General features: G+C 41.3%; 7 protein-coding genes across 16 annotated transcripts; 3 read left to right on the forward strand and 4 right to left on the reverse strand.

Moving 5' to 3' along the window:
* Nucleotides 1–16111: 16111 nt before the first annotated feature.
* On the forward strand, nt 16112–36822 carry jumu (jumeau). Of its 6 annotated transcripts, none has more exons than XM_045743594.2 (9): nt 16112–16247; nt 23688–24257; nt 24436–24749; nt 24884–25036; nt 27279–27382; nt 32104–32235; nt 32984–33129; nt 34186–34443; nt 34573–36822. In XM_045743594.2, exons 2-9 carry the CDS (start codon nt 23775–23777, stop codon nt 34801–34803), a joined length of 1821 nt encoding a protein of 606 aa, XP_045599550.1. In that variant the 5' UTR covers nt 16112–16247; nt 23688–23774; the 3' UTR covers nt 34804–36822. The 6 variants fall into 6 exon arrangements, with proteins under 6 accessions (XP_045599550.1, XP_069190780.1, XP_069190779.1 ...); XM_069334679.1 differs by having other exon boundaries at nt 24451–24749; XM_069334678.1 differs by lacking the exon at nt 16112–16247 and adding an exon at nt 16683–16829.
* Nucleotides 36823–39013: 2191 nt separating this feature from the next.
* LOC123758850 (calponin homology domain-containing protein DDB_G0272472) lies at nt 39014–67063 on the reverse strand. 2 transcript variants are annotated; one of them, XM_045743589.2, is made up of 7 exons: nt 66910–67063; nt 64458–64624; nt 63047–64330; nt 57608–57795; nt 54946–55256; nt 48434–48581; nt 39014–40374 (listed from the first exon to the last, which is right to left on the reverse strand). In XM_045743589.2, exons 2-7 carry the CDS (start codon nt 64603–64605, stop codon nt 40282–40284), a joined length of 2172 nt encoding a protein of 723 aa, XP_045599545.2. In that variant the 5' UTR covers nt 64606–64624; nt 66910–67063; the 3' UTR covers nt 39014–40281. The 2 variants fall into 2 exon arrangements, with proteins under 2 accessions (XP_045599545.2, XP_045599546.2); XM_045743590.2 differs by having other exon boundaries at nt 66914–67040.
* Nucleotides 67064–70484: 3421 nt separating this feature from the next.
* On the forward strand, nt 70485–91324 carry LOC123758852 (transient receptor potential channel pyrexia). Of its 2 annotated transcripts, none has more exons than XM_045743595.2 (5): nt 70485–70726; nt 80711–81365; nt 83584–83709; nt 85314–86658; nt 88631–91324. In XM_045743595.2, exons 1-5 carry the CDS (start codon nt 70555–70557, stop codon nt 90329–90331), a joined length of 3999 nt encoding a protein of 1332 aa, XP_045599551.2. In that variant the 5' UTR covers nt 70485–70554; the 3' UTR covers nt 90332–91324. The 2 variants fall into 2 exon arrangements, with proteins under 2 accessions (XP_045599551.2, XP_069190781.1); XM_069334680.1 differs by lacking the exon at nt 70485–70726 and adding an exon at nt 79178–80303.
* On the reverse strand, nt 91305–190278 carry LOC123758853 (AKT-interacting protein). Of its 3 annotated transcripts, none has more exons than XM_045743598.2 (9): nt 190120–190278; nt 159511–159817; nt 109636–109770; nt 108898–109031; nt 108059–108123; nt 101856–101956; nt 101325–101515; nt 95671–95839; nt 91305–93723 (listed from the first exon to the last, which is right to left on the reverse strand). In XM_045743598.2, the coding sequence occupies exons 2-9, from the start codon at nt 159529–159531 to the stop codon at nt 93625–93627; spliced, it is 915 nt and encodes a 304-aa protein (XP_045599554.2). In that variant the 5' UTR covers nt 159532–159817; nt 190120–190278; the 3' UTR covers nt 91305–93624. The 3 variants fall into 3 exon arrangements, with proteins under 3 accessions (XP_045599554.2, XP_045599552.2, XP_045599553.2); XM_045743596.2 differs by lacking the exons at nt 159511–159817; nt 190120–190278 and adding exons at nt 114510–115082; nt 128589–128655; XM_045743597.2 differs by lacking the exons at nt 159511–159817; nt 190120–190278 and adding an exon at nt 138667–138975.
* LOC138370241 (ribosome-binding protein 1-like) lies at nt 180004–183285 on the forward strand. The gene is made up of 3 exons (XM_069334245.1): nt 180004–180032; nt 181595–182764; nt 183186–183285. Exons 1-3 carry the CDS (start codon nt 180004–180006, stop codon nt 183283–183285), a joined length of 1299 nt encoding a protein of 432 aa, XP_069190346.1.
* A 5971-nt stretch (nt 190279–196249) lies between the features above and the next one.
* On the reverse strand, nt 196250–207657 carry Sirt6 (sirtuin 6). Its single transcript, XM_045743599.2, has 7 exons — nt 207000–207657; nt 204894–205021; nt 201360–201478; nt 199389–199512; nt 199029–199202; nt 197950–198073; nt 196250–197701 (listed from the first exon to the last, which is right to left on the reverse strand). Exons 1-7 carry the CDS (start codon nt 207063–207065, stop codon nt 197096–197098), a joined length of 1341 nt encoding a protein of 446 aa, XP_045599555.2. The 5' UTR covers nt 207066–207657; the 3' UTR covers nt 196250–197095.
* Nucleotides 207658–208630: 973 nt separating this feature from the next.
* LOC138370242 (uncharacterized) lies at nt 208631–209086 on the reverse strand. Its single transcript, XM_069334246.1, has one exon. It carries the CDS (start codon nt 209084–209086, stop codon nt 208631–208633), a length of 456 nt encoding a protein of 151 aa, XP_069190347.1.
* Nucleotides 209087–211985: the final 2899 nt, after the last annotated feature.

Genomic DNA, 211985 nt, shown 5'->3' on the forward strand with positions numbered 1-211985 from the left:
GCTTCACTGACGAATTTTGTTCGAATCACAACGCTATAAATGCTTCACCCACGTACTACAAATACAAATAATCGCCAACAGAACCTAAACACCTAACCTAACCTGTGCCTATATATGTACAATATGCTAATATATTATAATATTAATTTATACTTGAGAAAATTCCCGCTTTGAATGAACAGCATATTAACATTTATGAATGCGTCTGTGGGGTCGCCCGCTGGATGTAATGGACTTGAGTGGAGGACGGGTTGAAATACAAATAATCGCCAACAAAACCTAAACACCTAACCTAACTTAACCAGTGCGTAAATATGGACAATATGCTAATATATAATAATATTAATTTATATTTGAGAACAGTTCAGTTTTGAATTAACAGAATGTTAACATTTGAGGTCGACCGTTGGATAGAACTGAAATGTTGATATCAACTGAAGCAAGTGGCCAATGATCAGTTATCGTGGACAACTGCAGTTTGCTTCTCGAGTTTGTTCATTAATTATAAATGGCATGAGTGTATTTATACATTTCTAAATATCCCATGTACCCTACAAATGCCAATCAAAAAAAGGCTTTAAGTTTAAACAAAAGTCGTACATAAATTCCCACGTATGACAATTATGCTACGAGCGTTGTGATTGGCCAGAAGTGACCCAGGACCCTGTGGGGAGGCTCCATGATGGTGTGACTGGCTGACCTCACCCTCATTCTCGCTCACAATTTCCTAGGAAGCAGTACAAACAGGACGATGAGGGCCACTGGCGCTCCTTGGTCTACTGCGGAGGTGGTTGTACTCTTCATCAATATGCTGTGCTCCCGTGTTGCTTTATTGATATTGCTGGCTTCCTTAGCCTGTGGCTTGGAGCTGTTTGCCAGTTTCAAGGACGCTGGTTTTGGCAAGGTTGGCAGTGGGTCGGTGTCGACCCCTAACCTACACTCCGAAGTTATGGAAGAAGACTCTTTCCACCGGGCTGAAGTCATCGTCGTCAACCCTATGGCTGCACCTGTCAACGCCACCGCTTGGCCCTTCAACCTCGTCAATCCCTCATTCTAGATGTAGGAATTTGTGTGATTTTATCCTATGGCATTTGAGAGCTTTGAATGTTAATTCATAAAGAACGGTTCATTTTTTAAGAACTTTATACTCTAGATCGGAAAAAAAACATTGACTCTTGGTGTGGTTTTTAACACTAGAAATGGTTTCTACGACATTCTAAGATTGTACAGAAGACTATGTGCATTAAAGTATGGAATTAAGTTTATTCTTAAATTTACCCTTCACTGACGACCGACTTTAATAATGTCTGTGTTAATGACGCAAATGTTTAGTTGGAAGAAAACAACTTGGCCAGACCAATATCACTTTAACATTGGTAATGCACGTAATTATGGCAGAGTACTGACTTGTTACTAGTTGTTGCATAATGCAACACCATCTCGACGAATCATATATTTTTAAATTCGCACTTTTAGCGCAATAATTGGCATAGGAAATGAACTTTTGGCTAAATATCCTTTACACTGGATGCCTTGTTAGGATTTGAAACTTGGTATATATGGAAATTATTTGTATCCTGGGGAATGATCCCCGATTTTAACAGCCCTTAAGCCTAGTGATTCTTCACTCATGACAATGGGAGACCTTGTGCTACAGTTGTAAATAAAATTAACTTCGAATAGACAAAAGTAAAAATTTGGTTCACTAAAGACATTTGTTCGAACTACAACGCTGTAAATGCTTCATCCACTATAATATAGTAATCTATCTGTGTATCTACTGTGGTCTGTTTTCCAGCGCCGAGTCGGTTGCAGCTAGTACTGCATGTGCTGGTCGGGGGAACTAACCCTATGCATCCACAGTGTATCACCATATGGGACTGGTGGTTAATGAAGATAAAAGTAAGTTTGAATGTAGAAGTCTGAGGCCTATTATATTGAAAATAAACTGGGGAAAAAAGTTTATATATAGGCGCATATGTTGATATATATACATATATACATATATACATATATACATATATACATGTATACATATATACATATATACATACACACACACACACACACACACCCATCAGAGTTTGGAAGCAGAGATGAGCAGACTGTTGGGTCAATGTCGGAAGAGATTACAACCTTTGAAGGCCTTGGCATGCTGTGGAAAGGGAGTGGGAGTCCCTGTGCTACGAATGATATACTTGAGTACTGTAAGATCTCTTATTGATTATGCTGCACCTCTCATTTCTTGTTTTGGTAAAGGTAGGATGGGCAAATTGGAGAAGGTACAAAATGAAGTCATGAGAATTATCTTAGGATGACCACTGCATTACATAGGAAAGCGTAGGATTTTGAGGGAGGAGAAAGACATTTGCACGGCGCGATCCGCAGGCGCTGTGTGAACAGCGCAATGGGGGGCTATTGGGGGGGAGGGAAGAGGTCATGGGAGACATCTCCCGTCACGCAGGGGTGCAGTCGCACCTCCACAGATCTCCAGTATCAGCTCTTGATACTGGTTATGGCTCAAAAGGGCCACCACTTATGGGCTATTCATGCCCGTGCCACCTTTTGGGTGGCTTAATCTTCATCAATCAATCAATCGGTCATGTGCTCTCTCCTGCTCCCGACACGCACCATTTGGCTAAAAAAAGTTTAAGCATATGTATTAATGTTAAGTTGTTGTAGTGTACTCGGTTATACATGTCTGTCATGCCGTTGTAAAATATACAAGTTATAGCCGCTTCATTAACATGGTCTGCAGAAAATATTTACTTGTTCTACTAATAAATAAATAGGCCCCCATGTTGGTGTCTTTTTCCTCCCTGATCAGAAAATGTTATGATTGAGATAATGTGGATGGAGTTGAATCTGAAGAGTATTGGGGACAGAGTTTCAGAGATAAATGTAGCCTCTACCATTAGATTAATGAGAGGTGGGGGAACTTATCAATAACTATAGAAATAAGGAAATAAGTAGTGTAATTGGTAGGATGTGTGATAATAGGGGGAGCCGGTCCGCCGAGCGGACAGCACGCTGGACTTGTGATCCTGTGGTCCCGGGTTCGATCCCGGGCGCCGAAGAGAAACAATGGGCAGAGTTTCTTTCACCCTATGCCCCTGTTACCTAGCAGTAATTAGGTACCTGGGTGTTAGTCAGCTGTCACGGGCTGCTTCCTGGGGGTGGAGGCCTGGTCGAGGACCGGGCTGCGGGGACACTAAAGCCCCGAAATCATCTCAAGATAACCTCAAGAAGAAAATGGTATGATAGAATACTTAGGATGATACGAGAATTTTGTCCCAAGAGTGTTACAATTATATGCTGTGCTTACTATATTAACCTGCAATGTTAAATGTGATTCTTGTATTGTATTGTGATTTGTGTATTTGTGTTCACTGGATTCGTACGCCCCTTGAGGGACTTGAAGTAGAGGGAGGTAGAAATAGCCTAAGTTACTCTATCCCTTTGATATGTATTTTATTCTTGTCTCAATAAACATAATTGAACTTGAACTGTATTATACAGTTCTTGTACAGGGATGCATGTGCATCCCTGTTCATGCACATCACAGGCTGCAACTCGCAATTGCAACTTACTAACAACTTCAGTTGCAACAGTTCCATTCAACTTGCAGTTGCAAATATATTATTATTAATGTTTGAGTTTAATAAAAAGTTATATCGCCTATAGTGTTTTGTGTCACCCCCATGCACCAAAATAACCAATACTCACTGGTTGAACAGTTAAGGCCTATTTGGTTCACGGGTGCGTTAGTTTGATGAAGACTGAATACTTGTTTGTTTACAAGTCATGTGGTTATCTTGAGATGATTTCGGGGCTTAGCGTCCCCGCGGCCCGGTCCTCGACCAGGCCTCATTTTTGTTACACATCCCCAGGAAGCAGCCCGTAGCAGCTGTCTAACTCTCAGGTACCTATTTGCTTTTAGATGAAAGGGCACATCAGGGTGAAATAAATTCTGCCCATTTGTTTCCGCCCCCGCCTGGGATCGAGCCCGGAACCTTAGGACTACGAATTCCGAGCGCTGTCCACTCAGCCCTCAGACCCCTATTTGTGGCTCGTATATAAAAAACTGTAGTTTATCACGACTAATGTATTGTATCAAAGTTAGCTTAACTAACTTTGGAAGTTCAGTTCTGAACCCCTTATATACGTCTGTAACTTTTCCACTACCGCCCACAGGATGAGTATGGCGTGTGTACTCACCTAGTTGTACTCACCTAGTTGTGTTTGCGGGGGTTGAGCTCTGGCTCTTTGGTCCCGCCTCTCAACCGTCAATCAACAGGTGTACAGATTCCTGAGCCTATCGGGCTCTGTGGTGTAATACATGAACTAAACTAACTCGCCAACATTAGTGTTATTACACCCTCGGTCGTCCCCAATGATGTTTGGCTTTGTTCTGGAACAATCTTGGCAGCGACCATAACATAGCTGCGGCGAGGTACTTCCCATCCCATACCCGCTACCTGTCCCCCCACCCGTCCCATACCCACTACCTGTCCCCCCACCCGTCCCATACCCGCTACCTGTCCCCCCACCCGTCCCATACCCACTACCTGTCCCCCCACCCGTCCCATACCCGCTACCTGTCCCCCCACCCATCCCATACCCGCTACCTGTCCCCCCCACCCATCCCTTACCCACTACCTGTCCCCAACATCCCCAACCACTCTTCCGCCTCGCTACCTACAGGAACTCTCCCGATCCAGGGTTGCCAGATCCAAATTCCTGAAAGTAGCGCGCTGACGGTCTAAAATTAGCGAACTTGTCGTTAAAGTAACCCAATATTTTGTTCAGCGGTTGAGACGGTTTTATGAATAATATATTTTACTACATGATTTAATGATTGTATTAATATTATCACGGTATGTATATATAATGCAAAAACGTGATAATTGGATAACTTACTCATATATGCTGCTTGAAGCAGAATTTATCTGCTTAATTATGCTCTGTTTCATCTTGTTGATAGTCAACTCATCCTTTCAAAATCATTTAGGATTTGTGGAATGTGAAATATAGCTTATCTGCAGGATCAGAGTACATTGAAAATAGTAGCCTTGCAGTATACTTATCACAAGAGGAAGAAGCGATTTGTTAATGAGTTGTGGCGATTGGGGGGGGGGGGCACCCTCCACCTCACCACCACCATCAACCGGCGCAAATTTATTATGTTCAACTCATATATGCTTGCCACAACATCTTTAATCTCTATTTTTGTACGCATGTATATACACATTCATCATGCATACTCTTTCAGTGTTTCTGTATGCATATAGCTTGTCTCATCATTTACACATATAATGTAATGTTAGTCTCATCATTTACACATATAATGTAATGTTAGTCTCATCATTTACACATATAATGTAATGTTAGTCTCATCATTTACACATACAATGTAATGTTAGACACATATGTAAGTGGGTAATTATTGGTAATTAGTAATGTTAATTATTTCGGATTACTTATTCATAGGCGATATGCACCCTTCGCTATTATTGTTAAGGGCACCATTTATAATTCTGGGATGACTTGTCTAACCGTGTATACTTTATTTACGTACTACTGTGTTCGGGTGTATGTGTCCCTACTTTGTGGAATAGGTAAGGGGCCTGACGGCTGAGTGGACAGCGCTCGGGATTCGTAGTCCTAAGGTTATAGGTTTGATCCCCGGTGGAGGCGGAAACAAATGGGCAAAGTTTCTTTCACCTTGATGCACCTGGTCACTTAGCAACAAATAGGTACCAGTTAGACAGCTGCTACGGGCTGCTTCCTGGGGATGTATAACAAAAAGGAGGCGTGATCGAGGACCGGGCCGCGGGGACGATAAGCCCCGAAATCATCTCAAGATCTCAAGATAGGTATACAAGTATAGTTATTAAGGTCACTTAACATGTATCCTTGCACATGCACACCATAGGCTGCAAATCGCAGTTATAAATTCTAGCAACTGCAGATGCAACTTACTAGCAACCGCGAAGCTGCGAAAAAATCAGCAGCTTCAGTTGTAACAATTCCATGCAACTTTCAGTTGCAAATATTTTATTATTAAATATCAGATTTAATAAAAAGTTATATCGCCTATGGTGTTTTGTTTCACCCAATCCACAAAATAAGTTGTTCAAGAATACCACTGATCTGACAGCCGCTCTACACTAGTGTTACTTGCCAACCATCGTCTTCCTGCTAAAGGTATCTACTGTAAGGGAACTTTCCCATCATTAATAAGTCTGTAAATCTCTAGATAACTCCTAACTTAATCCCTCCTGAATGAAGATGATTGATTGATGAAGATTAAGCCACCCAAAAGGTGGCACGGGCATGAATAGCCCGTAAGTGGTGGCCCTTTTAAGCCATTACCAGTATCAAGAGCTGATACTGGAGAACTGTGGAGGTGCGAATGCACCCTGCATGACGGGAGATGTCTCCCTTATGAATGTGTTAAGATGAAGATGAGGTACGGGCATAAATAGCCCGTAAGTGGTGGCCCTTTTGAGCCATTACCAGTATCAAGAGCTGATACTGGAGATCTGTGGAGGTGCGAATGCACCCTGCATGACGGTCTCCCTTGTGAATGTGTTAAGATAAAGATGAAGCCACCCAAAAGGTGGCACAGGCATGAATAGCTCGTAAGTGGTGGCCCTTTTGAGCCATCACCAGTATCAATAGATGATACTGGAGATCTGTGGAGGCGCGACTGCACCCTGCGTGACGGGAGATGTCTCCCTTGTGAATGTGTTTAAGATAAAGATGAAGCCACCCAAACGGTGGCACGGGCATGATTAGCTCGTAAGTGGTGGCCCTTTTGAGCCATCACCAGTATCAATAGATGATACTGGAGATCTGTGGAGGCGCGACTGCACCCTGCGTGACGGGAGATGTCTCCCGGACCAAGGGGTGACCAGATGGTGTCCTGAATGAAGATCTATGGAACCAGCTGTAGCTTTCTCTTACCATGAGGTCGATGCTGGAAGGTAATTGGTCAGATGCACGAGAACAAATGCAAGGAATGACATGCATTTGATAAACAAATCCACAAGGTCCGTGACGAGGATTCGAACCTGCGTCCGGGAGCATAAGAAACAAATAAGGAATATCTTTCTTCATCACAGTGTAAAGTGAGAGATGAGGTCTACACAGAGTTGCTGTCCCGTCCGTGCAAGACACTGACTGCTTGAAATTAACTCCAATATAGCCAAAGTAATCTTTGAGGTGTTGATACAAGGCTTCATGAAGAGGTAGTGCTTGTAATAGCCTAAGCTACTCTATCCCTTTGAGATGTATTTTTTTCTTGTCTCAATAAACATACTTGAACTTGTGACTGAAACTAGTTCCATAAATTGAGGTAAAACTCTACTGTTTGGCTTTATAATATCAAGCACAGACACAAATGCTCTCGGTCGCAGGTTCGAATTCTCAACACGGCCCTTGTGGATTTGTTCAGACACAAATGTTTTTAACACGCAATATTTTCTTTCACACACAATATCTGCTTACCCATCTATAAGTGGTTTACTGGTAGTCCAGTGGCACTTCCCACCAAATAGTAAATACTATCATATCATGGGGATGGGTTGTTTGCATAGACATTACCTGAGGTGAAGCAGTAATGGCTATTAAGGTTGGGAAATCTATCGTCCCTATAGGAAAGGGAACCTTATCCTACGGTTACTTTTTCTTTCCAAGGTTCCGAGGATTAACAGCCCCGAGGCCTCCATTCAGCCTGGCCCACCAGTCAGTTGGACCCAGCTGTGATTTACACACATTACTTTATAAATGCATAATTTGTCATTGACTATCTTAACATCAGTAGCCCAAATTAGCCCAAAAAGTCACAAGTAACGAGATAAATTTAGAAGCGCGAAGCTGTCAAAAGTAGCCCAATTCACTACTTTTAGCCCTATCTGGCAACACTGCCTCGTCTAATCCAGTAGCTGGTAGCCTATAATCTTCTAAATCCTCTTAATGCCAAACCTTGGCAGTAAATTTATTCTTTTGGTATTTAAATGTTTACCAGGTATAAAGTAGCTCGTAATTAGGTCAAAGTCGAAAAGAACTGTTGGTTTTTACTAATATTAGAACAAATATTAGGGCCATCTAGATGGCAATTGCAAATGCCCCAGGAAAAGAGCCCTTAGGTTACAAGGAAGTGATGGGGGCACCCTACTCTCACCCTTGTTCACTAGCGTCACAAGACCCTCCTTTTCAAGGCCTTACCTTTATTATTTTTTTAATAGGCTAGCACACAGTATTTGAATTTAAGATGTTCGTTGCCCCTGGTTGAATCTGGCGGGAGATTTATGGTACGTTCAGACTCATTATGAAAGGACAACAGTTAACATTCCTGACAATCTATCTACACATGTATTTCAAGCGCAAAATATACGCTTGGTATCAGTCATATACATTTACCAATGTCAATGCTCTATATGAGGATATTGTTAATAAAGAGAAGGGAACTATCAGGGGGAAAGCGCCAAGCCATGACGACTATATAGCACTTGGAAGGGGTCAGGATAAGGATTTGGGATGGGACGGTGGGCTAGGAATGGTGCCCAACCACTTGGACGGTCGGGGATTGAACGCCGACCTAGCAATAGGCTGAATGCCTTAGAGAAAATTCAAAATGAACCCATGATGATAATTCTTGGAGAAAGATAGACATATATCTTCTAGTGTGTGCGTACTCACCTAGTTGTGCTTGCGGGGGTTGAGCTCTGGTTCTTTGGTCCCGCCTCTCAACAGTCAATCAACTGGTGTACAGATTCCTGAGCCTACTTGCCTCTAGCCCAGTTTCAATTGTTTTGAAACCCACAATTGTTTTAAACGTGGGTTGGACATGCATATGAGTGGGATAGGGTGGTTATAAATAGGAGCTGCCTCGTATTTTTTTTTTTCTTTGAGATATATACAAGAGTTGTTACATTCTTGTACAATAGGCCAATAATGTATGGGCCAATAGGCCTGCAGTTACCTTGTTCTTATGTTCTATCATATCTACATTTGAAACTGTGTATGGAGTCAGCCTCCACCACATCACTGCCTAATGCATTCTACCTGTTAACTACTCTGACACTGAAAAAGTTCTTTCTAACGTCCCTGTGGCTCATGTGGGTACTCAGTTTCCACCTGTGTCCCCTTGTTCGCGTACCACCCGTGTTAAACAGTTTATCTTTATCTACTTTGTCAATTCGTCTGAGAATTTTATAGGCAGTGATCATGTCTCTCCTCTTTTGTCTTCATGTATATATATATATATATATATATATATATATATATATATATATATATATATATATATATATATATATATATATATAAAGTTTGTGAGGGTACCACCTCTGGTGCCAATGTGGGGACCCATAGCCTCGGAGAAGAAAATAAAAAGTATTCAGAGAAGACCTTGTGGTTTCTCACTGAACACTAATATTATCTTCTCCTACCACCCCCATTCTTTTGTATGTACACATATATATTTGTTTTATTAAAACTTTGTTACAAAAAAGGAGTTACATATAGGGTACAAAGATGGTTATCATAAGTTGTCGAGTTATATATATATATATATATATATATATATATATATATATATATATATATATATATATATATATTTATATATATATATATATATATATATATATATATATATATATATATATATATATATATATATATATATATGTCGTACCTAGTAGCCAGAACGCACTTCTCAGACTACTATGCAAGGCCCGATTTGCCTAATAAGCCAAGTTTTCATGAATTAATATATTTTCTCTAATTTTTTCTTATGAAATGATAAAGCTACTTATTTCATTATGTATGAGGTCAATTTTTTTATTGGAGTTAAAATTAACGTAGATATATGACCGAACCTAACCAACCCTACCTAACCTAACCTATCTTTATAGGTTAGGTTAGGTTAGGTAGGGTTGGTTAGGTTCGGTCATATATCTACGTTAATTTTAACTCCAATAAAAAAAATTGACCTCATACATAATGAAATTGGTAGCTTTATCATTTCATAAGAAAAAAATTGGAGAAAATATATTCATTCAGGAAAACTTGGCTTATTAGGCAAATCAGGCCTTGCATAGTAGGCCAAAAAGTGCATTCTGGCTACTAGGTACGACATATATATATATATATATATATATATATATATATATATATATATATATATATATATATATATATATATATATATATATACTGGATAGTGAAGTGAGGGCACTAAGTAGAACTGAGGCAGGGTCTAGCCATATAGAAGCAGGCCTATAATGCTATACAAGAGCCTCTATAACTTTCTGGGCCGCCTCACTCAAGAAATAATAAAGTTATGACTTCCGCATAGCTGGCAACCCAGCATTTAAATGTCTCTTTAAAGCTGTGAGCAGTGCAGCCTTAGGAATGTCAGGGTGGGGGTAGGGATATCAGGTATCAGTTACATATTTGTGTGTAAGAATGTGGTCTACACGTTCCGCGTACACATGACCGCTAATTGCTTTACGCAGCATTTAGCTCAATGACTTAATTGTTTTGATATTTTTGTATTTTTCTTTCCGCCACGGCTTTTAGTCATGTGTTCAGTTTACTGTATGTAGCCTATAGTAAGATTTCAGAATTGCTATTGTCGGTTCTTAGTTCTTAATAACCATTCACCTATGTATGTACTGGCTATCTTGAGGTTATCTTGAGATGATTTCGGGGCTTAGCGTCCCCGCGGCCCGGTCCACGACCAGGCTTCCTTTTTTGTTAAACATCCCCAGGAAGCAGGCCGTAGCAGCTATCTAACTCTCAGGTACCTATTTACTGCTAGGTGAACAGGAACATCAGGGTGAAAGAAACTGCCCATTTGTTGCCGCCTCCACCGGGGATCGAACCCGGAACCTTAGGACTATGAATACGAAGCGCTGTCCACTCATCTGTCATGTAGCTAGCTGATGTTAAATTATCCTCCAGACTTCCACCCCTGTTAAAATAATATAATATAATATTATATATAATATAATATTATAATATTATATATAATATAATATTATATATACTGTAATATAATATTATATATAATATAATATATAATATTTTATACTGCTTTCAGGGTTCCTGCCCGTCATCTGAGGAGCTGGAGGAACTCGACAACTTATGATAATCATCTTTGTACCCTGTATGTAACTTTTTTGTAACAAAGTTTCAGTAAAACAAATATATATGTGTACATACAAAAGAATGGGGGTGGTAGGAGAGGAAAATATTAAAGTGTTCAGTGAGAATCCACAAGGTCTTCTCTGAATACTCCTTATTTTCTTCTCCGAGGCTATGGGTCCCTACATTTGCACCTGCTGATGTTAAATATATATATATATATATATATATATATATATATATATATATATATATATATATATATATATATATATATATATATATATATATATATATATATATATATATATATTCATATTTATTATAAGGTACTCGGTAGGCCTTGTATTATATTAATAACATAAATTATTGCCTTAGGTTGGATAGATAAAGTTAGGTTTGATCAAATTTCTATGTTCTAACTCAGATTAAAACAAATTCATATCAAATGAACAAATCGTAAATGTTGTGTAAATTCATAGCATATATAATGTAATGGAAAGCTATATATCTTTCCATTGCAACAAAATTGTGAAAAATATAATATATCAAGGAAATTCGGCTTGATAGGCAACTTGGTCTATTAAGTACATTATATACAGATATGCATATGTATATTATATATAATTATGTATATATGCTTATATATTATTTATATATAGAGATTGGTGTATAATTATCTGTTTATTCTGTGGTAAAATAACTATAATAAAAGGTTGTAATTCTCCGCTTGGCAAATATGAAGGTAATTACACTACACTTTGATTTGTTCATTTGTTCATATGAAGATAATAATGTGTAATAGAGGAGAGAGATGTGTGTGTGTGTGTGTGTGGTGAGTCATGGACACGCACACTGGCCCCCAGCCACACCAAATGGCTTATATATTGATCCTGGCCGCCTCCTGTACCATATATTGATCCTGGCCGCCTCCTGCACCATATATTGATCCATTTCAGCACGCGGTAATCGATCCTACACGCGAACAAAGCCATCATCGAGCCTAGCAAGAGGGCGATCTCTCTCTGCCGTAGAGCAGTGTTACAAAGCTAACAGGCACCGAGAGACGAGCACGAACAAAAGTTTTCAAGACGGTGTTAATATTAAAAATATATTTTGTGCCGCGCAGTTAAAATACCCGCCTTGAGCCGACCGTTACTACGACTTTTACTCATCTTCCCCCCCACCTCTAACATAATGGCCTCGCCCGGTCCATTCTGTCTTATGCAAAGGCTATTTTTACGAGTGTACGCAATTATTAGACATTTATCACAGCTATTTTATATATAAAATATTGGTGTATATATAACAGCGTATTTTAAAATAATAAAAACTAAATAACCAAACACGGTATATATCGGAGTGAAATTATCCCAGGACATGATCGCCATATTTGAAAGGGCGCGAGCGGGAAGGGCCATCATTGGACAACGAGGCTTCGGTAACTCCGAATCTCCTACAACAATCTCCTTTTGCGTCTTGCTAAATTCTACGCTTAGAAATCGCTGAAAGCTTGACGAGTGTGTCGAAGTTGTCAAATCAAGCCAAGTCTCATTCATTACTTGGCAATCCCCGTTGAAATTCGGAAGTTTTTTACGGGAGGATAGTGGTTCAGTTGGAGGTAGTGGAAGGATAGACATTTAAACCTGCCCCTCAATGTCACGTTTACTAGGGAGCCAATCAGCGCGCGAGGCTCAGGCAACGTTGCCAAGTGTGCACGTGGCGCGCGGGAGGAACGTGCTATCAAAACATTGTCACATGGCATGGTAGGCGCGTGTGTTTGGCTGTTAGAAGACTTTTTGTTGGGCTGCGAGCATGTACAAATGTCAGCCGGAGCCCGCCAGCTGACAACCGCGATGCTGACAGCCATCTCCAGCCTCTCACCATCACTGCAGATATTGTAGTGATGGTGAGGCATCACCAATGGTGTCTCTTAATTTGCACAATAACATTTCACGGTTATGTGTCATGTATTCATTGATATATTTTTTTATAATTCAGTTTAGGTAATATGAAGTTCAGAGATTATATAATATATAAAGATTAGCAGGTTGTATTAGTCCATATATTTACTTTAATGAACTTAAAGTAAACTTATTGAATCACATCAGAACATATAAGAATTAAGGACACTGCAGAAGTCCTATTGGTCCATATCCTGTCGAGGCATATCTCTCTCGCTCTCTCTCTCTCTCTCTTCCCCCTCTCCCCATCTGTCTCCCTCCCCCTTCTGTCTCCCACCCCTTCTGTCCCCGGGCCTTCCCCTTTCCGTCTCCCTCCCCTTCTGTCTCCCTCCTCTTCTGTCTCCCTCCCCCTTCTGTCTCCCTCCCCTTCTGTCTCCCACCCCTTCTGTCCCCGGGCCTTCCCTCTTCTTTCTCCCGCCCCTTCTGTCTCCCTCCCTTTCTGTCTTCTTCCGCTTCTGTCTCCCTCTCATTCTGTCTCCCTCCCCCTTCTGTCTCCCTCCCCTTAGGGGGGATATTAATAGGGTATTAAAAGTATCAACACAGGACAGAACACGAAACAATGGATATAAATTGGATAAGTTTAGATTTAGGAAAGACTTGGGTAAATACTGGTTCAGTAACAGGGTTGTTGATTTGTGGAACCAATTGCCGCGTAACATTGTGGAGGTGGGGTCCCTCGATTGTTTCAAGCACGGGTTGGACAAGTATATGAGTGGGATTGGGTGGTTATAGAATAGGAGCTGCCTCGTATGGGCCAATAGGCCTTCTGCAGTTACCTTTGTTCTTATGTTCTTATGTTCTTTCTGTCTCCCTCCCCTTCTGTCTCCCTCACATTTTGTCTCCCTCCCCCTTCTGTCTCCCTCCCATTCTGTCTCCGTCCCCCCTTCTGTCTCCCTCCCCCTTCTGTCTCCCTCCCCCTTCTGTCTCCCTCCCCCTTCTGTCTCCCTCCCCCTTCTGTCTCCCTTCCCTTCTGTCTCCCTCTCTTTCTGTCTTCTTCCGCTTCTGTCTCCCTCCCCTTCTGTCTCCCTTCCCTTCTGTCTCCCTCCCTTTCTGTCTTCTTCCGCTTCTGTCTCCCTCCCCTTCTCTCTCCCTCTCATTCTGTCTCTCTCCCCCTTCTGTCTCCCTCCCCTTCTGTCTCCCTCCCTTTCTGTCTTCTTCCGCTTCTGTCCCCCTCCCCTTCTGTCCCCCTCCCCTACTGTCTCCCTTCCCTTTTGTCTTCCTCTCTCCGTCTCTCTCCCCCTCTCTCTGGGGAAGGGTGCATATACATTGACATTTTGGGATCTCGATATGTCTAATATATATATATATATATATATATATATATATATATATATATATATATATATATATATATATATATATATATATATAACAGCGCGCGAGGCTCCTGGGAGTATGGGTTCGAGTCACTTCTGGGGTGTGAGTTTTCAGTTGCATATTGTCCTGGGGACCATTCAGGCTTGTTCGCATATATATATATATATATATATATATATATATATATATATATATATATATATATATATATATATATATATATATATATAAGGAGATGACTCCTTCTGAAGATGTATTAATATACGAAAGTACTTAAGGAAATTCCTGTTTCAATTTTCCTTCGTGGTCTGACACTGTCACATTTTTAATCACGTGTTTATTTTCGTGATACACACACACACACACACACACACACACACACACACACACACACACACACACACACATATATATATATATATATATATATATATATATATATATATATATATATATATATATATATATATATATATATATATATATATATATATATATATATATATATATATATATATATGACAACGGAGGAAGAATTGAAACAGGAATTCCATTAAGTACTTTCGTATATTAATACTTCTTCAGAAGGAATCTTTCATTCCTTCTGAAGATGTATTAATATACGAAAGTACTTAAGGAAATTAATACTAGACATGTATTCATGTTTATCTCTTTGGAAATCTATGAATAATAGATAAAAAATTATACACTGCAGTATTTTTGTTATTAACACAGCAATGTGCTGCTACCCTATTCTGTATGAAAGATTACAGTGTAGATCAAAAACTTGCTATAAGTTCATCTAATATCCCCATCCCACAGTATGGTTAGTCATACATGGAATCAGGAGAGAATATGAAATATAATACTGATCTATTAGCCTCCACTAACACATTCTGGGTACAGCACAAGAAATTTTGCAATATGCCTGAGTGTATGAAGTAATTACAGAGCTCAAAGTACCTCATACCATTTAGTCTGCAATCACTGATAACAAGATAATCAGATATAGTATTGGAGAGTCTGTACTAGCTCTTGGTAACAGTTTAAAATTGGAATGTAATTTACACTGGGGGGGGGGATTCATTTCCTGCAGCCAGGTGCCATAGATATCGATATCCTAGTCTAATTGTGGCAATTTCAACGTTGCACTGTTTATAGTTGATGTTTTATGCAGTTTTGACACTTTATATGCAATCATATAATTGGTCGCGAATTTTAATCGCCGGAATTAAGGAGCGTAACTTATAATAAAGTAGACATAGTTCACTAAATAGTATGAGCTGAACTAGTAAACTAATTTGAAGATAATGAACAATATGTAAATGATTTTGTTTGTGTGTTGCTAAAATTACAACCAATATTGTTTTGAAAGGGCTATAGTTACATTTCCCTTGTCAACAACTGTCCATCTCTGGAATAATGGTACAAAAAGTAGAGGTGAGAGTGTACCCTAGAGCGAGTGTATACCATTGTTTACCAGGCCTCTCCCCCCACCCCAGCAGCCTCCCGGGGCCTGTGATCTTGACCCGTCACAGATCAGCATCCTGACCACACAACTCCCAGGCGTTGTCATGGTAACTATTTACAGTGCACATGTGGCAACGCCGCGCCGCGTCACGTGACCGCGCTCCGCCAATCAGCGGCCGAGATTTCAAACTTGTGTCTGCCTTTGTCATAACGTACGACTGAGTGTGTGCGAGAACCAATGTTTCTGAGAGCAGTGTGTCGTGTGTGTATTTATTTTCGTATTATAAGTGGAATATTCGCGTTTATACACTCTGAATCAATGAGGAATACATAGAGGTAAGTGGCGCAGATGGAATTTCCCTACTAGTTCTGCATGTATATCTGTACTTCCCGCAGGAACTAGCAAAATACTAAAATCCCCCCACGTTCGAGGGCTCGTTCCTGGGCGCACGATCGAGTTTACCGGCGACTCTCTGGCTCTTTAAATGCAAGTTTGCGAGCGCAGGGCTCTAAAATGAGCGCCTGCAAACCCCGCCGGTGCCTAAGATCCACTTAAGATGCCGTGAGGAGGGTTGGCGAGGGCCGTGGCTGGAGATATTGGTGTGTGGATGAATTACGCGGGAAAGCTAGCGAGAGGAGGAGGAGGGAAATCCCGGGAGTGAGACACAGGCCATTTAAATCCCGGGTCGGGTGGCCCGGCGCGAGGGGGGGATTTATCAAATAGGGATTTACCATGCTTAACGAGGGCCAGGGGGTCAATCTTGGGTCAAGGGTCGAGAAAGAGAGTGAGAGATGGAGGAGCGAGAGAGAGATTAGTGAGAGGTGAGCGCAGGAAGGAGAGAGACAAGCAGAAAACTCCCTTGTTTGCCTAATACAATCACTCCCAGGAACAACAATCACGTGGAAATATACATTCAGGTATTGTAGTCACTAAGGGAAAATTTTTAGTCCACGTAGGCCTATGCTTTAGCAGGCTGGGTTAGGTGGAAATGCTTTTTTCCCAATCCGAGGAGACATTTTGGACTCGCGAAGAATGGGTTACATAACGTTCCCGCGTTAATGGGTGTATTTTTTATTTAACAAAGCGAGATATTTGAAGGTGTATTTTCGATTAATTAATGAGATTTTTGCACACAATTTAGCCCCATTTAGTAACCCGATTATTATCTGGATTAACAAATTATTATTGTATTTTTAAAATGATGGGAATGGGTCATATTGGTACTAAAATATTTTAATTTTCAATATTGTAGAACAGTATAATTTCCAATAATATTATAGAACATCATCATTTGCAATAATATTATAGTAGAGCATTATTTTCAATCACATAGAACAGTACAATTTTCAGTAGTATTATGGAACAGTATAATTATCAGTTGTATTGTGGAACGGTATAATTTTCAGTAGTATTTGTGGAACAGTATAATTTTCAGTTGTATTTTGGAACAGCATAATTATCAGTAGTATTGTGGAACAATATAATTTTCAGTTGTATTTTGGAACAGTATAATTATCAGTAGTATTGTGGAACTTTATTTTTCAGTTGTATTGTGGAACAGTATAATTTTCAGTTGTATTTTGGAACAGTATAATTATCAGTAGTATTGTGGAACAGTATAATTATCAGTAGTATTGTGGAACAATATAATTTTCAGTTGTATTGTGGAACAGTATAATTATCAGTAGTATTGTGGAACAGTATAATTATCAGTAGTATTGTGGAACAGTATCATTTTCAGTTGTATTTTGGAACAGTATAATTATCAGTTGTGTTGTGGAACAGTATAATTATGAGTTGTATTGTGGAACAGTATAATTATGAGTTGTATTGTGGAACAGTATAATTATGAGTTGTATTGTGGAACAGTATAATTATCAGTTGTATCGTGGAACAGTATAATTATCAGTTGTGTTGTGGAACAGTATAATTATGAGTTGTATTGTGGAACAGTATAATTTTCAGTTGTATCGTGGAACAGTATAATTATCAGTTGTGTTGTGGAATAGTATAATTATGAGTTGTATTGTGGAACAGTATCATTTTCAGTTGTGTTGTGGAACAGTATAATTATGAGTTGTATTGTGGAACAGTATCATTTTCAGTTGTATTTTGGAACAGTATAATTATGAGTTATATTGTGGAACAGTATAATTATCAGTTGTATTGTGGAACTGTACAATTTTCAGTTGTATTTTGGAAAAGTATAATTTTCAGTATTATTCTGAAACAGTATCATTTTCAGTTGTATTTTGGAACAGTATAATTATCAGTTGTGTTGTGGAACAGTATAATTATGAGTTGTATTGTGGAACAGTATAATTATGAGTTGTATTGTGGAACAGTATAATTATCAGTTGTATTGTGGAACAGTATAATTATCAGTTGTATTGTGGAACAGTATAATTATCAGTTGTATTGTGGAACAGTATAATTATCAGTTGTATTGTGGAACAGTATAATTATCAGTTGTATTGTGGAACAGTATAATTATCAGTTGTATTGTGGAACAGTATAATTATCAGTTGTATTGTGGAACAGTATAATTATCAGTTGTATTGTGGAACAGTATAATTATCAGTTGTATTGTGGAACAGTATAATTATCAGTTGTATTGTGGAACAGTATAATTATCAGTTGTATTGTGGAACAGTATAATTATCAGTTGTATTGTGGAACAGTATAATTATCAGTTGTATTGTGGAACAGTATAATTATCAGTTGTATTGTGGAACAGTATAATTATCAGTTGTATTGTGGAACAGTATAATTATCAGTTGTATTGTGGAACAGTATAATTATCAGTTGTATCGTGGAACAGTATAATTATCAGTTGTATCGTGGAACAGTATAATTATCAGTTGTATCGTGGAACAGTATAATTATCAGTTGTATCGTGGAACAGTATAATTATCAGTTGTATCGTGGAACAGTATAATTATCAGTTGTATCGTGGAACAGTATAATTATCAGTTGTATCGTGGAACAGTATCATTATCAGTTGTATCGTGGAACAGTATCATTATCAGTTGTATCGTGGAACAGTATCATTATCAGTTGTATCGTGGAACAGTGTAATTATCAGTTGTATCGTGGAACAGTGTAATTATCAGTTGTATCGTGGAACAGTGTAATTATCAGTTGTATCGTGGAACAGTGTAATTATCAGTTGTATCGTGGAACAGTATAATTTTCAGTTGTATCGTGGAACAGTATAATTTTCAGTTGTATCGTGGAACAGTATAATTTTCAGTTGTATCGTGGAACAGTATAATTTTCAGTTGTATCGTGGAACAGTATAATTTTCAGTTGTATTGTGGAATAGTATAATTTTCAGTTGTATTGTGGAACAGTATAATTTTCAGTTGTATTGTGGAACAGTATAATTTTCAGTTGTATTGTGGAACAGTATGCAGTGTACATTGTGGAACAGTGTATACTGTATCAGTTGTATTGTGGAACATAAATGAGTACTGAATATTGAGGCATTGACTGGATCCTGTCCATGTGTAGGATATTATTGGAACAAAGGACAGGCATCATAGGCCTTACCAAAGTATTATAAATTGTGATTCATGCCAAAATATATACAGTACTTATACTGTAAAGAACAAATGGTACTTTATTCAGATTGTTCATAAAACTTTACATTTATAATTTGGTTAATTGGGCTTTACATTACTGTAACTTTGGTCTATACATTAAATGTTTTAATCTTTGATCAAATGCCACTTTTGAATACAAAGCACATAGTTATGTTTTAGGAAGGCCAAGGATGTACATAGTATTAGTTTATTTGATTTTTTTCTAGCTCACTAGCTACATAATGTATTATTAAATATTTCCATTAAAGCTTCTATTGACTTGGGAATTAATCATTATCAAGGTCATGTTAAGATTGACTCTTAAGGGTTTTTATAGTCATGGATAATATTTTACATGGAAAGTCATAAACAATAGCCTAAAAATATATTATGAGAACCAAAGTTTTATAATTACAATTTTATTTTCACTCCAGGCATTATTTTTTATTGATTCTTAAAATGATAACTGGTAATCCTCCAGTTTTTTTTTTTACATTAGTTTCCTATTTGTCATTATCCTCCATTTTCTATGCAGGCCTAGTTCAATCTTTCCAGGATTCCTGTTGTAAACATACTGTTCATATAAGAATTTGTCATGGATCATGGGAAATCAGTCGTTAAAACAAGACAAACGTGTGAACCCCATATGAGAATGAAGAGTAGGCTTAACTTATTCAAATTACAAATGTTCCCTCTTAATTTTTGTTTATGGTTAGTTAATGACTGCTTTTATGCTATAATCTGTAATTGGCATCATAGTACTATATATACAATATTTATAATCCTCATGGTGATGAATTAAACATTGTACATATAGGATACAGTTTACATTGGCAATAGATTTGAAGAATTTATGAATGAAATAGCCTGTGCACAAAATTACCGATGCTAGCACCTGCATACATAATGAAGTACATACTGTACTGTAATTTGTTCATTCGTAGTACATACTGTATAGTGTTGAATTTTTGGCCGCGAAACATTACAGTGTGAGATTGGATTGGGTTAAGGTTAGACAGATAGTTTCTTGTGTTATACAAGTTAAGTTGCTGGTCACTAGTACCATGGTTTTTAATTATACATATATTTGTAATTATTAAATAAGAAAATATATAATAAATGCAACTGCAGAAGGTTTATTGGTCATTCCCTATAAAAATCATCCGAGAACAACGTCAACTCGTGCTATGAATAGTTGAGGGCCAAAGGGCTACTGTAATGAGAATGCAAACCATATATGACAGGGCTGATCTCATCGAAACTTTTAAGATGCTAAAAAATTTGGAGGATATTGATCCAAACAATTTTAAAAGGTCATGTACTGTACTTGCCTAGCTGTGCTTGCAGGGGTTGAGCTCTGGCTCGTTGGGCTCGCCTCTCAACTGTCAATCAATCAACTGATTTTTGTTCTCTCTCTACACACACACATACCCCAGGAAGCAGCCTGTAGCAGGTGTCTAACTCCCAGGTACCTATTTACTGCTAGGTGAACAGCATCAGGGTGAAAGAAATTCTGTCCCTTTGTTTCCACCTTCATTGGGATCAAACCCGGACCTTTGGAACTATGAATACTGTGCACTATCTACTCAGCCATCAGGCCCCTGTGTACACTAGTTAATACATACAAGGAGCAACAGCTTCAAGCTCAACAATCCACAATATAGGGCAGAAAATGTTTTTTTTCACCCATAGAATTAGAAGCCCATGGAACTGCCTACCTGCCAAAGCTGTAAATGCCAAAACATTGCTGCAGTTCAAAATCCAAAAATAATCAGGAAAATGGAAGACCTTTGACAAACTGCTGGCTTCCTGTCTTCATCTAGGCCACTAGAGAGATGATTATCTTAAATCTTGAACACGGACAAACCCCACCAACTACAGAGTCCAGTGAACTGACAAAAGCAACAATCCTAGCCATAAATAAGTGAACCTCATCCCAAGCATACATATCATTGTTTCATAATAGTAAAATTATCAGAGGTCATAGCAAGGGCAGACCGATTCCTGCTAGGAATGACAAAAAAAAGGCAGGGAGGGAGAATGTTATAGTTCCCAGTCAACCATAAGACTCCTTACCTCAGTTTAATAATTTACTATAAATTATCACATTTAGTTCCATTATAGATGATAAAAACGCAAGAATAAAGCAAACCGCAGAAAGTCTTGAACACTGAAACTGTAAATTATAGAAATTTGACATGCCGTTTTTCTATACAAGTCTAAATGATATTTACCAATATTGACGTAATGGATAAAAACGTGCAGTGGGTTCATTCATGTCAAAATAAAGTAGTAAAAATAATGAAATTACCTAACTCTTGGAGTGTGAATACAGTACAGTACTCTACAGAAACAAGATGTCGACTGTATTAGCACAGGTGGAAATGAGCAATGAGAGGGGCTGGTCCACATTATGGCAGTACAGTAAAGTCTTGAAATTTCTATGAACTTTTTTTAAGTGATATTAAGCGTAAAAAGAAAACACATATATAAAAAATGCGATTGCAGAGAATTAACAATGTCGTCAGTCTGATTTTTGTTCTTCACGTTTCATATATGGATGCTTCTACCAAATTTAAAAAAAGATGTAATTCAAATAGGAAAATCCTTAGATATTTTAAGCCCCACTTATTTCAGCTATTGGTCACTGGGCAGTATTTTATAAAACCATGAAACATTTACTACACTGTACAGTATTTTGAATTCAATGTGAAAATTGGAAATAAAAAGATTAACTCTTAAGCTCAAATTAACATTACAATGACTATATTCATTATGCATGTAATTTTTTCTTTACATGAAGAATATGTCCACCCTACAATATAACCAAGGAAATCTATAAAATAAAATATTATTGGTAGGCTTCAGGTTATCTTGAGATGATTTCGGGGCTTAGCGTCCCCGCGGCCCGGTCCTCCACCAGGCCTCCTTTGTGTTACACCCTTCCCCCCAGGAAGCAGCCCGTAGCAGCTGTCTAACTCACTAATTGGCCGTCTTCCAAATTTTGGGTAGTTCTACTGTTACCAGTGACTTGTTATATACAATTGAGAGTGGAAGGAAGAGTGCTTCTGCTTCTTTTAGTATACATGATGAGATACTTACTGGGCCTACACCCTTTACCACACCTAACTCAAGCAAATGTTGTCTTGCCTCCCACTGGTAATCTAAAACTCCTCGAGTGGTGCCTGGTTAGATATTCCCTCTCTTAGTTCAGGAACTTGTCCTTACTGTACGTATTGTGAAGACATGGCATTTCTTATTGAGTTCCTTGCACATGTCCTTGTCATTTGTAGTGAACCTGTCTACACTTATCCTCAGTTTCATTACCTGTTCCTTCACTGTTGATTCCTTCTGATTTGGCTGTGCAGCAATTTGGGTCGAGGCTTTGCTTTGTTTGCTCCGTTATTTTCAAACCGTCTTTCTGCTACTCTCCTCACTCTGAGGTACTCATTCCTGGGCCTCTGGAATCTTTCTCTGCTCTCTGGTGTCCTGCTATTTCTGTAGTTTCTCCATGCCCTTGTACTTTCTAGTTGCTTTCCTGATTAATCAATGGGTTCCTCATTTGCATTTTGGCATTTTGTTTGTTCCTTTTAGACTGGGACAAACTTGACTGTCCCTCCTTACACTTCTGGGTGATGTAGTCCATGTCTTTGCATCCTTTCCTCTGAGCTGTTATCTTTTTCTCTTGAGCTCTTTCTGGTAATATCTATTAGGAATTTTCTTATCTGTTGAGGAGTCAGCATAGTTTTACATACAGTATACTGTATTTACATAAGCTGTGATATGTGCACACACATGCTGTATGTTATACCTTTGTTTTTAGTCTTCATATCTTCAGCCACATTATTGTGACTCATCGTCTGCATACCTTTGTTTTTGTTAATCATTAATGAAACCCCGAGCCGGGGGGAGGGGGGGGGGGGAACAAGGGTGTGTGTCTAGACCAACATTCACACATGCAACCTTCTGGAATGGGACTAGCCCAAGAGGAGAATCCAACCCCTGGGAGAAACATTTGAATGTAGATTTAACACGCATTTATGGTTACTAACAAAGAATGAATTTTAATGTATATTACCCATATTAAAATCTTTAAAGCCCTTGTATGCATTGATATTTTACTTATTATTAAAATTACTTACTGTATGCTTAATGTGTTGTGATTAACCTCAGGTAATTTGTTCTTTACAGATAGACGATCAATTTACTTCTCTCCCACCCACCCCACACCTCCACATCATCATCTCTGCACGACCATCACCTCACCTTGTCACTATCATGGACCTCTATCTACCCAGCACAGAACCCGGACTTACCCTGCAAGAAATGATAGACTGCGATATTAAATGTGGTATTGACTTTAATGAAGGACTTGATAGTATGATAACATCATCAGATTTAAACTCTTTAGACCTCTCAGGAATGTCATCTTTAGAGGCCGAGTTAGACTTAAAGTCATTTGAACCTTTATTTGACCCCCTGGAGAAACTTGAAGATATGGATGTCACTGATGATCATACAGCTGAAGAGCTAAATGTCGTTAATTCGTGGATGAATATGTCATCGATGAGCAATTACAATTTAGACTTGGAAAATAGTGTTATGGTTAATCCCTCTGCTGTTTTGCCAACAACTCTTCCTTCTCGCAGTATAAGACAAGAACCCTCTGTAACGCCGAGTTGTTCTATTTCAAGTACAACAACTACTCCTACTTTATATATTAAGACAGAACCCCAACCAGCTGCTACCACTTCTGTACAGGTATTTTTTTTACTTGTACTGTATTTAAGAATGACAATTACAGATGTCACTGACATTAATAATAAGTTCTCAAAATTTGGTATAATATCAAAACTGTTTAATATTTAAAGGTGAATAGTGTATACAATGAAATACAAAAATTCTCAATTTACCAAATAAAAATAATGTTTACTTTCAGACCCCTCATTCACAGGCAGCTACAAGTGGAACGGTAACCACGCAAGTTACAGTAATGCGACCACAGACAACTGTCGGTCAAATGGTACGCCAACAGAATGCTATGGTATCGGCTCAGTCAACAACTCTCTCCTCACCTCGACCTACCATTGTGACTAGACCCACCATGGCCACACCTCAGATGGTTGTACAAACAACTCAACGCACTGCCCCCCAACAACTTAATGTAGCTTCTACTGCAGCAACTACAACGCCTACCACAACACCCATTATCACTGCACGCACCACAACCCCCCACACAGTTCTTAACAATAGGTAAGGTTTGATAGTGTATAAGCAATATATTATTTTGTAGAATACAGTATTTTTTTCTTTCCCTAATGTCAAATTTCTGATACAACTTGGCAATAGAATTGGTGTCTAAAATTATTGTTATCAATCTTTCCAAGGTACAAGAGTGCAGGTAAACCACGAAAGGATCTTCGGCCAGAGGAGAGAGTATTTCCTAAGCCTGCCTATTCATACTCGTGTCTCATTGCCCTGGCACTAAAGAACAGCACAACTGGCAGCTTACCTGTATCAGAAATTTACAGCTTTATGTGGTGAGTTACTAGTACAGTAGTTTCTTTTGTGTACATTTTTAAAAGATGAAAATTAATGGATATGAAGCCTGGCTGTGCAACTAAAGATTTGAATACAGTACAGTTGTGGATGAGTACAGTATTATATTCTCATAAATAACACCAACTGTAAATGATTCGGGCATCTCGGGATCCCACATAAAATGTTTATATTCTCTTAACATTCTGTTAGTTTTTGGGTTATTACTGCAAAGTTGGTGTCACTTTGTTCGCAAGTAAATTTCCAGAGTATAGATGCAAAACAAAATGTGATTTAATAATAGAATTCGTGTGGCAGTGCTGAATACAATGTACAAATTTTATGAACATTTCAGCATTCCTCGTATATTTCTCAATATTCCTAATTTAATTTCCAACAAAATAAAATATATGGAAATGTGTATATTAGTGGTCAATGTTACTGTAAAAAAGAAAACAAACATAACTTTCATACTTTTTTCAGCAAGTAATTTACAAAGTTTAGTGAAAATTCTTACAAGCAAAGCAATTGTTGTCTTGAGTGATAGTTGGCCGAGGTGGTCTCTGGTCCCTTGACACTTTGGTTGTTCCCTCTGATAAGCTATGCTCACAGTGTGTTAACAAAAGTATGGTTTCTTGAATTTTAATATGTCACATTTGCCACATTTTAGTGTCATTGAAATGTTAGTGTTAATACACTATAACTAATTATATATATATGTATATTTATATATATATTATATGTACAGTATATGTATTTATATATATTATATTATATGTATATGTATTTATATATGTTCATATATTATATTTATATATATTATATGTATATGTATTTATATATATTATATGTATATGTATTTATATATATTATATGTATATGTATTTATATATATTATATGTATATGTTTATATATATGTGTATATATATATATATATATATATATATATATATATATATATATATATATATATATATATAATGTCGTACCTAGTAGCCAGAATGCACTTCTCGGCCTACTATGCAAGGTCCGATTTGCCTAATAGGCAAAGTGATTTTCTTTATTTTCAATAAATTGTTTCCAATTAGTTTATTTGAATTATTATTATTATATTATATTAAGAACATAAATTATTGACTTAATTGTATTAGTTTAGGTTAGGTTAAGATAGGTTAGGTTAGGTAGGGTTGGTTAGGTTCGGTCATATATCTACGTTAGTTTTAACTCAAATTTAAACAAATTAACTCATTCAAAATGAAATGGATAGCTTTATCATTTCATAACAAAAAAATATTGAAAAATATATAAATTCAGGAAACCTTAGCTTATTAGGCAAATCGGGCCTTGCATAGTAGGCCGAGTACGACGTTCTGGCTACTAGGTACGACATATATATATATATATATATATATGTCGTACCTAGTAGCCAGAACGCACTTCTCAGCCTACTATGCAAGGCCTCATTTGCCTAATAAGCCAAGTTTTCCTGAATTAATATATTTTCTCAAACTTTTTTCTTATGAAATGATAAAGCTACCCATTTCATTATGTACGAGGTCAATTTCTTTTTATTGGAGTTAAAATTAACGTAGATATATGACCGAACCTAACCAACCCTACCTAACCTAACCTAACCTATCTTTATAGGTTAGGTAGCCGAAAAAGTTAGGTTAGGTTAGGTTAGGTAGGTTAGGTAGTCGAAAAACAATTAATTCATGAGAACTTGGCTTATTAGTCAAATCGGGCCTTGCATATTAGGCAGAGAAGTGCGTTCTGGCTACTAGGTACGACATTATATATATATATATATATATATATATATATATATATATATATATATATATATATATATATATATATATATATATAATATATATAATATTAAGTATATACAAGTTCTGTGTGTATATGAATATGTACTGTATATATGTACTTGACACTTCCAGAGGTGGAAGACTGGTGGGTATATGAGCAGGCATTGTGTTGATTCAGACTTGTGGGCCATGTAGTGTGATATTCAGTAGAGTATGTGTGAGAGATGCACTATAGCAGCCATTTTATGAAAACTGTAACCATGTTTTCTCTAGAAACTGCTTCCCTGTACAGTACAAGTGAGGCAGTTTTTACATTATGGTTAAATACATTGAATGCTTATTTACAAAAAAGCTTTGTATATATTCAAGTAGGGTTTTGAGAAATTAAAATAATAGTTTATATAAGTAAAGTTGTGATTTTTGTTTCAGTGAGCACTTCCCCTACTTTCGGACAGCTCCTAATGGTTGGAAGAACTCTGTTCGGCATAACCTTAGTCTCAACAAGTGTTTTGAGAAGATTGAAAAACCAGTTGGTAAGTTTTCATCCACTTCACATAATGTTATTCTTAAACAATTGTTTAATATAGCCACTGAACTATGCAGGTGAATCATATGGCCAGAAGATACAAAGACCCCCTCCAAAAGATTCTGGTAGGCCATGCTAGTTGTATGGATCAGACAGAATTAATAAGGAGTGTTTTTATACCACCTAAGTATTTTAAAGTGGCATTTCTATGAAATACAGTGGTACCTCGCATAACGAATTTAATCCGTTCCATGTTCGTCATGTGAAACGGACGTCATACAAAACGAGTGTCCCCCATGTAACCAGTGTGATGCACTGTGTTTATTGTGAAATTCCCCCAGTGTGCATGACATCAAATGTTCCCCAAAATATCATTTTTCTTTGCAAAATGATGAATTACCGTCCCTGAACAAGTCTATGTAAAAATAATTACCAAATTCCACTTACTTTGGCTGTGAGGGCGTGGACAAGGTGCGCTGTGACGTCATCAGGGGCTGGTCGCCCGTGTGTGAAGCTCCCAGACACGGTCGCGCAGGCCATTCAAGCACCGCGTGTTGCCACAAATATATTTTCAAATATTTTTTCTATGCATTTCCAGTGCGGTTTTATTTGTTTCTTTTATCGTATATGATGCATATTTGTGACCTTTACAATATGTATACAGTAGAATGTTCATAATTTTCCATGAAACTGTGATACATGTGTTAGTAATGTGTCCACAATAAATGTTTATTGTCACAATATTACGTGGTAAAAATTCACTAAAATTACAATATGTACAGTTTCACATAATATTTACACAGTAACACACTGTATTACACACTCAGTACTTTGGAGGTGCGTAATAGTCAACGAAGTAGTCCATGGTACACAGCGCGACTTTGCTCTCCTTGCACCAACTACTGATAGATTTTCGTTTCCTGTTTCATCGTTCTGTGTGCTTGCAAATAACGCACTCGCGTGCACCCTTGGCTTTAGTACTTGTAGGTGGTATGTAGCCAAGCTTGTAAAGCATAAGGTAGTATTGAAACGATTATAGGAGAAGCTCAATTTGTAAGGTAGTCTTGAAAAGATCGCTTTGTAAGGTCCCACACAGGAAGAGATTCAGCCAGCCTCAAAGAGTGTCCATCAGTTAGGAAGAGATTCAGCTAGCCTCAAAGAGTGTCCATCAGTCAGGAAGAGATTCAGGTATTCTTGAAAATATCAATGAACACCACCACCATGGAAGCCGCTAACACTGTTCATCTATGCTACTTGTATCAGATGCATCATCACTGAACGCAGAAAACGATTCATCTATGTATCATCTATATAAATTCGAGATGGCAAGGGTGGGGCTCAGAGCTACAACTGGATACGCTCGCTGTATCATCCTCATAGGTGCTGTATCACTGGCATCCGACCGTTGTGTTAAGCCCTTATTGCGCCTAGCTTCACCAATGTTATGACCCTTATGGTCTTCAAACAATAGGGGTCTGAATTGCACCGACTGAGCGTAGTCTTTCAACACCGTGTGGGACAGGTGTTTGAGAGCCAGAGGCACGTGTGCTACAAATGGTTGCTCACGCACTACTAACCCAGCCAGCAGTCCTTGTCTTTCATATTCGTTATAGCAAAAGGTTCGTTCAGTGTTTGTTGGGTTGGCTGCTCCATTATGACAATCTTTCTTTGTTTCAAATGTGTTCCATTTGTTTTGTATTTGTCACTTACGTCTCAATAATGGAGCAGCCTACCCGACAAACACTGACGAACCTTTATGGCATTTGTCCATTTTTCAATTTGTTTAAACAGTTCTTTTATTTTTCGTTTTTTTTTATTTAAGAAACATGGAGCAGATGACCTGTAGACCACCGAACGAACCTTTTTGACATTTGTACTGGTTTTCAAAATTCTTCATTTTTTTTATTATTTACGTTTTTTGTATGTAAAAAACATGGAGCAGCCTACCTGCCAAACACCAAACGAACCTTTAGCTATAAGACAAATGAAAAATAAATATTGAACACATTTGAAGAAAGGAAACTGTCATAATGGTTTATTCAGTGTATATAGGGTAGGCTTCTCCATTATTGAGACGTAAATGACAAATACAAAACAAATGGAACACATTTGAAACAAAGAAAGATTGTTATAATGGAGCATTATATTCTCCATTATTGAGACGTAAATGACAAATACAAAACAAATGGAACACATTTGAAACAAAGAAAGATTGTTATAATGGAGCAGCCTACCTGCCGAACACCGAATGAACCTTTTTGACATTTGTTGTATATCAGACATTTCATTTCTTTTTTCCTACAAAAACGTCAATGCTTTACAACATCTCAGTAGTCACCCTTTTATATCCCAGCATCATTAGCATCTTTAAACAAGAACAACATAATTTATGTGCATCGTCGGAGGCGTCTAAGAATGTGCAAGAAGCAGCGCGGTGACCCCACCATGTGGTGTTGACGTTACTCAAACCAGCGTTCGTCATACGGGACAATTTGATGCCGATCGGGCTGTTCGTTACCCAAAATGTTCGTCTTTTGGGGCGATCGTTATGCGAGGTACCACAGTATAACATCATTGAGCCCATTGGTTTTGTGTATAAAACCAAATTCTTTGATGGGTAAAAATATAAAAGTTATGAAATCAAATTAACCAAACCACACACTAGAAAGTGAAGGGACAATGACGTTTCAGTCCGTCCTGGACCATTCTCAAGTCGATTGTGAGAATGGTCCAGGATGAACCGAAACGTCGTCATCCCTTCACTTTCTAGTATATGGTTTGGTCAACATATTTCAGCCATGTTATTGTGACTCCTCGTCTGCTTATGAAAAAAAATTTGTCTTCATAACTGAAAGTTATTAGGGATGTTTATTTCTGAAGATTTTATTCAATATTATTGAATAAAATGATTGCATAATTATTGCATGATTATGATTGCATAATTATTTAGATTTAGGCTGACCATACCACACCCTACAACAGTACTCTCCCGTTCTGAAAGGGACAGTACCGTTTTTTCATATTTCCCAGCTGTCCCATTGTGTTAATAAAATGTAAATTTTTTCCTGCTTTACAAAAAAAAACTTTAATATAGTTCAATCATAAATTGTTATTCATAACCTATAATCACATCAATATCATGAATATTAGTAATTGACGTAACCATAGTCACATTGTTTGATACTAAGTACCAATATCTGCAGTGCTTTATTCACAGAAAATTGAAAATACATTTTGGTAACCAATGCGCATCACAGATGCGGCGTCTGTTCTGCTGTAGCATTAGTTTTGTTTTGCCTGTATGCTAACCAATGCTTTGTTATGCTATAGCAAAATATTTACTTCATATTTTTTAAAGCTTTAAGTCTATCGTTGCAACGTCAGAGTCGAAACTACCGTTTTTAATGACACTCTCCAGAATGAATTCAAATTTATTCAACTGGACAAACTTCAGAAATGAAAATGAGCTCTGACACAGAAAAAGATACTAGAGGTGGTTCTGTATATTAGAGGTGGTCTTCTAGAGGTGGACTGTCCCTAGAGGATCATGTAAAGAGCATATACAGTACTATGCTTTCCAATTTCAAAAACACTTTGATACTTAGTATTTCATGTGGATGATGAAATACTCTGTATTAAACTGTTCATGACTTGAGATCAAAACTGGAATATGCAGCACTTGTATGGTGCCCATACCTCAAGAAGCTCATCAATAAATTGGAAAAGGTGCAAAGACACGTTATGAAATGACTTCTGGAACTGTTAAAGACTGAAGAAAGAGGCGGTACGATCACTACATTTAAAATTGTAACGGGAACTGAAAAATTGACAGGGATTCTTGAAACCTGCATCTTCAAGAACAAGAGGTCATAGATTCGAGCTATGGAAACAAAGGCACCGAAAAATTATTAAGAAAGTCCTCGTTTTCAAACAGAATGGTAGACGGTTGGAAAAAGTCATGTGAGAAGGCAGTGGATGCCAAAATAGTCAGTTTTTTCATAACGTCTTATGAGAGAGTACTGGGAAGACGGAGCACCACAAACATAGCTCTCATCCTGTGTATATACACACACACACTTAGATAATTATGCTTTGGTAATTACATATATGCATGCACAGAGACGGACACCACTGCTTTTTCTCACTCTTTCTGTGGACCATGAAGTAAACAGCCTCATTGATTAGGCCATCACCAGGAAAGTCTCTGTCTGGGTTGACTGTCTCTGGGTTAGGCTACAATAGTGTAATGTCTAAATCAACAGGCACTGTTCCATACACACTCGCAAACTTAAACACATTCATATACACATTCTTGTATATTATCACTCATGGTTCACACGTATGCATACACTTCAGGAATCTGTACACCAGATGATTGACAGTTGAGAGGCGGGATCATAAGAACGAAAGCTCAACCACCGCAAGCATAACTAGGTGAATACACTCACAAATGATTTGATACAATATTTTCTTTATACAGTACTTGTAAAGTAACTGTCACTAAGCTCTGTAATCCAGATAGAATGAATTCTATTAGAAAAAAAAAATGTAATCCTAATAGAATGGCAGTAACTGTTGGTCATTATTTTGGCAGGTACCCCAGGGATTCTGGTTAATGAGGGCCAGATTAATAAGCAATAAGTTATGTCTACTATTTATTTATTTTAAGAGGTTTTATATTAGTCTGCTAGTAATGTTTATATCATTTTTTAATTGCTTGTTTTTCAGTGGCTGGCAGTAACCAGCGCAAAGGTTGCTTATGGGCACTGAATCCTGCCAAGGCTCATAAAATGGATGAAGAAGTTCAAAAGTGGAGCAAGAAAGATCTCCAAGGAATAAAAGATGCAATGGCATATCCAGGTATGTCACTTACCTTGAATATTTTCAATACAACTGGACACATTTTAACCTCTTATAGTTAGCCAACATTCTGTACCAGGAACATATTTAAGATTGAATTACTGTATATGATTAATTTTGATTATGAGTTGGTGTAGTTTTCTTTCACCCAGGAATGGGCCTTGTTACTTTGAACACGAGGTTTTGAGGCTGGGGGATGGGAGGGGGGGATAAAAAGTGGTGAAATCTCTTTACGTATAGGTTCTCCAGGTAGTCATCCATTATATGATAGGTTCATATTGAACATTTGTTCTGTGAACTTAGTCCTTGGTGCATGGGAAATATTAGGTTATGAATGGTAATTCCATTTAAATGGGTCTACATAAATACAGAAAATGAGGGCAAATTAGAAAAAAGGTGGGGGGGGGGGGGGGGTGCACATTTCTAGATTTTCAAATTCGGTCCAATCTACTAATCTACTATCATCTGGGTTTGGAAGTGTGCTTGTATGTATATTGTTACTAATTTGCTATGTCACTGTTTACAAAAATGCTTCGGGATCTAAGGGATTGCACCTAAGGTTTTAACAAAACAAAAGTAGATTGGTATCCGAGTACCGGGTATTGTATTGTATTGGTCCTTATGTAACATCGGATTATTAATAAAGGAATTGTTAAAAAGGTAGTATCAGTATTGGCCAAAATGTTGAAAGTGATACACCTTTAATGCATTGTTTATGTAGTGCTTAATATTTGTTTAACTACTACAGAAGTGCTGGAGGCATTAGAGCGAGGGGAAATGAAATTTGAGTCAAATGGAGGAGTGTCATCATGTAGCGAAGATGAAGATGAAGACGAAGAAATTGATCCTCTGGCAATTGACTCTCCTTCCACCCCTACAGTTGGGACAATGAAGGTAAGTTAATCTTTTTTTTTATATAATAAATATATATAATGATGTGTGTAAATCACAAAAATTAACACGCGATGAAAAATGCGACAGTGTCAGACCACAGAGGAAGAATTGAAACAGGAATTTCCTTAAGTACTTTCATATATTAATACATCTTCAGAAGGAATGAATCAAAAATGAAGGAATTCATTCCTTCTGAAGATGTATTAATATATGAAAGTACTTAAGGAAATTCCTGTTTCAATTCTTCCTCCGTTGTCTGACACTGTCATATAATGATGTGAATAGGAATTTGTATGAGCCAATAGGCCTTCTATAGTTCCTTTATTATTATGTTATGTATGTTCAAAAGATGATTGGTTGACCCGATATACTTTACTTCATTACATCCACAGAGTTGTGAAAACATATGAACATAATTGGTACACACACATCTAGTTATAATGGAATTTTATATTGTGACTTACTGCATTGGCATAGTAATATTTGCAATAACTGCATTTGCATAGTAAGCAATCCTGAAAAAATAGGATTTTCTCATTTTTTCACACATTATGTGTTTGAGAGTTTATATATGAGGTCAAACTCCAAGGTCAGCCTAGCGTCTAACAGCTGTGTGGTTGGAGCTGCCGCAAATACATGAATATTTTAGTGTCTGCGTCCACTTCATTATATACCCCATTACACTCACGTGTAGTGGAGTATATAATCCCAAACCCATGTCTTCTCTGTATTTCTTGATAATGTGTTGAAACACGAAAACGTTCAGAATTTTTGTTATGTTTTCCTAGTGGATACTTACATAACCATCCTTACATAACCATGAAGAAAGTGTATCCTAGTGGATACACATTTTTCAATGTATAATTGAAAGCTATATTGCTACACTTCAGTAAAAAAAAATAATCTAGTAACTAGACACAAGTACACACTTAATCAGCACCACATTTCATACTTTCAAGGGATAAGGGCTTTATTATCCAGAGTTAAATGGAAAAAAAAGATATAAAGTTTATCAGGTGTATTCAGTTAATATTTTAACATATAATACTTTTTCAGATACTAAATACTCTTACTTCAACCATCGTAACTTCCAATCAGAGGGGAGGCCAAACCATTGTCAGTAATCAGCACATCAGACAGTCGGTGCAAAATGGTCGCATCCCTATATCCACAAGTGTTGCCCAGTCTGCCTCTACCCATACCAATGCTCGGTCTTCATTTACAACTCAGTCATTAAAGCGTAACTGTGTTACCTCTTCTGAAGAGCCCGAGTACATCCTTCCAGATTCAACCATGACAGAAATTAGTCTGCAGGTAATGTTCACTACATATTGTGCACAGGCTTAGTGATTTTTGTCTTGGTACATGTGTATAATATACAGTACAGTATATGAAATATTTGTTTCTTATAGAATGAAAAATTAATGACTTATTTTTTGTTAGTCCAATGGTGCTTTGGTTGATGATCTTGGAAATGAAATCAAGATAGAGGGAGAGACGTCCATCCACGCAAATCACTCTCCACGTGGCCTGGTTGTTCGTAAGCTACCAGGTGTAACTCCACTCAGGTCTGCCACTGTGCGTGCCAACTATGTGTACACGCCAACAATCTCATCTCCTCATCAGCAGCATACCCTAAATAGACTTGTCCTTACCAATGGCAAGTTGTCATAGTTAGTTGACATTTTTGCTCTATTTAATACATGGCATCTTTTTCATTTATACATCATCCTTAAAAGGGTCTATTTTTCCTTCGTTCATCCTAAAATTATTTGATTGTTCTCCCTCAGAGTAAATCTGAAGTGTGGTTGAGAGTAGTTTAGTGTACTTGATTATCCTAAATAATGAAAGTATTAGAAGTTTCAATTATTGTAGACATTATTAGAATGTACATTTCTTTTAGTGTCTTGAAATTTGAAGATAACAAGTGATGGATGGTTGTTGTGGTAATGTGTTGAGTGTTGGGAAGAGATGAGCCATGATGCATGGAAATCTTCCATTTTACTTGATGTCCTGCCCTGAAGAAAAAAAACAATTAATATTTGTTTTATGTATTTAAATGAGTAATTGGGCATCATTCTTTTACTTCCTCAATTTGATATTCGGATGTCATTTGAAAAATTTTCATGTCATTTAAGGATTCTCCTTCCTGGGTGGTGCTCTGTTAGTTCACATTTGATTTTTATGAAAGTATTAAAATACTCTATATTCATTACTTTCTTCCTCATAGTGCAAATTGTGACCTAGTATTCCATATCTGTACCTTCATCTTAAATGACTGTATATAAATTGTGATAACCAATAACCATAGGTTGTAAGTAGGAGGAGACTACCTGCCCTTGTGTGAGGCGTAAAGGTGCGAGAACAATTATGGCAAGCCTCGGCTGATGAATGCAACGTTGTAATGGAAAAGCAACTCTTCTTTTTGCATCCCTACAACTGAGACATTGTCTGAGTCCTGTGATAATCCTTTAAACTGAGACCGGGCAAACTTATGTACCTGAGAGAGTGTAATAGTACGATAGCAGGAGCATAGGTACTCTGTGGCCAGCTTATTTTATAATACAAATATATTTTCACTTAATTTAAAATAATTTTAGTATTTATGTATACAGTATGTTTTATTTTACAGTGATTCATATAAATAGGCAAACAGTCAGTTGGTAAATAGTTGTTCTGTGAGTCACTGTGTTAATTTATTTTTTCCTGTAGATTGCTGGGTTTTATTAGAGATAAAGCCAATCTTTAAAATACATTTTTATTCTTCTAATAAACCATATTTAGTTTAATAAATTTGCATAGCAAATGTCAATTTTGACATTAATTTGCAATGTTCATATTGGCCACAGAAAAACCTGCTCCATGTCTGCCAGCAAGAGTCCTTCCCTTAGGGGATTTAAAAGAGGGAGACTAGTTAGTTAACTTCTTTTACAACTGCTATTCAGGGACAGCAGTGGTTGGTATCAGCTCTCACTATTATATATATTTAGTGGAGGTTTCTTGGTATTAATCATTGTCTTCATTCCTCTATTTTCCTTGGTGGCAAGGTCAAAATTTGGGCCATTGTTGGTACTTTTTTTTTTTAACATGAAATTAAGAAAAAAAAATCAGTATTGACTTGGGCTTTCTTTGGTGAAATCCCATACATTATTGTTAGGCATTCCTCCAAAGGAATAAACTTGGTTTTTCACTGAATGAATTATTTTGCTCATTTGTTTCCAAGTATTATATTTTAATCAACTTTCCTAATAGGAGCTTAAAATTGAGTACATGTGCAGGGATTAATAATTTGCATATGGACTTGCTCCTTTCCATATACTACTAGTCGTTCATTGTTTTCACTGTAATTCTTGTATGTGCAAGATGTAAATTTTAAGAATTAGATAAAATTGGATCTCCATTAGACCATAAATGTTAAATAAAAGTGTAACCTGAGTAGAAGTAATCAGTAGATGCTATTAACCTGAAATCTTCCTAAGTGTAAGCAGTGCAAAGTTAGCTTTTTTATACTTTTGTATGTTGAACTTTTGTACATAAAGTTTCCATTCTTTTTATTTCTGCTACTAACAGTGCTCATGTACATGAGTACCTGGAGTTGAACCAGCAGAAACACTGGCCTAGAATGATCTTGGCTGTAAATATTGTATTATTCATAGATTTTTTTGTATGAAATGTATTAAAAATTAAAAAATATCAGTGTGTTATTTGTCTTGTATCTATTGAGAAATATGTCTCTTCTCCATGTCTGTATGATACATGCTGAAATGCTGTTTCAATTTGTATTGGTGTGTTTTTATACTTGCATCTGTGGCACATTCGACCATTCTCAACCCTATGACCGCATTAAGCCGTATTGGTTGCCACTAGAAAAGCAATACTAGAATTAGATAAGTGACCAGAGTCCTTGTACCTAGATTTAAATCTCTCGAAAACTATAGGTCCTCCAGTTTTCAAAACACTCCCACAGATCCCGGTGACAGATTTTACTTCATGTGGTACTCCCAAAATCTGCAATTATGTTAAACCTTTAGGCAGCTGACATTGTCACGTGTCGATTCACAGGGTAATGTGTACATATGAAGATTTATAACAATTATTGTCTGAGTTTTACATATTCAATGCAAATATGGACATAATAGGTCTATGTGGTTGTAATGGAGTTTACTTTGACACATGAAAAAAGCTTCCCACCAGTTTGTGGTACAAATGTGGTTGTCATGAATGTTACTAGGGTAATGCAGTCATCATCATATGATGATTTAAACAATTCTTGTCTCGGTTTTATATTAATAACGCAGATATGGATGTAATAGCTTTTTTTTTAACACTTGAGTTTTCTTTATTTACTTCCACAGTCTGTGAAACATCTGAGGATAAAATAGGAAGTGTCAGCAAAGTCCAAATCCAGGCATTAAGGGCCAGAGAAACTATGAATATTAATTTATTTTTGCATTTTCTTACATTTTACATACAGAATTAATAAATATAATGAAAAACCAAATTTTGGTATTTTTATTTTTTTGTGTACAAGCGGGTATGACCATTTCTTTACAGCCGGTGTCTAAGGGCCAGCACCCCTTTACTTCACAAGAGTTTCACCTTGGGGCAAGGGGAACTCATGTATGACTTTTTGGGGAGTGTGGACATTGCCTGTACCCCTATCCAGGTATTATACTGTGGTCTTCAAGAGTTCTGCTTTGTGATATGGCTTAAGTGGACTCGACTGGCTGTCTTCCATCAAGCTAATGCTGTTTTCAAATTTGAAGGCCCTTTTGCTATTTTTTGGCAACATATCACATGCTACACTCTAGGATTATGATTTTGGTGCTCTAAATGCTGGCAGCTTGGTATTTAGTAAATGCTTTTTGCCAGCATGAGACCTGTATTGCATTGTTGCTTCACCTGGTATTGATTTCCTGTGAGGTATTTCTCCCTTCTCATGTTAAGCCTGGGTACTTCTTCCTTTCCAGGGAGCTTAATTACTTGGACTGAATGTTGGAGTGAGTCTTGCTTCTTGCAGAATGACGTTCAATTCCCGACCATCCAAGTGGTTGGGCATCATTCCAGTCCTTCATCCTATTCCAAGACCTTACCTAATTATCTTGCCTTACTTTTTGGAGCATGAGTTTCTCCTTTCCCCATAGTAAGTTAGCTCACAGCTACCAAGGCAAGTACTCCTTGAAATAAAAGTACCTAGTGTAATAAATATATATATTTTTTGTGGGTCTTGAGTAGCTCTGCATTCAAGATGTTGTTTGGGGGCGGAGGTAGAAAGGGTAGTGTATTTGGGCTAGGCAAGAATGAGTCTGGTGACATTCAGATACTATTAACCAGTGCTGCCAGCTAGTGTTCTGGATAAGTGACAGACCTCTGGTTCAACCCAAGTAATAATTGTTTGCAGAGTTAAAAGAATGTTGCAAATATTTACCATACAGTAGCCTGTTTTGGTGTGCTGTATGTTTCTGCTGTTTTTTCCTCATAGGTACTGATTGTGGTGATCCTAGATACCCAGACCCTCCTGTCTTTATTGAGGGTGCCTGAATCTGTTCCTGGTCTCTGGTACCAGTGACTGATATTTCATTAAATTCAATGCTGAAATTAAAAAAAAATTGGTTTACAAGGTACATACTGCATCATAATATATTTTAACCGAGCTTTGCATAATACGAAGTCTCCCTCTCACACTTCTGGGACTCACTCTCACTTGTTTTCTACCTAATTAATGAGATAGAAAGATAAATTACACACAAAAAGTTCACCCAGTAATTTCTTCAGTAATAAATACATTAAACAAAATTTTCAAAGGAGTTGGCTTATCACACAGAAGTATTTAATTTTTATCACAACCTGCACTACACTTTTTGAAGGTGAAATAAACATGAGAAATATAGTAAAGTTTAATATGTTGTGAAAAGCTTTTACATTGTGTAAGTATCTCAATATGATTATACAGTGAGACCATGCTTGAGTGCATCGAGGTGAACTAGAAACAATTAGGAAAACAAAATGATTATAAATAGAACTATACTATGGAAGTATTAGTATGACTTGTACCTTTACAAAATTTAATGTTTAGTATGACAACTGTATTTGTACTTTCCACAAGACATCAGCCTGTGGTTGCATGTTAAACAGAGCAGTAACCTGCCTTTCCATGAGAACTGAGAGAGAGGAATGATGACGGCTTTTAAAGGATAACGGGTGATGGAATCACTATGTTTAACATTTCTAAAACTCTCCTTTCCCTGAACCTCTCCATTATTCATTAATCTCCTTCATCCACTACAAAAAACCACCAATTCATCCCCTCGATCTAGAATGGTGGATTAAATCAGGCGAGGCAAGGTTGCTGGCTCTCTGTGTCTGCATGCCTGCTTGGCTGGCTGGACAAATCTGCCTGACTATTTGTGTACTTGCTGGCTTGCTTGGCTGACTGGCCAGTTAGCTTGCTTGGTTGACCGACTGGCCAGCTGCCAGCCTGCTTGGCAGGCTTGCCGGGTATATCAGTCTGTCTGTCTACTTGCTTTGCTGCCTGTGCTTCTGCCTGCCTGCATGCTTGGCTTGCTGTGACAGATGGTTGGCTGCCTGCTTGGTTGGCTGTGTTTGTCTCATTGATTTAACAAGACTGATTTTATAGTCTCATCTATTAATGTCTCATTCACCCACAAGCAAACATGCAGACACTGGCACACACACGCACAGTTTATGAGACAGTGAGTGACAGACAACCATGAACTCAGTGATTGTGTGTGTGTTTACCTATCAGTATTTACCAAGAGAGGTATACCCTGTACATACCCATACTCTCTGGGCATACCACATAAGCAATTTATTGCCTACTCTGTGCTTTAAATTTCTTGAATATCTATTTTTTTTTAGTAAAAATATTGGTGTACTTATTGACTTCTGGTTCACCTTCCAGTATATTTAAAATGCATTTATTTCATGTCATTTGGATGTGTAAATAAGCACAAAGATGTGTCCTATAATTTTGAGCGAAGACGATACACAAGAATTGGAAAAAATGACAAAAATGCTTAGTGAACTGGAATCTTGGGTGAAGCAGAAAGGGTTTAGTACCAATTAGTGTGTTCGTGTAACGTGCCGCTGTACAGCACACACTTGTATTACCTAGTCAATCATCGCCATACTTCAATCAATCCAATCAGGATTCCAGAAATTCTCTGGTGTGTTTGCCACTGGGTTGTGCTTGCTGCGGTGGCGGGAGCATTTGTTCATCATCATCTGCGCACAAAGTCACAATTATTAAATTAAAATGCATACTGTACTGCATATTCAAATTACAATATTATTGTAAAATACAAACATGCCTTTATGCACTTTACTCTCACATTAAAAAAATTAATGAGCTAATACCTAGTAGAAGGAGTGCTTAAGGGGGCGTCATTCGGGTATCATAAAGTTGTTGTTTAGTGTCAACCATTATTTTTGACTAGTTGTATATGAAAAGGGCTACAATTGTTCGAAGTTTCAGCACTGTAGCCTAAATAGTAAGGGAGATTTTTAATTTTTTTATTTTTTTCAACGAATTTTACACATTTTCAAGTGTAAATTTACAACCACACCTTTCAGATATAATCATTCTATGACACTTTTCTGACACATTAACATATAATAAAGGATCTCTAGCAAAAGATTTTCCAAAACGTCTTTAGTTTTCCTAATACAAATAGTCTAAGTTCCCCCCCAAAATTATGCAAATATATCATGTTTATTGCTATTATAAAGTCAATAAAGAACTCAAGATAAAAACATTTGCCAACGATTTTAGAGACATAAAATTTATATATAATGTGTAAGTTTCATGTAAATTGCATAAAAAATGAAAAAGATATTCATGTTCAAGTAACATAAACTTTCAAGTAAGTAAAAAATAAAGTCTAAGGTGTTGCCCTCTGTGGCTGAAGTTGACATCAACCAATTTCCTCCAAAATTGGCACCCTTACAGATAGGCTTACGTGCAGTCAGGTGTATAAGTTTCATGCAAATCGCCCCATAAACAAAAGAGAGAGATAAAATTAAATAAATAAAAAAAAAAGTGAAATTTGACTTTTTTTTTTAACTAAATTTTTTGTTAATAAAACTAATTATAATTTGTTTTTAATATATGCTATTGTGATACCTGTGAGTCATAGACATGATTTCAGTTGACATTTTTGTTTGATAATCTTTTTTGACCATTTTTGAAAATTTTTGACACATAATTCAATATTTTTTTTCATCCTTCCTATTTATGCTACGATGCTGAGACTTGGACCAAATGAAACCCTTTTCATATACAACTTGTCAAAAAAGTTTGATTGAAATTGAACGAGTTTTCATTTTTTGCATATTTTGTGAATAACCCCCCCTTAAGCGACTCAAATACAGTACTTGCCACTAAAATATATGAGTGTAAATAATAATATACAAAATCTTAAATCTTAAGAATACAAACTGAACAATGTACAAGGCCAACACAAGACATGACCAACCAAATTTCCCAATCTGATGATGGGGAAACTGTATGCAGTAAAAGTTACAGAATAGAAAGAGGAAAAGTAAAACAAACTATAAAAAATGGAACTGATAGTACTGAAATGCTACTGTCTGATCAAAAACCTTACCCATGCCAGACCAGGCCCTCATCTCACTGCCGCACGCAAGCCAAGTCACAGAGAAACTTTATCCCGAGGAGCTAACAATTCCTAACCCCCATTAGAGGCCGAATCACATTAGTAAAATCAAGTATGACATAATCCAAGCCTGTAACATTCAAGTAAGCCTCTTCTTGAGGTTATCTTGAGATGATTTCGGGGCTTTTTAGTGTCCCCGCGGCCCGGTCCTCGACCAGGCCTCCACCCCCAGGAAGCAGCCCGTGACAGCTGACTAACACCCAGGAACCCGGGACCACAGGATCACAAGTCCCGTGTGCTGTCCGCTCGGTCGACCGGTTCCCTAAACAAAACTTCCGGTTCTCTACAAAATATCCCAGCACCTTCAGACCCCAGCCCAGAACACACAACAGATGGGGACCAAAAGAAAAAGGGCAGCTCAGCTACTCTTTCATCACCGGCCTGGACAGGGCACCAAAGGAAAAGGAAGTGACCTAGGTACACCATACAAAACACCACTCAATATAAAAGTATCCACTGGAGACCACAGCCCAGTTGCCAGAGTCCATAAGGGGCATTGTGCAGGTATACCTGGTTGATGGGGTTCTGGGAGTTCTTCTACTCCCCAAGCCCGGCCCGAGGCCAGGCTTGACTTGTGAGAGTTTGGTCCACTAGGCTGTTGCTTGGAGCGGCCCGCAGGCCCACATACCCACCACAGCCCGGTTGGTCTGGTACTCCTTGGAGGAATAAATCTAGTTTCCTCTTGAAGATGTCCACAGTTGTTCCGGCAATATTTCTTATGCTTGCTGGGAGGACGTTGAACAACCGCGGACCTCTGATGTTTATACAGTGTTCTCTGATTGTGCCTATGGCATCTCTGCTCTTCACTGGTTCTATTCTGCATTTTCTTCCATATTGTTCACTCCAGTACCTTGTTATTTTACTGTGTAGATTTGGTACTTTGCCCTCCAGTATCTTCCAGGTGTATATTATTTGATATCTCTCTCGTCTTCTTTCTAGTGAGTACATTTGGAGGGCTTTGAGACGATCCCAATAATTTAGGTGCTTTATTGCGTCTATGCATGCCGTATATGTTCTCTGTATTCCCTCTATTTCAGCAATCTCTCCTGCTCTGAAGGGGGAAGTGAGCACTGAGCAGTACTCAAGACGGGACAACACAAGTGACTTGAAGAGTACAACCATTGTGATGGGATCCCTGGATTTGAAAGTTCTTGTAATCCATCCTATCATTTTTCTGGCTGTCGCAATATTTGCTTGGTTATGCTCCTTAAACGTTAGGTCGTCAGACATTATTATTCCCAAATCCTTTACATGCTGTTTTCCTACTATGGGTACATTTGATTGTGTTTTGTACTCTGTATTATGTTTAAGGTCCTTATTTTTACCATACCTGAGTACCTGGAATTTATCACTCTTAAACATCATGTTATTTTCTGATGCCCAGTCGAAAACTTTATTAATATCAGCTTGAAGTTTTTCAGTGTCTTCAGCCGAGATAATTTTCATACTGATTTTTGTGTCATCTGCAAAGGATGATACGAAGCTGTGACTTGTATTTTTGTCTATATCTGATATGAGAATAAGGAAAAGCAGCGGTGCAAGGACTGTACCCTGAGGTACAGAGCTTTTAACTGCACTTGGACTAGATTTTATATGGTTGACCGTTACTCGCCGAGTCCTGTTTGACAGAAAACTGAGTATCCAGCGTCCTACTTTACCGGTTATTCCCATTGACTTCATTTTGTGTGCTATCATGCCATGGTCACATTTATCGAAAGCCTTTGCGAAGTCCGTGTATATCACATCATCGTTCTGTTTTTCTTCTAATGCCTCAGTGACTGTCGTAGTGCTCAAGTAGCCGTGAGAGGCACGATCTTCCCGGTCGAAATCCATGTTGGCCTGGGTTGTGAAGGCCATTGGTCTCCATGAAAATGGTGACCTGACTCCTAATCACTCTCTCAAATACTTTTATGATGTGCAATGTTAGTGCAACTGGTCTATAATTCTTTGCCAATGCTTTGCTCCCTCCCTTGTGTAGAGGGGCTATGTCTGCTACTTTAAGTGCATCTGGTATCTCCCCCGTGTCCAAGCTCTTCCTCCACACTATACTGAGTGCCTGTGCTACCGGCACTTTGCATTTCTTTATAAATATTGAATTCCATGAGTCTGGGCCTGGGGCCGAGTGCATGGGCATGTTTTCAATTTCTCTTTCAAAATTTAGTGCGCTCGTGTTGATATCAGTTTATTTACAGGGGTTTGAATATCCCGCATAAAGAAGTTGTCCGGATCTTCCACTTTCATGTTGTTTATTGGAGTGCTAAACATGTCCTCATACTGCTTTTTTAGGATTTCACTAATTTCTTTGTCATCCTCCGTGTATGAACCTTCACTTGTACGAATAGGTCCAATACTGGCAGTGGTTTTTGCTTTTGATTTCGCATATGTGAAGAAATATTTTGGATTTTTCTTTATTTCCTGAATTGCTTTCTGTTCTAACTGCCTTTCTTCAGTTTCATACGAGTGTTTCAATTTCCGCTCGATTTCTTCAATCTCCCTATTTAAATTATTCCTTCTTTGACGGGAAATTCGTGTCTGCATAAGCAGTTTCGTTATTTTTTTCCTGTGTTTATAGTGTCGTCTGCGTTCTCTTTCTACGTTGGATCTCTTTCTGGCTTTCCTCAAAGGAACATGTTTCAGACAGACTTGATATGCTTCCGAAGTCAGTTTTTCTATTCCTTCTGTAGGACTTGTATTACTTATAACAGTTTCCCATGGAATGTTTGTAAGTTCCCTGTTTATTATCTGTTTATAAGTTGAATTTACTGAATAGCCCCTCTCGCTTTATCAACGTTTTAGGTCTATTCTGAGTATTGATGGTCGTTTGCACTTCAATGAGCTTGTGATCTGAGTATGTGGTATCTGATATCGTAATGTCTCTGATAATGTCTTCATTGTTTGTAAAGACCAGATCTAAAATATTTTCATTTCTCGTTGGCTCTGATATCTGCTGATTGAGTGAAAATTTGTCACAGAATCTAAGTAGTTCTCTAATCTGTGGTTGGTTAGGTCCCGATAGATTTCCTGGTATAATATTATTGTTTGCTATTTTCCACCTGAGACTAGGCAAGTTGAAGTCACCTAGGAAGATAATATCAGGTATCGGGTTCTCCAAATTATCAAGGCTATTCTCTATTTTGTTTATCTGTTCTGTGAATTCCTCAGCCGTTGCATCTGGTGGTTTGTATATTAGAATAATCACTAAATTTATTTTCTCTATTTTTAATCCCAGTACCTCTACCACCTCATTTGTAACGTTTAGGAGCTCCGAGCATACAAGGTCTTCCCTAATATACAGACCCACTCCTCCATGTGACCTAATTTTCCTATCACACCTGTATAGGTTATATCCTGGAATCCAGATCTCACTGTCCAACAATTCCCCTGCATGGGTTTCTGTGAAAGCTCCAAATACTGCATTTGACTCCGTGAGGAGGCCATTTATTAACTGTGCTTTGTTGTTTGTTCTTGTTTTCAGTCCTTGTATGTTGGCAAAGATGAATGAGATTACTCTATTAGTGATAGTTTGAATGGGAGACTTTTTCGGCAAGCCCATTATGCGTGGATAGTTAGGTGAACAATCCTGGACCATCAGGTAAAGAACATAACCCCCCCCCCCCTGCACATCATAGAGAATGGCCAGAATAAATAGCAGAGGCGACATGTCCACCTGGCTCAACACTTATGAACAACAATACCTAGGTTACTTGTATAAAGGAGGAAATGTATATGTTTATCTCTCAGAATGTTTGGTAATATGTTTATTGTTTGTGATGTGTGTATATGTATGTATTAACACGATGTACTGAACGGGGTGAGAATAGCTTGAGCTACCTCATCCCTTTGTGTGTATTTAACCTCAATAAACTTATTTCAATTTCAATTTCAATACCTAGGAGGCACCATGAAGGAGTAAACAAGAGTCTGTAAATCACAAGGTTGTTGATTCACCAACTCTTCGAAACTTCAAACATGTCAGAAGGATGCCCCACTAAAATGTAACAAACCCAAACCTCACAGCTTCCAGCAAAGGTCATTGACCAAGACCATATGCAGGGCAGTAATGTTCCAGTCTGACCCAGAAATCCAGCCGCAAAACGAGAAAGACCTACAAACAGCGAAAGGACTCCCATCCTCAAAAGGCAGAATAATGGAAGAAGCAGGAGTATCCATCAGAGGCACGAGAACTCAACACACCTGAGACAGCACACAGCAGTTTCAAACACAAAGACTGGTGGGAGAAGGGTGAGAGAGATGCCACACCACACTCACCAGCCAGTTACAATGCAACCTTCTGGAAAACAGGAGCAAAGACAACAAAACAGCCACATATGAAAGATTGCATTAAATTCACTGTGCATACCACATAATAGGGCAATATTAAACACATAAGCTTAAGTTTAAAATTAGATGAACTCCATCCCCCAGGCCCCACAAAGGGGCCAATGCCTATGCATAACCTGGTGGTATGACACCTTGAGGCAGTGGCGGCCTGTAGATGAGGAAGCCGAAATCCCCTACAGGAAATAACCCTAGAGGCGCCTGGGCAATGCAAGCCACTAACCAGTTAAGCAAACCCTGGCCACATGCAGCTGAAGCAAACTAATAATAAGAGAACATGAAACATATGGCACAGAACTACAAGTGAAGCAACTTTTCAGAAGAATAAGCAATGGGCCCACATGGAACCTGGAATGGTCACACCACTTATCTGAAAGCTGAAGGCACTGCAGAGAAGTGTGTAACCAAATGGATCCCCGACATGGAAATGAGCTGGTAGGCTGCTTAGAGCCCATAGTTTTTGGGGCCACCATCTGATAACGAATGAGGGTTCTATGTTGCAATTAAGCAGTGATAAGGGGTTTATAAGGTTAAAGAAAGAATTCTCTTTTTTTTTTTTTTTTTTTTTTTTTAGTAGTTGCTTGCTTTAGAGGGTCTTCCTTTCTGTTGGTACTGAAGTGAACCTCTATACACTTCCCTGGCTGACTTTAGCTTCTTCCATGGGGGCCATCTTGTAGCACTGAGGAGCTACAGAGGGGCTTCCTACAAAATTCACTCGTGATGTGGATAGAACAAAAAGGAGCAATGGCCCTGCACAGAACAAAAATATAAAAGGACAGCAAACACAATACCAGACAAATAAGTGAGATGGCAGCCACTAAATGGCCTGCCATCTGGTGGCCGCCTAGGAAGTTAGGGTTAGAGTTGTCCACCTGCAGCAAACTACCAGTTGAGATGTTTTTTATGTTTAATTTCTTTCTTTCAAGCAGTTGTTTACTTTGCTTTGTCTGATTCTCTGGTCGGTTTTCCTAAGCTTTGGGTAGATAGCTCTCCGATCAGCAGGGTCCCCTTACTGTATAGAGAACTAGATTCTGGTCCTGGCTCCCAGTAAGTCATTGTGGGTCTTCAAGGCCTAGCATTGTTACGGCAGTAAGTACTGGAGAGCTACTGAAGCATGCCTTCCCAAAAATATTAATTTGTTAAGGATTTTCACATTAGATACAATAGATACCACAGGATATAACTTCAAATTGAGCCATTTAGAGATAAATTTAAGCTCATGCTGTGTGATATGGCAACCTATCTTATAACAAGGATAAAATATCTGAAATCCTTGCCCTGTATCCATATTTTGCTTCCAGTAGATAAAGACACATGAGATTAAGAAACAAGTAGTGTATTGTGAAGACTAATAATAAACAGCAGCTCCCCAATAACTGTAATATCTCAATTGCTCAAACAATTCTGTGTTAGCAATAAGACCTACCATCAATGTATAATTACTTACTGTAAATATATAGCTTTTGAAATAGAACATTCTCTGTAACTATAAGGTGTGATATTGTTATTATAAGGTGTGAAGGACAAATGGAATTGTTTATGTAATAATCTAAGATGAGCTCTGATAAAGACCTTTTGTGCCCTCTGTAATGCTTTTTCCGCTACCCTCACAGGATGAGTATGGGGTGCACAATAAACTAGCCGCCTCCAGCAGCAACAATCAAAATATCAACGACATTGCTTTTTTTTTAATGGGGAGGGGGAGAGAGAGGGGGCAGGGATTTAGGTCTCAAGCCAGGAACTGGAACATGTTTGGTTATTTAGTAATGTGCTTTCCTTAGAACAATTCCATCTTGATGAGGATTAGAAAAAAAAGAGTCCTCTTACATGTACAGTTTAAGTGCTTGTCTCACCACTAAACCACAGTCTACCAATTCTGCCACTGTTCTCTATTTCTATATTTAGTAAAGCAGAGAAAAACTATCGTTTCACAAACTCGCCTTGCAAAAATCTATTTCCTTATTTTTAAGCCACTTTCTGTAATTTATATATTCATTTTCAATGTGATTATATAATTTATATATATCACAAAATTTATAAAGGAAATAATCATCTTACTTGTCACTATATTTAATATTTTTTATAACACATTCAGTAAGCAATTTAAATACTGTATTAACAAGAAACATTTGCATATACAGTATTATGAACTAGTATGATTTTAACACCACGAAACTAAGTTTCTGGCATCCCATAACATTCTAAGATTTACAGGACCCACACTGGCTTTTAATATTAGTAAATAATATAAAGAGAAAAAAGAGACTTACCTCTTTCTCTTGTGAGTTAACAGCTGCATACCACTGTTCACATTCCTGACAATTCCAGCCCTTCAACTGCTTGCGGGCCGCCTTCTTCCGGACCACTTCGCCACGGTGGGCAAAATCGGGCTCCTTTGTAATTGGAAGGACGTCAAAGCTGAATGGATAATAAAGCAGCTTTGAAATTGAATGAAAAAAAATCACAATTGAATTTAATGAAATGTTCCATTCCATTCACTCAAAAAAGGAATTATTGGCAAAGTAGGGAAATTTATCTTTAATTTCCTAGCAATCAGAACCTAATAATAGTTAAATTAATACTATTAGTTTAATGCTTAAACTAATAGTATTAATTTGATCCCAAAGGAAGAAAGAGCTGAACAAGAAGAATGTGTCCCAAACGAATGGAATTGCAATGGGTTTGATTATAATAAAGATTCAAAGTAATATTCCTTTGCATTCTTCCCCAAGGTTAACACTAAAGATATTTTTTAAGCTTAGCATGTGGTGCTATGCTGTGTTAGGAGTTCATTGCCACACCCACCAGAACTGTAGTGGTTCATTGTGATGCATACAAATGTAGACAGTTTATATATATATATATATATATATATATATATATATATATATATATATATATATATATATATATATATATATATATATTTATATATATATATTTATATATATATATTTATATATATATATTAGTATATTTTGGTAGCAGTCTTTCTTGTAAACATATGTTGTTAAATATGACCGAAAAAGTAAGATTAATAATTCTAACACGAATTTTCTCAATATTTCTTATGTTTCTTTTTACTGTCGATGGTAATTGAAAAATCAATTCTCCAAAATTCATTTTATTTCTAGTCTGACGCGACGCTTGAACGCGTTTCGTAATAACTTGTTACATTTTCAAAGACTTTATATTACACACACACAACTGTAACCTGAAAACACTAAACAGAGTTTTACTTAATTCTAACATTGAACAGCTTGTCTTATATACTCACATTTGGGCGAGGTTATATGTTGCAACAGTTTTGGATGAGGTGAACAAACTTTTGACCAACACAAGACAGAACACAGTGCAATGGGTATAAATGAGATAAATGAGAGGGAAGAATGGAAGTAACTGCAAAGGGCCTATTAGCCCATACTTCCTCTTGATGCTTCTATATTGGTATGGAGTGGAAATCCTTCCTTCTGAAGGAATTCTCCTTCTGAACTCCTTCTGAAGATGTATTAATATACGAAAGTACTTAAGGAAATTCCTGTTTCCATTTTACTCCATGGTCTGACACTCACATTTTTAATCACGTGTTTATTTTCGTGATACACACACACACACATTATAATTAATTAATTAATTAAATATATATATATATATATATGTCGTACCTAGTAGCCAGAACGCACTTCTCAGCCTACTATGCAAGGCCCGATTTGCCTAATAAGCCAAGTTTTCATGAATTAATGTTTTTTCGACTACCTAACCTACCTAACCTAACCTAGCCTGACTTTTTCGGCTACCTAACCTAACCTAACCTATAAAGATAGGTTAGGTTAGGTTAGGTAGGGTTGGTTAGGTTCGGTCATATATCTACGTTAATTTTAACTCCAATAAAAAAAAACTGACTCATACATAATGAAATGGTAAGCTTTATCATTTCATGAGAAAAAAATTAGAGAAAATATATTAATTTAGGAAAATTTAGCTTATTAGGCAAATCGGGCCTTGCATAGTAGGCTGAGAAGTGCGTTCTGGCTACTAGGTACGACATACAGTGGTACCTCGGAATGCGATTGTCCCTGTATGCGAGGTTTTCGGAAGGCGAGGTGTATTTACTCCAAAAATTTGTCTCAGAAGGCGAGGGTTACTTCGGGAGGCGAGTTTGGACGCGAGTTTGTTGATACGCGTACAGCCGACCTAGCGCGTTCGTCGCCCCTCCGCCCCTCAGTTTATTATTGTCTCGCGCTCAGTGACTACCCCCACATCAATTCTTCTCGCGGATTTTCAGTGTTTTGTTGGATTTTTGGTCATTTGTCTTTACAATTTGTTATTATATATCTCACCATGGGTCCCAAGAAAGCCAGTGGTAAGGATAAAGGCCAGAAAGCTCATGTGAGGATGACAATAGAGGAGAAACAAGAGATCATTCGGAAGCATGAGAACGGTACACGTGTTGTTGAACTTTGTAGGCAGTACAACAAAGCCACATCAACAATATGCACTATACTTAAGAAGAAAAATAAGATTATGGGTGCTAAAGTGGCAAAAGGAGTAAGAACATTAACGGCACAAAGACCACAAATACTTGAAGAAGTGGAAAAGTTGTTATTAATTTGGATACACGACAAGGAGTTGAGGGGTGATAGTGTTTCGGAGGCCATTATTTGTGAGAAAGCCAGGGTGTTGCACGAAGACCTTCTAAAGAATACCCCTGCAACGAGTGATGCAGATAAGAAAGAGTTTAAGGCAAGCAGGGGCTGGTTTGAAAAATTTAGAAAGAGAAGTGGTATCCATAGTGTTACAAGGCATGGGGTTATGTGATGTGATTATGGAAGGGGACTCCCCTTCCAAACAGTAACTCCTCTCCTCCTCCCCCCTCCTCACCATCTTCCATACGCCTACAGCACTCGACAGCAAGGTAAGTAATAACTGGAACACAGTTTTGTAGGTTCATTTAGATGAATTAGGTAAATTAGGTATAAAAATTTAGTTTGATGTGGGGTTTTTGGGGTAGTCAGGAACGGATTAATTCATTCCCCTTTATTTCTTATGGGGAAATTAACTTCGGAATGCGAGTTTTCGGAAGGCGAGGCGTCTCCAGGAACGGATTAAACTCTTATTCTGAGGTATGCCTGTATATATATATATATATATATATATATATATATATATATATATATATATATATATATATATATATATATATATTGTGACGATAATCTCTTTCAAGAGAGATTGAGCCTGCTCTTCCCTACAAAATTTACGTCATCCAAGTACAAGATACTATATTGAAGATACATCCACCAGTACTGTATCGCCAAACATTTTGCCCAGGAAGCAAAGCGTACCTTGCACCACCAGACACACCGGCTCCCGCCCGCCGTCAAACCAGCAAACTACTCATTCTCCGCCTGCCTGTTCCTGATTGGCTGGTGTGTCGCCGCACCTGCACTCACGCCACTACCTGAGTCGACGTGTGGGCCAGCACACGCCGTACTCCTCAGAATATCTCTGTGCTCTTTGGAGTTGACATCTCTCTATAGTAGACAAAGCTCTGGCTGTCGTGTACTAAGGGAGGTGGCAGCTTGAAGCCAGTATTCTCAGCACCAGATTTGATTTATATCATTACTATTACTTGCACTTTATTTTGTCTTAGAGTAAATTTACTGCCATTAATTATTCATGTTTTGTTTGTTGACTTGTTTTGAATTTTACGTAAGCCAAGAGATTGTCTTTATTCATATCTTGTTTTCTAGAGTAATTAAAATTTCATTGTTTATACTTTGTGTTTTGTGTGTCTTCCCATTACCTTACCACAGACAAACGGGCAAACGATCTTCTTTTTTTTTTCTCTGTAAATGTGACGAGGCCTTGCCCCCAGCTATTGAAACGGCCGAACATCAGCACTCCAACACTTTACCGTCACAATATTATTATATATATATATATATATATATATATATATATACAGGCATACCTCAGAATACGAGTTTAATCTGTTCCTGGAGACGCCTCGCCTTCCGAAAACTCGCATTCCGAAGTTAATTTCCCCATAAGAAATAAAGGGAAATGAATTAATCCGTTCCTGACTACCCCAAAAACCCCACATCAAACTAAATTTTTATACCTAATTCATCTAAATAAACCTACAAAACTGTGTTCCAGTTATTACTTACCTTGCTGTCGAGTGCTGTAGGCGTATGGAAGATGGTGAGGAGGGGGGAGGAAGAGAGGAGTTACTGTTTGGAAGGGGAGTCCCCTTCCATAATCACATCACATAACCCCATGCCTTGTAACACTATGGATACCACTTCTCTTTCTAAATTTTTCAAACCAGCCCCTGCTTGCCTTAAACTCTTTCTTCTCTGCATCACTCGTTGCAGGGGTATTCTTTAGAAGGTCTTCGTGCAACACCCTGGCTTTCTCACAAATAATGGCCTCCGAAACACTATCACCCCTCAACTCCTTGTCGTGTATCCAAATTAATAACAACTTTTCCACTTCTTCAAGTATTTGTGGTCTTTGTGCCGTTAATGTTCTTACTCCTTTTGCCACTTACCACCCATAATCTTATTTTTTTTCTTAAGTATAGTGCATATTGTTGATGTGGCTTTGTTGTACTGCCTACAAAGTTCAACAACACGTGTACCGTTCTCATGCTTCCGAATGATCTCTTGTTTCTCCTCTATTGTCATCCTCACATGAGCTTTCTGGCCTTTATCCTTACCACTGGCTTTCTTGGGACCCATGGTGAGATATATAATAACAAATTGTATAGACAAATCACCAAAAATCCAACAAAACACTGAAAATCCGCGAGAAGAATTGATGTGGGGGTAGTCACTGAGCGCGAGACAATGGTAAACTGAGGGGCGGAGGGGCGACGATCGCCGAACCACCACGCGCTAGGTCGGCCTGTACGCGTATCAACAAACTCGCGTCCCGAAGTAACCCTCGCCTTCTGAGACAAATTTTTTTTAGTAAATACTGCTCGCCTTCCGAAAACCTCGCATACAGGGACAATCGCATTCCGAGGTACCACTGTATATATGTATGTATGTATGTGTGTGTGTATATATATATATATATATATATATATATATATATATATATATATATATATATATATATATATATATATATATATATATATACACAGTATATATATATATATACAGTATATATATATATATGACTATAGGTCATATATATATCTATATATGACCATTCAGGCTTGTTCATATCTATATATCTATCTATCTAAATATAGATAGTTGTTCTTCCCCATATTGGGTGCATTTGGAGGTTCCGGAGTCTTCCTGGTTGGCGGACTGCCCTTTCTTTTCATTGGGAGCGTGGCATGGATTCTGTCGGACCCATACGCTTGAGTGGCGAGAAACGTCTATCGTTCTGCAGGTTTACCTAGGGGGGGGGGGGCAAATTTGAGCACCTTAATGTGTGCTTGCTCACCCTATGCCTTCTCTGGATGTTGGCCTCATGCAGCTTCACTTGCAGGTTCCTACCCTTTTGGCGTCCTTGATTGCAGAGGATTTGCACGCCCGTGGGCATTTGACTGTAGTCTTGTACTTCTTTTCCCTTCTCGAGCTGTCTTCGGCCTGGCTTGAGGAGAATGTGGAGGCATTGAGTGTCAGGCCTTCGTCTGGTGTGTTGGCTTCGGCAGCAAGGGCGTTGGCTGCGCTGTTGAAGCTGTTTGTGGCTATCCTGAAGGAGGTGTCTGTTTTTTTGCTTCTCGCCTCCCCCTAGTGCTCGCTCTCTCTTTGAGAGAGCAAGCCATACTTAGGCCCTGGCTCTTAGGTTTTCGTCGTCGTTTTGTCCATTGCTGTTTGTGGGGTCTACTGTCGCACAGTTTCTGCAGGCGGCTTTGTCTAGTTGTTGTCCTATGTTGGACTTGTTGGTTCTCCGGGGTGGACGTTCTCGACCTTCTTCGCAGGGTCGTGCCAGGGTTCGGGGTTCCTCTGGTCGGAGTGGGCCATTGGTGCCAGTTTCTGAGCTGGCGCTTCCTTCGGAGCCGGCATTGTCTGGTCGGCGCGGTGATCGCTTTGTTTGTCGGCCAGCTTCTCTTAAGGGGTGTCGGCCATTTTGTGGTTCCCCCCGTTGATGGGGCCACGGGGGGAAAGCTCGCACTGTTTGCTCACACTTGGTCCCACGATTCGTGGGCATTTCGGGTCATGTCATCCGGCCTGAGGTGGTGCTGGGGATTCCTCCTCCTCCTCCTCTGGTAGGTTCGAGGCTGGCGGGGCAGGCTTTTTCCCCTGGGCTTCATCAGGACATCTCGGAGTAGGCCACTAGGGTGTGGTCGAAATGGTCCCTGTCCCTCAGGTGGGTTTCCCGCCTGTTTCCAGTGCCGAAATGGGACTGTGCTGATCTGAGGGTCACTCTGACTTGTCCCGTCTGAACCCATGGATTCCTTGTCCCTCCTTTCAGATGACCACTATGTCTCAGGTCCGGTTTCTTTTGGAGCCGGGTGCCTGGATGGTGTCCCTGGACATCAAAGACACATATTGGCATGTTCCTATTCATCAGGGGATGAGTAGGATATTCATCAGGGAAGATGTCAGCTATAAAGAGGGAGGCAGTGCAGGAGAGACAGAGATGCAATTTTTATAAAATTGGGTGAAAAAATTGTAGAAAATAGTAAATTGTTAATGAGCAGATGAAAGTTAAATGTTGACAAAAAAAATAAGAATAGAGGGATGAGCATTTAGTAAGCATTAAATGGCATATAAATTACCCAACAATAGAAAAGAATATATTTAAAAAGTACCTATCATCGATGACTTTAGTTCTAGGCTTCTTAAGCTCGGCTTTCCTCTGCGCTTTCTTTTCTACAGCAGTCTCCTGCTCTGGACTGTCATTGACTTGCTTCAGCAGCTGATCTAATTCCAACACTTCTTCTGCTGCATCTTTTTTCATTTTACTCTGCTGTTCAACCTTCTTCCTTTTATTGGGACTTCTATTCTCATTACTAAGTCTATCTTGCTTTCTCTTCTTGGGGCTTGTCATGTGCCTCGTTGGACTAAGTTTAGGGACTTTTCTTGGACTTCCTTCCTTTGGACATGAGGCAGACCCTAATTCCTGCAAAGATCAAAACTGTACTACTAACCTATGCAAATACTCTATTATGAAAAAGTTATTTTCAGCACATGGCACAACTATACAGAGATAAAGCTTCCCCCAAAAATGTATTTTTATATTTCATTTCCACCACACAGAAGACATATGTAATTTAAATTGTCACCATTAATTTTTTAATCTTGAATTTCACACACAGTACCTTGAACTGTTAAACAAAATGTAATTATCAAAAGAAGGCACAAAACACCATCTGAGTCAGTGGACATTCAAAAGGTGCTAAAGATCATTCAGGATGCCAATACAAGAACAAAAGGACACAAGGCAAGTGACATCAGAGAGATCAATTCACCGAGGGACAAGAATAATTCATCAAGGGACAAGCAATGCACAAAGATGGCAGAGCATCTTGGTGTACACCATCCAATCCTGCCACTGAAATTGCATAGGGAGGTGGACTGAAACTCAAAGGGTGAAGAGAAAGCTGTGTAGAAAGCTGAAAGCGAGTGTTATCTCTTAGGTGGCGATTACCGTCGTTTGACGATTCTTAGGGTAATGCGCTTATCACACAGTATAATGTTTTCAGCCATTATTATCTTGGTTTTACATGTACAGTATAATGCAAATATGGATGTAATGGATATTACCTTGACTCATGAAAAAATCCTCCTACCATTTTATAGTTACGAATGTGGTTATCGTTATGAATGTTACTTGGGGAATGAAGTCCATCATCATATGATAATTTAAACAATTATTGACTGTTTTTACATGAATGATGCAAATATGGATATACAGTGGCACCTTGACTTATGATTGCCCCTACTTACGATAATTTCGAGTTACGATGTAAATTTGATAAAAAAATGCGACGACATCCGATGGCGTCGTTGACTTCCGATATTTGTTGGTACACGTTCAGGTCAACCGAGTTCCCGGTCACGCGGTCCGACCTGCCTCAGTTTACTACAGCTGCCCGCTTAGTGATGATTGCGCCTATAAGAAATTCCGCGTTTGTGGTGATTTTTTGCATTTTGAACATTAAAGTAATTATTATATATCACGCCATGAGTCCCAAGAAAGTCAGTGGTAAGGCTCAACATATGAAAACCCATGTAAGGATGACCATAGAGCAGAAACAAGAGTACAGAATGTCTCTTCCTCAACAATTAAGAAACTGTGTACAGCATGGGAAGAATTGCAAACCTTTGCTGAAACGACTCGCCCAAATCAAGCTGGAGTAGGCCGTTGCCTTAACCTATTCAATGACACTGTGATGCATCATTACAGACAAATGTTAAAACGAAGGGAAAAACAAATGTCTCTTGATAAATTTGTAGTGAGACAATGCACTGAACCACAACCAAGTCCTAGTGGTATGCAGGCAAAATGTGCCAGGGAGTGCACACCAGAAAGGTCCTCACTGCCTGATGTTATAATGGAAGGGGACTCCCCTTCCAAACAGTAACAACTCTCCTCCTGCCCCTTCATCACCATCTTCCATACGCCATCAAGAGCCCTCCATAAAGGTAAGATCAACTTAGGTACTGTATTGTAGTTAGAAAAAAACATTGTGTTCAGTATAAAATGTATTTGTATGCTAATATTTTGGAGGGTGGGGAACGCATTAATTCAATTCCCTTTATTTCTTAAGGGAAAAATCGCTTCGACTTACAATATGTTGAGTTATGATCTGTCTCTGGGAACAGATTAGCATCGTAAGTCGAGGCCCCATTGTACTGTACCAATAATATATCTCTGGATGTAAATAAATAAAAAGTCATAAAACAATCAGTGAAACATCAGAGGATAAAACAGAGTGTCGGCAAAGTCAAGCACTAGGCATTGACAAGTGCCAGATGCAGCCATGTAGAGTGCCTCCATGCAGTGAAACAATAAATATTCACTTATTTTCATGTTTTTCTTATATTCTGCATACAAATTAATTAATTCTACAATGAAAACATTTGTTTATTTTTTAGTTGTTTGTGTACAGGCAGGTATGACCATTTCTCCATAGCCGCTGTCCAAGGGCCGAGATTTAACATAGGACTTGGAAGGAAGGAAGGAAGGAAGGAAGGAAGGAAGGAAGGAAGGAAGGAAGGAAGGAGGGAAGGAAGGAAGGAAGGAAGGAAGGAAGGAAGGAGAGAGACGAGAACTGAAGTGAACAGCCGAGAAGTGTGAACCCAGTTAATTCGCAACCAACATAGGATCAACAATAAAAGAACCAGGGATATGAATATGAAGGACAGGCAATACACCAAGAGCAAGTTTAACGGCAATCCCAATTTATATAGCATAGTATTGCATAATTTGATAATTCAAACTACGGTACTGCAAATGCATTAATTTACCTTTTCACTTTTGCTACACATATCAGTAGCTCCTTTAGTTTTCTTTAGACCAGATGCTTCAATAAGTAAGGCTTCCCGTTTCTTGCGCATCATGTCGTCTAAAACCTTGGTCTTAATGGATTCCTCCAGTGCAGCACTAATAGCTGCATCTTCATTAAGAGGACTCAGCAATCTGCTTGGTAAACCACCTATAATAAAATAAAATAAAAAAATAAATTTACTCTAACATATCAAAATTGTGTGTTGAATGAAATGAAATACTATTTTCTGTTGGGTCACAGAGGGTGCAAAGACTTATGGAATCTCAGGAGAACTCTGAGACCCACCCATGCCTACCAGAACCCAGAACCAGAATCTGGCTCTTTCTAAGAGGTGTGGGCAGCTTAGGGATTAGAGATAAACCCAAACCCAAGAATAAATACACAAATATAAAAACATGAAAACAACCAACTGCTTGAATGGATACAAAAAAACCATGAGGAAAAAAGTCAAGCAAATGTTATGTGGAATAATCTAGTCCTAATCCTAATCCCAGTGCTAATGCCCCCCAAGTGTCACAAGATGGCACCCCAGGTCAAATGGGATCCTCACCAGCCACACTCCTCATTCAAAGCATTATATGACAAAGAGTACTGGGAAGACAGGACACAACGAATGTAGCTCTCATCCTGTAACTACACTCGGGTAATTACAAGCCACTCAAACTAAAAAAAACAAAATTCCACAGGAAAAACCAACAGAGAATATAATGCAACACCAATTTTTGGGCGAGCAAGTGACTTTCTGAAGCCACTATGCAGATACACAGTACAGAACTGTAAAATTGCTTGGTGCCATCAGTCACAAAGTTCTTTCATGTCTACTGACCCAAAAAAAGCACTAACGATGCACTTATTAGTATGCTTAACTCGATTCATACAGCTCTTGATAAAAATGAGTTCCCTGTTGGGTTATTTGTGGACCTGCGTAAAGCTTTTGATACTATCAACCACCAAAACCTTCTTCTTAAATTACATCATTATGGAGTCAGAGGACACTCCCTGCAATACCTCAAATCCTACCTTACTGACAGGCCCCAGTATGTTTCTGTGAATAATTCAATTTCTCCCACCCTACCCATCAACATTGGTGTTCCTCAGGGCAGCATACTTGGCCCTCTCCTCTTTCTCATCTACTGTACATTAATGACCTTCCAAATGCCTCCCAACACCTCAAACCAATTCTATTTGCTGACGACACAACCTTCATTTACTCCAGTCCTGACCCCCTTGCTCTAAATGCCACAGTAAATACTGAGCTAAATAAAGTCCATCTTTGGCTAACTGCCAACAATCTCACCCTTAACATTGACAAAACTTTCTATATTCTGTTTGGCAATAAATCCTCTAATCAAATAAATCTCAAAATAAACAATACCCAAATTTGTAACAAATTAGATGGCAAATTCCTTGGCATTCTCATTGACCACAAGCTGAATTTCCAGGGACACATTCTAAATATATCAAAAAAAGTTTCAAAAACTGTTGGCATTCTTTCTAAGATCAGATATTATGTACCCCACCCTGCCCTGGTGACTCTCTATTACTCTCTTATCTATCCATATCTCAACTATGGTATTTGTGCTTGGGGCTCTACTACCCAAAATCATTTACGTCCTCTAATTACTCAACACAAAGCTGCTATTAGGACAATATCCAACTCTGGCCCCAGACATCACTCGGTACCCCTACTCAAATCTCTGAATATGTTAGACATTAAGTCACTGCACATTCTCTCATGTGTATTATACATATATAAAACGCTAAACTGTAATGCCAATCCTGACCTCAAAAGCTTCATAGAAGGTTGTAACAGAACCCATGAGCACCACACCAGAAATAAATACAGTTTTGATATTCCTAGAGTACGACTTAATCAAACTAGAAATGCTCTACAAATCAAGGGACCCAGATTGTGGAATGACCTTCCCAACCATGTTAAAGACTGTACCTCTCTCAACCAGTTTAAGATAAAAACGAAGCTATACCTAATAAATTCCCTGTAACCTACCTTACCCCTCTATTGTCAACCAATGTCTGTTTTTTTAAAGAGCGCTGTTTGTCGACAGAATTGTATTTGTGCTGCTTTTTCAGCTATGTTTTCATTCCATGTATTCATTTTACTCTTTATGCTCAATTAGTATTAAGCTTTAGTCATTTAAGTTTTTCATGCCCGAAACGCTGTGCGTAATAGTGGCTTTAGGCATTGTATGTACTAGCCCTATCTATAAATCCATCACTCTTTGTAAAATCTCTTGTATGTATGTACCTTACCTAAATAAACATTTGATTTGATTTGATTTGATACTGGGGACCAAGAGCCAGAACCTGGCCCCCTCCAGCAGTGGCACCTAGGATCAAATTTCTATGAATCAAAATTATATCTGCCACCCACAGGAAAAAGCACCTAGAAAATCAGACAAAACAGACCATTGGTGATTAGAAACAAGACTGCAGCTTCAAACCCATCAAAAGACTTTCCCAATGTAAATGACTGAAAATTCATGAAACTAGCGGAAGCTCGTTCGCCCTACCTTCCCTCTCATTTGGGGGAGGAGGGAGACAGCCAGGGGTCAGCCAGCTGCTCCACCCTTAGTTTTATGATGGAAACACCCCCTCACTCCCTGGGAAAAGGGGGAGGGTGTCGGGGAGCCGCTGGGGCTCACCCAGAAATTGCTGTTTCATTACATTCAATGCTGGCTTACTGAGGAAGCCCCTTCTGGGTCCCTGAAGTTATCTACCCACAGAGAAGGAAACCAAATATGGGCACCAAACCAATAAAGAGGGAGATTAGGAGAAAAGCAGACAAACCATGAAACAGCACAAGACACGCAAAGGTGCCGGAGATTGAGCATCCTGTGCCCGAGCAGCCCGGCTCACAAACCAAGGCTTGAGAAAAGCAGCCGAACCTTAAACACAGGTGCAAAACAAACCACCAGCCAACCAACACCTGATCCAGCAGACCTTGCAAGAAGGCCCAAGACCCTACCAGAGCACCTGGCCCCCAGGTATGGCAAGGAGAGGCTGAGCTAAAGCACCTTGTGAAAGGTCAAATCCCACTGGGCCAAACAAGGAGTCGAGAAATCACGGCAAAGCCAGCCAAGAAGCAGCAAAGATGAACCACCAGGACATAAGGAACAACCACACCCTGTGAGAACAACATTGCAGACAACTGAACCACAACACAAAGAGCTGACCAAGACAGAACCAGTGGCACAAATGAGGGGGGTGAAGCAGCCATCCAACATCCAACACAACCACCACAATCAACATCAGTTGATTGACAGTTGAGAGACAGGACCAAGGAGCCAGAGCTCAACTCCCGCAAGCACAACTAGGAGAGTACTGTATACCTAGATGAGTACACAAGATGCAAACCCCCCCATCAAACAAACGAAGCAAAGAACAGGGTACCCCCCTTCAGAAGCCAACTCAAACCCCACCAGAAAAGGAGGAGCAGGTGACAATGACAAAATGCAAACCAGGGGTTGAAATAATAAAACCCCCTGGCATCAGGGAGACTAAGACACTTGCCCACCCAACACCCGGAAGCACAACCAGACCGAAGGGGACACCGGAAGGCCAGGAAAGAAAACAAAGGCAGAAGAACAGGCCGGGGACACGCCAGACAGGGAGCGAAACAGAGCTGAGCTCGATGGGGCATGGTAAGAATGGGTGCTGGTGGAAGTGTCGTGAAGAAGAACTTTTGTAACTGTTCTGGAACTGGGGATCAGAAGGAGAGCAGACTTAAATATCCCAACATGCTGCATTAGCATAAGACATGTTGGAAAAGGGCAAGACATCAGACTTTGCGACTCACCTCAGGAAAGGATACATGACCTTTATGCTTCAGGTGGAGGATGGTCAGATCAAACTTATAGTGACTACACATGACCAAGAAATGCCGGGTAGGCAGGAACGCAGTTACTGCAGCAAACTGACAAAGAAGGGCACTCACATTTAATATGGCTGAATTCACCACATAAAGGCCAAAGGAACACTTTGGTATGGCAGGTTGAAGCTCATGTTTAAATTTCCAACAAGTAATAAACAGGTAATGAGAATCTATTCCTGCACAGCGCACCAGGCACTTCCAAGGATTACCGAGGGTAGAGAGTATGACAATCACAAGTAACAATATCACAATGGGATTTAGTGTGCCTACTGTGAGGGGGTACATGAATGCCTTAACTTGGATAACAGAATGACCCTAGAGTTTTATGATTGCTTTCACGTCTTTGTAGCAATCACAGTCTCTACAACATGGAGCAGGAGAATGACAGGGCCATTACTGATATTTGGATGAACAATCTTGGAGACTCGAACTGGGAGCTCACCAAGGGTAGGAGGCAGTCAGCTCCATCTTGAGTATGAGTTTCAACTACTCATGCACCAGGCCAGTTGGAATAGAAGGTAATGTTCAAATCAACCAACTGAAAGTGGTAATACTGTAGATGAAGACCATCAAAATATGAAATCAAAATATTTGGCCAGTGTAGGTGGACTAAACAAATTGAACATAGGAGTAGAGCAATTGAAACAGGCGACGAAGCAGTCATCCAGATGTCCCTACCATAGAAGGATCAGAAAGTGAAGAATGGAACTGGGTCGCAGTCTAACTCAGCACGAGCTGTGGTGCCATCAGGAAGTTTCTCTTTGGGAGAGAGAGGGAAACAGATCTTGCAGGCCAAACTGACTAGAGAGCCTGGTTGCCTACCACATGAGTATGTGTATACAAGCAAGTTTGGGGGGTAACTGTAAAGGATTGTTGAAGTTTGCTCATAACAAGATACGATTTCGCTTCCCTGCACCTTCATCCACCCAAAGCCCAGCAAAAGAAAGTAACCCACAAACCATTAGGTATACCGAGTCTCCGTCTCCAATGTCTGCTTGACCCCAAGTTCTGGCTCAAAGAAACTCGCCTTATACCCCATCTTTCAACAAAGAAGTGTCTTGTCCTTCAGAAACCTCAGGCAGAGGGTTAGTTCAGCTTTCAGATGAAGAGAAATGGGGAATATAATGAGTCTCCATGCAGGGAAAAATGCATGGGTTGCCAAGCCACCGAGTACAGTATTTCACTTATGCACCACCACAGCCGGCAGGAGTGCGAGTAGAAACCATTCTTCCCCATCCAATAGTTTCAAAGTCCATAATGATTACTACTTCAAATATTCATAACAAACTAATGCCTAAAACATACATGTTATCTGTTAAAACACATTCATTTAAGCTTCAGAAAAATGCTTTCTCACCTCATTCCTACTTAAAATTTAGCATAATATTCTACAATTTCATAAAAGTATGAGATGTGAGAATTTAATTTAATTTCTGATTAGGACAATAGAGCAATAATAATTACCTTATTTCATATTTGATATGCAAATTATAAATTGTTGCTTACCTGTAATTTTTGCCACATCTGTCTTCTTCTGAAAGATATTGGGAGAGATCTTTGTTTGTTTATATTTTTTCTTCTTTGAGTCAGGTGGCTCTATAACCATCATATATGAAGTCCCTTTGTTCAATCTGTCTACAGTTTGACATTTCCTTAGGCTGCGGGTATTTGCTCTCGGGGGAGACATGTTGGAAATTGATGCAGACCTCGGTAAAATGGTTCTTGTTTTTGAAAAGGATCGAGTTTGATTTTGCATATTTTTTGGTAAGGAATTATGATTTCCTTCATTATTATATTTAATGTTGTTTTTAACACCTGGCAAAAGTGAGGGAGAAGTTGGGTCAGAGTCATTCAGTGAGGTCGATATATTGTGAGTAAACAGCAGAGGCGAGTACTTTGGAGTGGAAGTAATAACCCCAGTAACTTTTGAGTCTTTGGATTCTGGGGTATGGATATCTAGTAGCTTTGGTAACTGCCTATTAGTATCAAAGTTTAATGCCTTTGGGAAATCTGAATCAATGCTTTTCCTCATGGTTTCTAAAGCTGTAAGTCGATTTTGTTTTCCTAGCACAGGACTCAACACTTTCTTAGACTTTAATATCTGCATGTTTACTTTATCTTTTAGTGGACTTTTCAATTTCTTTTCCCCATCAATAGGTGAATCAGGTAGTGAATCATAGGTACCGTCTAATATTTCACTCACATTGCTAAGACTATTCTTATAAAAGTCTGTATTTTCATATGCATTTGTATCAAAGGCTCTTGTATTCTCCATAGCAGGGGAATCAGGGATGGACACAGTTTGCGTTGCTAGAGCCCTTCTTTTTGACACATTAACAAACAATTCATTTTCATCTAAAGATAAAGTTTCTGGAGCAAGAATTTTAGGAGCAATTGGTCCTACTGATTCTACATTCATCTCAGATTTTCCCTTCCTTTCAGCATCTTGAATAATTTTTGGACTTGTGCTTTTAGGCGTTCTAGAAAGGCACCGATAACTACGGTCTACTATCTGAGAAGATGCCAATTTTTTTTCTTTAATCTCTGAAGAATCAAGATTCTCCTCAATGGCACACTTTTTATTAGGAATAATTTTCACAACTGGATTTTTTTGACAGTTCAAATGATGCATTTCTTGCCGAGTTGGCACATCAGGTTGAACATCGGCACTTTTATTGGTCCCAATATCTAGAACACCACATACTATCTTCTCTGCACAAGTGCACTTGTCGACACGCTCCTTAAGATGGCTCAACGTCTTTATGGCTTCATCACGTTCATGCTTGATTTCTAAAGACAATATAAAAATGTCAGCGAGTTCACAGACAATTCAGTACAGTATCTATAACAGACATGTTTTTCATAAACTGAAATGTAAATAAAATACAAACATTACTTAAAACTAACCACCACTTACCCATCACCAAGAGAAACAAAGTACGGGAAAGGAGCTGCAGCGCACGTTCTTCTCCGTCCTCTATGGACATCACAGACTTTAGCTGACCCTGGATATTATCATCATTAACAATAGATGACCAAAACTTCAAAAAACCTACACTTCCCATTTCACTTTTGTAGATGGTCCTGAAAATGCAAAAAGAGTCTTAAATAAAATAACAAACCTGGAGAAATAATACAACTTTCCATGTTATGGTAGAAAGTCATTTATTTTATAAGAGGATTAAATGAAGGCTTGTTTAACGTTTACACTGCGAATGTAAACAATCACAGTCACTCGATCACTTGAGTGATTGGCCCATATGCCTCAATTACCTGGGTATGATTTAAGGTGCCCATTTGTTTCAAAAGCCGCACCCATTCTAGGGGACGTTATTTGAGACTAGAGACCTATGTTTTTGACGCCATTTGCTATACTGTATTTGGAAAAAACTCCTCAGTCTCTTAGTTTCCTAACAGGGATTTAGTAAAAAGATGCAGACCATATCTAACAGATCAGCATCCAGTAATTGTATGTTCAGGGTGGTCATGAAAGAAGCCATTGAGCTTTTAACAGCAGCAAACCTGTGATATTCATGTACAAGTACTCTACATATTTGCATGCAAAATATATGCAATTATAAGATTTAGGAGAGTTTAAAAAGAGCCAAAGAGCCAAAGCTCAACCCCTGCACGCACAACTAGTTGAGTGCACCTAGGAGAGTACTAGAATGGATAAAATAATGGTTGAACCAAATACAGTAATACAAGGGGTCGTGATTAACAGAAATTAATCTGACTGGTAAAATGTGGCGAGGGGGTACCAGAGGTACATTTTGGGGGACAACCATTTTAGTCATATACATGAATGACATAGATGAGAATATTACAAACCACATCATCAAATTTGCAGATGACACTAAGATTTATGGTAAAGTGGAAAGTGAAAATGATATCGAGGCCTTACAAAGAGACCTACCTGAACTCTACAAATGGTCAGAAGACTGGCAAATTCTTTTTAATACAAAAAAAAAAAAAAAAATGCAAGACCTTGCACGTAGGCAGAACATTTCACATCACAACTGTCAAATTAACAGCATTACCTTGCAACAGATTGATGAAGAAAAGGACCCTGAAGTCAGATTTCACCATTCACTGAAAGTTGCACAAGTAGGAGCTGCAGTATCAAAAAGGCTAACTAAACCCTAGGAGTGATCAAGGAAACATTTAACTTTAAGGAATAGAAGGTACTGTATGAGTTCTGTTATCCAAAGCCTGCTGAACCAAATACTGTACGGTACAATATTTGGATTATCAGGGTAAGATCATGTATAGATAATTTTCTGGCAAAACTTTGCCATGTCCAGATAGAAATTCGGATAACCAGAGATTTGGCCAGATAATGTAGACTGGCAGTCTGTCAAGTTCAGATAATTTTCTGGCAAAACTTCACCATATCTGGATAAAAATATGGATAACTGGAGATTAGGTTACACAAATTAGAGAACTACACATTTCAAGATTTACAGTATCAAACAAAAATACAGACTACAAGGTAAGCTGAAGTTTTAAATTATATTTTGTATTTATAGGATGCAGACATTCAAATTATGTTGTGTTTAAAAAAATTGCAAATATGGTAATTTTTGGACTTCCACTGTAAGAATTTTGCTTATCCAGATGTCTGGCTTAACCAGTGAGGGGAACTTCCCTTATAGTTTGGATAAATGAGCTTACAGTAGTTATTCAACTGTAACTGGTGCACCGCTTGGATTACTGTATCCAAGCATGGAGACCACATCTTCAGAAGGACATAACTGCTCTGGAGAAAGTGCAACATCTGGCAATAAAACTCATTCCAGAGCTAAGTCAACTCTCGTATCAGGAACAGTTGAAGGCCACAAGGCTAACAACACTGCAAATTTGGCACGACAGGACGGATCTCATTGAAACTTTTAAAATATTGAACAATTTGGAGGATGTTGATCCAAACAACTTCTTCAAAGGGGTCAGAGGTAATACAAACAAGGAGCAACGGTTTCAAGCTCAGCAAGCCACAATGTAGGACTAAGAACAGGAGATGCTTTTTCACCCACAGGGTTATAAACACATGGAACCGCCTACCCGCTGCAGCCGTCTATGTCAACTCTTAACATTTACAATCCAACAGGAAAAAGATCATCAAGCCAAACGGGGAGGACATTCGACAAGCCACCGGCTTCCTGTCCTCAACGAGGCCATTAGTGTTTGTAGCCCTAGGGTAAAATTCAGGGCTACAGTATATATTTTTCCCGGTCAGTCATCTCTAGTTAAAAATCTAAGTAATGAAATACTAAACCGTAATACTGAAGCACCTGTATGCTATGCATAAATATTTCTCACTACAGCACAATAACTGACAAGAAAAACAGGCATAAATGCCATCAATATACTTAAAATGTTATAAAATGTTGTTATCGGCGGACTGAAGTGATCACAACGGCCGCCACACGTTTGTGTTGACTACCCGCCAGGCTGGCCAACCTGACCCGCCAGGTTGGCCAACCTGACCGGCCAGGCTGGCCAACCTGACCCGCCAGGCTGGCCAACCTGACCCGCCAGGCTGGCCAACCTGACCCGCCAGGCTGGCCAACCTCACCCACCAGGCTGGCCAACCTGACCCGCCAGGCTGGCCAATCTCACCCACCAGGCCTGCCAACCTCACCCACCAGGTCTGCCAACCTCACCCACCAGGCTGGCCAACCTCACCCGCCAGGCTGGCCAACCTCACCCACCAGGCTTTCCAACCTCACCCGCCAGGCTCACAACCTTTTCCGCTAGGCCTGCCAACCTTATCCCACCAGGCCTGCCAACCTCACCCGCCAGGCCTGCCAACCTCACCCGCCAGGCCTGCCAACCTCACCCGCCAGGCCTGCCAACCTCACCCGCCAGGCCTGCCAACCTCACCCGCCAGGCCTGCCAGCCTCACCCGCCAGGCCTGCCAACCTTATCCCGCCAGGCCTACCAACCTTATCCCGCCAGGCCTGCCAACCTTATCCCGCCAGGCCTACCAACCTTATCCCACCAGGCCTGCCAACCTTATCCTGCCAGGCCTGCCAACCTCACCCGCGAGGCCTGCCAACCCTCACCCGCCAAGCCTGCCAACCCTCACCCGCCAAGCCTGCCAACCTTATCCCGCCAGGCCTGCCAATCTCACCCACCAGGCTCGTCAATCTCACCCGCCAGGCTCGCCAACCTCACCCGCCAGGCCTGCCAATCTAATCCCGCCAGGCTCGCCAATCTCACCCACCAGGCCTGCCAACCTCACCTGCCAGGCTGGCCAACCTCACCCGCCAGGCTCACAACCTTATCCCGCCAGGCCTGCCAACCTTATCCCGCCAGGCCTGCCAACCTCACCCACCAGGCCTGCCAACCTCACCTGCCAGACTCGCCAACCTCACCCACCAGGCCTGCCAACCTCACCCACCAGGCCTGCCAACCCTCACCTGCCAGACTCGCCAACCTCACCCGCCAGGCCTGCCAACCTCACCCACCAGGCCTGCCAACCTCACCCGCCAGGCCTGCCAACCTCACCCGCCAGGCCTGCCAACCTTATCCCGTGAGTTGACCAGACCACACACTAGAAATTGAAGGGACGACGACGTTTCGGTCCGTCCTGGACCATTCTCAAGTCGATTAAGAATGGTCCAGGACGGACCGAAACGTCGTCGTCCCTTCAATTTCTAGTGTGTGGTCTGGTCAACATACTTCAGCCACGTTATTGTGACTCATCGCCTGCTTATCCCGTGAGGCTTGCCAACCTCACCCGCCAGGCCTGCCAACCTTATCCCGCGAGGCTCGCCAATCTCACCCACCACGCCTGCCAAACTCACCCGCCAGGCTCGCCAACCTCACTCACCATTCCTGCTAATCTTACCCACCAGCCCTGCCAACCTGACCCGCCAGGCTCACCAACCTGACCCGTCAGGCTCGCCAACCTGACCCGCCAGGCTCGTCAACCTCACCTGCCATGCTAGCCAACCTGACCCATCAGGCCTGCCAACCTCACTCGCCACGTCTGCCAACCTCTCCCTCACCCACTAGGCTAGCCAATCTCACCCTCCACGCCTGCCAACCTGTAACCTAAATGGATACATGCAGGTGAGACTAAATAATGGCGAACCAGAGATGTAAACAGTTGCATCATTACCTTCGTTTCCTTAAAGTCAAAAGTACGTTTGATTATTCCAAGGGTTTGGTTAGCTTTTCTGAATGTTGCTCCCACCTGTTGTGCCCCGTTTAGCGAGTGATGGATTTGGACTCCAATGTCCTCTTTCTCATAATCTGCTGTAATGTAATGCTATTAATTTGATAGTCGTGGCATGGGTTGTTATGCCCCACATGCAGAATCTTGCATTTGCCAATATTTAAAAACATTTGCAAGTCTTCTGTCCATTTGTGGGGTTCTTGTAGATCTCTTTGTAAGGTTTCAATATCATTATCATTTCCCACTTTAACATAAATCTTCGTGCCGTCTGCAAATTTGATAATGTGGTTTGTAATATTTTCATCTATGTCATTGATGTATATGATAAAAAGAGTAGGCCCCAAGATGGACCCTTGTGGTACCCCACTTATCACATTTCTTCATTCAGATTCGTTCCCATTTAGCACGACCCATTGTTTTCTTTCTTTCAACCATTGTTTTATCCATTCTAATATTTTACCATTTATTCCGTGGGCCTGTAATTTCCTTGACAGTCTTTCATGTGGTACCTTATCAAAAGCTTTAGCAAAGTCCATGTATACCACATTCACCGGAAAGCTTTTGTCCGAGTAGCTGGTGACCGTTTCCAAAAATGTGAGCAGGTTTGTAAGGCAGGATCTGTTTTTATAAAACCCATGTTGTGTCGATTGTACAAGATTATTCACTGAAAGATGGTGAATGATTGAACAAATCCACAAGGGCCGTGACAAGGATCGAAACTGCGACCGGGAGCATCCCAGACACTGCCTTAATCTGTGGATTTGTTCATTTGATGCATCACGTTAGTGTGATCTCTGTGTGTAACGGTGAATGATTCCCACCCCTGAGAATTCTAACCTCTGAATCACTAAATTCCGAGGATAATGCAATTACGAAACTAAATTCGAAGCGATAACAAATGCCAACGAAAAGGTTTATCTGGGCACGGAAGAAGTGCCGACACTTTAGTATCAACAAAGGCGGAGGCTAACGTACACAGTGCAGGCCAGACTCCCCTCCCATGTATGACTAACCATCCAGAGAGATGGCGATATTAGCCGTACTGAATTGTGTAGGAGCTGCTAATATACATTATAACTACACGCATAAATTACCCATCATATATTCGGTGTAGTTTTCATAAATACCTAATCAAATATATTCACGGACGTATTTGAGTCCCAAGATAGTTTATTGAATGTGAGCTCAGAGCATCTTCCGGCAGCGGGCGATGGCTTCCCAGTTGTTGGGCGCCTGCTGTACTGTGAGCAGTCTCACGCCTGGTTCAACCCCTCGAACACCGAGTTATACCATTAATACCAAGTGATTATAGTTTAAATATTATGAATTTCTGGTCATTGGAGTGTTGGTGTATATTGCGTTTTATCATTTGAAAGTCCAAGCTGCTTTAGAATAAATCATGTTTTATTTAACGTGCTGAGAATATTAAGTTTGATCCAACTCGGTGATTTAGTTTTCAATGTGGTTAAAGAGAAAGAGATTGTCGACAACAATTCATGTTTAGTTTTGACAAAAGTGGTAAATTAATGCCAAAATGTTTTTGCTGGAGGCGGCTTTGACTAGATATTAACACAAGGTGTTGGAGCTGAGGTTACGGCGGCTAGTTTATGACATGAACAAAAATAACAGGACTATCTAGACCTCACACTGGACACTGACACCATACTGTAGCCGGGCGCAAGTGTGAATTACTGCACACGTCCGGATTTCGATTTTACGACTGAAAAAAAGAATGCTTTAAATTTATTATTTCCACAGGAAAGAATAACAGGGTGCAGATTTGGAGTTTTCCCGGGACAGGCAATAGAGGACACAAATTTTGAACTTGGAAATGAATAAACAAGGTACAGACGTGGAGAGTGGGCAGAAACCGGCCCAGAGTACTGAGGAAAGTGAAGAGTGTGTTGGTGGGGAGAAGAATATGGGCGGCCGAAGAACACGAGGGAGGATGCCGCCCAGAATTCGGGTGGGCGGCAGCGAGTCCCCAATTCACGACTATTCAGGTAAGTTTGTTTAATTAGTTATTATGGATCTCGTACACATTCTCTGGGCAGTGACAGAAATGTTGCAGTTACATAATGTACTTTAAAATCACGTCTGCTAACAAAGATGGGACTACAAACAAGGATAATGAACTCGAGGAGTAGACAGACGAGAACCTGCCTGTAATAGTAATCAAAGAAACAAAAATGTCATGATCCATAACTGTGAAGGATTCCACGAATATAAAGTACTGACTATTACTAGAGTTAAACTGAAGTAAGTACCAAGCATTAAGGAAACTAAAGATAAGATAACAACTGGAAGTGAAAACTTACATTGACTCAGAGAAACAAGAAACCGGGGGTTAATATTTTCCTTAAACTATCACTAGAAGTACACAGCTGTTGCATATTAACACCCGCAAAACAATATTGCAATATCACGAAGACCAATGCAATATTAGATTTGCTTTTAGGAATCTGAAAAGTCGCCGAGGACCTTTAATAACACAGACGTCAGACCCGAGGCATGCCACCAGACTAGTCAGAGAGGGAGTGTGGAGAGTGGTGGCTGAGAGGGATGGGGAGAGTGGTGACTGAGAGGGAGGGGCGAGAAATGTGTTTCAGAGATCTCACAAACAGTTTACACAACCCCCGCGCCCACCCTTCCCCCACACAGGGTTCTAACCTAACATTGCCTCAACTCTGCTCTTAGTTTGTGGACTATTTCGCATGTCCTGAAGATAATTTCAATCCTCTAGACGGTGGTGCAAGGGTTGACGTCACACACAGTTCAGGAAATATATTAACTTTCAACAGTCGACAATAATTGCAACTTTGTTAAAATGTGTTTAAATAATAATAATAATAAGTCAATGTGTCGGTGGACAGGAGGCCAGAATGTATTCATGCACGTTTGGCTTTTATCGAGGTCCTCCCTTAAGATCGAATTACTGACCCAGCCCAGGATGCAACCCCACAACAAGCTGACTAACTCCTGAGAGGACCAACTCCTAACTAATTCTTTACACGTATACCAACCCATCCTCGAGGCTGACCCGACAGACACCCCATCAACATATCCAGACAATGACACCCCCCTTAACACAGCTACCATTGTTGAATACAAATAATTTTAACTGATGCTGGAAAAAGTGCTAAATAACTCCTTACTACGCCTTACACAAATCACTCCCCAGGCTGACTTGCCACAAATCCCAACCATCAGCACTAGGAGTAAGAAATTCCCAGCTGTATAAACACCCCAGCGACCTGGCACCTTGACTGAAAAACCACATAAACCACACTCTCCCACCACACATCCTCCAACCACTCCCAGATATTCAACACGGGCTGTATTCCTGGCACGTCAAAGAAGACCAAGGCAATCACAGCTCAGACGTAACAAGCCGAAATACGACTACATAATATAACCCATCTTCAACTAACCTACCCCAACCTAACCTAACCTTATGCACATTAACACCCATGCTACTTAATGTACTCTAACCTAATCATAATCTACCATAACCTATCTGAATTGCGACTAACTCCCAAACATAGTGGCTTTACAAGAATGTAAACACGTCATGCTATGTACTGTACTCTCATAAACCCAATGTAACTTGGGTTTATGAGAGAGTTGTAGGGTTTATGAAAAATAATTGTTTTTCGACTACCTAACCTACCTAACCTAACCTAACCTAACTTTTTCGTCTGCCTAACCGAACCTAACTTATAGACATAGGTTAGGTTAGGTTAGGTAGGGTTGGTTAGGTTCGGTCATATATCTACGTTAATTTTAATTTCAATAACAAAAAATTGACCTCATACATAATGAAATGGGTAGCTTTATCATTTCATAAGAAAAAAATTAGAGAAAATATATTAATTCAGGAAAACTTGGCTTATTAGGCAAATCGGGCCTTGCATAGTAGGCTCAGAAGTGCGTTCTGGCTACTAGGTACGACATATATATATATATATATATATATATATATATATATATATATATATATATATATATATATATATATATATATATATATACATATATACACACATATATATATATATATATATATATATATATATATATATATATATATATATATATTTATATATTACATATATATATATATATATATATATATATATATATATATATATATATATATAGGAAGGGAGTACCACCTCTAGCTGGAAGAAGGGGGAAGGGGGGAAGGGGGAAGGGGGAAGAAGAAGGGGGTTTATATATATATATATATATATATATATATATATATATATATATATATATATATATATATATATATATATATATATATATATATATATATATATAATACTTCGACTCACAAACTCAAGCCTCTTAACTAAACGTCACACTTTCCATAAAACAGCAACACTTTAATACCACCATTAACACAACTCCTCATATTTGCCATACTGAGTCCATTTTCCCTCATATGTTTATTTTCTCATTATCCTCACACCAATAGAAGACATCAATAACTTCCACTCTCTGCTAGTCCCACTGTGAGTGCTGCGTCTCGCAACAACTGCACGTACCGTGAAGAAGAACTGAGTACCTACTTACTGCTAGGTGAATAGAGGCATTAGGGGAAAGAAAAATGTGCCCAACCAATTCTGTCCCGCCCGGATTCGAACCCGGAATTCTCGATAATGCGTCGAGAAGGAACCAGACTGTACCGCGGGGACCCTAAAAATATTATACAAATATAATACATTTCTTGATTATTAGTAATACAATTGTCTAAATACTTGGATTTGTTTACATTTCATCACATTATGGTCTGGATGTGTGAGTAGTTTCTGACAGTTTAGATTTGGTCAGGTTTACACCCACAGATGGTACATCCAAATATTAGGTTACCTGTGTGTAAACCGAGCAGCAGTAGTCTACTGACGTTACTGGACGAGTCATGGCTGTGTACCAAGTCTTGGGATACTTAGTCTAGATTTTCTCTTTTTATCTCAAATTTAAAACAAAAATTAATAAAGTTCTTGTCATAATATTTTCCTCCGGCTGTTTCTAGGCAATCCAATACTACAATTTTTTCTTTGACGGCAAATGCCTTAGCTAACTCAATAATTATTCATTAAACGATTTTATGGGTTATATAGTGTAGACTTAAATTAACAATGTTAAGGGCCAATGCTGGTGCGAATTTAGTGAAAAATACGATAAATTTCAGTGACTAATAATACTAATGTTATAATAAATCTGAAATAAGGATTTGTTATATCAATACATTTAGGTACACTCGCATTTATGCAGCTACCCTAGACTATATAATTAATTGTGCCAGGGGACAGAAAGCCAGAGTATATTCATATACGTTAGTCTTTTATCGACTTCTGTGATTTCTCTCGTATCAGATTTAGATGTGCAAGGATAAAGTAATAATATAATCTACGGAAATATCACACATACATTCAACTACCTCGTTCCTCGAAAATGCAAATAAATAAATAAATAAATGTTTATTTAGGTAAGGTACATACATACAAGAGATTTTACAAAGTTTGTTGGATTAATAGATAGAGCTAGTACATACAATGCCTAAGGCCACTATTACGCAAAGCGTTTCGGGCAGGAAAAACATTAATGACTAAAGCTTAATACTAATGGGTATAAAGAATAAAATGTGTTGAGAACAAATAAAAATAGAGGTAAAAGAGGGGGGGAACATGGCTGAAAAAGCAGCACAAATACAATTACAAATTATTACAGACAATTACATTAAAACAGCGTTGTTTTGAAAAAAAACAGACATGGGTTGACAACAGAGGGGTAAGGTAGGTTACAGGGAATTTATTAGGTAGTGCTTCGTTTTTATCTTAAACTGGTTGAGAGAGGTACAGTCTTTAACATGGTTGGGAAGGTCATTCCACATTCTGGGTCCCTTGATTTGAAGAGCATTTCTAGTTTGATTAAGTCGTACTCTAGGAATATCAAAACTGTATTTATTTCGGGTATGGTGCTCATGGGTTCTGTTACAACCTTCAATGAATCTTTTGAGGTCAGGATTGGCATTACAGTTCAGCGTTTTATATATGTATAATACACATGAGAGAATGTGCAGTGACTTAATATCTAACATATTCAGAGATTTGAGTAGGGGTACCGAGTGATGTCTGGGGCTAGAGTTGGATATTGTCCTAATAGCAGCTTTGTGTTGAGTAATTAGAGGACGTAAATGATTTTGGGTAGTAGAACCAAAAGCACAAATACCATAGTTGAGATATGGATAGATGAGGGAGTAATAGAGAGTCACCAGGGCAGGGCGGGGTACATAATATCTGATCTTAGAAAGAATGCCAACAGTTTTTGAAACTTTTTTTGATATATTTAGAATGTGTCCCTGGAAATTCAGCTTGTGGTCGATGAGAACGCCAAGGAATTTGCCATCTAATTTGTTACAAATTTGGGTATTGTTTATTTTGAGATTTATTTGATTAGAGGATTTATTGCCAAACAGAATATAGAACGTTTTGTCAATGTTAAGGGTGAGTTTGTTGGCAGTTAGCCAAAGATGGACTTTCTTTAGCTCAGTATTTACTGTGACATTTAGAGCAAGGGGGTCAGGACTGGAGTAAATGAAGGTTGTGTCGTCAGCAAATAGAATTGGTTTGAGGTGTTGGGAGGCATTTGGAAGGTCATTAATGTAGATGAGAAAGAGGAGAGGGCCAAGTATGCTGCCCTGAGGAACACCAATGTTGATAGGTAGGGTGGGAGAAATTGTATTATTCACAGAAACATACTGGAGCCTGTCAGTAAGGTAAGATTTGAGGTATTGCAGGGAGTGTCCTCTGACTCCATAATGATGTAATTTAAGAAGAAGGTTTTGGTGGTTGACAGTGTCAAAAGCCTTACGCAGGTCCACAAATAACCCAACAGGGAACTCTTTTTTTTATCAAGAGCTGCGTGAATCAAGTTAATCATACAAATAAGTGCATCGTTAGTGCTTTTTTTGGGTCTGAAGTCATACTGACAAGAGCTAAGTATATTGTGTTTGGCTAGAAAAGAGTAAAGCTGCTTGTAGATTAGTTTTTCAAATATTTTTGACAAGTTAGGCAGGATTGATATAGGTCTGTAGTTGTTAACATCTGTGAGATCACCACATTTGTGGACAGGGGTTACTCTCGCTTTTTTTTTAGAATGTCTGGAAAGGTTTGGAGTTCAAGTGACTTGTTGAAGAGCAATGCAATAGCAGGGGCTAAAGATCTGGAGGCTTTTTGTAAATCAAAGTTGGTATCTCCTCGAGGGCACTAGACTTGGTTTTAAGGGAAATGATTATCTCATTGACATCAGTGGAATTAGTAGGCTTTAGGTACAGAGACTGTGGATAGTTACCTGTAAGATAGTCCTTAACATCAGTACTGGAAGATGGAATATCATTTGCAAGGGATGACCCAATGGATGAGAAGAACCTATTGAACTCAATAGCAGAATCAGAGGCTGAAAGCTGACCAACGTTATTGGACAGGAGTGTTGGTTTATTTAAAATCTTCTTTGATCCCAATATTTGTGAAATTGTGCTCCTAGTTATTTTAATGTTGCTCTTTATTTGGGTAAATTTATCTTCATAGTATTTAGTTTTGGCTCGTCTAATTATTTTAGATAGCAATAACGAGTAATTCTTTGAGAATTCTTTGGAGACGGTTCCTAACCTATACTTCTTCTCAAGGTCATGTTTTTTGTTAATGGATTTAAGTATTCCCTTTGTAAGCCAAGGATTGTTAAGCCTTTTGTTTGTGACTTGTTTTGTAAGCATAGTGACAGTGCACAGGACAGCAAGATTAGTGAAGCAGTCGGTTCACGCAAGCGTTCCTAATTGTCAAGAAACTGTCGTAATAAAGTGTTCTAACTTAACCAACCAGAGAACCCAAAACAGAAAACGGGACCGTATGTCAATTTCGCGAGCCGCTGCCATTTTCTTGTACCCCAGTTTCTGGCCTTTAAAGTATACATCAAAATGCAACTTGCTATAAGGAGGACGGGTTGACTGACGACGATATGAGGAGCAGCCGAGGAGGACCTACTCCTGTGCAGCAAAGAAAAGTCACCAATCAACGAGAGGATTCACAGGGAAATTCATATTGATGGCTTTGTTTCTTGGTACTTGTTAGTGACTGGGACGTTTCCTCGTTGCAATAGAGTAGTTTTTCAGCCTATGGGTTTACCCCATCTCCGGTCACAGGTGTTTGGATGATAGACTAACCACGTGCTCAGGGCACCAATAAAGCAGGGGTCACTTTAACCACTTGGGCTGGACGGTAGAGCAATGGTTTTGCTTCATGCAGGTCGGCGTTCAATCCCCGACCGTCCAAGTGGTTGGACACCATTTCTTTCCCCTGTCCCAACCCAAATCCTTATCCTGACCCCTTCCCAGTGCTATATAGTCGAAATAGCTTGGCGCTTTCTCCTGATGGTTAATAATAGTTACAAAGCAGGGGGTTAGCAACAAAGCCATCAACGGCGACGTCTACTCTCCACGCACTTTGACAACATTACACAATTCACTTCCAGGCAACAATTCAAGGGGACGGGGAACTCCATCATCAACAGCGTCTCTTGTCCCAACTTTTGTACAGTTCTCCAAGCTACTACCGTTGTTACGTGTGCTATCCTACTTGGATAGCTATCCATGCTATCCTGCTTTGTATTCACCACCCCTTTCAAAGTAGGAAAGATATCTAAAGTATAAGGTGCCTCGAGACTGCACAGAGTAAAACACTTGAATTAATGGGACCATCTTAAAACATTCAGAATGTAATTAAATAAACACAGTTATCACATCTATATCAATAAATTAGAATGTTTGTTCAAGGTTGGAGGCCAAACACTTATGGCTAGCCTCACCCAATTTTCCAACATGGCTGCTGTGGGATCTATGCCCAACTTTGGCATGGATCAGTGTCCCCAACAATCAATTGGAACTGTGCCATAGGAAACCTTGTGAACCTCCAGGCGATTTTGGGATCAGCTGGACTTTTAAAATGTTATAAAAAAAGTAAAAATTAGTATTCTTGCAAATGCAGTAAAATATTATTCACTGATATACACAAAAATACAAAAATATCAAATTTTGACTGTAATAGGCAAATATGTTTTCATAACAACAGCACAGCAGTTACATATGGCGGCCTGATAGTTGAGTGGACAGCGCTCTGGACTCATAATCATAGGATCCGGGTTTGATCCCCGGTGATGGCAGAAACAAAATGGGCAGAGTTTTATCACCCTGATGCCCCTGTTATCTAGCAGTAAATAGGCACCTGGGAGTTTGACAGCTGTTATGGGCTGCTTCCTGGGGATTTGTGTGTACATGTATGGGGGGGGGGGGAATTAATAGTTAGTAACAATTGATTGATTGACAGTTGAGAGGCGGGCCAAAAGAGCAGAGCTCAACCCCTGCAAGTACAAGGTGAATACAACCAGGTGAATACATGGGGCTTGGAATGATGGGATCCTCCACCACCTGGACCTCATTGGAACAATTTGTGCAATAAAATAACTTATTAGAGACAAATATATGGGAGGAAGTGTAGAATAGTTCCAATGAAGACATAGGTGTTATATGCCCATTCAGTGAACTTAGTCGGATCATCAGAGGCCTATGGCTTTTTAGCCTAAAAGCAAATTTAGCAAATTCAAATTCAGCAGCCAGTTTAGGAGTAGAACTAAGTACCTTTAAAAAGAACTGGGGGGGGGGGGCCTCGTAGCCTGGTGGATAGCGCGCAGGACTCGTAATTCTGTGGTGCGGGTTCGATTCCCGCACGAGGCAGAAACAAATGGGCAAAAGTTTCTTTCACCCTGAACGCCCCTGTTACCTAGCAGTAAATAGGTACCTGGGAGTTAGTCAGCTGTCACGGGCTACTTCCTGGGGGTGGAGGCCTGGTCGAGGACCGGGCCGCGGGGACACTAAAGCCCCGAAAGCATCTCAAGATAACCTCAAGAAGATAACCTAATTAACTCAATGTAACCTACCTTACCCCGTAAATGTCAACCTATGTCTTTCTATTCTAAACAATGCTGTTTGTTGACCAACTTGTATAATTACTGATTTTTGCCATGATCCCCCCTTTTTTTTATTAATTTTTTCAACACAATTTATGCTTTACTCCCAATTACTATTAAGTTTTAGTGTAAGTGTTTTTTCTTCCACACCTTGCTCGAAACACTGTGCGTATTAGTGGCTTTAGGTATTATATGTACTTGCTCTATCTATAAATCCAACAGTATGTTTGTAACTCTGCCTCTATGTATGTACTTTTCCTGAATAAAATATTATTATTATTATTATTATTATTAAATGCAAGGAATATTTCCAGGATAAATGTTGGGTTGTATGAGAGTTTGCTAGGTTTCTGTAGGCAGTGTCAGACCAGCTGGGTTGTGATGGCTATGTGGGCATGTGAACCACTGTGAGCAATTGCCTCATTGATCTTGTCATTACCAGAAAAGCCTGGCCATTGGCCATGCAGTGGGGTTAGAATAACTATCAACATTGACCACATTAGATTACATGTTGGTTCCTGAAACTCATCACCATGATGCCAAACTTCTATAATTGCAACCTTTGCCTATGGTGCTCCAGCTCATCGACATGGCCCTAGATCATGGCTCCATACTTTTGGAGGATTTTGGCATTTCACATCCTCTCCCACCCAGAATCTGTGTCATGCAACACCTAATGGGGAAAGTAATGAAGCTTAGGATAAATGTTGGCATTCACAATTAGTTAACTCCTTGCTTCTAGATCTGCCAGCAGGCCAACACCCATTCATGCTGACACTACACACCCAACCTATGCATCTTCCCCATACTGGCTTACTGGACTCACTTGATAAAACCATACCTCTACATACCCATTTATCTTTGTTTAAGTTGATGCCATTTGTCAACTTAGCTGGACTGGACCCTCTGCCTTGCCTGAGGACCCTGATAAAAGCATCAGTGTGACTGTAGTTTACAGTTTTCATAACTCAGGCTGCATGATTCACTGACCAACTTGGTTCTTGAACCATGTAACTTTTATTACATGGGATAGGGACTGTAGTAACCAGCTGAACACTATAACCTTGACTGTTCAAAACCTACTCCACAATGCATACACAAGTCAAGAGCAAATACATCTGTCTATGGCCATGCCCAGATTTAATTGGTACAGGGATGCCTGCTATTGGCCTATGGCTGGCCAGCCGAGACACATCATTAAATGCCTTTCACTAAACTTAACGTTGGCTGTACAGTACAAGCTTGGCTGCCAGATACTTTCATTGTTCACAACTTGTTTTGGAGAGTTCACTTCTCTCCTACAGAACAACAAGCAGGAGAGTTCACTTCTCTCCTACAGAACAACAAGCAGGAGAGTTCACTTCTCTCCTCCAGAACAACAAGCAGGAGGAGAGTTCACTTCTCTCCTCCAGAACAACAAGCAGGAGAGTTCATGTCTCTCCTCCAGAACAACAAGCAGAAGGAGAGTTCACTTCTCTCCTCCAGAACAACAAGCAGGAGGAGAGTTCACTTCTCTCCTCCTGCTGCCAACATTACCCTCTTCCCAACCTGGTATTGGTTCTCTCATATAAAATTTTATCTTGTAATTTATTGAGAATATATATTGATGGTTATTACTGTGTTTCAGTACCCATCTATAATTTTATTTATTAAGGTTTATTGACAACCTAAGCTCACTTTGGTCCTAATGTATTAAAGATTAGGCAACATTTAAGTTGCTGATAAGCTATAGTAGACCTACAATATTTTTGTTTTATAACTTAAGGAATATATTCGCAATAAATATTAGTAAATATTATTTTCTGACAATTTCATAAAGCAAATAAACAGCTGTAATAACACTTTGCTCTCTTACTTGCATAAAATGTATAATCAACGCAAAGTATCATCTGCGGTGGCAACATTTTTATTTTATTCATGTGTTATTTTCTGATATGGGATAGAATGTATGTCAACAGGTTTAGGTGTGGATCCCCCTCGACATCATTCTCGATCCTGTCTCGATCTCTCCTGCTCCAACACACCTTGCCCTCCACCCAGCTCGGTCATTGCTCACCCTTGTGGTGTGGAGGGTAAGTATGACTCTCGCCTTAAAACTCCATTGGTCAATGTGTGCAATGACGCTTCCCAGCAGCAGCAGCGTTCATCTCGACATGTAGTTTCTGCAACACAATCTGCGCCCCAGGATGGTGTCATTACTCATGCAAAGAAAAACTCCTCTAGCCCGGTGGCTGGGAGCCCATCCCGCGGCAGTCCTCGACATGTCAATGGGGTGACAAATACTGGAATATGCATCAAAGAGCACCAGGCGATTGGCATCAAGGGGCACCCAGCAATGGGCCTCAAGAGGCACCATGGAATGGGTAACATTAAAGGGTACCAAGTGATGGGCACCAAGGAGTACCAGGACATGGCTACTAATAAGGGGCCCAAAACGACGAGTGTGAAACAGCATTCGAGGGTGAGCAACTGCTTGTCGTGGTCCCCCAGCTCTGAAAAACGACTACGTCAGCCAATACGACAGCGGGTGCTTAGCGACGGCAGCGGCAGGAGGCCTGCAACACTCTCGCGCAGTCTACGCATTAAGAGGTGGATCAAAACTAAGCAGCACAGGTCAGTGTTCAGGTCTTTTATTACGCTTAATGTTACATTAAGCATTACACTCACTAGTTACTAGTGAGTGTAATGCTACATTACACTCGGACTGGTGTAGTGTCTGTTTTTCTGTTATTAAGGCTAAATCCAGCTATTCTATGTTAATATTTTTTATATTTTATGTAAAACTTTGGGATAAAAATCATGCATAACATTACTTACACATGGCCACTTGTTTTAATACATATTAAGTTTTATTTATTTATTTATATACAAGAAGGTACATTGTGCGAGTGAGAGGTCACATAATATTGGTGTTCTTACATTCTTGCAAAGCCACTAACACGCATAGCATTTTGGACAGGGCCTTAAGCTAACAAATAAAGTTAAGATTATTAATAGATGCAGTGTAGCAAAATTTGAGAACAGCATAATAACTGCAGTATAAATTGATGGTATTGATTACATAGGTGAAGTTGCATGGTATTGATTACATAGGTGAAGTTGCATGGTATTGATTACATAGGTGAAGTTGCATGGTATTGATTACATAGGTGAAGTTGCATGTCTTAAAGACTAAAATTAGGGGAGTGGGTAACACAAGATACAGAGTTTGAAGTGCAAGGTAGGAAACTTATTAGAATAAAATTAAGTACTTTTTGGTTTTATTTTTTAATAAAGTATAGGTTAGACAATTTGTTAACTCGGTAGAGAGCGAGTTCCATAGACTAGGTCCTTTTATTTGCATGCAGTGTTTGCACAGATTTAGTCTGACTAGGGATATTAATACCAAGAGAATGTGTGTGGTGTATGTTTAGCATGTACAGTAGAACCTCGGTACCCAAACTTAAATAATTGGTTCCTGAATGCCGATTGAGTGTTGATCTGTTTGGGTACTGAAAAAATGTCCCCATAAGGAATAAAGTAAATTGGATTAATCCATTCCAGACTACAAAAAGTACTGTATATTAATTCAATAAATAAATTAAATAAATGCAAACACAGTTTACCATATACGCATATGCCTTCAACACTTAGGAGAGCTCAAGGTATATGCGGAAGGTGGCGAGGCAGAGGAAGAGAGATGTTATCCTTTGGCAGGGAAGTCCTCTACCATCATCACAGCTTTGTCAAGAGTTGTATTTTTCAAGAAAACTTTGCACTTCCCTCCCACTTTGCACACATTTCTTTTATTAGATAACTAGATTTAGGCATATCAAAGTCGGTAGCAAGAGCAGACATTCGGGCACCACTTTCACATTTTGCTATGAGTTTTTTTTCTTAATTTCAATCATGGTTCTAATTAATTTTCCTTTTGCTTGGCCCTTATCACTAACTTTCTTAGGTGCCATGGTGACATATTTACACTAAAAATATAGCAAATATACAAATAAACACGAGAAAGTTTAAAGAAGTCTAATGGTGTTGTGCACTGAATGACAGCTGTGGCAAAACTGACTCATTAGGGACGCATGATTATGGGCGAGTGCCGAGCAAACGGACAAGTACCGAACAAGAACACAGCTTCCGAGTGCCAAAATGTTCAGGTTGGGAGCTGTTCGAGTACCAAGGTTCCTGTGTACAGTATAGAGATTTAAACATAGGGTTGGTGTGTTTTCTGAAGACAGTTTGTTGTAGTTCTGATGGCAGATTTTTGCTGGGTGATGATAGGCTTAAGGTAATTTGCAGTGGTTGAATCCCATGCACATACACTATGTAAGATAGTGATAGATTAGCGACTAATCTAGAGTGTGTAGAGAATGTTGCTTGGTGGTAAGTGCATGGAGTGTTGCCTGGTGGTGAGTGTAATGTGTGCTGTCTGATGGTGAGTGTAATGTGTGTTGTCTGATGGTGAGTGTAATGTGTGTTGTCTGATGGTGAGTGTAGTGTGTTGTCTGGTGGCGAGTGTAGTGTGTTGGCTGGTGGCGAGTGTAGTGTGTTGTCCGGTGGCGAGTGTAGTGTGTTGTCCGGTGGCGAGTGTAGTGTGTTGTCTGGTGGCGAGTGTAGTGTGTTGTCCGGTGGCGAGTGTAGTGTGTTGGCTGGTGGCGAGTGTAGTGTGTTGTCCGGTGGCGAGTGTAGTGTGTTGGCTGGTGGCGAGTGTGGTGTGTTGTCCGGTGGCGAGTGTAGTGTGTTGGCTGGTGGCGAGTGTGGTGTGTTGTCCGGTGGCGAGTGTAGTGTGTTGGCTGGTGGCGAGTGTAGTGTGTTGGCTGGTGGCGAGTAAAATGGTTTATTGCAGCTCGTTACAGGACAAGCAAGACTCCTTTGTGACAGTTGACGAGGCTGATGATGATGGCAGACCCAAGAGCCACTATCTCCTGGATAACATCTTTGAAGATGGTGAGGTACACATCCATGACCCAGAGTGAGTATAAATGCCACTATTAAACTAAATATTCTCTTCCTTAAACTTGTCAGAACCTAGGCTTGGTCATCTCTATTAAGAAAATAAAGATTCTGAATTGGCACCCACGCAGAGAGGAACAGCTGTTGACAAGATACAATTGCATGATAATTCTACTTGACTATGCAAATACTGTAGAGTCAAATATATATTGACCTTGAGGTCTCTCTTTATCGCCACGTTGTAACCAGACTTAGTCATAACTTATGACCAAGTCATAAGTTATGACTTGGTCATAAGTGTAGAGAGAGGCAGGCTCAGGACTCTTAATGTTGTGGCAAGGTACAACCTTAAGGCAGGAAAAAGGAAGACATGAGGTGAAAAAAAAATAATGTCTTTATAATATGGGTTAATTTTTTCTCACCTCACATGTAACCACCTTTTTCTTGCCTATACAGTATATTTATTGATTTACACAAAAGCACTCAAGTAATTTCTTGGTTCATTTTCCCCTTCATGGTTATTTATTTTCACATTATTCATTGTGTAAATTTTTTCACAATTTACACACACACATACCTGGAGAAAAATTATATAACAGACATACATTATGGTTTTCAAATGGGAAGATTCTTTGTAACAACTCTACTTAGGGTTTATGATAGAACCTCAGAGTTTATCCAGTAAAAAGAGATGGTTAGGTTGATAATATTTATCTCAACCTAAAAAGGCTATCAACAGAGTCCCACATAAGAGGTTGTTCTAGAAATGGCAACATGCTAGAGGGGTGACAGGAAGACTTCTGACATGAACAAAATTTTCTGATAAAAACGAAGGCAGTAATCAGAGGCAATGTATCAGACTGTAGAACTGTCATAAGTGGAGTACCACAGGGTTCAGTTCTTGCACCAGTAATGCCCACCAGATCATTTCTGGTGGGCAAATATATAATTTTCTTTTTGTACTTACTAAAAAAAAAATATTAATTAAACTACTGTATTATTATATTTAATTTTATATTACTTTTATGTCATAATATTTAATTTTAAATGAGTAGTTTTAATTATTATAAAAAAAGGCTGTGATTTGTATGTCAGGCTGCAAGCAGCCACATCTAACAGCCTAGTTGACCAGACCACCAGCCATGAGACCTGGTCAGAGACTGGTCAACAGGGATGTTGATCCTCGGAATTACCACAAAGTAATCACAATGTAAAAATATGCCACAGGTGTTGTTGGATGCATGTGGATCTTATAACCCGACCCCTCTACGACATTCCCTATAAAATCCCCATTAATACTGCACGTTTTAATCCTGCAAGGTTTAATTGGGTTACCCCTAAGCGACTGACCTCAAACCTCAGACAGAGTCATGGGCAGATATTTCTATTTATAGAAATAGATGTTAATCTATGCATTATTTTTTAAAGTATGACTATAAGATTATCATTAACATTGTCAGGTTTCTACTATTAGCTTGGATATGTAAGAGAAAATGGTTTACTATGCAGAAATATGATAAACAACGAGTTTAAACGTTTGTTGTACACTTGGGAGATGTCTCTGGCATCAGAGAGTTGATAACCATTAAATTAAAAAAAAATAATGCTTTCAATGTCGTCCAGACACAGGTCCCGACGGCGAGTTAGTGCCCTGATGACCAAGCGACGTAAGCAGTGGCGCTCACAGACACAGCGAGACATCAGCCCAGCCTCTGATACCACTGAAGACAACATTGAAAAAAACACGAACCTAGAGGATTCTCTGCTGGACCATTTAAGATGGAACTCTCAGGCCAGTCATGAGCATCGTATTAATGCCCTCAGATCCTTCCTAGTGACAAAGAACCAGCCGCTGGTAATTCTCAACTTGCTAGAGGCTAACAAAATTTCTGAAGCCATAACAATGGCTAAGGAGAGCAAGACACGAGTGAGATTGGATGTATGTTTGCTGTGGGCATGTCTACATGGTGCTGCTGACCTAGTGCAAACATTACTGGAAGAAGGAGCAAATGTGGAGGCTCGAGACAATGCAGGTTTCAGTGCTTTACACCTAGCAGCAGAAAGTGGTTCTGAGGAAGTGCTGCGGGTGCTGCTTGAAGGTGGGGCTCGGTTAGGTGGTCCCAGGGAGTGGGATGGCAATGAGGAGCTTACCCCCCTAATGTTGGCTGCTCGCAGAGGATGTGTGGGGGGCCTTGAGGCACTGTTGGCAGCAGGTGCCAATTTAAATGCTGGACTTAATACAAGTGGAGAGACGGCTCTGCATCATGCAGTCCGAGCAGCATCCATTGACTGTATTCAGTTCCTTATCAATGCTGGTGCAACAGTCAATCCCACTCTCCTTTATAGTGAGACACCCCTCCATATTGCAGTTTGTGAAGGGCTATCTGATATAGTGGATATACTTCTAAGTTCTGGGGCTGATGTTAAGGCTTCAAAGGGAAATTCCAAAATGACATCACTTCATATTGCTGCCCACGAAGGTTATTGCAAAGTTGCTCATCAGTTGTTAAAAGCTGGTGCTAATCCAAACCAGGAAAACCTCAGACGACAAACACCCCTTCACTTAGCTGCAAAGGCTCAAAGTTACGACACTGTACAACTGTTGCTGAGCTTTGGTGCTAATCCCAATGCCCATGACTGTGATCTTAAAACACCACTTCACAGCGGGATCTTCAAAGGGTCAAGATCCCATGAATGCCTGCGACTTCTGCTGGAGGCTGGAGCCGACACCAATGCAGCAGACCAGTTGGGATATACTCCCTTACACATGGCAGCACTGCATGACTCTTCCTATTGTGTGTTGCTGTTCTTGGATCATGGTGGGGATGTGACGGCATGCACCCGCGGAGGAATCTCGGCCCTCCACCTGATCCTGCAACGAACACCTACGGTCATCACTCACATCCACGAGAACCTTGATGCTGCCATTTCTTTCAGCGATTATGAGCAACATGAGAGAGACTCACAGGTAGGCTAAGAATCAGCACCCTCAAGTCTTTCAGAAGGTTGTGCACAAATGAACTTCACCTTCACATTACATTAACAACAACTTGACATTCTCATTATTGTTGAAAATGAACATATGTAATCAAATATATTTCAAAATTACTTTGTCGTCCATGAGACTGTCTCAGTACCTGTGTATCATGAGTTATGTTCACTTTCCTCTCTTGCTTGGTCCCACTGACTTACAAGCACCTAAAAACTATAGTTGGGTACCTCCCTCTAGGTCAGTTCTTGTCTTTCAATATGCCATGCATCTGGTTGCTCACAATTATGTGTCTTCTTACTGACAATTATAGGTCATCTTTGATATTGTACTCTTGAAGGGAAGACGTTTAAGTTAAAGATTTCACTTAAAATTAAACCCTTATTTTTCAATCAGGTTTAGTTACAAACTGATATTTTTAACATTACTCAACTGCTTTCTTCAATACAGAAAAGCATATTTACTTATGCATATTTTTACCTATCATCATAGATTTGAATTAGTTGTTTGCCTTTAAAATGTGTATTTTAAATCATGGTTTAATTTATTCTGTCAATGGCAAAATTGTCCCAAATACTAAAATGTATTCATCTTATTTTATATTCTTCCTTCTCAAGCAACACCAGTTTCCTGTTAATATGATCACACATATTAATTACTCAAGTCCTCTGCACCTGCTTGCATGCAGCATGTGCGTATAGCTGCACCTGACCACATGATGGTCATGATATTTTCAGCATAAATTCTAAAAATAATAGTAATCTTCATTACTATTTAATTCTTCTTCAGTATGAACAAAGACAGTTTGAACCTTATCAATGAACAGTATACAATATACATTCAAGTTTGAGAAAATGCATATTTTTTATTACTTCTCGTATAACAACTTCCATCGTCAAAAAATCAATTCAATAGCATTAAAGCTTAAAGAGTTATTGAACCAAACAATGGTTTGTAATAGTGACTCAACTATGAAGTAACTGGCCACTTCTCATTGGTCACACCACCAGCACATAATAGTGACCTACCAAACTCTTCCTGCTCCTTACCCAAATACCAGGCACTGTTCCTGCTCCTCAACCACATGCCAGACACTGTTCCTGCTCCTCAACCACATGCCAGACACTGTTCCTGCTCCTCAGCCACATGCCAGACACTGTTCCTGCTCCTCAACCACATGCCAGACACTGTTCCTGCTCCTCAACCACATGCCAGATACTGTTCCTTAGATCTCCTTAAGGAGATAGGAGGAATCTTTAAGGAAGATTAGCGGCTGCATATTACTTTATCATGGAATGCAGTTACTGTATTTGTCTGCAGGAGGAAGAGTGGCATGATTAATTTCTGCATTTGAACCAAATCAAGAGTTACCTATACAGAGTCATGTCTAGGATCTCAATAGCTCATTGAGATTGTGCACAGTATGTGGTTTGAAAATCTAGATATTTGGGAAGTCACAAAGGATACTGGATGCTATAATTATAAATGGAAAGTATCAGAACTACTGTTATATAATTTTTTATAATTACTTAATGCTATATTGCCATTAGTTAGTGAATGGTATATAGTGTAATTTGAATTTTAGGGAAAAATATGGGAGTTTCGTGCCAATTTTAAATTTTTTGTCGTGGTCATTACATAAAAGATTCTTGGTACTTGCCAATTTCAATAGTCAGATTATATTTATACAGATAATAATATGCCCTTGCTAGGATAGCACGTACCATAATCAGCTATTTTAGCTCGAATACCAGCGAGTTTTATAAACCTCTGTTAGAAGGTGAAGTTCATCATCACTTATCAAACTTCCTCTATATGAATGAATGTTATATTTACCATTAATTACATAAAAATAATTCTGTAACCTAATTTAGACTAACTTAGCTGACAGGAAAATTTAACATGCTACAATACTTTCAATCAGAAAATTGCTCTTTTATTTTGTTTTCAGGTGCAAATAGATTTCCATATTCTGGTGCCAGGTGATAAGGACAGTCTGGAGTGTCGAATGCTCTCCTGTTTTATTCAGGAAGGTCAGAAACCTCTTCTTAAGCATCCACTTTGTGAAACACTACTCTTCCTGAAGTGGCTCAGGATCCGCAGCTTCTTCATCTTCAACCTTGTGTTTTATGCACTGCTGGTGGCCATGTTGACCTGCTATATCATCATAATATTCCCTGCAGCTTCATGCCTTCGTCTCAACTCTACCACACAAGAAACAACATTCACGCCTTTCCAGTTTACCGCCTCGGCATCCCCCAATGAACACCACACATCACCTACAAGGAAAACTGCGCACCTGCAGCAACACAACCCTCATCACGACACTGTACACTCCTCACACTATACAGATGGTGGTTTGAAACAATCGGAAAATTCTATCACCATTTTACCCACACTCACATTGAAATTATCAGAGAGAGAAAAATGTGGATTGAAATATGAAGATTTACTTGCTTATCCTCTTTATTTTATATGGATAGGAACAAGTATACTAGCAGTGAAAGAGATTTTTCAAGTAATTGACTCTCCTAAGACATACTTCTCTTCTTGGGATAATGTTCTTGTGTGGCCAGTAATTATATTCACAATGACTATTACAGTTACCTCTTATGTCCGTGAAGATACAGAAGACTGGGAGCATCACTTGGCAGCTGTTGTCATCCTAATCGGTTGGGTGGAGTTGCTGTTGCTCATTGGCCGCTTTCCAGTCTTTGGCTTATATGTACAGATGTTCACTCATGTTACAAAAAACTTTGGAAAGTTTTTATTTGCTTATATTTCCCTTATTAATGCATTTTCCCTAAGTTTTGGTGTTCTCTTTCCAAATCACCCTCCCTTCAGACTGTATGCCCTAAGACTTGTAAAAACATTAGTCATGATGACAGGAGAAATTGAATATGATACATGGTTTTTCAATGATGATAAAACTATCATGTACCCTGGAACATCTCACATAATATTTGTTATTTTCTTAATATTTGTAACAATAATACTAATGAATTTACTTGTTGGCTTGGCTGTCTCCGATATCCAAGGTCTTCAGAAATCAGCTGGTTTGGATCGTCTGGTGCGCCAGACAGAGTTGATTGCACATTTTGAGTCCTTCATGTTTAGCAAGTGGTTTGCATGGGCTATGCCAAAAGGAATTCTTAGTTTCCTACACCGCAGTATTCTTCTGTGTCCCTCTTTGTATGGGAAGACTTTAGTGCTTTCTCCCAAGATGCTTCAAGACACTGGCCTTCCTCAAGAACTTGTTGAAGTTATACTTAACACTGCTCGGGCTAGAGATCGTGCCTCACGTCGCAGGAATGCATTTGCTAATTTTCGAAATTTGAGCAAGTCTGCGCAGTACTCTAGTGATGCAGATGGAGATATGCAGAAAAGCATTGATGCCCTACGTTTTGGTCTAGACTTACTTGTGTGGGATGTAGATGCACGACAAGAAAACAATGTGCAGATAAAAGAAGCTCTGGCCACTCTATCAGATGAAATTGTTCATGTGAGCAAGTGTGTTGATACCTTAGTAGAATCCAGGATGTGCCCAAACTGTCAACAGCAGTTAGAAGGCAAAGATGAACGGACGAGTGTGTACTCATCGTGTGACTCCTTAAACATAAAGATCATACAAGGTTCCACTACAGCACTTTAGAAAACTTAGCATCATTTTTGCATAGTTGTTACATTGTAGACAATGTATTAGATTAAGTAGAATTAAATATAAAACACTCGGTTATTGTTCTGTAGTACTTTTATAAACAAATCCCATCATACAATGCCAACATCATGAGCAAGGTTGGCAATATGTTATTCCTACTTGTAGAATGCTGATCTCACTTAGTTGAATGAAACCAATGGGAATGTAAAGACCACTCCATTGGATATGAATATGCTAAAAAATTGTTACACAGTTCTTTGTATCATTTTGATGACAACGTAGAGACTTCATAGGCATAATTGTATTTGATAATGATTAATGTGCATATTATTACACATTTGAGATGTGATTAATCATGTAATGACAGTGCCTGCTCACTATATACAGTAATACAGTAATTACTCTATAGTTTGGATAAGATGGGGTGGACACCCATTTAAGTAACATATATGCATTATCTGAAGTACTTACAGCACAAGTACAAATAATGAAAAAACTAGCATTGAGTGTAATGAAGCGCCTCTTTCTGGTAAAGCCTCGGTAGCTCCCTGAAGCTATCTTGGCGAGATAGCTTCTCACTACCGGGTCACATCAGTCGTGGGAGTCCTGTTTGGAAGACCAGAGTCAGAACCTGGCCTCCTCACAAAGGTGTAATGAGCTGAGGATTGTTACAAGACCATAAGTACAGAATATTATTGAAACTGTCAACAAAATGCACCAATTGTGTTAAGAGTGTAAACAGTGTCGAAATGGCAGTGTGATGCTCTCTGCCATATACGTGCTGGTGGTATAGCTTCTTTAGGGCTATAATAAGTTTTGAAAGAACACAGCCAAGCTGAAGGATTGCCAGATAAAATGTAAACGTATAGAATGACCATATTGAGACAAATTGCTTTAATGGATATATAGAGGCTTTTTTTTCTATCTTGGTAAAACTTGTGCAGTCTTTTGTGATATAATGAATAAGTTTAATATGAAACTATTTTATTGATAGTTTTATTTACATATTATACAATGTAACAGTGATTGCCAGTCGCCAGTTCTCTCGACAATGCATCACATGAGGCATTAAACCTGCATAGGCATATATTATGTTATTCAAATATATAAAATTATTTCTTGCTACTAGCATTGTAGAAAATTAACTATAACAATTAATTACATGGTGAATTATGAAGACTAGTATTCATGGAACCTAAACGTGACCATAAAACTCATATAGGAAAGTGTTAATGACACAATTACATCTTTATATTTAATAATTTAAAAACTGGAGGGATTCATCATTTCTATTTACATGATGCATAATATACCCTGATAAATATAAGTGATTTTCGGTAGTTATGCATTGTCAATTGTTAAACGTGAAAATTACCGATTAAGAAACATTCTTAAGATCAAACTGCAGCTCTTAACATCCATCACTCCCATAACAACATTAGGCTTCATATTAAATGCTGACCATTTCCACATACTGTATTCTACACTACTGCAGTGTTAAACAACATTTCATCATATTTCACAGCAATAATAAATTTACTATTATGATTAGTGTACCACATGCACACTTAACTAGTTACCGTGCCACATATGTACACCACTCAACCCATCCTCTTAAAAATAACGTCACTTTTGGCTTGTATGCGTGCTAGGGCCAAATTTGGACGTAATTTTAAACGAAATCGATTCACAAAAGTGACGTACTGTCCCGTTTTGTTTGAGTCGTCCAGCCTACTTGGTAAGGTTAGAAGAGGAAACTTTCAATTAATGTTTTTCATGACGTTTTGAAACTGAGAATTTCCTGTCCACCTAACCTATCAGAGGACCCTTAACTTACTGTTGGTGAAAAAAAAAAAATCCCAAATTTATTTTCATTTTCAAATTACGTCCACTTTCGGCCATGCGGGCAAATGGCCAAAAGCGACGTTCTTTTTAAGAGGACAGGTTGCACCACTAGCTAGTTACCGTGCCACACATGTACACCTCTAGCGCTGGTTACCGTGCCACACATGTACACCTCTAGCGCTGGTTACCGTGCCACACATGTACACCTCTAGCGCTGGTTACCGTGCCACACATGTACACCTCTAGCGCTGGTTACCGTGCCACACATGTACACCTCTAGCGCTAGTTACCGTGCCACGCATGTACACCTCTAGCGCTGGTTACCGTGCCACACATGTACACCACTAGCGCTAGTTACCGTGCCACACATGTACACCACTAGCGTGTGACTGTTGGGAAAACAAAAGCAACCCAGACGAAACTTGACTTGTGACAATATCCAGAACTAAGTATTGTAAACGAAGGTTAACACAGACATTGTTAACTCCAGACACATTACTGCAATAATTTATAACAATATACAGAAAAAGGAAAACAAAAAGGACACACTTGCAACAAAGTTTAAATTACAGTAATTAAGCAGACTTTTCTATATGTCAAAATTATTGTGTGTTCAGCTTACATCAAGACAGTTCTAGCAAAACAAACAACAGCTTTTAAAATTACAAATTTGTTTGGTAAACATGACAAATCATATGTATAGAGAAATGACTATTGAATTAGTCTCGATTAATCTTCAAGTTCAAGTGAAGCCTAATTATGCATCGAGAGTGAATAATACCAACTACTGTATTAAGAACCATAAAACTACCAACCAATACAAGAAACAAAGATCTGTACAATCCTTATTTGTCACATACAGTTAGCAAGAATGTGTCTTATTGTAATCTGGTATTGTGTAAAAATAAATAATTCCCCACAGTATCCTTTGCAATAAATTGGTTATCCCAGAAATCATCTAAATAAGTACAACATTGCCTTCATAATAATACAATATTACCTGTAGTGAAATACTGTACCTTATTTATATTTAACCTCATTAGTAATTTAATACAAATATATTTCCTATGTTCACAAAGATCACATAAGCTAAGAGCACTAATTAAACGACAAATTTGATTAATCATTTACGTCAGTAAAAAACTGAGCCGACATGGGCTGCATCAAGGTAATGGCAGGATATACACAACACCCATAACCCAAACTTTCAGAAAAATGTCTGCCAGTCACAAACAAATAACTTAAAAACAGATGTTAGTCTGGATAAACTTGCTGCAAAGTATCCAACAATCAGGTCAATACCAGGAATCTCCCTAGATAAACAAATTATTTGGACAAACAGCACTAATTAGTCAATATTGTGATATTGTGACCAACATGAGAAAATGTCTGTATTGGGAAATAAATGGCAACAATTCTATATTTCCATATTAAGGTGGTTGTCAAGAAGCAGATTGAGAGAATATTTGAAGAGTACCTGGTTTCACCCATGACATGCCATTGTTGCTGCTGTCCTCCTTCAATGTGCTTTCTGGGTCATTCTGAAAAGTATAAATATGGTAACATCTTGAAAGTTACAACATTCCACTAAATGGATTTCCTCTTTAAACTCTAGTAGGTGCCTAGCAATTAAACGGGCCATGAGGTTTGATTCCCACCGAGGAGGCACAGTCATTTCATATTTGAACTAACCTAATTTTGAGATTATAGCAATCTCCCCACTGGCTTCTTGCAAAACCCAACTGGTTCAAAAATACCCAACCAAATGAAGGGGGGGAACACATTCTGCTTTACTCAGTCTGCAGTGGTGAATCTAGACCTATGAGTTGGTTAACTCATAAATGCTTCCAATCTCTGCACTTTAAGTGTGCATCATTGTCAAGGATCTTGACCCATAACAAAAACACGTTTTAATAGAATCTATTCATGGGAGGTATACACAGTCCAGCATACACTACATCAAAATATGAACCACGTGGTGAAATGAGAACAGGAGGTGCCACAAATGATTGTTACTGTACAATCAACAAGACACTGAATATTAGAAGTACATGAATATTGAGTTCAGAGAGTATGAATTAAGGGAGTATCCCTACAAATAAGCAAGTAATTATAAAAAAAAAGGCACCAAGCCTGGGAGATTGAAGTAGCTCTATTAATGTCACTAGATACATAATCAAAAGGCGCTAAATATCGCCGAGTATGTCACTACGAGAACAAAAGCACACAAGTTGAGCGATATCAAAGGTAACGGATTCACCAAGGATTCTAGCAAGGAACAAATGACCAGGAAGAACAGTTACGAAGCAAGACTCACGAACATCCTGAAAATCTGGACATTCTACAGGGAGATGCATGGCTAAGAGGGATATTGCAGTTCGGACAGTAAAAAGCAGGGTGGTGTTCCATTAAGTGCCTGCAAATTAAGCACATATGGCCATTCTTATGTTGGAGGGCATGCCTGAGCCTTTTATCATGCATTCATCTGGTGATGCTGAGCCTGTGAACTACCCAGCTCTGTCTCAAGCAGCTGTGTGGCTGAAGGAAGTCTTACAGTTTGGGGAAATCCCTTTTTGGGATTTCCCCAAATGTTGGGACCATCAGGTGCAGACTCAGGAAAGCCACGTAGAGACTTGTTCAAGTTTTCCTTTACAGGCTTATTCATGGTTTAGTTTTATTGCACTCTCCTCTGCCTGGACTAAAGATGTTCACAGACTGCAGACGAGGAGTCACAATAACGTGGCTGAAATATGTTGACCAAACCACACTAGAAAGTGAAGGGACGACGACTTTTCAGTCCGTCCTGGACCATTCTCACAATCTACTTGAGAATGGTCCAGGACGGACCAAAACGTCGTTGTTCCTTCGCTTTCTAGTGTGTGGTTTGGTCAACATGTTCACAGACTCTTTGGAACTCAAATGGGGGTCTGTCTCCAGCAATCACCATGGCTGGTCAGGGTTAGTGGCACCTCTATTTGCAGCAGGCAAACATCACAGTTTGCGAATTGACTGCAATTTTCTTTGTACTGCAAGCCATTTATTTTCCCAGGGACTCTGCAACTTAGCTGCATGTTTCTGTAGAATATTACTCTAATTTTAGGACAAATGTATTTCAGGTACACATTTGATAAAGTCTTTCCAGGAAAATATAATCAATCAAATATATTCTCTACTTTGTTTCTCGCTCTCTCTCTCGCTCTCTCTCTACATGAACATTTGTCAAGAACAATTCCTCCTCCTACAGGAAGCAACAAAAAGATTTAAAACAAGAAGGTCCAAGTTTTTTCCCCCCACACCTTGCCCGAAACGCTATGCGTACTGTATTTGTGGCTTTGGGTATTGTATGTACAATACTAGCTCTATCTATAAATCCAACATTATGTTTGTAACTCATCTTCTATGTATGTACTTTTACCTGAAAAAAATTTGAATTTGAATTTTGAATTTTTTGAAAGAACATGAGAATTTTACTTCTCATAGCAACCTACCCTTTCCTTTTTCAGTTCTTCCCGGACTGTATCATGGAGGGCTGGTTGGTATGGAGAGAACACCAAGGCATGTGGATCACTAGCTGGTGGTGGTTCATATATCAAGACCTTGCTTTTGTCGACACATTCCCGCACACGCAGAAGGAACATTTCATTGTCACTATCAAATCTGCAAGAGCAATAATTCAAAACTGTTTTTAGAACTAGTAATGATTATGGTTCATGTACCTGATGCCTGTAAAGATATGGTGACATTTTTTGTGACAAAAGACAGATGAAATCAGAAGCGTCAGTATGAAAAATTAAGCTTTGAGTATATGAAAAGTTCCTTTCTGTTTAAGACACTTGTTTGCTTCCTGATGTTAGATCCAACTGGTTCCATGGACACAATTACATTGCAGCCAGGTTGTGGTACAAGTACTGTACCACAATCAACATAATTTGAATTTTCACATTCACTATAAATCAAAAACAATTTAAAAAGAGAAACTTCAGCTTACCTTGTTGGAGTTTGTGTTTTTGTTTGATACTGTATTGGACATCTTGAAATGTGTACTTCTTGAAAATTTATGTAATATAACCTCCAGTTATCCAGATTTCTGTCCAGATAGTGAAGTTGACAGAAAATTATCTGGATATCATTTTGGCCGGATAACCCAAATGTCCGTTATGTGGAATCTGGATAAGCGAGCTAATGCAGTACAGTATTTACAAGAGCATGTGCTCCTGTTTGTAAGGGGTAATGTTAAAGAAAAAAAAAAAAAGAAAAAAAAAAGAGAGAGATGTTAGAGTCTATTTAAGTAGAGAAATTAAAAGATAATAAAGCTACATTGCTGGGGATATGGCTGCTAAGATGAGAAATGAATGCAGAGTAGTAGTCAGAATCCAATACTGTCTCCACTTGATCATCCGGACTATATGGGAAGGACCCCCAGCCGGATTATCACATTTTTCGGATAATGGTACCTTTTCCATCTACGAGTCCAAAAGTGAGTATTTCCAACTATTTTTATACTACAAACAACATAATTTAAATTGCCTTGCCACATATAATTATTAAATATTCAACTAGAAACCTCAACTTACCTTGTTGGTGTTAGTCTTCTTGACTGATGCCACACATCTTGAAGTTAAGGATTCTTAACAATTTACGTAACCTATACTAACACAACACTAAAATTAACACTTAAAATTACTGTACAGTTCATTAAGCAAAGTTAGTTTTGACTGCCAGCTGCTGAAGCCTCACTGGTTGAAGACATTTGGGTTGCCTGTGAGGCCTCACATGTTGAAGGCCCTTGCATGGACCTCACTTGTTGAAGGTGCTTGGCTTGCCTGTGAAGCCTCACTTGTTAAAGGCGCTTGCATGCACCTCACTTGTTGAAGGCGCTTGGCTTGCCTGTGACGCCTCACTTGTTAAAGGCGCTTGCATGCACCTCACTTGTTGAAGGCGCTTGGCTTGCCTGTGACGCCTCACTTGTTGAAAGCATTTGGCTGCCTATGACGCCTCACTGGTTGAACAACACGTAACTTGTCTTTAATTACTAGGACAATCTTCTTCTTCTTAACACCTCCAGAACAATTGATGCTGCTACCAGACATAGTCTTGGCCAAAAATGTTCAAAGTTACTATGAAAATAAAAAAGTTATTTAAAAAAATATTTCACTAATGGCGCAGCACTGTGGTATAACACGAGGGACGGGAGCACATGGGTTGACCAGTGTTGGACGGGTCCACTTGGAGCAGCTATAGCACGTTACTTAGGCCGCCAGGAGGAAAAAACTCAATATTTATGAAGGAAACTTCAGCCTGTGCACATTGTTTTTAGGAAACTTATTACACACAGAGATCACACTAACGTGATGCATCAAATGAACAAATTCACAATTTGTGACGAGGATTCGAACCTGTGTCCGGGAGCATCCCAGACACTGCCTTAATTGACTGAGCTATGACAGGGTAAAGAGTTGAAACTGAAGTTCTACTGAACTTACTGGATCCCGTAGCCTCTCCGAGGCACAAACCAGGATTTTACACAACTCCCCCATGCACCCGAGCTTTGTCAATAGGCCGTTCTCCCTCTTTGCCCTTACATCATTACACACAGAGATCACACTAACGTGATGCATCAAATGAACCTGCATCCAGGACGCAGGTTCGAATCCTCGTCACAGCCCTTGTGGATTTGTTCATTTGATGCAGACAGGATTAATACGGTACGGCCGAATTTTTATCCGGCTAAACCAGCTTTTATTCGGCTCCCATGGCCATTTTGGCCGAATATTGAGATAACTTTATTCTTTCACGATTTTGGCCGTATAAGGGCGTTTTCCAGATGTTCGAATCCCGGATAATCGCGGGGTTACAGTATATGCTAGATGTAAATAAGTGAGCTTTATGCAGTGGACATGTGCTCTGAGAAGAGTGTTTCATTTACATGGCTTTTTATTTTATTTAATTTTTAGTTTATATATGCAGTCACATAATTCCTCAACATAGCAGAGGAAACGGCCTCTTCCATCTTACCTTCATTATTCAAAACTCTACATGCCTAATAATACGACCAGTATGGAATTCAACCCAGTCGCAGAGGAATGTCTGGACACCGGACAGGGAGCCGGTCGGCCGAGTGGACAGCACGCTGGACCAGGATCCTGTGGTCCTGGGTTCGATCCCAGGCGCCGGCGAGAAACAATGGGCAGAGTTTCTTTCACCCTATGCCCCTGTTACCTAGCAGTAAAATAGGTACCTAGGTGTTAGTCAGCTGTCACGGGCTGCTTCCTGGGGGTGGAGGCCTGGTCGAGGCCTGGGCCGCGGGGACACTAAAAAGCCCCGAAATCATCGAGATAACCTCAAGATAACCATCACCAGTACACCCTACACTCAGCCCGAGAGCCCCAGGCAGGCGTTCGGCTCCAGACACACCAGTTCCTTGTTAAAGTCTACGAACTGCCAGTTACGTCGCCAGTTGCTAGTTCTAAGGCTCGGTGACAACGATTGTGATTTCACCATCAGGGGTTTAAATACCCATGACCTTAGTCAATTCGTCAGTCTCTATCTAGTGCTCAGGGAATCAACATTACGGCCTCAACACGATGCTTGCCTCCAGCCACTTTGTGTACAGGTTTTAATAATTCATGTACTGTACTGTACTGTACTGGGTACTGTATTTCTTACGGGAAAATTTATTTCAGTTTACAAATTTTCAGTGTACGAACTGTCTCTTGGAGCAGATTAAATTTGTAAACCAAGGTGATTCCAGAAAATTATCCAGGTTAGATTTTGGCCAGATAACCCAAATAGGTTCGATGGGTTTAGGATAACCGAGCTCTGGTTGATATCTGGTTGATGGGGTTCTGGGAGTTGTTCTACTCCCCAAGCCCGGCCCGAGGCCAGGCTTAACTTGTGAGAGTTTGGTCCACTAGGCTGTTGCTTGGAGCGGCCCGCAGGCCCACATACCCACCACAGCCCGGTTGGTCCGGCACTCCTTGGAGGAATAAATCTAGTTTCCTCTTGAAAATGTCCATGGTTGTTCCGGCAATATTTCTTATGCTTGCTGGGAGGGTGTTGAACAACCGTGGACCTCTGATGTTTATACAGTGTTCTCTGATTGTGCCTATGGCACCTCTGCTCTTCACTGGTTCTATTCTGCATTTTCTTCCATACCGTTCACTCCAGTACGTTGTTATTTTACTGTGTAGATTTGGTACTTTTCCCTCCGGTATCTTCCAGGTGTATATTATTTTATATCTCTCTCGTCTTCTTTCTAGTGCGTACATTTGGAGGGCTTTGAGACGATCCCAATAGTTTAGGTGCTTTATTGTGTCTATGCGTGCCGTATATGTTCTCTGTATTCCCTCTATTTCAGCAATCTCTCCTGCTCTGAACGGGGAAGTGAGTACTGAGCAGTACTCAAGACGGGACAACACAAGTGACTTGAAGAGTACAACCATTGTAATGGGATCCCTGGATTTGAAAGTTCTCGTAATCCATCCTATCATTTTTCTGGCTGTCACAATATTTGCTTGGTTATGCTCCTTAAACTTTAGGTCGTCAGACATTATTATTCCCAAATCCTTTACATGCTTTTTTCCTAATATGGGTACATTTGATTGTGTTTTGTACTCTGTATTATGTTTAAGGTCCTCATTTTTACCATACCTGAGTACCTGGAATTTATCACTGTTAAACATCATGTTATTTTCTGATGCCCAGTCGAAAACTTTATTAATATCAGCTTGAAGTTTTTCAATGTCTTCAGCCAAGATGATTTTCATACTGATTTTTGTGTCATCTGCAAAGGATGATACGAAGCTGTGACTTGTATTTTTGTCTATATCTGATATGAGAATAAGGAAAAGCAGCGGTGCAAGGACTGTACCCTGAGGTACAGAGCTTTTAACTGCACTTTGACTAGATTTTATATGGTTGACCGTTACTCGCCGAGTCCTGTTTGACAGAAAACCGAGTATCCAGCGTCCTACTTTACCAGTTATTCCCATTGACTTCATTTTGTGTGCTATCACGCCATGGTCACATTTATCGAAAGCCTTTGCGAAGTCTGTGTATATCACATCAGCATTCTGTTTTTCTTCTAATGCCTCAGTGACTTTGTCGTAGTGCTCAAGTAGCTGTAAGAGGCACTATCTTCCCGCTCGAAATCCATGTTGGCCTGGGTTGTGAAGGTCATTGGTCTCCATGAAATTGGTGACCTGACTCCTAATCACTCTCTCAAATACTTTTATGATGTGCGATGTTAGAGCAACTGGTCTATAACTCTTTGCCAATGCTTTGCTCCCTCCCTTGTGTAGAGGGGCTATGTCTGCTACTTTAAGTGCATCTGGTATCTTCCCCCATGTCCAAGCTCTTCCTCCACACTATACAGTACTGAGTGCCTGTGCTACCGGCACTTTGCATTTCTTTATAAATATTGAATTCCACGAGTCTGGACCTGGGGCCGAGTGCATGGGAATGTTTTAAATTTCTCTTTCAAAATTTAGTGCGCTCGTGTTAATATCAGTTATATTTACAGGGGTTTGAATATCCCGCATAAAGAAATTGTCTGGATCTTCCACTTTCATGTTGTTTATTGGAGTGTTAAACATGTCCTCATACTGCTTTTTTAGGATTTCACTAATTTCTTTGTCATCCTCCATGTATGAACCTTCACTTGTACGAATAGGTCCAATACTGGCAGTGGTTTTTGCTTTTGATTTCGCTTATGTGAAGAAATATTTTAGATTTTTCTTTATTTCCTGAATTGCTTTCTGTTCTAACTGCCTTTCTTCTGCTCATATAGTACTTTGTGAAATCTCAGTATTTGTAATGTGATCTTGAAATGCTGAGGATTTTAGTAGTGGCTACTCCCATTGAACATTCCTGAATGAATGTGGGACTATAACACTCGAAAAGGAAATTAAGATAAACAGGATGTGAGGATGGAGTGTAGGAAACTGCCCACCCATTTGGACCATTGGGGATCAAACTCTGATTCCCGATGGTCGAACTGATTAGGCACTATTCCTTCACTCACATTTCATCTCGGCTCTTGTTTTCATATCCCCTTCTTAGTCATAATGGCTAGGCACTTGCTCCAAATAATTACCTTACTCAACACTGACTTAGAATAGATGGAACAAATACAAGTACTTACAATACAGCTGCTTCTGGGTTAAGAGGGTGACTTGTCTCAATTTTGTAGAAACATCGTCGTACATACAGCAACACATGCCACAAATGATTTACATTTCTTCGCCATTTATTGGCAAAGCCACGCTTAATATCTAATTCCCGTGTATCAGGATCAATCAGGGGATGGAAGACTGGAGTTTCGAATATAACTGTCTGTAAAGAAATTTTAGTGCAACATTTAAATACTTCAGTTAAAAATAACTATTAAAAGAATTTTAACATAAAAGAAAATATTGCATTTAATAAGCAATGAATATAAACTGTACATCCTTCAACTGAAGGAATTATAATTTGTTTGCTGACTACAATACTGTATAACCCTTAGCAATAATATTGAAAGGGTTCAAATCATTTATTTGTCTTACATTATAAAACTACTGTACATACATGGAAATAAGAATTTTGGTCAATTACACAGAACAAAATTTGTACTGGTACTGTAAAGTATTTCTTTTGAGCTTGATAATTTATTGTGGCTGGAATAAGGACTTACTGGTACATCACCATCTGGGTAATTTTCTGGTATGTGAAGATTGAAGCGGAAGATACCCTCTTGATAGATCCCCTGACGAATAAAGATTACTCCAAACCACACTGAAATAATATAAAAAATTCTTTAATACTAGATGTCATTACTGGAGGAAGGGGGAGGAGCTGATAATTCAGATAAAATATAGAGATGCTCACAATGCCAGCTGATAAAAACCGTTTTGATAATTACTATATATATATACACTGTAAGAGTCTAAGGAAAGTATCTGGCAGTTCTGAATAAACAGTGGCTGAAACATGCTACAGAAACAAAAAAAACAAAAAACATTGAATGTAATGAAATGCCTCTTTCTGGAAGAGCCTCAGTGGCTTCCTTAAGCAATCTTGCCGTGATTGCTACATACTAAAGGGTCACATCAATCGCGTGAGTTATGATTGACCTACTGGGTACCAGAGCCAGAACTTGCCCCCCCCCCCTCACAGATGTGCAGGAAGTGGGTGACAACCTGCCACTTCACGGGCAAAAAGCCTACAGAAAGTCAGGAAAGCTTCACAGTCAACTAACTGGAGGGGGGTCACAGAAAATGAAGCCTCAAAACTGCCAAAACAACTCTGTAGATTATACGAACACAATAAGGGATTCCATCAGAGTAGCTTGAAACTCATTAGTACCAATTTCTGCCACCAGGCAGCCTGGCCACAGCCCTTAATTGACTCTCCACCTCAGTTCTGGAGTTTATTAACAACCCACAACGAACCAACAAACCTGGAGGGAACAGGGAAATCGGGGAGCCACAGGCTTCTTTAGAGGCATTTGTTTGTATGTCAGCAAAACATACACAAGCAAACAGCCCCCACAGTTCATTGTCCAAAGGAGTGCCTACACTTGCTTAAACAAAAAAAGTGGGACATATCAGTGGAAATAAGCAAGCAGATGTGCTGGCTGCTGAGGGCACTGAAGACCATAATGAATAATTCATACCCAAGGCTCTTCTACAAGTTATAGGCATTATCACCATGAAAAAGTATACACAGTACAGTAATTGAGAAACAATAGAAGACCAAATCAGTGAAACTGTACACTCACCTAGTTGTACTCGCCTAGTTGTGTTTGCGGGGGTTGAGCTCTGGCTATTTGGTCCCACCTCTCAACTGTCAATCAACTGATGTACAGATTCCTGAGCCTATTGGGCTCTATCATATCTACATTTGAAACTGTGTATGGAGTCAGCCTCCACCACAACACTACTTAATGCATTCCATTTGTTAACTACCCTGACACTGAAAAAAATCTTTCTAATGTCTCTGTGGCTCATCTGGGTACTAAGTTTCCACCTGTGTCCCCTTGTTCATGTTCCACCCGTGCTAAAGAGTGTCTTTGTCCACCCTGTCAATTCCCCTGAGAATTTTGTAGGTGGTTATCATGTCTCCCCTTACTCTACTGTTTTCCAGGGTTGCGAGGTTCAGCTCCCTTAGCCTTTCCGCATAACTCATTCCTCTCAGTTCCGGGACCAGTCTGGTGGCATACCTCTGAATCTTCTCTAACTTTGTCTTGTGTTTAACTAGGTATGGACTCCAGGCTGGAGCTGCATACTCCAGGATTGGTCTTACATAAGTGGTATACAGGGTCCTGAACGATTCCTTACACAAGTTTCTAAAGGCAGTTCTTATATTGGCCAGTCTAGCATATGCCGCTGATGATATCCTTTTGATGTGGGCCTCTGGGGACAGGTTCGGTGTGATATCGACCCCCAGATCTTTCTATTTGACTCTTGTAGGATTTTACCTCCCAGATGGTACCTTGTGTTCAGCCTTCTGCTCCCTTCACCTAATTTCATTACTTTACACTTTCCCGAGTTGAACTTTAGCAGCCATTTTCTAGACCATTCCTCCAGTTTGTCCAGGTCGTCCTGTAGTCTCTGTCTATCTTCATCTGTTTTGATTCTTCTCATAATTTTTGCATCATCAGCAAACATTGAGAGGAATGAGTCTATACCCTCTGGAAGGTCGTTTACATATACTAGAAACAGGATGGGTCCGAGTACAGAGCCCTGTGGGACTCCGCTGGCGACATCTCGCCACTCTGATGCCCCCCCCCTCACCGTTACTCGCTGTTTCTTATTGCTTAGATACTCCCTTATCCACTGGAGCACCTTACCTTTTACTCCTGCCTGCTGCGCCAACTTTTGTAACAGCCATTTGTGAGGTACTGTGTCAAAGGCTTTCTGACAGTCCAAGAAAATGCAGTCTGCCCACCCTCCTCTTTCCTGCCTAATTTGTGTTGCTTGGTCATAGAATTCTATTAGGCCTGTGAGGCACGATTTACCATCTCTGAACCCATGCTTGTGGTGTGTTACAAAGCTGTTTCCCTCCAGATGCTCTACGAGCCTTTTCCTCACAATCTTCTCCATCACCTTGCATGGTATACAAGTTAGTGAAACTGGCCTGTAGTTCAATGCCTCTTGCCTGTCACCCTTTTTGTAAATTGGGACTACATTAGCTGTCTTCCAGCTTTCTGGAAGGTTTCCCGTTTCCAGTGACCTGTTATACACCATAGAGTGGCACACAGTGCTTCTGTACCTTCTTTTAGAATCCACGGTGAGATTCTGTCAGGCCCAACAGCCTTTGACACATTCAGCTCCAACAGATTCCTTTTGACCTCATCACTGGTGAGGTAAATTTCCTCCAAGGTTGTTTGGTTTGCCTCCTCATTTAGTGCAGGGACCTCTCCTTGTTCTATTGTGAAGACCTCCTGGAATCTCTTGTTGAGTTCTTCACACACCTCTTTATCGTTCTCTGTATCTGTTCTCCCCTTTTCTCAGTTTCATCACTTGTTCCTTCACTGCTGTTTTCCTCCTGATGTGGCTGTGGAGTTTTGGTTGGGTCTTAGCTTTACTCGCGATGTCATTTTCATACTGTCTCTCTGTTTCTCTCCTCACTCTGATGTACTCATTTCTGGCCCTCTGTTATTTCTCCCTGCTCTCTGGTGTTCTGTTGTTCCTGTAGTTTTGCCATGTTCTTTTACTCAATTGCTTCGCTGCTGCACATTTTTGGTTGAACCACGGATTTTTCTGTTGCTTTTCATTTTTCACTTTTTGGACTGGGATAAACCTGTCTGCAATCTCCTGACACTTCTGAGTGACATAATCCATCATATCCTGTACAGTCTTTTCTCTGAGTTCTGTTTTCCATGGTATTCCCATTAGGAAGTTCCTCATCGTCATTTTCCTCTTCGGTAATTTAGTCTTTTTCCTTCCAATCCCATCCTTGGATAGGTGGATAGGATAGGTTATTTGACTTCCCCTATTTCTGAGCCATTTAAGGTGAAAATCAGGTCGAGTTTAGCTGGTTCGTCATTTCCTCTCATTCTTGTGGGCCCCTTGACATGTTGGCTCTGAAAGATCCTTGTACATGTACTCACTTCCAAAAGTTTACATCTCCACGTGTCTCCACCTCCATGTGGGTCCCCATTCTCCCAGTCTATCTTTCCAGGGTTGAAATTGCCCATGATTAAGAGTCTGGATCAATTCCTGCAAGCAACTGAAGCTGCTCTCTCTATGTTAATGGTAGCCATGTTTCTGTCAAACTCTTGTCTAGGTCTTCTGTCATTTAATGGAGGGTTGTAAATGACTGCTACTATTATCTTAGGTCCACCTATTGTCATAGTTCCTGTTATGTAATCTCTGAATCCGTCACAGCCCGGAATTTCCATCTCTTCAAAGCTCCAGTCCTTCCTTATCAGCAGAGCCACTCCTCCTCCTCTCCCGTCTCTCTCTTTCCTTACTACAGTATATAAAAGTCCTTTGGAAACACAGCATTTGTACACTGGTACAATATGGTTGCAACTGGCATTCCCAATCATTATGGATGAAAGAAAGGGGGGGGGGTGGCCGCGGGAGAGAATCGGTAACAGTGAGAATTCATCTTTGATACAAATAACCATGGATACATGGGATAGAAACAACAGTTGAGCAACAGAGCTGCAGAATCTGTGGGCGAGTGACTTACACCACTCTTGACCACTACCTGAGACACTCTTCCCATCTAAAAGACATTAGAAATGTGTAGAATAATAAATCCAACATTGTTTGAGTGGTAAACACTGTCAAATACAGATACTGTTCTTAAAGGATTTTCCCTTCTAAGCACCTAAAAGATAACATAAGTTTAGGGGTTGATAAATGTTTATTTACTTGTTTGATAAAATTTTCCCTTGAGACAGTTAGCAAATCCCATCTATGTCTGGGTAGAAGTGACAGGATGAACAACCCCGAGGGTTTATTATTTTTTTTTTTTTTTTTGGGGGGGGGGGATTGTCACACACTGTTATGGCAGTATGTTCACTCACAGGATGAGTAGTAGTGCCCAATGAACTCGTCCTTCGGGACAAATTTTAAAATTAAATGGGACTCCCTACAACTAGCGATTTAGTGAGGTCTGAATTGAAGGACATCAGTGGTAGGACTGAGACCAAGATGACATATAAGCCATTAGCTCCCAGTGGTGCTGGGAGGTGGGGGTTGACATAAGTTTCCAAGTGAATCATTTGTGGAGTCATTTGACTATTTCAGCATTTTGTTTTCTCTGAATCTTTCAGTTGTCTGCATGGCTTCACTGACTTTCTGGACGTTTTGTCACTGAGGGGGAGTGTAATAGGGAGTGGCCAGCGGACACTGATTTGGGGATTATGAGGTTGAGGGGGGTTTGCTCGTTGGGGGTTACGAGCAGACACTAGGTGGTGTTGAGGATTTTGTATATTTGAAATATATTGAGAATATACTGCGAATATAATTACATATACTTAGTGGTGTTTCTTTAGCTTCTCTATGTCCATGCCAAATCGGAAACTTCAAAAGAAGAGTACTGGTGCATTTTACTGACATGAAATACTTTATGAATGTTGTATATATACGAGTACTGTACTGGTAAATGAATATATAACGAGACATTGAAACAGTGAGGCACTTATTCCTATGGCCATACAGGATAGTCCTCTATAGGCCATACAGGATACCTATGGCTGATATAACTCAGTAGGGAAGCTACCTCAGCGAGCTAACATCATAGAGCCACCATTTATCCACTCACGAAATTATCACTCATTGAACACTATAACAAAACTATAACACCAAAGAGTAAAATATGATCTGGAACAGAAAAAGCAAAGAAACTTGATTGCCTTGGTAATTGTAATCAAGAATCATCTCTAAAACTAGCACTTTATATAATCCTGCAGGAAAATTGTTAATGATCCTTGTTGCACTGGTGCCTGTGCAAGATTCTTAACATAAAAGACCTTTTATACGTTTAAGTCCAACTTGCTGAAGTGATCAACTGCACACCAGTTCTTTCTGCAACCACAATAGTAAACCGAGAAAACTGAATTTTTCTGGGAGCAAACAAGTCTAAAAGTTGTAATGATTTGAACAGCTTACATTTTGCATGATGCAAAGGGCAACCGAGCATGAATGCAATTACTCACTTCCAATCTTCCCTAGTTTTACAATCGAGAATGATGGCATGTCTGCTCGAAATAAAACTGCATTTATTATTATAATGTATTATGGTATTATTAAAAGCACTTAAACTTGTCAGTTTCACAAGGCATGCTTTTTAACATGTGTATTCAGCCTGTTAAGAAAAAAAACAACTTTTTGCATACCATGTGTCATTTAAGACAACGGAATGAAAGTACAGTATGGTAAAAGACTAGCACTAGGGCAATCAAATCAAATGTCAGTACTAATCTATACCTATCAGAGAATGTCTATGTCCATCAAAGTTGGAGGCCACACACTTGGGTCTTGCCTCACTCAAATTTGCAGGGGTTAATGGTCTGGTGTATAGGTAGGATATAGGCCTACTTCAATGCTTTCAGAAATATTAACAATTATAGCCCCCCCCCCACCCTCAAGTGATTTTCATGGAGTCATGTGTGAAATGTATGGTGTGATTCATGTGAAATTTTAGTGGCAGTAATAATTAATTTTCTAATAGATTCATACAACTGTCTCAGTGCTTTTTAATAATACATTTCCTGGGAGAAGGGGCAAGCATGAAGAGGGGGGGGGGGGGGGGGGGGGAAAGCAGAAAGACAGGGGATGAAAGGATGTAAATAAGAGCCCAGGGGATGAGGGTGACAGGAGAGAGATCATCCCAGCCAGTGCCTGGTACTCCAAGTGAACTATAAAAAAGACAACTTACCAAGAGGTGATTTGCCTGATGGCACAACATAGACACCTGATACTCTCTGCTTCTGCAAGAGATTGCTGCAAGAGATACATTTACAATAAGAGTGGTGTTTATATATATATAGTAAGTTACAGTTGTGTTACAAGTTGCTTCAAACATTAATATCACAAGGCAAGATATGTAAAAAGAATTTGATTTTCTCCACGATAAATTCAGGTAACTATACTGTATAGTACAGTACAGTACAATACAATACCTTGAGCGGAACTCAGTGCTGTACTATACATCAGAAAGCTGGATGAATAGCAGCCCATGCATTTACTGGGTTAGTATATGGTGAAAAGGAAATTACCAATCAACAAAAAATCTAAAAATTTACTTTTTTTCTTTAAAGCAATTTTGGCATAAAAGTTTGTGCTAAGTGAATTCTATCTTTTCCACGAATAATTTTTTTTTAGTACAGTATAAAATTTGGAAGTAACAGAACTTTGGATCCAATGGAACTTTAGTTGCAGTGAAAGTGATTTGACAAGGATCTGACAACTTTAGAAGGATTACATAGCACAGTGCTGTACTTCTCTGCATTTCTTCAATCAATGATAGGAAGATATGAAAGACTTCCAAGTAGCACAAGATGTGTGTAGTAGCCAAAGAAAAAAAACACAGTATGTCACTTAAATATATATCCCAACAAAACCTATTTCAGAACACTTAAAACAATACACGTGTGCTTTAGAATGTTGCAATGTCATATACAGAATGTCAATGGCATTCTGTATAGTACAGTACAAACTATTACACACTACCAACATTTCGAAGTGCTGTACATAGTAAGCGAAGACATTACTTACTACTCTGCAAGAAGGGTATATTCTAAGAAGTAGGGACTATACGAATGGTTGCCCTTTGGGGTGGAAGTTCGTCGGTCAATCATCTTGGTTGCCATGGATAACTGCTGATCCATGTCTGGTACAGAGGGCAGAACCTATTGTTTGGGAGCAACACGCTTGTCAATATACTGCACCACTTAAGTACAGGGGGACAAATTAAGCAGTTTTAGGCTTGGAGGTTGAAACATGTTTTTTTTTATTCAGTTTAGCATTTTATAGTGACCAATGTACCATTTAGTCTCAAGTAACCTATTGTACTTTACATACATAAATATGCACAAAGTATCCAAGAGCATGCAAGGCTTAACTAACATACACACTATAATTTATACAGTCTCAGCACCCAGAGACGGGTGGAGGGGGGAGGAGGGGAGTGTGTGTATTTTACATTAACAAAACTACAGTACTGGACTCGGTTAAGTTTCCCAAGTTTAATATCAGAAACGGCAAGAGTGTAATAAACAGGTAGACCTATTTACCCGCCGCAGCTGTTTTGGCAATGTCTTCATTAAACTAAAATACCACTAGAAAAATTCAGATAAACAAGTGTTTGTTGATGCAGATCATAATTAGATATAATTATTATATATATAATTCTAATCATAATTCGATAATTATATGTCTAAGCTAAATATCGCCATATTCACCGCGAGGATCCAGTGTGGATACAATGGAATACAATACAAGATGGCGACCCACCTTACGTAGACTGCCACGTGTAGAGCCGCTGCGGGTGAGACCGCCGCCGCCACTGCCCACAACGTCCCCGCTACCACTACTGACACCGCTGCTGCCACCGCCGCCGCCATCCGCTGGGCCCCCGCTGTCACTCAGCTGAAAATAGAAAGCCATCAGTTCGTCTTGTTGTGTTTCCACAGCTCGACTATCAATACTAGCATAATATACATGTTCACTATAAAGCTTTATGAAGATTAAGCTACCCAAGAGGTGGCACTATCATGAACTATATATTTCCATCATAAATATGCTTCATCATAAATATGGGTTTCCCTTAGTCAGGGGCAGGAAACCTATATTTAGGGTTATCAAGGTTTCCACAGCCCAACTACCGACCTCCCACAAGATGCAACTCACAAATTGCCTGTCTTCTGGGTATATACTGTATATTTACTGCAATGTGACAAAGGCATAAGATGAAAAGAAACCTTGCCAAAAGAATCTGTCCTAGTGCAAGAATCAAACCTTACAGCTGACTTAACTACATGTGCCACTGTGCCAAATTCACGTGCAATTTGATCACAAGAAGCAGGTCCACTAACAGCCCCAGGCCGTGCGGCTGATCTATGTTAATCTTACAGGTAATTCCCCCATTTTGAAGCCAGTTACATCGATACAAGGTAAATACCAATATAAACTAACCTTGGTATTGCTTCAGGAATTAAGACACATCGGTGCGTGATATCTGACCCATAAATGAAAACTAAGAAACGAGGACGTTTTGGTCCATCCTGGACCATTATTAAGTCTCCCCGCCTCCTCTCGCCTACCCCCCCCCCCTTTGTGCCTCGTCACCTTTTCGCCCTTTCCCTTCATCTCTCCCCACCCCTCTTACTTCTTACCTTAACCCTACACATTAATTATCCTGCACCCTTTATACAAGGATGTCTGCCTGTCCAAGGCTGTGGGCCAGAGGCTTGTGCTCGTCTTACACAGATGAACGTTTTTTTTTTTTTTTTTTTTTTTTTGCAGGGATATTCCTGCGCGGGCCCTAAGCCTCTGGCTGGCCCACTAAGTGTTGCTTGTTTCTGTTTTACTTGGGCGGAGTATGAGTATTCATGACTCGTATGGTCGCTTCAGTAAGATTTTGCCATATATGTTTAACAACTTCTTCTGCACTGTTGAATCTAAGTTGAAATCTTAATGGGTTTGTAACTGTGCACTGTGTTAGATAATGTTCCAGTGGTCTGTCGGGCATTTCTCCAGTGTTGACATTTCCTCTCATCTTCCGGAACCTGTAAGCCTATTTCCCATGCACATGGATATCCAAGCCTGATGCGATGTAAATGCACTTCTGTTGCTCTACTGTTCCCTTTCATCAAACTAAGTGGTTCATAGTTGGTTGAATTCTTGTACCAACCCGCAGATCCTGATGTTGCAACTGCTGTGTTGTGGTCACTGTACATCTTTTGCATTGCTCTGTTTACATGAACGTTGTTGTTATAAATTCAGCTACTCAGAACAAGTTCCAAGTAGCACGGGCTATGGTGAGCCCATAGCTTACCGGGAGCCGGTCGGCCGAGCGGACAGCACGCTGGACTTGTGATCCTGTGGTCCTGGGTTCGATCCCAGGCGCCGGCGAGAAACATTGGGCAGAGTTTCTTTCACCCTATGCCCCTGTTACCTAGCAGTAAAATAGGTACCTGGGTGTTAGTCAGCTGTCACGGGCCTCCTCCTGGGGGTGGAGGCCTGTACGAGGACCGGGCCACGGGGACACTAAAAAGCCCCAAAATCACCTCAAGATGACCTCAAGATAACCTCAAGATATACCTGGCACAGGAGCGGTGCTGTGCATGAAGAACTTGTGGTATTTGTGTTATAGGCCAGTCGCCACACTAAGAAGATTGATTGATAAAGATTAAGCCACCCAAGAGGTGGCACGGGCATGAATAGCCCACAAAATCACACTTAGAAATGTCGGCATCTAACACCCTCCCCCCCTCCTCTTCCCACTTCACATGCGATTTTCATTCATTCAAATCTGAAATGTTGGTTCTACTGTCCGTAGACGTAGCAATTTCAGTTCTTTTATAAAAGCAATTTACAAGAAGGGGGAAAAGGGATATGCTTGGAGAGAGGGGGTGGAGAGGGGAAGACAGGAAGGGAAGAGAAGGGGGAGAGAGACTAGTGCAGCTGGGTACTGAGAAGCTACACTCTCCTTCAAAGTGCCTGGATAGTTATTTAGATATTTATGATGGTCTGAAACCATATTAGGGTTCCAGTTATAGTCAACATGTAAACTGGGAAGCGAATTTTTGTCCTAAACAGATTATTCTCAAGTTACAACGTTGTATTATAAATCGTTGCTTTGAAATATAATAAGTATATGCTGAAATTTTGTTGGAAGAATTTGGTTTTCTATAAACAGAATTCTCGGGTACACTGAAATAGTTTTTGAAATCCATATTTCACATTATCGTCACTAATACACCCTATTAACGCAATCAAACTTAATGAAATCTTAACCAAACCATAGATAGAAAGTAGATACTTTCTAAAGCGTCCATCAGTGGGTTAGAATAATAACACTTTGTACAGTACACACTATAAAACACCCAAGTGCTACATTTAAAGGTATTCTCTTAAACCGATCTGCAGGTAAACAAAAATTAAGACTTAAGAGATGTAGCACCAAACTTGCGAGGCTGGCACCCAAGGCTGGCACCCGAGGCTGGCACCCGAGGCTGGCTCTCAAGGCTGGCACCCAAGGCTGGCTCTCAAGGCTGGCACCCAAGGCTGGCTCTCAAGGCTGGCACCCAAGGCTGGCTCTCAAGGCTGGCACCCAAGGCTGGCTCTCAAGGCTGGCACCCAAGGCTGGCACCCAAGGCTGGCACCCAAGGCTGGCTCTCAAGGCTGGCACCCAAGGCTGGCTCTCAAGGCTGGCACGCAAGGCTGGCTCTCAAGGCTGGCACCCAAGGCTGGCTCTCAAGGCTGGCACCCGAGGCTGGCTCTCAAGGCTGGCACCCGAGGCTGGCTCTCAAGGCTGGCACCCGAGGCTGGCTCTCAAGGCTGGCACCCGAGGCTGGCTCTCAAGGCTGGCACCCGAGGCTGGCTCTCAAGGCTGGCACCCAAGGCTGGCACCCAAGGCTGGCTCTCAAGGCTGGCACCCAAGGCTGGCACCCAAGGCTGGCACCCAAGGCTGGCACCCAAGGCTGGCACCCAAGGCTGGCTCTCAAGGCTGGCACCCAAGGCTGGCACCCAAGGCTGGCTCTCAAGGCTGGCACCCAAGGCTGGCTCTCAAGGCTGGCACCCAAGGCTGGCACCCAAGGCTGGCACCCAAGGCTGGCACCCAAGGCTGGCTCTCAAGGCTGGCACAAGAGCCAGGTCAAACACGGAGACAATATGGTGCAGGTATTCCTTGTCACAGCCTTACTCAAACTGACACGAAAATTGCCAGCCATGGGGATTATTGTTGCCCAGCCATGGGGATTATTATTGCTATCTATAGGAATTAGTATCCCTAATTTCAATTGAAGTCTTACCACTATACACATTTATCAAGTTTATATGATGAAGTCTTCTCAAGATTCATGATACTACTGTACACTGGATCATCATGATGTCTCAAGTAACCTCCTAGTGAAGATGTTTGTTGTTCTAGAGTCGTAAATCCATATCCTCCAAACCTAATAGGCCTATTTTTATTATATTATAACCTATATTTTTAATAACTTTAATACCTATTAAATTTAATAAAAAGTAACATATATTTTTATGAAAACAAAAGTAAATATTAGAAGATAAAAGAACTCTGATTTACGAATATTCAATAAATTTTACCTTAGCTGTAATCCGTATTCAAGTACGGATTACAGAAATCCGTACTTGAAAAACGGGCTGTACGGTTCTCAAAAAAAAGCTGTAATCCGTATTCAAGCTGAAGGAACGTCAACAAAAACATTTACGATTGTATTACCGCATCGAGACGAGCTGCTCCATGTTAGATAGCATTAAGGGAAAGGTTGTTAACGATGGCTGTTGGTGGTATGGCGGACACACAGTGTCTAGGGGCGTCAGGATGCTTCCTATTAAACCTCCCGGGACCACACACCCTTTCTCTACCATCCTTAGTGGGTTCTTACCCTACCATACTTACCTAACCCCTAACTGTATGACAGTGACATCTAGCTCTTTATGCCACACCGCCTATCACCGTTATTTTTATACCCGTTGCTATATTTCCTAAGTTGTTGACCAGACCACGCACTAGAAGGTAAAGGGACGACGACGTTTCGGTCCGTCCTGGACCATTCTCACAATCGACTTTAGAATGGTCCAGGACGGACCGAAACGTCGTCGTCCCTTCACTTTCTAGTGTGTGGTCTGGCCAACATACTTCAGCCACGTTATTGTAACACATCGTCTGTATATTTCCAAACATTCTAATTTGATAACATCCATGTTCTATAGATTCAATATCCTCGGCACAGCCCTGTGGCGAGGCTCCTCTTGATGACGTCGTTTACTTCCTCATGTCTTGCAAACTTACCCTGTGATTTACGACATACCAGACCATGACGACCATATTGGTCTGCCATCGCACTTCCGTAGATGGCCCCAGTGTTCGGTGAGGATGGGGGGCTGGGGGCGGCAAGGCGAAGGGCAACTCCAATGCTGAAAGCGTCATGATTGAGGCGAGTTCCCAAGGCTACATTAGGTACAGCAAATATCCGCAAACAAAAACAATCAAAATCCGCCAACAACAAGACAAAATCGGCCAACAAAATGTCGAAATCCGGCAAAAAAATATTCCAAATCAGCCAACTAAAATCCAATTCTGCCATCAAACAAATCCAAATCCGGCAAGAAAAATGTAGTTAAGAAGTGAGACTGACCTGCTCCTTGTTCTGGGGGGCCCAGCAGCAGCACACATTCTTCATGGGGGCCACGCACACAACTCCTGCACTCGTGAGCGGGCCCCACCATCTCCAGCGTCCTGCCCACCTCACCCACCACCCCCACACTCACACACTTCCTCTCCCTCGGGGCTCAGGCTGAATGTGTGCAGGTTAGGGTGGTGGTGGGGGCTCTTGGCGAAGGTGGAATGGTTGCGTGGCGTCGGGGGTGTTCCTCAGGTTGGAGTGGGGTGGGTGTAGGGAAGGTGTTCATGTGAAGTTCTGCCCCGGAGGCAGAATCAGTGGGCAACAACACCTCCAGGCAGGCGGGCGGACGTGCCCTTACCGCGCCCCCACACACTCCCCAAGACACACTCAGGTCTTCATTTTCTGAACCTTCCACTCAATCCCACCACTGTCCTGAGTGGCGCCACAATCCCACCACTGTCCTGAGTGGCGCCGCAATATCAGACCAACGTTTTCCGACTAGAACACCGTGTGTCCCTCTGCTAGTTTGAGGGGACAGTGATGACCATATACATCACCACCTAACAGCATGATACAGACTAACGCCTATAAATGTAGACAACGTACAGTTAACAAATCATGTTGATTTGTTCTGCCCGAAACGCTTTGCGTAATAGTGGCTTTAGGCATTGTATGTACTAGCTCCTATCTATAAAGCCAACAAACTTTGTAAAATCTATTTATGTATGTACCTTTGCCTAAATAAAAATTATTATTATTATTATTATGATTGCAGGATGATGCTTCCGGACATGCCACAACCATGACCCCCTCCCCCCAACCAGCCCCAAACCCCTGCGACGCACCCCCCTCCCTCCGGCACAACACATTTCATTGTTGCAATGTACAAGATTATGCAAACATGCTAACGCCATCAATTTCAACATCGACAGGGATAGAAGGGGAGGAGAGAGAGAGAGGGAGACTTAGGGAAGGGAGGAGAGAGGAGCAGACGGAGGGAAGGAGGTAGAGGAAAAGAAAATAGATAGAAATGTGTGGGAGGAGACATGGAGGAATTGTAGGTGAGAGATAAGCAGAGAGGAAACTTAAGGGGTAAGGGGAAGCAACATGTAGGTAGTAAAAAGATAGGAAAAGGGTAGTAGATAAAAGGTAGTAGAAAGAGGGAGGATTAGAGTTCGTAGAGAAAGATGGAGAGTATGGGTTGGTTGGTATTGGTGTACTTGCCTAACAGTGCTTGGGGAAGTCAGGCTTACCTTTTTAAGCCCCGCCTAATAGCCTTCCTGTACCTGATACCTTATAGGTCACCTTTCCTGACCTTCAAATGTTGTGTAGAATCTGGCTTTAAAGTTGTGGATGACGTTGGCTTCTACAATTTCATTCGGTGCATTCCACCTGCCGACCAACCACACAGGGTACGAGTATTTCCTTACGTACCTTCCACTCGTTTGTTTCTCCAGCTTCCACCTTGCGTCCTCTTTTGTCCTACTTTCTCCTAATTTATGGAGGCTGTCCTTGTCCCCCTTATCTATTCACCGCGTGAGTCCACGCGTCTGTACAGGATACTTGCTTGATGGGGTTCTGGGAGTAGTTCTACTCCCCCAAGTCCGGCCCGAGGCCAGGCTAGACTTGTGAGAGATTGGGCTACTAGGCTATTGCTTGGAGCGGCCCGCAGGCCCACATACCCACCACAGCCCGGTTGATTCGGCACTTCTAGAAGAAAACAATCTAGTTTTCTCTTTTAGATGTTCACGGGTGTTCCGGCAACCTTATACTCCCTGGGAGGACGTTGAACAACCGCGGACCTCTGATGTTTATACAGTGTTCTCTGATTGTGCCTATGGCACCTCTGCTCTTCACCGATTCTATTCTGCACTTTCTTTCATATCTTTCACTCCAGTACGTTGTTATTTTACTGTGTAGAATTGGTACGTGTTCCTCCAGTATTTTCCATGTGTATATTATTTGGTATCTCTCTCGTCTTTCTAGTGAGTACATTTGGAGAACTTTGAGACGATCCCATTAATTTAGGCGCTTTATCGCGTCTATGTATGCCGTGTATGTTCTCTGTATTCCCTCTATTTCAGCAATCTCTCCTGCTCTGAAGGGGGAAGCGAGTACTGAGCAGTACTCAAGATGGGACAACACAAGTGACTTGAAAAGTACAAACAACCATTGTGATAGAATCCCTGGATTTGAAAGTTCTCGTAATCCATCCGATAAATTTTTTCTGGCTGACGCAATATTTGCTTGGTTATGCTCCCTAAACGTTAGGTCGTCAGACATCATTATTCACAAATCCTTGACATGTTGCTTTCCTACTATGGGCAGATTGTATTGTGAGGAGCGCAAGTCACTGGGGGGTTAGACAGGCAGGATAACTCACCAGCATCTGGTACCTTTCTTGCGCTACCGCTCACAGGATGAGTATGGGGTGCACAATAAATTGGCCACTATCACACCAACTTGCCCGCGGCCAGTACACCACTCACACCTAAACTACTCTCCAGATAATTAATAATCAGAAACATATGTTATTCATTACAACGTTACCCATATCATCTCGCCAGATCACAACGTCGATCGATCAACGATTCTCTATTTATTTATTTATATACAAGAAGGTACATTGGGATTGTGAGGATACATAGCATAGTAATAACATTCTTGTAAAACCACTAGTACGCGCAGCGTTTCGGGCAGGTCCTTAATCTAAGAAACTTATAAGTAGGTAAATACTTGCAAAATTTATAAAAATGATAACAGTTACATAGCATGAAAAAAAATAAAAGGAGAGAGAAAAATTGTAGGTATATTAAAGCACATAGGTAGCTCAGAATGATTGCAATGACAGCTTGAATGACCCTGGGGATATCAGAGATATTTATTTCTGGTGTGATGATAATGGGTCCTATTACATCTGTCCAGGGAGAGTGTCAGAGCATGGTTTGCATTTAAGAACAGGGTTTTGTAAATGTAGTTGACAAGAGAATGTGTGGAGGGAGTTAATATTCAGCAAGTTAAGGGATTTAAACAAGGGAGCCGAGTGTTGTCTGAAGCAGAGTTTATTATTATTCTGATGGGCTTAAGGTGGTTTGCGGTGGTAGACCCCCATGCATAGATACCATAATTAATATAGGGATAGATTAGTGCATAATATAGTGAGAGGAGAGCAGAGTTAGGAACATAATATCTTATTTTGGAGAGTATTCCAACTGTTTTAGAGACTATCTTAGTTATGTGTTGAATGTGGGTGCTGAAGTTGAGTCTCTTGTCTAGGAATAGGCCAAGAAACTTTCCATCATTTTTATTACTGATGTTAATGTTGTCTATCTGTAGCTGAATTGCATTCGATGATTTGCTTCCAAATAAGATGTAGTAAGTCTTTTCTATGTTTAGTGTTAGTTTGTTAGCTGACATCCGTAAGTGGACTTTTTTTTAATTCATTATTCACAACATTATTTAGTGTATGTGGGTTGGGGTCTGAATAGATGAGGGTAGTATCAGCAAACAATATAGGTTGAAGAATATTAGACATTAGGCAGATCATTGATATATATAAGAAATAGAAGGTCATAAGATGCTGCCCTGTGGCACTCCAACGGTTATTGGTAGAGTGAAAGAGGTTGTATCATTGATGGTTACACATTGGTGTCTGTCACTAAGATAGGATCGGATATAGTCCAGGGCAAAGCCTCGGATTCCATAATGCTGGAGTTTAAGTAAAAGGTAGTTGTGATTAACAGTATCAAAGGCTTTTCTTAGGTCAATGAAGAGTCCAATCGGAAACTCATTTTTGTCAAGGGCTGAGTAGATTACGTCAAGGAGACTAATGATTGCATCATTGGTGCTCTTTTGGGACCGGAAGCCAAACTGGCATTGGCTGAGTATGTCGAATTTTACGAGGTAGGAATAGAGCTGTTTGTAGATAATGTTTTCAAATATTTTTGATAGAATGGGTAGATGATATTGGTCTATAATTGTTTATGTCCGCCGGATTGCCTCCTTTATGGACTGGCATAACTTGCTTTTTTAAGGATATCAGGGAAGGTATGACACTATAAATTTGTTGAACAGTAGAGCTATGGGTGGCGCAAGGGCATGGGAGGCGCTCTTGTAGATAATGAACGGAATTTCACTGGTGTTCCCTGGCATGGTTTTTAGAGTGTATGATGGACACAACATCTGCCGGGCTGACTGGTGAAAGGAGAAGAGTTTGGATAGCTGCCCGAGAGATATGTGTTAGTGTGTCTGAGTCTGTGGGATTTTTCTGGCAAAATTAGCACCAACTATTGCCCAAAGATCAGTGTTCAGTGGGCAGTGGGTGGAGGAACACATGCAGCATTACTCAACCAATCTGTAGCGTCAATACTCTAGTGATTGATTGACTGATTGATGAAGATTAAGCCACCCAAAATGTGGCACGGCATGAATAGCCCGTAAGTGGTGGCCCTTTTGAGCCATTACCAGTATCAAGAGCTGATACTGGAGATCTGTGGAGGTGCGACTGCACCCTGCGTGACGGGAGATGTCTCCCGTGCTAGTGATTGACGGTAACACACTGTTTACCCGTCACCCGCCTCACTCACTCTGTGCCAAAATGTATGATTTAGAATGTTATACACCTGGCTAGTCCAGCCCTTACTGTAATGTGTGTAAATTGTTACGACTAAACATTGTGATAGTTGGGTGGCTGTCTGCGTCCTTGAGTGCGGGCGTGCGTGCGCGCGTAACCCTCCACCAGACACGTTCCCAGGCTCCCCACTAAAGAATAGGCCAGTCGCCAAGAACACGTAATTAGTATTCAGCACTCAGCTCAAGAGGGAGGAGGAAGAGGAGGCAGCGTCTTGTCTCCCAAGAGTGAAGGTCACCACCACGGGAGGGGGGGGGGGGAGAGGTCAATGGGCTGAGTAACGTCATTAATAACATTTATCAAAAAATTGTGTTAAGCAAAACAGCAGCTGTTACTTCACTGAACAGTCACCCTCTAGGTTACGGGGTTATTCATGCCCGTGTCACTTCTTGGGTAACAATCTTCATCAACCAATCAACCATCCAGGCTTTTAATACTGTATTAGCTGGAGTTTACATCTCCCAAAAGGTCTTGAGCGTCGTAGGAACAAATTCAATATAATTCTTCAAGACATGACTGGATATCTATCAACTATTTATGTTTATTAAATCCATATTGAAACAAGAATTCCGGTTGTGTTGAGCAGGTGGAAGGAGCGGTGGGTCTTAGTGTCCCTCCCAGTACCAGTACCAGCCTGTCCAAGTGGTTACCATGAGGTGCTTCCGGGGCTTAGCGTCCCGCCGGCCCGGTCATCGACCAGGCCTCCTGGTTGCTGGACTGATCAACCAGGCTGTTGGACGTGGCTGCTCGCAGCCTGACGTATGAGTCACAGCCTGGTTGATCAGGTGTCCTTTGGAGGTGCTTATCCAGTTCTCTCTTGAACACTGTGGGGGGGGGGGGGTTTGCCAGTTATGCCCCTTATGTTTAGCGGAAGCGTGTTGAACAGTCTCGGGCCTCTGATGTTGATAGAGTTCTCTCTCAGAGTACCTGTTGCACCTCTGCTTTTCAACGGGGGTATTCTGCACATCCTGCCATGTCTTCTGGTCTCATGTGATGTTATTTCTGTGTGCAGGTTTGGAACCAGCCTCTCTAATATTTTCCACGTGTAAATTATTATGTATCTCTCCCGCCTGCGCTCAAGGGAGTACAGATTTAGGCTCTTTAGTCGGTCCCAATAGTTTAGATGTTTTACTGAGTGGATTCTATCAGTAAAGGATCTCTGCACGCTCTCCAGGTCAGCAATTTCTCCAGCTTTGAAAGGGGCTGTCATTATGCAGCAGTACTCCACTCTAGAGAGCATAAGCGTTTTGAAAAGTATCATCGGTATAGCATCTCTAGTGTGAAAAGTTCTTGTTATCCAACCTGTCATTTTTCTTGCAGTTGTGACGGCTACTTTATTGTGTTCTTTAAAGGTAAGGTCTTCCGACATGAGTACACCCAGATCCTTTACATTGCCTTTTCGTTCTATGTTATGATTTGCCTGAGTTTTGTACGTGGTTTCCGTTTTTATATTTTCATTTCTCCCATAGCGCATGAGCTGGAACTTATCTTCGTTAAACACCATATTTTCTGTAGCCCATAGAAAGACCTGATCTACATCTGATTGTGCCTCTAGGAATTTGGACAACTGCTTCAAGCAGTCGGCTGCGTAGTTGGGCTTGTGCTCTCTGGCATGTGTTTTCCCCATCGTTTGTGGTTGATGAGTAATACCTGGTCCCGAGGCAGGCGAGGAGTCACAATAACGTGGCTGAAGTAATGTTGACCAAACCACACACTAGAAAGTGAAGGGACGACGACGTTTCGGTCCGTCCTGGACCATTCTTAAGTCGATTGAATTGACTTGAGAATGGTCCAGGACGGACCGGAACGTCGTCGTCCCTTCACTTTGTGTGGTCTGGTCAACATTTCTGGTCCCCTTGCCTGGTGTGGTGCGCCACAGACTGGCTCCAGTACAGTTACCTTCCGGGACCTGCCAATGGGGCCTCACTCGGAAAATTAAAATGGAAAATAGCCATAAAAATGAGTTTTATAATCTCTAACTAATATGTACATTACAGGACAGTGACAATTATAGTTGCCATAGTTTAGTGTGGCACGTGAGAAAAAATTTATTAGATTTAAATAAACTAAAATTATCTGACTAAGTTATTGAACACGTGGAGATTACGGGATTGTCCACTATTTACACGAGCTTATTTACCTCAATATTATGGTCATTACTAATAATCAATCACTAATTTCACGGAAATGTCGACGAATAACGAAGGTGGTGAAGTAAGAATGTCAGGAAGCCTATCCCCCACTCTCCTGACTGAGGCTGTGAGGCTACTCCCGCCAAGCCCTCATGCAGGTCGGCGTTCAATCCCCGACCGTCCAAGTGGTTGGGCACCATTCCTTTCCCCCGTCCCATCCCAAATCCTTATCCTGACCCCTTCCCAGTGCTATATAGTCGTAATGGCTTGGCGCTTTCCCTTGATAATTCCGTGCCTTACCTCCCGCCAAGCGCTGTTAACAAGGCCGTTGTCTCCATACCCACCACCTCCAGAACCCCAGTTGTAAAAAAAAAAAAAATTACTGAACACCAGATTGATAGAGATTGATGCCCGTGTCACCCAAGAGGTGGCACGGGCATGAATAGCCCGTAAATGAACACTGGTTGCTCTCCAGCTTAAATATTATCTTAATGCTCATACCTTCCCGCCACAGTCCCAGGAGTAACTAGCCAAAATCTGGAAAAGCGGGGCTTAAGAGTCTAAGCCCTACAAACATATCCAGGAGAGTAGAAACGCGCGCGCATACGCTCCACCCCCCCCCCCCCCACCCCCAACTCTAACTAAAATGGCACAATTTCCACCACTATTTTTGTGTTTACTTTGGAATCTTATGAATCAATACTGCGCTCAGTCACAACACTTCCAACATTAGGACATCCTCCTCCTCCTCCTGTGACACCCTCTCACCTCTGGCCAAAACAAAGTGCCCTTGTGATAAGAGAGAATAGTGGTGGGTGGGGGTGCGCAGCAGCAGCAGCCGCAGCCTAGTGAAGGGGGTCTGTATCTCTGAGCCAACGGGGTCATCCACCAGTTCTCATATACCTCCACGGGGGAATAACCTCTGGTATGGATACCTTATTCAAATCACCGGTTGTAATTACACACAGAGATCACACTAACGTGATGCATCAAATGAACAAATCCACAAGGGCCGAGACGAGGATTCGAACCTGCGTCCGGGATGTTCCCGGACGCAGTTAAGCTGCCTTAACCAGCAGTTAACACTGCTGGTTAAGGCAGTGTCTGGGATGCTCCCGGACGCAGGTTCGAATCCTCGTCACGCCCTTATGGATTTGTTCACCGGTTGTAATGTTATAGGTATAACCTCGTAACATTACTGAAAAATATCTATACAGGTTAAATACACAAGCGGGATTACTCCGATCACATCGAGAGTGATTATCATCATGACGGTCACACGCTCAGGGCGGAGCTGGTGCAGGAGAGGCCAGCGCCTGCAGGGTGCTCAGGTGGCCTCAGTGGCTCACACCTTGCAGGATCAAGCCCTTGTACTCCCCCCCCCCCCCCCCCAACACACACACGGTTCAAAGGTTTGCCACCAGACTAGTACCCGAGCTGAGAGGTATGAGCTACGAGGAGAGGCTACGGGAATTAAACTTCACTTCGCTGGAAGACAGAAGAGTTAGAGGGGACATGATCACCACATTCAAGATTCTCAAGGGAATTGATAGGGTAGATAAAGACAGGCTATTTAACACAAGGGGCACACGCATTAGGGGACACAGGTGGAAACTGAGTGCCAAAATGAGCTACAGAGATATTAGAAAGAACTTTTTTTAGTGTCAGAGTGGTTGACAAATGAAATGCATTAGGGGGTGATGTGGTGGAGGCTGACTCCATACACAGTTTCAAGTGTAGATATGATAGAGGCCAATAGGCTCGGGAACCTGTACACCTGTTGATTGACAGTTGAGAGGCGGGACCAAAGAGCCAGAGTTCAACCCCCGCAAGCACAATTAGGTGAGTACGCGCACACGCGCGCGCGCACACACTCTTGATTCGAATAAATATTGACATGGGTGTGGGCGCGGCTACCACCACAGACCACCACACCCACCACACTCCACCACACCTGGTCTACCCCTCACGTGGTGACCAGGTCACCAGCCCCTGACCTACACACCACCTGGCTCTTGGCACAAAATCTTCCTACCGTCTGATGTGTGGGCTCTTAAGCTGGACACGCCACCTCAACACTAACGCCTCAGTATATGAGAGTCGTCCTCTGGTGGTCACCTTGCCTCTACTGGCAGCTCAACACATACAACATGTAGTGACAAACACACAAGAACATAAGAATAAAGGTACCTGCAGAGCGCCTATTGGCCCATACGAGGCAGCAGCTATTTAAAACCCCCCAATCCCACTCATATACATGTCCACATCGAGTACCAACATCTACAACGTCCTGGTGACCAGCAAAGTCAGGCTAATAACACTTTAAATCAGTTAAAAAAGGTCAGATGCCATTTTAAAAGACTATTAAATACCGATATGAACAATCGAATAAATGTAATAGAATATTTAAAGGAAAATGGCATATGACAGAGGCAAAAGATCGAGGGATGAGTGTTGGAAGCAGCGCCTGTGGAGGGGGCTGCTTCTAGTGATGCCTCTAGACCTGCCTCTAGTGCTGCCTCTAAAGCAAGAGGCACACATGTTTACACAGGACCCATCCCATGTACACACCTGCTTGATACCACACATCACCACAAATGTCACCATTTTCTCCAATACAGCCACTGGGTATTTCCACAGTCATGACCTAATAATAACGTGAGACGATAGGCTTGCTGCTGAATTGTTAAAGCTCGAATTGTTTGAAGCTAAACACTTCAAACACTATTTTTTAATACAAAGTCACCCAGCCTGATACAAGAAGCCTGCCGGGTCAGCCACTAGCAAGCCAAGGTCACCTCCCCCCCCCCCCCCAACACTATCAAGCACTATACCCAGTAAATATTACACAACCTCACAACAAACGCACAACCTCAGCCTCGTATATGCTAATCTTCGCCAGAAAAATGTATTTATACCATACACAAAATAGTGTATGCTGAAAAATAGTACAACACCGTGCAATACGGAATGGAGATAAAATATTGGAACATAAAAAGCCAGAAGCCAGAAAAACATGTTTCGCCAGTGGCTTTATGTCTGAGTCACCCCTCGATAACCCCCCCCCCCCCTCCCCCTCACTCACTCTCCTAGCATCCCTCTCCCCCTCACTCCGCCTGACAGCTGGGTGGACAGCGCTTAGGATTCGTAGTCCTGAGATCCGGGTTCGATCCCCGGTGGAGGCGGAGACAAATGGGCAAAATGTTTCTTTCACCCCCTGATGCACCTGTTACCTAGCAGTAAATAGGTACCTGGGAGTTAGACAGCTGCTACGGGCTGCTTCCTGGGGGTAGAGGCCTGGTCGAGGACCGGGCCGCGGGGACGCTAAGCCCCGAAATCATCAAGATAACCTCCTTCCCTCACTGGGTTAGACCATAGTGCCGTCTGTGTCTAGGAATATTTAGAGGCACTAAATAAACACAAGACCAAGTACGTGGGGAAGGGAACACAGATGACTGCAGTGGGTGTACTCACCAAGTTGTGCTTGCGGGGTCGAGCTCTGGCTCTTTGGTCCCGTCTCTCAACTGTCAATCAAACTTATGTGGTCTTCTGACAGAGCCCAGCCAAAGGTACCGTGTGTGTGTGTGTCAGAGCCGTGCTCTTGTATCACACAACGACCAATAGGGTCCATGAATGTTGCAGTAGATGGTAATGACATAGTGAACAGTGAATATGTAGTGCCTTAGAGTGTACTGTACTCCCCCTTCATATAGTCTATGGTAGCTGCACAAATGCAGATGTACCCGATGTATTAATAAAAGAAAATTGTTCATTGCAACTGAACAGGAACTGGGTCATGATCTCTCACACTACACTACTGAATGCCTCGTTGTTACACCCCTCGGACCTGCCGCCGTGAAGTACTTGCAGTTTTGCAATTACTTTATTGCCTCTTATGTCACTGATGATATCCTCACAATGCATTTAAAGTTTAAATTCGCTTAACCGGCAAATAAGAGCCATCTAGAGTCGAAAATGTTCTAGATTTGATCTTCACACAAATGAAGAAATAATCAGGGACATGAAAATCTCAGATCACAAGCTCATTGAACTGCTCATTAGCATCAATACTCGTAATAGGTCTTAAACTGATCAAACGAGAGCGATTATTCAATAAATTCCAGATTTAATAATAAATGCATATATTGGGAAACAATAAACAGAGAACCTTCAAACATTCAATGGGAAACTCTGCTGAGTAATATACCTCCCACACAGGGAATAGCACAGCTGACTGCCAAAATCAGTCTGAAATAGGTTCCTTTGCGCAAAGTCAGAAAGAGGTCAGGCTTAGAAAGAAAACACAGAAGGCGCCACAGGAGGAGGATAGAAATAATTGAAAGTCTTAAGCAGACAACTGTCATTACAAAGAAGGAATAATGTAAACAGGGAGATTTCAGAAATACAACACAAGACTTTCCTCAATCATATCAGATTGAAGAAATTAAAGAAATTGATTGGGTTGGGTTGGCTAACCTAACCTTGCTATCTTTATCAATCCATTTTTTGTATCCACACATGTCTTTGGATTCTATTCCGATGGAGCTTCTTTAGTAGAGTAACTCACTCTTTCTGCTTCTTAATTTTATCTCTTATTGTTTTAAACAGCCAGGAAAAAGTCCAAAACGTTTTATGCGGAATATCTGATACTCTTTATTCTGACGGCTTATATTTTCTGAGCTTTATATAACCGGTCTTAAACCATTTACTTATCTTTTGAGGAGTTGTTCCTTGGAACCGTGTACGGTGTACTAGCACCTCTCACTGTGTGCTGAGGTTGTCAACAAATTGATGCCATCAGGGTATCTATTAAGCATTTATTGATGCCGTCAGGGCCTCTGTGTGTGCTCAGTGACAACCTTTGTTGTGGGTTTCCTTTATACGAGTTGTTGTAAGCAGTGCTCAGGGGTCACTGCACACACACACACACACACACACACACACACAGTGCTGGCATCTCTCCTGCTCACACAGCACAAGTGTAGAGGCAAAAGTCTCCCTTCTCAGAGACAGTCCATCACCCAGCATTCTGATGTTTTCACTTCTATTACATTTTGGTTGATTACAGTCAATATCAAAGTGTGTATGTGGGATTACAGTCACCTATCACCAAGATAGGTTCCTCATTCACAAACCCGGTAATGTGTTAAACTTGACCTTGTCATGTAGCACATAAGAATGAAGGTAACTGCAGAAGGCCTATTGGCTCTCACGATGCAGCTCCTATATATATCCACCCAATCTCATTCATATATATGTCTAACTTGCGCTTGAAACAATCAAGGTATCCTATTCCTATTATGCTACGCGGTAATTGGTTCCACAAATCAACAACCCTGTTACCGAACCAGTAAAAATTTAGTAAAGACACCATGTTATTTGTTTTTTTGTTTAAGTGGAGGGTTCCCTCTAATGATTCATATTCATCCTTCCCCCCCCCCCCATGTGGAGGTTACCAATAAAGTATTTCATTTATTGTTTATTTGCCATACTGTTACTTACACAACGAAGCTCTGTTTTCTTTCCCCGTGGCGGGGAGGACTGTTCCAGCCAACAGTAACATGTAGGTGACTGCACCGTGTCAGACCACGGAGGAAGAATTGAAACAGGAATTTCCTTAAGTACCTTCGTATTTAATAATACATCTTGAGAAGGGTGAGTGTGCGAGGTGCGTGAGGAGGTGAGAGAGGAGAGGAGACCCCACAAGAACTTCACAGTACACAAGAGCAAGTAATAACACAAAGATAAAGGTTTAGGGAGTGGACATAAACACCAGCTGGAGGCCCTTATACTCAACATTATCAACCACATACACTAAACACCTCAACTCACCAATGGCGCTCACAACTTAACACAAGAAAATACTATACGTCTAGTCTAGGGGCCAGATTCACGAAGCAGTTACGCAAGCACTTACGAACCTGCATATCTTCTCAATCTTTGACGGCTTTGTTTAAAATTATTAAACGGTTAATGAGCTCCGAAGCACCAGGAGGCTGTTTATAACAGTTGATTGGCAAGTTTTCATGCTTGTAAACTGTTTAATAAATGTAACCAAAGCCGTCAAAGATTGAGAAAAGATGTACACGTTCGTAAGTGCTTGCGTAATTGCTTCATGAATTAGGCTCCTTGTCTCTACCCACAAACTTTACATCATCTAGATCACTATACAAGCCCAACTGCCAAAGATGCCTGCAGTGACTTCCTATTTCAGCGAATACATTTTTGCGCTACCGCTCACAGGATGAGTATGGGGTGCACAATAAACTAGCCGTAACACTCGGCCCATGTTGAACTAGTCTTAGAATGTGCAGCGACAGCATGGACCCGACACCAGATAACGCACAAAATTTTACTTTACTAAATTATTATGTTCTAGAATTTCTACTCCAGTATATATTATATATATATATTATATATATTGCGGCATGGGAAGGATGAGTTGGGCCGTGTCACCCATCCAGCGAGTGACCAGACTGGGACAAGGTAGCTCCATTTACGGGTAAGAACGTCAACCAGTACCCTATCACCTGGTTAATACCTGCTTGATGGGGTTCTGGGAGTTGTTCTACTCCCCAAGCCCGGCCCGATGCCAGGCTTGACTTGTGAGAGCTTGGTCCACCAGGCTGTTGCTTGGAGCGGCCCGCAGGCCCACATATCCACCACAGCCCGGTTGGTCCGGTTGGTCCATTAACTTTTAAGGTTCAATTTTAGAGGAATATCTTTTTAGAAACTATAAATAGACCATATGCCTCCCCCCCTCTGCCAGACCCCACACCCCCTCTGCCAGGCCCCACACCCCCCCCCCTCCCTCTGCCAGACCCACTGCTAAGACCGGATCTAACCCGGCTGACACCAACACTGTCACCACCTTAAAACTACATCCCTCTCCAACCTGCATTAATGCTTAAATATCCCTTTACTCTGATCTTTTATAACAAAATGTTCTGCAATTAATTTTAAATTACGAGAATTATTCATATAGAGTATGTTAGACGCCACGGGCCCCGTTGATTAGTTGTAGGGCAATAGTGGCAAACATGAAATAGCTATATCACCACTTTCATTGTTTAGCAAATATTATCGTTGTTTATTAATATAGAGCAGACTTGTCGAGGTTTCCAACACTGTACTCGAGTTAATACATTCAGCTACACAAACTGTCACGGTGTTTCACAATACATTACGTCTCATAACTGGGTCACATGTATTACTAAATGGTATTTAAGTTCCTGTGTACACAATTTTTGTCCCAGCAAGATGGACGAGTGTGGCACAAGTGGCTACTACACAGTGAAGCATCAACTTGGAGGGGTATATGAGACAGACGCCAGGAGAGGCGAGGAGCGCGCGTGTACCCGTCACAGATCTCACCAGCACACTGAACCCTTCACCACCCAGCGCTGCCTCCCAGCCCTCTTCATCCCTCACAAACCTATAAACCCATCTAGCCAGCCGTCGTCCCTTGCCACAGTGTCGTCAATATCTCTAGTAACTATCCTGGCAGATGAGCTACAATCAGAATATGATATTTGTGGCGGAGACAGATCATATGGGCCATTGAGGCCAGTGTGAAGGGCGGCGAGCCTGAGGGTTCCCGCCACTCACCTGTACACCACGAGTCCTCCAAGAGTCTACACCTTACCGTATCTTCTCTAATGCCGTTCGACTCCCACGGAAGCTGCACGTGGGTCAAGTGACAGGTGTATGATGTGTGGCGTGCCGCGGGGCGCTACCTTGGTGCTGCTGCTGCCTTTCTTACACCTCTCGCTCTCCCTCCACCGTAGCTCCACTCTCCCTCCACCGTAAATGGTGTGCACTCTTGCCCTGCTCTTCTCCATACACCAAGACATGGGTACCTTCACTATTAGTTTACTCCAATTATTATGCACCCCACATCCTGCCTGTGAGCGCTACTGGAAAAGATCTAATACGCATATAAAAGGCATCAGAAACTTAACCCCAAAGTTAAGCGTGTAGATCTACACATAGATCTAAGTGTAGATATTCGGGACGGGGTAGGGCTAAGTGGCGATGGGGTAAGGGGGTTGGTGTAGGTACAGTAGGACAGTAAAATGTAGTGTGGAACGCTCTCAGTCGTCTCCGTGACCCAGTACACGCTAATTCCGGGCAACTAGGAACCAGGGCGAGTGTACTGTAGGTGGGAGGTTATGGTGGCCCAGCAAGGAGACGTCCCAGAAATGGGTCTGGCGTGATGGACAGGTATGAAGCCACACGGTATCTGACAACCATGTCATCATAGTCACACCAGCTACAATGTACGATCCAAATATATGTAAGACCATCAGGACAAATTGGGGGGGGGGGGCATTTCACAAGCCGCCAGCTTCCTGTCCTTGTCGAGGCTACTAGAGATACTGGCTCTCGGGTAAATTCAGGTAAATACCTGAATACCTTGGACAGAGACAGGCCGCGGGGACGGGGCGCGGTTCTGACCAACACTGTGGGATACTGTTTTTTTTTCTGACAGCCTTCTGCATGCAACGTCACAATTTGCTTATGGCACCCAACCACTTGGCGTGGACGGTAGAGCGACGGTCTCGCTTCATGGAGGTCGGCGTTCAATCCCTCAACCGTCCACAAATAGTTGGGCACCATTCCTTCCCCCCGTCCCATCCCAAATCCTTATCCTGGCCCCTTCCCAGTGCTATATAGTCGTAATGGCTTGGGGCTTTCCCCCCCTGATAGTTCCCTTCCCTTCATGGGAGACGGCACACTGAAGGTACCAAAATTCAGCCAGTACCAGAGCAACGATACCCAACTTGGGTACACAACGAGTGGGGACTTGTTATGGACATAACAAATCCCTTCGGTCATGAGAAATCCTTTACGCAAAATAAAGTAAAATGACTCTTCAGGCCAGCATCACATTTATAGAATTGGTACGATTAATGGATTTTACGAATGTTAAAGACACCAACGGCGAGTAGCAATTTCGTTCGAGTGGACTTTGTCGGAAACATCGTAGCAACAGTGAGAAAATCTGTTGGAGCCGTGAAGAAGATTCGAACCCATGCTCTGGGGATTCCCAACCACAAGTTAATTCGAAACACACACACTCTTTAGGCTTGTATCGAGGTTCCCAAATGTCGAACCACTAACCCAGGAGGTATTAGGTGAAAGGGAACGTGCCCAACCATTTCTGTCCTGCCCTGAAATCGAACCCCGGATCCCCGATTAGTCGAGAACGAAGCCAACTACTACGAGACCCTCCTAACAAGATGGATCTTGGCCGCCCCAGAACTAAGACGCTTCACTGCGATGTGAAGAGGCTCGCCTATCTACCCTTTATACATCTACCTCGGTAGTGGTAAAATAACTACGTCAACAGTAGCCTTTTATATTAATAACTCAGGCTCCTTGTATGATGGGAATGGAGTACAACATCCTAACACTAAACTAAGAAGTGACAAGATGAACAACCCAGCGGGTTTTCTTCCTATTGGGGAGTGTTGTACATGCTGCTTTGGCGGTGTGTCCACTCACAGGATGAGTGGCGCAGCCCCTTGGGGCAAAAAATAAATTAAAATTTTTAAACTAAGATACCTGCACGGCCAGCACTATTCAGTTGTGTCTCCTACATTTAACAAGACATAACTTGTCTAAGACAAGACATACAAGACATAACTTGACTCTACAAGACATAACTTGTCTAAGTGCGCACTATCATACAGGAACGTTACACCCACGTTCCTAGGCGGTAAAACAAAAATATACAAGAGTATACAAGGCGTTGAGGCCCATTATATTGAAAATAAACGGTAAAAATATATAGAGTTAATATATATAAATATTTAGGCATATATGTTGGATATACCCATCAGAGTTTGGAAGCTGAGATGAACAGACTGTTGGGTCAATGTCGGAAGAGATTACAACCTCTGAAGGCCTTGGCATGCTGTGGAAAGGGAGTGGGAGTCGATTGATTGATGAAGATTAAGCCACCCAAAAGGTGGCACAGGCATGAATAGCTCGTAAGTGGTGGCCCTTTTGAGCCATCACCAGTATCAATAGATGATACAGGAGATCTGTGGAGGTGCGACTGCACCCTGCGTGACGGGAGATGTCTCCGTGATGAGGAAGATTGATTGATGAAGATTAAGCCACCCAAAAGGTGGCACGGCCATGAATAGCCCGTAAGTGGTGGCCCTTTTGAGCCATTACCAGTATCAAGAGCTGATACTGGAGATCTGTGGAGGTGCGAATGCACCCTGCATGACGGGAGATGTCTCCTTTGTGAATGTGTTAAGATGAAGATTAAGCCACCCAAGAGGTGGCACGGGCATGAATAGCCTGTAAGTGGTGGCCCTTTTGAGCCATTACCAGTATCAAGAGCTGATACTGGAGATCTGTGGAGGTGCGACTGCATCCTGCGTGACGGGAGATGTCTCCCGTGGTGGAGTGGGAGTCCCTGTGCTACGAATGATATACTTGAGTACTGTAAGATCTCTTATTGATAATGCTGCACCTGTCATTTCTTGTTTTGGTAAAGGTAGGATGGGCAAGTTTGAGAAGGTACAAAATGAAGCCATGAGAATTATCTTAGGATGCCCAAGAAATGAGATAATGAGGATGGAGTTGAATCTGCAGAGTATTAGGGATAGAACTGTAGAGATAAATGTAGCCTCTGCCATTAGATTAATGAGAGGTGGGGGAGCTAATGAATTAATCCTCTCGGTTCAAAAGGTGGGAAGTAGTGAACAGTGTATAATGAAGAAGAGAGTATATATGAATAACTTATGTTCTAATGTTATAAAGTATGATGTTATTACAGAGTGTATTGCTGTGCCCAAGAGAAAATTCACATCACCATGGGAGGATTGTAATGTAGATGTGGTAATTACTCCCTTGCAAAAGAAAAAAAGTATGTATGAAATAGGAGAGCTGAGAGCAACATATGATTGTATAATTAGAAAACTGCCTACAGAAAACACTCTACATGTATATTGTGATGGGTCAGTAGCTAGGGATGGGAAGGCAGGATGTGGAGTCTTGATCAGGGAGTACACTGACATCGGCACTGTAGATACTGTTATTGGACGCCGCTTCACTGAAAATGTCTCTTCAAAGCAAGCTGAACTCCAAGGTGTATTAGCAGGATTACAATAAGTAGTCAAATGTGGTAAAAATGCCTGCTTCTTTATTGACAGTAGAGGAGCGTTAGTCTTTAAATAGCAGACGACCAGTTTACCAGAATATTGTGATAGTGTGTAGAGAGAATGTCAAGAAATGAGAAAAAACTGGGTATAAAGTAAGATTCATGTGGATCCCTTCACATGTGGGAATACTGTTGAATGAGGTAGTTGATGAGATAGCGAAGAGAGCCACGGAAAAAACTCTTGTTGATGTTGTATGTCAGATAACCTTAAAACAAATAATAACAAGAATCAAGATGATCCAAGAGGAGGAAGAAATGATAAAGAGAATGGCAATGGTGGACAGTAGTAACACACTTAAGAATTATTCAATAATAAATACAAATTCGTCCTTCACCTATGGTAGATGAAAGTCTACTTGGAAGGATTCAATTTACATGAGATTAAGATTAGGATACAAATATTTTGGCAATACGGTGTTGATGTCAGTGAAAAAGATAAGGAGTGTAAATTATGTAATATGCCACACGCCCACACCTTAGAACATTATGTATCAGAGTGTCAACTTATTGATAACTATAGAAATAAGGAAATAAATAGTGTACCACATCAAATTGTTTGGATGTGATAATGGTATGATAGACAGTATACTTAGGAGCTACAAGAATTTTGCCCCAAGAGTGTAACAATTATATGCTGTACTTACTATATTAACCTGCAATGTTAAATGGGATTCTTGTAATGTTATTTGTACTCACTGAATTTGTGCGCCCCTTGAGGGACTTGAAGTAGAGGGGGTAGAAATAGTCTAAGCTACTCTATCCCTTTGAGATGTATTTCTTTCTTATCTCAATAATCATACGTGAACTTGAATACAAGGTGCAAGTCCTTGCACCGCTGCTTTTCCTTATTCTCATATCAGATATAGACAAAAATACAAGTCACAGCTTCGTATCATCCTTTGCAGATGACAAAAATCAGTATGAAAATTACCTCGGCTGAGGACATTGAAAAACTTCAAGCTGATATTAATAAAGTTTTCGACTGGGCATCAGAAAATAACATGATGTTTAACAGTGATAAATTCCAGGTACTCAGGTACGGTAAAAATGAGGACCTTAAACATAATACAGAGTACAAAACACAATCAAATGTACCCATAGTAGGAAAACGGCATGTAAAGGATTTGGGAATAATAATGTCTGACGACCTAACGTTTAAGGAGCATAACCAAGCAAATATTGCGACAGCCAGAAAAATGATAGGATGGATTACGAGAACTTTCAAATCCAGGGATCCCATCACAATGGTTGTACTCTTCAAGTCACTTGTGTTGTCCCGTCTTGAGTACTGTTCAGTACTCACTTCCCCCTTCAGAGCAGGAGAGATTGCTGAAATAGAGGGAATACAGAGAACATATACGGCACGCATAGATGCAATAAAGCACCTAAATTATTGGGATCGTCTCAAAGCCCTCCAAATGTACTCACTAGAAAGAAGAGAGAGATATCAAATAATATACACCTGGAAGATACTGGAGGGCCAAGTACCAAATCTACACAGTAAAATAACAACGTACTGGAGTAAACGATATGGAAGAAAATGTAGAATAGAACCAGTGAAGAGCAGATGTGCCATAGGCACAATCAGAGAACACTGTATAAACATCAGAGGTCCGCGGTTGTTCAACGTCCTCCCAGCAAGCATAAGAAATATTGCCGGAACAACCGTGCACATTTTCAAGAGGAAACTAGATTTATTCCTCCAAGGAGTGCCGGACCAACCGGGCTGTGGTGGGTATGTGGGCCTGCGGGCCGCTCCAAGCAACAGCCTGGTGGACCAAACTCTCACAAGTCAAGCCTGGCCTCGGGCCGGGCTTGGGGAGTAGAAGAACTCCCAGAACCCCATCAACCAGGTATCAAGGCGTTTGACTAATGAGTATACGTTGCAGCCGTGCTCTTTGGCTCCAAATAGGCGAAACAAAGAAAACGGAGTTCAGTTTGACGGATAACTACTATAAAACAAGCAGCAGGAAACCCTTTTTCCTGCATAGTTGTCCAATTAACGGGGACCAAGAAGCCTGCTAGGTTTATCGAGGTCCCCCATAGGTTAACTACTAATCTTACCCAGGACGCAAGCCACAACACTTGTTACACTGAGAAACTAACTAAACTGAAAGAAGGCCAATAAGCCTAATGCAGTTACCTTCATTCTTTTTTTTTTTTTTGAGATATATACAAGAGTTGTTACATTCTTGTACAGCCACTAGCACGCGTAGCGTTTCGGGCAAGTCCTTAATCCTATGGTCCCTGGAATACGATCCCCGCCGCGAAGAATCGTTTTTACAACCAAGTACACATTTTACTGTTGAGTTAAACAGAGGCTACAGTTAAGGATTTGCGCCCAGTAAATCCTCCCCAGCCAGGATACGAACCCATGACAGCGCTCGCGGAACACCAGGCGAGTGTCTTACCACTGCACCACGGAGACTACATGTTCTAAAATGGGTAGGGGTTGTGGAGGAGGATTTGTACCTATGCTCTGGGTACTCCCAAGCACACGCCTTACACCACAACACCACGTCATGCTAAGAGCAATACCACCTGGGATTCAACCGAATCCTCTGAGAACCCACTACAACCTCAGGATTCCACTGAAACCTAGACGATTCAGTTGAATCCCAGGTTACAATTCTTTTGACCACATCCTGCTGTTGTTGTCTAAGGGGTTTCCTCAGAGAGGCTGCAGGAACCGATGGATGGATTCCGGAACTTACCTGGGGAAAGGCGGTACTCACCTGGGGAAGCCGGAACTCACCTGGGGGTTACCGCCACCACCGGCCACGCCCGCTCCACTTACCTGCAGAACACAAACATTTAATTAATAATCTGCGACAATACCCGCCTAGTGTTAATTAACACTCCACACACCAGGGAGCCCCCCCCCCTTCCCCTTCTCACACCAGGGAGGCCTCCCCCCCTTCCCCTCCACACACCAGGGAGCCTCCACCCCTTCCCCTACCAGGGAGCCCCCATCCCCTCCCATGTGAGGGAACCTTGCCTTACCTACCTTGCTTTTAAAGTGATTCCGGTGATCAACATTCCCGCAGCCCGGTCTCTGGCCAGGCCTCCTGGTTGGTGGTCTGGTCAAGCAGGCTGTTGGACGCAGCTGCTCGCAGCCTGACGGATGAATCATAGCCTGGTTGATCGGGTATCCTTTGGAGGTGATTATCATCGAGTTCTCTAATATCGTGAGAAGCCGGCCAGTTATGTCCCTTGTGCGTGAAGCGTGTTGAAAAGTCTTGACCCTTTGATATTGACAGTTCTCTCTCAGCGTACCTATCGCCCCTCTGCATGTCAATGAGGCTATTTTGCACATCCTTCCATGTCGACTGGCTTCATGTGATGTTATTTCAATATGCAGATTTGGAGTCAGTCCCTCTAATATTTTCCATGTGTAGATCATTATGCATCTCTCGCCTGTACTCTAGAGAATACAGATTTAGAATATGTAATCGGTCCCATTAATTTAGATGTTTTATAGAATGGATTCTAGCAGAAAGAGATTCTCGCACGCTCTCTAGGTCAGCAACTTCTCCAGCTTTGAATGGGTATGTTAGTGTGCAGCAATATGTGCTACAATGTTAGTGTTGCACACAACAATAGTGAGTGCAACAACAACAATACATACACACAGATCAGGAACGTTTCAAGGTAGAGAGAGAGAGAGCGCAGTGGTGGTGGCGTTGAAACCCAGAGATCATGTCACCTTGAAAGTGTCCTCCCTCTCCCGGGCCTCCAAGTTCCTGTACACGCCGTCCACACGCTCACAAGGACTCTCAACCGTGCGTCAACTCCTCGCTGTGTCAACCAAGATGGCTCGCCGTGTCAACCATTACTTCCATCTGGAAGCACAAATTGTTAACACACTGACAGGACCGTGGCCAAGGAAGTGCTGCCAATGTACCCATATAGTCACTATGATCCCCAATAACACCTCCACACTGGAATGCACATACTCGCCTATTTGTGCTTGCGGGGGTTGAGCTCTGGCTCTTTGGTCCCGCCTCTCAACTGTCAATCAACTGGTGTACAGATTCCTGAGCCTACTGGGCTCTATCATATCTACATTTGAAACAGTGCATGGAGTCAGCCTCCACCACATCACTGCCTAATGCATTTCATATAATGCATACATAACAAAAGTGAAACATTTAAACCAGCGGTATAACAATTTCACAATGGAAATAAAGATGCTAAAAGTTCACAAAAAAATTAACATTTTAAAATATTAAATATGTAGGATTTACAGAACTATATTCAGTACAAGTCGTCACATCAACAATGGGTTCGAGATCGACCACAAGAACAGTTTCTAAATTAAGCAATTGACATGTGGAGAGGTGTCACAATTGATATGTTTGTCCTGCACACCGCCCCCCATCCAGTGGGCAGCGGTGGATAGGTCACACCGACCCCCCCCATCCAGTGGGCAGCGGTGGATAGGTCACACCGACCCCCCCCCCATCCAGTGGGCAGCGGTGGATAGGTCACACCGACCCCTCCCCCCATCCAGTGGGCAGCGGTGGATAGGTCACACCGACCCCTCCCCCCATCCAGTGGGCAGCGGTGGATAGGTCACACCGACCCCCCCCCCCCCATCCAGTGGGCAGCGGTAGATAGCTTACACCGCCCCCATCCAGTGGGCAACGGTGGATAGGTCACACCGCCCCCATCCAGTGGGCAGCGGTGGATAGGTTACAGTCACTTAGTTACTACCTACAGTTAGCAAACTGGGGATATTTGGCCAAGACTTCTGGCAGCTGATCATTTCTGGCAGCCAATCAAGCAAGATCAGTCAACTCACGTTGACTAAACTCTACTTACTCAGTCGAGTTATTCTCAGTACGCGGAATGTAACCTACCTTGAGAGGGTTTCGGGGTTTAGCGTCCCCGCGGCCCGGTCCTCGATCTGGCCTAAACTGACATAACATAATTTGCTCCGAAGTTGCAGGACTGCTGATTCAATGCCTTTTCAACACACACACAGCTGCCGCTCTCACCTACACACACACACCTACACACACACCACTTCCACCACACGCTTATCAAACCATTATACAAGCACGCGCACACACAACATATTTGTCAACTTTCACCTTCCAGTTTAGCGCCACATTAACCCAATACACAGAGGTGTGTACACTCCAGATGCCAGGTCGTCTTAAGGCTGTAACAGCCAGTCTCTGAACTGTTGAAACTTGGACGCTTAAAAAAGAGTGATTTGATGCATAAAGCAGTTAAGGACCTCATCAACTCTTGCCTTGTTTGAGAGATGGGTTTGTGGTGGTGGGGTCGGGCCTGGGGTCGGGCCTGGGGTCTTTACCCACTCTCCATTGTCACGTCCTAAACTACACATTTTGTGTATTACAGGAAGCAGTAGCTAATTAACACACACACTGCATGGCATCCAAGATGGCTCGTCAACCGCAGTAAATAATTAATGTAACGGAACACAACTCATCGGCTGTGATGACGTAGATCTTCGTCACAATTGTTCCTGAAGTGAACAATATCTGCCCCGAACAGTCTGGTAAAGAGGGACAATGATGCCCTGCTGGCCACTGACAGCACAAACACCAACCCCACACCACCAGAGTCATACAATGTATGTATGTGATGTAACTATATAACCTGAGCTTGTAAAAGCACCTTCATCACCTTCAGTGATTAAGTGCTTAATTGCACACTAGTTTCTTTATCAGCTACCTCACCCTGTCAGGGTAAATGAGATAAATGTATGTGAATGCATGTGTGTGTGTATATATGTATGTGTATGTGTGTGTGTGTGTGTATGTACATGTATGGGTATAAAGCATATATGGAAGCTGATCAGAATTACATTTCACCTTTGTGAATGTACATTAATGACACTATGTAAAAGACACATCTAATACTTTATGTAGGGCATACGTAAATCTGTATGTATCTATCTGTGTATCTGTGTATCTATGTATTTACGTATGTAGGTTAGCTTAGCATTTTAAAAGCACCGAATCACCTGTGGTTGAGTGTTCAATAAACCCTTGAACTGTATGTTTAACACTTCTCTAACCCTGTCCATGGAGGACAGAAGAAAATGTATATATGCTGGTTAGCATTGTAAATGTGTGGCCACGTCTGTGGTAGAGAGAGAGAGGGGAAAAAAAAAAAAAAAAAAAAAAAAAAAAAAAAAAAAAACAGTCACACACACACACTTACTTCAGGAAAACTAGGAACAGGTGTACTTACCAGAACATATCTGAACTGGAATCGCGCCTCCAGCATCTTGATTTTGCGCTGTCCGTTCCCTATGGTGGCGCTGGCGGCGACGTCGACGAGAGAGGGCGTGCGGGGGCGCCCTGGTGACTGTCACTGACACGTGACAATCAGTGAGGAGAGTGTCACGCCCCCAGCAGCCCTCAGTCTTACAGGAGGGTCGACGGATACAACACTATCACACACGCCAATATTTATGTTCATTCACTTGAGTTCTTTTATAAGCAGCACTCGTGTATTTCATGTATTTTTAGCGCTAAAATTCCTTCCTTCCAGCGAGTCACTGGCAATTAATGACAGTTGCTGTGTATGAGAGATGTGTTACCTGTAAGGTCACCTGAAGATGTGCAGTGATATGCGTTAATGAGTTGAGGCTCTGTGTGGTGCTCGCGTCACGGGGCCAACCATACTACAAATTCTGGTCCCTACACCTTCCCCTCACATCACAGTTACAGCCCCGCTCCTGTGCCAGGTGAGTCCACTACGGGCTCACCATAGCCCGTGCTACTTGCCCCGCTCCTGTGCCAGGTGAGTCCACTACGGGCTCACCATAGTCCGTGCTACTTGCCCCGCTCCTGTGCCAAGTGAGTCCACTACGGGCTCACCATAGTCCGTGCTACTTGCAACTTTTGTTCCCAGCAACTGACTAAAAAACAACAACCTTCCCCACTCCAAACAGAGACAGACAGAAGCAAGAGAGGAACCAGAAGAGATGAGACACCAAGAAACAAGCTACTCTGAGGTGTATTCAGTATCTACAGGAGAATTACTAACAAGAGGGGCAGAGCTCTTGGGATTTGTGGGATTCTGGGATTTAGTAAGAGCGTAAGACACAGTTGCAGGAGACGAAGACCTGCACAAGTGGTTGCAAGAACTAAACCACATAATCAACTTGGCTATAGTAAGGCTTCAGAGCAGAAGGTCGAGTGTGAGTGAGTGTCTAAGACCTCTGCCAACACCTCTAGTCTTGCTCATCCACACCACTAACTACACTTCTCTCATACTTTACACAACCTTGTATGTAAGAAACATTGCCTCGGGGAATTAAGCTACAGTCACACGCATAATATCTTATCTTAGTGGTGATTTTATAAGTCAAAATTACATTCAAATTTATATGACATCTTTAATGAGATTGGGCGGGCCGTGGGGGCAGCACGGGGGCGGGCCGTGGGGGCAGCACGGGGGCGGGCCGTGGGGGCAGCACGGGGGCGGGCCTTTTTTTTCGGGGGGGGGGGGGAGTAAAGAGGGAGGAGAGGCATAGGTGAAGGGAAGTATAGAAGTGGGAAATACAGTGAGAGGTATAAAAGCAGGCGGGCTGTCCGCCATGCTGACACGATGTGTGGGTGTTGGCAGCTAAGCTAAGCTGGCTCCCTCTTGTCAGGGAGCTGTGAGTGTGTGAGAGGTTCTTCACATGTGTTTCACCATATATGGATGTCCATAGATGAATACTGTGTAGCATTCATATATACACACTCCGATGCTTCCACACATGTTATTCTGTTTAAGGCTCTTTTATTATTATTATTTTATTATTATTTATCGAGTTGTTCATACATACACATATATGAACTGTTCATATATATACATATATCACTCATCTGGGGATTACATACTGTGGGGCGGGGTTTTCGTCCAGAGAATCGAGGCTCTTGGGCCACCAGCTGTGGGAGCGGGGCGTCTCATCTTGGAGTAATCTTTCAAACATTGGGTCCTCTAACATTTCGATGGTGTTCCACACCCTGATGGCTTGGTGCTGCAGTCTGATGTTTAGTGGCTGCATGTTCAGGAGTTCGTGGAGCTCCTGGATTGTCTGATCATATGGTGGACGGTGTTTTGCTGCTCTCCTTAGCGCCTTATTTTGTACTGCTTGCAGTTTCTGCATGTTAGTTTTCTTTATGGTGTGTAGTGGTACTGGGGGATATTCTAGATGCGGCCGAACTAGAGCCTTATATAGGTGGATCTGAACGTTAGTACTGAGACTTCGGAATCTTCAGTTTTCCTAATGCTGTTTTGGCTTTGTTTAGTCGGTTCCTTACATGAATTTGTATCCCTATTCTATTTATCATAAGTCCCAGTATTCTGCCTACCTCCGCATATTGGATCGGCTGGTTGCCGTGGGGGCAGCACGGGGGGGGGGAGGGCGGGGGGGGGCCGTGGGGGAGCACGGGGGGGGGGCTGTGGGGGAGCACGGGGGGGGGGGGCTGTGGGGGAGCACGGGGGGGGGGGGCTGTGGGGGAGCACGGGGGGGGGGGGCTGTGGGGGAGCACCAACACCAGGGATCGCGGAAGGGAAGGCAGTACACGTTACGCTACGATACGCATGGCGGCGAGCGTAGAGAATACAGGTGGTCACGTCTTACGCTCCTGGACACACCTTACGATGCCATTCACCACCACAAAGAGCCTGGTTACTCTTAAGAGTCCATGTATTACACTGTACTGTACACAGTTACAGTCCCGCTCCTGTGCCAGGTAAGTCCACTACGGGCTCACCATAGCTCGTGCTACTTGGAATTTTTTGTTCCCAGTAGCTGAATCTAAAACAACAACAATCCACTCCATACCTGTGAAATTGTGTATACTTTAATCCAGATTGTATACAATACCTGGATTATACACGGATGGGGTTCTGAGAGTTGTTCAACTCCCCCAAGCCCGGCCCGGGGCCAGGCTTGACTTGTGAGAGCTTGGTCCACCAGGCTGTTGCTTGGAGCGGCCCGCAGGCCCAGCACAGAGGTCTCAACTCAAGACTGGACACCACCTGTGATTGGAATAGTACAACCATTGTGATAAGATCCCTGGATGTGATAGTTCTCGTAATCCATCCCATCATTTTCATAGTTAACGCTACATATTTGTTAGATATTGATGCTTTAACGTTATTCGTTATAACTTAACGCTAATCGTCCATTATTCCCATTATCCCTTAATCTATTATCCATATCTTGAGGTTATCTTGAGATGATTTCGGGGCTTAGCGTCCCCGCGGCCCGGTCCTCGACCAGGCTTCCTGTTTGTTACACATCCCCAGGAAGCAGCCCGTAGCAGCTGTCTAACTCCCAGGTACCAATTTACTGCTAGGTAACAGTTGCATCAGGGTGAAAAATATCTTGCCCATCTGTCTCCGCCTCCACCGGGGATCGAACCCGGAACCTCAGGACTATAAATCCATTAATACCATTATTCTCCAGATGCTTTCCTATTATGGGGCAGCTTTTGTTGTATTTTGTACCCTTTATTGTGTGTTTAAGGTTCTCATTGTTGCACTACCTGGAATTTATCACTTAATCATACAGGCGATGAGTCACAATAACGTGACTGACGTATGTTGACCAGACCACACACTAGAAGGTGAAGGGACGACGACGTTTCGGTCCGTCCTGGACCATTCTCAAGTCCATTGTCTTTTAATTATTGATTAACAGTCAATATCACTGTTAATCTAGTTATTTTCTGCTGCCCAATCGGAAACTGTATAAATATCAACTTTTAGATTGATTGAATGAATGATAAAGATTAAGCCACTCAAAAGGTGGCACGGGCATGAATAGCCCGTAAATCAACTTGTAGTTTTGCAATGTCTTTTCAGTGTGTGTGAGGCGAGGTGTTGCTGTCGTCACGAACCCCCCTTCTCTTCTCCCCTCATCACGACCCCCCAACCACACACCCCCCTCAGCATTCATCAGCGTGTGTTGAGCCAGGCTCCGCCCCTCTCACCTTGCCCAACCACTTAAGACAATACAAGTTACCTGCCGTCTCCTGCACTTGAGTACACCTCTGACCAAGAGGCTCCGTGAGCGACACTCTTAGTTCAGTACACAAAGACACTTCAGCCCACGTACACTTATTAATAGAACAAAAAGAACAAGATAACTGCAGAAGGCCTATTGGCCCATACGAGGCAACTCCTATTTATAACCACCTAATCCCACTCATATACATGTCCAACCCACGCTTGAAACAATCGAGGGACCCCACATCCATCACGTTACCCGGTAATTGGTTCCACAAATCAACAACCCTGTTACCGAACCAGTATTTACCCAAGTCTTTCCCAAATCTAAATCTATACGCAACAACTTTTCTTCCTGAGCTAGGGGGACCTCGCTACACTGAACGAAAGAAGGAATAAAGCAATCATCACAACGACAAAGACGATAATAAAGAAGGATTGACAACGTAAGTATAGAAGAAATGTTCAAAATAAGTACCATGAGAAGACATACTTGGTGTCAGAAAGAATTGGTTGAGAGTGGTCAATAAAGTGGGACGGGATACATGAAGTTGTCGAGGTAAGTTGCCTATACTGTTCAGTGTATATATGATGAGAAAAACGAGAGAAACGAGTCGCTACACTGAACTATTGATGGTAAAAAGGCAGGGTTAAGAGCTGAGGCTCGACCTGGCAACACAGTTCACACAATTCACGGATCTTGGTTCGACACCCCGCTGAGAAAAATAATTGGGGTAGAGTTTCCTTCGCATGATGTCTCTCTTCCCCTAACAGTAAATAGGCACTTGAAAATTAAACACACACACCCAGATAAATGTACAGTATATTAAGACAAGCGACGGTTAGAAAGGTGGGGTCCAAGAGCTGAGTTCCAAGATCAACCCTGCAGGCACTAATATGTACATACGTACAGATGAACACACACACAGCTAAGTATTGGGGTTTATGATAAAATATGTCGCGTCAGACTGTGGGGCATAACGCGAGGTGACATGACATGGACATGACAGAAACAAAGGACTGTGAAACAGCTGTTGTTGTTGTTTTAGATTCAGCTACAGGGAACAAAAAGTTCCACAAGCAGCAAGGGCTATGGTGAGCCCATAATGACTCTTTGGAGCCATTATCTGTATCAACAGCTGATACTGGAGATCTGGGGATGGGGTCCGTGGACGCGTCCATCCACTCCAAGATCATAGGGCTGATCAATTGACCGCTGAATTGATGGAGTACACGAGTTTCTCACAGTTGAGTGCCACAAGGGTCAGCAGGACGGTCTAGGGGGAAATGTCCAGGTGTTACAAGACAATTGGTTCCCTTATCCCAGTTGGCCGAAGTTGGTCGTCTGGTCGAAGCGTTCTTGAGGGATGGATGCGAACTATCCTTCCTGCGTCCCTACACTTGTGTGGAGAACAAAAAACTAACAGGAGGGATATTGCACCTTTATTAATGTAACAAAAGCGGAAGACGTGAGGTGGTACAAAGGTGATTGATGTGAGGTTACCTTTGAACAGCGACAGAGACAATCCGTGACCCACCAGCTCTATAAAGCCCTCCCCCACCCCGTCCTCTGTATAGAGCCCCCACACAACCATTATGCACTATAATATCCCACAATTCTAACAATGCAACAAAGATTAAACACAGCTGACTCAAGTTGAGAAATCACTTATCAGTATTTCCTCCAAGTGAAGGTCTTGTCACACAAAAACAACACGCCGAGGTTATACATCATGGAAATACAAAGAGGGGGAAATAATCGGGACAAAACCATCAGAGATGAACTTTAACAAGGAAAACGTGTATCAGAGGTGAGCCTGCGGGCCGCTCCAAGCAACAGCCTGATGGACCAAACTCTTCACAAGTCAAGCCTACCCCCAATCCCACTGCTACACGTTATCGTATGACGAACACCGTTAACTGCTCCGATAACCATCTGTGTTCCTGCTGCTGCTACTGCTCCTGTTCCTGCTGCTCACCCTGGCACCAGGTGCAGGTGAAGGCTGGGGTCCCGTTGTCCAACTTCCGCCACCGCTGCTGCTGCGGGAGCTCCGCTATCATCACAGCGTACACACCGTCACAGTCGGGCCTCGCCACAACCTCTACCCCGTCACCGTCAACACCACACTACGGTGACATCACCGTCGCCAGTGTCAGAGCGGCATCCGTCATTACTCCGGTCCAACACGTCACAATATTACAAAACACCTCCACTTTCCCCACACACGAGCGGCTCTGTTCTCTAGGCAATAAATAATTGCTGCAGATATATTATCTTTAACCTTCAGAGGTAAAGTGGGAGAAACTGTGGGAGGGGGGAACGCCACACCAGCACAACACACACACACACACACACACACACACACACACACACACACACACACACACACACACACACACACACACACACACACACACACACACCACGACACCTATTTTCTAGTCACGTCAACTATGTATGAGCAGTTTGTCAGGAAATGTCTAACTACCATACCACTTCCCCCCATCCCCCCGTGGAGCGATATAGGACATGAGGAAAATGTCCTCCTGTGGACACTTTGGACAACATAGTGTGTGTTGTCACTCCAACACATTACACGTCTTTGTAAAATGTGTCAATACAATGGCAACATTTGTCATTGCTTCCGTGATGCTGGCCCCCAGGTGGAGCAAGTGGTAAACCAGAGTCGTGTAGTGCCTTTCTGGCGGAGGAAGGTGGGGAAGGAGGTGGAGGGTGAAGGAGGAGGATGGTGGTGGTGGAAGGGATAGATTAAATTTAGGAAAAATTAAATTTTATACAATTAAGTATCAAAACTTGCTGGAACACCAGTTTAAACAGACCAATACGTCTTTCAGTACTGGGAAATGCATGTAGTAAGCTTGGCTAAGTTTTGACAATTTCCAGTCGCGGTATCACACAAGTTTCCCTGCCACAACCTATGTAAGTGACCGAAAAACATAATAGGTCTACGTTATAAAAGCCTACCCGTACGAAATTAAGCATGAAGAACCCGTACACTGGCCGACTACTAGATAACTAGAACTCTAAGATGCCCCCCTTACACTTACGAGGGAAGAAGGGGGAAACAGCAGCATACTGTAATATACTGGTACACATACATTACAGACCCAAGCTACAGTACAATAAACTGTAGCCTGATCGTCTGTGGTCAGATACAAATGCTGGTCCACTTTCTAAAATGTGTGGCACATTAGTCACTGGTGGAGCCTGTGGATCACGCCCTGCTAGTTGCTGTGTTGCACACCCCCGCGACCACCCGCTCCTCACACACCCACACCACACTAACACTTCTTCATTCATTCATTCATTCATATTTATATATATATATATATGTCGTACCTAATAGCCAGAACGCACTTCTCAGCCTACTATTCAAGGCCCGATTTGCCTAATAAGCCAAGTTTTCATGAATTAATGTTTTTTCGTCTACCTAACCTACCTAACCTAACCTAACTTAGCTTTTTTTGGCTACCTAACCTAACCTTACCTATAAATATAGGTTAGGTTAGGTTAGGTAGGGTTGGTTAGGTTCGGTCATATATCTACGTTAATTTTAACTCCAATAAAAAAAAAATTTACCTCATACATAGAGAAAAGGGTTGCTTTATCATTTCATAAGAAAAAAACTATAGTAAATATATTAATTCAGGAAAACTTGGCTTATTAGGCAAATCGGGCCTTGAATAGTAGGCTGAGAAGTGAGTTCTGGCTACTAGGTACGACATATATATATATATATATATATATATATATATATATATGTCGTACCTAATAGCCAGAACGCACTTCTCAGCCTACTATTCAAGGCCCGATTTGCCTAATAAGCCAAGTTTTCATGAATTAATGTTTTTTCGTCTACCTAACCTACCTAACCTAACCTAACCTAGCTTTTTTTGGCTACCTAACCTAACCTTACCTATAAATATAGGTTAGGTTAGGTTAGGTAGGGTTGGTTAGGTTCGGTCATATATCTACGTTAATTTGAACTCCAATAAAAAAAAATGGACCTCATACATAGAGAAAAGGGTTGCTTTATCATTTCATAAGAAAAAAATTATAGTAAATATATTAATTCAGGAAAACTTGGCTTATTAGGCAAATCGGGCCTTGAATAGTAGGCTGAGAAGTGAGTTCTGGCTACTAGGTACGACATATATATATATATATATATATATATATATATATATATATGTCGTACCTAATAGCCAGAACGCACTTCTCATCCTACTATTCAAGGCCCGATTTGCCTAATAAGCCAAGTTTTCACGAATTAATGTGTTTTCGACAACCTAACCTACCTAACCTAACCTAACCTAATTTTTTCGGCTACCTAACCTAACCTAACCTATAAAGATAGGTTAGGTTAGGTAGGGTTGGTTAGGTTCGGTCATATATCTACGTTAATTTTAACTCCAATAAAAAAAATTGACCTCATACCTAATGAAATGGGTAGCTTTATCATTTCATAAGAAAAAAAATAGAGAAAATATATTAATTCATGAAAACTTGGCTTATTAGGCAAATCGGGCCTTGAATAGTAGGCTGAGAAGTGCGTTCTGGCTACTAGGTACGACATATATATATATATATATATATATATATATATATATATGTCGTACCTAGTAGCCAGAACGCACTTCTCAGCCTAATATGCAAGGCCCTATTTGCCTAATAAACCAAGTTTTCATGAATTAATTATTTTTCGCCTACCTAACCTACCTAACCTAACCTAACTTTTTCGGCTACCTAACCTAACCTAACCTATAAAGATAGGTTAGGTTAGGTAGGGTTGGTTAGGTTCGGTCATATATCTACGTTAATTTTGACTCCAATAAAAAAAAATTGACCTCATACATAATAAAATGGGTAGCTTTATCATTTCATAAGAAAAAAATTAGAAAAAATATATTAATTCAGGAAAACTTGGATTATTAGGCAAATCAGGCCTTGCATAGTAGGCCGAGAAGTGCGTTCTGGCTACTAGGTACGACATATATATATATATATATATATATATATATATATATATATATATATATATATATATATATATATATATATATATATATATATATATATTATATATATATATAAAAATAAATCACTTGAATTTGAATTTTGCCTAAAATTCAAGACAAACAGAAGAGAAAAGGAAACGGGGGGGGGAAGGGAAAGGAGGAAACCCCACCTCCATCTAATACTTTGACCCAAATATCACAGTAACAAGGTTATCGCGAATAAACGAACTCGATTACGGGCTCACCATAGCCCGTGCTACATGGACATTTCATTCTGAGTAGCTAAATCTTAAACAACAAGAATTTTGCTCCGAGGGGGGGGGGAGTTTACTGGGAGACGGTTGGAAATAAGAGCGACGCCGTGAAGAAATCCACGCCGGCGAGGCAGGAGTACTGACGGCACAGACGTCTTTACACATGGTTCAATAGCTGGGACCCTAGACAATAAGAGTCTTGCATAGCGTCTTGGTCAGAATTCTTGTCATGTGTAGCTGTCCAAGATGCATGCAATAATGAGATATTGATATATCAAAACGTCGCAGTGATCATAATGTGACCGATAAGTCTCTTAACACTACTTTGACACAAATAGTCTTGAGATAGTAAATAGCGGTTAGGGAGCGGGACAAGAGCAGACCAGCACCCCACACAACGTCAGCAGCGTAGGGAAGAAGAATGGAAATAACTGAAGGACTGACAGTGGCCACCTCTACCCACCACTTTCACAATGTTGGTGTGTATCCACCTGCCGTGACTCACCCATCCCCACGTCCCCCCACGCACCTCCCACGTCCCCCCGCACGACTCCCACGTCCCCCCACACACCTCCCAAGTCCCCCATACACCTCCCACGTCTCCCATACACCTCCCACGTCCCCCATACACCTCCCACGTCCCCCATACACCTCCCACGTCCCCCATACACCTCCCACGTCTCCCATACACCTCCCACGTCTCCCATACACCTCCCACGTCCTCCATACACCTCCCACGTCCTCCATACACCTCCCACGTCCCCCCACACCGCCCACCAGTCCCCCACACGCCTCCCACGTCCCCCCCCCCCGCACGCCTCCCACGTCCCCCCCCGCACGCCTCCCACGTCCCCCCACACCACCCACCAGTCCCCCCACACGCCTCCCACGTCCCCCCACACGCCTCCCACGTCCCCCCACACGCCTTCCACGTCCCCCACACACGCCTCCAACGTCTTCCACACGTCTCACGTCCCCCACACACACCTCCCCCCACACACCTCCCACGTCCCACACGCCTTCCACCAGTCACCCCCCCCCCCCGCACACACCTACCACCAGTCCCCACACGCCTCCCACCAGTCCCCGCGGATCCTCCATAAACACCGCCCCGTCCCCGAGGCCACTTACTCATCCTATAAATTCAATCACATGTATATTGGGTCATAAAAGTATTTGTGTACGTCTGATACCATACCACTTGTGAAGGAGGAAATGTACATGTTTATCTCTCAGAATGTTTGGTAACAGGTTTATTGTTTGTGATGTGTGTCTATGTATGTACTAACACGTTGTACTGAACGGGGTGAGAATAGCTTGAGCTACCTCATCCCTTTGTGTGTATTTTACCTCAATAAACTTATTTCAATTTCATGTATATTGCGTTTTCCTTTTCAGCGTATTGTCCACGGCAGACGGCGTCATTTACAGTGGTCACCAGCATGTATACGCCTGCCGGTCTCCATAAACAGAGTTAGAGATGTGTTAAGACATCATGTGGTACCGTGGGTTATTGAGCCCTCACCTAATTGTGCTTGCGGGGGGTTGAGCTCTGGCTCTTTGGTCCCGCCTCTCAACCGTCAATCACGCTCTCAGCGACGTAAGGTGCTGGCAGATGAAGTAAGAAGTGTGCATCAACTCAAGTGGCACTTGATGCACCAGGTATAGGAAGTCGACGATCCGAGCGACAACGGTGTGACTTTGGGTAATTAGATGGATCTAATTTCGTTCTCAAATTATTTTTATTTCAGGAGTAAAAAATGAGATTTTTCCATGTTGTACATTCAGCACCAACATTATAGTGAGTAGTTATATCATATTTCTTCATTACTTACGTTATGCTAGGAAGCTTTGGGTAATTAGACGGACGACGTCCTGGGGCCAGATTCACGAAGCAGCTACACAAGCACTTACGAACCTGTACATCTTTCCTCAATCATTGACGGCTTTGATTACATTTATTAAACAGTTTACAAGCATGGAAACTTGCCAATCAACTGTTGTTATTGTTATAAACAGCCTCCTGGTGCTTCGGAGCTCATTAACTGTTTAATAATTGTATACAAAGCCGCCAAAGATTGAGAAAAGATGGACAGGTTCGTAAGTGCTTGTGTAACTGCTTCCTTAATCTGGTCCCAGGTGCCCAGGCTAGGCAGCCACCTCACGCTCCGTCATGTACTACAATACTGAAGTATTAAACAATGCTTCATAAGACACGTTATCACGTGGTCACCATAGCCCGTGCTACATGGACACTTCGTTCTGAGTAGCTAAATCTAAAATTGACAGACACATTATGTATAATGAGCGCTACCTTGACCTTGAGGTGATTTCGGGGCTCAGCGACCCCGCGGCCCGGTCGTCGAACAGGCCTTCTCGTTGCTGGACTGGTCAACCAGGCTGTTGGACGTGGCTGCTCGCAGCCTGACGCAAGTGATGTCTGGCTCCTGAGATTTGACTGCTAGCCCAACCCGTCCTCCTACATAGAACGTCGCTTTTCGCACGTATGCGTTATTCAAGGCCAAAAATGGTCGTACTAGAAAATGGAAGCGGCTGACGAAAGTGACGTACTGTCCCGTTATGAAGAACATGTGTAAGTGGTGCACTTAGTGGCAAGCACTTAGTACTGGTAAGTGCTAGAGCAGTAAGTGGGCCGCCCACTGTGACGGGTGAGTGACGGGGTAACTGTAAACACACACTTCCTCCACCCACCTCCACCCACCTGCACACACGCACGCACACGCACGCACTATACACATTTCCGTCCATATCGTTATACAGAGGTGTAGCCTCGTTCACCAGGAGCTCTACATCGGCCACAAACACCATAAATATGAAGACATTTGCCATATAATTAAAGCTATACTGAATTTAAATAACTATTTCTTAACGAATGTTAAAAATGTATTTATTTAAGCAGTCTTTGAGAAATGTCATGTTAATTAATGTTACGAATACACAGGTAATGTCAACATTATCAAAATTTAACGGTGCAATTACTACGAAATTAACAAAAAATGGACTGACAAAAATGGATAATGAAAACTATCTCGCTTCCTGCAGGTCGGCGTTCAATCCCCAACAGTCCACAAGTGGTTGGGCACCATTCCTTCCCCTCCGTCCCATCCCAAATCCTTGTCCTGACCCCTTCCCAATGTTATATAGTCGTAATGGCTTGGCGCTTTCCCCCTGATAGTTCCCTTTCCTTATAAGGACTGAAAGTGCGCACAAGCAACAGATAACACCAATGAAGAGCAAAGAGCAATAAGTGCCGGACCAACCAGGCTGTAGTGGACATACCCGACCGCTTCTCTTCATAGTACCTCGAATTTTCACGTATAATTTACACACGACCAAAAACTGTTAAAAAAAAAATGCATGAATACCCCGTAAACCGCCTCAAGTATACCGACCACCTCCTTATAGTGTGTACACAGGTACTACGCCTGTCTCCTCCACACCACATTCTCGGCCCCTAGAATGTCTAAATATTCTAAGACTAGATTAATATCTAAATATTAGATTAATATCTAAATATTCAATAGGTCGGTCGATAGGTCTTCGGCCTCACACACGAGGGGGTCAGCTGTTCGAGTCACCTAGTAAATATTATGTTGCTTGATATCACTACTGGGAGATGGCTTACCTGTCTTACCTGCTCTATTAGAGAGACCTTACCTGTCCACGTGTCATGACATGCCAGCGTGACAAGTCGAGCTCACGTCTCCATGCCACAAGGCTGCCACGAAAGCTGTGTCTTGTGTTCTTGTCTAAAGCTGTCATTGCTGTGACAGTCACTCGTCACTGCTGTGGCAGCAACGGCGAGTGTCTAACGACTGTTTTACTCCTCTCAAACTGGATTTCCTCTCAATTACTGAAACACTTTCTCTCGACGTCTTAACGGGATACATAATGCCATCTACACAACACCTTGATAAGATCACTGTACACACACACAAACACACACTGTTGACTTTGTGTTGCCGGATGATTGACATGTTGCAAGAGGATCTTGGGGCGTTGTAGAGCTATGGGGGGTAGGGGGGGGCTTCCTTGTCAAGACACTTGCCTGTACTGCAAGGTAACGTTCTCTCTTCCGGTCATTATGCTATTAACGCCTTCTATTACTATTAATGACTACAATACAAAATAATTATTAACACACACACACACACACACACCCGGTCGGGGGAGGATAGAGAGGAGGGGCGTAGGATAGAGAGGAGGGGCGGAGGATAGAGAGGAGGGGCGGAGGATAGAGAGGAGGGGCGGAGGATAGAGAAGAGGGGCGGAGGATAGAGAGGAGGGGCGGAGGATAGAGAGGAGGGGCGGAGGATAGAGAGGAGGGGCGGAGGATAGAGAGGAGGGGCGGAGGATAGAGAGGAGGGGCGGAGGATAGAGAGAAAGAAAGGGGAAGAAGAGGGGGGCGTCAAGGTGCTGGCAATGGTGTGGTGATTGGGGGGTGGGGGGGGGGGTGGGGGAGGAAGCCACACTAACACCCTCAGTAGTGTTCGTCAATGTCTCAAGGTCTTATCTATTGTTTTCATCTATTACCTCCTCCTCTTCCTCCTCCCAACCACCTGGGCTGGACGGTAGAGCGTCATGCAGGTCTGCGTTCAATCCCCGACCGTCCATTAATCCTTCAAAGCTTAACGAGACTATCGGCAAGCGTCTAGCCTCCACCCTGACAGACAGCCTCTTATATTACAATACCTGCTGGCACAGAGGTCACACACACGCTTCGCCAGTGATTTCGCCCAGGTTTGTATCCTGCCTGGGTAGGATTGACTAGGCACCAATCCTTAACTGTACGCATCTGTTCACCCAGCAGTGACTGGGTACCAGGTTTCTATACGATTGGCGAATCGTATTCCAGGGAAACTAGCGGGATACACCATCATAGCGGCTCCTGTGGATTAGTTCATAGGATTGGAAAGTTCTCAGACGTCTAACAGGAGTCAGCAGTCGTCTACTCCTCTACCCACCCGTGTAAAACAATTACTTTGGCTTGTGCTTGCTAAGGAAATCGAAGATCAATCTTCCTACGTTGCAAGCAATTTTTGTGTGCATTTGGTGTTTAATAACTCATCTACCTGAACAAATCCACAAGGGCCGTGGCGAGGATTCGAACCTGCGTCCGAGAGCATCTGGTCTACTTTGTCGAATGCTTTCGCGAAATCTATGTACATTGCATCGGGGATTTGCTGATTTTCCGTGGCGTCTTGGGCCCACGTCACAGTGGCCCACGTCACTGTCGACCGAGCTATTGAGAATTAACAACTATTAAGTTGACAGTTCTGTGCCTGGCGTAAAGAACCTGCCCACCCTTACTGTGGGGGCCTGACAGCTGAGTGGACAGTGCTCGGGGTTCGTAGTCCTACGGTTCCGGGTTCGATCCCCTGCGGAGGCAGAAACAAATGGGCAGAATTTCTTTCACTCATCCCCCCTGTTCACCTAGCAATAAATAGGTATCTGGGAGTTAGACAGCAGCTACGGGCTGCTTCCTGGGGGATGTGTAACAAAAAGGAGGCCTGGTCGAGGACCGGGCCGCGGGGACGCTAAGCCCAGAAATCAAGATAACCTCAAGATAACACTAGCTTAAGATCCCCTCCACGAATACCCAACACTGACCCAATACCAACCAGAAAAATATAACCCATTTAATTGACCCATTTAATAATATCAACCATTGACACGCCCCTTACCCGAATTATTATTTATTATTTTAATATGTATTATTTACTATCAGAATGAGAGCCCTTGCGCAAAAATGTCAGCATTTGCATCACGTATGGAAAGAATAACTTTCAATATCCTGAGCTGGTATTATGGCCAGAAGCAGCCAAGCAGCATTCTTGTGCATTCAGACAACTGCTCTGTTAACTGCCCATCAGGTGACTCCTGCAGCGGTACTGACACACAGGACACGGGGTATAACACACAGGACACGGGGTATAACACACTGGACACGCGGTATAACACACTGGACACGGGGTATAACACACAGGACACGCGGTATAACACACTGGACACGCGGTATAACACACTGGACACGCGGTATAACACACTGGACACGCGGTATAACACTGGACACGCGGTATAACACACTGGACACGCGGTATAACACACTGGACACGCGGTATAACACACTGGACACGTCTCAAGGAGAAGGATAACACGGTATAAGACACAGGATACGGGGTATAACACACTGGACACGCGGTATAACACACTGGACACGTCTCAAGGAGAAGGATAACACGGTATAAGACACAGGACACGGGGTATAACACACTGGACACGGGGTATAACACACTGGACACGCGGTATAACACACTGGACACGGGGTATAACACACTGGACACGCGGTATAACACACTGGACACGGGGTATAACACACAGGACACGCGGTATAACACACTGGACACGCGGTATAACACACTGGACACGCGGTATAACACACTGGACACGCGGTATAACACACTGGACACGCGGTATAACACACTGGACACGCGGTATAACACACTGGACACGCGGTATAACACACTGGACACGCGGTATAACACACTGGACACGCGGTATAACACACTGGACACGCGGTATAACACACTGGACACGGGGTATAACACACTGGACACGCGGTATAACACACAGGACACGGGGTATAACACACAGGACACGGGGTATAACACACTGGACACGCGGTATAACACACTGGACACGCGGTATAACACACTGGACACGCGGTATAACACACTGGACACGCGGTATAACACACTGGACACGCGGTATAACACACTGGACACGGGGTATAAGACACAGGACACGTGGCATAAGACACACAACCCACCACTACACTGGCGCCGCTGCGTACACTGCTCACTCCCAACACTGACTGGCTCTCCCCTGCCTGTCACCACACACACACATACACTGCTCTCCGCTTCACGCTCCACGGCTCCAGATCACAGCTATTCCTGCCTCCCCATTCATGCTCCCATGCTCCCACGTCATACCTCCCTATTCATGCTCCTATGTCATACCTCCCTATTCACGCTCCTACATCCTACACAGGCGGCCTCGGGTTGGGCTTGGGCAGTAGAAGAACTCCCAGAACCCCATCAACCAGGCATCAACCAGGTACCCAACTTACGTCAACATTGCTTTGGAGTAGTTAGTACATGTCTTTCACAGTTACTCAACCATTGTCACAACTACGGAAGCATTAGAAGAAAAACAAAATGCAAAATACACATACTTTTTTAAAATGCATTTTATAAGTGTGGCCATAGAGTGATAGACCATAAAATGATATCAATGAGGATTAATAGGTAAAGTAGGGCGTTGGATTTGACATGTTCTAACAAGCAGAGCACAAAAATAAAAAGGCCATAGCCAATATAATTTTATATTATAAATTTATATCCACAGTTCTGGCACATCTGTTACTCACTACACAAAGAAATCACAATAGCGTGATGCATCAAATGGACAAATCCACAAGGGCCGTGACTGCCGTAGGTTCGAACCCTCATCACGGCCCTTGTGGATTTGTTCTGCGTTTCTCATTTTCACATCAGATACAGAGTAGAATACAAGCCGCAACTTTGTGTCTTCCTCTGCAGATAATACAACTATCATCATCAAAATGACTTCTGTAGAAGACATTGAAAACTACAAGCCGGTATTAGTAGTATACGATTGGGCAACTGAAAATAAATTTCAACAGTGATAAGTTCCAGGTACGTAGGTATGGTAGAAATGAACTGAAACGAAACACAGGGTAATATTACATATAATATTATATAATGTTACACTGATTAGTAGTAGTTCCAGTGTAATATCAGTGTAGTAATATATTATACTGTATACATATTATAAAATTACTCCTGAAATACAGGGTACCGGACACAATCAGACCTGACCATAAAAGGAAAACGCCATGTATAAAAGACCTGGGAACTGGGTCATGTGACGACCTGACGTTTATTGAACATTACCAAGCAAATATTGCACCAACCAGCAAACATACGAGAACGTTCAAATTCAGGGATCCCACCACAGTCGTCATACTACTTACACCACTGTTGTTGCCCCGCCTCGAGTACTGCTCGGTACTCTTACCCTTTCAGAGCAGGGTACACTTGTGACAGAGGGAATATACACAGTTCGTATATTCCCCCAGCAAGCATAAGAAATCTTGCCGGAAGAAAGGAGGACCTCTTCTGGAGAAGTCTGCAGACTTCTCCAGAAGAAGAAGTCTGACTTCTCTAACAGAAGTTAGAGTCTAAAAGTCTAACAGAAGAGTTAGAAGCTCTTCTTTAAGAAGAGCTTCTTGAAGAGAAGTCTGCAGACTTCTCTTCAAGAAGCAATTATATGTATTCCTGCAAAAAGTGTCGGACCAACCGGGTTGCAGTGGATGTAGGCCTGTGAGCCGCTCCAAGCAACAGCCTGATGGACCAAGTTATCAAAAGCTGAGCCTGGCTGCAGACCGGGCTGGGAGTGGGGGGGGGGGACTTAGAACTTCCCCCGGAACAGTCTCCAAGTAAGCTGCAGGACATCAAGTTGGCCAATACTGCAGCGGTTGACCAAACGTGTTGGTGGGAGTCATTAGGGAAGCTGGTGGCGGGTGTGCGTGCCTATGGACCAGCACATCCTCACTCGCTTCACTAACACTACTCACAGTTACAGCTCCGCTCCTGTGCCAGGTAAGTCCACTACGGGCTCACCATAGCCCGTGCTACTTGCAACTTTTTGTTCGTAGTAGCTGAATTTAAAAACAACAACATTCACCAATACTCTACCTGCTTGCCTCGCCTCCAGAGCCCTGACTTTCAATCATTATCTACGTGTATACAACCTTTCCCCCCCCCCCTGAGGATTCAAAAACGTCAAGAAAACTTTATTTAAAGTGTCCAGAGGACCCACAACAGAAAACGGGTACGAAAGTACCCGTAACGAAAGTACGACACTTTCGCCAGTCGCTTCCATTTTCCAGTACAACGATTTTTGGCCTTAGTAACGCATACAAGCGAAAAGCGACGTTCTTTGTAAGAGGAAGAGTTGATTAACTGTGTACCGAGTTTGTTTTAAGTTATTCATATAACCCATTTTATCCCCAACAACTCTGTTGGTCCTACACTCCCCACTTCCTGCAAGAACTTAAGTGCTCCATGAAGAGAAGTCTGCAGACTTTAGCATGTAGGTGTTAGATGATCCACGACCTAGTCATATAAACTGCTAGCCACCACATCGTGTACAACAACACTTCAGTCACCTGGACACAGCCTCGAACCGCCCACCACACCTTCAGGTGAGATATCCTGTTTATTATGTCTTTGTAAGGGGAAGATATCTACTACACACAGGAGCCTTAATGAGGGTTCGAATGCATGTACTGGGTGTTCCCAGACACGCTCTAGCCAACTAAATGTCGACCATGTCGTGGCACAGTGGACTAGTGCGCATCTGGAAACACCCAGTACATAGGTTCCATCCCTCATCACGGCTCCTATGGATTTCTTCAGACATCTACTGTTAGAGGTCAGGCGCGTCAAGCCACGCTCAGCTGCTGGCAAATGGGCCGAGTTTCCTCCGCTGTGACGTCATAAAATATATATATATCAAACACACACATTGGTGCATTAGCCCACAGTCACTACAATGATTAGAAAAGCCGTTAAAGAATGGGACTCACTAGTGAACATTCTGCACCTACATCCGCCACCAAGATAATGTTATTAAAACACGACTATAACAGAAGGGATAAAGAAACAGGGAAAAAGGAGGAAACCCCACCTCCATTTAAAACTTTGACCCAAATATCAGAGTAACAAAGTTATCGCGAATTACCGAACTTAATTACGGGATCACCATAGCCCGTGCTACATGGACATTTCGTTCCGAGTAGCTAAATCTAAAACAACAGCAACTGATGCATTAGGTGAGTGGTGCAGCTCTGAGCTCCGGTACCGGTGAGGGTCTCACAGTTACGGTAATATTGCAGAGTTGACGTCTGCATGAGAGGTGATCTGCCTACCGTCACACCGTTACGTAACATACTCCCATGGCAATGTCCGTAGTGACAAGAGATGACGGACACGTCACGGGTTGGTAACACCGTGACAACTTACACGCCCAGGGTCCGTTTACGATTACGCTACATGACATAGGTCCCAAATTACTCCAATAACAACAAGATCTCTTTAGATCTTCGATCTAAATATTAACTATGGTCTCCTGCCACTTTATATTGGATTTTGCAACATCCATGAACAACACAGCGGACATTATCACCCGGAACACGAAGATTATATACAACATGTATTGACCGGGATAAATCTATTGATCACACTGATGTAGAGTACAGAGTTGGGTGGTGGCCATCACGTGAATAGAACAGTGCACAGTTACAAACCCATTAAGATTTCAACTTAGATTCAACAGAGCAGAAGTTGTTAAACACATATGGCAAAATCTTACTGAAGCGACCATACGAGTCATAAATACTCATACTCCGCCCAAGTAAAACAGAAACAAGCAACACATAGTGGGCCAGCCAGAGGCTTAGGGCCCGCGCAGGAATATCCCTAAAAGAGAGAAAAAAAAAAGAATAGATCATCAACTCCGCCGGAACTACCGCCACAGCTCGTTATTTGCAACTGTGGCCGTGAACTGTGTCTGGAGCCAGCGAGGGTTGGCGCCGCAATGTTGCAACCCAACCTTATAAACAAACGCTAAATGTTCATTCCATGCAGCCGCCAAACCCCCGTTTATGGATGAAATAAACTTAGAAATCAGGACAGGGCAAGTAGCACGGGCTATGGTGAGTCCGCAGTGGACTTACCTGGCACAGGAGCCGGGCTGTAACTTCCTATGTTTAGGGCGTTAAAAAGACTTAACGGCCTTTAATAATGGATATTGATAGACAACCACTTACCATCCCCCTAGATACAACTCACTACAGTCGACTAAATAGATACACAAGAAAACGTCTTCACCGTAGAGTGGGGTCCAAGACCTTACAAAAGTACGAGGTCCCTATACGTCATCGCTACTTGTAAACAAACTCGACCCAACCAGAAAACTATATAAAATGTTTTGTTTGGTGTACACACGAGGTGTGTAAGGTCATTGTGATGTCATAATGATAATGCCGGTACAGGCTTTGGATCCCATTGTAAATAGCCCTGTAAACACGCGACACGGTTTACAAGCTCAGGGCAATTATAATATTTCAAAGCTCATCAAAATATTAAAATTCTATATAAAAATCCTATTAGATATCTTTACATTTTGCGTTTTAAGAGAAAATTGAAGTTAATAGATGAAAAATGTCATACAATTTACGGTTTATATAGCCAATAAATTGGGTCCAATTCAACCAATTTATTTAGCTTAATGAAGCCTAAGCCGTAACTTTTGCTTCTGGTTGTTAAACGATTTGGTTCAGAATATTTGGTAATGTTTATTGTTTGTGATGTGTGTCTATGTATGTATTAACACAATGTACTGAACGGGGTGAGAATAGCTTCAGCTACCTCATCCCTTTGTGTGTATTTTACCTCAATAAACTTATTTCAATTTCAAAACGATTTGGCGGGTCGTATTCCAGGGAAAATTAGGATCAAGGACCTGCCCGAAACGCTATGCGTCCTGGTGGCCTTACAAGAATGCAAGAACTCTAGCATATATAAACAAAAATCATAAAACAAAGACATAAATAAACAAAAATCATAAAACTAGAGGAGTTACCCATCAAGAATTAACAAAGAAAACGGGTACTCACCTTTCGGGCGACTGCAGCCATTTTCTAATATCAGGAGAGTCTACTCTAGAGCATTCTAAGTCAACGATTCTTCTTTTCTTATGTTTCCAAGTTCTTATTTTCAAATAAAACTGAACACTTAAAACACGAATATAAAATATTGATCTAATTCATCACACTAAACCGTCGAGAGAAATATACGTATTCACATCACCAAGCGTTAGACCGGTCACATCTCTTCCAGATCGCAACACTAAGTAAACTCTGGCTCGCTCTCCGCTACTCTCCCCCGTCCACAGCCTCTCCTTCATATCATGCTTTCATAAGTCTGCAAAAAACAAGAAAACTAGATTTAATAAAGTGTTTAAGGGACATACTGTACATAAATTTGAAACCCTATAACCACGAAGGAAAGTTAAACAATAAATTACTTAATCGCTTTCGTGTAAATCAACACATCGTCAGAGGTACTTTTGAAGCCGCCTATTTACACCAAAGCTTACGGGTTATTCATGCCTGTAAGACCACCTCTTGGGTGGCTTAATCTTCATCAATTGCACAAAGCGATTACGTGATTTATTGCTTTATTTTCCTTCATAATTATAGGTTTTCATATTATTCAACTGTAATTTGTAAATTTGTATCGCGCGCGCGCGCGCGCGTGCGTGTGTGTGTGTGTGTGTGTGTGTGTGTGTGTGTGTGTGTGTGTGTGTGTGTGTGTGTGTGTGTGTGTGTGTGTGTGTGTGTGTGTGTGTGTGTGTGTGTGTGTGTGTGTGTGTGTGTGTGTGTGTGTGTGTGTGTGTGTGTGTGTGTGTGTGTGTGTGTGTGTGTGTGTGTGTGTGTGTGTGTGTGTGTGTGTGTGTGTGTGTGTGTGTGTGTGTGTGTGTGTGTGTGTGTGTGTGTGTGTGTGTGTGTGTGTGTGTGTGTGTGTGTGTGTGTGTGTGTGTGTGTGTGTGTGTGTGTGTGTGTGTGTGTGTGTGTGTGTGTGTGTGTGTGTGTGTGTGTGTGTGTGTGTGTGTGTGTGTGTGTGTGTGTGTGTGTGTGTGTGTGTGTGTGTGTGTGTGTGTGTGTGTGTGTACGAGGTACTAAGTGTTCCGGTGTTAATATCCCTCTAGAGTGATAAGACTAAGGCCATCATCACACCACATGTGTACATGTTGAGGGTAGACTGAGACAACGTTTCGCCCGTAACCTCTACATAAAGACCTATGCAATACAATGCAATTATTTAATAAATTCCTTACAGGCGATATGATTGCAAATATAATTATCTCTCGCTTGTGTTTCTTTACACCACCCCATTACCTAGTTATGTAAATAATTATATAAAGTACTGTACATAGATTGTGATACGCAGACATTCTACGTAAAACTCGATATAATCGGGAGCAGAAGTCACATTTCGACACGCACAATGACACAATGAGTCGTGGCCTAGTTTTGTTTCCAGTGTAACAGCAACAAGTCCTCGATTATGTACACAAAACACATTCAAGGCTGGAGAGTTGGTTGTTATTCTGAATGTGTGATCAACTTCCTCTTGATGAATACAGGTATGACCCAGCTGGTAGCCGTGCCCCCTTGTCCTCACTGGTATTTGCTCAACTATTATTCTCAACATCAAATGGATTGGTTGACAGCAGTGCAACATAGGTACGCGTGCACAACCAAAAAGAGGCCGGTAGGTGAGTTGACAGCACGCTGGACACGTAATCCTGTGCTTATACTATACTATACCACATGACCAATCCTGTGGTCCAGGGTTCAATTCCCGGCGCCGGCGAGAAACAACGGACAGAATTTTTTCACCCTGATGCCCGTTACCTAGCAGTAAATAGGTACCTGGGAGTTAGACAGCTGTTACGGGCTGCTCCATGTGTGTGTATGAGAGAGGGGGGGTAATAGTAGCTAGTAACAGTTACGGGGACCAAAATCCAGTTGCACCCATATAAGACAATTCAAGTTATGGAACGAAGAACCAAGTGGGAGTGGCCAACTCGTCCTCCTAACAGAGCGTCGCATTCTGACGTATACTCTACCTATGGACCAAAATTGTACTAGAAAATGGAAGCGGCTCGCGAAATTGACATACTGTCTCGTTTTCTGTTTTGGTAGGTTAGGATAAGGCACTTTAGTACGACAGTTTCTTGACGTTGGGAAACCTTATGACGGACTGGAGTGTTGAGTTTCATCCCAATCTTATTTAGATGCTGCTGAACTTCTCTCCATCTTGTGTGATTATGAAGTATATTACTTTATATAAACACTTGCATGCAAAGAATAACACAATGTATTGGAGTCTAGTCACAGTTGGTGCTGGCTTCAATCTCAATTCTTCAAACGATAAAAATACAAGTGAACGACCAAAGAATTGCAGTACAGACTGTGAGGGCGGATAAGAATGTAATACAATAACCAAGTTGAATCTGAAATATTTTCTTTACTTGTGTAAACAGTCACATTTTGGACATTTTGTTGCCATCAAGATAGTTTAAAACTATTTTACTATACCGTTTTCGGCAGGTAAACAGATCTACACATGTATTTACTTCATGTTGCTAGCTGTGCAACATAACTAGGCACACAACTATGTCCTCTCCTTAAACATCACCATATTGAAATAATTGTGGTTTAAGTTTCTTATCTTGTTTACATAAGTGTTGTATTCCCATACATGCGTTAGTGTTTATTCCCCTCCACACGCAGCCCCAGCCCCGCCACAAGCCCCTTCAGCCCAGCCCAGCCCCCCTCCCCCGGCACAGCCCCATCCCCAAGCCCTTGTCCAGTGAAGCCCCAATCACCTCCCAAGAACCATAACAGCACACACACTCACAGGCCTTCACCACAACCACTGTGCCCAAATGCCGGCACAGCTCTCTGCATTGTGTCACACTCAAGGCAAGATAAGGCAAGATAAGCCAAAAACAGCCATGCCCACCATGATAACGTCACGCTGAATATGCCACACCACAACAATGTTATGGTGTGTAGTTACCCATCATTGTCTACGGGGGAAGTGAGGTCTAGCTATGCCCCCACCCACTAGTCTTATACATGTTGCATTTCTACTTAACTAATCTGACTTTCAAATTCTTTGTCGAGTCTGGCCTTAAAGTTGTGGATGGAGGTGGCTTCCACAGCTTCTTTTAGAGCATTCCACTACCCGTACAGGGTACGATTTGCCGCCGGAGGTTGCTAGTTTATTGTGCACCCCATACTCATCCTGTCAGCGGTAGCGTAAAAAGAATTAGAGGGCACAAAAGGTCTTCATCAGACCTCAGCGGAGAATATTACATTCACAAGTACATATATTCTGCACACCTTATAATTATGTCAGCTAGTTAGGCGTTGAAATGAAAAATCTATGAATTTACAATTAAAAGATCACACATTAATGGTAGGTCTTTTTGCTAATACTTAGTTGTTTTAGCTACAGAGGAATTTCAGTGTCAGGTGTGTGTATTATTAGTCTTCACACAACCCTGTTTTTTTTTAATCTCATATGTCATTCCATTGACCTTGGCTGTTGTGTACGTGCCCAACAAGGTCGAGTAGTACGAACACACGTACGAGTGCCACTTAACACGGTACCAAATGGACCCCCAAGACAATTTCTGGAATTGTCACCCCAGGCTAGTCCAAGCCTGGGGTGTGGAGGCCATTGTGAAGCCTGGGGGGGTCATGGAGAGAGTGTAAGGTTCCGCACGAAGGGTCACAAACTTGCATCTCACCTGTGGCTAATTTTCGGGTGGCGGCGAGTGCGAGTGACACCTGATATAAAGATATTCACCGTGTGAGAGAGAGGCGCACTTCACAATGCCAATACTTGTGTGGTACACTCACACGTACAAGGAGAAAGGCAAATGTCAGATCAAATTTTTTATTATTATTATTATATTATTATTATTATATTATTATAAAATATATATATACACACACACACACACACACACACACACACACACACACACACACACACACACACACACACACACACACACATATACACAGTCAGTCCTAAGATTCCCCAAGGTCAAGAAACTGTCCTACTAAAGTGCCCTTATCTTAACCTACCAGAGGACCCGAAACTGAAAACGGGACAATATGACAATTTCGCCAGCCGCTTCCATTTGCTTTTGACCTTGCGCTAATGTATGCCACGATTTTTGCCCTTGGGATAAAGTAGTACGTCAAAATACGCATGTTGTATTAGGAGGACATGTTTGATACATTCTTAGGCGAGGAACGCGGAGGGGCGGCCACAGTGGAATGCTATCGATTCAATTCAGACTGGAATTTACATTTTTTTTCCCTGCGTCCATCTCCCTAATTAGTCCTGGACACGAAAGGAAATTATGAAGAGAAAGCGTTAGACTGGAATGACTATATAACATGCCAGGAGAGATTAGGAGCGGAGAGGAGTGAAAGGAATAACGTCCAACTACTTAGACCTTTGGGGATCGAACGCAGTCCTGCATGAAGCTAGTCCGTTGCTGCACCAACCAGTGCAAGTGGCTTGGACATTATTCGGGGAAGGGCGGGGGGGGGGGAATATTCACCACGCGAAATTATATATATATTTATATATATAATTATATATATTTATATATATATAAAGGTAAAAACATGGGGGATACATAAGGGATAAATGGGGGATGAAGCACATAAGGATAAAGGTAACTGCGGAAGGCCTATTGGCCCATACGAGGCAGCTCCTATCTACATACAAAGATTAATCAGGTGTTAATCTGTTTTTGTTATTAGTACATCCAAGAATGAAGGATGTTCAAAAACATCCTTCATGTCCATCCAAAACAGGAACCTCTTTAAGCACCAACGTATACACTAAGCCCACCAACATAGGACTATGCTTTTACTGTAGAAGGAGTGCCCCCAAAGATACAAAGCCAGTGTTCTCAATGTTTATATTCGTCGAGCGCTTACCCACTGCTCCGAATGGAGCAACGTGAGTAGAGAGTTTGAAAGACTAACTCAGGTATTGGTGAACAACGGATATAGCAACGCGGAAATAAACGCTGCTATAAGAAGACACTTGGACCGATGGTATAATCCTGAACCTAGAACAGAAACCACAGTACCTCCAATAAAATTATATTACAAATCAACCATGCACAGTGAACATATAAAAGAGGAAAGAATAATGAAAGAAATAATCCGTAAAGGAGTAAAAAGCACTACTCCTAACCAAAACATAAACCTGATCATATTCTACAAAACCAAGAAAACTTCCGAACTCCTTATCAAAAACAGCCCGAAGCCGACGGAGAACCCTCTACAGCAGTCAAGCGTTGTATACATATACACTTGCCCCCACGAAGGATGCAACCTTCAATGTAAGTACATAGGTATGACGTCGACCAAGCTGACGAGGCGTTTGACATGTGATCTTCAATCCGGTGCCCCCAGGAATCACATGAGACAAGCCCATGACATCACCCTAACAAGAGAAATGTTGAACAAAAATACCTGTATAATAGACAAAACCCAAGATGCAAGAAGATTACAAATTCTTGAAGCAATTCACATAAGAATAGAACAACCTACCATGAACACCCAAATCACGGAACTACTTACTCTACCCACCATGAGAGTAAGGACAAGACCAGAACATAACGATGCCAACACTGATTCAACATAACAGGCCAATTACACCCGATTAATCTTTGTATGGAGATAGGAGCTGCCTCGTATGGACCAATAGGCCTTCCGCAGTTACCTTTATTTTTATGTTCTAATGTGCTTCATCCCCCATTTATCCCTTATGTATCCCCCATGTTTTTACCTTTATTGTCTTATCGCCTGACCCAGTGCAGGTATAAATCAACCAATTATATATATATATATATATATGTACGATACTGAGCCTAGGAAAAGTTAAGTTTGATTCCTGCCTTCTTTTTCGGGCCCTCTACAAAATTGATTAATACGGATTATGAATACAAAATAAGCTAAAAAATGATATAGGCGTCTTTGGGAGCCGTCCGCCGCTTAATCGAGCCTTGCTAATAGAACCAAAACAATTAACCTAGGCCCAGCTATAAACAAAATATATTATCAAATATATTTGAGAACTTTTATTTAGAGACCTACAATACGGAACAGCTGATGAATGAGAGCCAGGATGGGTGGCGAGGTCTGCGGAACCAGGAGTAATGGTTACTAGTTCAGCTCTTCTCTAGGTAGGTTATCCAACCACTTGGGCTGGACGGTAGAGTGACGGTCTCGCTTCATGCAGGTCGGCGTTCAATCTCCGACCGTCCACAAGTGGTTGGACACCATTCCTTTCCTCCGTCCCATCCCAAATCCTTATTCTGACCCCTTCCCAGTGCTATATAGTCGTAATGGCTTGGCGCTTTCCCTTTATAATTCCATTCCTTCCTTCCAGGAAGGTTTTCCATCTTTGACGGATGACTTCACGTGAAAATTTACTATCGTCAATTAGGCTCAATTAGGGAGAGGTAGAACAGCTTATTGGCAGAGCGCGGGTGCATGGGGGAATTGTGTAAAAACCTGGTTTGTCTCCGAGAGACTGCAGGATCCGTGGTAGGTTGATTTCCTGGTTGCAATTCTTATACCATGTCCTAGCGCAGTCGATTAAGGCGCGTCTGGGATCCTCTCGGACGTAGGTTCGAACCCTCGTCACGGCCCTTATGGATTTGTTCAGGCTCAATTGATGGCGTTTATTCAGGCAGACGAGGTGTCTGCCGAAGCCTCCGCTGTATCGCTCACTTGACGTCACCAGTGGCAGCCGTCACCACAAGGAGAGGCCCGCACCACTTCCTCCGTTACCGGAATATTACCTCAAGGACAATAAGGTATTTCCTGTAGCAGCTCTCACCTGTTATCCACGCCACCTCACACACACACACTCACACACACACACACACACACACACACACACACCGATACCCGCCCTCCAATCACCACGCGACATAACTGCTTGTCAATCGAGTAAATAACACCGCACAACAGGAGTTCTACAAGTGTGTAGTGTAAAGTTCTACCAGTGATCTACAACACAGGGTACAGCAGGAGACCCCCAGAACTGTGGCGCGCTACCAGCACATACACACACATTCTCCACCCAACAATACACACGTATATACAATCTCTTAAATATACTGTGAAAACCAAAGCATAAAGTACAAAAGTGGACACTTCACGCCAACTACAACGGCATTACATGCTGTGTACCGTGTCTGTATCTGGCTAAAACCCTCAATTAAAATTAAACTGGAGTCTGTAGCTCCTTAAAAAGATTACTCTTATCATTGCGGCAGATGTTCATTCCTGGGGAGAGTGATAGTATACATACTATAGTACATGTTATCACCACCGCCTTCCCCCTCCCCCCCCCCCTCCCCAACAGTCACTATCTTTGCCATTGCCGCCCCTAACCCCCCCCCCCCACACCCGACACACCACGAAGCTGCAGAAGATTCAAAGCTATGCCAAAAGACTAGTTCCAGAACCAAGAGGTACGAGTTACGAGGAAAGCCTGCGTGACTTGCACCTCGCGTCGCTGGAAGACAGAAGAGTTTGGGTAGACATGATTACCACATACAAAATTCTTAAGGGAATGGACAGGATAGATAGTGACATTTAGTATGGGTGGAACATGAACAAGGCGACACAGGTATAAACAGTACACAAATGAGCCACACAATGTACTAGAGGCATTGATGTGGTGGAGACTGACTCCATACACAGTTTCAAATGTAGATACGCGTACTAGTGGCTGTACAAGAATGTAACAACTCTTGTATATATCTCAAAAAAAAAAAATATAAGAGCCCAGTAGGCTCAGGAACCTGTACACCAGTCGATTGACAGTTGAGAGGCGGGACCAAAGAGCCAGAGCTCAACCCCCACAAGCACAACTAGGTAAGCACTCCAAGAGTTGGAAATGGTACAAAGGAAATTGACCTAAGAAGAAACCTAGGTGACAATGAACAAATCCACAAGTGTAACACCACATTGTTTGAGTTAGGAAAACACTTTTTGTCAAATGTTGATACTGTTCTGAAAAGATTTCCCAATTTTGCACCCGCAAGATAACGTAAGCTTTTAAGGGTTGATAAATGTTAATCTTCTTGTTTGAGGAGCTGTTCACTTGAGACAGTTAAGCAAGTCCTAGCTGTGTCTGGGTACAAGTGACAGGATGAACAACCCAGCGGGTTTTCTTCCTATTGGGGAGTGTTGTACATTCTGCTATGGCGGTATGTTCACTCACAAGATGAGTGGCGCTGCCCAATAAACTCGCCCCTCGGGGCAAAATTAAAAAATTAACCAGTTGATGTTGTTGTAGAATGATTAAGTTGTTGTTGTTGACCCGGGGATGGTCGAAGGTTACTCGGTAGCGGGCAGGAATTGGAGTACCAAACGCCCACTGCTTTTCCAGGGTTTTATTATGAAAATATATGTCTTCTACACCGGGCCAGGATCTAGCTAGGAGTGTGTGAGAGAGCGTGTCCGTTGCCCAGGGCTGTCTCTGAAGGTCTGGAGGGCGCAGGGCTACGCTGTGTATTCAGATCTGCTGACAACGTTGTTGACACCTATTAAGTTGTTTAGCGCCGGCCATAATCAGAAGAGGGTATTAGGTCACCCCATGTGTGTGTGTCCAGGGCACGTCCACTGTTTAACACAAGGGCCGTGACGAAGGTTCGAACCCACGTCCGAGAGGATCCCAGACGCTGACTGTCTCGACTGTCAGGATTGACAGACGCTGACTGCCACAGACGCTGTGACTTAATCGACTGAGCTACGACATGGTAAAAGAATTGTCGTAGCTCAGTCGATTAAGGCAGTGTCTGGGATACTCTCGGGCGTAGGTTCGAACCTCCGTCACGGCCCTTGTGAATTTGTTCATTTGATGCATCACGCTATTGCGATTTCTGTGTGTACTGGGTGACAATGCTTGGAAGGAGGAGGAGGTAAGTGTGGGGGAGAGGTGGCACCCCCACAGCAACCCCCCCCCCCACAGTAACCCAATACTCCAGTAAGACCACCGTGTTCCACCTGCCCTCAGCATCTCCTCTACCACAGTCACCACCTCCACCACACCCGGCCTTACACAACTCCCTCCACACCACGCATATGCTCTCTGCCTCCACCCAAACTCTCATACTCTCCCGTTTTCTGTTGCGGGTCCTCTGGTAGGTTAGGATAAGGGCACTTTAGTATGACAGTTTCTGGACGTTAGGGAACCTTAGGGGGACGGGCCTCACTATCACTCAAGAGCGGGAATGTGTCCAAATTATGACTTTGGATATAATGTAGAGGCCTACAATACGGAATATACGCCTCTACATTCCCCTTGAGCAATGCACAATAATACAATATGTGGCTCGCCACACAAGTGTCTCAGCCAGCATGTGTGGTGGAGCACACATGCACCAGTAGACTGACTGTTGAGAGGCGGGACCAAAGAGCTGAAGCTCAACCCCTGCAAGCACAACTAGGCGAGTACATGGAGCAGCAGTCCACCAAAACGGCTCTACTATACCACAGCCAAGAGTGTTCACATGTATATTTTTTTACCCCAGTCGTAGCCATTCATTTACAATGGCATCTATCATATTTATATATATACAAAGTCTTTGGGTCAGATTCACGAAGGAGTTACGCAAGCACCTACGAACGTGTGTATCTTTCCTCAATCTTTGACGGCTTTGGTTACATTTATTAAAACAGTTTACAAGCATGAAAACTTGCCAATCAACTGTTGTTATTGTTATAAACAGCCTCCTGTGCTTCGGAGCTCATTAACTGTTTAAAATTGTAAACAAAGCCGCTAAAGATTGAGAATAGATGTACATGTTCGTAAGTGCTTGAGTAACTGCTTCGTGAATCTGGCCCAGGGTTAGAAATGTCCTCCTACATAACCAGCACATATAATGTCTTGTCTCCTACACTGACATTACAGCTACATCAGTCACTCAACACTCAACCACTGATGGAGAGACTTGAGTTATTTTGCCAGCTCAAGTTACAGTTACATCAGTGTTTCATTACTCGTTACATAAAGGTTTCATTACATAGTGACGCTTGGGAACTAATCCAGGACACCAGTAACTTTTGGAAATGTATCAATATATTAGATAACGTCGTATGGCCTGCCCAGTAGCCCACAATGCTACTATTCACTCAGAAATCACAACAGCTTCATGTATCAAACCCTCATCATGTAGATTATAGGTTCGAACCCCCTTCGAATATAGGTACGAACCGTCATCATTGCCCTTGTGGATTTATTCATGTTATTATTGTTAGTATTGTAATGCGGTGCTGTTGTTGACATTCACAATGCTAAGGTGTTCAACCTTCCTACTTAGGCAAGGCACGGCCAGTTATCATGGCTCGTGGGGAAAGATGCCGGGAGGGGGGAAATGGGAAGGAGTGGGGGAAGGGAGAAAAGGAGTGGGGGATAGGGGGGAGGATGGAGTGGGGGAGGGGGAAAGAGGGAGAGGGGAAGGTGGGAGCCAGCATGAATGAACACAATAGAACAAAGAAGGCACAGAGCGAGACATCTCTACTCACCTGCATCGGCCTGTGTCCACCTGTGTTGCCCCCCCCCCCCCCCACCCCGCCGCGCCCGCCCACAAGAACGCACTCCCCCAGCCTCTCGCCTCCACCCACCAGTGCTGCCCATGCCTATACAACCAGTGTACAGATACCCGAGGGCCTCACCATGGACCCTACCCACACCTTGTACTGTACGGTATAAACTAGTTCACGGTGACATTTACAAGAGGCAGCCAGAGTCAGGGGCATCACGCTCGAGACCAGCATCACCCTTCATAATTGTCTTGTGAAGGTCCCCAGCATCACTCTGCTCTCGTCCACCAACGGTAAACACAGCTGAAAAACTGCTCTAGCAGTCCCAGCTGGGTCTCCTGAGCCTGCTCTTCCCCCAGCTCCATGCCCAAGTAATGGCTTCATACCAACTCACAGCTTGACTTAGATAATACCTGGGAGAAGTACTGAAACTTCTTGTATCACTAAAAGTACATTATTGTACACACATACACACTTGACACTACACTAAATGTACAGTAACACCCCTGAGAGTACGATACTCCCTCTTACTTGGATACAAGTAGTATACTTCACCCCATGTTCAGTACCCTAGTACTGAACTTGGGTCAAACGCATTACCTACGACCCCCGGCGAGGTTCAGCACCCCACCACTCCCCCCAGCTCCTCCACCCACACTCCACCAACACCCCCCACCCCCCACCTATACGGTGGTGGTGACCTCTGCTGCCTCACCCTCCTGCACCATCACACCATCACCCCTGCAGGCACCCCACATCCAACTTAATTTATATAAGCAATACATTGCCACGTAGTATAACTTGATCAAGTTAGAGTGACGGGCACCGCCTTGACCACTATCTACGTGAATGTGAACACCTGAGAGATATCAGAAATATGTGTAGAATAATAAACCCCACATTGTTTGAGTTAGGAAAACACTATTTGTCAAATATTTATGCTGTTAAAAGATTTCCCCATTTTGCACCTGCAAGATAACGTAAGCTTTTAAGGGTTGATAGATGTTAATTTTCTTGTTTGAGGAGCTGTTCACTTGAGACAGTTAAGCAAGTCCCAGCTGTGTCTGGGTACAAGTGACAGGATGAACAACCCAGCGGGTTTTCTTCCTATTGGGGAGTGTTGTACATGCTGCTATGGCGGTGTGTCCACTCACAAGATGAGTGGCGCTGCCCAATAAACTCGCCCCTCGGGGCAAAATTTAAAATTTAAATTTAAGTTGGTGTGTACTGGGTTCACACAGTTCTCTCCACTGTGTAAACCCAATACATAGAACTGAAGGTATAAGTAAATGGTGATTAATACAGGTTAATGAGGATGGACAGAGGGAATGATCGGGTGTGGGGGGGGGGCATACACCAAGCAATCGCCTCAACATAAACAGGGTGACGTCAGCGGCATGTGAGAAACTGTTTGAACAAGAAATAACGGAAATAATCTATGAAAAACGGCTGACGAAACTTACAAACTTAAACACACACGAGCAATAGGAATACAAGGAAATATTCCCTCGGCCCCAGAGGTGGTGGCGATGTGGAGTAACTACTAACGAGGCGTTCCAGTCTTGGAACAGTAGTGCAGGCTTAAAACAACCCAATTATCGAACAAGATATTCCAACACCAACATTGGCCTCGATGAGGACAGCAAACCGGCGGCTTGTCCAAGTTCCACCCCCCCCCCCCCCCCCCACCTTTCCCCTCCATTTGCTTTGATACTTTTTTCCGGTTGGATTTCGAAATTCAAGTCTTAGCATTAACTCGGGTTGCTGAGCACTGGGACGGTCCTCCAGTCCAGAAAAGTGTTGTTTTGGACGCCGGTGAAACTGGTGGAACACTGATCGATGGCTTACATATACCGCCACAACAGATGATTGATAAAGATAAAGTCACCCAAGAGGTGGCACGGGCATGAATAGCCCGTAAGACTGTAACACCTCCAAATTGTACCACCACTCTACTGCACCACTATAATGGAACACTAAACTAATAATGTAAACACTACTTATCCTGAGTAACACTTCCTCATCGGTTGCACTTGATAACACTGTTATGAAACACGGTAATGTGAGCTGACATATGATGGTTACACCGGAACCAAAAGATACACTGCCAATAAGGAAATGCTAACACAAGGATTAAATACGCTGCCACCATCTGCCTTTGACCATTGAGACTATATCAAGCAACGAGGCAAGAAACATTGCTTGACTTGGAGAGTACTTTCTATGACTCATTAATTATGGAAACGGTTGTCAGCCACTATATCCAAAAAGGCTAAGAGGATTCAACAATTGACACAGACGGGAAATTTAACATGAGTTTTATTGAGACCAAAATTATGTCAATCACCACTTATAAATCCTACTCTAACACTGGCAAAAAATTAATTAATTTGGACATGGAACAAAACCTCAGAGATCACACACATTACCTTAAAACCTGTCTCTCCCTGGCTGAGATGTTCTTCACAGCCCTCTCTGGACCCCGGTGTCCGGCACTCTCCTCGTCTAAGTCCCTACAGGACCTCTATATACAACACCCACAGGGGGGAGGGGGGAGATCTGCTGTCGCTACCCAGGTCAGAAATGCTAGGGGGGGGGGGTCGGGCCACACGTGCACAAACACTTAAACAATATTTCAACAAGCTTGTTTGACATTCACCATACACTCTTCAAGAGAGGAGTTATTAATTACGTGTGTGGCTGACCTCTGACCTGGCCAAAAGGGGGAGATCCATGGATGTTTACACATAAGAATCTGGAGTCTAATTCCCTTGCATGAAATATTACATACTTGAAACTATGCTGACTAAGACTAACCCAGGAATTTTTAATCAATATACAAGATAAACTGGAGGTCATCTGGGCTGACCTCTTGGAGAAGGCTTCCCTGGGTGTGAACTCTTAAGGGGGGGGTAGGTCACGGGTGTTACAAGACAACAGCTAGGGTACCAACACTTATGTATCAGCCTGTCAAATCCTCTGGAGGCCCTCCCCCTCAAGATGCAACACATTGAGAAGTGGAGGCCAGGTGACACGGTACACACCTGTAGCACGTGTGGGCGTCTCTTGATACCTGCGATGGTGTGTTGCTGTGTGTGGGAGTAGCAGCAGCCTCCACTCTCACCTCTACTCCTCCACACTCCTTCAACCCATCTTGCCGCTCTTCCCTCCTAGTAAGCTCACAAACCCCTAGTCCCTTTATCATATAATTGTTCTTGCTTCTTAATAACGATACAGAGCTCAATACATATTCAGTCGCCACAAACTAGATCTTTACATCAGTGTAATGTGGCAGGAGTTCGAGCCCACAAACTACTCATTCACGACCACAACGAAAAGAAAAGTAATGATTACGCAAGTTCCTAAACAGCAGGTCACACAGGGTAGAGAATGTGGGAGGGTTTGAGATGCACGTTCATTAGCAGCAGCCTGATGACACTTGGCTGTCATGTGGGAGCCAGAGAGAGAGTCAGTCACCGCGCTCCACAAGAGCAGGTCACCAGGGCAAGCAGCAGCACTAGCAGCAGGAACAGCAGCAGCACTAGCAGCAGGAACAGCAGCACCACCACCATCAGCAACAGCACCAGAATCACCACCACCACCAGCAGGAGCCTCTGACACCCACGCCACGCTCCACAGACATGGTGAAGAGGACGGGCCAGGCTGGCACCACTGATAACCACCTACAGGAATCCTTAACTAACGCACATCTGCCTGTATACGCCACCCTGGAGCCCAGACCCCAAGGGTGGCCGAACTTTTGAAGTGCGCGCGTCAAAATCACCAAATCTTCGATGCAACATTTCCTCAGGTGCTAACCGAACTTTGGGGAACATTATTTCTTGTATTTTAAGTATTGGGGAAATCGTTTCAAATAATAAACAAAAAACACTAACTGTAAAATTAAAGAATATTTTCACTGATTATTGGAACGAATGAATGTCAAATTTAGTGACGAAATTTTTACTTCAACGTCGTTCTTCCATGATGATGGCGTCAATATATTTTTTATTAGCATTTAAGGGTAATTCTCGCCGCCAAATACACCCACATAATTTAAAGTTAAATTTTTATCACAAAAAAAGTAAATGTCATAATTTTTGTTTTTATAACAGATTAGCCACAAGTTCAAGTTTTCCCAATACAACAGTGCCTAGTCTTACGTGTTTTATTTGACTAAAGCACAATAAAACTAAAGATAATAAAAGATATTCTTGCTTTAATTCTTCATCCCTTATGAGAAATAAAAAATTCACAACTCTGGAAATCTCATCACAACCACATGCACCCACAAAGGTTAATGGACATCGGTTCGTGGATAAGCCAACCAAAAATAAGTATAATTTCAAGCCTAGTACAGTGGTGGTGGTGGAGTGGGGCGCCGTGAGTTCAAGTATGTTTATCGAGACGAGAAAAAATACATCTCAAAGGGATAGAGTAGTTTAGACTATTTCTACCCCATCGGTGCTGTGAGGTCAGCCACCTGGCCAATGATGCAATGACCGAGACAAAACTTGCATGTCAGTATATCGCGGAAACATAGCTTGCAAATACCATGTTTATTTCATTTTCTTATTAATTATCAGTGCTAAAATACTGTCATTTATTGCATTTTTATATGGTATCGCTCTATTTTACACCACTATTTAATTAACTTAAAATATACAACTACGAAGAAGTTGGGTATTTAAATATTTTTAAGACGACCCCTGGGTTTCGCGGGCTGAGAAAGCACACAAAAGAAGTCGTTGGCGTGCCACAATTGGCGCGCGTGCCAAGGGTTGCCCTTCCCTGGCCTAGACTATATGTAGCTACAGCAGTGTGTCAAGAGCTAGCCATGTGATATCCCGAACTCGGAGGATGGCTTGTGACATAGGGACAGGTAATGAGCTAGCACTCACAAATTATGAGGATATCAAGAACACGAGAATGGATAAAGTCATTGCAAGGCTCTAGGTAACCCGCTCCCCCCACTGGCAGATCTAAAGGATATAATGGCTGAACAGGATTGGGAGATTAGTTACTTGCAGCCACCTTCCACCTCACCCTGATTATCTCTTGCACTATCTGGTAGACGTTTTGTACCCCCCCCCCCCCCACACACACACACACAACGTGTTGGGTGTGAACAAAACAAAATTATATTGGTGCTTCCAGACAGCTGCATGTTTGGCTCTTCAGACTTGAATGTTTGGAGCAATATAATTTTGTCAATAATGTGCGAGATATTTTGAATGTTACATCTGCGCAGCGAGCAGGTTAACTGTGATTGCTAATGAGATTCTTGCCTCCCCCTCCCTCCCTCCGTGTGTACTACCCTCGCCAACGCCCTGATAGCATGGCTATCACTGCGCGTGTCCCACATATTACTTCACTTGACTATCACATTCCTTGCTGTGGTCCACGACACGTCGTCACACACCAACATTCTCCGCTGTGGGACTACCTTGCTCCACGACACGTCGCCACACACCAACATTCCTCGCTGTGGGGCTACCTTGCTCCACGACACGTCGCCCCCACACCAACATTCTTCGCTGTGGGGCTACCTTGCTCCACGACACGTCGCCCCCACACCAACATTCTTCGCTGTGGGGCTACCTTGCTCCACGACACGTCGCCCCCACACCAACATTCTTCGCTGTGGGGTTACCTTGCTCCACGACACGTCGCCCCCACACCAACATTCTTCGCTGTGGGGCTACCTTGCTCCACGACACGACGCCCCCACACCAACATTCTTCGCTGTGGGGCTACCTTGCTCCACGACACGTCGCCCCCACACCAACATTCTTCGCTGTGGGGCTACCTTGCTCCACGACACGTCGCCCCCACACCAACATTCTTCGCTGTGGGGCTACCTTGCTCCACGACACGACGCCCCCACACCAACATTCTTCGCTGTGGGGCTACCTTGCTCCACGACACGTCGCCACACACCAACATTCCACGACGCAAGGTACACACAGTTACCTTTGGTTACCTGGCAAGATTACCACAAGGGTAACGCTGTGGCACGGATCAAGTACACGACACGTCGCCGCTGGCCAAAACAACCCACGGATCTGCGTCACTACGAAAACGCCGCTCTTGACCCACTTTACACAAATGACAGATTCGCTGCTAACACTGAACGAGGGATGGGTAGATTGGTGCACATGGGTGGAGGGAAGGAGGGCAATAAAGACGTGTGAAAGAAGAGAGAGATGAGCAAGGAGGAAAGTGCCACCGCCAAACAACACACACTGTGCAGGGACACCCACACTGTGTGGTGATCTTGCTCCTCCTAACACTGCTGCTGCCTCGTCTGCCAACACTACGGGCATGTGGGGGGTGTCCTCCCTCACACACCCAACCCATACATCAGAAAAAGAACTGACGACGTTTGATTGATGAAGATTAAGCCACCCAAGAGGTGGCACGGGCATGAATAGCCCGTAAGTGGTGGCCCTTTCGAGCCATTACCAGTATCAAAAGATGATACTGGAGATCTGTGGAGGCGCAACTGCACCCTGCGTGACGGGAGATGTCTCCCGGACCAAGTGGTGACCAAATGGTGGACGACGTTTCCGTGGTTGATGAATATTAAGTTACCAACAAGTGGTGGCACGGGCATGAGTAGCCCCGTAGGGGGGTAGATTTTTTGGGGGAATGAATCTGGTCTTGATGATGATGAAGATTAAACCACCCAAAAGGTGGCACGGGCATGAATAGCCCGGAAGTGGTGGCCCTTTTGAGCCATTACCAGTATCAATAGCTGATACTGGAGATCTGTGGAGGTGCGACTGCACCCTGCGTGACGGGAGATGTCTCCCGTGTTTTCTGGTCTTTGGTCGTGTAACATCTTAAAGTGTCTCTGAACTTTTCCGTCCATACTGGACCATCATCTAGTGTAATGCCCAGCCTCCCCTCGCTCCACACCCCCTGGGCACAGCATTCCCTCGTCAATATGCCCACCACACTCCTTAACCCTCACACACACGCCTTGCATACTGTCAAAAGACACTTGTGTGGTGGGCAAGAGGCCCCCCAGTATTCCTAACTGGCCGTACACCGTACTTTTCTTTCTTACAGTGGGCAGTTCACTTATATGAACACCATACAATGATTTCCTCAACTATTTTTTGTAAATAAAGTCATTGATAAACAATGACAGGGTTTCCGTAAGCCCTCATTACCGACAAGAATTACCGAACATCTGTTGTGACTAGTTCCATTGTATGACCTCTTGTTCTTGAAGTGACAGGTTTCAAGAATGTTTTGTAAATTGTATCCATTCCTGTTACAATTTTCCATGTAGTGATAATAGCACGTCTTGTTTTTTCTTCTATCTTCTGACTGTGACATTTAACATCTCTAGCCTCTCCTCATGGCTCTTGATTTTTCAATTCCGGAAGCATTTAGTGGCATGTCTTTGCACCTTTTCCGGTATATTGGTGTGCTTGTTGAGAAATAGGTACCATTCACTAGCTGCATATTCCAATTTTTATCTAAAAAAGAGGCGGTGAACAATTGCTTTAATATTTCGCCAATATTAATATTTAATATTTAATATTTAAATAAAAAAATATTTTTTATTTAAAAGCGATTCTGAAATTGAAAATCGTAGCATAGGCTCCTTGCACAATGTTCTTTATGTGGTCAATTTTCTATCCACGACCACTCTTAGAACTTTTTGATCAGAGTTCATTAAAGCCTCTTCACATAACTCGTACATGTGGGGATTATTTTCTCCTAGTTCACATTCCATAACATGGCATTTATTCACATTAAATTCTATCAGCCATGCATTGCTCATTGCACTTATTTTGTCCAGGGACCAGATCCACGAAGCAGTTACGCAAGCACTTACGAACCTGTCCATCTTTTCTAAATCTTTGGCGGCTTTGTTTATAATTATTAAACAGTTAATGAGCTGCGAAGCACCAGGAGGCTGTTTATAACAATAACAACAGTTGATTGGCAAGTTTTCATGCTTGTAAACTGTTTAATAAATGTAACCAAAGCCGTCAAAGATTATGGAAAGATGTACACCTTACGTAAGTGCTTACCTAACTGCTTCGTGAATCTGGCTCCAGGTCAATTTCATGGACATACCAATAGTCTAAGTGTCTTATCTTTCCTAGTAGCTTAGCATCACCAGAAAACATGTTCAAATAATTTTGTAAATACTTTCTGGTAGATCATTCGTATAGAAAAATGAACATTACTGGTGATTGAACCTCCCTGTAGTACACTGTTAGTAACATTCCTCCCTACTGACACACAGGTAAATGTATCAGACGATGTAGTTGTGTAAATGATTGTATATATATGTACATGTATATATAACATTAACAATTGTGTAACCAGCTTTGAAAGATTGTCACTTGCTTAGCTAAATGAACTATGGGGTTTAGTTCCTGAACCCATTGTGTGCCTCTGTAACCCTTTCCACCACGTGATGGGTATGGGGTACATAATAAATAAATTGAATTGATACACTGTTCCCAATTATCGCCCTCATTTGTGTCAAAAACTTTCATCCATGTCAAAAGTCCCCCCTGTCACTCCTTCAGTATACTCCAGTTTCCATAACCTCTTATTCTGGGGGCCAGATTCACGAAGCAGTTACACAAGTACTTACGAACGTGTACATCTTTCCTCAATCATTGACGGCTTTGGTTATATTCATTAAACAATTTACAAGCATGAAACTTCCCAATCGACTGTTGTTATTGTTATAAACAGCCTCCTGGTGCTTCGGAGCTCATTAACTGTTTACTGTACTCGCCTATTTGTGCTTGCGGCGGGTTGAGCTCTGGCTCTTTGATCGTTGAGCTATGGCTCTGTCAGCGTGCACATGTGCGCGCGTGTGCGTCAGTTTCAAGAACAGGAGTTGTGAGATGGTCTGGCTAGGTGACCAGAGAAAGCCCACTCACACTAATTTGAGCAGGAATACCACCACCGCCACCACACACGGGTGGAGATACAAGTGCAATTTAACAACAAACAAAAATTGAATGTGGTAAAGGAAGGAAGGAAGGAATGTGGAGGCGAAGGAAGAGGTTAAGGAGTGGGGGGGAGGACATAGAAGGAAGTGTACCAGACTTGCACACAAGGGGAGACATTGTCGCCTCTGACCACTTCCGCCCACAGCGGGGCGCGCCCCCACCACTTTACTCAACTGATTGTTCTATTTGTAGCATCTTCACAGTCTCAAGTCGTCGTCCTAACACCACGTCACATTTTGACGCTTATTTTACCCAAGGCCAAAAACTGTCCTACAAGATAATGGTACCGGCTAGCGAAACTGTTAATGTCCCGTTTTCCGTTGGTGGTCCTCTGGTAGGCTAAGATAAGGCACTTTAGTACGTTAGTTTCCTGACGTTGGGGACGCTGGCGATAACGGGCTCCCTCGCCTCGCCAAATTAACATATCGAGGCCACAAACAGAGCCTCAAGCCTAAACAAACTATTATCCACCTTGTACGTGTAATATTTACTTGTTACATTATGTAATTAGTAATGCAAAAGATTATTTCACTTTAAATATATTTCATCGTTTGAAATTTGAAGTAATGTAAATGCTGCACAAACACTCCCACGACAAACCGCACCACTGCGAACTAAAAATATATATTTATTGCAGTATGCGATAACGAACATGAAAACCTTTTTCAAAGTATGCGGGAAAAACCACACTGGAAAATACAAGACAGCCATGAGCTCATATTTGAATGTGGTTTTCTCGCTTACTTCCATATAAATAAGGTCGCAACTAAACAAATCAAACGGGCATTCAATTTCATTCACCAAGGCTATAGGAGAGACTGTACTTGGTCGTCCACCTGTAGATGAGCTATGTGCTTGGTTGTCAGTATTTTCAACGTTGAAAATCCTGCCTCACACAAGCAGGTGTTAGGACTATGGATTATGAAAGTCCATAGTGTGGACTATGGAGAAACATTTTACATTGGCAAATTGGTAAATTCAATTTACCAATTGGTAAATGGCATTGGTTTGCCATTTACATTGGCAAACCATAGTTTGCCACTGTAAATGGCAAGCGATGTATACAAAATAATGTCCAAGAAATTCTTATCTTTGCCTTTTCATCTCGTCGAGGACCGCAGTTTGGGCCAACGCTTCCCATCCTCCCGTCCCTACGCTAACCCTCTCCACCAGCTATCAATAAACCCGTTATATTAACAAGAGAATAATCCGCGTCACAGATTATACCCACTCCACAAGATAACAGCACCACATTTAGACTTGCTGTTCTATGTTGCCCGAAACGCAGTGCGTATTAGTGGCTTTAAGGCATAGTATGTATTAGCTCTATCAAGAAATCCAACAATATGTTTGCAACTAATTTTGAATGTATGTACTTTTTACCCGAATGAACATTATCTAATCTAATCTTATGCATGATCCTTTATCCTGTGTAGCAGGGAACAAAACCCAACTGAATTACTCCAATAAGGCAAAAGTGTATATTAGTTTTATCAACAAATATGTTAATAAATGGTATGATATAATCAAAACAATACAAATTTAAAACAAATTGTCAGACTGTGGCAATGTAAACAGATACACTGACAACCTCGAATTATCGTCTGACGTCAAATGCGTTGCTTGGTGATTCTGGACAACCCACAACTGCACTTTGTATTCTCATTATCAATTAAACGTCGACAGGCATTAAAACTACATTAGACATTAAAAAATCCATATAGCTACTGCATTACTTAAATGTAGTGACGCCAATTAATTTGCGTTATTGTAATTGGAGAAATTGTAATTACATACAATTACTTAAATTACACCAAAGCGGGACTAGATTTGAGCAGCATGAGAACTTGCAAATATATGTCAATGTGTGTCAATTATAAACATCTTTGAAAACAAGTAACAAATGTTGATAACCAAGACGGATCTTTTGATCCGTCGAATATTATCTAACTCGAGATGGATCAGTGACCAGTATTAAATTAAATATTAAGTTTTATTGCATACGGCAAATAACGTTTTATACCGCGAAATACAGATTTCGTCGTCCTGTGTAATTAATGAGAGCACAACATTGTAGTGAAGTGTTAAGCTTCACTACACTACATGGACATAATTCGTCCATCTAACAAAGGGGGTCTTAACCCAGAGGGGGTATCCATAACCCCTTTGTTGGTCCAAAAGCCAAATATCAAGTGCATAGGATTCGGTCACTGAACAACTTTAGAAAAATGTCACTAGTTGTAGTTTGTTGTGAATTCGTGATTTGCTGCGTTTCTATAATATTTTTTAATTTATTTCAAGTATTCCGTTCCCAGCAATGCATATGTACAGTAAAACCAAGCTGTTCACATACAGTACTTTAAAGTCATACTGGTGGTGGTGGTGATCTCGGCAGTCTAGCTAAGGTGATGTTGGTACATATTGAGGTTCTATTAATCCATTGGGGTTCTATAATCGTGAAAATGGTTAAGAACCTGAATTATTTAAGAATTCCTGGATTATTATTATTATTATAACCGTGTGCTCTGAAAAAGTGGGCCAAACGCCCAACAGTCACAACAAAAGTGGGCCAAACGCCCAACAGTCACAACAAAAGTGGGCCAAACGCCCAACAGTCACAACAAAAGTGGGCCAAACGCCCAACAGTCACAACAAAAGTGGGCCAAACGCCCAACAGTCACAACAAAAGTGGGCCAAACGCCCAACAGTCACAACAAAAGTGGGCCAAACGCCCAACAGTCACAACAAAAGTGGGCCAAACGCCCAACAGTCACAACAAAAGTGGGCCAAACGCCCAACAGTCACAACAAAAGTGGGCCAAACGCCCAACAGTCACAACAAAAGTGGGCCAAACGCCCAACAGTCACAACAAAAGTGGGCCAAACGCCCAACAGTCACAACAAAAGTGGGCCAAACGCCCAACAGTCACAACAAAAGTGGGCCAAACGCCCAACAGTCACAACAAAAGTGGGCCAAACGCCCAACAGTCACAACAAAAGTGGGCCAAACGCCCAACAGTCACAACAAAAGTGGGCCAAACGCCCAACAGTCACAACAAAAGTGGGTCAAACGCCCAACAGTCACAACAAAAGTGGGTCAAACGCCCAACAGTCACAACAAAAGTGGGTCAAACGCCCAACAGTCACAACAAAGTGGGTCAAACGCCCAACAGTCACAACAAAGTGGGTCAAACGCCCAACAATCACAACAAAGTGGGTCAAACACCCAACAACCACAACAACAAAAGTGGATAAACACCCAACAACCACAACAAAATTGGATAAACACCCAACAACCACAACAAAATTGGATAAACACCCAACAACCACAACAAAATTGGATAAACACCCAACAACCACAACAAAAGTGGGCCAAACGCCCAACAGTCACAACAAAAGTGGGCCAAACGCCCAACAGTCACAACAAAAGTGGGCCAAACGCCCAACAGTCACAACAAAAGTGGGCCAAACGCCCAACAGTCACAACAAAAGTGGGCCAAACGCCCAACAGTCACAACAAAAGTGGGCCAAACGCCCAACAGTCACAACAAAAGTGGGTCAAACGCCCAACAGTCACAACAAAAGTGGGTCAAACGCCCAACAGTCACAACAAAAGTGGGTCAAACGCCCAACAGTCACAACAAAGTGGGTCAAACGCCCAACAGTCACAACAAAGTGGGTCAAACGCCCAACAATCACAACAAAGTGGGTCAAACACCCAACAACCACAACAACAAAAGTGGATAAACACCCAACAACCACAACAAAATTGGATAAACACCCAACAACCACAACAAAATTGGATAAACACCCAACAACCACAACAAAATTGGATAAACACCCAACAACCACAACAAGAGTGGATAAACACCCAACAACCACAACAAAATTGGATAAACACCCAACAACCACAACAACAAAAGTGGGGCAAACATCCAACAACCACAACAAAACGTGGCAATTGCCCCTCCCCCCCCCCAAAAAAAAAAAGTGGCAAACCCTAGGAATAATAAAGCGAACTTTTGCGTTTAAGGGAAAGAAGGTACAGTAGTTATTCAACTGTATAAATCTCAGGTGCCCCCCACATTTGACTTATTGTATCCAAGTATGGAGATCTCATGTTCAGAAAGACACAGCTGCTTTGGAGAAAGTTCAACACCGGGCAACGAACTCCCATACCAGGAATAGTTGATGGCCTCAGGGTTAACACTGCAAACCAGACATGACAGTGCAGTTGTCATCGAAACTTTAAGATACTGAAAAATTTTGAGGATATTGATTCAGACATCTTAAGGTCAAATTCAGTACAAACAAGGAGCAACTGTTTCAAGCTCAAGCCCCAATGAAAGACAGGAAATAGATGTTTTTTATAATCCATGGGTTATAAACCCATGGAATAGCTTACCCACCAAAGCCGTAAGTGCCAAAACACTGCTGAATTTTAATATCCAGCTTTAAAAAATCAAGACAAATGGAGGAGACCTTTGACAAGCTGCTGGCTTCCTGACCTCATCAAGGCCACTAGTAAGTTACTCTCAGGTAAGTTTAGGTAAATGGTCATCTGTCTGCAAACTATGTTTATCAAGGTTTTCTCGCAATGCATTTAAATCCTCTATTTTTTTTTATATTCAATACAGTACTTTTGTCATCAGCTTTACGTTTTCTGCAATGACACATGGGTTCACTTCACTAGGTAAGGTGCACAAATTAAGAACAGATCTAAGACCTACCCTTGCAAGAAATTGTTTGCCACATCCTTCCAGATTTACATCCTTTCTGATCCTTCCTCGTTGAGACCCTTTGTTTTCTGCCCCTCAGGTACTTTCTTATATAGTTCAGTGTTTTTAAATATCACAACTTGTCTCTGCATCATCTACACTAGATACCATTTCCCACAAAAAGCTAATAATTTTTGAACAGGCAAATAAAATTTTTGCAGCCTTTTTTTTGCATGTCAAACTTTTGTGACCATGTCATTAAAACTCCACACAGTTTGTCAGCCACAACAACAATCACATGTCACATGTAAGTCACATGTAATCACATGTAACAATCTGCATGTCAAATTTTTGTGACCATGTCATTAAAACTCCACACAGTTTGTCAGCCACAACTCGTCCATTTGAAACGGTTTGTCCTCCAATATAAAATTTATCTTCTCCAGGTGTTCAACTATTCTTTTTTGTGTTACTTTCTCTTGTACAGTATTTTGCAAGGAATATGTTAGAAATGAATCTAATAGTTTAGGCTTTCCTGTCTGTTCCATTTCTTGACAACTGGGACATTTGCCTTTTCCAGATTCCCAGAGTTCTTAAGTCTATTCAGCAACAGTACCATTGAAGCTTCCTTCTGCAGTCCTGATATCTCCCCTGGCTGGCCCTACTGCTTTTGCTACCTTTAGTTCCTGCATGTGTTATTGATCTCCACTTTGATGACTATTATATTGTACTACCTAATTTTGCTTCTGGACAATCTCCAGTCTGGTTAGGTTTTGTAGACTTTGAACATATGGTTAAGTTCCTCTCACACACTTTTTGCTTCTGTGAGTATCCCATATCTTGCCTGACCCCATTATCTGTTGTGTTCCTCTGCATGCAACTATGCAACAACACTGACTCAGTATTGGGGAAGAGGATAGTGGAAGTGAGGTATGCTGTGTATACACAGTACAGAATGTATTGTGAAAGTGATCTAGCAGAGGAATAGTGCATGGAACGAAACTACACAGATTTGGTGGCTGAGGTTGGAGTAGACTAGTTAAGAAGAATCAGGAAAGATCTGTACCTCACTACCTAAGTAACACTTATTCACTCATCTAGTTTACCTGAGAGCCACTAACTAGTGACCTTGACGAGGACAAGAAGCCAGCAGACTGTTAAAGGTCCCTCCCCCATTTGCCTCAATGATCTTTTTTCCAGCTGTACTTTAAAAGAACAGTTTTGACATTTACAGCTTTGGTGGGTACCCTATGGGTGAAATAGCATCTTTTGTTCTCAGTCCTACATTGTGGCTTGTTGAGCTTGACACCATTGCTCCTTGTTTGTGTTACCTCTGACCTTTTGAAGAAATTTTCCAGATCAACATCCTCCAAATCGTTCAGTATTTTAAAAGCTTCAATAAGATTACTCCTGTCATGCCTGGTTTGCAGTGTTAGCCCTGTGGCCCTGAACCGTTCCCGATATACAAGTTGTCCTAGCTCTGGAATGATTTTTGTTGCCCGATGTTGCACTTTCTCCAGAGCAGCTACAGTATATCCTTCTGAAGATGAGGTCTCCATGCTTGGATACAGTAATCTAAATCATCTATCATTATCTCATTTACAGTATCATTGCTTGGGGATCTATAACCCAAAATTACTCAAGCCATTACAGTATTTAACATAAATCTTCAATCATAACAATAACAAACTCCAATCACAGACATCACTCAGCACCCTTACTGCAATCCCAGAATGTTAAATATAGTCAATTTACACACACTTAAGTGTACTGTACTCTGTATCTATAAAACTCTGAACCACAATGCTTATCCTGACAGCAAACACTTTCAAGAAGGCTGTAACAGAACCCATGGACACCACATGACAAAAATGTCTGATATTCCTAAAGATACTAAACCAAAACAGAAATGATGTGCACATCAAAGGTGCCAAACTATGGAATAACCTCCCAAATGAGACAGGCCTGTACTCCACTCAAACAGTGTAAAATAAAAACTAATAAATATCTAACATGTAATAAATTTCATTTGCATTTCCTCCTCCAAAATAAATAATTTGTTTGTTTTGCTATTATTGTAAATTTTAAATACTGTAAAATCTATGCAATTTATCATTATCACCTAAATGTTGAATACCATTTGCTATTTTCTTTAACAATTTATATACAGTATTGGTTTAATTCTTTAATACTATATTGTTTACCTCATTAAATCAATCAATAATACAGTACTGTACCATATATCCAATTTAAAATTATGCCCAAAATGCTTTGCATGCTAGTTGGTTTATTAAATATGCATTTTATGAAACAACTATTCGATCACTACTGGAATCACTACAACTACAGTACTACAATCAATACTATATTTTTTAAATATAATTATTATTATTAATACTGTATTATTTTGGGCATTATGAGAAGAGCCTATGCTATGCTTTCAAACTTCTGAATTGCTTTCAAATAATGTACAGTACAAGAATGGTGAAATATTAAATAAATTGCTCAACATTTGAGACCATTGGAATTATCAGTTTTATGGTTCGCATACCTCAAGAAGTACGTCAATAAACTAGAGAAGGTGCCAAGACATGCTATTAAATGGTTTTAAGAACAGAGTTAAAAGATGCTAAAGGTGTTAAATATGCCTAAGCAAATAGAAAGAAAAAGAGGAAATATGACCACTACATATAAAATAGTAACAGGAAAATAGACAAGGAAATTTTTTTAAACCTGCATCAGGAAGAGGTCATAGTTAACAAATATGCCTAAAAAAAAAAAAAAAAAAAAAATTTAGCAGAGTAAGATGGTACAAGTGAGAAGTCTGAATGCCAATACTAATCTGTAGTTTCGAGGCATCATATGACGAAGATTAGTTGAACAATAGGATACCACGAGCATAGCTCTCGCCCTGTAACTACACTTTGACAATTACCCGTTGATTGAAAGCCGAGAGGCGTGATCAAAGAGCCAAAGTTAAGCCCATGTGAAGTACAATTAAGCGAGTACTCTTGCTCCAATTAAACAATCCTAACCATCCATCTACTCAACCACATCTGCACCAACCCATTCTTGCCCTATTTTCTGCAAGCCCACTTTCCCTCCCATTACTCCCCCATCCATCTTGCTTGATGGATGCATGAACTGAATGAATTGTGCTTCTAGGTCTCTCCTTTCAACCTGTTTTAACATATTTTGCACTCTGCAGGTAGGTACCCAATTCTTCTAAAGCACACTCTTGGTTCTATTCAAAGTTTCAAATTCAACATTGTGAGAATGTAAGACATCTTGCCATAAACCACTCCAAGACTGAGTAGCTATGCAAAATAGCCTTTTTTTTGTAAGTTCTACTTATCAGTCAACATATCCTATTCAACAGTTTCATTTACTGTAATACAGTACAGTAGTTGTGTCATGATTTAATTTAATGGATAAAACATTTACCTCACACACAGGTGTACCCCCCTACATTCACATTAACGGCAGCCTCTTAACCATGTCCACACCTTGCCCAAATCCAACCTGTCATTTCCTGGCAAAGCTGGAAACAGCATTGTTCAAGTATGTTTTTTGAGATAGGGCATTGGACTGCCTAGTCAAATCGGTTCCAAAGCAAGTCAACATTGTCACTTCTCACACCAGCCTCAATATAACTTAAAGCAATGACCACAATAATGAACTGCCTCCAACCTGACCATACAGCCTGCAGTGTTCTCTAATACTGTCTCAATTACTCCAACACTGTAAATAAGAAATACTATATATTTTTTGTTTACCATTATTGTGTTTTATTGTTTATTTATTGAGGCATCCTAAAGAGTTAGACACCACATTAAAGAGTCAAGACTGAATTTACCTGAGGGCCACCATCTCACTCATGGTCTGAACAAGGACAGTAAGCCAGTGGCTTGTCAAAGCTCCCCCCTCATTTGTCCTCATGATTTTATACAACATTTATTTTATCAATGTTTTGGTATTTACAGCTATGGTAGGTAGGTAGTGAGTGCCATGGGTTTGTAACCCTATGGGTGAAAAAGCATCTCCCGTTTCCTATCCTACATTTAATTCACCATGTTGGGGGACAGGCAGCCAGAGTGTATTCATACATGTTTGGCTTTTATCAAGGTCAAAGTTCTAATTACTGACCTCACCCATGATGCAACCCCACAACAAGCTAACTTCAGAATACCTACTCTCTGCTAGGTGAACAAAGGCATTAGGTGAAAGGAAATGTGCCCAACCATTTCTGTTCCACCCGGGATTCAAACCTGGAATTCTTGATTGTGCATCGAGAACAAACCCGACTGTACTTCCAGGACCCTCTTTATATATAACAAAAGTTAGTCTTATATTGAGGTCCCACTCAAGGTCAAATTACTGACCCTCCCCAGGGTGCAACCCCCACAACAGTTCCCTAACTCCTGGGTGCCTATTTACTGTACTGTACTGCTTCAGATGAAAGGAAAATATTCTCAACCATTTCTGTTCTACTCTGGGACTATTGTAAGGCCACATATCGGCAATAGTAGAATAAACAGAAATAATTAATCTATATATTGGTGACTTGCATACTTAGTACATACATTTGACAAGTAAAGAGGTTTTTGCATACATTGCCCACCTTACTTAAATTTGCACTTTTAAACCAAATTTAGCTGCACACTATTTTGGCAAGTGATTCATGAAATTTCCTCGATTTTCTAGGGCTACTTTTTTTTGCATACTACTTTTGATTGAAGATCAACTATATCAAACAGGAACTTCATTGATAAAGCCTCACTTTTTTTTATTTATATATACAGTAGAAGAATTCTTACATTCTTGTAAACCCACTAGCAAGCATAGCATTTCGGGCAAGTCCTTAATCCTAATTTTTTCCCCGAAATACAAACCCCAAACTGTTTAACCACCAGGTACCCATTCACTGCTGGGTGAACAAAGGTTACAGTTAAGGATTAGTGCCCAGTCAATCCTCCAAGGCCAGGATGCGAACCCAGGCCAAAGTGCTTGTGAAGTGTCGGGCAAGTGCTTTACCATTGTGCCATGGGGACTGCCCTTCTAAAGCTTTATGTGGTGTTAATTATCTGTGTTATACACACTCACTACACAATATACATCTCACAGGCTGAGTTTGGCTTGGTGTTGAAATCTGAATATCAATAATTTCATGTATGAAGTGACCTGTAATACTTATGCTGTACTCCACTACCTCCCACAGGGTGGGTATGGGGCCCCATGGGATGGTTTGAGATCTATCACCCACTGGATGGGGTATAAGATCCACCACTGCCCTCGGGATGGGTATGGGGGTCCACTATCGCACTCGGGATGGGTATGGAAGTCCACTATCATACTCGAGATGGGTATGGGGGTCCACCACTGCCCTCGGGATGAATATGGGGTCCACTATCATACTCAGGATGGCTATGGGAGTCCACTATCGCACTCGTGATGGGTATGGGGGTCCACTATTGCACTTGGGACGGGTATGGGGGTCCACCATTGCACTCGGGATGGGTATGGGGGTCCACCATTGCACTCGGGATGGGTATGGGGGTCCACCATTGCACTTGGAACGGCTATGGGAGTCCACTATCGCACTCGTGATGGGTATGGGGGTCCACTATTGCACTTGGGATGGGTATGGAGGTCCACCATTGCACTCAGAATGGGTATGGGGCACTCGGTATGGGTGTCCACCATCGCACTCGGGATGGGTATGGGGGTCCACTATCACACTCGGGATGGGTATGGGGGTCCACTATCACACTCGGGATGGGTATGGGGGTCCACTATCGCACTTGGAACGGGTATGGGGGTCCACTATCACACTCGGGATAGGTATGGGGGGTCCACTATCACACTCGGGATGGGTATGGGGGTCCACTATCACACTCGGGGATGGGTATGGGGGTCCACTATCGTACTCGGGATGGGTATGGGGGTCCACTATCATACTCGGGATGGGTATGGGGGTCCACTATCGTACTCGGGATGGGTATGGGGATCCACCATCGCACTTGGAATGGGTATGGAGTGCATAACAAATGAGCCCATTCACCCACACCATCACAGATCTCTCACTCAGAACTTCCTCTCAAAAGTTTATTTTAGTGAATACTCCACAGAAACTAAATTGTGCGATATTATACTAGCAAGTAAAAGAAAAAATGCTGTAAATATGTGCAGTTTAAACTCAAGTATTTGCTTCATATAAGCACAAAGAAAACGATATTCCTGAAAGTAATGTTTAAGAAGAAGAATCCTCCCCAGGCAGGAACTTGGCACCAGAGTGTGATAGAGTACATGCATGCACTCTACCCCATTTTAGGGGTTTTGTACCTTTGTAAATTGGAGTGAGAGGAAGGAGGAGAGGTCCACGAGGTAGAGGAAGGTCTCCCAGGAGCGTAACACCTGTACCCACCTCGGCCACCTTGACACTAGTGGGAGGAGGAACTCGCTTTGTTATTGTTGACGTCTCTACCTTCAGGACTACTTGAGTTTCCTCCTACTCTTATTTACCACATTTATTATGCCTTTCCTGCATTATCTTATCACTTGGTTTGTGTTTTATATCACCGTTAGGCTCTGATGATTCTCTTAAGGTACGATGTAGGTTGACTGCAGCAGGATTTGTGTGTTATTTCATGTGTCATTTCCTGGAACTCTTGTGATACGATGATTTCTCTAGCACTTCGGTATCTAAAATGTTAGTCGTTTTGTTGGGGTCAGGCAGCCTGTGTATATATAATGGGAATGGGGTCCACTATTGCACTCATAATGGGTATGGCGTCCACTATCGCACTCATTATGGTTATGGGGTCCACTATTAACGCATATTGGGTATAGGGTCCACTATCGCACTCATATTGGGTATAGGGTCCACTACCGCACTCATAATGGGTATAGAGTACACTATCGCACTCATAATGGATATAGGGTCCACTATCGCACTCATAATTGGTATAGGGTTCACTATCACACTCATAATGGGTATGGGTACACTATCGCACTCATAATTGGTATAGGGTCCACTAACGCACTCATAATTGGTATAGGGTTCACTATCGCACTCATAATGGATATAGGGTCCACTATCACACTCATAATGGGTATAGGGTTCACTATCACTCATAATGGGTATGGATTCCACTATTAACTCGTAATGGGTATAGGGTCCACTATCGCACTCATAATAGGTATGGAGTGCATAACAAATGAGCCCATTCACCTACACCATCACAAATCACTGAAGCTCCCACACTCAAAACTTCCTCTCAAAAGTTATATATAAGCCTACTACTACGGTAGGCTTATACAAACCATCCTCCTGAAATGATAGTACTTATAGTAACTGTATCGGTCGAAAGTACCAATATGTAGTGATGGACATACCATCACTACATATTTATTATTAAACCACTGTTTTATAATAAATTATATATTAATTAATACTTAGTTTTTTGTAATTAATAATAATTTGTACTATTAATTTGAGTTCAGAAAAAAACTAAAAACCAAACTTAAATATTACTAAGCTTAGCATAGCACATAAATGTACTATATTTAACTGAATTTACCTGAGGACCACTAACACTCTAGTGGCCTCTCCCAGGGACAGGTCGATCTGTATATATCCGTTTTGGATAACGTCGGTTCGGTACACAAAAACCTCTAATACTTTTGTATACACAAACCTTTTCGTACATATATATGCGCTGGCTTGTGTTCGCTGCTGATCTCGTAAAGTACCTTACCTTACCTTACCTTGAGGTTACCTTGAGGAGCTTCCGGGGCTTAGCGTCCCCGCGGCCCGGTCGTCGCCAGGCCTCCTGGTTGCTGGACTGATCAACCAGGCTGTTGGACGCGGCTGCTCGCAGCCTGACGTATGAGTCACAGCCTGGTTGATCAGGTATCCTTTGGTAAAATAAAAGTAAAGTAAAGTAACCCAATCAATCGCCCTCTGGAAGCATCACCCTGATGGCTTCATCAGTTTTCGTCTTCCAAGACAATAAATTGACCAAAAACGAGACAATAGAATAAAGATTATAATAAATTAAGAATATGAATAAATAGATGGCACATGATCATATAATTACCGCATGTCTTCAAATAATATGTAAGTTAGGTGTTTTAATAAGTCCTTTTACAATTTAATGAATAAAAAGGCTTTCTTGCCTTAACATGTTTATATAATGATAATCACATGAACATATCTGCATTAAAATCAGTGTGTAATTCCGATTTGGGCCTCCACCACCTTCTTCTTGTTCCAACCGTCTACCATTATTTGCAAGAGTGGACTTTCTAATGGACTTTCTTTACATGAATGTCAAAAACATTAATGCTGTGTTCTCTCATAAACCCAATGTACCTTCTTGTGTGTGTGTGTGTGTGTGTGTGTATATATATATATATATATATATATATATATATATATATATATATATATATATATATATATATATATATATATATATATATATATATATATATATATATATTTATATATATATATATATATATATATATATATATATATATATATATATATATATATATATATATATATATATATATTGCGTGTAAGTTGTAATAAATTATTCCTAAATTCAAATTCAAATTCAACTGTTTATCCAGGTAAGGTACATACATACGGTGTGATACAAACATTAAAGGATTTATAGATAGAGTTAGTACATACAATGCCTAAAGCCACTATTACGCAAAACGTTTCGGTCAGGAAAAACACTAAGACCTATATGTACAGTTGTTCTTCCTTGTGAAGAATTAGCAAAAATGGCACTTGTAAGGGCGCCAACGTTCAGCCTGCCCGCTTTATTAAGTTGGATTAGGGCATGGCTATACCAAAGGAAACAAATAGTTAGTATAAATGGAGTTAAGTCATTGTGGAAAAATGTTGTAAGTGGAGTGCCTCACGGCTCTGTTCTGGGACCTCTGTTATTCATAATATATATAAATGATTTAGATTCAGGTTTGAGTAGCAATATTTGCAAATTTGCCGATGATACAAATAGAGGTATTGAAACTATTAGTTTGCGGATACAATTACAAGACCGAGAGTTAAATTTCCTTAATCTATACATCTCTGATAGCTCCTTTGATTTAAGATACTTGCCAGTGGTGTCCCGTCTCCCCAGCACTGTTTGTCATATAATGACATAATGGGGTGCATACCCCAATGGGTATGGGGTGCATAATGAATGAGCTAAACTAAAAAAAAACTAAGCCACAGGATTTGTAGATCAGTGTTTAAAGGGAATTCGGAAGTAATAATACAGCTGATGCCATCTGTTGGCAAAAAATAACACTATCAACAGGCCCAGTAGCCATAAAATACAGCTTATGCCATCTGTTGACATCAAATTACACTATAAATAAGCCACCCTACAAAATACAGCTGCCGCCATCTGTTGCATCAACTATGCACTATCAAGAGCCGAACAGCAGCCAGTAAGGCGGGTTGTTGCGCTGAAGCAAGAATTCCCGCGCTTCCATCTCATTGGTAGAAATTCTTTATTGACATTCACCGCAACAGCCAATCACAGGAAGGGATCAGCTAAAGGTTCCACCCATTTAATGTAAGTAAAGTAAAGTAAAGTAAATTTTATTGCCCGAAACGCTTTGCGTAATAGTGGCTTTAGGCATTGTATGTACTAGCTCTTATCTATAAAGCCAACAAACTTTGTAAAATCTCTTTATGTATGTACCTTTGCCTAAATAAAAATTATTGTTATTATTATTATTATTATTATTATTATTATTATTATTAAAGAAAGTACATACATAGTTGATTTACAAACATAATGTTGGATTTATAGATAGAGCTAGTACATACAATACCTAAAGCCACTAGTACGCATAGCGTTTCGGGCAAATAAAAAATTAATAAATCATCTTTGTTCATCACACTGACCCTGCTTATGACTTTCTGTTCCAACTTTAATCTACCCATAAAATGAGGTGCTGTTTATTTGAAAGTGATAATTAAATATTGCAGGATATAACAGTTGTTATAGAAAGATAGCCTGGCTTCTTGGCCTGGCAATCTTTTATTTGATGTCAATCCCAATCCGTCCATGTTGGGCATGTACCCAACAGCAATTACTGTACTGGGAAAATTTTACTAAAGCTAGCCCCTAGCATCTGGCCTCCAGCCTCAGACAGACAGATATTTCCATTTATATATAAATATAGACAAAGAGAGAGAGGAAGTGTCTTTAGGGCCTCAGAGAATGGGAGAAAGTGTTTTTAGGGTTTCAGCGAGCGAGAGGGAGCAATAGGAAATGTTTTTAGGGCTTAAGAGAGTGGAAGAAGTGTTTTAGGGCTTCAGAGAGCGAGAAGATGAGTTTTTACGACTTGGAAGAGTGGAAGTATTTTTCGGACTTCAGAGAGCAGGAGGGAACATGTAGGCATAAAACAACTTTGGATCTTTCTTTAAGTTTTGAGCAAGTTATTTTTCGTAGTTCCTTTTGGCTGATCTGATTTCCTGGGTGGCTGAGTTTAGTGCCCTTTTATATATCTCATACACAATGATGTCCATCGTGGATTTATACATTCTCCAGAAGTTCCTCTTAGTTATCAAAGCTTGTTTTACTGCCAGAGTCAGCCATCAAGTTTTGTTTCATTTCTTCCTCCTTTTTGGTACATACTTTTGAACGAGTTCCGTGATGACCTTCATGAAGTGTTGCCAAGATGCTTCCATGTCCTGTTCACTTATTAGCTCCCTCCAGGAGATGTTTTGTAGTTCCTCTCATTACTTCACAGTCTCATCAATGGTAATCTAGAAATTCATCATCATGAACGTTTATGTGGGTTTCTGTATTTGTAATTCATCTTAAAATATCAATACCATGTGACTAATTTTGCTTACATTTTTTCTCGTAATTAGTAATTATCAAAAGAAGCACCAAGCCGGGAAGGCTATGTAGCACCATCTTTGTTGTAATAAGTTATTTTTGTGTTACTCCTATTTTAAATTGTTATTTACTAAGAATTATGTACTTTCTACATTTAATGTCATCTAATTTCTTGCATTTCTCTGATAGTGTTTACTCATGTCCTTTATGATCCTTGTTTATTTTGAAGAGTTGGCCGCATTAAACTTGAATTATACTATATTACTCTATTATGTTCCAAGAAAAAATTATAAGAAAGAGTCGCTACTTTTCTAAATTATTCCTTGTACTTCCATTGTTATTAATGTAAATAAACTACTGTACTGTTGCTAGAACTGCTGACTCCATAATGTAATATTCCAAACCTGTCATCCTAAAGTATCACCTTTTTTTTTAATTCATGTGTTATTTTCTTTGAATGTTCTCATTTTGTTAGTTTACTGCTCTTTTAGTATTAAGTGTTTTACCCCTTTCACACCTTCAGTTAATTTTTTTTTATATATTTATTTTAAGTCTTGCCCGAAACATTTTGCATAAGTCGCTTCATTATTATGTGTAACTCCTGTCTCTACAATTGTACATTACTCTTATGTTATTTGTACACACATTCTCTTGAAAAAACATTATTATTATTATTATTATTATTATTATTATATTGTTCTGAATGCATTCAAGCATAGGCTCTGAACCGAATCTCTTATCAACTGTCTATGACAATCATCACTTCAATGATAACAATTGTAAGTACTATACAGCAAATCTTGCCAACAATGTATTATCAAATAACCATAATATATCTCTAACAGCAATATAAGGTCCCTTAGCAATCACCATGATGCCTTATTTCAAACACTAAATGACCAATTCTCCTTTGTTGTTCTTACTAAAAATTTGGTTGATTGATGACCTTACCTAACTATATATAATACAGTATTCCCATTTATTCAGCTATCCACAACTGTAGACTAAGCCAGAGAGGTGGTGGTACAGCAATTTATTACCATAAGGAGCTTTCGTGCACAAAAGTTAACAAATCTAGAGACGCCCATTGAGAGTACATATTTTCCCAGTTCAAAATTAAGAGCTTGAACACCAACTTAACTTTCAGCAGTCTACAGGATTCATAACACTGATGTAGTTGAATTCAACTCCAATCTTAGCAACTTGATGATAAGGAACAAGCTTACAAAAATCAATTATTATTAACTGGAGATTTCAATGACCTATGCCAGCCTGACAACCCATTCGTTGCCAGCTGTGTAAACATTGCTCCTTGTCCGTGTTACATCTGAACTTTTGAAGAAGTGGTATGGATCAATATCCTCCAAATTGTTCAATATTTTGAAAGTATCATGCAGCTCAGAACAATGCTGTACTGTACAACTTGGAACAATGCTGTATTGTACAGCACAGAACAATGCTGTACTGTATAACTCGGAACATTGCCAAAGAGCAAAGAACAGTACAGCACAACACTGTATAATACAGCATTGTACAGTACATATGAAATAAGGATCTACATGTTTTTGTACCGAGAATAATAAAAATTTACATACAAATACTTAATTTTATTGATATTACTTAGAAGGCTTAACAAATCTAACATAGGATCCCTTGATGTGATGTGATAAATTAAATTGTAGATTAAATTAATTAAAATATTTGAACAAATACAGTAAGCAAGATATTGAACCTTAAAAAAAAAAACACATTGCTCAAATTTTTTCTGGCAACCAGTTACTGAGCACAGGATGAGCTATTCTATCAATTATTAAATTTTTCTCAATACTGTAGTTGCAATTATCTCGGTTTAAGCAATTTAAGAATTACTACCTTACAATTATTTTTTAGGACTAAAGAGATGTTTTGATCTATTCTGAGTATGCTAGCAGAACCACTAGCAGAGGGATGAGCTACTTCATAACGTTGAAGAGTTACTAGTGATTTTACTAGTATAGTATATAGTAAAGTATATTACTAGATTAATATAGTAACTAGATTTTACTAGTTACTATTGAAGAGTTAAAAACTCAAGCATCTAGAATGAGTAATCACTGTGGTTTATGTACCCCTGGTACTCTATAGTGCACATGTGCCAAGGTTGCTTTAGTTAACAGAGCAACCTTGGAACATTTGAACAAATGAACTAAAACGAATGAGAGAAAGAGAGAGAGAGAGAGAACAAGGTGTACACAAACCTGTTAAGAACCCCTGATCTAGAAGAATATATTCTATTAACATTATCACAGTCAAAATAACTTTGAAAAGGTGGTTGTGATGATAGATGAACACTTTTTTGCATTGTTTTTATATACTCCACAGTAAAAAACATATTCATACTTACAGAAATGTTATGCATACAGGGTAACCTAATTTTTATGGAGTCGTATATCTTAGCCTCATAATTTAATTTCATTTCCATTTTTAGCTTCAGTAATTGAGTGCTCATTAGCCATTTTATTAAATTCCTCTTTTAGTTCTCCAATTTGTTCCTTTACTAACTTAGAGTCTTCATGTTTAATTAAGTTTTTCACATCATCATTCCAATTGTCTGCTATCTTCCCACTGCTATAAGATTCAATTTCTTCTTGTTTTATGGTATCTACTGTTGTGTCACCACCACTATATTCCAAGTCAAGTTTACCTTTAATCCTTATTTTTGCCTTCTTTATGCCATTCAAATTGCTGTCACATGCACTTTTACTTTGTCGTTTTATCTTGATTGGTGGCTTATTTTTCACTTTTTCTGCCAACTCCTTATCCTTTACCCATTTTTCTGGTATTGTCCATTCAATGGGTTCAAAATCATAGTCAGAGTTCATTGAGCTGCCATTCTGATTTGTGTTGCCTAGGCGAGTCTTCCTGTGTTCATCTAGCATTCTCTCTGTCAGCTTCATGGGGTCGTCATCAGGGTTGTATTCCATTTTAGGGATATTCAAAAGTTCTAGAAGACGTTTCATGACATTATCGACGTAGGTGTTGATGATGAGGTCTGCATGGCGGTCCTAAAATAAAAATTAATGAGTACGATAAAAAATTCCATCTTCTGTTATGTGTACAGTACATCATTAATGTTATCCTTTTTTGACAGATTTTTAATAATACTTTGCTTACTAGTAATTTTCAAATAATACTAAAATAGCAAATCAATGAATTTAAATGGTTACCAATTTAGTTGGGTCTAAAATCACCAGTAATACCGAATTGTTACCAATACTGATTGATACAGTAAAATCCAAATAAATTTATATACTTGTTTTGTAGGTTGAAGGTTACATATGACCAGTTTACCCCCTCGCTTCTTGGTGTCAACAGGAATGTTACCACTGGGCACAATTTGCAGAGTTGTGCCCAAACATATGCTTAGGTCAGCAGCACTGAAAATATATAACCAAATAAATGTTAAGCATTTTACAAGAGCATAGCCTAAGTACATTCTCTTATTTCAAATATTATTGTTCCTGACGCATCACTTTTCCAATTATATTAATTCATTTTGTCCAGGATAGACAGCCTGTATATGTGTGTGTGTGTGTGTGTATGGGGTCTGTACCCCCAAACTGACCTTCTTGAGGATGCAGCCCCTACAATAGTTGACCAACTCCAAAGGGACCTACTTACTGCTTGGTGAGCAGAGACATTAGGTGAGAGGAAATGTGCCCAACTAATTCTGTCCTGCCCCAGATTCAAGCCTGGGATTCCTGACTGTGAATTGAGAATGAACCCAACTACTACCGAGACCCCTTCAAACAATGCAAAGGTGTCAGAAATCAGCATAACTTCAATAAACCCAACAATTTTAAAAATGTGCAAGTGCAACCCATCTTGTAACACACCTGACCTGTTTATACTTCAGTCTTTTCCTTGTACTAAATCTTGTCCATAAGAATATAAAACCTGTCCTCAAACTTAATGCACCATAATTGTTATGCTAGTGACCACAGTATCAAGATTTCTATGCATTAGGGAAATTAAAAACACTGCAATATTGATGTTTCCTGCATATGTGTGTGTGAGAATTGGTTTGAATGAGGCAATTCATGTCTCCCCTAATTAGGAAAAAGATTTATCTTTTAACACTAGTTATGAGTCTTTATAGAATTACATTAATTACTACACTTAGCACCTGACTCGATTAGTCAAGTATTTGTGAAAGTAAATGATCCTACTGACAGCAGTACTTACTCAATATGCCAATCAGTTACACCAACTTGAGCAAGTGATTGCACCATATGCACTAAGCAATTTGTACTCCATTAACACATTCAACCAACTTGATTATAAAGAGTGAAAAGAGAAACGGTTTTCATTACACTAATTCATATTACTTGCCATGAGTGAGAAACGGCCAAGTCAAGATCAGCATCGGGCAATCCATCTTCCCAATCCAAAACAGTATCGTGAAGCTTCCCGCGGCACCGTCTTCCGTTTCCACGTTTTCCTGGACATGACTTGCCTTCACTTTTCTGGCCAACAGTTGTGACTGCAGTGCTCCTTACAAATTGTCTGGTCAAAGTAAACATATTTATGAAGAGCCATGCGCTAACATGGATGCTGTCAGTTTCAAATATATATTTCAAACAAACATGTCATCGTCCAAGCAAGATGACATGCAATGTCTCACCTATGACAAAGGTTGCAGTTATCTACAAACATGTCATCGTCCAAACAAGATGACATGTAATAACTCACCTATGACAAAAGTTGCACTTATCCACATACATGTCACCATGAAGCTCTGCTAATCTTTTACGTTGTAGCCCTGACCTAAGGTGGAGACCATCTATGTTCTGTGTAATCACATACTGCACATATCCTAGGGGATAAATGTTGAACAAATATTAGCAGTAGTTTTTAAAAAGGCAAAATTTTAAGGAGCCATTTTAAATTATAGTATAGTTATACTATAATAGTTATTTTCAGTTATAGTACAAACTATAGTATATATAGTTTATTGTATAGAATAAAAAACAACCATTAAATGCAATGGAACCCCTTTTACATTTATGGGCTCACCATAGCCCATGCTACATGGACATTTCGTTCCGAGTAGCTAAATCTAAAACAACAACAACCCTTTTACAGGTGTTTCCTCGGTGGCTTCATGAGCTACCCATCCCCAACATTCTACATTTTAGTTGCCACAACAGGCTTTTAACGACTCACAAGTGCCTATATGGACCAGAATCTGGACCCCTAAATAGAAGCAAAGGAAAGACTGGGGGTCCCTGATCGTAGAGAAGAAAAAATGAAGAGATAATCCTCGCAAACAAGCAACTGCTTGGACAACATTTGCAAAAATCATATGACCTATGTAAACACTCATTAGTAAAGATGGATCAAATGGCAGCCCAGGCTAGTCAAGCCTCTCATTCATGCATTTCCCCAATATGTGACCTTTGAACAACACAAGAAGAAATGGAAGGGGAGTAATGAAAGTCTACTGATGGCTCTACCAGAAAGAGGTACTGTATTTCATTACATCCACCTCTGGATTTCTCCCTCCTGGGAAGACCATTAAGAAAGGTCTCCCCAGTGATCTTTTGGGAGAGGCAGAGCCCAGGAAAGATGTGCAGGTCTCTACCAAGGGGTCCAGATTCAATGTCTCTGGTGGGTCCAGATTCATTGTCTCTGGTCCTGGTGTCTGGGAGGTGCATGTGAATCAATAGAGCCTGGTGCAGTTCTTAAGTGTGTTAGCAGTCCCTGTGGTGTAGTGGTAAAGCACTCGCCTGGTGCTTCACGAGAGCTTTAGCCTCAGTTTGTATCCTGGCTGAGGAGGATTTTCTTGGCACTAATCCTTAACTGTAGCCTTTGTTCACACAGCAGTGAATGTGTCCCTGGTAGTTAAACAGTTTGGCAGATCGTATTCCGGGGAAATATTAGGATTAAGAACCTGCCCGAAACGCTATGAGTGCTAGTGTTTTACAAGAATATAAAAACTCTTGTGCAGGTATATATAAATACTGTATACAGAAAATTGTTTTTAGCTAGCCAGTTGGGTAGTTAGGAGAGCTACCAAGGGATCCCTCTCTGAAAATAATGTGAAAACCCTCGAGTATGCCTACCATTCTGATTTAATTCTAGAGATGTACCACAGTCATGGAAGACAACAAAAATTAGAAATACAAAATTAGTTAGGGCTACACTGTCCAATTTTAACAGGAACCTTACTTTTATGATCATTCAGAGCTGCTGTGTTTCCAGTCAATAAGAAAAAGTGGTGTCAAGATATCACACACAAACTTAGGTAAGGAGGTGGTTTTTAGGATCAATGTCCCTGCAGCCGTTTCTGATCAGGCCTCTTATTGTACCTGGATTGTACCTGGAAGGGGTTCTGAGAGTTTTTATACTCTCCAAGCTCAGCCTGAGGCCGGGCTCAACTTGTGAGAGCTTGGTCTAATAGGCTGTTGCTTGGAGCGTCCTGCAGACCCACATATCCACTACATCCCAGTTGGTCCAGCACTTCTTGCAGAAAACTATCCAGCTTTTTCTTGAAGACTTCCAATTTTGTTCTGGCAATATTTCTTATATTTGCTGGGAGGCTATTGAAATTACAAAACCGAATGGTATTATTATCAGGGATATCCAGTTAATAGAAAAGTAATTCTACTAGAAGACAAAAAGCTATAACACAAATTTTTCACAAATATGTATAACACTTACCATTACGTTCTAAACTGACAATGGCCATGTGAGTGAGTGTCGGCTTCGCATCATCCCAGGATACATTTATGTCTGGTTTCAATCCTTGCTTCTCCAAAGTCCATACTCCTTTTGGACCCCTGAAGAGAATTTTATAAAATAAAATACAAAAAATCAAACATTGAATACAGTGAAATGTTCTTTCCTCAAAAACCCATCTTTACCTACTGGGAGCTAAACACAGAATCCGGCCCGCTCTACATGGCAAGGGCAGCTTAGGAATCAGAGATAAACTTAATGCTGCAAACGATCAATGTAAACAACCACTGTGTGCCTGACTGAAAGCATGTGCAACCATGGATAAAAACAATCACTTATGCATAAAGCACAGCACCCAGCTATCCTGCAGAACCTCCAACATGGTACCGATTTACCCTGACTTGTTCCAAGTATTCTTGTCCAACATTTTCCTTGAAATGTATCATGCCAACCCTTAAGTTAATGTGTTTCATCCCCAAGTTTGTTGACTTCAGCCTTGAGTACGTGGCACCGCTTGAGCCAAAACTTGGGGAAAGTCACGGAGTGGGAGCAATGGTTGATCACTAATGGAGCAAGTCACTAAGACTTGCTCCATTAGTCCTACGGCAAGACAACACTGGCAAACACATTCACCAAAGACTAGCACATGTCACACAACATAGTATTAAATTATAATATAAAACTGAAGGAGATTTCTTATTTTTGACTTACAACGGTACTTTACAGTTCAATACAGTACTGTAAAGTACTAATCTATTTTGTGTATTACTGGCTTTATTTAATATGCAACCCCTGTACCTTCAAATATACCTGTTTTATGTATGCACATTTTATGAATAAATTATTATTGTTATTATTATTACTGTATTATTATTATTATTATTATTATTATTATTATTGATATCAGGAGCCATGCAGAGGATTTGAGCCTGCACACTGGATACTCAAAAGCACATGACTTAAATCACTGTACCACGATATGCTACAGAAGTAATGTAACCTGGGATCCAACTGAATACTGTACTCTAGGGTCCCTGAGGCATCCACTTGATACCAAATCCTACTTTCACACATTACCCGCATACAGTCTGGTGTGGTACAGGAGTTCTACCCCCGAACGCTCTCTCAAATGCACAAATGATACACCACATTAATATGATTTCGTTGTACATTATTATGAATAATAATAATAAGATTATTAATAAGTAGTAGTAGTAATGGTAATGTCTTTTCACTGAAATAATAACATAGGATAAAAATCCACACTTGTGTACTGGTATTTGTGAAATTTACCAGGGCAAAAACCCAAGAGCAGAATTGAAGAACATAAGAAAGCATGTAGAATTATGGCTGGTAACAATATTGTAGCAAACCATAGTTGGGAAAAGCATCACAATACTGTATTGATTTTAAGAAATGTGAAATAATCTATAAAAGTAATACAATAATATTAGAACTAGAAGGGTATTGGAAGGGGTTCTAATATATTCTCTAAATACTTTTGCTGGCAACAAAAGCTTTACTTCAGAGGATAGCATTGCTAGGAAAATGATTCTGAATGAATTAAAATTAGATCTCAATAAATGGATGAATGAAAGCAGTTCCATTAACCGCATTCCTTGGGGTATGGAGAGGGTTACGAGGGACAGCATCCAGAACACCACCTCTGTTAATAACAACTCCAATTACCAGAATAGCAGGATTACAGAAAAGACATACGACTACAATTTTGTAGAAGACATTACTGCAGGTACAGCAGCAGTCTGGAATAGAGGCAACATAGTCAGGAGGTCAAGAAGGATAAGAGGACTGGAACCAGGATAGCAGCCTCGTTAGATGTTGAGATGTAAGTCTCATCCTAATCACACTCAGACCTTGACAAAGCACTCAGGAGAGTGCAAAAAACTTGGAGTAAATTCCTTACATAAATTTGACTAATACACAAGTGTGGGTTTTTATCCAATATTATTATTATTATTATTATTACTTAAAGGTAACAAGGGTAGGCTTCTCTTATGCCAGTAAAAACCAGCGTTGAATATAATGCAACATCTTTTTCTGGTAGAGCCTCTTGGTGGCTCCCTGAAGCTCCCTAACCACAGAGAAAGAGGCAAACATAAGACTTACCCTGGAGAAGAGATGATAGGAACTAGGTAGAAGAGACAGTAGAATAGACAGTGAGCTGGGAAACCTAGCCCAGTGCAACATAAGACTAACTGGAACAAGGAACACTGACCAAATAATGGGTTGCCAAGACCTCTGTTAGACTCACAAAACCCCCAAGCCCAAATATCAGCACATGATGTATTTGAAAAGACAGAAGCCAAAGTGGTGAATTTATGAACATTTTTGGGGCGAAGGATAGACTGCAGGCTGGTTAGCTTTGACTACACTGCAGACAACCTGCAAAATACAAGCCTTGGAACAAGGGGACCAAGGAAAAAAGATCAACCAGCAAAGTGTCCACCAAGGTGGAACTGTTGGCATGCAGGTAGTGGCAATGCGTTGCCACCAGACATGGCAAATGATGCACTCCCAGCATAACCAAGCATCAATCTCCAAAGGACTCCTCCAGAAGCCAGCTGACTCGTTCTCCATCAAAAAAGGGAGAACACCACAACTGAACAAACCACCCAGCATAGCCGAAAGAACAGAACTCGCATTGTAGAACTCTCCATTGTACATTCTTGTGTGTATATACATTATAAATATAAAATTATATACAGTGCTATATATATATAAATATCAAATACCTAACAGAAAAATACTGATTTAAATATAATGGATTACGAGATGGATTACGGATGGATTACGAGAACTTTCAAATCCAGGGATCCCATCACAATGGTTGTAATCTTCAAGTCACTTGTGTTGTCCCGTCTTGAGTACTGCTCAGTACTCACTTTCCCCTTCAGAGCAGGAGAGATTGCTGAAATAGAGGGAATATAGAGAACATATACAGCACGCATAGACGCGATAAAGCACCTAAATTATTGGGATCGTCTCAAAGCCCTCCAAATGTACTCACTAGAAAGAAGACGAGAGAGATATCAAATAATATACACCTGGAAGGTACTGGAGGGCCAAGTACCAAATCTACACAGTAAAATAACAACGTACTGGAGTGAACGATATGGAAGAAAATGCAGAATAGAACCAGTGAAGTGAAGAGCAGAGGTGCCATAGGCACAATCAGAGAACACTGTATAAACATCAGAGGTCCACAGTTGTTCAACACCCTCCCAGCAAGCATAAGAAATATTGCCGGAACAACCGTGGACATCTTCAAGAGGAAACTAGATTTATTCCTCCAAGGAGTTCTGGACCAACCGGGCTGTGGTGGGTATGTGGGCCTGCAGGCCGCTCCAAGCAACAGCCTAGTGGACCAAACTCTCACAAGTCAAGCCTGGCCTCGGGCCGAGCTTGGGGAGTAGAAGAACTCCCAGAACCCCATCAACCAGGTATCAACTAGTAATGTTATTGCTAAACCAGAAAAAAGTATTCCAAAGTACTCACCTAAAATCTGGTATACCTGCAGAGGTACTAATGCCTGCTCCAGTATGGAAAACTGTATGGCTTGATTCTTTCACCCACTCAGCCAGCATTTGCACCTTTTTCTCCACCTCCTCAGGAGAGTCAAATTTCTGAAGTATTTGTAGCTTGTTAGAAGTGGCACACGCAAAGATAACTAATCTTATTGTTAAAGCCATGTTATAGCTCAACTAAAATTTATGTAGACTGAGATGCAAAAAATCAAGTAATTAATAACAAATTGAAGGATTGAATGTAATGAAATACCTTTTTCTGGTGGGGACCAGACAAGGTGCAGAAATAATTTATTTTCAATTTTATTAACAAGCTTAGATACACAGCAGTGTGCTGCTACTCAATTCTATATGAGGATTACAGACAAGATATCAAGAGCTAGCTATAATTAAGTTCATATAATATCCTTAACTTACATGATAGTCATATACAGTATATTATAAGAGAAAAACCTTAAATGAGAGTTTAATCTACTAGCCTGCATTAGTAAATATTGGGTAGAGTATGAAAATATCTTCCAATACAGTATCTGTTGGGTGAATACTGTACATAATTACAAAGCTCAAACTATCTCATGCCGTTTGGTCTTTAATCACTCATAATAGGAGTATTCACAAATACTTTACAGTGTTGAAGACTATCCTAGCTCTTGTTCACAGTTTACAACTGTACTGCTCACTATTGGGAGATTTATCACATGAAGTTACCTGCCATAAGTAATGATATCACAGCCTAATTATGGCAATTTCAATGTTAGACTGTCTGGTGGATGTTTATGCTGTCCATACATAAAGTTTTCAGTTCCTAAATCAACAACAACAACAGTTCTAAATATATCATAATTCTTGATATACAGTGTACCTTTATGTGCTTTCTGCCCTTTGAGTGTCAGTGACTGCTCATATCAACTCAAGTTTCTTGAAATTGTGTCGTTTTGACGACAGATTTGAATACCCAGGTCAAGCTCAATTTCAGGTTCATTGCATGCAACTTTAGCCGTCTTCTTCATATCTTCATGTTGGCCAATACCTATGCGAGATGGTATCCATACAAAAGATACCATTTCACATCTGTTTATAACTGATTAATTGTTGTTGCCAGCAGCAGCTGGTTAATTGTGGCATATATTAGATTTTTACCTTATTTACCTGAGGGCCACTAACATTAGTGGCCTCGACGAGAACAGGAAGCTGGCGGCATTTCGAAAGCCCCCAATTTGCCTTGATGATCTTTTCCAGGTATAAGATAAGCTTATAGGTAGCTTTTTATCTATGCTGTACTCTGTAATCCTTCATATAGATTAGGATAGCCGCACATTTGCTGTGTATACTTATCTGATATACTAAAAAGTGTAAATACAACAAATGATAATTCATTGTACAGTAATAATTAATTCATTGTGTCAAGGAACAAGCAGCCAGTTTATACACACAGTACATGTTAAGGTTATACAGCATTGAGCCTCACCCCCCACCCCCAAGGTCGAATTAATAACCCCTCCCCCAGGATGCAACCCCACAACAAGCTGACTAACTCCTGGGTACCAATTTACTGCTAGGTGGAGAGGGGCAATAGATTATAGGAAACATACACAAAGATTTCTGTCTCGCCCGGGATTCGAACCCGGACTTCTCGATCGTGAGTCAAAAATGAAGTCAACCATAATACCGGGACGCTTTTAAATACAGTAATTCACAATACCCCGATTAAATAGTCGTTAGTCGGACAACTCCCAAATTAACGATGAGAAAATACTTGCTGTGTATTTTCCTACAAGACCCACTTAACAAAATGTGCAAACAATGTTAGGCTAGAACAATGTTGGTGTCATTAGCATGCAACAGTTGTATATTTCTAAAAAAATTGACATACATGTTATTTAGGTCCTATTCACTTATAAGGAGCAAATTTAACTGAAGAATGCAATGGAAATTCAACAATTTAACAATAAAAATTAAACAAATATATAAATGAGAAAATATATAATTTACTTGAATTAACCTGAAGGAATAATGAAACAAAATTATTCCACAATTGTTAATTATAACAATAAAGTGTAAAAGGGTTAATATTTACCTCAGGTAAGCCAAGTTTGCCTTTATTCTCGTACTTGCTGAGGCCATCAGCGTAGTTACACGACATGGCGGCCGGAGGCTGCTGGCCCGGGCTTTCCCTCCCTCTATCTCTCTCCTTCCTTACTGTACCCTCACTCTCACTCACGGTAAGTATGGTGAGGAGGGTCACAATAGGCTGCTGCTGGTCTAGGCCGTGAGGGTAGGCCTAGTGCTGGACTCCAGTGTGCGCCATGGGTGTCTGGGGGAAGGTTCCTGTCGGCCTGGCTCGGCTCTCACTCTCTTCTCACACTCTCCTCACTATACCCTCACTCTCACTCACGGTAAGTATGGTGTGGAGGGTCACACAAGCTGCTGCTGCTGGTATAGGCCGTAAGGGGTAGGCCTAGGGCTGGACTATAGTGCTGTATGCGCCATGGGCTCCTGTCTGCCTGGCTCGTCTTATTCTATTACTCCAACCTTTCTTCTCATGCTTCTCTTCCCTCATTCCTCGACCATCTTCAGCTTCTCCAAGTCCTACTTGAGGCTGGCCGTGTGGTCTCCCGGCCACTTACTGGCCTCACCCAACGCCGCTTAACCTGACTGACAGTCAGTCGAACATTTTCACAAAGTTTCTTGAATTTTTGTTTCCATTTTATCCTTCGAAATTGTCCTAAATATTGTGTTAATAATTACAAATTAGAGCCAAGATCCCAACAAGAGCCATCTTTAATTGCCAGCCATTTTTGTATACATTTTTTTCATGTTGGAACAACATTTTTTTTTATTAAAGTCAAATGTAAGAAATGTTCATGAAACAGAAGTGCTTGGCTAAATTTTGATTGTATATAATTTGCAATATACTTTTAAAGGGGCTTTCGTAATGTGAACAGTTTGCAAAGGATCATGTAGTTGACATATTGATAGGGGGCGGATTAAGGGAACTTATTTATTCTATACTGACTCAGTACGCGTAATTTACTGGTTAATATAATATGTTATGGGAATAACGTCCAAGGGAGTGAGGAGAGGGGTAACTAGACAGTTTACATGTAGGGAAATTGCAAGTAAATGGAGTAAGCTATTGTCTTCACTGGGTTAGGGGCAACTACAGCACGGGACCGTAATATACCTGAATTTACCTGAGGGCCATTAACACTAGTGGTCTCGACGAGGACAAGAAGCTGGCGGCTTGTCGAAGGTCCTCCCCATTTGCCTTGATGATCTTTTCCAGTTGGACTTTAAATTGAACAGAGTTTTGGCATTGACGACTTTGGCAGGTAGGCGTTTCCATGGGTTTATAACCCTGTGGGTGAAGAAGCATCTCCAGTTCTCAGTCCTACAGTGTGGCTTGTTGAGCTTGAAACCGTTACTCCTTGTTTGTGTAACATCTGACTTTTTAAAGACGTTGTTCGGCTCAACATACTCCAAGTTGTTTAGTATTTAAAAAGTTTCAATGAGATCCGTCCTGCCATGCCAAGTTTGCAGTGTTGTTAGCCTTGTGGCCTTCAACCGTTCCTGATACGAGAGATGACTTAGCTCTGGAATGATTTTTGTTGCCCGGTGTTGCACTTTCTCCAGAGCAGCTATGTCCTTCTGAAGCTTGGATACAGTAATCCAATTGGGGGCGCACCAGAGATTTCTACAATTGAATCACTACCTTTTTTCCATAAAGTCAAAAGTACACTTGTGTATTACATGGGTTTGGTTACATTTTTTTACTGCTGCTCCTACCTGCTGTGCAACTTTCAGTGAGTCGTGGATTTTGACTCCAAGGTACTTTTCTTCATCAATCTGTTGTAATGTAATGTTATTAATTTGGTAGTCGTGGCGTGGGTTGCAATACTCCACATGCAGGGTCTTGTATTTATCAATAGTAAAAAGCATTTGCCAGTCTTCTGACCATTTGTCGAGTTCATGTAGATCTCTTTGTAAGGCTTCAGTATTATTATCATTTTCCACTTTACCATAAACCTTTGTGTCGTCTGCAAATTTGATGATGTAGCTTATAATATTCACATCTATGCCATTGATGTATATGACAAAATGGGTAGGCCCCAAAATGAACCCCCTGTGGTACCCCACTTGCCACACTTCTCCAGTCAGATCCATTCTAGTATTCTTTCATTTATTCCATGGGCCTGTAATTTCCTTGCCAGTCTTTCCTACGGTACCTTATCAAAGGCTTTAGCAAAATCCATGTATACTACATCAACCGGTAGCTCGTTACCGTTTCCTAAAATGTGAGCAGGTTTGTAAGGCAGGATGTATTTTTAACAAACCCATGAATTTATCTGAATTTACCCGAGGGCCACTAAAGATAACCCCTTTTTTTACCCTCAGGTAAATTCAGGAAGCCGACGGCTTGTCAAAATTTTCTCCATTTGTTCTGATGACTTTGTCGAGCTGGATTTTGACATTCTGCAGTGTTTTGACATTTGGGACCCTGCAAGTCAGGGGTTTCTAAATGCGAAATGACCTTCCTAATCACGTTAGCTAAATGAATTGTGGGGTTCGGTCCCTGAGCCCATTATGTGCCTCTGTAACCCTTTCCACTACCGCCTACAAGATGGGTATGGGATGCATAAAAAAATGAACTATACTAAATTAACTAATCACGTCAAAGATTGCCCTCTCTCAACCATTTCAAGAGAAAAACTAAGTACTACATAATTAACTCCATTTAACGTACCTTACCTCCTAAATGCCAATCTATGTCTTGCTATTATTAAACATTAATGATTAAATTGTAAAACTGCTGGAACTTATAGTGCTTATACTACTTCCTTTACTACTACTTATATACATGGCAGATGTATATAATCGGTCTCTGGAGAGCCCTGGAACGGGCTCTCCAGAGGTAATCCGAGAAGGGAATGTTTACAGAAACGAAATCAATAATGACCAAACCTGTCTTAGCCAAGGCCCAGGAACGAAGGGGCGGGGAGAGGGGGGGGGGGAAAGAGGAAGAGGGTTGGGGAGGAGAGGGGAGAATGGGGAGGGGGGAAGGGATAAGAAAAGGGGAAAGGAATAAGACGAGGAGGAGGGAAAGGGGAAGGAGAAATGCTAGGTCTGTACAACAGACCGTTACAACATCACCAGCATGGGTTCAGGGATGGCAAATTTGGCCTCACAGGATTAATAGAATTCTATAATCAAGCTACAAAAATTAGGGCAAGAAAGAGAAAGGTAGGCAGACTGCATGTATCTGGATTACCAGAAAGCCTTTGACACAGTACCACATAGCAGACTAGTGCATAAGTTGGAGATGCAGGTAGAAATATAAGGGAGGTGCTCCAGTGGATAAAAGCGTACCTAAGCAACAGAAGACAGCGAGTCACTGTGAGAGGTGAAGTTTCAGAGTGGCGAGATGTCACCAGTGGAGTCCCACAGAGTTCAGTCCTTGGTCCTATCCTGTATCTGATATATTTAAACGATCTTCCAGAGCGAATAAACTCGTTTCTCTCAATGTTTACTGATGATGCACACATTTTGAGGAAGACCGAGGAGGATAGCAAGAGGCTACAGGATAACCTAGACAAACTGAATGAATAGTCCAACAAATGTTTCTAAAGTTCTACTCAAGTAAATGTAAAGTAATGAAGCTAGGTGGAGGGAACAGGTCAGACACAAGGTACCGTATGGGAGACGAAGTTCTCCATGAAATGGACACAGGGAAGGATCTTGGAGTTGATATCACATCAAACTTGTCTCCTAAAGGCCACATCAAAAGGATATCATCAGCGGCGTTTGCGAGGCTGGCTAACATCAGAACTACCTTTAGAAATTTTTATATGGAATCATATAGAATCTTGTATACCACATGTCACCAATCCTGGAGTACGCTGCCCCATCATTGAGTTCATAACTTGTCAAGCATAAAACGAAGCTGTAGAAGGTTCAAAGGCATGCCACTAGACTAGTTCTAGAACTAAGAGGTATGAGTTACGAGGAAAGGCTGCGTGAATTGCACCTGAAGGTCTTAAATATCACCCCTGATATTTAAGATAATAAACAAACCCGATAAAACCATGATAAACCCGTCAGGTACGAAATTTAAGCTCTAGAAGGATATCAACGTAAAGTCCCAACATGTACAGCATGCCGGTCCCCTAGAGTCCCTGAGTGACGGCTCCATCCGTCAGGGGTGAAGTGGAGCGTAATCAGCAAGAATTAACAGCTGGCGGAAGTAAGTGCTTCACTAATATCACTTGTAACCTGGAGTTCCTGCTCTGTTTATCTCCCCGTGGGAGAGCGCGAGACCTCTTGAGCGTTTTGTGAACACATTATTGCTAGGCTCTCAGACAGTTGTTGTTCGTACAGGTGCCCCGAGGCTCTCAGACAGTTGTAGTTCGAGTGGACGTATCGTACAGGTGCCTCAAGGCTCTCATAGACAGTTCCTGCAAGTTCTTGCCTTTTATAAATGCAAAAATTAATTACAGAACAAATATGCAAGTGTCACTCATATTTTAAAAAAATGCAGAACGAGCTCGGCAGAAAACTATACCGTCCGATTAGCTTGACATCACACACCTACAAGCTCACGGAGAGAATCCTCAGGGAAGGAATCATTCACCATCTCACAGTGAACAATCTTGTAAAATCAAACCAACATTTTTTTTTAACTACATCCTGCCTTACAAACCTGCTCACATTTTTGGAAACGGTAACAAGCTATTCAAAGGTCTTCCGGTAGATGTAGTATACATGGACTTTGTTTAGGCTTTTGATAAGGTACCACATGGAAGAACAACAAGGACCTTAGAGGAACATGGAATAAACGGTAGAATACGAGAATAGATAAAAACAATGGTTAAAATCTAAGGGTCTCCCTAAACGGAAATGAATCTGACTGGAGGAATGTGGTGAGTGGGGTACCACAAGGGTCCATTCTGGGGCCAACAATGTTTATCATATACATCGATGACATAGATGAGAATATTACAAACCACGTCATCAAATTTGCAGATGACATTAAGATTTATGGTAAAATGGGAAGTGAAAATGATAT

Source organism: Procambarus clarkii, chromosome 31 (assembly GCF_040958095.1).
Source record: "Procambarus clarkii isolate CNS0578487 chromosome 31, FALCON_Pclarkii_2.0, whole genome shotgun sequence".
NCBI lineage: Eukaryota > Metazoa > Arthropoda > Malacostraca > Decapoda > Cambaridae > Procambarus > Procambarus clarkii.

What these genes read in the sequence shown, in the direction of transcription:
- LOC138370241 (XM_069334245.1), top strand. Translation starts at nt 180,004, where the DNA reads ATGGAGAAACATTTTACATTGGCAAATTG. An exon ending in CATTTTACATTGGCAAATTG is followed by an intron (nt 180,033 to 181,594) that starts GTAAATTCAATT and finishes GCTCTGAAAAAG; the next exon opens with TGGGCCAAACGCCCAACAGT. An exon ending in CGCCCAACAATCACAACAAA is followed by an intron (nt 182,765 to 183,185) that starts GTGGGTCAAACA and finishes TCTCATGTTCAG; the next exon opens with AAAGACACAGCTGCTTTGGA.
- jumu (XM_045743591.2), top strand. An exon ending in CTGCTACCACTTCTGTACAG is followed by an intron (nt 24,258 to 24,435) that starts GTATTTTTTTTA and finishes GTTTACTTTCAG; the next exon opens with ACCCCTCATTCACAGGCAGC. An exon ending in GAAGATTGAAAAACCAGTTG is followed by an intron (nt 27,383 to 32,103) that starts GTAAGTTTTCAT and finishes CTTGTTTTTCAG; the next exon opens with TGGCTGGCAGTAACCAGCGC.
- LOC138370242 (XM_069334246.1), bottom strand. Translation starts at nt 209,086, where the DNA reads ATGGATCTGACTGGAGAAGTGTGGCAAGTGGGGTACCACAGGGGGTTC.
- LOC123758852 (XM_069334680.1), top strand. Translation starts at nt 79,877, where the DNA reads ATGGCCATGCCCAGATTTAATTGGTACAGGGATGCCTGCTATTGGCCT. An exon ending in GTACACATCCATGACCCAGA is followed by an intron (nt 83,710 to 85,313) that starts GTGAGTATAAAT and finishes AATGTCGTCCAG; the next exon opens with ACACAGGTCCCGACGGCGAG. An exon ending in AACATGAGAGAGACTCACAG is followed by an intron (nt 86,659 to 88,630) that starts GTAGGCTAAGAA and finishes TTTTGTTTTCAG; the next exon opens with GTGCAAATAGATTTCCATAT.
- LOC123758853 (XM_045743596.2), bottom strand. Translation starts at nt 114,554, where the DNA reads ATGAAGAATGTGTGCTGCTGCTGGGCCCCCCAGAACAAGGAGCAG. An exon ending in TATACCCTTCTTGCAGAGTA is followed by an intron (nt 108,124 to 108,897) that starts GTAAGTAATGTC and finishes TATCTCTTGCAG; the next exon opens with CAATCTCTTGCAGAAGCAGA. An exon ending in ACCCAGATGGTGATGTACCA is followed by an intron (nt 101,516 to 101,855) that starts GTAAGTCCTTAT and finishes ATTTCTTTACAG; the next exon opens with ACAGTTATATTCGAAACTCC.
- Sirt6 (XM_045743599.2), bottom strand. Translation starts at nt 207,065, where the DNA reads ATGTCGTGTAACTACGCTGATGGCCTCAGCAAGTACGAGAATAAAGGC. An exon ending in TGTCAGTTTAGAACGTAATG is followed by an intron (nt 199,513 to 201,359) that starts GTAAGTGTTATA and finishes TTTATCCCCTAG; the next exon opens with GATATGTGCAGTATGTGATT. An exon ending in TTGGCCGTTTCTCACTCATG is followed by an intron (nt 198,074 to 199,028) that starts GCAAGTAATATG and finishes ATATATTTTCAG; the next exon opens with TGCTGCTGACCTAAGCATAT.
- LOC123758850 (XM_045743589.2), bottom strand. Translation starts at nt 64,605, where the DNA reads ATGGGAAGTGTAGGTTTTTTGAAGTTTTGGTCATCTATTGTTAATGAT. An exon ending in AGATGTGGCAAAAATTACAG is followed by an intron (nt 57,796 to 63,046) that starts GTAAGCAACAAT and finishes ATTTTATTATAG; the next exon opens with GTGGTTTACCAAGCAGATTG. An exon ending in TGTGTAGCAAAAGTGAAAAG is followed by an intron (nt 55,257 to 57,607) that starts GTAAATTAATGC and finishes TGATCTTTGCAG; the next exon opens with GAATTAGGGTCTGCCTCATG.